We start from the raw sequence: 224,078 nt of genomic DNA, 5'->3' as shown, positions 1-224,078 counted from the left end.
TTTGTCTGTGTTGGGTCTTTATTGCTGTGCGTGGGCTTTCTCCCCTTGCGGCGAGCGGGGGATACTCTTCCTTGTGGTGTGTGGCCTTCTCACTGCCATGGCTTCTCTTGTCGCAGAGCACGGGCTCTAGGCACGCGGGCCTCAGTAGTTGTGGTGCACGGGCTTAGTTGCTCTGCAGCATGTGGGATCTTCCCAGACCAGGTCTTGAACCTGTGTCCCCTGCATTGGCAGGCAGATTCTTAACCAGTGCGCCACCAGAGAAGTCCCTTCATTTCTTTTTATATTGTTATGCTTTGTTTCCCATTTTAGTTTTTACTTGTCTTATAAATATTAGCTGTAAATTCATACTAATTTGAAGAAAATGAATTAATGTAACAAAATATAGGAAGTGAAAACTAGAGGGAAGTTACATTCCTCTACAGCTTACCTAACTGAACAGATGCTGTGAAATCAGTGATGTGAAAAATCTTCTAGAAATCTTCACAGAAATATCTTGAGTTGCTTCATCTTTTGATGTGTAAAAGTGGACTGTAGTGGCAGGCTCACTGCTTTCTTTTTAGTGAACTGACGGGAATTTGCAAAAACAGTGATTGTAGGTATATGACAAATAAATTTATCATTTAAAGCCGTTGCCTTGATCATTTTTTAATACAATAGAAATGAGCTGATATGGAGAAAGAAGGTTTATGACTAAAATAAAAGTTTCATGAAATAATACCTTTACTTTGTAAGGGAAAAACATTGTTACATACAATTTCACTAATGTTTAAATGCAACATAGAGAAATAATCCCAAATAAACACAATGCAAGTAAAAATCGGGAACATTTTATTTAATGTGATTAGTATGCTGTCTGTTCATTCCAGTCTGAGATACACAAGGGCAGTTCTCACATATCCGATTAACCCTGTTTCTTTCCTTTGTTTTTAATTGGATAAACTATTAAAGCACTAGTGAGTAGTACTACACTAATTCTGCTTTTCAGTGGACAGTCTTATTTCATCCAAGAGGATGATAAATTTAATGTCTCATAATCATTCTTTAGTGTTTATGAAAAGTAAGCTGTAATATTTCATATTCTTTAATTACCAAGTGTGTATAACTCAATTTTTGATTGAGTCTTAGAAAGCCAGTGAATCTAACCAGATTTTTTTTCTTGAATGCATCAATTTTTTTTTTCTGGGATATAATGGTTAAAAGTTTGAGACAGGCTGGAAACAGTAAAAAATAGACAAAATATATGAAACAATGTTTTTAAAGACACTGGACATCTGTCAGTGAAGAACAGGCAATAAAGGACATGAATTCTGAGTGAGAGGAAACAAACAAGGTGAATTCTGGGATGACTCCAGCTTACTGCCTTGAGAGAATTTCCAGGCCTCAGCACAGCCATGGGGACCACAGGAAGAGCCTGGTGGGGTCCCTCGTTTGATAAGATAGAGCTGAGAGCCGGTGAAACCAAAGTGGCTAGAGTTTGCAGCACAGAGTACTAGAGAGGAGAGCGCTGCACAGAAAGAGAACTCTGGAAATCTGGAAAGAATCTCCCTTGAGTTTTCAGGTGAGTTCTGATCAGTGCATGCAAGTGAGGAAATTACCTGAGGCCAAGAAAAGTACCACCTGAAAGTATTAGAGGTAATAGACCCCAGCTCAAAGAGGGCTGGAAATAATGGCTGTTCCCACAAGACATACTGGAAAAGCATCATTCACAGAGCAGTGGATAGAGTACATAGAAGGGTCTTGCCTCAATTGTGGGGAATAATTAGCCCTAGGCTGAGCACTGTTGTGTCTTGTATTTAAAGCAAGATCTGAAAACATCAAATTGTTCCCCAGTAAGTGTGCCAGAACAAAGACCTCCAGGAATACAAAAATATCCAGTACCTAGAAAGGTAAATCTTTCATTGTCTGGCATCCAATCAAAAATTACCAAAGATGCAAATAAGTGGGAAAATAGGACCCATACTAAGGAGACAAATCAATTGAAACTGATCCAGATGTTAAAATTTGCAGACATTATATTGTAACTATTCCATATATTCAAAAAGTTAAGTAGAGACATGGAAGATAGACCAAACTTCTAGAGATGAAAACTGCAATGTGCGGAATATAAAACACTGGGTGGGATTAATGGCAGATTTGACATTTCAGAAGAAAAGATTTATGAGTTTGAAGACGTGTCAATAGAAACTATCCAAAATCAAGCACAGAAACAAGACAATGAGTAAGCTGTGCACAACTTTCTAATACGCCTGTAATAGGAGACTAAGAGATGGGGAAAGAAATCTGCAGAATTTATTTAAGGAAATAGCTTAAAAGTTTTTTTTAAATTACAGAAACTGTAAACCCACTGATCTAAGGAGATCAATGAACCCCAAGCACAAGAAGCATGAAAACAACTACACCAAAGCACATCATAATCAAATTGCTTAAAACCAGTGATAAAGATAAAATCTTTAAAAACACCAAAGGAAAAAAGGCATTGTTTCCAAGATGAGAATGACATCAGATTTCTTTTAGAAAATATTCAATTGAGACATCAATAGACAAACTTAAGTAATGTATTAGAAAGAACCCTGTCAATCTAAAATTTTATGCCCAGGAAAATATTTCAAAAACAGGTGAAATATTTTTCAGACCAAAGCTGAAAGAATTCATCACTAGCAGATCTGTAATGCAAGAAATGTTAAAGCAAGTCCAGTCTTTCAGGCAGAAAGAAATACACTAGAGACTGGCAAACTATAGTCTGCAACCTTGTTAGTTTACTGCCTGCAATGTAAGAATAGTGTTTACATTTTTAAAATGTCATTTAAAAATATCTCCAGAGATTATCAAATGCTTCTTGGGGTGCAAAACCGCCTCCAGTTGAGAACTACTGGCTCTATATACCCCAGTTAAAATGCAGAGATTGTTGGATTGGATAAGAGAGCAAGACCCAATTATATGCTGCTTATAAGACACAAATATGTTAAAAACAAAAAAATGCAAAAAGAAATGTGATGGTAACACCAATCAAAAGAAAGCTAGAGTGACTATTGTTATTAGACAAAATAGATTTCAGAACAAAGAATACTGCCAGGTGTAAAGAATGTAAAATGATACAACCACTTTGGAAAATACTTTGTCAGTTTCTTGTAAAGTTAAACATGCATCCATATGATCTAGCCATTCTACTCTTAGATATTTACCCAAGAGAAAAGGAAATATTTATCCATGCAAAGACTTTTACATAAATGTTCATAGTAGCTCTATCATTTTGTAATAGCCAAAATTAGAAATAACCAAAGTGTCCATCAACAAGTGAATAAACTGGTATATGATAGAAAACATGCAATGGAATACTATACAGCAATTAAAAAGGAATGAACTATTGATACATACCACAACATTGATGAGTTTAAAAAATAATTATGCTGAGTGAAAGAAGTCAGACAAATGATTCCATTTATATAAAATTCTAGAAAATGCAAACTATATGGAGACAGAAGATCAGTAATTGCCGCAGAAAGGCAGGGGTGGGGGAGAGCAGGAAGGAGGGCTTACCAGGGTACCATGAAACTTGGGGATGGTGGGGATATTCATTATCCTGATTCAGGTGAAAGCTTCTTGTGTTTATAAAAGATCAAATTGTACATTTTAAATATGTGTGGTTCACTGTATGTCAGTTATACCTCCATAAAGCTTTTACAAAAGTTTGTGCCAGAAAAGTTAAATGTACAATATCTTTATTTCTTTCAGAATATCTTAATTTTTTCCATATGTTGTGAAAACTTGGGGAGCATGTAATAGCTGGGGTGATTACTGCCATGACAGCAATGCCTTTTGGAACTTTCAGATGTGTTTGAATGTTGAAATAAATCCCTGTAGTTGTTAAGATAGTTCATCAAGAATGCTGAAAATATCAGTTAAGTATGTATTGTTATTACTTAGATATTGTCTTTGGAACTATTTGACAAATAGCAATTGCTTTTCAACTAGGAAAAAAATAGTTGACCAAGTAGTACTAAATATTTAATAAAAATAAACTTTCACTGTGTTTTTCAATACCTCAGTGAAATCACCAGAATGTCTTTGGATAACAGAATTTTCTTATATTGTACGTTAGTTGATAATGACTGAAGCTGGTATTGGGTGCATGGTGATGTTCATTATACTGTTGTCTCTATTCTTATTTTAGTTTGAAATTTTTCATCATAAGACATTTTAAAACATATATTACACAGCAATATATTATCTACTCTAAATATATCTAATTCAGTTTTGTGTGAAGTTACGTATAAACAACATAACATATCCTGTGTGAACTGATCTTGCTACATATATCCAAGAAACTCAAAGCTATGCAGCTTATTATCATCAAATTGGATTTTGAAATCTTTGTAGACTTGTGATGAGTATTGCTTCTAAATGTTCTGCAGTAGTAAACAAATGAGCTACTGTGCTGGCACTCTGCATGTTTTTTTTATTGATTAGATACAAAGTTATACACATCATATCCAAACATGCTGTAAGAAAATATGTGAAGCATTTTCTGTCTCTCAATATGCTTTAATGATGATAGTAAGATTTTATCATTAACAATGGTGGAAAGACTAAGAAATTAGACTGGAAACTTGAATGCATTTTTCCCCTTTCTTTATCAATAAATTCAGCAGGTTGTTTCCAAGGAGATTTAATTTTGAAGATTTTAAACTTTTATTTAAAAATACCATTGGCAGTTTAATAAACCCACATATTAAATTATCTTCATTATAATCTCGTGTACTTTCTTTTTTTTCACTGTAGAATGTGGCTTGCATGAAATCAGAATTTGCTGTTTAAAATAAATATTTTTCTCCTTATTGCCACTATTTTACACCCCAGATTCAGCAGTTGAACTTGAACAGTTTTCAATTCATCATTCTTTTTGCTTAAAAAATATGGTTTAAGTGCAGTTTGTATTAGTTTTATGAAAATGTTACAATTCACAAGTTCAAAAATATCACACTAGATGTTTCCTGACCATCTTTCAAATCAAATGAGAAGACAGCAACCAATTCATGTTTTATTTATCACATTCTCTCCATTAATTATTCCTTGTAACAGTTGCCACTGCTGAGCATGGTATTTGTGGCAGTAGGTACAGTCCTTGCTCACACCTTGAGTAAGTTGCTCTGGCATTTTCTATGAAAAAGATTTGCTGATTTCAGTCCACAATTAGCTTGTGACCTGTTGTTTTTCAAAGCACTATATTACGCCATTTGATTTGCATTTAGAGGCAATATGAGACTTTGCTTAGTCTCATTTGAATGTTATGCTGAGTCTTTCCATATCTACATGTCAAATAGGAGGGTCAAATACATACTTAGTATGTAATTCATGAGTTGTATAAGTTGTTTAATATGTGTTGAAACTTTCACTTTAACAAATATTGAACGCCTATACAGTATGCCAAGTGTGATGCTAGGCACTTTTACATTTGCTTTCTCATAGATTGCCATAAAGGTTATAGAGCTTGCCCATGATCATGTGGTTGTTTAGTGAAAGAGCCAAAGAGTAGAACCAAAGTACTATGACATGCATTCAAGTGTCCTTTGCACTATACCATGATTCTAATCATTAAGAGTGGAATGAGATTTTCACAATTAATAGTTGCAATTTTTAACAGTACTATAATGGTTTAAATTTTCACATTAAACCAGAAAGTATTCAACATCTAGTAATTTCTTTTAAAATGAAGCTTATTTAATAAGCTGAAAACACTACCAGTGTATAAAACCCTAATCTAGTTAGCAATTGGGTGAATTTTCTCCATTAATACCACATGGCCTAACTGCATTGTCATCAGAGCAACAACAACAACAAATCTCATATATCTAAAATCTGAAAAGTTAAATCAGCCTAAAAGATTTGCATTACAGGAACAAGATATAGTTATGGTCTTTTTAAAAAAGTGTGTCAATAGGAACTTGATGCAATTCTGTTTGCAATCGGCCACAATGAAAGTGAATCAACTTCCTCTTGCTTCAGCCCAAGGGTGTGGCATGTGGTCTTGAACAACTAACTTGCGACCCAGATTTCTTTGAAGGACTCCTCTAGAGAACATAAGTGCATGTATACTGTAGTCATATACTGTAATCATCAGAGTCTTAGCAACAGCTAAATCCATCTCAGCTGAGAGCCCATGGTTTTTGTTTTTGTTTTTTTGTTTAGTTTTGGTTTTTTCCTTAATGTCAGGATTTCTGTGTAGTTTTGACTGAAGGTCAGGTAGTCTCATTCTAAGTTTGTGTTCCTTTCCTCAGATAAACTTTAGCTCTGCTCAAGTGGTATAAAATTTCAGTTGTTATTACATGTTTTAATACACTGATTGAGGCTCTGGTATGCACAAAGCTCCATTCTAGGCAATGGAGTTGGTGAGGGGCATGGGAAGGGGTGAGACAAATGTAGCTTGGAGTGCATACTTCGGGCATTCCTTGTGGGCACCCAGATTCAGATAACTAGGTACATCTGGCATACTCGTAGGGTGGCCCCAGAAAAGTTTTACGAAATTTGCTGAGGTAACTTACGCAAGGCAGATCATCTTAAGGGAAAAAGAAACGAGCTGGACCAATACTAAAACCATTGTTGGAGTGAAGGAGGGATTTTGAATGTGATGGTATGGCTGTACCTCAAATTTGCCCTGGTTCAAACTCCCAAGAGCATATCTGATGCCCAGGGAGCTAGAGGGCTCTAAGTGAATACAGTTGAAAGCTACTTCACTAAATACGTGATGCTCAAGTAACCTTCCTTTGGGACCTCTTTAACAGTGTGTCACAAAGAAGAAAGCCATTCTTTACTACCTTGGCACCTAAGCTCATGATGATATGAGAATAGAGGGCTCAGGGGAAGAAAGGAAGAGACACAGTGACTCACTTGTCATCTGGGGTAGCCATATCGCTATAAAGGGAGTGAATTTGTTACTGAGCCTGTGAGAAACATCCCTGGGAATTCAGAGCACTTCTTAGTAATGATGGGGAGGTTCTCCTGAAGCTGCAAATTCTGCGCTTGCTGGTGAGGCGGTGAATCATTTAGATTCACATATTAATGGTATTGTGACCTCATCTGTATCTGTGGGCTGCTGGGGCCTGGGGAAATATGGGTTATATAAAGATGAAAAAACGTCCCTACCTTCAAAAAGGGCTCACTTTAGTGGGGAAAAAGACATGGTCATATGGATAAAAGTAAACTGCAATATATTCAATATTGTAAGTGATGTACTACACCAGGTACCTTATTGAATGACACATATGAGTATTTGCATCCTATTCTGTAGAAATTGGGGCACCATTAAATGTTTTTAATTAAGGGAGAGTTATCAGATCTACGTTAGAAACGTTTCTGACTAGCTGGTTTGGCAGAAGGATTGAATGAGAAGAAGCTACAATCAGGGAGACTGGTAGTTCAAGCAAAAGGTAAGTAGGGCCTAAACTAGGTCCATATCAATGTGAGTAGAGAAGGGGTTGGATTAGAGATCTTTAAGAGGACTGTGTATTTTATTAGATATTCAAGTGATAGAGAGAGCTTTTAAAATAACTCTAAAATCTCTAGAGACTGTATCATACATTAAAAGATACAGATTCTGGTGCTAGACTGCCTACATTAGAATCTTGGCTCTGCTATTAACGGGATAGCCTTGGGCAAATTATGTATCTCTTCCATCTCAATCTTTTCATCTATAAAGTAGGGAGGATAATAGTACCTACACTCCATACAGCCATTCTGTGAAAAGATATAATTTAATACCGTAAGTCCTGAGCAGAGGGCCTTGTACTCAAGTTTGTTTGCTATTGTTATCCTAGCTGGGGTGACTAGATGAACAGTGATAAAAGTCAGGATGAGAATACAAAGACTTGGCAGGCTCAGAGGACAGAGAACACGGTGAGTTCACTTTTGGATATACTGAGTCTGGAATTTCTGACACACAGTGTTTGTTGAATAACAATAGAAATGAGTGGGTTTTTGTTTTTTAAAGAACTGTGGTTATGTGCCAGGCACTGTTATAAACTCTTTACCTGTATAATCCCATTTAATTCTCCACAATGCTGTCAGATAATTTATATTATTTCCATTTTACAGTTTATTTAGCAAAAGAGTAAACAGGCTTGTGGCTTAACAATATTAACAAAAACCTCGGGGCTTCCCTGGTAGCACAGTGGTTAAGAATCCCCCTGCCAGTGCAGGTGACATGGGTTCAAGTCCTGGTCTGGGAAGATCCCACATGCTGCAGAACAACTAAGCCTGTGCGCCACAACTGCTGAGCCTGCATGCCACAACTACTGAAGCTCGTGCGCTTAGAGCCCGTGATCTGCAACAAGAGAAGCCACCGCAATGAGAAGCCCTCACACTGCAACAAAGAGTAGCCCCCGCTCACCGCAACTAGAGAAAGCCCGTGCACAGCAACAAAGACCCAACACAGCCAAAAATAAATAAATTTATATAAAACCCCCCAAAAACCTCATTACCAGAAGGCAAAGGAAGTTGTGATTTAGCCTGCTAGTAGTAAGTGAGAAAGTAGATCAGCTGGGATTGGACCCAGACAATCTGATTTCCACGCTGGTATGCTGAACCACTATAATGGCTCAAACCATTTTGAACCTCTGGCTTCTAATATCTCTTAACACTAGAGTCTATTAAGATACAGTGTCCTATTTTACATAGTGTTAAATGTTTAATAATAAAAATACCTGACATTAAGTGAATGGCTACTATATGCCAAGCATTATATGTATAATCTTCAATCTCCACAATAACCTGTCAAGATATTATAATCGATATTTTACTGCAGTGGAGACTAAGGCTCAGAAATGTTCAGGAACTTGCCCATAGTTGCATAATTATGGAGAGATTTGAGCTCCTGTTTATTCCTGAAGTCTGTTTCATTTCTGTACCATTCATGTAGTAATCTATCATGCAAATTTAGCTATATTACATTTAGTGTATCATGTCATTGTGTTTTCCAAATGATACCATGAGTTCCATGAATTCTACAACCACCTTACGAAGTTTGAGAACCAGTTTTAATTATGGATGTGTAGTTAAAAACTGGGATAGTATTTTTCAAACTTTAGTTACATAGGAATTGTGTATAGGGTCTGAGACCTTGCCCCACATGTATTGAATCAAATTTCCAAGGGTGAGTCTCAGAAATCAGATATTTAAAAGGATGGGATGTGTTCTTAATCAGGTTCCCAGAGGACTATATTCTGAATATCACTGTAAGGGATGGGGCTAGTTCACGTACCCTTGGCATCTGAGCTCTCTGGTTGAAGTCTTACTGTACTTGCATTGTCAGCACCATACAGTTTATTAACTCTTAATTATTATTTCAGAGCTTCTCTCATTAATTTAGCTGAGAGCAAGCATTTAGCTAAGAACCTTGAAGCAGTACGTATTCTGTCTCCTGTTCTGCCACATATTATTTCCCACTGTCTGCACCCCTTTTCACTGATGAAGCTCTAGGCAGGCTATATGGTAGGACTTGTGTTTAACAGAAAGTGAAGTGTGATGCTGTACAAGAGGGAAAGAGCATCGCAGTACAGGGAAAATGAGAGATCTGGCTTCAAATTCAACTTGTACCTCTGAGCGTTGATTCCCTCGTCAGTAAAACTGGGTTGGCAGAACCTAATTCACAATGTTGTCAGATAATGTGGTGCCTGGTATACAGTTAGTCTTTCAATGACTGATGGCTATCATCAATGTGTAATTTACCCCTACGTTTGGAGAGGAAGATCATAGAAGTATTAAGTTGTGTGTAAAAAAAAAAGGGATATCATTTTTCAGGAATGTTCAGTTAGAGACAGGCAAGATTAAACGTGTAAGTCTATGATTCTTCATGAATAATAGCATTCCTTTTATTTCAACCCATCCTAAAGCTGACTCAAATTGGACATTTACATTTGGTAAGTATTTCACAACCATCTCTTACTTATTATTTCCCTGCAGACTCGGTCAATATGACTTACTATTTTATTTTATGTGGCCAGACTGTCAGCTTCACTGTATCCTCATGAAAGAACCTAAGCTAGAATGACCTGCTAAGCCACTCTGGGATGCTTGATCCCCAGAAACTGTGAAACAAATGTTTTAAGCCACTAAGTTTTGGGATACTCTGTTATACAGCAATAGATAACTAATACCATGAGACAAAGAGAAAACCTCTATCTTGTTTCAGCCACTGTCGTTTTGTATATTCTGTCACTTAACAGCCAAATCCGAGTCTCTCCTTTCTCCAGTTAAATTTATTTGTAGAATTAACCTAAAAAAAAGTCTTTTGGGCTTCCCTGGTGGCTCAGTGGTTGAGAATCCGCCTGCCGATGAAGGGGACACGGGTTCGTACCCCAGTCCGGGAAGATCCCACATGCCGCGGAGCGGCTGGGCCTGTGAGACATGGCCGCTGAGCCTGTGCTCCGCAACGGGAGAGGACACAACAGTGAGAAGCCCGCGTACTGCAAAAAAAAAAAAAAAAAAAGAAAAAAGAAAAAAAGTCTTTCAAGGTGCTATTTCTGGAGTCCCAGAGACTGAGAATTGGAGGAGACCAAAGAAAGCATCTTGTCCAATCTCTTCATTTTATAGGTGAAAGTAACAGCTAATATTTAGTGTTTTCTGTGCCAGGCTCTTTGCTAAGTTCTATATAACATGTAATTCTCAGGATATCCTGTGAGGTAGAGACTCACTGTCCTATTTTACAGGTGAGGAAACTGGGTCCACACTCCTACCCACTTTGCCTTACTGTCTCTCTGTTGTTAAAGAATACTTTCAAACAGTTCTATCACAAGCATATGCCAATGTTTTATTACAATCTTGCACATAAGGGAAAAAATCTGTAGTCATGCAAAGAATCATCCTGGTAGAGACATTTTAGGAAAAGTGACTGGAACGAATCACAAACTAGTTATAAAGAAAATAGTGATTGGTTAAAAGGTCAATTAACTCTTGATCTGGGTTGTTGGTGACTGATTTCCCATAATAGAGAAGCACTTGCCTGGCAGAGTCCTTTTTACATGTGTCATAGATTAATCAATATGTATTAATTATCACCCCTTATCACTCTCAAAAGTGTCTGTACAGATGAGAAAACTGAAGCCCCAGAGTGGGCCATTGATTTGCCTAAGGTCCCATGGAAAGGTAGTTAGTGGCAGAGATAGAATTAGAACTCAGGCCAATGTTTTATGTATTAAACAAGTTGTTCCCCCCAAACCCAGCTATTAGTCAATTAATGGAAATCAGACACTCTTGTTTCTTTCTGCCTACATAGCTCTTAGCATTTTAAAAATTCCTGGGAGTTGCCTTATGTACCTGGGGATATTTTTTGTACTGTGTTCTGAGCTTATGAGGAAGGAAGGAAACAGAACTGATACTTCCCTAAATACTTTTTTCCCTTCTCTGTAGGCAGAGATTAAGCAATCACTGACCTGATTTCATCATTACAATGAATGTAAGCCTGACAATTTACAGGAAACTAATTGTTCCTTTCCATTCCAGAAACTTGTGATACTTTCCCTCACTACATGTTGCAAACAGCTAAGTCAAGTTGTCTGTGATAGTAGTCAACACCTTTCCCTTGGGCCATATTCACTGCACCGTTCAGCATGTTAGCTCATAATAGAGCCTTTGATTGGAGTTGGTGTTGACTTGGCAATATTTATTAAGAACAGGTAAGCCATACACGGGTATGTCTAGGGAATGGAAGGCTCTTACCTGTCTGGAACTTTTGCAAAGAAACATTATGGACCACTGTGTACATCTTATCTCCACATTTCTACTGGAGTAAAGTATGGTCTTCGCATTACCTAAACTATTTCTTTTCCAAAGATAATCTAAGGAACTGAAGTACTCTATATTTGGACACATATAGTTTGTGGAGTGGCCTACATTCTTCTTTGTCACCTTTCGCTCCTGTTCAGAGGTGAATAGCACATATTAGGCATTTAGTTTGTTGACATAAACTGATGACAGAGAGCTGTTTTTCAGTGTAAGGTTAAGTACAGATTGTAGAATGAGGAAGACATAGATTTATATCCCTGATTTTCCACTCACTAACTCTATGACCTTGGACAAGTCAATAACTCTAAACGTTATTTTCCTTTTCCCGTCAAGTGGGAAAAACAGTAGAAACTTCCACATATGGTAGTTGTGAGGATTACACATGACAATTCATGTAAAGCACTTATAATACATGTTAAGACATCAATACATCTTAATTATTGTTTTCTTCTGTTTACCTCCACCTGTATCTTTTCTCTTTCCTTTAATCCTTCCCCCACTCTGTTTTTCCTCATCTTTTAACTTCTGTCCTATCTGTCCCTTTTTCTTTTATGCCTCTTCCTCTTCTCAGCTCTTCTGTTATCCTATGCCTTTGTATATGTCCAAGCATGTCTTTTTTTCATGTATGAGGCATCAGTGAATCACCTCTAGGGGAGAGAGCTCCACACCTTGAATAAAAGGGCACAGTAAGTAGCACCCGTATTCCAATCTGATGACTTATTCTTATTTATTTAATTGATTTTTGGCTGCGTTGGGTCTCAGTTGTGGCATGCAGGATCTTTGTTGAGGCATGCAGGATCTTTTGTTGTGGTGCGCAGGCTCTTTATTGTGGCGTGCGGGCTTCTCTTTAGTTGTGGAGTGCGGGTTTTCTCTTCTCTAGTTGTGGCACGCGGGCCCAGTTGCCCCGTGGCATGTGGGATCTTAGTTCCCTGACCAGGGATCGAGCCTGCGTCCCCTGCATTGTAAAGCGGATTCTTTACCACTGGACCACCAGGGAAGTCCCTGATGCCTTATTCTTTTAGTCAAGAATGTGCTCCAAAAATGCAAACTTAAAGTTCTGGGAATGGACACAGACTCACTGTGAGCACAAAGGGCCACGGAACAGGAAAATGCCCAATGTGGTAGATCCCCCCCACCCCAACTTTCTAGCAACTATTTGGACATTAAAAAGATCTGGCAGCTAGGGCAGCCTAGCCAAAGTGAAGATGGTCCTGTGTGTATGTCCTATAGGAAGTGCAACAGGGGCTTGGTGGTCTAAAGAAGAGAAGTCAGCTAGAACTCACTGGAATGGCTTCCTACCGACAAGCTGGGAAAGGCCCATGTCAGAAGGAAGGGACCGTGTGGCAGGAGATGAAGGCGCAAGTCTCCAGGCACAGGTACAGGAAGCATTCCAGGACTCTATATGTCTGTGCAGTAGGCTGGGGCTTCCGAGAGACTGGATATAGCTCTGAAATGATGGATCTAACGGTGATTGATATTAATTAAACTGAAATCTTTAAAAAAACCTAATTTTGTTTTTCAAATACAAAATTTGGAAAAAAGTTTTGTTAAAATTTTGAGAAAAAAGTAGCTCCCCTCTCCCCTAAATCAGCCACAGTCCCAACACCAAAAGATAGCCACTGTCAACACTCTGATGTATTTCCTTTTATCCCCTTTCAAATGCATTTATAAAATACAGTTGCCATAAGGTTGTTTCTATTATATTCATTTCTGTATTCTGACATTAAAAGTAAACATGCTCATTTAAAACATTGGAAAGAATAGAAAAATATAAGGGAGGGAGGGACTCATCTATAACTTTTGTCAATCAGAGGAGACATTAAGGCTTTGTGTCATTTATGCCACCCTTTTTATGCATTTTTGTAAGCTTGTTATGGATTATGTGCAATTTTGATTCTGCTTTTTTCAGTTAACCTTATATCATACCTGTTTCCCCAAGGTCATTAAAAACACCATCCTTACCCTCAAAGATGCTTCCAGTCCTACCAGGAAAATTGATGTGGACCCAAGGGTGTCATAAGCAGAGTAACCAGAGGCAGAGCAGATTAGATACAATTTTGGGATAAACATAAAATGGCTCTACCTGCAATTAGCCTGGCTGCTGCTGATTATACATAATCAAACATTTTAGTATTTTTAAAGACTTAAAAGTCTTTTAAAATGCATTATTATTAACAAATTTTTATAACTGTAAGAATGATAGGTGAACACAGTAAAATATTAAAACTGTATCAAAGGGTATGTATTTAAAAGGCATTTAACTGCTTCCCATCCTAGAAGCCCTGCTCACAAATTTCTGCTGTCTTATCCTAGAAACACATACTATACTTTTTTTTTTAAACACAAAAGAGAACATATTTAACAAAGTGTTCTCTACATTGTTTTTCTTAACTTAGAACTTCTTGGTTTCATTCCATATCAGCAAACATAGATCTACCTTATACTTTTTAACAGATGCCTATTTGTCCATTGAATGAATGTACTATAATTTATTTATCTAATATCCAGTTGATAGACAGCTAGTTGTTTCCAATTATTTTTGTCATTGTGCAAAAGATTTTATTATATCTTTTGTGACAAGCTTTTCTTTCCATAGTATTATGGGCTGAATTGTGTTCCTCCCAAATTCATACGTTGAAGCCCTAATCCTCAGTATGTCGGAACGTGACTGTATTTGGAGACAGGGCCTTTAAAGATGTGATTAAGTTAAAATGAAGTGGTTAGGGTGGGCCCTAATGCAATCTTCCTGGTGTCCTTATTTGAGAAGGAGATTAGGACATAGACACCAGACATACACAAGCACAGAGCAAAGGCCATGTGAGGACACTGTGAGAAGGTGGCCATTTGCAAGCCAAGGAGAGAGGACTTAGAAGAAATCAAACCTGCTAACACCTCAGTGTTGGACTTCCAGAACTGCAAGAGGAGAAATTTCTGTTGTTTAAGTCTGTGATATTTTGTTATGACAGCCCCAGCAAACGAATACACACAGGCACTCATCTGTATATAGTGAAAACAAATGGGGAAATAGAATTCACTACTTAAGTTTAAAGAAAGAAAGTAAAAGTTTGGGGCAAAATGCAGGCTTATGTACATTTCATTTTCTGAGGTCCATGTGCATATAAAGTATCTGAAAGGAAAATGAAAAAAAACTCCCAAAAAACCAAAACAAACCGTAGCACCTGGCCTCACATTCCAACTCAGTGGCTATCTTTTCTTTTAATAATGCCATCATCCCTGCTAAGAGCTTTACTCCTAAATCAACCTGCAGCAATTGTTGTTTGGCTAATTTGACTGACAGTAAGCATCAACTCTGGTACTGAGTTAGGACTGGGATTCCAGCTGTTGGGGATAGCAACAACTTTTCATTGCTTGCTTTCACAAGTAACCCGCTGCAGGGTAAAGTGCTGTGTCACATACTCAGCTAAATGGAGTTAAATATAAATGCCTTAGAACTGACTTTCCCTGACCAGTAACCCTCTCCAGGGCCCTCAAAACCAGGGTTGGAAAATACCAGTGAAGAGGCCTCATGTCATCATACATTTAGGTCACCAGGGAATGATTTGGCATTTTCTTCCCCTGTAGCATGCTGTTTTCAGAGAGAATGAGAGAAGGAAAGAACAAATTTCCAATCCACCAGGCACTATACACTTTGGAATTTCACTGCTCTGTTCATATGCCTTCTCTAGTTTCCTTGTTACCCACAGCTAGATGGTCTATTAGAATTCCTTCACTTTCATTTACCAGAAGAAATCATAAAGGCATGATTAAACCGACAACCTTAGCCTTAATAACAGTTCCTGATCTGATGTAGTTGTAGGAATCCATAAAAACGATACTACACTGATCAATGTCTTCTTTTTTGGGGCAAAAGTTTAATGTAAATCAATCATTTATTCTGGATATATCAGGTGATTAATTATTATCTTACTCAGCATATGGAGCAAATGTTAATAACTTCTTCTGAAGGGAAGAATGACCCACAGGACTTATTTTTTTATATTACTTTATTTCTTTCATTTTGTCATCTTAAATTCCCTGAAATGGCCAGTCCAACGTGGCTGTAGTTTAGCTAACTACACAGCTTCAAATTCTAGGTTACAGTGAAACTGTGGGTGGATGGACTTTTTTGTTGCTAAACACATATTTAATGTGCTTGGTTCTAGGGGTACACTGGTGAACAACAGACACAAACAGGTATTGGGAAATAAAACATGGTGTATTAAAAGCTAGTTAAAATGAGGAAATTACAGAATGCCATGAACTTCCTTCATTCCTTCTTTCTTTATTCAACTATTGAGTACTAAGTGTATGTAAGATAGGCAGTGTTCTAAGTGCTGAGGATAAAACTATGTGCATATTCTCATGGAACTCATTGCTCTATATAACTGGTTGACCTGAGGTCTGGGTCTACATTCCAAGATAGCTAGAGTGACAGATCAGAATGAAATAAAGAAATAGATGGAAAATAAGAAAATGTCTTCTGGGGGGTATTAAAAAATATAAAAGCAAAACCATAGTGAATGAGTAGAGTTTTAAAAGAAAGGAGAAGGGGAGAGGATGGGAGAAAATGAGAGAGATATCAAGGACCTTATCTATATTCTATTACTTAGGTGCTATTCCTGTTTCTAGGACAGACTCTGTATAAATCGTCATCTCTGTATCCCACACAACTAACAGGGTGCCTTGGGACGGTGTTATTGGACCTAGATTTATATGTCCGGATTACTCGCTAATTTGTGGGATGCTAGGTAATTACCAGAATGCCTTCAATACTTAGTTTCCTACAGTACTACCTCACAGATTTGTTTTATTTAATAATGATAGCTTACAGACAGTACTTACTATGTGCTAGGTACTATTATAAACAATTCAAATGTATGAACTCTCTTAATTCTCATAACAATCCTATGAGGTAGGTATTTGTCTTAGTCAGCTCAGACTGTTATAAAAAAATACCACAGATTGGGTGGCTTATAAACAGCTGAAATTTGTCCTGGTCCTAGAGGTTGGAAGTCCAAGATCAGGGTGTCAGCTCAGACCGTTATAAAAAAATACCATAGGCCTTCCCACGTGGCGCAGTGGTTGAGAATCTGCCTGCCAATGCAGGGGACACGGGTTCGATCCCTGGTCCGGGAAGATCCCACATGCCGCGGAGTAACTGGGCCCGTGCGCCACAACTGTTGAGCCTGTGCTCTGGAGCCCGTGAGCCACAGCTGCTGAGCCTGCGTGCCGCAGCTGCTGGGGCCCGCGCGCCTAGAGCCCGTGCTCCACAAAGAGAGAAGCCACCGCAATGAGAAGCCCGCGCACCACAACGAAGAGTAGCCCCTGCTCGCCACAACTAGAGAGAGCCCACGCACAGCGGCGAGGACCCAACGCAGCCGAAAATAAATTAAAAAAAAAATACATAGATTGGGTGGCTTATAAACAGCTGAAATTTGTTTGTCCTGGTCCTAGAGGTTGGAAGTCCAAGATCAGGGTGTCAGCATGGTGAGGGCCAGACTGCTGATTTCTCCCTGTGTTCTCACCTGGGGAAGAGCAGAGAAGGGAAGCAAGCTCTCTAGGGGACTCATTATTAGGGTTTTACCTTCATGACGTCATCTAATCCTATTATCTCCCAAAGGTCCACCTCCTAATAACACATGAGGGGTAGGGTTTCAACATTTGAATTTGAGGCAGGCACAAGCACTGAGTTCATGGCTGTATTAACCCCATTTTATATACGAGGAAACTGAGGCACAGAGAAGTCACGGTAGCTTGCTCAAGGTCATACATGTAGTATATGGCAAACGAGGAATCCAACTTCATCTCCAATCTGTGCTTTTAAACACTGCTCATATTGCCTCTCAATAAATGGCACATAGTAAGATTAGAGACAAACAAATGCATTCTTCTAAAAAAGTTCTTTCTTACAACCTTCTACTCCATCATTTATTGAATATTTATCAAGCCCTTATATTGTCCTGGAACTGTGACAGACAATACAGATACAAGGGGTGAAGAGAACATCCGGTTCTTGCTCTCCTGGAGTTTATTGTCATTAAGCAAATAACATAACCCTTCCCAGGTTCTCAGCCTTCCCTGTTTTCTCCCATTTCTCTGTGTCTATTAATCCTCCAGCCAGCCAGTCCAGGGTTGATCTGGATGAGAGAAGCCCGTAATAGGGTCTTCCTAGGTCTCCTGGAGGGCTGGGGCCGGGATGAGGTGACCTGTCGGGAAGAGCCACACTGACCTTTTTCTTGGCAGTGACCTGGTTTGTCTCCTTTCTCTCGGCAGTGACCTGGTTTGTCTCCTTTCTCTCTGAGCCTCGGGTTAAAATGGAGGGATGTGTCTCGAACTTCCTTTCCACACTAACTTTCTCTCATTATTTACCCTCCTGCCCAGCACCCAAGGCCTTTCTGACATCCCTGACCTTGCGTCCCTGTGCTTGAAGTGAATTCCTACCTCCTTGATCCCCAGGAGACATTTTCCCTCCTTGGAGTCTCCAGAATTCCACGCGGCCCGTCCCTTTCGCCCGCCCCGGAGGAGATGCGTGGTCCCCGCCCAGCCTCCAGACCCAGGCTCCAAGCCCGCCGCGAGCCCACGGGCCGCCATTGTCCGGTCCTGTCCCACGTCCCCGTTTTCCTCATGGGGCGCAAGTTTTGGGAGCCCCCAGTCCTGGTTCCCCCAATCGCTGGGACCTCTGACCAGCGGGCAGGGAGGTCGGTGCTCGGGCCGGCGGCCGGGCCATCATCCGCATGGGCAGGGAGGCGAAGGGCGGCTCAGGAGGGCCGGGGCGCGCACAGCGCAGTCGCCCAGGCGGACCGGGCGGTCGGGCCGACCGCGGCCATTGTACTCGGTTGCCTCGGCCTCAAGACCTGGTAGGCATAGCGGCAAAAGGCGCTGACAGCACCCTAAAACGACACCCCCTCGTCTCAGATCATGTGTTTTGTGTTGCAAAACATAACAGACAAACAGGGAAACGACTTGGTTTCTTTTTCTGGCGCAGAAGGAGGACGAGCAACGTGAGTTGAGCGGGGAGGTGAAAGCGCGAGCCTCTGCCGCGCGCCCGGTCACGTGGTGCCGTAGGGACCGCATGGCGGCGACCCGCGCGCCCCCGCGTCCCGGCCGGCCCGGCAGCCCGGGCGCGCGCTCCGACGGGGCGGGCGCATGCGCAGGGGGGGGCGCCGCCTCTGCCCCGCGGCGAGGGTGTCTATGGAGAGGCGGCGGCCGCGCCTGCTGAGGCGGAGGCTGAGGTGGTGGCGATGGCGCCCTTCCCCGAAGAAGTGGACGTCTTCACCGCCCCACACTGGCGGATGAAGCAGCTGGTGGGGCTCTACTGCGACAAGGTAACGGTGTGCGGGGCCTCTGGCTCTGGGCGGCGCGGGCGGAGGGGAGGAGCGGGCCGGATCCCTGGGCGGCCGGGCCTGCGCGGCGCCTTCAGCCCCCGGGGGCCGCGCCGGGCGAATTGTAGCCTGCGCAGCTGTCAGCGCCGTGCTCGCTGCCCCGCACCTTCCGCGGGGAGCCCACGCCCCGCCCTGATGGCGGCCTCGGACGTGCCCTCGGAGCTCGCGGCGCGGCCCCTTCCCGGCCGAGGGCCTGGCCACCCGCCGCCCTCGGGGCGGGCTCCCCGCGGCCGCGCTGGGCCTCCCGCCCCTGCCCCCTGAGGGAGAGGGGCCCCTGCGCCCCTACCGATCTCTGGGGACCCCGGGCCGGCTACCTGCGGTGGCTTCCTCTCCCCCTGGCGCAGGCTGTTTCTGTAGTTGTCCGCCACCTCCCCCATCAATACTGCCCCCCCGCCCTACCCCCGGCCTGTGTTGGGCCTCCCCGATTCTCCTTACGAACACCCATCCATTCTTCTGAACCTCTGGCCCGCTTTCTGGCCCAACGAGCACCTTCTCCCAACTCCTCCCTGCTCATTTTACGCCCCAGCTTTTCTCTGGTTTGATTTGGGAGAAAACTCAGGTTTCGTGGCTTACGAACCAGAGAACCTTCTCTCTTCTTTTGTGGTCTTTTTCCTTGCAACTTTTATTGTCCGGAGCGTTTACTAGATGTCGATTTTGTTACAAGACAGCTATTCTCTGTTGGAATTCTTTACGTGGGCTCGAATAAAAGGGCTTCGGAACAACTTGATTTAACTGCGAGAACCTTTTTGCACTCTTAATTGGTGCACCATAAGCTGAAAAAGCACTTTTGTGGAGATAGTTCAGGGCTGTTTGCTAATGCTTTTTGAGTCCACATTTTTGTCAAAAATTTATGTTGGGTAGAGTCCACATACGGATATTCTGAGAACTTCAGGCAATCCTGCTTCATGTAGAAATGAACCAAACAAAAAGCATTTAAAGACCTATTGCTTAAGCATGGATATCAACTTTGATGAACTTTCAGAAATTACATAGCACTAAGCAGAACCGCTGTTGCGAGAAAAGAGGTGTTCTTATAGCCCATGAGGTGGTTGGAGGATGCCCCGTGTTCAGTGCCAGGCCACACTTAAAAAGCATCCACAACCATCTTTTCCCTCCCTCCATTTTGAAAATTAACAATACCCGATTCAGATACAGGTTTAAATACCACGGCAGTCTAGGACAGTGGTTCTCAACCTTGTTTGCTCAGTAGAATCACCCTAAAGCTGTTAAAAATGCTGATGCTCAAGTCACTAAAATCAGCATCTCTGAGGCTGGGACCCAGGCATCAAGTATAATTTAAAGCTCTCCAGGTGAGTCCAGTGTGAAGCCAAGGGTGAGAACACTTATCCAGGAAAAACATAATGAATGGGTAAGCCGTTAGTTAAGCTGTGTAACTCTGGAATTAAAAAATATATATATTTGTTTAATTTATTTAGTTTTGGCTGCACTGGGTCTTTTTGCTGCACGCGGGCTTTCTCTGGTTGCCACAAGCGGGGGCTACTTTGTTGCAGCGGCCGGGCTGCTCATTGCGCTGGCTTCTTGTCGCGGAGCATGGGCTCTAGGCACGCGGGCTTCAGTAGTTGTAGCACGCGGGCTCAGTAGTTGTGGCTCGTGGACTCTAGAGTGCAGGCTCAGTAGTTGTGGCGCATGGACCCAGCTGCTCCGCGACATGTGGGATCCTCCCTGACCAGGGCTCGAACCTGTGTACCCTGCATTGGTGGGCAGATTCCTAACCACTGTGCCACCAGGGAAGCCCTAGATTTTTGAGTTAGTTTACTGTAGTGTTTTTACCTGCCCTGGCTTTTGAACTTAGTTATTCTGATGGTATCCTTTAATTGCAGGAAAGAAAAAAATGGGGAGGTTTTTTTACTTTCTCAAAACCAAAAAGGGAAAGTTAATGAGGAGTAATAGAATTTGAGGTCTTCTCTCTAGACTGGGGAGAGGTAGTCCAGGACCACCTGAAATTGTTATGGAAATTTTGGTGCATGTGTACATTTTTCTAGGAGGTTTGTGGCTTTCATCAGGTTTCCAAATGATTGTGACCCTCCCAAAATGGTTAAGAATCACAACTTTATCTAGCTACGTGCTAGACTAACCAGCGTATTTAAAAAATTGAAGAAGTCAGTCACTAATGTTGTGTGTCACTACCTGGTGATTGAGAACGTTAGAACAAATTTTGAAAATACAGTGCCCTTTTTAAAAACAATATTTGAGTCAAATAAGATTCTTTTTGGTAGTTAAATGTCCCCTTTTGAAATAACTAGGAAAGCATTTTCAATTTGACATAGCAGAAGTTAAAATTATCACTAATTTTGAGTTAATTAGATGTAGTTAATGAGATTGTTGTATAAATTCATCAGGAAGATTAAAAATTCCAATTTTCTGAACTGTGGATCAGAGACCAAGGTGATTTAGGGGAAAAAAAAAACTGCGTAGGAATTAAACATCCGGATTCCTTCTTGATACTGATAGTTAATTGGAATCTCTCCTAGGATGCCCTTTGGGAGCTAAAGGGGAAAAATGTATTTTATAATGGCTAAATTGTCTTAAAGGAGTATATGTTTTTATTCATTTGGCATCTCAACTTTTTTTAAAAATTATTTTATTTTTATTTTATGTATTTTTGGCTGCGTTGGGTCTTCATTGCTGCACGCGGGCTTTCTCTAGTTGCCGCGAGCAGGGGCTACTCTTCGTTGTGGTGCGCAGGCTTCTCATTGCAGTGGCTTCTCTCGTTGTGGACCATGGGCTCTAGGCATGTGGGCTTCAACAGTTGTGGCATGCGGGCTCAGTAGTTGTGGCTTGCAGGCTCTAGAGCGCAGGCTCAGTAGTTGTGGTGTATGGGCTTAGTTGCTCCACTGCATGTGGGATCTTCCTGGACCAGGGCTTGAACCCGTGTCCCCTGCATTGGCAGGCGGATTCTTAACCACTGCACCACCAGGGAAGCCCTCAACTTTTGCCTTTACCATGTTTTGCCTGTACAGACAACGGGTATCCAGCCCAAACAGCATATAGTAAAACTTTACAAAATGAGAACTAGCTTTTGTACTTAAACGAAAAAGATACAAAATATGTTATTTCATCGTATACTATATGTTGACTCTGAATGCCCAGTAATTATAAAGAAGTCAGTTTTATTTTGAATATTGACTTTTCAAGTACAATGTATTTTAGAAGCATCCATTTATTTATTAGCAACAACAATTATTTACGTGCTTAGACTAGTTTATTTAGAATAATTCTGAAGTTGTGGGCCATTTTTTTTTTAAGAAGATGTTGGGAGTAGGAGTTTATTAATTAATTAATTTATTTTTGCTGTGTTGGGTCTTCGTTTCTGTGCGAGGGCTTTCTCTAGTTGTGGCAAGCGGGGGCCAGTCTTCATCGCAGTGCGTGGGCCTCTCACTATCGCGGCCTATCTTGTTGCGGAGCACAGGCTCCAGACGTGCAGGCTCAGTAGTTGTGGCTCACGGACTTAGTTGCTCCGCGGCATGTGGGATCCTCCCAGACCAGGGCTTGAACCCGTGTCCCCTGCATTAGCAGGCAGGTTCTCAACCACTGCTCCACCAGGGAAGCCCATGAAGTTGTGGGCCATTTTAAATATTGCTGTATTATATCTAATTTAATACTTCACTCATGGGTTTCCTTTTACATTTATAAAAGGTTTTATAGAAAGATTTTTTCACTGTTGTTATCCAGACAGCAGTCCTTTTAGGTACGTAAAGGCAGAGATATTTCTGTTTTATAGCTGGGGATTTGTAGGGCTAGATTAGTTAGACCGAGTTTACATAAGCAGTTAGTGATAGATCCAGATGGAAACCCAAGTCAGGATCATGATTCCTAGTTTAATTTTCTTCGTATAAAACCAGAGTAGTTTCTGAAAAAAATTTCTGGTAACAGTCTATTATGAAATCGTTCGCTAATTCACTGACCTTCCAAATTAGGAGGATTTTAGGCAATATTTACATTGGATCACATCCTTTTTTCCAGTTTATTCCAATTCCTCAGTTTTTCCTCTAATCCTCAAAACTTGACAACATTAATACTGCCAGTGGGCATGGAGTTTCTACTGACACTTGGCCCTGTAGTAGCTTGTATTGGCCATGCGAGATGTAGTTCCTATTCTTTAGGAGATTACAGTCACACATTTGTGCTAGGATGGAAATCCAAATGCCCGTTAGTGGGAGCAAAGGGGGGAGGTATTTGGTCAGCTCTACATTAAAGTGTCAGGAGTGGGCTTACAGTCTCTTTGAACTGATTTCTGAGAACAAGGTAGGTGATGGTTGTAAAGATGTGCATAGTACAGAGCTTTCCAGACTGTACAGTAAACCAGCTATAAAAAATTCAAGTGGTGGAGGCTTTATGGAGTGCCCAGGTTTTTCAGGTAAGGATATTACCTGAAGTGCCATCTACTTTATCATTTTATAAAGATAGGACATTTAATGAGCAAAGCCATAGGCTTTGAAAATAAACTCAGAATAATTCGAATAGATTATTTTTAAAAAATTGAATGAGTATAGCTTTATGAAGAATTCATTTAGTTTTCCTCGATTTTCTGTTCCTTTGCATACCTGTAAAAACTGTTATTGACTGGCATTGGGTTATTGGAGAGAATATGTTTTGAATTGAGAGCTAAGGAGAGGAAGGAAAAGGGAATTTAATGAGTTCTTACTACATGCTTACTTACTTTTAATCCTCACAAGAGCCCTGTGAGACAAGTATTATCCCTTATTTAAAGATGAGGAAACAGACTTAGTGGTTAAGTAACTTACCCAACTCACTCAACTAGTAATTAGGGGAGCCCGAATTTTTAACGTTTAGAATTTGTTTCCTTTCTGAAGCCCATGTTTTTTGCATTACCTTACTGGTTCTGCTATTTACTACTAGCTATATGATTTTACGCAGAACATTTCACCTGTGGATCATAGGTTTTTCTATCTGTAAGTTAGTTTGAGCAGATAGTTATTAAGGTTTCTTCACTGAGTGTAAATCTCCCTCACTTAAATGAAAGCATTGTCTGGCCGAGGAGAGAAAAAGTAAAAACTTATTTGGGGTAATAGTATTTGAGTTTTTGTTATGCAGTTTTTCATATCTGCTTCTGAACTTAATATCTAGTCTTTAAGTGGCACACAGCTTCAAATCAGTTTGAAGCCAGGCTGTAAGTATGATTTTAAGTTGTAGAATGTCTGAGGCAGAAAATCAGTTTTTTTAAAATTGTTTACGATACTCTTTTTTTATAAATTTATTTATTTATTTTTGGCTGTGTTGGGTCTTCATTGCTGCGCGCGGGCTTTCTCTAGTTGCGGCAAGTGGTGGCTTCTCTTGTTGCGGAGCAAGGGCTCTAGAGCGCAGGCTCAGTAGCTGTGGTGCACAGGCTCAGTTGCTCCACCGCATGTGGGATCTTCCCGGACCAGAGCTCGAACCGGTGTCCCCTGCATTGGCAGGCGGGTTCCTAATCACTGCGCCACCAGGGAAGTCCCAGAAAGTCAGTTATAAATTCTTTTAAAATATGGGAGATACCATGTTACTGATTGTTACTATTTGTTGATTATGTGTATCCTGTTCTATGTAGGTTCCTTGTTGAATCTGCTAGGCATCAGACGATACACGCTTATAGGTCACTTGGGAACTTTTATAATCTTACTGTAGAACAGTGTTTTTCCAAGTGTGTTCTGTGACCCATTAGTGGGTCATGGAATCGATTTTGTGGGTCAGAAATAACATTGAAAAAATGAGGGGACTTCCCTGGTGGTCCAGTGGTTAAGACACGGACTTTCACTGCCGTGGACCTGGGTTCGATCCCTGGTCGGGGAACTAAGATCCCACAAGCCGTGTGATGCAGCAAAAAAAAAAGAAATGGAAAAGTAAATGATAGAGTACATCACAGATTAGGGAGGGAAATATTGTTTCCTGAAATTTGTTTGAAGTGTTTGTGGTGTGTGTGTCTGGATTGTGCTATATTTCATACTAAAGGTCATGGTTAAACATGTTTGAAAAAACACTTCTTTGGGGCAGCATTTCTCAACTGCAGCACTGTTGACATTTTGGGCCAGATGGTTCTTTGTTATAGGGGCTGCTATCCCGGGCATTGTAGAATGTTTAGTCCGGCCCTGCCATTTACCCGCTAAGATGGCAGTAGTGCTTCTGCAGTCTCTAAACCTTGTCCATTAATTCCTGGGGGGCAAAATCGAACCCCTGGAGAGAACTAATATTTTAGAGCAAGCATTCTTTCTGACAATTTACTCTGTTGGCTCTGAAGAGATAGCTTTATGATTAGGACTAACATTGCATCTTGTGGAAGGTAAGTAGGTTTTATAGTCATAGAGAGTTGACCTCTGTTTTGTTGTCTACCAGTTGTATGATTTTTGGGTAAGTTATTTTCTCTGAGCTTCAGGGTTTTCACCTATAAAATGGGAATTATAACATCTACTTCCTAGGATTGTTGTTAAGAATTAAATAATATCTAAAAATATTTAGTATAGTACCTAGCACGCTCTAGGCCTCAGTATGTCCCAGATATTATTAGGGTCTAGGTTTATTTTTTTTCTCAATCAAGTCTCTATGATTGAATACCTTTCTAGAGGTAAACAATTTAAAAAAATGATTCATATACACAAATTTTTTAAAAGTTAAACTGTATATGCTCAGGTTATTCTTTTCACTGCTAAATTTACTGACTTTAGGTACCAGGTTAAAAACAGTTGCTCTTTTCAAGTGGAGAAAAACTGACTTGGGTAGGATAAGGACTTCTAATGATAGTTTTGTTTGGGTTAAATATAGGAATAACAGAAAAACCTAAGTAGGCTTATATATGTTATATTCCGTGTTCTTTAAATATATTAACTTATTCAATCATCACAAGAACCCTATTAGGTAGTTAATATTATTAGCCTTATTTTACAGATGAAGAAATTGAGTGAGGTACATAGCAACTTAGTGACTTGATGGCAGAGATGGATTCACACCTAAGCAGTCTGGCTCCAGAGTCAGCACTTTTAACCACTCTGCGGGATTAACTCTATGCATAATGGAGAGTCCTTTTGTCTAATTTGGTTCTCAGTCTGTAGCATGAACCTGGTCTTTACCTTAGCTTGTTATTAAATCCGAAGGATTTTCTAATAGTCCAGTGAGACTGTATGCAAAACTTCCTGGATGTGTTTTACGATGTTATTTTCCATAACTCACGTGAGGACATTATTTAGTTTTTTGCCATCCTTTTTGTTTTTAAAAAATTTTATAGCCATTATTAATGCTTAATTTACCTCTTATTTCTACTGACTTATTTTTAACTTTTTTTTTAATATAATGCCACATGATAGTATTTGCTGAGATTAGCCACTAGTGGATTTTGTTGTGATTTTGTGTGGCATTTCTTAGGATAAAATCTACAACCTTGGTTTAACCAAATCCATCCTGTCTGTTATTTTTGTATGGCTCAGGAGCTCAGAATGGTTTTTACATTTTTAAGTAGTTGGAAAAAGTAAAAAGAATAATATTTTATGACATGTGAAAGTTACATAAAATTTAAATTTTAGTGTCTGTAAATAAAATTTATTGGAATACGGCCACAGTCATTCATATGACTACTTTTGTGCTACAACAACTGAATTAAATAGTTGCTACAGACAGTATACCTCACACACAAAAAACTTAATATATCTGACCCTTTACAGGAAAAGTTGCTAACCCCTGTTGTATTGGGTTGGCCAAAAAATTTGTTTGGGTTTTTCCATAACATCTTATGGAAAAACCGGAACAAACTTTTTGGCCAACCCATAGATAATTTATTTATTGTGGTTACAGTTCGTTGTCTTATTTCACTAGATTGTAAACTCTGTAAAGGCAGAGATGTCTGTTTTTTTCACTGAGGTATCCCAAGTACCAGAAACAGTGCCTGGCTTATAATAACTGCTCATTAAATATTTGAATAGGGTAAAAAAAAAAACATGAATTTATACAAATGAATGATTAATTTTCAAAGTAATGCTAGCTAATATTTATTTAGCACCAGTTCATTTAAATCTCACAGCAACCATATGAAGTACAGGCGGTTTTATTATTCCCATTTAACGCCAGGAAGAAACTAAGACATTGAAGGAGAAAAGTAGCTTACCTAGGGTTACACAGCTAAATAAATGGTAGGACTGGAGCCTAATCCTAGAGAATCTGGGTCTAGGTCTGGTTTTCTGTAAATGACTCATACCCAATCCATCTGCCTTTTACAGTAGATCATTGGTTAAATTATATAGTGGAATAGTCTTGCTTTAGGAGTTTGTTGTCTTTTCTGATGCTTTGTCATGAGCTGACTGTTCCTGCCCAGAACAGGCAATTAAGACACCTTAGACTCTTCTCCATTTTAGGAATACTAGATCAGACTTTACAGAACAAGTCTAGGAAGTATGGTGTTTGTAGCTTCTTTTTCTCCATTTACTGTCTGTTGTTTTTAACCTAATCAGATTTTTCCTCTTAAAATGAATTTTGAAACTGGAATTGACATAATAGAAGACAGATTTAATATGACAGTGGAAGTAATAGAAGGTTTGAATATTACTTTGAACTTCATCTTGAATCGAGTTTCCCGATAATATATATGCTTTGAACATGAGAATTTAACTTGACATTAAATGTAAAAAAATAAAATTATATCAGAATAGTCATTTTCTCTTGTTGAATAGTAGAATTAAAGAAAATGACAGTGTATATATTTCTTTATATTTTCATTGATCTTTATCTTTCCTTCAAGTGCCTTTACTTTCTCATGCCCCGATGTACAAGTTTTTCACATTGTACTATTGCAGTGCTTCCACTCTAGGAAGTATGTGATCCTTGTATAAACTGCTAAGTGTTTTCCAAAAAAAGAAAATTCTTATAAAATTATCTAATAATGTTCTAGTAGCTTAGTCAGTGTTTTCTGAACAGATCAGACTCATCTTGATATTAAAGTTTAAACAAATTATAATAGAAAGTTTTTGAATTTTTTACATTGTAAAAGTAGTATAATAGCATAAAGAACATTTGAAAAAAGAAAAAAGTGCATCACATTATCCTAACACAGCTCTTTTAATGTTTATATGTAACTTTATGGAGTATCTGTATTTAGTATGTGCACAGAGTAATGGAATTTTAGGTTTCGAGGGAGTCTGGTTTAATCTCTTTTATTTAAAGAAACTGTTTTGTTGGTGCGTACATCCTTTCCTTTAGAATTCAAACCAACATCTTCCTGGGCTGGGGTACTTTTTATTATACCATTATAACTTGTTTTTTATGATTTCCTTTCCTACTTTAACAAAGTATAAGGGAGGTATTTTGATATGTACAAAACTAGATAGGAATGCATTTGAGTATTTCCTATTGGTGCATATTTGCATGTATTTATTATGCCTTTCTTTTTAAATTTTTATTCAGCTTTCTAAAACCAACTTTTCCAACAACAATGATTTCCGTGCTCTTCTGCAGTCTCTGTATGCTACTTTTAAGGAGTTCAAAATGCATGAGCAGATTGAAAACGAATACATTATTGGTTTGCTTCAACAACGCAGCCAGACCATTTATAATGTGCATTCTGACAATAAACTCTCTGAGATGCTTAGCCTCTTTGAAAAGGGTCTGAAGAATGTTAAGGTGAGTTGCAAAAATGGATATTTATCACAGCTTGTGCCATCTTCTGATATGTCATTGGCAAAACTTGTTAGCATTTTATAGTAAATGATGTTACTATAGTATAGTAAATGTGTGTTAAAGAAAAAAAAATTATTCTGACACTTGTTAAAGACGATAAGGAAGACTTTATTCAAGGGATTACTGCAATGGGGTTTTGCAGTAGGAGAGAGAGATGGGGTTGAATTCTTATAGCCAGGGAGCAGAGGTGAGGGTCAGGAAAATTACTAAGAGGAAACATCAAGCTGGGAGATTCTTGCTAGACTGACTCTTGCTTCCTTTTGCTGAAGGCATACCAAGGTGACAAGATATTGAGGGTGGTTAGATATTGAGGGTTATCAAATGCCAAGGGTGGTAATGGTGGGGTTGATAGACTGATTCAGGATGATTTTGGTAAAACTGGACTAAGTGGGCCAAGGACAGAGCTCAAGGTCAGGGCCTGGCTGAGAAGACTCAGTGGATCCTGGCTCAGGTTTGATGAGAATCTTTATCAGTTACCTCTTTGTTACTATATGTAAAATTCTATCATGAATGCTGCTCTCCAAATCTTAAAGGTGTTTTTGTAAGTTGAAATTTCAATTACTGTACAAATTTTACTTTCTGATAACATTTGCTGAACTCTTAAAAGAAATCTGTAGTAAATGCAGTTATTGGTGACTAAAGGTAGAATTGTTACTTAGAATGAACAGGGCTGTAGGGGTGGTTACAAAGAATAATTTTTAGTTGTATGATGTAAAATTAAAGATATTTTTGGGTGTAGTTTAGGATAATGGTGTAGAGAAATTTCCCTATTAATTATATTTACGTATTATAGGATATTTGGTCTTCATTTGTCCCCCTTTTGGCTTGGTGAAACATAGACTTAAGTTGTAACTCTGTCAAACCACCATGCACCTTTCATTGATAGATTTGTGTTCTAGAAAGACTGTTCTTAAGTAGGGAAGATGATGGATTGAAGGGAAAAAAAAGACTCAAGCAGGAAGATTTTTATAAAAAAATTATTGTAATAGTTTCCAGAAGAATATACAGTAGCTATTTGGTGGGGAGGTAGGAGATTGGGTAGGGATAGGGTACTGGGAGGGAAGATGGTATAGGAAGATTTATTTTTTATTGAATACTCCTTTGTACTGTTTGAATTTTATATCATGTTCATGTATTACCTATTCAATAAAATGATTAAGATCAGAACTGAAGTAGTAACTAGTGGAGACAGAAGGGAAGGGACAGACTTGAAAGTAATGTAGGACATAAAATTGATAGAAGGTAGTGCTTGTATATACAGGAAGGAGGAAAGGAGAAAGAGAAAGGAAATAAGAGTGAGAATTGAGCTTGACTTTCTAGGGAATATAGAAGAGGCTAAAAAGATCCATTATGGGCAGGTTGAGTTTGAACTGCTCGTGCAGTCCAGGTGGGCATTTATAGGTAGGAGGTGGCATTAGTTGCGCTTCAAGGTTGGAAGGGTAATTTGGTTTGGAAAAGCAAATTTGATAATTATCAGCATGTAAGTAGAAATGGAAGCCACTTGGGCATGCTTAAGGAAAATGTGTAAAATCCTAAGAGAATAGGACATTGGATAGACTATTGGGAAGCAGTTTAATAAATTAGTTAGAAAAGGAGGAGACTAGAGAGGACTCAGCAGGGTTAAGATATTCCCGCATTTTAAAAGTTTCATTATTTTTTGAATTTTCCACATGTACTAAGTTGAGAGGGCTGATACAGAAGTGATGGATAAGTTACAGGGAGATATGACCATAGTTCATATGGGGAAGAACTCTTTAGCTGTTGTGCAGAGTTAGAATGATTTACCTCAAGGTACAGTGAGCTCCTTGCCTTTAGAAATGTAGATGGTCTTCTTCAGGATAATGTAACAGGTATTCTGAATTGTTTAGTAGAGGATACACTAGATGACCTTAAAGGGATTCTGTAATGATATAGTCCAATAGGCGCTTGTGAACTGCTCAGAGGTATATTAATCGGAAAACGGACACATTGAAATTGTATAAATATGCATTAGAAATCAGTAGAAGTTTTGAGCAAATACTTGCTATTTTTAGACTTTTTGTGACATTTTTAAAAAGAAGTATGAGATCACATTACTAAAGGAATTCAAGGTTCTTTTAAGAGATGTTTTGAGGCCATCTTTTATACTTAGAAAAGAAAAGTACAGAGACCATTTTGCTATCTGTTAGTCTAATTTTTTACCCTGACGTTTCAAGTTACATTTCACACTGACTTTCTAGGATCAGATACAGTATAAATTATGAAGCGAAATTTTTATAGAATACACGTTTTTTTGTTTGTTTCTAGAATGAATATGAGCAGTTAAATTATGCAAAACAGTTGAAAGAGAGACTGGAGGCTTTTACAAGAGATTTTCTTCCTCACATGAAAGAGGAAGAGGAGGTAAGCATAATTTTTCCTCTTCGTGATTTTGCTTTATAAAATTGGAGAAATGTTATTTTTCCTTTGAGTCTTCAAAATAATACATAGGAAGATGAACCTCCAGATCTTTTTAGAAAATGAAGAAAAACCCAAGGAAAAAAAGCATTAATTTTGTTTCCTTAGAGAGTTTGTTGCTTTTCATTGACTGAGTGATTGATTTAATTCATTTACTCAAAAAATATTTATTCTCCTATTATGTGGATGGCACTGTATTGATTGTTAACTTTTTATGCTACCCTAATGTCTTTTCTGAACCTTTAGAAGATCCTTTAAACTTTTTAATGTTTTCTGTATTTGCATTCTAAGTTTAAAGAATTTTTAGTGTTCTTTTTTTAGTAGTGGATTTTAGTAATTAAATGGTGGTGTTAAACTTATCAGTCTTATAACTAGTGCACATGTATTAGGATATCCCTGAAGTGGATGAGCAAAACATTTTCTCATTCTCTTCTTTCTCTAAAGTGGGATGAGTATCAGGGTAAGGAATAGAGAAAATATTTATGAGGAACTGGATTCTTGTTCAGCTGTAAATCAGTTATTATAGTGATTCTCACTATAAAAAAGCTTTACCTTATAATCAGATGGCCGTTTTAAAAAAATCTACTTTTAAACCCTTTCCAGACCAATTAAATCAGGTGGGAGATAGAAATGGACATGGATATATTTTAAAGGTTCCCCAAGTCATTGTAATATGCAAATATGCAACCAGCTTTGAAACCACTGAGTTACCAGAGCAGTGTTTCTTAACCTGTGATGCACATCAAAATTATCTATGGAGCAAAGAAAAAAAAAAAAAAGCCCTTGGCTCCACCTCTAAAGATTCTAATTCTGTCAGTTGGAGGTTGGGACTAAGCATCTGTTTCAAGGAAGAAATCTCCTAGATAATATTGAATAGTTGAAGGTATCAGTAGAGCTTTGACTTTTATGGTTGGCAGTACACTGGGTACGGTTCTCATATGATTTAGAGGCCCTGTTTGGGTAGAGGTCAGTTGTTGTAGTAGCAGAAAGCAGTTACCTGACCTAAATGTCTTACCATAGGAGAGTGATTTAGAGTGTATGATAAGCTCTGTACAGGAGGACCTTCTGGTTTGCATGCTTTTAAATTGTTTCGAGAATGAGTGGAGAAGCCATAGAAAGAAGGATCTTGGTGGTGGTATTCTTCTTTGCAATTTTTGGGTAAACTAACTTGGTGGTAACAACTAAATTTTTATGTTTTCCAAATATGTGGTCATAATACGATACTTGAGCCATTAATACTTTAAAAGATGTAGAGTAAAACAAAACTAATTAAGCATATTTCCTTATGAGTATTTTGTTTAATTTAGGTTTTTCAGCCCATGTTAATGGAATATTTTACCTATGAAGAGCTTAAGGATATTAAAAAGAAAGTGATTGCACAACACTGCTCTCAGAAGGATACTGCAGAACTCCTTAGAGGTCTTAGCCTATGGAATCAAGCTGAGGAGCGGCAGAAGTTTTTTAAATATTCTGTGGATGAAAAGTCAGATAAAGGTGAGAGTCATATGTTTAGATAGCTAGCTAGCGATTTATTCGTTCCAAGGCCATTTACTTCTTGTTGATATGACCTTTATATTTTGTTTGAAGAATAATTTAGGCCATTTGTTTTCAAGTATAGTAAATTTAATTGAGGACAGTAGTTTCTATCTTAGAATTTAGTATTGTCTATGATAATTTAACAGCTCATATACTTGGGCCATGTGCAGTATAGTGTTTCTTGAAGGAGTTTATATATATAATAATAATAATTTTGATTAGTAAGAATAACTATCAATATTATTTATATATAAATATATAATGATAATTTAATAATATTTTATTATTAATACTTATTATTATTTTGGCCAATCAAAATTATTGAAAACTACCATATAGAGAGCACTTTTGCAGTGTCATCCAATTTTCTGGGCTCCACTGACCATAGTGGCTGTTTTTATCCTTCTTTGTTTTTTCTTTTTTTTAAAAATCAGTTTTCAAAATCATTTAATGCTTATAGTTTTATCTCTACCCTTTCTCATTCTCTTAGCTTATATCCAGGAATACACAGGGGAGTGAGTATGAGAGGCATAGTTTTTCTATGTATAGTCACTTTGAGAAAACAAATGACAAATGTACATAAAATATCTCTGCTTTTTTTATTGATAGACTACTTCCTCATTTTTATTCTTTCTTTTGTTTGATAGCTTTGCCTTTTAAAACATCATTAAATAAAATTATTGGCATCCTGAGGCTAGTAAAAATTCCTTTGCTTTTGCTAGATGAGAAATAGCAATGGCATTCCTGTTAAAATTGCTTGAAACTGTTTGAAATTGGTCCTTTTTTCTTATTTTTATTTAATAAAGTAGGTGAGATGCATGTTGGAACAAAATTGTTTTTATAGGTTAAGGTATAATTAAACCCATAAAGCTTGTGTGCTTCACTCTGAAATGCAGCTTGTGCTTTAGACATCAAGTCAGGACCTGTTGTATCTGGTTTAATTTTAATTATAACATGGGACTTAAAAGCATCACACTTACTATATTGAATTTTCCCACTCCTTCAAAGTAAATTATAGCTGTATTATGTTTAAAATATTTGCCATTTGTAAAGGGTTAGGTTAAAGTAATTCATCATAGCATTTCTATATTTAAGTTGCTTTGTGAAAACAAATCAAATATATAAGGTACTCAGATTCTTTTTAGTACATTAATGATGAAACTTTTATATTTTATATTCTTTATTGTACACCTCATTTGCAGTTTTCCTTTGGAAAGTTGCTACTGAAATAACCCATTATAGGAAATTGGATATCCAATAACTGTTTTCTATATTAGCTGCTGACAAAAGATTCCTGATAAATGTATACCAGCATTAGAAATATTTACATTATATTGTCTCAACTGGCTCATAAATAGGATAAGGTTGAGGCACCTAAATGTTATAGAGGTCAGATTTCAGAGTTCTTACATGAAACGTGAAAATCAAAGAGGGAACACAAGGAACATGCTGACAGGAGTTGTAATGCATGAATGGAAAACGTTGTGAGATTTGTGTGCATCATTAAAAATGCCCTGGATTTCTCATTATTTGACTGACTCTACACTTGCTGACTTAAAGCTGTATAACCTGTTGGGTTCCTTTTTCAAATGATGCTTCTTATGCTACAAAGTGAGTATTGTATTTTCTGCGACGCCTTTGTAAGAGGAAGTAAATCCTGTGTTCATTATTGTAGCTCCCACTGATGAAGTATGATTTGGACCACGATAGTTTAACCCTACAGGTTCTTAGCAAGTTTAACATCTCCATGTTACCTCTAATCCATGTTATTTCTTTTTCACATCTTGTAAGCAGGAAGGAGTGGACTTTAGGCACTGGATTTTATTTATAGAAATGTGATTGTAATTTCTTACTGCATTTGCTCTTAGAGCCTTTTATGTTAAAGGTTTTCTTTTTTATTTCAGAAGCGGAAGTGTCAGAACAATCCACAGGTATAACTCATCTTCCTCCTGAGGTAATGCTGTCAATTTTCAGTTATCTTAATCCTCAAGAATTATGTCGATGCAGTCAAGTAAGCACTAAATGGTCTCAGCTGGCAAAAACTGGATCACTTTGGAAACATCTTTACCCTGTTCATTGGGCCAGAGGTAGGTAAATGGGATGCTTAGTTTGTTTTAAAAATATTTCAATCTGGTTTTTTTTTTTAAGTATATACTCATAGACATTAATAAGCAAGGCCAGGGAGGGAAACTCTGAAAGGTTGACTAAAAATAGGTTTCATTAGTTAGATTATATGTCTTTGTATACATTTTTTAAAAGCTAACAATTCTGAAGTATTCATGAGTGAATTATGTGATGTGTGCAATTTCCTTTCAAATAATTAGGAAGAAATAGTTGGGGATGGAACGAAAAATAATTGGCAAAATGTTGATAATTGTTTTTTCTTAATAAATTTATTTTATTTATTTTTGGCTGCGTTGGGTCTTCGTTGCTGCTTGCGGGCTTTCTCTAGTTGTGGCAAATGGGCTACTCTTCATTGTGGTGCATGGGCTTCTCATTGCAGTGGCTTCTGTTGTTGTGGAGCATGGGCTCTAGGTGCACGGGCTTCAGTAGTTGTGGCTTGTGGGCTCTAGAGTGCAGGCTCAGTAGTTGTGGTGCACGGGCTTAGTTGCTCCGTGGCATGTGGGATCTTCCCGGACCAGGACTCGAACCCGTGTCCCCTGCATTGGCAGGCAGATTCTTAACCACTGTGCCACCAGGGAAGCCCCGATAATTGTGAAGATAGGTGATGAGTACATAGGTGTTCATTATGCTACTTGTTTAATGCTGCTTATTCCTACTTTTGACTATATTTGTAATTTTCCATAACAAAACGTTAAAAATAAAATTAATAGGTTGTCAGAACAGCTTTAAATAATTAGATGAGTATTTTAAAAATACAAAATAAATTAATTCTATAAAATTTAAAGTTGAGTCACTGTTATGTTTCCCTTTTGATAGTAGCTCAAGATAACTAAATGTATTTTTGTCTTTAGCATATTTTTTTGTGATTAATAATGCCTCATTCTATAAATTACAATTTCATATTAGTTAATTTCATTGTGGTAAGTTAGTTTTACATGTGAACAATTAAAGAAAGTTTTGCTTTCATGAGCATATAATGCAGTCATGGGATAAATACAACTAATATGGCATATATTCTTCTGTCACTGAATTAAAACAGTTTTTCTAGGTGGGTACCTCAAATTTCACATTAATTGTTTTTAGTTTTTTATAATTTGTCACTTGGACATGGAAATATATATTTTTTACATAATTAAAGTGTGAGTCTGATTTAAAAATAGTTTTATTTTTTATATCAATATGTATCACTTTTAAATAAGCTTTTGTTAGAGATATAATATTTTTTGCATGAAGCTATTTGGAGTATTGGGTAGACTTATATGATCCAAATGATTAGAATTATTATTTTTATGTGGAATAATTTTTCTTATTGTAGGATAATATATTAAGTGAAAAGTCAGATAAGGCAAGTATGGATATATCACATACTTTTTTATTAGATGTATTTTTGATTATGAAGAATTACTTATTAGGTAGTAATACATAATTAGGTACTGTTTGATATAAAGATCAAATATGATAATGCTATGCTAGATTTCTGTGAAGTTAACCAGATATTAAATATGCTGCTTTTTTTTTCTGTTTTTAATATGCTTAAACAAAAAGTTCCAATAAAAATGGTTGTAATTTAATTTATTTATGGTATTTGTTTCCTGTGATTCTTGATCACAATTGATTTGACCCCCTGCAGGGGATGTTTTGAAATGCCTGTGGAGGCATTTTTGTCCCATCTTGGAGTATTACACTGGCATCCAGTGGGTAGAGGCCAGGGTTACTGCTAAACACCCTGCAATGCACAGGGAAGCACTCCACAACAAAGAATTACCCAGCCCAGAATATCAATGGTGTTAAGGTTGAGGAGCCCTCACTTAGATGTAACGTTAGGAATTCAATAAATTAATTCTGCATTGTCTTGCACTTCACAGTCATGTAATTTAATCGCAGCGTATTCTCCAGGATCTTTAAATTTATGGTTTAGCTTTACCTTAATCTTTCCCTTTTTCTGTTCCCACCTACTTCTGAATTGCTAATTCACTACTGAGCAGAAAGTCTTGCTTCCTTTTGTTTATTAGCAATTGTGTTAATGAGGGTATTGCTGGAGCCAGTGTGAAGCCACAGTAGGGAAAAAGGTTAGGTTGTTTTCAGTGATTTCTGAAATTTCTTGTTAAGACTGTTGATAATTATTTTTCATAGTTTTTTGGTATGTCTGAAATTGAATTCTGTGCTTATTTAAATGTAATTTTTTAAACCACAATTGTTTCTAACAATAGGTGGCTCATTGTGTATGGCTCACATATTTTTTGTGTGCAGACATTTTTGTTATAAATAGGTTATTTTTTTGTAATGGTAGCCGATCTAATCTTATTTTGTTCCTTTTGTTTTTTTGTTGAGTAGGTGACTGGTATAGTGGTCCTGCAACTGAACTTGATACTGAACCTGATGAGGAATGGGTGAAAAATAGAAAAGATGAAAGTCGTGCTTTTCAGGAGTGGGATGAAGATGCCGATATAGATGAATCTGGTAAGCTGTGTCTGGAATTAAAACTGTTACATGGTGCTTTAATAATTACTGTTACATTAACAAGTACTTAGGTGCTAGGATTTATGTATTTTGTGTTTTCTAAAAAACCTGGTGTTTTTAAGCCTACTGCTTTCTAAACTTTCATGGAATAGTAAGCGTATTTAAAATTCTGTTTAAAGTAATTTTTAAATGTGTATAGGCTTGTTTCCCATATGTTTTTTTTTTTAACAGATTTATTTATTTATTTATTTTTATTTATTTTTGGCTGCGTTGGGTCTTCGTTGCTGCCCGCAGGCTTTCTCTAGTTGCAGCGAGTGGGGGCTGCTCTTCGTTGCGGTGCATGGGCTTCTCATTGTGGTGGCCTCTCTTGTTGTGGAGCACGGGCTCTAGGTGCACGGGCTTCAATAGTTGTGGCGCGTGGGCTCAGTAGTTGTGGCTCATGGGCTCTAGAGCGCAGGCTAAGTAGTTGTGGCACACGGGCTTAGTTGCTCCGCAGCATGTGGGATCTTCCCGGACCAGGGCTCGAACCTGTGTCCCCTGCATTGGCAGGCGGATTCTTAACCACTGTGTTATCAGGGAAGCCCTCCCATATGCTTTTATATTTATTTAAACGCTTTAAAAAAAATCAGAAAATGATGACTGTTTTCCTTATTGAAATAATATACATTCATTATAGTGCTATGCAGTTTACAGTGTGTTTTTAGGGCCACTTTATTTGATCAGCTCAGTAGTATATATTGAGTCGTCTGTGGCCCAGAGGAAGGAGCATAACGCTGTTGAACCTGTTTATTAATTTGTAAACAGTCATGCCACTTGCCTCACATGGTGGTTATAGAATTAAGTAATACATATGAAGATTCTTTGTAAATGGTAAGGGATTATATAAACTGGTGTAGCCATTCATTAAGCACCGTGGGAGAATTCAAGGGTGACAAAGACTTTATCCCTACCCTCAAAGAACTCACAAATGGGAGAATTTAGAATACATGATTCTTAATCAAGGTATGTATTGGAAAATGCTGTAATGAAGGTGCAGAAAGATGCTCTTTGGGAATATGGAGGAGAAAGACACAAATTCTATCTTAGATGTTACTTTAGATAATGATTAATTATTAAAAGATGATGAAAATAGTAAAAAAAAAAAAAAAAAACTAATAAGATATTCTTCTACTTTGTAAAACTGAACCTGTAGGAATTTTTTATTTATAAGTTGCCCACTTATAGTAAGCTGGTCTGGCAAAAGAACTAAACTTGTGGAAAGTAAGGAATATAAATACAAAGATTATTGTTTTAGCAGCAAGTTTATTTTTATGAAATGAAGGTGCAAAACACCTTTTTTAATGTTTTAAATGTTTGGAAGGTGTCATGTAAGGAGGAGGTCTATTCCAGTTACATTTGGTGATTTGCTTATCCTGTGGCAGGCACTTTCTGGGCATGAGGTTAACAGTGAACAAAATGGGAAAAAAAAATCCTTGGCTTTGTTTAGCTTAAAATTTGGAGGGGGAGGCAGACAGTAAAGACAGGCAAAATATATACTGTATTAGATAATGTTAAGTGCTGTGGAGAAAAATAAAGGAAAAGCGTGCCAGGAAGAGAGGAAAGAAGTTACCATTTTCAATAGATTGAGTAGTTAAGGTTCCTTGAGAAATTTGAGCAAAGACCTCAAGGAGTTAAGGTCTTTACTCAGATGTCACCTTAGGGAAGACTTGATTTATCCATTCTAAAAAATCAATTCATAATACCTGTGTTGAGTTTTAAAGGCTTTATCAAACTTAATGTGTTTATCTCAGCACTTAAAGATAGACAAAGAGACTGCTGTTGTTTTCTTTCATATTGAGAGGGAAAGGTTAAGGTTATAATGATGGAGCCTTTCTAAGGTAATATATGTGTTTAGCTGTTTAGTGTATCTAAGAGTAAACTTTGGATCTGTCATCTATGTTAGTGCTTTTTCAGCTTAGCTGTCTTTACTAGTCTTGTAGAGAAGTTATTATTCTTCATAGGATGTTTAGTTTTCTTTTTTTTAGGATTTCACAGTAAACAGTACACATTTAGATAGAGAGAGCCGCAGAAACAAAAGAATCATTTGGAAATAAAATTTTAGTAGAATAAATAGGGTTCACTAAAAGTCACTTTTATCCCTGTATTTCACATATATGTCTAACTAAAGGAGGAATTTAGAATAATATCTGTAAACATGGAAACAATCAAAAATTCAGAATTATTGTTTCTATTTATATTCCTTTTGTCAGCTACACTCAGTTTTCTTTTAAATGAGACTTCCTCAGCTTATCCTGTTAAACTGTTTTATGTTTGGAGACATTTGAGTTAGATCTTCGGGTAAGCAAAAAAGCAATAGGATCCTGAGAAAGGTGATAAAATTATTAGTTCATTCTTTTTCGTGTAGTGTGTTTTTTTCCTTATATCAAATTGGAGTTTGTAGGGTTTTTTTTTTTTTTTTACTTGTTACAGTAGTGCATCCTGTTATACACATCTAAACTCTACAGAAGTTATTAAGCAGAAAACAAAAGCCATGCTCATTTTTAATTTCTTTAAAGTTCTAAGGTACTTTTCGTTGCTTGATTCATTATGACCAGCCTAACTTAATTGTTTCAAATCTCTTCTAGCTCTGTGTCCCTTTTATTGATATTTATGTAAAATAATGAATGATACTTTTTATTATTTTTATTATGGTTCATTTTCCTCTTGATATCCTATATTCTCTTGAAGAACTGACACTATTCTTCAAGTAGTCAAAGTTTTTTCCAAAATTTTTTCGGTGCCTGAAACTGGAGTTATTTTTATCTTTTCTCTGATAATTAGCTTGAGAAGAAAATTACCTTCAGCCTTGAAGCATGTTAAAAAATTCTTCCTTTCATTCCCATTTAAACCTTTTTTCTTTTTCTTTTGTCTCTTTTTAGTTGATGTCAGACCTGTTAATATAAATATTAAGTCCTGGCGAATGAGGACTTGTCCATTTAATTTGCTTTGCATATATAGGGGAGTTTAAAAGGAGAGCAAAATGTATTTCATATTTAATGATTTGGTGATTCCTTGAGTAGCCTAATCATAATTAGTGTATCAAGTTCTTAGACTTTTGAATTCATTTTACAGAAGAGTCTGCAGAGGAATCGATTGCCATCAGCATTGCACAAATGGAAAAACGTTTACTCCATGGCTTAATTCATAATGTTCTACCGTATGTTGGTACTTCTGTAAAAACTTTAGTATTAGCGTACAGCTGTGCAGTTTCCAGCAAAATGGTATGTATAAATTAGCACTAGTTTAGGTATTAAGAAAAAGTAGCAACGATCTACATTTTGTTTGCTTATTCCTGAGTTTAATTTAAAAAAAAAATAACAGTTTACCCATGAGTGTACCTTCCCATGGGTACGCATACACTGCTAATTTTCATCTTTTTTCATTTCAGTTCTTATAGTAATCTTTGTACATAGATATCATTGTCTTCATATTATAGAAAAGGAAACATAGACTGAGAGGTTAAACAGTTTATTTAGTTTCACAGATGTTAAGTGATAAAGCCCAGTTTTATATGATTGTTTATAATGTGTAAGGCATGGTAAGATGGGCAGGTGAAATTAAATCATGGTTTTATGAAAGACTATCTTGTGATATCCTACATTAGAATCTTCTTGGGTATTCCTTAAGAATGTAAATTTCCTGGGTCTAATCTTAGAATTACTGAAACAGATTTTCTGGGATTTCATCACAATATATATTTGTAAGGCAGAATTGAAGTGATTTTTACATGCAGAAAAGTGTGAGAACCACTGGTTATATTACTTACTAAAAATTATATATTACTTACTAAAAGTTATGTCTCTAACCTAACTAAATTCTGCAGATCTTCACAGTGACTTTTTTTTCCCTCTTAGGTTAGGCAGATTTTAGAGCTTTGTCCTAACTTGGAACATTTGGATCTTACCCAAACTGACATTTCAGATTCTGCATTTGACAGGTTAGTTAATTTTGAATATATAAATTTAATGATTTCTTAACTATGAATCAGTAGAATTGTTCTGTAGTTTTTCATTTACATAATTACAGTTTAATCATACTATTACTTTCTACTATCAGATTTTGGTCATGTTATGGTAGTAGCACCCTCCAATTCTCTGCTTTTGTCCTTAGGTCCCAGCTGATTCAAAACTTATATATGTATCATCCTATCACCTTTATAATCTTGTACTGTGTCTAGGCTTTTGAGCCTTGCTGTGTAACCATGTAGCTTGGTACTGTGTTTTAAAGAAGTTTTCATTTTCAGTTGGGCTCCCAGTACCATTTGGCAAAGCTCCCTCTTCATAGTTATTCTAAAATTTTAACACTTTCTTCAAGCAACCCTCAGATTTTATTTCTTTGGATGCTGCTACTTTCCTTCTTATTCTACCTCGCCCTGCTGTTTCCCACCCTAGCATTTATATCAGCACCTCTTTTCCAATTTCAGAGGGAGAAATGTATTCTTCTCTGGCTAAGGCTAATTCTCTACTAATTCCTAGAGCTTGTTCTACTGAATCTTTCTCCTCTAATTATTATTTTCTTTCTTTCATGTCTGTAGAGCCTTTCCTCTATTGGTTATTTTTCAGGATGAAAAACAGTCTCTCCCTTCCATACCCTTCTCCTTTCCTACTCTTCTTTTGGGTTAGCAATACTCTTAGTTCCTCATTACTCTTATTGTCTTTTCATATTCCTAGCATTTAAAGTAGTGCCTAACAACAGATATTCAGTAAATGATTGATTATATTAGATTTAAAATCTTTCTTGTAGTTTCCATTTACTTACGTATAATCAAATCTTTTGAAGAATTTAACAATATCCACTAATAGTTTTGTTACCTCTTAATTATAGTTGGTCTTGGCTTGGTTGCTGCCAGAGTCTTCGGCATCTTGATCTATCTGGATGTGAAAAAATCACAGATGTGGCTCTAGAGAAGATTTCTAGAGCTCTTGGAATTTTGACATCTCATCAGAGTGGCCTTTTGAAAACTCCAACAAGCAAAATTGCTTCGACTACCTGGAAAAATAAAGACATTACCATGCAGTCCACCAAGCAGTATGCTTGTTTGCCCGATATAACTAACAAGGGCATCGGAGAAGAAATAGATAATGAACACCCCTGGACTAAACCTATTTCTTCTGAAAATTTCACTTCTCCTTATGTGTGGATGTTAGATGCTGAAGATTTGGCTGATATTGAAGATGCTGTAGAATGGAGACATAGAAATGTTGAAAGTCTTTGTGTAATGGAAACAGCATCCAATTTTAGTTGTTCCTCCTCCGGTTGTTACAGTAAGGATATTGTTGGACTAAGGACTAGTGTCTGTTGGCAGCAGCATTGTGCTTCTCCAGCCTTCGCGTATTGTGGTCATTCATTTTGTTGTACAGGAACAGCTTTAAGAACTATGTCAGCACTCCCGGAGTCTTCTGCATTGTGTAGAAAAGCATCAAGGACTAGATTGCTTAGGGGAACAGACTTAATTTACTCTGGGAGTGAAAAAACTGATCAAGAGACTGGGCGTGTACTTCTGTTTCTCAGTCTGTCCGGATGTTATCAGATCACAGACCATGGTCTCAGGTAAGTAATCTGTTGCAGAGTATTAGGAAATGAGCATGTTCTCATTCTCAAATGGAGTGGAAAATTTTGAATCTAAGTCATTCCTTTCAGCTGATTTATTTAACCGAAAGAGTTAACCACTTCAAAGAGTTGTCCTACTGCAAAATTTTGGAACGATAAAACTTCAGCATGAAGTTTCAGTCAGTTCAATTGCTTTGTAATGTGGAAGAACATAAATTTAAAAGTTTAATAAATACTTACAACACAATAAATACATGCAACACATTTTCTAAGGTGCTTTAGTGGATGTAAAGATGAATAAGATACAGTTTTTACCCTCGAGGACTTGTAACAGAGAAGAAAATATGTACACTATATTCTGTGTATTATTTGTGTACATCCTTTAAGGGATGTTGAATTAAAGATTCTATGGGGATCAAAGGAGAGAGAGAGAGACTTCTCATCCAGTTGCAGCAAATGATTAGAAAATGTTATGAAGAGGAACTTCCCTGGCAGTCCAGTGGTTAAGACTTTGCCTTCTGATGCAGGGGGTGTGGGTTTGATCTCTGGTCGGGGAGCTAAGATCCCACATGCCTCGTGGCCAAAAAACCTAAACGTAAAACAGAAGCAATATTGTAACAAATTCAATAAAGACTTTAAAAATGGTCCACATCAAAAAAAAAAAAAAGATAAAATGTAATGAAGAGGTGGCCCTTAATTGAACCTTGAAGATGGATGAAGGATTTTGATAGGTGGCAGAGGGAGAAGAGACCATTCCAAGCAGTAGGGATCATTTGAGCCCACGGTAAAGCACTGTTTAACTGTTGTTAGGGTATTTTGCTGTTATGGTTGTTCTCAGAGTTAATAATTGTTTGATTATCTGTGGCATGAGCCTTCAGAAATTGACTTTATGTTTTCTCTTTTACCCTGTAATAGACTTGAATTTTACTAGGGCTCCTTAATAATGGGGTGTCAGGCATGTTAAACAATGAAAATTCATCCAACATAAAGCCTATTACCCCCTCTTGTCTTTTAAGTATGATCTTTAGCAGATTAAATTGAACTCAGTGGGGGATGTTCAAAGGAGTATTCCCGTTTGGCTGTAGAGAAGGATGTGTATTGGGGAATAGTGGGGAATAAGGCTATGACAGAGTTTGAATTCAGGGAAGAATTCATTTGGGGAATGGGGAGCACAGGAACTATCTTACTTGATATTATTTGGACTGGTAGCTTATCAAAAAAGCTGCAATCTGAGTGCAGCTCAGATTTTAAAAAGTGCAGCTCCTTTTAATCAGATTATCTTGAAGGAGTCTTTCTTAATCATTTAAATATTTATTGAGCATCTGTTGTGTGACTTGCCCTCTTCTAACTGCTCGGGATCCAGAATAAATGACTCAAATTTCCTGCTTTCATAGAGTTTATAATCTAATGGTAGAAATAAGACAATAAAGATGTAATATCAGACTGAATGTTCTGAAGAAAAGTGAAATATGTCTATGGGGTAGAGAATACAGAGAATGCTCCTTCACATTTGATGGACAGGAAAGGCCTTGAAAAGAAGCATTTTTTTAAGTAGAGATTGGGATGAAGTTAGAGAGTGAATTTTCTGTGCATTTCCTGGGAGAGAAGCTAAGGAAATCGAAACTACAAATTTGATTTTTAGAAACAGCTTTCTTCTTGCATTTATTCTGTTGGTTTAAAAAGTATTTCAGTTAACTTAATAAGTTCAGCTGGTGTTCAGGTTTGAGAACAAATACAACTTGTGCAAGCATTCACCTCAACTTGGGGGAACAGAGTTGCTAGTTGGGAGTATTCTGTGTATCCTTCTGTAATAGTCATTATGTTTTATTCAGGGATGGGTAGCATGAATTTTGGCAAGTTGGTTATGGGGCTTGTTAAAAGAGCATTCACTGTAAAAATGTAGGTTGAAAATCAAAGTTTTAAACTAGATTGAAGCCGTAGGGAACATATAGTGTAGTGTGTAGTCTTCATGCAGCATTATCTGGTTTTCATAGGAATGACATAAAATAAATTTTGGCTGTCATTGAGTAGAAGTAGCCTGTTTAAATTTTCAGCCTTCTTTGGCCCCCTCACATTGCCATTATTGTTTCGGTACAAACTATTCCTTTTCTCCTTGAATCCAAGGCAACTGCTCTTGAATCTTTTGCAGATAGCATGTATAGTTGGGTGTTACAGTTAAACATTCTGTCATTTAATCTTTCGGTTTCACAATATGCATTTAATGTAATTACTGATATGGTTAAATTTATGCCTACCATCTTACTGTTTGTTTTCCCCCTGTTTCTCTTTTCTTTATTCTTGTTTTGTCTTTTCCTGACTTGCTTTGGATTTATTAAGTATGGGTTGGCCAAAAATTTCCTTTGGTTTTTAAGTAAAAATAAAAGACATTTTTCATTTTCACCAAGAACGTTATGGAACAACATATTCACTGTTTTGTTCCACCACCTTCTGCCATTTTTGAGGCAACTTCATAATTCCATCTTCCCAAAACTTTTTATCTTTTTGAGCAAAGAACTGTTCCAGGTGCCTTTTAGTGTTCCAGGGAATTGAAATTTTTTCCATTGAGAGAATTTTGTAAAGACCAAACAAAATAATGGAAATCTGAAGGTGCAATGTCTGGTGAATACAGCAGATGAATCAGAACTTCCCAGCCAAGCTGTAACAGTTTTTGCTTGGTCATCAAAGAAACATGCGGTCTTGTGTTACCCTGATGGAAGATTGTGCGTTTTCTGTTGACTAATTCCGGACGCTTTTCGTTGAGTGCTGCTTTTGAGTTGGTCTAATTGGGAGCAGTACTTGTTAGAATTAACCTTTTGGTTTCTGGAAGGAGCTCATAGTAGAGGACTCTGTTCCAGTCCCACCATATACACATCACCTTCTTTGGGTGAAGACCGGCCTTTGTTGTGGTTGGTGGCAGTTCATTTTGCTTGCCCACGACCTCTTCCGTTCCACATTATTGTACAGTATCCACTTTTCATCGCCTGTCACAATTTGTTTCAAAATGGAATGTTTTTGTTACGTTTCAGTAGAGAATTGCATGCGGAAATACAGTCAGGAAGGTTTTTTTCACTTAACTTTTGTGGAACCCAAACATCAGAGCGATTAACATAACCAAGCTGGTGCAAATGATTTTCAGTGCTTGATTTGGATATTTTGAGCATGTCGGCTATCTCCTGCATGGTATAACGTTGATTGTTCTCAGTGAATGTCTTCATTTGGTAGCTATCAACCTCAGCTGGTCTACCTGACTGTGGAGCATCATCCAGCAAGAAATTCCAGCATGAAACTTCGCAAACCACTCACACTTTCGATCAGTCATAGCATCATCTCCATACACTGCACAAATCTTTTTTCGTGTTTCAGTTGCATTTTCACCTTTCTTGAAATAAGAAAGCATAATATGTCGAAAATGTTGCTTTTTCTTCCATCTTCAATTTTTAAGTGGCTACACAAAAATTCACTACTTTTGATAAGTTTTTTTTAAATGCACACTGATATGACAGCTGTCACAAGACAATCTAACAAAATTGTTTCAAATGAACTTAAATATAACTAAGCCCTACTAAAGCCATCTTACGGAAAATACGAACGAACTTTTTGGCCAACCCAGTACTTTTAGTATCAGTTTTATCTCTACTCTTGGTTAGTATATCATTTATTTAGTGTTTGCTTTAGGGTTTGTATGTACCTTGTAAATAAAATTGTGGTAAAATATACAAACCACAAAGGTTACCATATTAACGATTTTTTCTTAAATTTTATTTTATTTATTTTTCTAAACAGCACGTTCTTACTAGTTACCCATTTTATACATATTAATGTATATGTGTCAGTACCAATCTCCCAGTTCATCACACCACCACCACCCCCCTCGCCACTTTCCCCCCTTGGTGTCCATGTTTGTTCTGTACATGTGTGTCTATTTCTGCCCTGCAAACTGGTTCATCTGTACCATTTTTCTAGGTTCCACATATTTGCGTTAATATGTGATATTTGTTTTTCTCGTTCTGACTTACTTTACTCTGTATGACAGTCTCTGGATCCATCCACATCTCTACAAATGACTCGGTTTCATTCCTTTTTATGGCTGAGTAATATTCCATTGTATGTATATACCACACCTTCTTTATCCATTGGTCTGTCGATGGGCATTTAGGTTGCTTCCATGTCCTGGCTATTTTAAATAGTGCTGCAGTGAACATTGTGGTACATGACTCTTTCTGAATTACGGTTTTCTCAGGGTATATGCCCAGTAGTGGGATTGCTGGGTCGTTTGGTAATTCTATTTTTAGTTTTTTAAGGAACCTCCATACTGTTCTCCGTAGTGGCTGTATCAATTTACATTCCCACCAACAGGGCAAGAGGGTTCCCTTTTCTCCACACCCTCTCCAGCATTTGTTGTTTGTAGATTTTCCAGTGATTCCCATTCTAACTGGTGTGAGGTGATACCTCATTGTAGTTTTGATTTGCATTTCTCTAATAATTAGTGATGTTGAGCAGCTTTTCGTGTGCTTCTTGGCCATTTGTATGTCTTCTTTGGAGAAATGTCTATTTAGGTCTTCTGCCCATTTTTGGATTGGGTTGTTTGTTTAATATTGAGCTGCATGAGCTGTTTATATATTTTGGAGATTAATCCTTTGTTGATTTGTTTGCCAATATTTTCTCCCATTCTGAGGGTTGCCTTTTCGTCTTGTTTGTAGTTTCCTTTGCTTTGCAAAAGGTTTTAAGTTTCATTAGATCCCATTTGTTTATTTTTGTTTTTATTTCCATTACTCTAGGAGGTGGATCAAAAAAAGATCTTGCTGTGATTTATGTCAAAGTGTGTTCTTCCTAGGTTTTCCTCTAAGAGTTTTATAGTATCTGGTCTTACATTTTGGTCTCTAATTCATTTTGAGTTTATTTTTGTGTATGGTGTTAGGGAGTGTTCTAATTTCATTCTTTTACATGTAGCTGTCCAGTTTTTCCAGCACCACTTATTGAAGAGACTGTCTTTTCTCCATTGTATATCCTTGCCACCTTTGTCATAGATTAGTTGACCATAGGTGCGTGGGTTTATCTCTGGGCTTTCTATCTTGTTCCATTGATCTGTATTTCTGTTTTTGTGCCAGTATCATATTGTCTTGATTACTGTAGCTTTGTAGTATAGTCTGAAGTCAGGGAGTCTGATTCCTCTAGCTCCGTTTTTTTCCCTCAAGACTGCTTTGGCTATTCAGGGTCTTTTGTGTCTCCATACAAATTTAAAAATTTTTTGTTCTAGTTCCATAAAAAACGCCATTGGTAGTTTGATAGGGATTGCATTGAATCTGTAGATTGCTTTGGGTAGTATAGTCATTTTCACAATATTGATTCTTCCAGTCCAAGAACATGGTATATCTCTCCATCTGTTGGTATCATCTTTAATTTCTTTCATCAGTGTCTTATAGTTTTCTGCATATAGGTTTTTTGTCTCCCTAAGTAGGTTTATTCCTAGGTATTTTATTCTTTTTGTTGCAGTGGTAAATGGGAGTGTTTCTTTAATTTCTCTTTCAGATCTTTCATCATTAGTGTATAGGAATGCAAGAGATTTCTGTGCATTAATTTTGTATCCTGCAACTTTACCGGATTCATTGATTAGCTCTAGTAGTTTTCTGGTGGTATCTTTAGGATTCTCTATGTATAGTATCATGTCATCTGCAAACAGTGACAGTTTTACTTCTTCTTTTCCAATTTGTCTTCCTTTTATTTCTTTTTCTTCTCTGATTGCCCTGGCTAGGACTTCCAAAGGTATGTTGAATAATACTGGTGAGAGTGGACATCCTTGTCTTGTTCCTGATCTTAGAGGAAGTGCTTTCAGTTTTTCACCACTGAGAACAATGTTTGCTATGAGTTTGTTGTATATGGCCTTTATTATGTTGAGGTAAGTTCCCTCTGTGCCCACTTTCTGGAGAGTTTTTATCATAAATGGGTGTTGAATTTTGTTAAAAGCTTTTTCTGCATCTATTGAGGTGATCATATGCTTTTTCTTCTTCAGTTTGTTAATACGGTGTATCACATGGATTGACTTGCGTATATTGAAGAATCCTTGCATCCCTGGGATAAGTCCCACTTGATCATGGTGTATGATCCTTTTAATGTGCTGTTGGATTCTGTTTGCTAGTATTTTGTTGAGGATTTTTGCATCTATATTCATCTGTGATATATTTCCGTAATTTTCTTTTTTTGCCGGGTAGAGTAATCTTGGTTGTAGGTTCTTCCCTTTCATCACTTTAAGTATATCATGCCACTCCCTTCTGGCTTGTGGAGTTTCTGCTGAGAAATCAGCTATTAACCTTATGGGAGTTCCCTTGTATGTTATTTGTAGTTTTTCCCTTGCTGCTTTCAGTAATTTTTCTTTGTCTTTAATTTTTTCCAATTTGTTTTCTGTGTGTCTCGTCATGTTTCTCCTTGGGTTTGTCCTGCCTGGGAGTCTCTGTGCTTCCTGGGCTTGGGTGGCTAGTTCCTTTCCCATGTTAGGGAAGTTTTCGAGTATAATCTCTTCATATATTTTCTCGGGTCCTTTCTCTCTCTCTTCTTCTGGGACCCCTATAATGTGAATGTTGTTGCATTTATTAATGTTGTCCCAGTGGTCTCTTAGTCTGTCTTCATTTCTTTTCATTCTTTTTTCTTTCTTCTGTTTCATGGCAGTTAATTCCACCATTCTGTCTTCCAGGTCACATATCCGTTCTTCTGCCTCAGTTATTCTGGTATTGGTTCTTTCTCCTTTATTTTTCATTTCAGTTATTGTATTGTTCATATCTGTTTGTTTGTTCTTTAATTCTTATAGGTCTTTGTTAAACATTTCTTTCATCCTCTGGATCTTTGCCTCTATTCTTTTTCCAAGGTCCTGGATCATCTTCACTATAATTATTCTGAATTCTTTTCAGGAAGGTTGCCTATCTCCACTTCATTTAGTTGTTTTTCTGGGGGTTTATCTTGTTCCTTCATCTGGTACGTAGCTCTCTGCCTTTTCATCTTGTCTGTCTTTCTGAAGTGAATGTGGTTTTTGTTCCACAGGCTGCAGGATTGTAGTTCTTCTTGCTTCTGCTGTCTGCCCTCTGGTGGATGAGGCTATCTAAGAGGGTTTTGCAAGTTTCCTGATGGGAGGGACTGGTGGTGGGTAGAGCTGGCTGTTGCTGTGGTGGGGAGATCTCAGTAAAACTTTAATCTGGTTGTCTGCTGATGGGTGGGGCTGGGTTCCCTCCCTGTTGGTTGTTTGGCCTGAGGCGACCCAACACTGGAGCCTACCCAGGCTCTTTGGTGGGTCTGAAGGCGGACTCTGGGAGGGCTCATGCCAAGGAGTACTTCCCAGAACTTCTGCTGCCAGTGTCCTTGTCCTCATGGTGAGACACAGCCACCCCCCGCCTCTGCAGGAGACCCTCTAACACTAGCAGGTAGGTCTAGTTCAGTCTCCTATGGGGTCACTGCTCCTTCCCCTGGGTCCCGATACGCACACTATTTTGTGTGTGGCCTTCAAGAGTGGGGTCTCTTTCCCCCGGTGCTGTTGAAGTCCTGCAATCAAATCCCAGTAGCCTTCTAAGTCTGGTTCTCTGGGAATTCCTCCTCCTGTTGGTGGACCCCGAGGTTGGGAAGCCTGACGTGGGGCTCAGAACCTTCACTCCAGTGGGTGGACTTCTGTGGTATAAGTGTTCTCCAGTTTGTGAGTCACCCACCCAGCAGTTACAGGATTTGATTTTATTGTGATTGCACCCCTCCTACCATCTCATTGTGGCTTCTTTGTCTTTGGATGTGGGGTATCTTTTTTGCTGAGTTCTAGTGTCTTTCTGTCAGTGATTTTTCAGCAGTTAGTTGTGATTCCGGTGCTCTCGCGAGGGGGAGTGAGAGCACGTCCTTCTACTCTGCCATCTTGAACCAGTCCTTCCATTTTAATGATTTTTAAGTGTACAACTCAGTGGCCCTCTGAGTTCACAATGTTGTATAACATTGCAAATATTTCCAAAACTTTTTCAGCACTCACAACAGAAAGTGTAACTATCAAGCAGTAACTGCTTACTCTTCCAACCCTCCCAGGCTCCCTACTGTTTTACTTTCTGTCTCTATGTATTTGCATCATTTATACAACATAGATACATCATGTAAGTGGAAACATACAATACTTGTCCTCTCTGTCTGGCTTATTTCACTTAGCATAATGTATTCAAGGTTCATTCACGTTGTGAATGTATCAAAACTTCATTCCTTATTATAGCTGAATAATATTCTGTATTTATATACCACATTTTGTTTATCTGTTTGTCATTGATGTCATCATCGATGGGCACTTGGATTGTTCGCCCTGTTAGCTGTTGTGAATAATGCTGCTGTGAATATTGGCATACAAGTATTTGAGTCCTTGTTGTCATTTGTTCTTTAATTTATTTTAGCAGTGTTTTGCAGTTTTCAGTGTACAAGTCTTTTGCCTTAGTTAAGTTAATTCTTAAGTATTTTAATTTTTTGATGCTATTTTAAGTGGAATTTTCTTAATTTCTTTTTCAGATTGTTCATTGCTAGCGTATAGAAATATAACTGATTTTTAAAAAATTAATTTATGTATTTTTGGCTGTGTTGGGTCTTCGTTGCTGCACGTGGGCTTTGTCTAGTTGTGGAGAGCAGAGGCTACTCTTTCTTGCATTGCACGGACTTCTCACTGTAGTGGATTTCTTGTTGCAGAGCACGGGCTTCAGTAGTTGCAGTGCACAGGCTTAGTTGCTCTGCGGCATGTGGGATCTTCCCAGACCAGGGTTTGATCCCGTGTCCCCTGCTTTGGCAGGCGGATTCTTAACCACTGCACAACCAGGGAAGCCCCTAACTGATTTTTGAATGTGGATTTTGTATCCTGCTACTCTTCCACATTTGTTTTTTAGCTCTTAATACAGTTTTTTTTGGTGTGAATTCTTGAGAGTTTTCTATGTATAAGATCATGTCATCTACAAACAGAGATTATTTTACTTCTCCCTTTCCAACTTAGATGCCTTAAAATAATTTTTTTTTTCTGGTTTAATTGCTCTGGCTAGAATTTCCAGTACTGTATTAAGTGGAAGCATCCATAGTGGGCATCCTTATCTTGTTTCTAATCTTAGGGGAAGAGCTTTCAGTCTTTCATCATTGACTGTGTTAGCTGTGTGTTTTCCATATATGGCTTTTCTTATGTTGAGGAAGTTCTCTTCTAGTCCTAGTTTACTGAGTATTTTTATCATAAAAGTGTATTTGATTTTGTCACATGCTCTTTCTGCATCAGTTGAGATGATCATGTATTTTTTTCTCCTTCATTCTATTAGTGTGATATGTTAATTTGATTGAGAACCGCCCTTGCATCCCTGGGATAAAACTCACTTGGTCATGGTGTGTAATCTGTTTAATATGCTCCTGGATTCAGTTTGCTCGTGTTTGCTGTGGATTTTTGCATCTATATTTGTAAGGGACATTTGGCCTGTAGTTTTCTTTTCTTGTGCCTTTGTCTAGCTTTGGTATCAGGGTAATAATACTGGCCTCATAGAATGAGTAGGAAGTCTTCCTCCTCTTCAGTGTTTTTTAAGAGTTTGAGAAGGATTGTTACTTCTCTAAATGTTTAGTGGAATTCTCCAGTGAGGCATCTGATTTTGATTTCTTAGTTGGGAAGCTTTGATTACTAATTCAGTCTCCTTACTTGTTGTAGGTGTATTCTGATTTTCTGTTTGTTTGTTTGTTTTTTTCCTTGAGTCAGTTTTGTTACTTTTTGTGTTTCTAGGGGAGTTGTCTACTTCATCTAGGTTATACAATTTGTTGATATACAGTTGTTCATGGTACTATTTTATAATCCTTTCTATTTCTGTAAAATCGGTAGTAATGTCCTAACTTTCATTTCTAATATTTATTTATTTTTGGCTGTGTTGGGTATTCCTTGCTGCGCATGGGCTTTCTCTAGAGTAGAGAAGAGTAGCGGGGGCTACTCTTTGTTGCAGTGTGCGGGCTTCTCATTGCAGTGGCTTCTCTTGTTGCAGAGCATGGGCTCTAGGCATGTGGGCTTCAGTAGTTGTGGCTTGCGGGCTTTAGGGTGCAGGCTTAGTAGTCGTGGCACACGGGCTTAGTTGCTCCGTGGCATATGGGATCTTCCCGGACCAGGGCTCAAACCCATGTCCCCTGCATTGGCAGGCGGATTCTTAATCACTGTGCCACCAGGGAAGTCCCCTAATGTTCATTTCTTACATTGGTAATTTGAGTCCTCTTTTTTTCTTAGTTATACTAACTAAATGTCAAGTTTTGATGATCTTTTCAAAGAAGCGAAGTTATACTTTCTATGAGTTCAACCTTTTAAAATTTATTAAGCCTTTTTTTGTGGCCAAACGTGATCTGAGTATTCCATGTGCACTTGAGAAGAATGTGTATTCTGCTGTTTTTAACCGGAATGTTCTCTTTATGTTTGGTAGGACTAATCTGTTAATAGTGTAGTTCAAGTTCTCTATTTCCCTCTTGATCTTCTGTCCACTTGTTCTATCCATTATTGAAATTGGGGTATTGTATTTCTGACTATTTTTGTAGGACTTTTCATTTTTCCCTTTAGTTCTATCAATTTTGTATCATATATTTTGGGGCTCTGTTGTTAAGTGTGTATATGTTCTCAGTTTTTTTTAATCTTGGTGGAGTACACCTTTTACCAATATATAATATCCTAATACCCTTTGCCTTTTGTAAACATTTAAAAATTTAAAGTCTTTTTTGTTTCACAGTAGTATAGTCACTCTTGCTCTGTTTTTGTTACCTTGTTTTTTTGGCCTCACTATGTGGCATGCAGAATCTTAGTTCCCTGACCAGGGATTGAACCCGTGCCCCCTGCAGTGGAAGCCTGGAGTCTTAACCACTTGACTGCCAGGGAACTCCCCCCTTTTGTTTACTTTTTGCTTGGAGTATCTTTTCTCATGCTTTTACTTTTAACCTCTTAGTGTTTTTGCATCTAAAGTGAGGTCTCTAATAAAGAGTATATAGATGGATCATGTTTTTAAAATTCTGAAGTTTAAAAATTTTTAATATAGTCTGTTAATCTCTGCCTTTCAGGAGGAGAATTTGATGGATTCATTTTTAAAGTAATTACTGATAAAGGAGACTTTACTTATGCCATTTATCTATTTCTTTTCCTTATGTTTTACATGCTTTTGTTCCTCATTTTCTCAGTGACTTCCTCTTTTTATGTTTTGTTTTGTTGTAATATACCATTTGATTCCCTTTTTCTCCATTTTCTTTGTTTTTTAAAGTTATTTTTTTAGTTGTTACCTTAGGGATACAATTAACATCTTGATCTTAAAACAACCTAGTTTGACAACCAGCTTAGTTTCAATCATGTACAAATACTCCACTCTTGACATCTCTGTCTCATCTCCTTTATATTGTTATTGGTACAGGTTACAGCTTTATACATTGTGTGCCCTTTAACGTAGATTTATAATTACTGTTTTATGCTTTTGTGTATGCATTTTTAACTAATTGCTTTCTACCTTCAAACAGTATTATACCATTTCACATAGAATGTAAGAATCTTAAAACAGTAATCGCCTGTTCCCCTCCCCATTCTTTGTGCTGTTTTTGTTATATATTTTATTTCTATATATGTTTTAAACCCCATAATACATTGTTAATATTTTTTCTTTAAACAATTGTCTTTTTTTTTTTTTTTTGGCCATGAGGCATGTGGGATCTTAACTCCCCGACCAGGGATTGAACCCGTACCCCCTGCATTAGAAGGTGAAGTCTTAACCACTGGACCACCAGGGAAGTCCCAAACAATTGTCTTTTAGAAAAAATTAACAAAGAAGTCTTATTTCACCTTTTTTGCCATTCTTCATGCTTTTGTACAGTTTCATGTTTCCATTTGGTATTGTTTTTCTTTTGCCTGCAGAGTTCTCTGTAGTTTTTTGTACTGTTAAGTCTTTTGTCAGTAAACTCTCAGTTCTTGTCTGAAAAACTCTTTATTTCACCTTCATTTTAGAAGGATTTTCACTGTGTATAGAATTCTAAGTTGGTAGTTTTGTTTTAGCACTTTTAAGATGTTACATTGTCTTTCAGCTTGCGTCATTTATGAGAATTGTATTAAATTTTTATCTTTGTTCTTCCGTATATTATGTATGTTTTTTCTTTAGCTGCTTTAAAATTTTATTTCTGCTTTTAATGCAGTTTGCATATGGTATGCCTTGGTGTGGTTATCTTCATTGTTATCTTGCTTGGGGTTAATTGAGATTCTTGGATATGTTATTCCTAGCTTTCATAAAATTGAAAAACAAAATTCAGCTATTATTTCCTCAAGTACTTTTTCTCTCCTCCCTATTCTCTTACCCCTGCTTCTTGCTGGGACTTCCATGTATGTCAGACTTCTTGATACTGTACTATAGGTCACTTTAGTGTAATAGTTCCCTGGACTGTCATGACAAAGTACCACAAGCTAGGTGGTTAGAATGATAGAAATTTATTCTCTTAGAGTTCTGGAGATTAGAGTTCAATAATCAGGGTGTTGGCCAAACCATGTTCCCTCTGAAACCTTTAAGGGAGCATCCTTTCTTAACTCTTGAAACTTTTCATAGACCCAGGTGTTGCTTGGCTTGTGGCACTATAACCCCAATCTCTGCCTCAGTCTTCACACGGCCATCTCCTTTTTGTGTCTGTATATCTATGCGTCTTCACATGGCATTATCCGTGTGTGTGTGTGTGTGTGTGTCTAAATATCCCTCTTCTTAGGAGGACATCAGTCATATTGGATTAAGGCCCACCCTAATGACCTGATCTTAAATCTTATTTCCAACTGAAGTCACATTTATGATACTGAGGGTTAAGACTTCAACATATCTTTTTTTGATGGGGGTGGGAGGGGACACAATTCAACCCATAACACCAGGGCTTTTTCTTTTCCTTACTGTTTTTGTTCTTTTTTCTCTTGGTGCTTCATTTTGGTTAATCTGGTTGTTCTTCAAGTCCACTAATTTTTGCAATGTCTAATTACTGCTAATCTCGTTCAGTGTATTTTTTATTTCAGATATTGTATTTTTCATCTCTAGAAGTTTCATTTGGTACACTCGTGATCCTCCCTGATATATACATATACACACACATATAAGCACATCAATAATGTATGTAAATATATTAAAACATAAAAAAAACTAATATATAGACATGTTTTTTGTTTCATTATGTTCATATTTTCTTTTAAATCCTTGAACATATTTAAAATATGAAATCTGTTTTAAAGTCATTATCTCCTAATTTCATCATCTTTATCATTTATTGGTCTGTTTCTATTGATTCTTTTTTTCTGATTCTTTGAGTGTTTAGTAGTTTTTGATTGGATACCAGATAATGTGAATTATACATTGTTGAATTCTGGATTTTGTTCTGATCTTTTAAAGATTACTACTTTGAATCACTCCCTGGTCTGTATTATTTCTGTAATTTGTATATATTTCTAAAACTTTTTTTCTTATTGCATGCATTATTAATACTTTGTTTAAATGTTTCTTTCTTTGTTTGAGAGCAAAGAATGTATTTTGCATTTTACTGTGTAGGCCTGTGCCTGACATACTTGGGTATTGGTGATAAAAAGTAGACTAGAGTGATCTTTCTAGTATGCATTTCTTCTTACTTGTTATTACTCCTTGAAGCGTTTCAGTGAGTCTTATTGCCCTTTGGTTAAAGTTCAGATTCTTGGCCCTTGCTTGCCTCTGTAGTTTATATCTTGTTACCTTCTTTAAATCTCTTCCTTTTACTTCCTCACATCTTCACCTCTGCCAAAAAAAAGACAGCAAGTAGGTAAACATAAACATAACACACAAACACACAAAACCATCCTTTCTTTAACCATACTCAGCTATTTTCGTTTCCTCCAGGTATACAGGCATACCTTGTTTCATTGTACTTTGCTTTATTGTGCTTTGCAGATAATTGAGTCTTATACAAATTGAAGGTTTGTGGCAACCTTGTATCGAGCAGGTCTGTCAGTCCCATTTTTCTAACGATATTTGCTTGCTTCACGTTTTTGTGTCACACTTTAATTCTTCAGTATTTCAAACTTCCATTATTATTATATTTGTTATGGTGATCTGTGATCAGTGATCTCTGATGATACTACTGTAATTGTTTTGGAGTGCCACAAACCATATAAGATGGCAAACTTAATCGATAAATACTGTGTGTGTTCTGACTGCTTCAACTGGCTATTCCCCCATCTCTCTCCATCTTCTCCTGCCACCCTATTTCCTGAGACACAACAGTATTGAAATTAGGCCAATTAATAACCCTACAGTGGCCTCTAAGTATTCAAGTAAAATGAGTCACACATCTCTCACTTTAAATCAAAATCTAGAAATGATTACACTTAGTGAGGAAGGCACGTCAAAAGCCAAGCAAGATAGGCTGAAAGCTAGGTCTTTTGCACCAAACAGTTAGCCAGGCTATACAAGCAAAGGAGAAGTTCTTGAAGGAAATTAAAAGTGCTACTCTATTGAACACATGAATGGTAAGAAAGTGAAACAGCCTTTTTGCTGATAAGGAGAAAGTTTTAGTGGTCTGGATAGAAGATCAAACTAGCCACAGTATTCTTTTAAGCCAAAGCCTAATTCACAGCAAGACCCTAACTCTCTTCAGTTCTGTGAAGGCTGAGGTGAGGAAGCTGCAGAAGAAAAGTTGGAAGCGAGCAGAGGTTGGTTCATGAGATTTAAGGAAAGAAGCCATAACATAAAAGTGCAAGGTGAGTACAGAGGAGAAGTCAGTGCCTGGCTTCAAAGGACAGGCTGACTCTTCTATTAGGGGTTAATGCAGCTGGTGGCTTCGTTGAAGCCAGTGCTTATTTACCATTCTGAAAATCCTAGGGCCCTTAAGAATGATGCTAAATCTACTCTGCTTGTGCTCTGTAAATGAAACCACAAAGCCTGGATGACAGCACATCTGTTTACAACATGATTTACTGACTTTTTAAGCCCACTGTTGAGACCTACTGCTTAGGAAGAAAAAGATTCCTTTCAAAATACTGCTCAGAGATAATGTACCTGCTCACCCAAGAGCTCTGATGGAGATGTACCATGAGATTAATGTTTTTTGTTGTTGTTTGTTTTATAAATTTATTTATTTTTTGCTGTGTTGGGTCTTCGTTGCTGTGCACGGGCTTTCTGTAGTTGTGGTGAGCAGGGGCTACTCTTTGTTGCAGTGCGCGGGCTTTTTGTTTCAGTGGCTTCTCTTGTCTCAGAGCATAGGCTCTAGGTGTGCGGGCTTCAGTAGTTGGGGCACGTGGGCTCAGTAGCTGGCTCGTGGGCTCTAGAGCGCAGGCTCAGTAGTTGTGGTGCATGGGCTTACTTGCTTCATGACATGTGGGATCTTCCCGGACCAGGGATCGAACCCGTGTCCCCTGCATTGGCAGGCGATTCTTAACCACTGTGCCACCAGGGAAGTCGCTGAGATTAATGTTGTTTTCATGCCTGCTAACACAACATCCATTTTGCAGCCCATTGATCCAGGAGGCATTTCAACTTTCAAGTCTTACTATTTAAGAAATATATTTTGTAAGGCTATGTAGCTGCCTTAGGTAGTGATTCCTCTGAGCTAGGCAAAGTAAATTGAAAATCTTCTTGAAAGGATTCACTATTCTAGATGCGACGAAGAACATTTGTGATTCTTGGGAACATATCAGAATATCAACATTAACAGGATTTTAGAAGAAATTGATTACAACCCTCATGAATGACTTTGAGGGGTTCAAGACTTCACTGGAGGAAGTAACTGCAGGTTAGAAATAGCAAGAGAACTAGAATTAAAAGTAGAGTATGAAAATGTGACTGAATTATATCCGTAATAAAACTTTAATGGATAAGGAGTTGTTTCTTATGGATGAACAAAGAAAGTGGTTTCTTCCGATGGAATCTACTCCTGGTGAAAATGCTGTGAAGACTGTTGAAGTGGCAACAAAAGATTTAGAATATTACATAAACTTAATTGTTAAAGCAGTGGCAGGGTTTGAAAGTAATTGACTCCAATTTTGAAAGAAGTAGGGCAAAATGCTACAGAGCAATCATTCGTGGAAGGAAGAGTCAGTCAATGCAGCAAAAAAAACTTCATTGTTGTCTTATCTTAAGAAACCGCCACGGCCACCCCAGCCTTCAACCACCACCTCGATCAGTCAGCAGCCGTCAACATGGAGGCAAGACCCTCCACCAGCAAAAAGATTATGACTTGCTGCTGAAGGCTCAGATGATACAATAAGTATTTTTAGCAATTAGCAATAAAATAAAGTATTTTTAATTAAGGTATGCATATAGTTTTTTAGACATACTGCTATTGCATACTTAATAGACTACAGTATAATGTAAACCTAACTTTTTTATATGCACCAGAAAACCAAAAAAATTGTGTGGCTTGCTTTATTGTGATATTCGCTTTATTGTGGTGGTCTGGAACTCAACCTGCAATATCTCTGAGGTATGCCTGTACTGTATTTCTCTGTCTTCATACATTTGCATTTGCTCTCTCTCTAACAAACGTTTATTGGCTAACTTCTGTTCATTTCTATCTCCATTCCAGTTTAAACGTCACTTTTTAAGGGAAACCGTTTGTGACCCCTGTCCCCCTCCCTCCACCAAGAAGGCCCTTAAATACGTTCCCAGGAGAGCATTCATCATATGATATTATAACTGCTTGTTTACTTTTGTCTTGTTTGATATCCCACTAGACTCAGTGAATGCATATACAGTTTACTCAAGTGTATTTGTGATATAAAGTTTTACATTCCATGCAGTCTGTCCTCAGTGTACTGAAAATTTGTAAGTTTTAGAACATGAAGCAGTTTCTGCATTGAGATACCTTCTGAGATCTTTTAGACCACTTTTTAGAAGCTGTTTTATTTTTTATTCTGAGCTATTCAACTTTATAGGAAAAAAAGAATCAATAAACTTTAAACAATAGTCTTCCTTTGAAGATGTCTATTTGTAATTACTGTGGCCCAGTCAAGCCACTGAAGTTCTGAACTGCCACTGTTACTAATTTAAACTGTAGGAATGGATCAGGGAATCTATGATTTAAGAAAAAGTCAGTCTTTTTCAGTCAAAATATAAGGAGAAGTATGCATTTAAATCTCTCACGTGTATTGGGGTCTTGATAAGCTCTTTTTGATAGGCCAGATTTTTCTTGTAAACATGCAATGACAAAACATTAAAATGTATGTACTGATCTTTGTCCATCAGTGCCTGTCACTGAATATATAAATATTTCCATAGTTTATTCTAATCTCAGTAGTTTACATACTTTTACTTACCTTTACTTCCTAATTTCCATGTATCTGCATAATCATGCTATTTGTTTTTTTACTAAATTTATTGTATTATTAGTTTTTGGATAGTGCTGTCAAGATAGACTGTCTCTAGTTTTCCCAGTTTTTGCTGTTCTGTAGAGGGAATTGATGTTCTCAGTTTTGCTCTTGATATTTTTCAGCTCTGCCATTGTCATTTCAGTCAATTTCTCATTTTATTCTTTTTATGTAAATTGTTTTTTTAAAATTCTTCTAGGGTATGCCATGAAAAGCAATGTTTTCATTTTTACTGAAATGAAATTCACATTAAATTCATTCTTTTAAAGGGTACAAATCAGTGGTTTTAGTATACTTATAAGGTTGGCAACCATTACCACTATCAAATTAGAAACATTTTCATTAAACCAAAAAGAAGCCATTTACTCATTAGCAGTCATTCTTCATTCCTCTTTGCCCCCAGCCCCTGGTAGCCACTAATTTACTTTGTCTGTCTATTCTGCTTATTTTGGATATTTCATATAAGTGGAATTACATAGTATGTGGTCTTTTGTGTATGATTTTTTTCACTTAGCACAGTATTTTCAAGGTTCATGCATGCTGTGGCATGTATCAGTTCTTTATGGCTACATGATATTTATACTAAATTTTGTTTATCCACTCATTGATTAGTGGACATTTGGATTGTTTCCACTTTTTGGATATTATGAATAATGCTGCTGTGAACATTTGTTTGCAAGTTTTTCTGTGAACATATGTTTTCACTTCTCTTGGGTATATGCTGATTCTTTAACTCTTTGAGGAACTGCCAAACTGTTTAGTAATTTTCTTGATAATTTTTACTTAGTTTAGTAGGAGAGTGAAGATTACAATTCCAGGATTCATTACTTCCTTCCTGTAAGAATTGAGTTACTGTAATGTTCTTATAAAGAACATTTCATAGACTTGTTTATTGAATGTCTTCAGAAATGTCTCTGTTAAATGTATCCTGCCTAAGGATGAAGTTAGTTGTCATGTTTTATAGAGATACTTTAATTTTTCATTACCAGATTGAAAGATCTGTTAATAGTCCATTGGGCCATAGGAATACATAAGTTTTCATAGATTTTACAATACATTTTAATTGTTAATATATTCTAATTGTTGAATTGCTTCTCTTACAGGGTTTTGACTCTGGGAGGAGGGCTACCTTATTTGGAGCACCTTAATCTCTCTGGTTGTCTTACTGTAACTGGTGCAGGCCTGCAGGATTTGGTTTCAGCATGTCCTTCTCTAAATGATGAATACTTTTACTACTGTGACAACATTAACGGTAATGCCTTTTAACAATGGGATAATTTTGGAGGAGTTGATTTAAAAATTTTTAACAGTTCTGAAAATTCTTAGGGTTTCTATTTTGTTTTCTAGATTTCTGATTACCAAACATTTTTTACTTTCAGGTTTAGTCTGAAAGATAAGTTTTCTTATCTTTCTAAAGATAAATTTTCTTATCTTTCTAAAGATAAGTTTTCTTATCTTTCTAAAGATAAGTTTTCTTTTGGAGAGATATCTCAACTATCCATTCTGCCAGATTTTAGAAATATGTAATAGTTTAATCAATCCAAAGTGACAAGTTTTTATAGAATTACTAAAATTCTTATAAAATTTTGGGAAATTCCTCTAGAGTGAAAGAGCACTCATTAACAATACAGCGTATTGCTGTTCTAGATACACCTAATTCTTAGGGATGTTAGAGTTAGTTTTCTTGTAGGACAAGAAAACTTCATAATGTAGTAGAAAAAGGAGGACTTTGGTAATGTGAACTCCTCAGGGACCCTGAATCTGGTTCCAAATAAATCTCTTGGAAGATTGAGGAGGATGGTGAGTGTGGTATTGGGAAGAGGCTGAGGTGCTTTAAATGTGATTAAAATTCCTATAGTATTATGGAGATTGAACCCTGAACCTACTTTTAACAATCATCAGGTAAACATTTCTTGATTTTTTTTGTTTTGTTATATTTTTTTTATTTTTTTTGTGGTACGCGGGCCTCTCACTGTTGTGGCCTCTCCCCTTGCGGAGCACAGGCTCCGGACGCGCAGGCTCGGCGGCCATGGCTCACGGGCCCAGCCACTCGGCGGCATGTGGGATCTTCCCAGACCGGGACACGAACCGTGTCCGCTGCATCGGCAGCCGGACTCTCAACCACTGCGCCACCAGGGAAGCCCCTTGTTTTATTTTTTAAGCCTATTCCTGCCCTGCAGTGGGACTGTTTAATGTGCTTTTTCAAAGTACATTCAGTGCCCTGTTGGGCATTTGATAATCACTGGTAGAGACTGAAGTCCTGAAGCATAAAAAGCTGCTCCTCAACTATTAGTAAGGAAGTCAACCTCCTGTATTTATAATTGGAAAAAATTTACATGGTTCAGATTCTACTGTGTCTTTTTACATCATGTTTTTTTTTTTTTTTTTTTTTTTGCGGTAAGTGGGCCTCTCACTGTTGTGGCCTCTCCTGTTGCGGAGCACAGGCTCCAGTGCACAGGCTCAGCAGCCATGGCTCATGGGCCCAACTACTCTGTGGCATGTGGGATCTTCCCGGACTGGGGCACGAACCCATGTCCCCTGCATTAGCAGGCGGACTCCCAACCACTGCGCCACCAGGGAAGCCCATGTATTGTTATTTTTGAGAGTCCAGTTCATCTTAAGATCATGGGAAGATAAACGGAGTCTCTCAGGCAGAAAAATTTACAGACGCCAGCAAGACTAGAGGAATAGTATCTTCTTTAATGACATACCAGTAGGCAGAGAAGTTAGCAAATCTGCTGTTTCTCAGAGATTAGATTTTTCTTAAAATGTATATGAAGAGACAGGAGATAGCAGCTCTTTTGTTTCTTGAATCATTGGTGATGCAGGAGATGACCTCCCATGTTCTTGAAATAGCAACACTAACTTCAAGCATTTCTTTGCTCTCTGTTGCCTTTAGTGTATAAGAAGGAATGGGGAAAATTAATGTCATTTTAGTTGCAACCTGCTAAGTGTACAAAAGAAGGTGTGAGTGCTACAGTGCAGCACTTGCTGCTTTTGGGGATGCAATAAAAATATATATATATATTTTTAATACACGGTTATGTCATTGTGGGTTCACTGTTGTACTTACTAAGGCTTATAGGATATATTATGAAAAGTAATCAGTAAGCAATTATTTTTTGTAAGAAAAACACCTTATTGGTAGGTTGCATTTGAATTATCTACACTGATTTCAGCATAGGTTATGCTGGTGGGAATAAATCTCAGAACCTAATTTGTTATACTTATTTTGGGGTATATAGATGTTATTGGATTGGTAGGGGGATTGGGTTTCACTTCATTTTTATGATCTGCCTACTACTTTTGTGTGTGTGTGTCTTTTTGAAAAAAACTTCTTGAAATAATTTAGGTGTTGGGATAAAGTTAAATACTTAAAAACTTTTGCACTTTGTTAGTATGTTAGAATTCCTTTCATCTTGACTGGTTTTGAATATATAAATATTAAAGTGTTCCAAAGGAGCTGCTACATTCTTTTTGTTGAATGTTAAGATTTTTTTTGATAAATGAGTGATAGTTTTCAATAAATGAATTTTAATGAACATATCTGACTTTAAAATGTTTGAAAGGAAATTGACCGTGCTTGTATAATCCAATACCAAGTCTCCTTTTACAGCTTCTTAAAGCATGATTTGGGGGAAATGGAAATCCTTTAAAGTTTACAGGGTGACTTGTCATGTGAACTTATGTTCCAGAGTTCCAGCCAGTTGCTCATAAAGCAATGCCCTGATACAATCTTTTCCTTAAAAGGCCATATGGACACTAGAAAGTGTTAGGATAAAGTTGCATTGTATCCAGTTTTGCAAGATGACACAGGATTCATCCAGTATCTTTTATTATAATTCAACTTGTACAAATACTTAGTGACTATAAATATTTAGCTCCCTTTTCATTATTATTTTTATTATTTCTGAAAGTAGTCAATATTTTTATACATGTTCTTAAACTAATAGGGAGCATATTTAGGTGACACATTATATTTTAATATTTGAGAGTAACACTTAACTAAAAATGTATTTTGTCAAAAGAGAGTTTACATAGTTAACTACCAGGTTACTAACTAAAAGAAGTAAATACTGATAAATAATACTCATTAACTAAAAAGTGCTAAGTAAAACAAAATTTTCTATTTCCTAAGCATTAGCAGAGATTTTGGAGAAGATAAATTAGTAATCAGATATTCAAACAGTGTCTGCTGCCAGCAAGGCACTATACTAAGCATTAACATAAAATGCCATTTTTATTCTTAATGATTCTTTCATGACATTTAAATTTGTTATTTGATTGATAAAAAAGTTAAGATTTAAGTATAAAAAAAGGCTTCTTAGCCATAACATTTAAAAAATTCCTTGTCATTTAAGAAGTGTTAGATGGAATTGCCTAGTTTTAGAGCTCTGAAGAACATTTGAACAATGATAGCAAATAAACTTGTACTGATTTGCATTTCAATGTATGTTTAATTTGTGAATTAAGATAGATTAGATCATAGTAGGTGACACAGTTTCAGATGATTTGCTCTCTTATGTTTCTAATTTAAGTTAAAGAGGAATTAAAGGTAAGTGAAGGTAAGTGCAGATATACAGCATAAGTAATATGCTTAAAATCTAGGAAAAACAAACAATTCAGTAATAAAAATTTGGGAAAATAACAATAGCTACCATTATAGCTCTTCTTAACTAATATTTTAAAAAATGCTCTCTTACAAAATTTATTTTTACCATGCATTTAAAGGTTTTATTTAATGATTATGCAAATGTTATTTTTCTGTTTTATTATCCTTTACCGTAATTTAGCCCGCATCTGTTATAACCATTGGGTTTATTATCTCATATCAAGATTGACATTTACTGGTGATAAGTCAAATGTTTACCTTTGAAATTCCATGTCTGTGGAAGCACAGCTGTCTACTTGAGATATTTGGCAACCCAACATATCTTAGTCATGTTTCTTTCCAATTCTACCTCACTTTTTCTGTTGCCTGTTTATTCTGTTGTCCATTTATTCCCTTTTCTAAATAGTCCTTCTGTGATGCTTAAGGGTCTTAACTGTTAACATTGCTTATGATTTCCATGCTTTGGAAATTGCTTTCTCCCCTGTTTTCTACAGTATGAAACTAACTTACAAACAGCGGTTGTCTTCACTTTTGCTTTGCCCTAGGCCTTCAACAAAATAAAACCCATTCATGGATGATACCACTTTTATGGATTTTTAGGATCAGTCACCTGGAATGTCATTCACCTTATGATGGGATTGTAGTTTTGAGGTAGTTAGTATTACAGTTGTTGGTTAAGCACAATTTATGCCCTTAGATTTCCATTGAAACTAAGATATTCTGGTGTGTATCTGAGAAAGGGAGCACATTTTATAGCAATATGAGCGTGAACTTTGTTTTGTGATGAATAAGGAGATGCTGACAGATATCAGGAGAGGGTTACTTTCTACCTAATATAGGACACATATTTTTATTCCTACATTTTTCTTCCCATATTATCCCTACTTCCATCCCTTAGACTTTGAGAGCAAAAAGTGACTCAGGTCACCGGAGTGGAGACTGAGGATCCTGAGCCTCTTTTTTGGGGGAGGTTGGTGAAAAACTGTGTGGTACAGGCATACCTTGGAGATATTGTGAGTTTGGTTCCAGACCACCATAATAAAGTGAATATTGCAATAAAGTGAGCCACGTGAATATTTTGGTTTCCCAGTGTATATAAAAGTTATGTTTGCACTGTACTGTAGTCTATTAAGTGCAAAAGCATTGTCTAAAAAAAGCAACGTACATACTTTAATTTAAAAATACTTTTTTGCTAAAAAATTTTAACCATCATCTGAGCCTTCAGTGAGTCATAGTAGTAACATCAAAGATCACTGATCACAGATGACCATAACAAATATAATAATAATGAAAAAGCTTGAAATATTGTGAGAATTACCAAAATGTGCCAGAGAGACAGGAAGTGAGCAAATGTTGTTGGAAAAATGGTGCCAATAGACTTGCTCAGTGCAAGGTTGCCACACACCTTTAGTTTGTAAAAAATGCAGTATCTGCAAAGTGCAATAAAGTGAAGCACAATTAAATGAAGTATGCCTGTGTTTGGAAAAATATGAATCTTTTGATTAGATTCCTTGATCCAATTGGCTCCTTTGAGGCTCCCATTTAATTTTCTCTCTTGAAAACCAGTAGCATACTTTACTTTGATTGCTTTCAGCCATCGCTTATGATTTTTCCCTAGGCGTGTGATTGCAGTATAAAATTTCTTCCTTACCTTTCTGTGCTTTTAAAAATAGGAGTATAGACATTTTGAAGTATTGTAGGGAGTTTCAGTTTGGAATATTGTACCAAAGTCTCCATGTCTCTTTCCTCATATTTCTCCCTTTCAAAAAAGTTAGAATTATATACTGAGAAAATGTTAGATATGTTTTTGCAAAAACCACCAGTTTAAGCATTTCATCACAGGGACTGTGTCAGGGCAGGGCAATGATAGTGAGGTAGGAGATTGGCTCTTGGAGAAAGGCTCTAATGTACTAAGAAATTTCATTTTGACTCTTTGATTAAGATGACTAGCATTGTGTCTTAAGAGAAAATAGTCTTAACAAAAATGCTACTTTATGAATTTTAAGTATTTGACACATTTAACTTTTCATTTTCAAAATAGAATAGATTTTAATTTTGATTAAATAAAAAATAAGCTTGTGGTAATTCAGTTTTATATTTGAAATGACTTTAAACTTTTATTATAGAACCTTTTAAATATATAAACATAATAATATAAAGAAGCTTTATGGATCATTGGCTTCAGCAGTTATAAACCTGTGGTCAATCTTTTTTCATATACTATTGCCCATTCCCATACCTGCTCCCCGTATCCCAGGCATTATATTACTTTAAAAGTTAAGCATAAGTATTTGAAAATAAATGAAATCATAAGCTATTGCAGTTCCACTATGCTTGTAAAGTTCATTAGTTTCTTTTCTTACTTAAAGATACATTATTATTTCCATTAGTGAAATATATGAATGCTATACTTCATTGATTGTATATCCTAAGAAATTAGTCCTTTGTATTTTGTATATTGCCATTACAGGAATACAAAAAAAAAGTTAAATTCTGGTAAATAAGTGTGTTCTATGTGTTTATTTGCAAGTAGTTACTTTCTTATGTTGGTATTAGCATAATTGCCTTCTTTTGCAATGGATCGCTACTTCAAAAGACAAAGAAAGCTAATATAATATATTTTTCTAAGTTAAAGTCTTGATATCATTCCAGTGATTTTTCAATTATAATTCATTTGATAAAATAAATATTATTTTCTATAATAAAAATATATTTCATGTACTTTTATGGTCCTTACGTATCAAAAATGCAAGTATTTTGGTTCTAATTGATGAAAGAACTAATTAACTTTGTTCATGGTGCAGACATACTGAAAGGCTTCAATATAGTTAAAATGTCTTTTTCCGTATTTGCTCGCCTTTATGAAAACTGTGATTCATTCAGAGTACTTGACATTTGAATATGCGCCATGATATCTCTTTGATACTTTCTAATTCTCAGCTTTGTTCCCTAATGGATCTTTTAATCTAGTGTCTGGGTAGCATAATGTCATTGGAATAAAATGTCAGTTATTCCACAAATGTATTATTATTTTTCTTTGTAATTGGATCATAACTTTTATTATGTCTTAGGTATGTTTTTAATTATTCATTCATTACATATTTGATTCTGGAAGATAATTTCACCTAACCCTATCACATGACTTATTTTGGGTACAGATATTAAATAACAATATGGCAAATATGTTAAGGCTATATCTACGTAGTTTATTTTTAACAAAAATTTTGAATGTAATATTTATTATAATTGCTCAATACTGGATTCTTTAGCTTATCTATTATAGATAAGGTTGTTTTTGCCTTAATTATATTTCTAGGAAAGATGTTCATGATACAAGAAATCCATTGTGAAGTTATCCTGGCAGTCTTGTTTCTGTGGGTTATCTCATTTCTTCTTGGATTTTTTATTTTGTAAGATTGTTGCCAAAAAATTACTTCTTTTCATTCTTCTTTTTCATTTACCTATATTAGTTAAAGTCAAACTGCTGTTGGCGATTTTTGTGCTGAATAATTTTTTATACACTCATTGTGGGATTTTACTTCTATGTTACAAATGTATTACTAGTTAAAAAAAAATAAGTGTTTTACTTCTTTCATTAGCAAGATTATTTTTGTGTGATAAGAAATTCCTCCTTTCACACTTCTCTGTTTTCATACAGGTCCTCATGCTGACACCGCCAGTGGATGCCAGAATTTGCAGTGTGGTTTTCGAGCCTGCTGCCGCTCTGGCGAATGACCCTTGACTTCTGACCTTTGTCTACTTCATTTAGCTGAGCAGGCTTCCTTTCATGCACTTTACTTATAGCACATTTCTTGTGTTAATCATCCCTTTTTGAGTGTGACTTGTTTTGGCCCCATTTCTTACAGCCTCGGAAATCTTAATTTACCAGTGAATTGTACAGTGTTGTTTCTCTTGCAAATCCTATTTTTGTTTTAGAAAGGGATTAGGTCTTTTTCATAGGGTGAGAACAATTTTATCAGATTTCTTTTAAACTAAATATTTTGAAAAAAATGTCACTAATGCCATGCCATTTAAAGTATTTTTTAGATTATTTTGAGTTTTGAAGTCAATGGGTTATTGGTTCTCTTCATAGATAAACACTGTACCAAGTCTTGCAGATCTTTTCAGACATACATTTTTGAAGTTTTATTTTCAGAGACTGCACAGTTTGGAAACCAGTCTCCTTTCCATAATGTTTCCTTTATTTGAACAATTCTCAGAGGGCCAATTCAAACATATCCACATATAAGATTCTTTAAGATTATAAAATAAATTGGCTTCTTGGTGTTAGCTCAGGGAGCTGGCACAGCACCAGTGTCTTTGTATTCGCTTTCTTCAAAGACCCCTGGTTCCCACCACTGTCCGTAAATTGTCACATTTGGGGGAGGGGTTTTTAAAAGTTCCACAGTCATTTGAAGAAATGTATAAATAAAATCTACTTTGAGGACTTTACCAAGTAATTTCTTTTGTGTTTTGATTTTGTTGTAAATCTCAATCCAGGGTTACTTTACTGTGAAATGGGACTAAATAGGTCTTTTGAACTCCCATGAAATCATGACTCTGACAAATGAATAGTTTTAGACAGATACCTGATTTTATTGAGCTGAATTGTCTTTTTGAAATTTATTGTGCAGTCGTCAGAATTTGAATTTGTAAGCTTATCTTCATTGCTGTTTGAAATAATAATTGGAATGGAGACCTGTTATTCAGAAAGGCACATATTGAGTCAATTTTATGTCATGCTATGTATAATTTATGTCACAAAGAAGAGAATAGTCAGCAGCATCACCTATTTTTATAAATATCTGTAAGGCTGTGGAAGAGGAGGTAATCTTGCAATTATGTTCTTTGTGGTCCCAGGTATTTTTTGTTTGTTTTATTGAGGAAGAGGAAGAGCAGGAAAGATACAAACTATAGATAGACAGATTTCAGTTCAGGCTAAGAGAAAACTATTTTACACAGAGTTGTCTAAAGATGAAGGAAGAAACATTTGACGAGAAAATAAATAAGAAGTCACTCTGCTTTTAAATTTAACTAACATTTGAACTAAATACTGTGAGGGAAAATCACCTCTAAGGAAGGACATCTAATGACTCTGAAATTTCACTTTTCTCTAAGAGTTTCCTCATTTTGATTCCATTGCTATTAACATTTGTGAAATATAAGATGGAACCCCTCAAGTTTCTTGTATGGAGGATAGGGCAGCTCTGGAAGCAGACCATCTTACCCTTTAAGTTTGTGTCTCTTAGCTTAAGTCCTCATGCCTCTTGTGGCACTACTGCGCCTAGCTGCCTCCTTTAAAAGTCTGGCCTAAGCACAAAGGAAGAAACGTTCTGGATTCCCTTAGAGAACTTGAGAGGAAATCTGAGTTTAGTGAACCATTACAGGGTCAGAAGTTTTATTTTGTAGGTTGACTGTTTTGTCGTTACTGTACTTTCATTTCCTTAAATGATTAATAAAGTTCATTTGAAAAGTTGACATCAGGGACTATTTCAAGAAAACAAACTAAAATAAGTCTTCTGGAGTGACTCCCATCCAACTGCACGGTAAAATTAGTTATCTATAACCAGGTCCCAAGTCATCAAGGGAGTACTCAAGTTTATACCCATGTAATCAGAAAACAGTGTAATATTTGGGGAGTAAAATTTTTGATAATACTTAATGGAAAAAATCATGATTAAATGATATTTTGGGACTTGGCTTAAATGTTATTCTTCATAAATTAATTAATTTGAGCAGCTAATTTCCCAGGGGTTCCAGGTAATGGAGGTGCCCCCCCTTTTGCCTTGTCCTGTGCCACTTGATGTTAGAAAACCATTAAATAGGACTTGGCAGTCTTGAACCAAACTGACTTCAACATGTGAGCACATTGCATGTGGAAACTGTTTTTCTACCACCCCCACCACCCCCACCCATTTCATGGGGAGATGGCATAATCTGCATTTAATTTTTAAATATTACTGCTGTTCCATTATTAAGGATAGTTAATGCTTTAAAATTTCTTCTAAATTTATTTTTCATTGAAATATAGTTGATGTACAATATTATGTTAGTTTTAAGTGTACTGCGTAATGACCTGACAGTTGCATACATTATGAAATGATCACTGTGGTAAGTCTGGTAACCATCTCAACTTACATAAAGTTATTACTGTATTATTGACCATATTCCCTATGCTGTATATTACATCCCCATGACTTATATAACAGGACCTCTTAATCTCCTTCACCTATTTCCCCTACCCTCCTCCCTTCTTGCAACCACTGGTTTGTTTTCTGTGTCTGAGACTGTTTTTGTTTTGTTTTTTAGATTCCACATATAAGTAAAATCATGTCATATTTGTCTTTCTCTGTCTGACTTATTTCACTTAGTATCCTCTAGATCCATCCATGTTGTCTCAAGTGGCAAGATTCTTTTTTAATGGCTGAGTAATATATATACGTGTGTGTGTGTGTGTGTGTGTGTGTGTGTGTATATATATATATATGTATGTATCGTCTTTATCCATTTATCTTTCCATGGACTCTCAGGTTGCTTCCACCTTGTGGCTATTATAAATAATGCAAAAAATTATAACATTATTAAATTATGTATAATTATATTATACAATCAATATAATAACAATTATATAATTAATAGATTATAAATATAAACAAGTATGCTAATTTTATAATTATAAAATTAATAGTAATTATATTTATATTAAAATTTTATTTATAATAATATAAATAATGCAGCAGTGAATACTGGAGTGCATATAACTTTTTGAATTAGTGTTTTTGTTTTCTTTGGATAAATACTCAGAAGTGAAATTGCTGACATTTCTATTTTTAATTTTTTGAGAATTCTCCATACTGTTCTCCATAGGGGTGCACCAATTTGCAGTCCCACCAGTAGTGCATGAGGGTTCACTTTTCTCCACATCTTTACCAACACTTGTTATTTGTTGTCTTTTTGTTGGCAGCCATTCTGACAGGTGTGAGGTGGTATCTCATTGTGGTTTTGATTTGCATTTCCCTGGTACTTAATGATGTTGAGCATATTTTTATGTGTCTGTTGGCCATCGGTATGTCTTCTTTGGAAAAATGTCTATTCAGGTCTGCTGCCCATTTTTTAACCTGGTGGTTTGTTTTTTTTGATGTCAAGTTGTATGAGTTCTTTGTATATTTTGGATATTAACCCTTTGTCAGATATATCATTTGCAAGTATCTTCTCCCATTCAGTAGGCTGCCTTTTTGTTTTGTTGAGAGTTCTTTTTGTTTTTTTGCATGCAAAAGCTCTTTAGTTTGATGTAGCCCCATTTGCTTATTTTTGCTTTTATTGCCCTTGCCCTGAGGAGACATATCCAAGCTATTGGTAAGACCAGTGTCAAAGAGCATACTGCCTGTGTTTTCTTCTGGGAGTTTTATGGTTTCGGGTCCTTACATTTAAGTCTTTAATCCATTTTAAGTTTATTTTTGTATTTGTTGTGAGAAAGTAGTCCAGTTTGATTCTTTTTTAATGTAGCTCTCCAGTTTTCCCAATACTGTTTATTGAAGAGGATGTCTTTTTCCCATTTATATTCTTGCGTCCTTTGTCATAGATTAATTGATCATATAAGTGTGGATTTACTTCTGGATTCTATTCTGTTCCATTGATCTCTGTGTGTTTTTTATGCCAGCACCATACTGTTTTGATTACTGTAGCTTTGTAGTATGGTTTGAAGTCAGGAAGCCTGATACATCCAGCTTTGTTGTTCTTTCTCATGATTGTTTTGGCTGTTCAAGGTCTTTTGTGTTTCCATTCAAATTTAGGATTATTTGTTTAATTTTGTGACAAATTCTATTGGTATTTTGACAGAGAGAGATAGCATTGAATGTAGTACGGTCATTTTAACAATATTAATTCCTCCAATTCATGAGTGTGGTATATCTTTTTATTAGTGTTTTCTTTAATTTCTTTCATCAGTGTCTTATAGTTTTCCAAGCTATAACCTTAAATGGATGTTGAATTTTGTCAAAAACATTTTCTGCATCTCTTGAGGTGATCATATGATTTTTATTATTGAGTTTCTTAAGGTTATCACGTTCATTGATTTGCACATATTGAATCATCCTTGCATCCCTAGGATGAATTCCACTTGATCATGGTGTATGATTCTTTTAACATATTGTTGTATTTGGTTTGCTAATACTTTCTTGAGGATTTTTGCATCTATGTTCATAAGTGACATTGGCTTGTCATTTTCTTTTGCATGTGTTGTCTTTGGTTTGGATATCAGGGTGATGCTGTCCTTGTAGAATGAGTTTGGAAACATTTTTCTCCTCTGCAGTGTTTTGGAATAGGTTGAGAAGGATGGATGTTAACTCCTCTTTAAATTTTTGGTGGAATTCACCAGTGAAGCCATCTGGTCCTGGACTTCTGTTTGCTGGGAGTTTTTTTGATTACTGATTCAATTTCATTACTGGTAATTGGTCTGTTCATATTTTCTGTTTCTTCCTAATTTAGTCATGGGAGATTGTACATTTCTAGGAATTTATTCTATTTCTTCTCGGTTGTCAATTTTATTGGCATATAATTGTTCTCAGTATAATCTTCTACAATTCTTTGTGTTCCTGTGGTGTTAGCTATAATTTCTCTTCTTTCATTTTTTATTTTATTTGGACTCTCTTTTTATGTTGATGAGTCTGGCTAAAGGTTTATCAATTTTGTTTATCTTTCAAAGAACCAACTCAGTTTCATTGATCTTTTCTTTTGTTTTTTAGTCTCTCATTATTTTCCTCTGATCTTTATTATTTCTTCCTTTCTGCTAACTTTGGGTTTTGTGTGTTCTTCTTCTAGTTCCTTTGGATATAAGATTAAATTTTTATTTGAGATTTTTCTTGTTTCCTGAGGTGTGGGCTTGTATTGCTATAAACTTGCCTCTTAGAACTGCTTTTGCTGAGTTCCATAGACACTGGATCATTGTATTTCCATTTTCATTTGTCTCCAGGTATTTTTTTAATTTCTTTTTTGATTTCTTCAGTGATCCATTGGATGTTTAGTAGCATATTGTTTAGCCTCCATGTGCTTGTGTGTGGGTTGTTTTGGTTTTTTTTTTTTTTTAGGTAGTTGATTTTTAGTCTTACAGCATTGTAGTTGGAAAAGATTCTTGATATGATTTCAGTCTTCTTAAATTTACTGAAACTTGTTTTGTGGCCTAGCACGTGATCTATCCTGGAGAATGTTCCATGTGCACTTGAAAAGAAGGTGTGTCGTGCTGCATTCGGATAGTATGTTCTCTATATATTTAAAATACATCTAGTGTAATATATTATTTAAGGCCAGTGTTTCCTTATTGCTTTTCTGTCTGGATAATCTGTTCATTGATGTGAGTGGGGTGTTAAAGGTTCCTTCTATTACTGTGTTACTGTCAGTTTCTCCCTTTATGTTTGTTAATATTTGCTTCACCTTGTTAGGTGCTCCTTTGTTGGGTGCATATATATTTATAGCTGTTATGTCTTCTTGTTGGATTGACCCCTTTTATCATTGGGTAATATCCTTCTTTGTTTCTTGTTATAGTCTTTGTTTTAAAGTCTGTTTTGTCTGATATAAGTGTTGCTACCCTGTCTTTTCATTTCCATTCACATGGAGTACCTTTTTATGTCCACTCACTTTCAGTCTGTGTGTGTATTTAGGTCTGAAATAAGTCTCTTACAGGCAGCATATATATGGTTACTTTTTTGTTTATTTTAAAAAATCTGTTCAGCCACTCTAAGTCTTTTGACTGGAGTATTTGGTTTATTTACATTTAAAGTAATTGTTTGATAATTGTAATTATCAAACAATTGTTGATATTGTTGATAGGTAATGTACTTTTTGCCATTTTGTGAATTGTTTTCTGGTTGTTTTGGTAGTTTTGTTCCTTTTTTTCTTTTGTCTTCTTCCCTTGTGACTTCATGACTATCTTTAGTGTTATGTTTGAATTCCTTTCTCTTATTGTGTGTATTGATTATAGGTTTTTGGTTTTAGGTTACCATGAGGTAGGTAGGAAGATACATAGATAGGTATATGTGATTGTTTAATGTTGATCTTTTTTAGTTTGAGTTCATTCTCACAACCCTGCATTTTTCCCTCCCTCTCCACATTTAATGTTTTGATATCATATTTTACATCTTTTTGTTTTGTGTGTTTTTTGACTACTTATTTTGGATATAGATAATTTTACTACTTTTGTTTTTTAATTTTACTACTAGCTTTATAAGTGGTTGATATACTACCTTACGGGTTGTTTGCTTTTATTGATGAGGCTTTTGCTTTTTAAATTTTCATATTTCTAGTTGTGGCCTTTTTTCTTCCCACTTAGGGAAGTCCTTTTTTTTTTTTTTTTTTTTTTTTTTGCTGTATGCGGGCCTCTCACTGTTGTGGCCTCTCCCATTGCGGAGCACAGGCTCCGGACGTGCAGGCTCAGTGGCCATGGCTCACGGGCCCAGCCGCTCCGCGGCATGTGGGATCCTCCCAGACCAGGGCACGAACCCGTGTCCCCTGCATTGGCAGGCGGAATCCCAACCACTGCGCCACCAGGGAAGCCCAGGGAAGTCCTTTTAACATTTCTTTTTTTTTTTTTTTTACCATCTTTATTGGAGTATAATTGCTTTACAATGGTGTGTTAGTTTCTGCTTTATAACAAAGTGAATCACTTATACATATGTTCCCATATCTCGTCCCTCTTGTGTCTCCCTCCCTCCCAACCTCCCTATCCCACCCCTCCAGGTGGTCACAAAGCACCGAGCTGATCTCCCTGTGCTATGCGGCTGCTTCCCACTAGCTATCTACCTTACGTTTGGTAGTATATATATATCCATGCCTCTCTCTCGCTTTGTCACACCTTACCCTTCCCCCTCCCCATATCCTCAAGTCCATTCTCTAGTAGGTCTAGTAGGACACAGTATTTATTCCTGTCTTACCCCTAGGTTCTTCATGACAGTTTTTTTTTTTCTTAAATTCCATATATATGTGTTAGCATATGGTATTTGTCTCTCTCCTTCTGACTTACTTCACTCTGTATGACAGACTCTAGGTCTATCCACCTCATTACAAATAGCTCAATTTTGTTTCTTTTTATGGCTGAGTAATATTCCATTGTATATATGTGCCACATCTTCTTTATCCATTCATTTGATGATGGACACTTAGGTTGTTTCCATCTCCTGGCTATTGTAAATAGAGCTGCAATGAACATTTTGGTACATGACTCTTTTTGAATTACGGTTTTCTCAGGGTATATGCCCAGTAGTGGGATTGCTGGGTCATATGGTAGTTCTATTTTTAGTTTTTTAAGGAACCTCCATACTGTTCTCCACAGTGGCTGTATCAATTTACATTCCCACCAACAGTGCAAGAGGGTTCCCTTTTCTACACACCCTCTCCAGCATTTATTGTTTCTAAATTTTTTGATGATGGCCATTCTGACTGGTGTGAGATGATATCATTGTAGTTTGATTTGCATTTCTCTAATGATTAGTGATGTTGAGCATTCTTTCATATGTTTGTTGGCAGTCTGTATATCTTCTTTGGAGAAATGTCTATTTAGGTCTTCTGCCCATTTTTGGATTGGGTTGTTTGTTTTTTTGTTATTAAGCTGCATGAGCTGCTTATAAATTTTGGAGATTAATCCTTTGTCAGTTGCTTCATTTGCAAATATTTTCTCTCATTCTGAGGGTTGTCTTTTTGTCTTGTTTAGGGTTTCCTTTGCTGTGCAAAAGCTTTGAAGTTTCATTAGGTCCCATTTGTTTATTTTTGTTTTTATTTCCATTTTTCTAGGAGGTGGGTCAAAAAGGATCTTGCTGTGATTTATGTCATAGAGTATCCTGCCTGTGTTTTCCTCTAAGCGTTTGATAGTTTCTGGCCTTACATTTAGGTCTTTAATCCATTTTGAGCTTATTTTTGTGTATGGTGCTAGGGAGTGGTCTAATCTCTTCCTTTTACATGTACCTGTCCAGTTTTCCCAGCACCATTTACTGAAGAGGCTGTCCTTTCTCCACTGTACATTCCTGCCTCCTTTATCAAAGATAAGGTGACCATATGTGCGTGGGTTTATCTCTGGGCTTTCTATCCTGTTCCATTGATCTTTCTGTTTTTGTGCCAGTACCATAATGTCTTGATTACTGTAGCTTTGTAGTATAGTCTGAAGTCAGGGAGCCTGATTCCTCCAGCTCCTTTTTTTGTTCTCAAGATTGCTTTGGCTATTCAGGGTCTTTTGTGTTTCCATACAAGTTGTGAAATTTTTTGTTCTAGTTCTGTGAAAAATGCCAGTGGTAATTTGATAGGGATTGCATTGAATCTGTAGATTGCTTTGGGTAGTAGAGTCATTTTCACAATGTTGATTCTTCCAATCCAAGAACATGGTATATCTCTCCATCTATTTGTATCATCTTTAATTTCTTTCATCAGTGTCTTATAATTTTCTGCATATAGGTCTTTTTTCTCCTTAGGTAGGTTTATTCCTAGATATTTATTCTTTTTGTTGCAGTGGTAAATGGGAGTGTTTTCTTGATTTCACTTTCAGATTTTTCATTATTAGTGTATAGGAATGCCAGAGATTTCTGTGCATTAATTTTGTATCCTGCTACTTTACCAAATTCATTGATTAGCTCTAGTAGTTTTCTGGTAGCATCTTTAGGATTCTCTATGTATAGTATCATGTCATCTGCAGACAGTGACAGCTTTACTTCTTCTTTTCCGATTTGGATTCCTTTTATTTCCTTTTCTTCTCTGATTGCTGTGGCTAAAACTTCCAAAACTATGTTGAATAAGAGTGGTGAGAGTGGGCAACCTTGTCTTGTTCCTGATCTTAGTGGAAATGGTTTCAGTTTTTCACCATTGAGGACGATGTTGGCTGTGGGTTTGTCATATATGGCCTTTATTATTTTGAGGAAAGTTCCCTCTATGCGTACTTTCTGCAGGGTTTTTATCATAAATGGGTGTTGACTTTTGTCGAAAGCTTCCTTTGCATCTATTGAGATGATCATATGGTTTTTCTCCTTCAATTTGTTAATATGGTGTTTCACGTTGATTGATTTGCGTATATTGAAGAATCCTTGCATTCCGGGATTAAACCCCACTTGATCATGGTGTATGATCCGTTTAATGTGCTGTTGGATTCTGTTTGCTAGTATTTTGTTGAGGATTTTGCATCTATATTCATCAGTGATGTTGGCCTGTAGTTTTCTTTCTTTGTGGCATCTTTGTCTGGTTTTGGTATCAGGGTGATAATGGCCTCGTAGAATGAGTTGGGGAGTGTTCCTCCCTCTGCTATATTTGGAAGAGTTTGAGAAGGATAGGTGTTTGCTTGTCTCTAAATGTTTGATAGAACTCGCCTGTGAAGCCATCTGGTCCTGGACTTTTTTTGTTGGAAGATTTTTAATCACAGTTTCAATTTCAGTGCTTGTGATTCGTCTGTTCATATTTTCTATTTCTTCCTGATTCAGTCTTGGCAGGTTGTGCATTTCTAAGAATTTGTCCATTTCTTCCAGGTTGTCCATTTTATTGGCATATAGTTGCTTGTAGTAATCTCTCATGATCTTTTGTATTTCTGCAGTGTCAGTTGTTACTTCTCCTTTTTCATTTCTAATTCTATTGGTTTGAGTCTTCTCCCTTTTTTTCTTGATGAGTCTGGCTAATGGTTTACCAATTTTGTTTATCTTCTCAAAGAACCAGCTTTTAGTTTTATAGATCTTTGCTATCATTTCCTTCATTTCTTTTTCATTTATTTCTGATCTGATTTTTATGATTTCTTTCCTTCTGCTAACTTTGGGGTTTTTTTGTTCTTCTTTCTCTAATTGCTTTAGGTGCAAGGTTAGGTTGTTTATTCGAGATGTTTCCTGTTTCTTAAGGTAGGATTGTATTGCTATAAACTTCCCTCTTAGAACTGCTTTTGCTGCATCCCATAGATTTTGGGTCGTTGTGTCTCCATTGTCATTTGTTTCTAGGTATTTTTTAATTTCCTCTTTGATTTCTTCAGTTATCACTTCGTTATTAAGTAGTGTATTGATTAGCCTCCATGTGTTTGTATTTTTTACAGATCTTTTCCTGTAATTGATATCTAGTCTCATAGTGTTGTGGTCGGAAAAGATACTTGATACAATTTCAATTTTCTTAAATTTACCAAGGCTTGATTTGTGACCCAAGATAAGATCTATCCTGGAGAATTTTCCATGAGCACATGAGAAAAATGTGTATTCTGTTGTTTTTCATGGAATGTCCTATAAATATCAGTTATTAAGTCCATCTTGTTGAATGTATCATTTAAAGCTTGTGTTTCCTTATTTATTTTCATTTTGGATGATCTGTCGATTGGTGAAAGTGGGGTGTTAAAGTCTCCTACTATGAATGTGTTACTGTCGATTTCCCCTTTTATGGCTGTTAGCATTTGCCTTATGTATTGCGGTACTCCTATGTTGGGTGCATAAGTATTTGCAATTTTTATATCTTCTTCTTGGATTGATCCCTTGATCAATATGTAGTGTCCTTCTTTGTCTCTTCTAATAGTCTTTATTTTAAAGTCTATTTTGTCTGATATGAGCATTGCTACTCCAGCTTTCTTTTGGTTTCCATTTGCATGAAATATCTTTTTCATCCCCTTACTTTCAGTCTGTATGTATCTCTAGGTCTTAAGTGGGTCTCTTGTAGACAGCAAATATATGGGTCTTGTTTTTGTATCCATTCAGCCAATCTGTGTCTTTTGGTGGGAGCATTTAGTCCATTTACATTTAAGGTAATTATTGATATGTATATTCCTATTCCCATTTTCTTAATTGTTTGGGGTTCGTTATTGTAGGTCTTTTCCTTCTCTTGTGTTTCTTGCCTAGAGAAATTCCTTTAGCAGTTGTTGTAGAGCTGGTTTGGTGGTGCTGAACTCTCTCAGCTTTTGTTTGTCTGTAACCGTTTTAATTTCTCCATCAAATCTGAATGACATCCTTGCTGGATAGAGTAATCTTAGTTTCAGGTTTTTCTCCTTCATCACTTTAAATATGTCCTGCCAGTCCCTTCTGGCTTGCAGAGTTTCTGCTGAAAGATCAGCTGTTAACCTTACGGGGATTCCGTTGTGTGTTATTTGTTTTTTTTCCCTTGCTGCTTTTAATATGTTTTCTTTGTATTTAATTTTTGACAGTTTGATTAATATGTGTCTTGGGGTATTTCTCCTTGGATTTATCCTGTATGGGACTCTCTGTGCTTCCTGGACTTGATTAACTATTTCTTTTCCCATATTAGGGAAGTTTTCAACTATAATCTCTTCAAATATTTTCTCAGTCCCTTTCTTTTTCTCTTCTTCTTCTGGAACCCCTATAATTCGAATGTTGGTGTGTTTAATGTTGTCCCAGAGGTCTCTGAAACTGTCCTCAGTTCTTTTCATTCTTTTTTCTTTATTCTGCTCTGCAGTAGTTATTTCCACTATTTTATCTTCCAGGTCACTTATCCGTTCTTCTGCCTCAGTTATTCTGCTATTGATCCCATCTAGAGTATTTTTCATTTTATTTATTGTGTTGTTCATCATTGTTTGTTTCATCTTTAGTTCTTCTAGGTCCTTGTTAAATGTTTCTTGCGTTTTGTCTATTCTATTTCCAAGATTTTGGATCATCTTTACTGTCATTATTCTGAATTCTTTTTCAGGTAGACTGCCTATTTCCTCTTCATTTGTTAGGTCTGGTGGGTTTTTATCTTGTTCCTTCATCTGCTGTGTGTTTTTCTGTCTTCTCATTTTGCTTATCTTACTGTGTGTGGGGTCTCCTTTTTGCAGGCTGCAGGTTCTTCCCATTGTTTTTGGTGTCTCTCCCCAGTGGCTAAGGTTGGTTTCAGTGAGTTCTGTAGGCTTCCTGGTGGAGGGGACTAGTGCCTGTGTTCAGGTGGATGAGGCTGGATCTTGTCTTTCTGGTGGGCAGGTCCACGTCTGGTGGTGTGTTTTGGGGTGTCTGTGGACCTATTATAATTTTAGGCAGCCTCTCTGCTAATGGGTGGGGTTGTGTTCCTGTCTTGCTAGTTGTTTGGCATAGGATGTCCAGCACTGTAGCTTGCTGGTCGTTGAGTGAAGCTGGGTGCTGGTGTTGAGATGGAGATCTCTGGGAGATTTTCACTGTTTGATATTATGTGGAGCTGGGCGGTCTCTTGTGGACCAGTGTCCTGAAGTTGGCTCTCTCACCTCAGAGGCACAGCACTGACTCCTGGCTGCAGCACCAAGAGCCTTTCATCCACACGGCTCAGAATAAGAGGGAGAAAAAGTAGAAAGAATTAGTAGAAGTAGAAAGAAAGAAAGAAAGGACGGAGGGAGGGAGGAAGGAAGGAAGGATGGAAGGAAGGAAAAAAAGAAGATAAAGTAAAATAAAATAAGATAAAATATAATAAAGTTATTAAAATAAAAAAGTGATTATTAAGAGGAAAAAAAACGAATGGATAGAACCCTAGGACAAATGGTGGAAGCAAAGCTATACAGACAAAATCTCACACAGAAGCATACACATACACTCAGAAAGAGGAAAAGGGGAAAAAATCATAAATCTTGCTCTCAAAGTCCACTACCTCAATTTGGGATGATTCGTTGTCTAAAGGGGGGAAGGAAGGAAAGAAAGAACGAAGATAAAATAAAGTGATTAAAAAGTAATTATTAAGAAAAATAATTTTAAAGCAACAACAACAACAAAAAAAAACGGACGGATAGAACCCTAGGACAAATGGTGGAAACAAAGCTATACAGACAAAATCCCACACAGAAGCATATACATACACACAAAAAGAGGAAAAGGGGAAAAAATCATAAATCTTGCTCTCAAAGTCCACCTCCTCAATTTGGGATGACTGGTTGTCTATTCATGTATTCCACAGATGCAGGGTACATCAAGTTGGTTGTGGAGCTTTAATCCGCTGCTTCTGAGCCTGCTGGGAGAGATTTCCCTTTCTCTTCTTTGTTCTCACAGCTCCCAGGGGCTCAGCTTTGGATTTGGCCTGCCTCTGCGTGTAGGTCGCCGGAGGGCGTCTGTTTTTCCGCTCAGACAGGACGGGGTTAAAGGAGCCGCTGATTCGGGGGCTCTGGCGCACTCAGGCCAGCGGGGAGGGCGGGGCATGGGGTGCGGGGCGTGTCTGCGGCAGCAGAGGCCGGCGTGAGGCTGCACCAGCCTGAGGCGCAACGTGCGTTCTCCCAGGGAAGTTGTTCCTGGATCCCGGGACCCTGGGAGTGGCGGGCTGCACAGGCTCCCCGGAAGGGGGTGTGTGGATAGTGACCTGTGCTCGCACACAGGCTTCTTGGTGGCGGCAGCAGCAGTCTTACCGTCTCATGCCCGTCTCTGGGGTCCGCGCTGTTAGCCGCGGCTCGCGCCCGTTTCTGGAGCTCCTTTAAGCAGCGCTCTTAATCCCCTCTCCTCACGCACCAGGAAACAAAGAGGTAAGAAAAAGTCTCTTGCCTCTTCGACAGGTCCAGACTTTTCCCCGGACTCCCTCCCGCCTAGCAGCGGTGCACTAACGCCCTGCAGGCTGTGTTTACGCCGCCAACCTCAGTTCTCTCCTGGCGCTCCGACCGAAGCCCGAGCCTCAGCTCGCAGCCCCGCCCGCCCGAGCGGGTGAGCAGATAAGCCTCTCAGGCTGGTGAGTGCCGGTCAGCACCAATCCTCTGTGCGGGAATCTCTCCGCTTTGCCCTCCGCACCCATTGCTGTGCTCTCCTCCACGGCTTTGAAGCTTTCCCCCTAAGCCACCCGCAGTCTCCGCCTGCGAAGGGGCTCCCTAGTGTGTGGAAACTTTTCCTCCTTCATGGCTCCCTCCCACTGGTGCAGGTCCCGTCCCTAACCTTTTGTCTCTGTTTATTCTTTTTTCTGTTGCCCTACCCAGGTACCTGGGGGTTTTCTTGCCTTTAGGGAGGTCTGAGGTCTTCTGCCAGCGTTCAGTAGGTGCTCTGCAGGAGTAGCTCCACGTGTAGATGTATTTCTGGTGTATCTGTGGGGAGGAAGGCGATCTCCGCGTCCTACTCCTCCGGCATCTTCCCGGAAGCCTCCTAACATTTCTTGTAAAGTTGTTTTAGTGGTACTGAAGTCTTCTAGTTTTTGCTTATCTGTAAAGCTCTTTATCTCTCCCTCAAATCTGAAGGATAGTCTTGCCAGATAGAATATTCTTGGTTTAAAGTTTTTTTTTTTCCATCAGTTCTCTCCCTTCTGACCTACAGGGTTTCTGCTGAAAAGTCAGCTCATAGTCTTATGGGAGGTCCCTTGTATGTATCTAGCTGTTTTTCTCTTGCTGCTTTTAATATTCTCTCTATCTTTAATTTTTTGCCGTTTTAATTATAATGTGTCTTGGTGTGGACCTCTTTGAGTTCATATTCTTTGAGACTCGCTGTTTCCTGGAACTGAATGTCTGTTTCTTTTCCCAGGTTAGTGAAGCTTTTAGCTATTATTTCTTCAAATAAGTTCTCTGCCCCTTTCTCTTCTCCTTCTGGAACCCCTATAATGTGAATGTTAGTGCACTTGACGTTGTCTCAGAGGTTCTTAAACTTTCTCATTTTTTAAAATTCTTTTTCTTTTCAGGTTTGGTATTTCCACTACTCTGTCTTCCAGTTCACTGACTGTTCCTCTGTATTTAATCTGATGATTCCTTCTAGTGTATTTTTTATTTTTATTGTATTCTTCACCTCTGTTTATTTTTCTCTACAGTTTCTAACTGTTAAACTTCTCACTGTGTTCATCTATTCTCCTGAGTTTGTTGAGCATCTTATGATCATTATCTTGAATTCTTTATGGGTTAGATTGCTTATTTCCACTTTGGTTTGTTCTTCTGGGGTTTTGTCTTTTTTCTTCATTTGGAACATATTCCTCTGTCTCTTCATTTTGCCTAATTCTCTGTTTATTTCTATGTAACTAGTAGGTCACTTAGCTTTTATGATCTTGGAGAAGTGGCCTTCTGTCAGAGACATTTAATGGGGCCCAGCAGCACCCTCCCCTCTGCTCACTAGTGCTATATGTTCTGGGGGTGTCCTCTTTGTGGGCTGTGTGGGCCCTTCTGTTGTGGTGGGGCTGACTACTTTGGGTGTGTGGTAGGTGGGGCTGGCCCCTGGCTCAGTTGGCTGCTGGGCCTTGCCTTGTGTGGTGGCTGCTGGCTCACTGGTTGTTGTGGCTGAGTCTACGATGGCAAGCTGCATGTTCCAGGGGGTCCTGGCGCTGGTGCTGGCTTCAGGGGCTGGGGGTACCTGGTGGTGGTGGTGGTCCAATACCAGGTGTGCTGTTAAGCCCCCTGCACTAATAGACTAGAGAGAGTACTCCAGAATGGTGCTTACCAGCACCATTAGTGTCCTAATGGTAGAATGAGCTCCCCAAAATGGCGCCCCCAGTGTTTATGTCTGTGTGGGGAGTCCCAGTTCCCTCCTACCTCTCAGGGAATCTCTCCAGGATCAGCAAGTTTGTCTGACCGAGATGTCTTTCAGATTACTGCTTCTTCATTGGGACTTGGAGTGATGGAGATTTTGTGTGTACCCTTTAAGAGTGGAGCCCACTTGTCTCTCACATATGCAAACCCCACTGGCCTTCAAACCCAGACATTCTAGGGGCTCGTCTTACAGGTGCAGGACCCCTGGGCTGGGGAGCCCAATGTGGGGCTTGGACCCCTTGCTCCTTGGGGAGAACCTCTGTAATTGAGATTATCTTTCCGTTTGTGGGTCATCTACCCAGGGGTGTGGGTCTTGACCCTACTGTGTCTCCGACCCCCTTAGCCATCTCATTGTGGTCCTTCGTTATATCTTTAGTTGTGGAAAATCTTTCTGCCAGTTGTTCTCATAGATGGTTGCTCTGTAAATAGTTGTAATTTTCCTGAGCCTGTGACAGGAGGTGAGCTCAGTGTCTTCCTATTCCACCATCTTGGCCACACCTCTGTGGATAGTTAATGGTTAATGAAACAATATATACACTTGGTTTAAATTTATATTGAGCTTTGTGATGGATTTTATGAAATATTGAAACTGTTTTTAGAATAAGAGGCAACAAGTAAAACGCCTTGTGTTACCTGACATACATTAAGTGCCACGTACTGGATAGTGTTTTAAGTACTTTAAATACACTGACTTTTAAAATAAGTACAACAATGTGATGAAGTTGGTAATGTGATCATCCCAGTCTTATATATGGGGAAAGTTAAGTAACAGAGAGGTTAAGTAACTTGCCCATGGATTACCCAGCTAGTAAGTGGCAGAACTAGTATTTCTCCAAAGCTCATGCTCTTAACCACTCAACTATCCTGTCTCTATATTGCTATATTGGTAATGACTATTATGGGTCAGACCTTGAAGTCTCCTTTGAAGGGTTCATAGTATAAATATCAGAGGCATGTAAACACATAATCATAATTTGATAGGGAAAGGCATAAGGGAATAAAGGTAAAATTTCCTTAACTTGGTTCTTCTGTCTTTATGTTTTTTGTTTTGTTTTGCTTTTAAGTGAGACTGTATTCCAGCTACATCAGTGGTTCTCAGCTGGAGGCAGTTTATCCCATAGAAGACATTTGGCAATGACTGGAAACATTCTTGGTTGTCACAACTTGGCAGAGGGGAAGAATGCAACTGGCAGCTAGTGGGTAGGTGCCAAGGATGCTGTTAAACATCCTACAAAGACCTTCGCAACAAGTAATTACTTGGCCCAGAATGTCAATAGAGCCGCTACTGAGAAATCCTGTTTTACATATTTCTATTTTGTGTACATCTTTCCGTGTCAGTACGTACCTTTAATTCCTTTTAGTATTATCTGACTTTGGCTTCATCAGTTTGGGCTGTTGTAACAGAGTACCATAAGCTGGATGGCTTAAACAACAGCTGTGTCGGTGCTCACAGTTCTAGAGCCTGGTAAGTCTAGAATCAAGGTTTCGGCAGATCCACTGTCTAATGAAGACTCTTTTTGGCTTGTAGACAGCCATCTTCTCATTGTATCCATGCATGGCATAGAGGGGAAGTAAGCTCTCTCCTGTCTTTTCTTAAAGGGCACTAAATCCCATCTTGAGGGCTGTATCCTTATGATCTAATTAACTCCCTAATTACCTATCTCTCTTTTTTTTTAATTTTATTTTTGGTTGCACCAGGTCTTAGTTGCCGCAGGCAAACTCCCTAGTTGTGGCTTTTGGGCTCCTTAGTCGCGGCTCACCAGCTCCTTTAGTTGCAGCACGTGTGCTTCTTGGTTGCAGCCAGTGGGCTTCTTAGTTGAGGCCAGTGGGCTCCTTAGTTGCAGCTTGTGGGCTCCTTAGTTGTGGCATGCAAACTCTTAGTAGCGGCATGCATGTGGGATCTAGTTCCCTGACTAGGGATCGAACCCAACGTCCCCTGCATTAAAAGGCATATTCTTAACCACTGTGCCACCAGAGAAGTCCGTCTCTCTTTTTTTAATTGAAATATAGTTGATTTACAATATTATGTTAGTTTCAGGTACATTACAATACAGTACATTATAGGTTATTACAAGATACTGAATATAGTTCCTTGTGCTATACAGTAGGTCTTTGTTCTTCATCAGTTTTATATATAGTAGTGTATATCTGTTAATCCCATACTCCTAATTTATCCCTCCCCCACCTTACCCTTCGGTAACCATAAGTTTGGTTTCTGTGTCTGTGAGCCTGTTTCTGTTTTGTAAATAAATTCATTTGTATTAATTTTAAGATTCCACATATAGGTGATATATAATATTTGTCTTTTACTTAGTATGATAATCTCTAGGTCAATCTGTGTTGTTGCAAATGGCAATATTTCATTCTCCTTTATGGCTGAGTAATTATTCCATTGTATATGTATATACACCACATCTTCTTTATCCATTCCTCTGTTGGTGGGCACTTAGGTTGCTTCCATGTCTTGGCTATTGTAAATAATGCTGCTGTGAACATTGGTGTGCATGTATCTTTTTGAATTAAGAGTTTTCGTCTCTTCTGGGTATATGCCCAGGGGATTGAGTGGGATTGCTGGATCATATTGTAACTCTATTTTTAGTTTTTTAAGGAACCTCCCGACTGTTTTCCATAGTGGCTGTACCAATTTACAGTCCCACCAACAGTGTAGGAGGGTTCCATTTTCTCCACACCCTCTCCAGCATTTATTGGTAGACTTTTTGATGATGGCCATTCTGACCGGTGCGAGGTGATATCTCATTGTAGTTTCGATTTGCATTTCTCTAATAATTAGTGATATTGAGCATCTCGTGTGCCTGTTGGCCATCTGCATGTCTTTGGAGAAATGTCTATTTAGGTCTTCGCATTTTTTGATTGTGTTGTTTTTTTGATATTGAGTTGTATGAGCTGTTTGTATATTTTGGAAATTAAGCCCTTGTTGGTTGCACCATTTGCAGATGTTTTCTTACAGTCCATAGGTAGCCATTTTGTTTTGTTTATGGTTTCCTTTGCTGTGCAGAATCTTATAAGTTTGATTACGCCCCATTTGTTTATTATTTTATTTCTTTTGCCTTGGGCGACTGATCTAAGAAAAAACTGCTGTGATTCCTATCAGAGAATGTTTTGCCTATGTTCTCTTCCAGGAGTTTTGTGGTATTACGACTTACATTTAAGTCTTTAAGCCATTTTGAGTTTATTTTTGTGTATGGTGTGAGGGAGGGTTCTAACTTCATTGATTTACATGTGGCTGTCCAGCTTTCCCAGCATCCACTTGCTGAAGAGACTGTCTTTTCTCCATTGTATATTTTTGTCTCCTTTTTCAAAGATCAATTGACCATAGGTGTATGGGTTTATTTCTGGTCTCTCTATTCTATCTATGTGTCTTGTTTTTGTGCCAATACCATGCTGTTTTTTTTTAATAGCTATTTTTTAATTTTTTTGTGTGTTACGCGGGCCTCTCACTGTTGTGTCCTCCTCCGTGGAGGAGCACAGGCTCTGGACGCGCAGGCTCAGCGGCCATGGCTCACAGGACTAGCCTCTTCGCGGCATGTGGGATCTTCCCGGACCGGGGCACGAACCCATATCCCCTGCATCAGCAGGTGGACTCTCAACCACTGCGCCACCAGGGAAGCCCCTACCATGCTGTTTTGATTACTGTAGCTTTGTAGTATTTTCTGAAGTCTGGGAGGATTACACCTCCTGCTTTGTTCAGTTTCATCAGGATTGCTTTGGCAATTCTGGATCTTCTGTGGTTCCATATAAATTTTAGGATTATTTCTTCTAGTTCTATGAAAAATGTCATGGGTAATTTGATAGGGATCACATTAAATCCATAGATTGCTTTGGGTAGTATGGCCATTTTAACAATATTCTTCCAGTCTAAGAGCATGGGATGTCTTACTGGCAAAGAAGAAGAGCATTTTAGATAGGAGGTGAGCAGGTACAAAAGCATAGAGGAATAAAGCTCATAGGGTAAGCGGGAACTCTTGAGTTGTCACAGTTGAATTTAGGGTCAAAGTGGCAGAGACAAGGCAGACTACTAAATAAAAACTTATTTTGCATATTTTGAAAATAATGATAATTTTATTTCATTATTTGTATTTTCTTCCCTTAGATCAAGAGCACTTAAAAAATATTCTCATATCTTAATTATCATTTTTACATGATATAAAACATACAATGAAAAAATTATCTGTTGCGTATAAGGGAGGCAACATAGATCCAAACAGACAAAACATTTTTGGGATATGGGTGGATATATACAGCTAAAGCAAATTCAACATTAGGCGCATCAGTATTATGTACTCCAGTGCTATACACAGCTTCAATTAAAGGCTTCACTTCAGAGTATGGCATGTGAAGGGGAAATCCAGAGAACTGAAGGAAAGCAAAACAAAATTTTTAGTCATTAGTGAACGTGAAGTTTTCACTGTATTTTTTCCCTACGTAAGTACGTACAGTTCTTAATATTCGTAATAGGAAGTCTTCCTTTTGGATCTTAAAGTCATTTATTTAGTTTTGTTTTCCTGTCCAGCTATATATTAGCAATATAGAAAATGGAGAGAGGCTAAATGTCGATTTTTGTTTTAGTTGCTAACATACTGACCTGGTGTTTAAGACACCTGTTAGTCACCCAGCCACTCTCCACTGTTTCCTTCTTTCTTCCTAATAGCCCCAAGTTTGCATAGAAACCCGTGCAATTCCAGGCACCTAGGTTAAGTTAATACCTTCTGTCCCCTTGGCCTCAGTGTTGATCTACAGAAAAGAATGTATAATCTAGGAAACTTGAAAGGGATAGTGGCACGCAGATGCTCTGTCCTGCTCAGAGCAATATGTGTGCAGATGTGAGTCCTGCTGGGAACTATTCCAGCCATTTGCTACCACAAGAAAAGCCATCCTGTGGGTGATGCCGCCACATGGAGGAGGGCAGAGTGGGAAGACTTGCAGACATGTGGTATAGCCCTGATAGCTACTCACCCCTAACTTTTACCTAAATAAGCCCATAAGTTGTTAATGTTCAAGCTTGTTTGAAGTAAGTTTTCTGTTACTTGAATTGAAAACATCCCAGCTGAAAAATGAGCCTTATAAGGTAAAGGTAATTTTTAGTCAGTGAGTAGAATTAAATGTACAACTTGATTTCATACTGTTTAGCCAGTGAGGCTTACTGTTTTAGTTTGAGACTACTTTCTAGGTTTTAGGATCCAGATAAAGGATGTGAACACACAGCACTACTGACAGGCAGTAGAGAAAGCCTATTAATGAGAATTTTTCTTAGCAGTGAAAAGCAATTAGTATAAAATATCCTTTAAAAAAAAATCTGACCAAGAATGGTTGGTTTCGTCTTTATGCTCAGTTGAGTCTAACATGATTTAGCCAGATATTTTCATTTTATTTAATGCTCTTGCAATTTTATAAAAGATATTATTTTTCATAGGACCCTCCTACAAAAAAAGGTGGTGTTTTGGTTTTATAGAGGCATTTTGCTCTTTAATGGCAGGTTCATTCTTGAGATCTGAACTTCTAATCACAGTTTTTAGTCTGTGCTGCTTCGTCTGTGTACTTTGGGGAGTAATTTAGGCATTTTGATTCCAAAAACCCATAGTACTGAGCAATTTCCAATTTGAAATGAACTACTTACCCTGTAGTCTCCTAGCTGTTTCAGCAGTTCTGCTCTGTGGTCGTCTTCCACATCTTCTCCATGATTTCTTTCTAATAGAGGCAAGAAGTGACGCAGAGTAGAGGTACAGTATCTATTCCACCGAGTCAGATGGCGAGGCCTCCAGTCCATGATTTTTTCTTTTAGTATTTTTTCAATCCTGTTTATAAAAGATAAGTTCCATTTTTTGGTGACTTGACTTTTCCCTTGTAAACAAAAATAAAAAATAGTATTCTGAAACTTATTAGAAGAAACAAGATTTTTGGGGGGAAATTTGTTGTTCTTAGGATCCCAAATAAGGCTGTATTTGAAATTTGCAGTTGAGAGTAAATTGGTATTTTTTAGTAATAATACCTTAAAAAGGGTCACATTTAATCTCGTGCAGCTTGACATGCTGCTCTTCACACAGCTTGAGACAGTAGAAAGGGCACACAGGCTTTGAAACTAGAAAGGTCTGGCTGGGCTCAGAAGCCCCCTTTAACACTTGACAAGTATGTGGACCTCTCTGAGCCTCAGTTTCCACACGTGTGAAACTGGGGAAATAAGTTCTATTTTACAGCATTATAAGTATTATTGGGGCTCAAATAGGCTCTTACTAGCTTTGTACATGTGTTAGGTTTTTAAAATAGCTGAAGTTCACTTAAGCACTAATTGGACAAAATAGGCATATTTAAGCTGAGGGTTATGATATTGTCTGAACAAGACCCATAAATAACATGACGTTGAACTCTAATCTGAGGTAAAGTTTTTGGAGAACTACCTATCATTGCTGGATTTCACTGCTGTATGTCTCACACCATGCTGATGCTAAAGCCTTCTTTTGAGCCTTGGGATTTAGAGATCACATTTGTACTTTGCATCTATAAACATGAATTAAAGTTTAATTGCCCAAATTATTTTACATTGATCCAGGTGGAAAATTGTTTAGTTGGATATTAACACTCCTAGTGACAGACTGCATATGCATTTATGGATATCAAGTGACCTGTCTTGTAGTTCAGCTGCAGCCACTTTGTCGGTGCGCTGGTAAATTAGCTCTTCTGGCTATAAAAGAAAAAACAGTTCAGGAATTTTAGAAATCAGTTACACTTAATTTCAATAGCTATACATCCTTTCCTAAATTTTTTTTAAAAATTATGAACTCTCAGACATTCAGTTAGTTAGACATCGAGGATAATGTAACAGATGCAAATATACCCAAGACCTACTTTAAATAAAGCATCACAAATTATAATGCTTTGTGGTTCTTTCTCTGTTTTATCACCCTTTTCTGTCACAGAAGTAACCATGATCTGAATTTGTTTTTTAGCACTCTTTCATTCAACATATACTGAATACCTACTGTGTGCCAGGCACTTACTTACACAAGTGAAGGGGACAGAGCTGTGAATAAAATCCTTGCTCTCATGGTGTTTACATTATAGTCAGTGGAGATAGGCAAATTAGTGAAATGTGTTTATGATTTAACTACAGATGTATGTATCCCTAAACAATATATTGTACTGCATATTTTCTGAAATTTATGTAATAATTTTATACTGTAAACATGCCAGTTTTTCTCCCTTAACATTATATTTAGAATAGCAGATACATATTTTCAGTGTGCTTACTAATATTCATGAATATTAATTCATTTGTGTAACTACTATAAAATATTCTACTATATACCATAATTTATCTCTTCTGTTGTTCCAGTTTTAGGCTTTTGCAAACAGTGCTCCTATGAAAATTGTTATGTTACCTTGTATACATGGGAGAGTTTCTCTAGGGTGATTTTTCTTAAAACTTCTTTTGGAAAGGTTTGATCCACAGTAAAAAATACATTTTATATTATACACACAGTATCTATATATCTATAGCTATCACATTTAAAGTTTTAGTAAACAGTTCTCATGCTTACTATTTATAATCTATTACTGTCCAGGACCCTCTAAATTAATGTTATGAGCCCCTCCTGGATCATGCCCTGCAGTTTGATTTCAGGTTTCAATAGCAGTGATGAAATTAATTTAGTGAATTGAGACCAGCATTGAAAAAATTAAATGAAATATATTTTGTGGCATTCTTTTGGGTCATGGGACTCTGTATCAAAACTTACTCGTTCACATATTCGTGTACTGGTTCATGATATGATGGTCTTTCTTATTGGGCTTAACTAACTTTGAAAATGAAATATTATTCTAGACTAAATATCTAGGAGTGGAACTAAGGGTCAAAATATATCTGGCTACCCAATATAACGATATCACATTCCTTACTTTCTATATCTACATTTAATTGTTAATAAAAAAATTATACCTGAACACTGGAAAGGCCAGGATATGGAAGCCTTCTTGAAAAGAAAGATTTCCATAGCTTGGGCTTGGTGACATCAAAATTCATCCTTAATGGGGAATCATATTGTTGAATATTAAACCAAATCTAAAAAAGACAAGACAACATTAGCATATATGGTAGCAGATGTATGTGTATTCGTGTGTGTATGTATGTTATATAAAGAGAGACAGCAGAGAGAGACAGAAAGGGAACATGTAGCTTGCACATTTTTTTGTCATTTTGATTTTTAAGACTGATAAGCACTTTATGATCAGTGGCATCATATAGTTGTCACCAGCCATTTTTTTTTTAACATTTTTTATACCTGCAGTTGAGGTGTACCTTACGATTAATTGTAGGTTGATGAAATAAGGTAGTTCCTGGTGATAAGACACTTAGAATCTTTTGGAAGAAGATAGACAAGGCTACTCCCTTCTCGGGCTAGCCTTTCCTAACCTTGCTCTTCCCAGCCTCCTAATTGTGGTAGGTGTCCATCTCTTTCCTTCCACAGCACTCTGTAACCTCTGAGATAGCACCTGTCTTATTGAGGCACTGTAGCATATTAATTCTGGAACCAGACCACTTGCATTTGAATTCTGGCTCCAACGTTTACTAACTGTGTGACTTTGGACAGTTTAATTACCGTATGCCTCAGTTTCCTCCTCTATAAAAGTGGGATGGTCGTACTTAACCTCATAAGGATGATGATAACATTAAATGAGTTGATACATTTATACCTCTTAGAACAATGCCTGGTACATAGTAAGTACTCAATAATTGTTAGCTATTTTATTACTGTTGTTAGTATTTATCATTATTTATAGTTGTTTATCTCACTAGACTATTAGATGTTGCCTTGAGGACATTTGCCATGTGCTTTATTCACCATTGTATCATTAGCATCCAGCACAGCTCCTGGTTGGCACGTGGTAGGCATATTGAGTAACTGTGTGCATGAGTGGTGAATTTGTCCATTCAACATAATCAAGTACCTTATATTTAGTCTCAGTTCTAATCACTGTGGATAAAGTTGTGAATGAAACATAGTTTCTACCAGCATGCAGTAGCTAAGGAAAAGACAGTGCAAACAAACAAATACATGGGATATCAGATGATACAAGATGTGGTAGATTGCATCCCTGGCCCCAGTTCCTCACCCCTTCCTATACCCACAGCCTTTGCCCTGTTACTTGGCAGTTACTCCCACTAAAAGGGCAGAAATGTATTTCCTTGCCTCTTGACTTTGGTCAGTAGAATGGGATAGCAGTGTCATTATGTGACTTCTGTGTCCAAGCTTAAGCAGCTCTGTGTGTTCCTGCTTGCCCTCTTGTGCCTCTGCCAATTGTCATTGCCCTGAGTCCCAGAATAAAAATGCATGAAGCAGGGCTCTCCCAGCCTAGGTCAGCAGAACCATCCCAGCTGACTCAGATCCATGAGAATGATTGTCTGAAGCCATTTCTTTTGGGGATGGGTTTCTGGTATTTTGTTGTGGCAAAAGCTAACCTTACAAGGGCTATGGAGAAAACTATGCAGGAAGAGGTGAAATTTTAGGGTAGGTAGAGACGTTTTCACTGGAAAGAGCATGAAGGAGTGAGGGAGAAATTAATGAAGATACCTGGTCAGGGGAAGGGTCATCTATGCAGAGGAAATAGCAGATGCACAGTGTGTCTGAGGGACAGCAAAGAAGACAAAGTGACTTCAGAGGAGTGAGCAAATTAGAGCAAGAAAGAGATCAGCAGAAGATGATGGGGGCAGGGCAGCTGTCAGATCATAGAAGGCCTTGTGGGCCATTTTAAAGATTGAGGCTTTGACTGTTGAGTGAGCCAGGAAGCCACTGGAGTGTTTTATGCAGATGAGTGACATAATTTCCTTCTATTTTAACAGGAATATTCCTTGCTCTTTTGAGATTAGACAGCAGGGGGTAGGGGCAAGTTGGTTAAAGAAGGCAAGGTCTTTAAGAACTATAATTTGGCTGTAGGGTAGGGAATGTGCAGAAAGTAGTGGGAAATAGCACTGGAAAAAAAGAAGTCAGGTTACATAGGGCTTTCAAATCCAAGGTGAGACATTTATTTTTAAATCTGTATACAGTGAGGTACCCTCAGTACTTTTTGAGCCATTGAATGATGAAAGCTGAAATTCAGTAACAGGTATGTATCAGTGTACCAAATAATGGACTGAATTGGAGACAAATTATTTAGTTGGCTACTTATAGTAATGCAGGATGAAACAATAATGATATGACCTGGAAAGAGAAGAGGCAGAATCTATATGAGTTGGTATCAAAAGGATTGAAGTAGGAGGAAGTGAAGGAGGGGGAAAATCAAGGACAGTTCTGGGGTTTGAATCGGGGTAACTGACATCCACAGAAGTAGGAAGGCCAGGAGGAGGAGCTCTTTTTAGAGATAAAGGAGAAATGATACAAGTTGTGGATGGCCTGAGTTTGTGATTTTGGTAAAGCATCTGGGTGTCTAGCAAACAGTTGAAAATTCAGGACCCAAAGATTCTGGGGCTAGTGACAGAATTATGACTTTTTTTGCCAGGATAAACTAGATAGAGCTATAATAAAAAATGTGTGGTTTTGCAAGAAATCTAAATGTAGAATTTTCAGGAAAATCTACTTTTAAGGTGTGGAAAGAAAAGCCAGTGGAAGAAACCTAGGGAACTATTGCAGAGAAATGAAAATCAACAGTCCTTTATCAGTAAACCGAGGATGAGAAAGTGTTTTTTTCCATGAAGAGGTGATTAGTTGTGTCACGTGCCATAGAAAAGGACAGGAGAGTGAGGAATGGAGTAAACCATTGGATTTATTTATGCATTAGCAAGATAATGGTACTTCTCAGAGGGTATCTCTGTAGAATGGTCAGGGAAGAGGACTAGATTATAGGCGGTTAAAGTCTGAGTGTACTGAGGAAGCGGAAGCAGGGCATATAATTAATATTTAAAGAATTTTGGAAGGAAAGGAAGGAGGGGCAATGGTAGTTTAGGCTGTAGCCGGGTTGGGAGAAGCATGTTTTAGAATTGTTGGACTTCTGAGCCTATTGATGGAGAAGGAGAGAGAAAACATATAGAGGCCAAGTTGGGACAGTTAGTGGAGCCAAGTGTTGGAACAGGAGTAGAAACACAAACATGGGTGGAAGGGGGAAACTTACTTCTTGGCAAAGGAGTGGAGGAGGAAAAAGGCTGACAGTCCAAAGAGGTGGTGTGGTAGAGCAGGGGCAGTTGAGGTTTCAGAGTGCCAGGCCTGCAAAGCGAGCCTGAGGTCCTCTCCTGAGGGTGGCCGAGGCTTAGAGCAGGTTCAGAGCAGCTGCCATGTGGGATGGCAGGCATCATGAGCCACTGCTGCCTGTCTTGTTAGAAGAGGAGGAAAGGGGGTCTTTCTTCCTCACAAAACTTGGGCTTTATGTGAATTAGTCAACCATACAGTAATTGTTTTGAGAACTAATAATTTTGACAAAGAATGGAGTTCTCTGTAGGCTTTTTCAATGCCTGTTGACTCTGCCTGATTACTAATATGACCTTAAGATGGTTCTCTACATGTATTAATAGATGGAGCTTAGCAGATCATTTATGATTATGATACTGCTTTTAATTAAAAATAATAACATGCAAATTGTACACTACACTGCTCTTTTCACACTTGTAGTTAATAATAGTTACCATTTGCTGAATACCTATGAAAGACAGGTACTTTGCTGAGTGCTTGGCATATGTTATCTCTAATTATAGTAGTAACCCATAGACCAGTGGTCTTCAAGGTAGGGTGCACATCACAGACATAATAGAAGAAATAGTAGATCTTCTAATTATTTCTTTTCATTTTAAGAGTTTCTTCTGTGTGTAATATAAATAATATATTGATCCATAAGTAAATACATATATAATTTATAAATAAAAATACATATATTGGGGATATATGCTCAAATGACTTTTCTGACAGATAAAGTTCAGAGAACACTGAGGTAGATAATGATTATAAACACAGTCACAGTAGCCAACACAGGGTTGCTACTGTATGTTAGCTGCTTTGCATTGATTATCTCATTTACTTCTCACAGCTACTCTGTAAAGTAATTACTAACAAATACCTTCATTTTACCAGTGAAGAAACTGATGCTGTATAAGATTAAGAAACTTTCCTAAGCTTACATAACTAGTAAATGATGATGTTGGAATTTAAACTCAGGCAGTGTGATCCCATAACTCATGTTTTTAACCAGTGCCTTATAGAGTACCCTTCATAGTTAAATGGCCCCCCAAACTGGGTGCAAGCAGAATCACCTGATGGTACCTGGGAATCTCTTAGAAAAAGAAAAGGAAGAAAAGAAAGACAGTCTTTTCAGGTGATAAATTTGGCTCATTTAGTTCTCAAAACACTATGAGTTCGGCATTGTAAACTCTTACTTTGGGAGGGAAAACAGGACAAGCCAGAATACAAACTCAGGTCGTCTGAATCTAAATCCTAAATTCTTTCTTTAACCTCATTCTGCTTCTCGAAGATCAGGTGACTAATTTCAACCAGAAGTTTTTATTTAGAACAATTCTGCCACTGTGCTTGACACTGCGTTTCTTTAATTGGTATTATATATGTTTATGTAAATTTTTTTGACACAAAATATTATTAAAATCAGATCAATTTAAAAAAAGCAATAGTCAACCACATTTAAGAGGAAATGGTAATACTTACATTATCGGAACCTATTAAACAGCCCACGCTTTTTAAGGGGCAGAATGTATCAAATTGTCCATAACAATGTCCACTGCAGGGATTCCATATTAAATAGTGACTTTGCTCCCGAGTTAGCACATAGGCAGTTGGACCCTGAAGGAAAATAGCCATTAAACCAGTTTCCGATTAATTATGCTATTAGGGTCAAGAGTAATTTGTATAGACAGTTCATTATTTTAGTTGGACCCCTAATTTCTAAACCCCATGGCTAATGGTGAAAATTATTTTGCAGTTCTAGATTATGCTGAATTAATAAAATCAAAAGTTTATTTTTGCAAAATTCTTGCATCTGCAACTAGTGTGATATAGTGACCAAATAGGAATAGTGGTCATGTTACTCAACCGATATATCTTTTTTTTTTTTTAAGTTAAATGGGTTATGTTGTGGGGTTTTCTTTTTTCAGTTTTACTGAAATATAATTGATGTACAACACTGTATAAGTTTAAGGTGTACAACATAATGATTTGACTTCCATACATCATGAAATGATGACCACAGTAGGTTTAGTGAACACCCATCATCTCATACAGATACATTAAAAGAAATAGGAAAAAAAATTTTTTTTCTTGTGATGAGAATTCTTAGGATTACTCTCTTAACGACTTTCATTTATAACATACAGCAGTGTTAATTATCTTTATTATGTTGTATATTGCATCCCTAGAACTTATATATCTTATAACTGGAGGTTTGTACCTTTTGACTACCTTATCTAATTCCCCTTCCCCCTATCCCCTGCCTCTGATAGCCACAAATCTGATCTCTTTTGTATGAATTTGTTTTTGAAGTATAATTGACCTACAACACTATGTTAGTTTCTGGTACACAACATAGTTATTTGATAATGTCTATACATTTCAAACTGATCATCATGAAAAGTCTAGTTATCATCTGTCACCATACAAGGATATTACATAATTACTGACTATATTCCCCACACTGTATATTTCATACCTGTAACATTTATTTTGTAACTAAAAGTTTGTACTTAATCTTCCTCACCTATTTCTCTCCTCCCCCCTCCCCCCATTACCCCCTCCCCCCATTCCCCCTCCTCCCCCCATTCCCCCCCTCCTTCCCCCCCATTCCCCTCATCTCCCCCTCCATTCCCCCCTCCTCCCCTCTGGTAACCACCTGTGTTTTTTGCTGTATCTATGTTTCTTTTTTTTTCTTTTTTTTAAAAAATTAATTTATTTTTGGCTGCATTGGGTCTTCATTGCAGTGCACAGGTTTTCTCTAGTTGCAGCGAGCTGGGGCTACTCACTGCAGTGGCTTCTCTTGTTGTGGAGCACAGGCTCTAGGCACGCGGGCTTCAGTAGTTGTGGGTCGTGGGCTCTAGAGCACAGGCTCAGTAGTTGTGGCACACGGGCTTAGTTGCTCTGTGGCTTGTGGGATCTTCCTGGACCAGGGCTTGAACGCATGTCCCATGCTTTGGCAGGTGGATTCTTAACCACTGCGCCACTAGGGAAGCCCTCTATGACTGTTTGTTTCATTATGTTTGTTCATTTGTTTTGTTTTTTAGATTCCACATACACTATTTGCCTTTCTCTGACTTACTTCACTTAGCATAATACCCTCTAGGTCTATCCATGTTATTGCAAATGGCAAGATATCTTATGATTGGCTGAAGAATGATTATTGATGGAAATAAGTAGTCACTGCATTTTCTTTTTAGAGTCAGTTAAGATTGCCTTTTAAGTATTTAGAAGGCTGATTATATCTGAATACTACTTCTATTTCTAATACAGTAATTAATATTTGATATACATTTATAATTATGTAAATGAATAGAAGATAATTTGAGAGGATACTTACTAAACTCTTGACAGTGAGTACACCCAAGGAGGGGGTGGGATTGGGAGTTAGAGCCTGAAGAAGGACTTTAACTTTTAATTCAGAATACTTATGTATTATTAGATTCTCTTTTTACAATGAACATTTATTCATTCATTTCTTTCTCATGTATGATTTCATTTGATGCTCACTATAGGCTTCTGGGGAAGGCAGGGCAAAACTTACTCTCCCACTTTCATTATAAGGCTCAGAGTTGTGAAGTGACTTGCTTAAAGTCACACAGCTCATGAGGAGTGGGCATAACCTTGAACCCAGGCAGGCCTTGTGACTTCCTAGCCCATTATTCTGTTCCTTGTACCAGGCTATCTGGGAGATAATGATGGAGCATGAATTAGGATTCAGATATGATACTGCCTGTCTAGTAGCAACCTGTGCTGTCTAATTCCTAAGGATTCCTAGAGCCCTTCTTTTTGAAACACTCTTTGGATAAGCTGTTTCAGTCCATATGACTTTTCTAAGTTTGTACCCAAAATTACCCCCAAAACGTGCCCCAAATTTCGGGATATTTGCAGTGGGCTGGGGAAACAAATTTTAGTCGTCGCTATCTCCAGTCTAATAAAAATAACAATGGTGATACCAAAATATAGCTGTGGACATTCTTTTCTTTGTTCCTGTGGTTATCTGCCTTGTTGCCCTTTGCCTGCCAGGTTAATAGCAGATGCCTGTGGATGAAGCAGACGTGAAAGACTGTCCTTGCCGCACTTCTTCAGATCCCCTTCGGTCCTTGGCATGAATAACACTAGATCACTAAGGGAATCAGAATTCTTAGTAGCATGGGCGGGAGGGGGCTCTTGCTAAAAGGACAGAGCTAGGTGGGGACTGTGGGTGGTAAAGGGCTCTGATTTGCCAAAGACACCCTGAAGCATTGTGCAGGGCCCGAGTACCCTGAAAGCCACTTCATGTTTTATCGCTGGTTCTCTCTTCCTGTTGTGGAATCTCTGGGCTACTTTCCTTGCAACTCAAAGAATTGTTGTGAAATAAGCCCTGTCCATGATTTGGAACATAACACAGCCATCCATGTTAGCCAAGGACACTTTGTTAGAGCCAACCTATGTGATCTTACCTCAGGAATAGCATTGCCCATCACCAGCCAGGCCTTCTTACCCAGGGAGAGGAAGTAATTGCACAGTAATACTGCATGCTCTTCTTCGTCTCCTGCCAGGAGATCAAGAAATTGCTGACCAAAATTAAAAACAAAAAATTACGTTGCATTGACTGACCGCTTCATTCTAGATTGGCTGTATAGGATTTTAAAAAGTCATTGTTAAAATTAGTACCTTCAAGGATAAGATCTATTTTAAAAAGATTTTTCCAAGTGTTGGTACTGTGTTGTTAATTCATTAAAATAAAAAATACCGCAGCACTTTTAGTCGGACATGGTATTTTCTCTGACATTGATGACATGATTTCTAGAATCAATTATGGGGTGAGGTGTGGGAGACAAATTTCAAAGTTCCACGTTTTACTTTGAACTTACATATGGTAGCTCCCTGTGTACGAAACACTTTTTCTTTGTGAAGACGTTATTTTCTAGAGCAGTTTTAGGTTCACAGCAAAGCTGACAGGAAGGCACAGAGATTCCCCGCACTTTCTTGCCCCCCCACAGGTACAGGCTCCTCCACCATCAACATCCCCCGCCAGGCGGCACGTGGGTTACAACTGACAAACCTACCCTGACGCACCATGATCACCCAAAGTCCATAGTTTATATATAGGCTTCACTCCTGGTGTTGTACGTTCTGTGGGTTTTGACAAGTCTGTCATTACAGTATAATGCAGTGTGTTTTCATTGCCCTTGAAGTCCTCTGTGCTCTGCCTGTTCACATCCTGTCCTCCCACCCTGGCCACCACACTGTTTTAAGCGCATTGCATGCATCAATTCATTTGATCCTGGAAGAAGCCTTTGAGGGTGATACTCATCTTCCCATTTTACAGATGAGGAAGTGGAGGCACAGGGAGATGAGGCAATACCTAGGAAGTGGAGAAGCCATTCTGGCTCTAGAGCACATGAACTATATTCTATTCTTCGTATATCTTCTTACAGATATCTTGAGGTTGTGGAAATTTTATCTCTAAAATTGTGAACATTCTGTTGCCAAAATATATTGGGGAGCAAGAAATTTTAAGTGTACTTCAGCTTCTTCCTTTTAGAGCTATCCTTCAAAGGGAGTTGTATACCACAGTTAAATTTTATGCAAACACAGTACAACATGAGATCCAGAAGCAGAATGAATACCAGTGATAATACATGTTGGTTTCATACTACTGAAGACTCATTTGGAAGTTTATGTAGCATATGTTGATTGTAAGTTCCATGAGGTCAGAGGCCATTTTATTTTGCTCATAGCCAGAACTAAGTACAGTGTCTGACATGTGATAGGTGACCAAGAAATACATACTGGATATTGACATGCCTTTAGAAGCCCATAAATTAAGGAATATGCAATTTCCAAAGCCCATGCATTAAGGAATATGCAATTTCCAAATGTAATAGAGAATGTGATTTTGATTATTTTATGAATAAAATTGGGATGTTGTTAAGGTAACATTGAGAGGATAAATTAGCATTAAGACATCTGAAGTGGTTTTGTGTGTGTGGGTGCGAGTGTGTGTGCGCAAATAATTAATTTTTTTGTTTAATTAATAATTTTAATTAATAATTTTGTTTAATTTCTGAACTTTGGGCAAGTTGAACCAGGAAGAAAAAAGTACCTCAGAATTTAGCTCATCCTGCTAAACAGATGGCTGTGTAGATTTTTATAATAACTAATGAGTGTTGCAATTTAAAATTATGCAAGCCATTTACTAATGTTCCATGAAATCAGCTCAAACTAGTAAGTCTATGAGGGAGAACTACTTACATCAGATGTGCTCCACAGGTCACAGATACCAGCAAATGAAACAGTGTCAGGCAAGAAAGGAATCAAAGACACATATCGAGCCACCAGTTCCTGTTTAAACAAAATTAGCTGTAATCATTTTTCTAATAAAATAGAAAGCTGGATCGTCTATCTCATTTCTTGGAAGAAAGTTTCATATATCACAAACATTTATGTGAACAAAATGAAACGAATGCTCACAAGAGCTTACTAAGTGTTGTGTTAATATTTTCTCATTTAATCCTCTCCAAACATCCCGAGGAAGATTATTGTTATTATCCATCTTTTACAGATGAAGAAAATGGCTCTTGGGTCTCTTTGAAATGTTCTCATCTTCTTCCCACACCCGCCCCCAACCCCCCGCCCCACTTATAACAAGACTCTCGAAGATCATCTTGTATTTTCTCTAGCCCAGTCCTGAAAGCAGCCATTTCTCTAAGAAGTCCTGGTTCCTTTTAGAGGGCAGTAGTATTTAGAAACCAAGATGGGTGCATCACTGTGGTTGTAACTCATTATTTCTATAATTGCTCAGGAGGCTGAACATCTTTTTATATGCTTATTGGCCTTTCATGTTTCCACTTCTGTGAATTTGTATTCAAGTATTTTGTACATTTTTAAATTGATTTGTAGTTGTTAAAAAATATATTCTATTTACTATTCCTTTGTTTATTACATATGTTGTAAATGTCCTCTCCTGATTGTGGCTTGTCTTTTCCTTTGTGCTGTTTTTTGCTAACTCAAGTTCTCAGTTTTAATATGGTCAAATTTATTCTTTCTCGTTATAGTTACAGTAAGTCCCCTACATACGAACGAGTTCCATTCCGAGAGCGAGTTCGTAAGTCCAATTTCTTCGTAAGTCCAACAAAGTTAGCCGAGGGACCCAAACTAACACAATTGGCTGTATAGTACTGTACTGTAATAGGTTTATAATAGTTTTCACACATAATACTTAAAAAAAAACAAACACAAAAAATAAAGAAAACATTTTAAATCTTACAGTACAGTACTTTGAAAAGTACAGTAGTGCAGTCCAACAGCTGGCATACAGGGGCTGGCATCGAGTGAACAGGCCAGAAGAGTTACTGACTGGAGGAGGGAGAGGAGGTGGGAGATGGTAGAGCTGAAGGATTGTCAGCAATAGGAGATGGAGGGCAAGCTGCAATTTCACTCACGCCTGATGCTGATGACACAGGTTCTGGTTCCTTGCTGGAACCAGATGCACGTTCACACCTTTGAAAGTTTGCAACTTGAAGATTCGTATGTAGTGGACTTACTGTAGTGCTTTTTTCTGGCTTGTTTAAGGAACTTCCTACCTCAGGTCATAAAGATAAAAATGCCTCTCATATTTAAGTCCTCAATCTATTTGTTGAATGGTGTGCAGCAGGAATCTATTTTTTTTTTCCATGTGTAAAATCACTGATCCCAATACAATTTATGTAATAGTCAATTTTTACTAATTTCCAATGCCAGCTTTGTCATATATCAAGTTTGAGTGGGTTAATATTTGAGTAGACCTATTCTGGATTTTTAAATTCTCTTCCATTTTTCTCTTTGTTATTTGTGTTCAATACCATTTTACCTTAATTACTACAGTCTCATAAGTATCTGGATATGACGTGGCAGATCTTCCCACTGAGTTCTTCTTTCTCTTCAGGATCGTCTTTGCTATTTTTTTGCCCTTTGCACTGCTGCATAAATATTAGAATCAGCTTGCCAAGTTCCACTACAAGCTGTTTTAAAAATCTAGTTTTACAGTCTTTGTCTTTTAACTGGAAAGTTTAATCCCTTCACTTTGATTGTGATTATTGGTAAATATTTAGACTATTTCTACTACCTTATTCTGTGCTTTTTATTTATTTTTCTACAATTTTTTCTATGTTTTTTCCCCTCCGTACTCTCTTTACCCCCTTTTGTTATTTTATCTCCTGCTGGTTTGGAAGTTATACTCACTGTTTAAGATTCTTTTAAGTTGTTAATCTAGAAGTTCCAGTATGAATATTTAACTTAAAACTCTAAAGTTAATAAATATCTTTGCCCTCATCTTGGAAAATATACAAGGGCATTAAAATACTCTCATAGATCCTGTCCTGACATATACATTTTTTTTCAGGATTTTTGTTTTATCTTGATTTTTCAACCACATTGATTTTATTATTACTGTGAAGACAATGCTTGTTGATTTATTCACTAATTTCCCATTTTCTTTACCTATCATTATGTGTTGCATCTAGGATTTTCTGAGAACCTTCCTTCTCTTTATATTTTTTAGAAATTCTTTAAGTGAGAATCTTTTGGTTGTAAATTCTCCCAATGTTTGTGTGAAAGATAGTTTCACTGGTTATAAATTACTAGTTTGATGACTGTTTTCTTTTAGTCTTTTGAAGATGTCATTCCATTTCTGGCTTTCATTTGTGCAGCTAAAAAACCTGTTAGTTTAATTACTGTTCCTTTTTAGATAATCTGCACTTTCTCTCTAGCAACTTTAAAGATCATCTTTGTTTTTTTTGTTCCCTATTATACACCTGGAGTTTAATTTCATTTTATTTATCTTGTGTGGGATTCATCGGGCTTTCTGAACCATTGTTGTCTTTCATCAGATCTTGAAAATTCTCAGCTCTATCTCTTTGAATATTGCTTTTCTTCTTTTAAACACAGTTTGGTCCTCCTCCCTCTATCCTCCATGTCTCTTAACCATTCCTTTATGTCTTCCATTTTTTTCTGTTTCTGTGCTATACTCCAAGTAGTTTCTTTGCCTGTATATTCATGAATTATCTCTGTATTTAACTGTATTTAATTTAACTCTGTATTCAACTATATTCGACGTTAGGTTTAAACTGTTTGTTCAGTTTCTAATTTTAACTATTCTTTATTTCTACAAGTTCCATGTAGTACTTTTAACACGCTGTGTGTCAGTTCTAATAGTCTATTGTCCTTTTGTTATATTTTCAATTCCCTAGATTTCTTAAACTTATTAAACATACCTATTTTATATTCTGAATCTGGTAATTTGTGTCCCGATTCTGCAGAATGTTGTTTCTGCTAACTTAGCTTCTTCATAGTGACTTATTTCTTCATTGATGATCTGTATATGTTCATGTTGCTTGGAACTTTTTCTATGGAATTTTTTTGAGACTGTGTTTAAAGGATGTTCTCCTAGAAGAATTTGGGTTTGCTTTGACAGGGACTTAGGGGCATTACCAACAGGGAATTCTTGAAATTAAATTTCGATTGAAGTTTTTTGGGGTCCTACAGGTAGTGTAAATTTCAGTCCCAAGTGTGAATAAGTACAGCTTAGTGATTAGGAATTCTTAGGAGAGACGTTTTTTTTTTCTCTTCCATCCAGAGTCAAGGCTGAGACAGGCAGGTTGTCTTCTGCAGGGCAGAGTATTTCCTAGTTTACCTACCAGTGAGTTTACACTTAAAGGGTCCCAGCTCCGTGGCTGAGTCTCTAACGCAATGCTCCAGCACCATGCATTACCTTCCATCTCCAGCAACCTTGAGGCCCATTGAAACCCATCTCTTGGCATTAGGAATTACGGGTGACCCCAGAGCAAACACTATTTCAAGCCCTCACCCTTGTGGAGTCTTACTTTCCTGTTGTTTCCTGTCTCTGGGTTTTCCTCCTCATCTTATTTCCATTTCAGTCATGATTTAAAACATGTTTTAAATATTTTATTCATCACTCTTAAGTGTTCTCTACTGGGAGAAGTTTTCTGCATATCTACTCTGCTAGAGAGAATAGAAGTCCCTGTTAAGGTTTTTAATAAAAATTTGATTATTAAAAGTAAATGTAATGTAGAACACAATGTTTATTTGTTTTTTTAAATATATATCTATATCTGCAAATAGGCATATCATTACCCTGTTCCTAAATTACTAAATTAATGACTTATTAGCAGCAATTACTCTCTATACTATCCACTCGCCAAAGACAGTTATGGGTTACTGTGTCCACTTAAGAATAGCCCATTCAGCATACAGTCCTGTTCGTGTGAGATTGCGACGGGTATGGTGCTTTGCAGGCAGAGAATGATGCATGATTATTTAATGGCCTGGTATGGATGTGCTTTACGGGGATGGCCTACATGCTTGTACATACTTAAAGCTTGGAAACAATTTTTGCTTAATTTGAATTTAATGATGCTTACAGCATTAAATATAATATTGAGTAGTTATCTTGGTATAACAGAAGGTGCACGAGTTCTAAGTCAGAGGCCTAGGTTCCAATTCTAGCAGAGTTATAGAGAATACATAATGAAAACATGTTTGTATAAGACATTGTGAAAGTGTAGAGCATCTTCCAAATTTTAGTTTTCCAGCACCCAATGTAATGTCAGGGACACAGTAAGCACTCAATAATTAATTGTTCCCTGAAAGAATGGACTAAGGATTATTATCCTCACTGGTACCTTCAGACTTTTCTAAAGAAAGTAAGCCTCATGGTACTAAAGGAGTTTTAATCATTACTTTAATCATTAATGATCTTGATCTAGTTACTATCCTAGGTACTATGAAATGTGTTAATTAAGAGGGCAATATATTGAAACTTTAAAACCTTTTTAGCATCAACACCGATTGGCTGTGAAATACTTACTGCGGTTGCCTGGGGATTGTTGGGGTGAGTGTTAAGGAGCTCCTGAGGAGGATTTAAAGGCTTGAGATAACGAGTAATGAAGACGGTTTTCCCACTAATGTCAACCACTCTTGTAAGGCACTGACGATTTGGAAACTTTAAGGCACATTCAGCTTGAAACTTCTCAGTCGCTTGAAGCAATTTCTCATCTTCCTGAGAATCAAACTTCAAAAATAAAGACTCCATGTTGTTTGTATATCATTACAGGAGATACAGTAGAACCTGTTCAGATCCCACAGTCAACATGAACTCAATGTGTGCTTCAGGAAGTATGATTTAGTGACCCCCCCTACAAAATTGTCAGGCCCCAGTGTTCCTGAAGCTTTATTTAATTATATTTATAATTTAAAAATTAGATGGATTCATTAAACACTTAAAATATATTCACCAGGGCTTCCTGGTGGCACAGTGGTTGAGAGTCCGCCTGCCGATGCAGGGGACACAGGTTTGTGCCCCGGTCCGGGAAGATCCCACATGCCATGGAGCGGCTGGGCCCGTGAGCCATGGCTGCTGAGCCTGTGCGTCTGGAGCCTGTGCTCCGCGACGGGAGAGGCCACAACAGTGAGAGGCCTGCGTACCGCAAAAAAAAAAAAAAAAATATATATATATATATATATATATTCACCAGCATTGAAAGAAAGTAGTCAACAGGCAAGCAGCCATATGGAAATTATTGGATTAATAAAGCAACAGATAAAAATTAAACTATGATGTACTACTTCTGATTGATGAGACCAAGCAATAGTTTTATGTGTATTTTGATGTTGGTTTTAGAGGGGAGAGGGCTCAGAAATCAAACATTTCAAATGCAAAGGTAAAGCAACTCATGTTAAAAGGACCACAAATTTACAAGTATATATGGATGTATTAAAAAGTTTTAAATCCATAACCAACATACTAAATAATAGTAATGGGTCTCAAGGTAAAAGGAAGCAGAACTCGAACCATCAAATGTATAGTAGTTTTTTTAAGTGGTTCTCTGATCCAAGATGAGCCAATTCCCAGACTTTTTTTGTTTTGTTTTTAACATCTTTTTTTTTTTTTTTTTTTTTTTTTTTTGCTGTACACGGGCCTCTCACTGTTGTGGCCTCTGCCGTTGCAGAGCACGGGCTCCGGATGCGCAGGCTCAGCGGCCATGGCTCACGGGTCCAGCCGCTCCGCCGCATGTGGGATCTTCCCGGACCGGGGCAGGAACCCGTGTCCCCTGCATCGGCAGGCGGACTCTCAACCACTGTGCCACCAGGGAAGCCCCTGTTTTTAACATCTTTATTGGAGTATAATTGCTTAACAATGGTATGTTAGTTTCTGCTTTATAACAAAGTGAATCAGCTATACATATACATATGTTCCCATATCTCCTCCCTCTTTCGTCTCCCTCCCTCCCACCCTCCCTATCCCACCCCTCTAGGTGGTCACAAACCACCGAGCTGATCTCCCTGTGCTATGTGGCTGCTTCCCACTAGCTATCTGTTTTACGTTTGGTAGTGTATATATGTCCAACTCAAAGCAGCTGAAACAAAACAGATTTCAATTGTCTCTGGACATAGGGTGTCATTTTTTCCTTCAAGCCATTGTTGAAACGTAGCATGGAAAAAAGCAGATATTTAAATGTTTTTACAAGGTTTTTGTTGTTTAGTATAAAAATGTATGTATGGTTGCTTACATTTCAAAGGATTTTAAGACAAACTCAAACTTTTATTAGAAAATCAATTTTTAGGTAAGATTTACATTCTAGGTAGTGCTTGAAAGTTTTGTTTGTTTGTTTTCGAGGAGGGAAATACATCTAGATATTCCCTTCATACTCTGCTTTACTTATTTTAGCATTTAAAACTGCTGATATATTTGTTTACTCTGTCTCCCTCATAAAGTAAGATTCTTGAAGTCAGGGATTTTGTTTTGATCTAGTTTTTTACCTTCAGTGTCGAGGATACTACACACATAGTACATAGTACATAGTACATAGTACATAGTAGGCACATGGTAAGTGTTTAACGAATGTTGTTGAATGAATGAATGAGAGCACAGAGAACATCCCATTACTTTTTTATGACTTTTAGTAGGATCTAGTATACTGAATTGTTCTTGGCTTCTCTTATATTGGAGCTGGACTGTGGCTCCTGTTTCTAATTTGATTGCTGTATCCTAAGAAATTGAGGTAGCGGTTGTGGCGGATAGATAGGATGGAGGCATTTCCAAAAGCCTCCTGGGATGTGCCCTGACATCTGAATCCTAACATTATCATCATCGTCGTCATCATAACCACCTACTCAGCACAGTGCCAAGACACGGTAGCTACCGAATAGGTGTTATGATGAAGACATAAATAAATGAAAAAGGTGAGCTTACAAGACTTTGGTATGGATGTATACAGACTCTAGGGTATAAATAATTGTAACTTTAGAAAGACTGAGAATTATGAAACAAGGGTGGTGTGAAGAAAAGCACTCTTTTGAAGTCATCCCTGTTTCCTTTAAACTCATTAATTTACACCTGCATCCAATTATTTAAAAAACGTTTGCTGAAAGTCTAAAGGGTTCTAGGCAGTCTGGATGAATGTATATGAAACAGACCCCTCAAGAAACTTCTAGTCTGGAGGAGAACATTAATAAGCCATCAGGTGCTTGAAACACTTGACCAGAGATCCTATAGGGATAGACACCATATGCTATGGAAGCATTAAAGAGAGGCAGCTATAGGCAGTGTCCAGAAAGAACAGTAAAAATCTTCAATCAGTACTGACTGCTTCCAAATTGAAAAAAATATGTATAAAACTTTTTCTTGGACCTGGATGTTCTGCTGTGTATTTTGACTCTGTAGTTAGTGCTTCTTGGGAGCAGGGCCCATGTTTCAATCATTTTGTGTTCTTCTCTGCACTGAGCATGCATAATGTAAGCATTTAATAGATATCTATTAATGGTCATTAATACTTGTTTAGACCACAAGGATGCCATTTAATGGATTGAAACAGTAATTTAAGGGTAGTATGCCATGTTGGTAATCTAAGAAGTGCCAAGCAAAAGTTAAATACGAAAAGGATTTGGGTCGTTTATTATGAAACAAATAAAGATGGAACTGACAAATTCACAATTTGATTCAACCTGAAATTTGGAAGATTCTTAATTGGCTCAATTCTTTAACTTCTAGGTTAATGTAAATATTTACAGAAAACTGAATGGGTTTATTTTCCCTTTGAATACCTACACTGTGGCAGCTCCACTGACCAGAAATAATTGTCCCAGCCACACTGTTTCTGTAAGAAGCAGCTCATGGATTTTACGGATGTGGAAACAGTGGAGGTAGCTCCCAGTATGCAGGTGACATTCAGACATGTGACTTCCTGATTCAGAGCTAAATAAGAAACTTTCTGACAAAATGAAATGAGCCAAAAGACAAAGGTAGTTATTATTCATGAACTGCAGACATCTGTAGTTCATTGCCAAGGGATCACACATACATTAGGACCCAGCAGCTTCCATAAGGTGGCAGAGGACAGAAGCAGGTAATTAAAGCCTAATAACTATTGGCTGATGAATAGTAAAACAAAATGCTTGGTACCTTTTTAAGCATGTCACTCATCTATCAGAAGCAAGAAAGAAAAAAGAGAAGGAATAAGAGGAAGACTTCATTAACAGACATAATCTATTTTAAAAAACTTTTGTTTTTATCAAGACAGAGTAAAGTAGGGGATGTTAAGAGTTTCAGGAGTTGCTACTGATTTTTTAGACAGTTCCATGAGTAAATATCTTTAAAAAATCATATGGAATGGTTCAGCATGGGATGATAGTGGAGGGGAGGCTCTAATGGGCTAATCCTGGCAGTTGCTGTTAAGTGGAAAAACAATTCCAGGTTGTGGTCCCTACTATTTAGGGCAAGAGCTTCTCTCTCCTTTCTGCCACTTTGTGTTTAGGATGCCAGGATCCTGTCAGTGCACAAGTCTTCCTTATCAAGGAGCAGCAGAGTCTGCCTTCCACAGGGGTTTTTCTTACGCCCTCATTTTGGAGGTCTGAGAAAAATGCCACATACAGCCACAGTGGGGCAGTGAAAAGCCACCAAAGGCAGCACTGACAGCCTGGATATCTCATTTTAAGGAAGGAAGGCCATAGGACCCTTAAAACTTCTGCAGGAGGAGGTCAGTGCCTGGGAAGAAGGCCAAGTACAAAGGCCCCTCTGGTTTTCAGCTTTTCAGCTTTTCAGCCCCAGTCACAGACTGCTCTCTCGTGGTTTGGAAGCTCACCTCCAGGTGGAGTACTAACTGACCGCTTTTGCTTCTGTTAAGAATACATAGAACTAGCAAAACCATCTTTTCTCTGGGAGCATTTTTCTGTGTAAACATGCTTTTTGACTTTCTCTTGAGTTTGTACATGAAGAAAAGCATTCCGAACATGTTTCCCTTCCTAGAAATATTTTGAAATGTATATATTCTAACATGATTTTTGGAGAACATATTTGTCACAGCTTTAGTGACAAAGGCTAGCATATAAGGTTAATTTGAATTTCATAGATTTGTTTTTCCAACAATCCTTCATGTTTTCCTGTAAATGCCTTGCAAATAGGAAATAGTATTTTTCTCTGTGACCCAAACTGTAATAGTGGAAAAGAAACAGAGGAATGTGCTCATTTTTTTCATCTCTGTCTGAGTCTTAATTACAGTGGATAAAGAGTCAGCATAATAATTTGGGCAGTGTAGCTTAGTAGTTAACAATTTGGAATTTTTATTTGCTTTTTTAGGCAGCTATATTCCCAGTGCCTAAAAAATGCCTGTCACACAGAAGATGCTCAGTAAATATTTGTTGAATATATATGACTTAAAGTCAGACAGATGTTTAATTGTTAGCGCTGCCATTTACTTCCCCGGGGTGAACTTGGACAGTTCAGCCCCATTTTCCTCATCTCCTAGTTGAAGACCCACCATACAAGACAACTGTGAGTATTCAGAGAGAGGACACATGTCAATGCCTGACAGAGTGCTCTGGACAGAGTGACAACTCAGCACATGTTGTTGTTGGTGGTGGTTGTCATTACTGTATTAGTTTATAATAATAAGAGGTCATGATCAATCTTTCTCCCAAGTCTGATAAGGGCAGTATGCATCAGTGCTGCACAAGTATGTTACATTAAGAAAGTATCTCCCAATTCTGAAGGTTGGGAAACAGTTGCTAACAAGTAGAAGTTCTAGAAATTCTTTTTCTCTAGAGCTGCGCAAAATTAGAGTACTTGTGCATACACTTACTTGTTTCTGTCCGAAGGCACTGAAATAAACTGTGGTGACCCCTGAAGGTCACCCGGTTTTATGATCCTATGAATTGATTCAATATACAACATGACCAGGGACTTGAGGTCAGATTTAGAAATTCATTTCAGCACGCTTGCCAGTAAGTGTCAAGATAATAAAGCAGTCTGCTTTTCTACTTTCATATTTCAGTTTCTACCCAATGAGAAAATTCTTCTAAAAGTAGAGCCTGTTTATATTTGTTTTGCTTTGCTAAAAGTTTAAATTGCTGATTGACCTGATTATTGACTCAATGAAGTACAGACCCACACAGGTGTTCTCTAACCTTCATTCTGTCCAAACCGAAAGAGTAATAAATGGATACTGAAGTAAGGAAACCTCTGCTTGTGCCATTCAGTACAATTTTATAAAAGCATGGCCTAGCAAGCATTCCTCAGGTTTCGTCCGCGTCAGACATGCAATTCCAGAGAGTACGCAGTTACCTTTTCTCGAACCGACTCCCCAGGAACCAGCTGAGGCTCCAAGGTAATGAACAGGGTGATGTAGGAGCCTTCACTCAGGCTTCGGACAGCGTCAAAACCCCGCTCAATAATCGCACTTCGTTCCTTACTGTAGCCCAGAAGAACTGGGGGAATATTGATTTTAAATGTCCCATCAATCTGTGAAGAAAATACAGTTCTGTAAACATCCTGGTGATTTTCCAACAGAAGTTCAAAGGTAAGTGTCAACTCCTCATCATCTGATGAATTCAGTAAAAACTGCTCAGACTGTATTCAGGGCCCAGCCCATCTCTCCAGGCTTGTCTCCTTAAGCTGTCACAGCAAGGGCTCTCTCTTTCCCTGCCTTCTTTGCTTGGTTCAGCGGAACATGTGCTAGTTATGCAAGTTGATTCCAACACTAGGTTGCCTGTGTTCAAATCCTGAATTAAACTCAAAGTGACTCAGCTTGTGCATTTGTAAAAAGGAGATAATAATAGTATCTACTTTGTAGGGTAATTATGTATGCTGAATGGATTAATAGATGTAAAACACTAAGAAAAATGCCTGTCCTGTGCTAAGTTCTCAGTAAGTGTTAGCTGGCAGCCAGTCCCCTTTTCTGGGATGCCTCAGCTTCCCATCTCCACCTTTTAGAATTTTAATCATTTTTCAAGGCTCAGGTCAGATATTATCTCCTTCGTGATTTGTTTTATCTTCACTAGCCTTACATACAACTTGCTTCTTTCATCTATTGCATTGACACATTCTGCCAGACTTCACTGTTGTGTGCGTATTTATCATGTTCTTTTAGATAATTGTTCTTTGCAAATAGAATCTGTATTGTGCTCTTTTTTGTATCATCCATCTCCAATATACCACAGTGTTTTTTTATACACAGGAGGTGCTCAATAAATGCAGGCTGAGTGAATTACAAGCCTCTTACATAAAATTACCTAAATTATGTAGAGGTTCAAAAAGGCAGAAGTTCTTACTCCTTTGTAGTCAAAGCAACAGTAAGTTTATGGAAGACTGTCTAGTACTACAAAACTACTCAGGGCTAGACTTTGAAATTCACAGATTTTCAGAGAATCCAATTTTTATTTCAGTGAATATGTCCTCTAGAGAGGAATGAAGGAAGCTCTTATTTATTTTCCTCTTTACATTGGTGGAGTTCCCCCAAAGCCTGTATATGTACCCAGGCAGAGGAGAGGGTACAAGGAGAAGAAGAATATAAATACAGTGCCGTATAAAGTACAGCTGAAATAACTGGGCACATCTGGTCTGTAGAACAGATAGATGAGCCAGGAGGGAATGGACACTGTCTCCAGATAGTTGAAGTGTAAGAATTTAAGACAGAGTCTCTCACCCTGGGCACTGTTGATGTTTGGGGCCGGAGAACTCTTTGTTATGGAGAGCTGTCCTGTGCATTGTAGGGTGTTTGCAGCATTCCTGCCTCAATACACTAGATACCAGTTGCACCCCTACTAGTTGCAACAACCAAAAAATGTCTCCAGATATTGTCAGATGTGCCCTGTCGGTTCATTTAAGAGCATGAGCTTTGGAATCAGGCAAAACATTTAAAATGACAAATGTGGTAAAATCATTCTCAAGAGCAACATTGAGAGGTATAAACTCAGAAGTTGAATAGGTCTCTCTACTTTTACCCATCTCCTTCTTCAAGGATAAGCCAATGTAAAATGTTGGAAATTGGTAAAAGTTGAATCCCAGATCTGCTGTAAACTTTGGGATTTGAGTAGTTACTTACCTTTCTAGGCTTCTGTTTTTTTCATCTATAAAATGGGGATAATAATGTCTATTGAGCTATTGTGAGGTTTAATTAAGGTGACATATAAACTAGCTAGAAATGGTATATATCAATAATATGCACCTGATAAATATAGTTATTCCTACTATTATTACCAAATTAGGAGTCTCCTTGTTTTGTATAGCTCCAAACCAGGACCTATGAATGGGGGTCCCAGGGAGGAATTTAGTTATGGCACAGTTTAAAGAAGAAATTTATGACAGAGATATTGGAAAGAGAGCAAGCTACCTTATGAGGCAGTAAGGTCCCTACTTCTAGAGAGTATGGGTATTACTAGGATATAGTAAAGGAGATTCATTTATCAAGAAGGAGTTTGGAGTAATTACTTCTGAGTACCCTTCCAAATGTAACGTCAAATAACATGGGCAGTTTGATTTGCAAAATGATGTGCTCTTTTAAAATTTTTTTCATTTCAAATCTATTCGAAGAGGGAAATGTAAAATTTTTGGCACGCATATAGCTGCAGCATCACCTGTAGACAGTCCCTTTGGTCTAGGGAGGATTGCAATTCCAAATGATTCTTGAAATTCCAACCAATCCAAGCCTCTCATACTTGAGTTTTGTTCTTGGCCTTGCTTGAGACCATGACCCAGGCAGCATTTGCTCTAATGTGGTCATCACACGTGGATTTAAACTGTTTCCTCTTGTAGCTGTGTGAGATTAACACAGTCTTTGGCTCAAAGCCTCCTGTTGCTATGGATTTAATACTGGGATATTAAAGCCATTTCAGAATCTTTAACTGTCTCAGATTAGAGCTACTATGCCATTCAAGAATTGTTAACCTAACGGATCCCCTTAAGCAAAATTGTTAAACTCTGAAGAACGGTATTTTAGTTGAGCAAGTCGCTACCAACCATTTTTCATTTTTGAAATGGTGAGGACTCTGGAAACATTAAAGCACTTGATTAAAATGGGCCATCAACTGGCCTGGTTGTTTTCTTCAAGTTATTTTCAGGCTTCTATCCACTCCACTTTTGTCATTTTTGACAAGTTTCTACTTTGTCCTACCTTCTTCACTTTCATTTAAAGTTAAAAAATTCTCAGATTGGCAAAGTTGTACATTAACTACTAACTGTAAGAAAGATAGATGTTTTAATAAGTCATGCAAATATGACAGAAGATCAATGGCTTTATATAGGGGTTTTTATCTTTCCAATAGTGGCCTTGCACATAGGTTCTCTCAGTGTTAAGGGTATACTTCCACAAAAAAACCTTTAACAGGAAAAATGGATAGAGCAGTTCCCTATTCCTGTGAAATTGTTACTTTTGATGCTTACCCTTGCCTGGAAATATATCGTGCTAAATGGAATTTTCACACATCCCAACCAGTGTCTCTCAATACGGGTGTGGATTCCACTTCCTCTTTCACGGTCATCCTAAAAGAGGGGTGGGAAGTGATAATTGTTTAACAACTCCGGATAGGAAGTAGGAAAGCAGCAGGATTTTAGCTGAGCCTGGTAGGTTTAAGTTAAACAGATCTAAGTCACATTCTGGTTAAGACACTTAATAGTTCTGTGACCCTAGGAAAGTCATTTAACTTCTCTGAACCTCAGTTTCCTCATCAATAAATTGGGAATTTAACAATCTACTTTGTAGGGGTATTTTAAAATTAAGACAATGTATAAAAAGCCCCTAGTACAATTCCTGGATCATAGCAGACAGTCAAGTTGAAAATAAAAAAACTGGTTCTCTTCCTCCCTTCTTTCTTTCCCCGTTTATACATGTCAGGTTTCAAACATTCCAAATTTTGGGATTGATGGGGCTCAGGGCAGGCTGCCCCCAAATGTGCCAAAGTGGCACATGGATTACTTTGAATTCAAGTTACTTGAAAAGCAGCTGGTGCAAAAACACTCTGACCCTCCTTTGTCTGCAGAAAGCGGGAAATAAATCTCCTGTGTGAAAGGTGCCCTCCCTGCACCTGGGGGTAGAGAGCCATTCTTATCACCAGAGACAGGGAATCCAGGGCTGAGGAGGCTGTACAAACAAACCTTGTTATTTCTTTACTAATTTACCCCAAACCAAACATCTATGTCTTGTCAATTCTTCACAAATTTATTGTTTCTTTGTCTAAAAGGTATAAAAGCTGTCTGTTTTGGTCACTTCCTAGATCATATATCTATGAGTCCTTTGTACATATAAAATTAAAAGTTGTTTATTTTTCCCCTGTTAATCTGTCTTGTGTCAATTTAATTATTAGACCAGCCAAAAGAACACACAAGCGTAAGGGGAAATTTTCTCCTCCCTGACAGGACTTAACACAATGGGTAGAGGATAGGAAAATGAATACAGACATCTTTCTCAAAAACGTGAACTTACCTCTAAGACATCATATAGAACTTCATCAAAAATGTTGATGAACACGTCATCTTTCACTGACTGCAAACTGGTGGTGCTGTAATCCCCATTGGGGGCCCTGCAAATGGGCACCCATGATCAGGGAGCATGAAAAGAGCAAAAGAGAAATAATGAGTACTCAAATGTCCAAACTGGAAAAATACCTGAATATGAGCATAGATAGGAGGACTAATGACAGTTGTCTCATTTAAAGGATTTCTCTAGCACGGAGACCTTCTAAGGTAGTACCTATACTCAAATGGCAAGGCAGTAGACAGCAGGCTCCGTGCAGAGAGACAAACCCTTTTGCTGGCTTGTCCTGGTGAGTCTCACATCATCTCCCAACCATGGTGAGCTCTGCAAGGAGCCAGCTGGCTACATACAAGGTCTCCAGCTGATACTGGTGCTGGTATGTGGACTTCCTAAGCAACTGGGCTCTGGAAGGTGCTTCTCTGTCAGACCATCCCCTGGTCATAAACCTGTTGTTATGTGGCTGGTTGGATGGTCCCTGCTTCCCACTCACTTTCCCCACAGATAGGTAAAGCAAGGTAGGGGTGAGGTTCATCTCTTATGACATCACCTGCTCTGAGTCCAGCCAAGCCTGGCCCAAGCAGGCCTCTCCATGGCATGGCTCAAGACCAGGCTACTGCATCTGTTGTGCTGAGCATTTGCCTTTAACTTTTCTCATTCTTTTTGCTTGTACTATGTATAGGAGTGGTATCTGTTTCTCCCTTCTGACTTAACTAGTTCTAACCCTTGCTCAGTCTCTAATTTACTATTTGGCATTAAGCCAGTCACCTTTCATCTTTAGGTTTTAGTTTATTTTCTATAAAAGTAGAGCACTAGACTAGATAATTTCTGGGTTGCTTCAAGATCTGAAGTAAAGAGTCTTTTAAATATGTAAAATCATTTAATCAAAAATTTTAAATGCCTATGTATTTCTGATGAGGGAGAAAGCTTAATTTATGGGAACTAGGGAGCTTCAAAATTACTTACAGCTTCCAGAGTTGGGGAGATGGGGAAGAAAAGAAAAACAGTGTAGAGGCTGTGGGATTGAGGGACTGGGAAGCTCGGGCTGTAAGAAGCCAGAGCCTGGAGAGGAGTGGGGTGTCCCAACAATGAACCCAAGTTTCGGAAGTTGGATATTTTCCCATTTTATTCTTGATTGGAGTCACTTGTAGAATGAGGAAAATATGCCTACCTAAATGGAAGTTCGAGTTCTTCATTCCAGCTGGGGTTTGGACCTTCAGCTGTAGTTGTATGGCAAATTGTTCGCTGAAATGAAACTTCTACAAAAGGACGTACTAAAACCTTAAAATCAAGAGCAAAGAATCTGTAACAGTAGAATTATTTTGATCCTAACAGAGGTAAAATATATTTCTAAATGGTGTGTTTCCAAAGAAAACAAGGCAGAAAACAGACTATGAACTTTCTAGGCAATTCTTAAAAATAGAAGGGGCAAGATTCTAAGTGGAGATCCAGCACTGGGGTATTTCACCTGGCCGAGGGGGTAGTCAGCACTGTGGGTTGCGCTTGGTGTGGTTGGGGAAGCAGCACGCTTTTCGCTGAAAGTCCTTGAAGATCTCGATGGCTGCTGGAATTTGCTAGGAGAGAAAATGTATGAAAGAAATAAATGGCATGGAAAGTCTAATTATATACTTTGCAGACGGTTTCTCCAAAGATGTATGGTGTTGGTGGCTATGGTGACAGACATACTCTCTAAGCTTGTTGATGCTTCAGAAGTCTTTTTGCATGCTCTGGTCCTCCTCAGTCACCTAGTGATTACGAGAGCCTTCCCAACTTTCATCCATAGGCCTGCATGTCTGGCTGGAATAGAGGAAAGGGACCTCTTCTCTCTGCTCTCTCATGGGTGCCTTTTCCCCCGTAATTGAGAACCTCAATCCCTCTCAGGTAGCAGAATCCTGAGCTTCCTAACCAGCCTGCCCTGCCTCCATCCAATTCTGGTCCTTTCCCACTGTATTTCCTTTGAACGTGCACTCTGCAGTAAACACGAGCTATATATCCCAGGTAAGACATCTCTCTCTGGGCCTGCCAAGCATCAATGGGAAAGGCGGTCAGGGATTCCTAGCTTGAGTTAGGATCTATGGGTCTCGCCCTCTTTTCCTTTTGAGCTGCCATTCTTAAAGGGAGAAATGAAGGTCATGTCCAGAGATCCTCTCCCAGATACCTTCCCCCTCATCCCAACAACCCACTTGCATATTTGTTTTTCGTTTTTCTTTTTATAAATTTATTTTATTTATTTATTTTTGGCTGCATTGGGTCTTTGTTGCTGAGTGTGGGCTTTCTCTAGTTGCAGGGCGCGGGGGCTACTCTTTGTTGCGGTGCATGGGCTTCTCATTGCAGAGGCTTCTCTTGTTGCAGAGCACGGGCTTTGGGCGCACGGGCTTCAGTAGTTGTGGCTTGCGCTCTAGAGCGCAGGCTCAGTAGTTGTGGCACACGGGCTTAGTTGCTCTGTGGCATGTGGAATCTTCCGGGACCAGGGCTCGAACCCATGTCCCCTGCATTGGCAGGCGGATTCTTAACCACTGTGCCACCAGGGAAGCCCCTGCCTATTTGTTTTGAATTTTATGGTTTGCCAAGTATTTCACATTCATTTGCTTAGCAAAGTACAAATTATCTTTTTCCACCAGACTGTTTTACCTTTTCACAGAAAGGGTTTCAGACAAACTGAGGCAATGAAAGTAGAACATTTAACACAACAGCGGCCAGAGAAAACCTTTTCCTGTTTGGAACACTGTCAATGACATTATTACACAAACACTTGTTAAGTACCTACTATACTTTAGGCCCTGTGTTAGACACTGGGGCTGCAAAGGCAAATAAGATAAACTTCGGCTCAAACTAGATAAACAAATAATCACAATATAGTGGGATATATGTTAGACTAGAGGGGTGGGCATGGGCCTTAAGAGTGCAGAGAAGGAGTTGAACAATCCTATTTAGTTTAATTGCAAGGGCAGAAGGTTAAGATTTGCGTGTGTTTAGTGCAAGAGTTGATATTTGAACTGACTTGACTGAAATGTATAACATATAGGATCAACTATGCTTCCCTGTAATTATTTGAAGGAAATGGTTTAACTCTTAAAAAACTTCATGGAAACCAAAAATAAGAGAAACACCAACATATCTTTTTAAAAAAAACAGCTTTTCACCCCACAGTTAAACTTTAATGCAATCAAGATGAATGTTGGGCTGTGTGGCTTAAGGAAGCAATGCTATGGCACAGATTCAAGAGCTTAAATGGACATTTACATATAACAAAACACCGAGAATAGCTGGTGATGATCAGATGTTCTGTAATGGGTGGAAGAGTTAGTCAGCAGAAAAATAAAGTAGGGCAAAATAATAGGGGGTGGATAATTTAAAGGGAAGACCCTAGGGACAAAAGATGCCAGAGGCTAGCAGGGTGTGCTTCTGTGATCAGAGAGCTGGATGACCTTGGGCAAGCCACTTACACTCCCTTCATTTCCATTTTCCCTTTTGTAAAATGGAGACAGTAATAGTAGTGAGAAGTAAGTGAAATAATACAAATGAAAGTGCCTAGCATAGTGCCTAGAACACGGTGAATGTACACTAAATTATAGTTTCCCTCATGACATTGACAAGGGCACCAGCAAAGAGAAGTAATTCTTGGTCCTTCCATCTCTGTTCTCTAAGGGGATAAGAAACTTTGCCTCACCTTACCTATGGTGAGGGGCTCCCCATTGCCCCAATGTAATGAAATACAGTAGACATAATTCACTTCTCTGAGCAGATAAAAGAGAAGTCATAGTTTTGTGCTCAAACACATGTTTCAGAATCTAGAATATATACCTTTTGGGTATCTGCCCAGCTCTCACCCACTTCTCTGAGAACTGTCCTCCATCTTCAGGACAGGTCCTTGTGACCTGCCTCTCTGACTGTAGGTGACTAGACATGGATCAACACCTGACCCAAGTTAGGATCTTCAGATTCACTCCTGGGAAGCTGACACCTGGTGGGTGGTATCCTGACAGGATGGACCACTTCCATCACATGGAGAAGAATAAAGCAAACCCACAGAGGGAAGCAAGCAAGAGGAACAATGGGGCCTCTGAAGAAGCCCATTTTAATCTTTACTTCTACCATGTAGTCTGGCTGTACCTCTTGTTCTTGAGTTCTATGAGATATTCCCAATAAATCCCCTCTTTACCCTAAACTGACTGATTTGGTTCTGTTACTTGCAACCAATAGGGCCCTGACTTCATCAAGGACCCTCTTCCTCCCCGCCATCCCTGCCCTCGGGCCCCACAGAGTAACAACTGTGTTAAAAACGAGAGTGAACGTGCTCTAAAGAGGTTGGATCCTGCACATTCCATCCCAGGGCTGTTCAGAGGGCTCTCACCTTGTCGTTGGCTTCCTCACTGGAATGTCGTAAGCCCGGATAATGTTCACCAGCAGCTTTATGTCTCCATCAGACAGGTTTTGGGCTGTCACCTTCTTCCGACCTTTTCTCCTTGGCCTCAGTGGTCGTTTTTGTTCTGCCAGCTTGAAAAGGCTCAGGCCCAAAATGCTAATGATTACAGAGCAAGATTAGGATGCCAGGGAAAAGAAAGATCTGGAAAGTCTTGAGACAACTTCCCAAATGCTGCCCCAAGGTCCCTCACAAGCCCCTGAAAAACTCCTTGTCTTTTTAAGGAGGGTGGAAATTGTCAAGAAGTTCTCCCAAGATTGGGGAGAGCCCACTCTGTAGATTATTAACATTCATTTTAACTGCTACCAATCAGAGGATGAAATTCATGTTCTGGTCCCTCCCTGCACTTCCTGCTTGCTGTCTGCCTTGCTTATCCACCAGCCCCTCAAACGTGGCCTGTGCTCTCCTACTGTCTGCTTTCACTCATGCCAATCCTGCATGCTGAATGCCTCCTTCCACCTCCCTCCTCATCCACCCACTCGGTTGCAGTTTCACCACTTTGCAGGGCCAGTATTTCCCCTTCCCCAGAGGCCCAGCCGCATCAGCCCGAAGCGGGGCTCCCTCTCCTGGGCCCCTGGAGCCCTCATTAGCCTGCTGCATTCACAGGGCAGCTGATGGTTACAGCTTTCTCAGGCCCTTCCAGGGATACCTCACTCTCTGCAGTTAGGCAAAACTAGGTGTGAATCCTGCTCACCTTGGGCAAATTATTTCACCTCTTGAAGTCTCTGTTTCATCATCTGTAAAATGGGGTTGTTGAGAGGACTTTGTGAGGAGATGTATACAGAGCACCCTGGCACTGGTCTAGCATTAGAGGCCCTAACATAGTGACTGTTGGGACGATGACAATGATTATGATGCCAGTGATTATGTTGGAGAAAGGAGGGGGTGGAGACAGGAGGAAGGGAGGGGGAGCAGGGGGATCCTTCTCTCACATCTCTCTTCCTCTCACTGAGATGACCTCCATTAACACTTCCTAGAAGATGAAAGCAACGCAGTGAATCACGGGGGAGAAAGGGCCATGGAGAAAATAACTTAATTCTGCCCCAGAGACTAAACAGAAACACAACCGTGACTGCGTGTCAGGAAGCTGACGTTAATGACTATGCCCGAGAGCCACAGAACAAAGCCAGCGGTGCAGAGCTGGCCTCGGGCTGGCAGCGCTCACGCTGCTCTACTTCCCTGTGGGTATCAGAGCTGGCCAGGCGGCCTGCTGGACTGGAGCCCTCTTTCCAAGAGACACGTGCCAGCCGGGGAGACGATGGCTGCAAGGGGCTTCCGGGGGCTGTTGTTCCCTTGTTCCCAGTTGCTTCCCAGGGTCTTCTGTCCCACAGAGCGCAGAGGAACCACCATTTACCAGCACTTCTCTGGTTCAAGCAGAGTGCTAGATGCCTTACGTATAATATTTCTAATCCTTACAAGTATATTTATCCCATTTTTCATATGAAGAAACTGGAGGCTCCAAGAGGTGATAGAATTTGCTAAATAGGAGGGAGAGGGAGTTGGGGTTCAAAATCAGATCACCCTGACTACACAGCCCAGCTTCTTCTTCTTTTAACATTTACATATATTTATTCATTAACTCATTTAAGACAAGAATAAGCCCATTACATGTTAACATGATATAAAATTATGAAAAATAACTATCCTTTCCAAAACAAAGAGTGCGAGGAGAGTGACACTGTTTTACATTTTTGCAAATCTCTTTTTTGATTTATTATACGTTTTAATTTATTTTTTACTTTAATTGAGATATAATTGACATATAACACTGTATATGTTTAAAGTGTACAATGTCTTGGTTTGATACATTTATATATGGCAATATGTTACCACTGTAGCATTAACCAACACTTCTATCTATCGCTTCACATAATTATTATTTCTTTTTTTGTGGTGAGAATTATTAAGATCTAGTCTCTTAGTAACTCTGAAGTTTGTAATCAGTATTGCTGACTATAATCACCATGCTGTGCATTAGATCTCCAGGACTGATTTATCTACTGGTTACAGGTTTGTACCCTTAAACATCTCCCCAGTTTCCCCCACCCCCAACCCCTACTGACTAACATTCTAGTCTCGGTTTTTATTAGTTTGGCTTTTTTAGATTCCACGTATAAGTGAGAATCATATAGTATTTGTCTTTCTCTGTCTGACTCATCTCATTTAACATAATGCCCTCAAGGTCCATCCACGTTGTTACAAATTACAGCCCATCTTCTTAATCCCTCTGCCAGGACACCTACCTAACCCAAACTTGGGGACCTCAGAGAGAAACCTTTGCGGGGGGTCATGACATGGTACATCCCTTCTTTTCTCAATACTTGCTCCCTCTCAGAGAGGTGCCTCCTATCATGAGACTTTGCTGCCTCCCTAACAGTCAGATTGAGAGCATCTTGGTGGCTGGGACCATTATATACAGAAACATTTTAATTTAAAGCCAAGAACAAACCAGAATTAAAAGAAGGAAGAACATACCCCGAGCCTTCAGAACTTAATGCAGAAAGTAAAGCAGAAAAAAGAAAAAGAAAGAAAAGAAATGGAAAAACAGCATGAAAAATCATCATCTATTCTAAAGTGTAATTTTCATGACTGAAAAACAAACAAACAAACATTCAATGACTGGACTCTGGGCCTGGAATAAAGAGAGAGGGTTTGCATGAATTTATGTGGGCACAGCCTCCCTTCTGTACGAGGATGGAGGCAAAGCCAAAAGAAGGGGCTGCCATGGATTGCACAGTTTTTTGTCTCCTTGCCAACTTGATGGTGGAGAGGAAGTACATGCATAGGAAATGACCTTTTCAGGAGACCAAGAGATTTAATCACAGGGAGGGTCATGAAGTTAATAGACTGTGCAAGCCCACCAGTATAGAAAGTTCTCTTTCATCTTTCATGCATCCACCTCAAGTTGAGACCATCTGAGGATTATTCTAAATGATAGGGAGACAATCAAGCAAGTAAACACAGTCAATTCCCAACTTCTATGTAAATATCCATTGTTCCCTGCTGCCCTTGCCCCTCACCAAACACATGGCAGCTCTGTGTCTCCGAGCTGTGGTGCTGGAACAGACCTCTCCATGCCACCCAGAATCTTAGTGGGCAAGTTCTCAGCCACCCCCACTGCCCTGTGATGGGAGAATAAAGGAGACCCCGGCATAGGGAGGCGAGGAAAGCAGGAGGATGATGTGCTGGAGGGGATGCTGTCAAAACTTCATGTGACTGGAATGAGAAGATAGCCAAGACTGGTGAAGTTCACTTGGAGGTGCTGGGAGGTGAGATGGGGTCCACTGGATGTGATGGAGAGGATCTCGTGTGACTTGTTCTAACAGAAAAACTCCAACTAGTGTAACATTAGGCATTAATCAGGCTTTACCAGTTTCCAGTATTATTAGGGGCCCAAATGCACACCATTTGGTAAAATATTATATTTACATGAAATTTTTAATATAATACAATACAAATAATTTTAAAAGAAATAATAAAAAAGGTCTTTTTTTTTACCTGATATTGGGAACTTCTTCTTCTACTACCAAATCCGAAAGAAGAAAATGGTGTTTTGCAATTAGAAAACGATTTATCACTGATTCTCTAACCTGAGGAAAGAAGTATGTTTTATTTAAAATGTTTTTGTTCTATGAACGCACACTTCACTGCTCTAATGTCACCTCAGTGCAGGTTTCCAGACCACCTTTACTTTTCTCTGCAGCTCTGACCTCTTCGTATTGTAAATCATCCAGCTTTCCTCACTAGCATAAGCTCCCTAAGGCAGAGGGATTCTATTTTGTTCTCTGCTGTATTCTCAGGACCTGGGAAAATTCCTGGCAGATAAGATCATAAAATTTAGCTGAATGAATGAATGAACAACTACAAAAAATAGGACCCGTCTCGAAGCACACACACTTCAGAACTGATTCTGAAGTTCTTCCCCTATTCAAACTGACTTGCTACGTAATTATTCTCTAAATAGAGGACCTCTTAAATGTCATAAATATTCTTTTTTTTTTTTTTTTTCATACATGAGCTACAGGGTAGATCAACCGGATGAGAAAAATGTACTCTAGCCACTAGGGCGTTTCTTATAAGTTAAATTAAAGGAAGGAAGGACAAAAGGATATTTTGACTTTCTAGTGCAGAAGGGCAGTTAGTATGTCATTTATAAAACTTCTTTTTTTATTACAAAGGTAATAAGATGCAAAAATTCAAATATTAAAAAAAAATCATGACTTAGAAAGTTAAGTCCCTTGTAATCATACCCCCTCTTAAGAACCACTGATAATAAACTGAGACACATCCTAGTGTTTTCAGCGTTTCTGCATCGAATACACTCCCCTTGGTTCCTGAGCTAGTTCAAATTGGATTTTTATCACTTATAATCATGAGTCCAAACTAATACAAAGGAGAACCAAGTAACCATGTTCCAGAGTTGAAGATAGCTGTTAATCAAATCTAATCTGTAATTATGAGAAAATAAGCCTACAGGGGTTAAGAATAGAGACCTCCCTCCTCCAACCGTAGGATGTTGGCTATTTTTCCCCTATGAGGACTGTTTAAAATGGTTTTCCTTACCTGCTGGAGGTACTTGGCTACTATGGCCCTGTGGGTATCTATGTGGTCTTTGGTTTCAATTACATTTCTGTCTCGTAACCGTTTCTCATAGTCCTAAAATTAAAAGGAAGCCATACTTTTATGATTTTAAAATACTAGTACTCTCTCATGCCCTTTTTGAGATCAGAGAATTATTTATCACATGTGGTTTAAGTCACAAATTATGGTTCTAAATGTTCCTTCTGGTTCCTTCTGAACTTTTGGTTCAGAATTGATCTTTGATGCAGTATCCAGGATTTGGAGTTACTTGATCGAACTGCTTTATAAGTAGAAGAGAAATCTGTAATTACAAGTTACAGTGTTCATGCAGAAAGAAATAGAGGTAGTAGAGTCGCTGTAGTTCAAGATGCTAAGCTCACCCAAACAAGATGCTAAGCTCACCCAAACAATTAAGCAGGGCCAAAGCCCCTGCTTAAATTTTGCCTTTGATATTTCAAGTAAAGCAATTACAGAAATAGTAAATAGCGTCTGGCTGCAGCTGACTTGCACCTACTTGAAGGAGAGGAATGGCTGCCTTTGGCTTTGTCTTCTTAGGCCACTGCACTTTTCTCTTTTTTCTATCAATAAAATTCCATGGGGTCCCCAGGGAGATGCCATGTTCCCCTTCACTCCTTCCCTGGTCACAGCTGAATGCCCAGGGTGGCCCCTAACCCAGGCTGGGTGGCTCAAAAGTTGTCCCCAAGATTTTTAAACTCGGGACAAGAGGACACACCTCTCCCTCCTGGCTGAGGCTACTAGATGTGAACTTGGATGATACTGGTGACCAAGTGATGAAATAGAGAAATCTGTCTACAGTGGGGGAAAATGAAGTCACCATACCAAGGAAAGCCCAGACAGGATGGTGATGGGGCCTGGCAATAGTTGGGTGTCTTTGAGACGCAGATGAACTCCTGTCATTCACATGTTTTAGATGTTTAACTCTATTTTGTGATTTCGTTATCTAATAAACTCCCCTTCGTTCATAAGCTAGTTCAAATTGGGTTTTTATCACATAATCACAAGTCCAAACTAATATAAAGAACCAAATAACCAAAAATATTCTCCCAGAATAATTTCTGCAAGAAAAATCATACAGTCCTGGTATTAACTTCTAATGGCTCTCCCTTTACCTCATCAAACACAGATTTGTCTGGCTTTCACTGGCTTGCCCCATATACACAAGCCTATTACCTATAACTCCTCAAAGGCTCCCTGCTCCCATTCCCGCCATGTTCCCTCCTCTGCCAAGCCTTTGCGCATCCTGCTGCCTGTCTAGGGTGCCCAGAACTGTCCCCACTTCCTTCCTGGCCCCCCGCGCCAAGGCTGCTCAAATCCTACCCACCTATTTTCCCTGCAGTGCTTACCACCGTGCTTTGTGCTTAGTAAATACTTACTGGATTAAAATGGCATTGAATTCCTGACTAAGGCACAATCCTTTGCCACATTAACACTTAAGAGACTCTTCAACCCTACACCTCTAATTTTTCCTAGTTTAGATGTCATTATATTGAGACAAAGATATTATTTAAACATTGGATTCAACAAAAATAATGGGAAGGTTATGTAAAGTACTACAAAAGAGGAACTAATATTGCTACTGAGAACATAGCAACAACAACAAAATACATACATAATAGTATACCAAATGGCACAGCAGATATTTTATTAATAATAAAATAAGCCAATTTCTCACCTGGAATACCTTTTCCATAATTTCTCGGTCATACATTGGAATTTGTTTATAATTTCGGAATTCTGGCACCCCTTGGCTTCTAAGACCAAGAAGCCTGAATCGTTTGGATCTGTTTAATTCCTCATCTGAAACAAAGTTAAATTCCTGTTGTAGCTGTTCCAGTCGAAAGAAATCAGGGATGTAGGATTCACCACTGGTAGCAACCTATAAAAACCAAGAAATACAAAACTCTAGATAACAGGCAGATTTCATCCAAAGAAACTTGGCACTGAGCTTTTGGGAATGACGTTTTAACAGTTTTAGGCAGAGAGACTTGAAACATCCATCATTTCATTTAAAGAGAAAATACACTAAAATATAATGGTAATGAGGCAGATGCTACTCTGCCTTTTATAGCTACTAATATTCATTTAGTAGCTATAAAAAGTATCATGAATCATTTTTCCAGAGAAATAAAAGTTAAAAGGTTCATTTTTGGTACGCACGCTCCTCTAACAGTTGTCATGAAAATATACAGACTGAAAAATATGAGATTTATATCAGTGTATTACCAAGTGCCTACTGCAAATAAGATTATTCATATACATAATGTATATAAAGTGTATGTATTTTAAATGTATTTTTAAAGTATTTTACACTTTAATATTTTAAATATATTTTAAAATATTTTTAAAATATAACTTTTGGACTTTATTTATGCACAAATGTAGATAAAGGCCCTAGAGTCGGCTGATCAGCTTCACTTGGCTCCACAGCCATGCTCTCCTGTCCCTGCACAACACCTCATGGCCTTGGTCACTGAGAAAAGTGAACCAGAGGTGGACCCAAGCCCCAGCCTCCGATGCCCCTGTACCCTGGTACAGAAAGTGCGGCTTCAGCACCACTGAGAGACTAGCAGGTGTGGGCTGCACTCTGCCCAGGTGTCTGCTTGTTCCTCTGCTGGGTGCTTTGCCAGCTGCAAACTCCTCCTGGGCAGATCTCTGCTTCTCTTCAGGGAGCAGAGATCTGATGGAGCTTTGCGATGGGAAAGGTGATACTGCTGTGAAAATCCTGGTTCATAAAAAAGAGGCCAGTCAGGAGGGCAAACTCTGTGTTTTGTCCTTCTATGGGAAGCAAATAGTTAAAAAGAAAAAAAAAAATGAAGGAGACATATGCACTATATTATTGTCCATTTAAAGCTAGTCATTGAAACATATCAATAATTTGAAAGCTTTATATGAAATAGGCTACACTTCAGGTAATATGGCCTATTCTTTTTTTTCTAAGGTGGATATTTTAATTAATAAAACAAAAATGAAACAATGAAGACATATATTGGGACTTCACTCATTCACCAATTATGCAAGAAATGTTTTGGTTAAATAAGATAATTCATTCTTTCTAATAGTTCTCTAAGTATCAACATGCACTAAGTATCATGTTGGAAGGAGATTTTATGAAGATAAAAGTCAGAATAAACCAAAGCTTGCTTTGGGACTTATCTTAGAATCACTAGGGGAGAAGTGAAAGTTTTCATCCTGGTTATAGTTACCCTACTGATGGACTCGAACTAAGAAACGTGATCACGGAATGTGTTGCTATGGCCACTTTCTGGATCATCTACTTGTTTATTAGGTTTTGTGGGAATTATGAACTTGGGAGTAAAAGCAATTGTATTTGTTACCAAGAGAAATCATTTACTGACTAATGTTCCATTTTATTTACAAATTCGTTGAAGAAAGAATTCTGAATGTTATGACAGATACAAGCAATTTATATCAAAAACACTTCAGTGAAACCTAAAAGGTAATCTAATTAATCATCCAACAAGAAAACAAACAAAACCACCATTTCTGAAAATGCCCCATCAGCCCTTCAAAGTATGATGGAAAGAGCACAGGGCCTGAAATCACATCAACTTGGAGCCGTGTCCTTACCATCTGTGGGATGTGGAGCAAGGAACCCTGAGTGTCTGGGTTCAGTGTCTCTCCACAGAAGGGGCAAATTGAAACCTTTCTTTAGGGGGTTTACAGAGGTTAGAGGTAAGAGTAACAACAACAGCAGCAGCTGATGTTGACTGTACACTGACCGTGTGCCCAGCTTGATGTTGATCGCAGTAGCTCATTTCCTCCTGACAACACTGTGAGGGCATCACAGGGCTTAGGGGCATGCGTGCTTGCCTTCATCATACAGCCAGTAGGTACAGAGCTAAAATTTAAACCTGTCATTCAACCCAGGCTTCATGCTCTTAAACACTATTGCGCAGGAGAACATATGGGGAAGAAAATGTGTGTCAAGACCCAGCCATTTCTGTTATTATCACACCAAGTGGAGAAGTGGTGCATGTCCAGATCTCCTGCCACATTACCGAGATGAGCTGCATCAAAGGGGCATTGCTGGGGTCATTGGGGTCAAGCTTGGACTCTGCTGCCCACTTGGCCAACTTTTTCATGTCTGTCAGTCCTGATGTGCCGATAGATGAGATGGCATCTGCTCTCTTCAAAGCGCTGAAAATGAAAGTTGATTCCATGAGACCGACTTTATCACAGAGCAGTTTGCATTAAGACCACAAAATCCCAGGGACAGCACTGCTTAAGGAGGCTATTCCCTATGAGAGAAAATCTGATCATAAGGAAGGACTTTTGACATTTTTCTTTACTTGATGGTTACTATTAAATATGTTATAAGCATAATAAAGAAGTCTGAATGGTGGGAGAAAGTATTTTCAAAGCACACATCTAATAAGGGGTTAATATCCAAAAAATATAAGGAACTCATACAACTCAGTAGCAAGAAAACAAATAATCTAATTAAAATGGGCAAAGGATCTGAACTGACATTTTTCCAAAGAAGACGTACAAGTGGCCAACAGACACATGAAAAGATGCTCAACATCGCTAATCATCAGGGAAATGCAAATCAAAACTATAATGAAATATCACGTCACACCTGTCAGAATGGCTATAATCAAAAAGACAAGTGAAAACAAGTGTTGTCAAGGATATGAAGAAAAAGGTGGTCCCTTGTGCACTATTGGTGGGAATGGAAATTGGTGCAGCCACTATGAAAAACAGTACGGAGGCTCCTCAAGAAATGAAAAGTAGAACAACCATATAATCCAGCAATCCCACAACTGGGGATATATCCAAAGTAAACAAAATCAGTATCCCGAAGAGATATCTGCACTCCCATGTTTACTGCAGCATTATTTACAATAACTAAGACATGGAAACAACCTAAGTGTCCATCAATGGATGAATGGATAAATAAAATATGATACATATGTATAATATATATATCATATGTAGAATATTATTCAGCCGTAAAAGAAGGAAATCCTGTCATTTGAAACAACTGGATGGACCTTGAGGGCATTATACTGAGATGATCTCACTTCTATGTGGAATCTAAAAAACACAAACTCATAAAAACAGAGAATAGATTGGTGGAGGCAGAGGTGAGGGGGACGGAGAAATGGATGAAGGGACTCCAGAGTACAAACTTCCAGTTATACGATGAATAAGTTCTGGAAATCTAATGTACAGCATGGTAACTATAGTTAATAATACTCTATTGTATACTTGGAAATTGCTAAGATAGCAGATCTTAAAATTTCTCATCATAAGGAAAAAATTATAACTATGTGTGGTGATGGATGTGTTACCTAAACTTATCGTGATAGTCATTTTGCAGTATGTACAAATACCGAATCATTATGTTGTACATCTTAAACTTATACAGTGCTATATGTCAGTTATATCTCAGTAAAACTGGGGGAGAAAAGAAGTATAAATAGAAGGAATGCAACTGTGACCCTGCATTCCTACAACTCTGCCCAGTGCGTTAAAGTGTCCTGAGTCCCTGATCCAGACTAGTGACAGGTGCCTCTGCATCTTGTGCAGGATGCCGAGAAGGCCTCATCTCCCAGATAACTGGGGACCACTTGTACCTAAAATAAAAGAGAAAAAATAAACACTTATGCAACCAACTTAAGCACCAACTTTGGACATGACTGAGTTCCAAGGGGGCCAGTGTGGTCACCTTGGTTGAGTTGGGGCTTTATTTTTTTTGAATTTAATTTTATTTTTTTATACAGCAGGTCCTTATTAGTCATCCATTTTATACACATCAGTGTAAACATGTCAATCCCAATCTCCCAATTCATCACACCACCATCCCCATCCCCTGCAGCTTTCCCGCCTTGGTGTCCATATATTTGTTCTCTACATCTGTGTCTCTACTTCTGCCCTGCCCAGTCATCTGTACCATTTTTCTAGGTTCCACATGTATGTGATAATGTACGATATTTGTTTTTCTCTTTCTGACTTACTTCACTCTGTATGACAGTCTCTAGGTCCATCCACGTCTCTACAAATGACCCAATTTTGTTCCTTTTTATGGCTGAGTAATATTCCATTGTATCTATGTACCACATCTTCTTTATTCATTTGTCTGTTGATGGGCATTTAGGTTGCTTCCATGTCCTGGCTATTGTAAATAGTGCTGCAGTGAACATTGGGGTGCATGTGTCTTTTTGAATTATGGTTTTCTCTGGGGGTATATGCCCAGTAGTGGGATTGCTGGGTCATATAGTAATTCTATTTTTAGTTTTTTAAGGAACCTCCAAACTGTTCTCCATACCAGCTGTATCAATTTACATTCCCACCAACAGTGTAGGAGGGTTCCCTTTTCTCCACACCCTCTCCAGCATTTGTTGCCTGTAGATTTTCCGATGATGCCCATTCGAACTGGTGTGAGGTGATACCTCATTGTAGTTTTGACTTGCATTTCTCTAATAATTAGTGATGTTGAGCAGCTTTTCATGTGCTTCTTGGCCATCTGTATGTCTTCTTTGGAGAAATGTCTATTTAGGTCTTCTGCCCATTTTTGGATTGAGTTGTTTGTTTCTTTAATATTGAGCTGCATGAGCTGTTTATATATTTTGGAGATTAATCCTTTGTCTGTTTTTTTTGCGGTACGTGGGCCTCTCACTGTTGTGGCTTCTCCCGTTGCGGAGCACAGGCTCCGGACACTCAGGCTCAGCAGCCATGGCTCACGGGCCCAGCCGCTCCGTGGCATGTGGGATCTTCTCAGACCAGGGCACAAACCCGTTTCCCCCACATTGGCAAGCAGACTCTCAACCACTGTGCCACCAGGGAAGCCCTGTCTGTTGATTTGTTTGCAAATATTTTCTCCCATTTTGTGCGTTGTCTTTTTGTCTTGTTTATGGTTTCCTTTGCTGTGCAAAAGCTTTTAAGTTTCTTTAGGTCCCATTTGTTTATTTTTGTTTTTATTTCCATTTCTCTAGGAGGTGGATCAAAAAAGATCTTGCTGTAATTTATGTCAAAGAGTGTTCTTCCTATGTTTTCCTCTAAGAGTTTTATAGGGTCCAGTGTTATATTTAGGTCTCTAATCCATTTTGAGTTTATTTTTGTGTATGGTGTTAGGGAGTGTTCTAATTTCATTCTTTTACATGTAGCTGTCCAGTTTTCCCAGCACCACTTATTGAAGAGACTGTCTTTTCTCCATTGTATATCCTTGCCACCTTTGTCATAGATTAGTTGACCATAGGTGCGTGGGTTTATCTCTGGGCTTTCTATCCTGTTCCATTGATCTGTATTTCTGTTTTTGTGCTAGTATCATATTGTCTTGATTACTTTAGCTTTGTAGTATAGTCTGAAGTCAGGGAGTCTGAGTCCTCCCACTCTGTTTTTTTCCCTCAAGACTGCTTTGGCTATTCAGGGTCTTTTGTGTCTCCATACAAATTAAAAATTTTTTTGTTCTAGTTCCGTAAAAAATGCCATTGGTAATTTGATAGGGATTGCATTGAATCTGTAGATTGCTTTGGGTAGTATAGTCATTTTCACAATGTTGATTCTTCCAATCCAAGAACATGGTATATCTCTCCATCTGTTGGTATGATCTTTAATTTCTTTCATCAATGTCTTATAGTTTTCTGCATACAGGTCTTTTGTCTCCCTAGGTAGGTTTATTCCTAGGTATTTTACTCTTTTTGTTGCAGTGGTCAATGGAAGTGTTTCCTTAATTTCTCTTTCAGATCTTTCATCATTAGTGTATAGGAATGCAAGAGATTTCTGTGCATTAATTTTGTATCCTGCAACTTTACCAGATTCATTGATTAGCTCTAGTAGTTTTCTGGTGGCATCTTTAGGATTCTGTATGTATAGTATCATGTCATCTTCAAACAGTGACAGTTTTACTTCTTCTTTTCCAATTTGTTTTCCTTTTATTTCTTTTTCTTCTCTGATTGCCATGGCTAGGACTTCCAAAATTATGTTGAATAATAGTGGTGAGCGTGGACATCCTTGTCTTGTTCCTGATCTTAGAGGAAATGCTTTCAGTTTTTCACCATTAAGAATGATGTTTGGGGCTTCCCTGGTGGCGCAGTAGTTGAGAGTCCGCCTGCCGATGCAGGGGACACGGGTTCGTGCCCCGGTCTGGGAGGATCCCACATGTCGCAGAGTGGCTGGGCCCATGAGCCATGGCCACTGAGCCTGCACGTCTGGAGCCTGTGCTCTGCAATGGGAGAGGCCCGTGTACCACAAAAAAAAAAAAAAAAAAAAAAGATGTTTGCTCTGCGTTTGTTGTATATGGCCTTTATTATGTTGAGGTAGGTTCCCTCTATGAGTTGGGGCTTTATCAACAGGGCTGCATCTCTCATCACTCACAGTGTTTTAACTCCTCTCCTGAGGAGCTGGAGCTTTCACCCCCAGAAAATGTCTCCAGCATAAAACTCAATGAGACAAATGCAAAAGGCTTATATTCAAAGACTTAAACGAGCCTCCACTGGAAATGCTGCCAGGGTCCTGGCTGAGAAAGGCCTTGTTGTTTTTATCGCATGGGTACAAGCATTTGCACTGGATGGAGAGGGCGTAAAGGGAACAAAACCAGCCCCAGTCTGTTTTTCCACACATTGAAAATGACAGTCTTTGGCTTGGGAAGTGTCTTCTTGGTGATCAAGATAAGTCCTTTTATTTTATGGAGGCAGTTGAGACATCAGTGGTAAGATGATCCACTCAAGACACATCTATTGGGGAAGGACAGAAGCAAGACACAGTCCAGGCTGCCTGGACAGGCATCAACCACAAGGAGAGAGGGTCCGTCCATCTGGAGTGAACTAGTGAGGCCCAGAGTCCCTTTCTGCTGTTCTGAGTAGAAACCTAGGGCTGGCAATCAAGGAAGGGGGCTGAGAATAGGGACTTTCATATAATCAGAAGGTTCTACACCAATCATCATTTACAATGAACTTTACTGAGGGCCAAATATTGATATATACAGCTATGTGCTATGCACTTTCCCCATTTGTGAAATTGGGAAAAGAATACTTCACAGTTAATTGGTGAAGATTAAATAAGGTAAAGTGCTTTACTAATAAAAAAAAAACTGAAAATACTGGCACATAACAATAAAAGGAAAGAATGTGATATTGCAAGATTTTTCCCACTGGGTATTGTTCATGCCAATGCTGACATTGCTCATCAGCTTATTCTAGCCATACATTACCTTCTAAATCCAATATTCTGCTGTGACAATGGAGGAATTAAAGGAATCCCATTTTCTCCAATGGCCCATGCCACACTGTTGGACACTTTCCCCGAGGTCATTAGAATCAGTTGATTACTACCATCAGCTTCAAATGAGAAGGGTACTCCTGGGGAAACAGCAGATTAAATAGGACGTTGTTTAGAAAGAGGGAGTGAGCCCAGTACTAGTAAGAAAGCAGAAAGTAGACAAATGGAACAGAGTGGGTGGGAGTGGTGGGGATGGAACACATAATTCAAATCAACATCACTGAACTTCAGGGAATGATGCTCCCCATCGGCCACTTGGCTCTATCTCTTGACAGCAGAGTGTAGGCATTATAATAAACGATGCACTTTGGAGTGGGACCAACTGCATGTATATTCTGGTTCTGCCACTTGACAGCTGTGTGGACAAATTACTTAACTTCTCTGAACCTTGGTTTCATTGTGTATAAAATAGGGAACATAATAGTACCCCCTCTTATGGATTACTGTGAAGACATTCATTTATTCATTCATTCAGTAGATACTTCTTTGAGCTCCTACTTCATGCTGGCACTATTCTGGTCACAAAGATAGCAGTAAAGAAACAAAACTGATAGGAATCCCTGTTCTCATGGAGTTTACATTCAAGTAGGAGAGACAGGATATAAGAAGATAAGTAAGAGACATGGGCAGTATGTTAGAGAGTGATAAATGCAAAAGAGAAACAAATTAGGGAAGGTGTATAGAAAATGTGTGTTTGGAGAGGCAGGGGTTGAACTTTCAGAAGGGGTGGCCAGGGAGGGCCCATGAGAAGTCATAAAGGCCTGAAGAAAGCTAAGTGAGGCATGTAGGTATCTTGCGAAAGAGCCTTCTTGGCAGAAGGAACAAAGGCAAAGGCCCTAAGGTCACAGTGTGCCTGGAGTGAGGAACAGCATGTTAAGTGAGGTAAAACTTGCAAAGACTCAGACATGCCTGGGAAACGCTGACCGCTCCACAGATGCTATTGCTCAGCTGTTGTAGCGACGGTAAAGCCTCACTGATTTGGCCCTCACTGATCGGACATTAGTGATAAAAAAAAGTCTCGGGGCAGGACATTTAATCAAGTAAAGGAAGTAAAGATTTTCAAGCATGAAATATAGCAACTTCATGCTTTGGGGAGTTCCAGTTAATATTTTTAACACAAAAACAATACCACTGTTAACCCTATAACAGCATCTTTGTGTTTTTCAAAGATCTTTCCTTCATACTGAACACTCCATCTTGATTTTCAGAATAACCCTATATGACATTAAGGGTGTTATTATTAGATCCATTTTATGAATGAGGAAGATGATATTCAAAGAGGTTACATGATTACTAGGATCACACAGCTTGTCAGTAGCAGAGCTGGAACTAAAAGCTAAAGCCTCCAGACTTTTAGACTGGTGATCAGTTTAGAGACTCAAAGAATTCTTGAAGATAAAGTTCCAGATATGCTCTCATAATAAAAAATCACCAGGCACATGAGGAAACAGAATCAGAATCAGACCAATAAGCAGATAGGTGTTGGAATGATCAGATACAGAATATTGAAAAATATTTTAATGTGTTTTAAAGAATAAATGAATGAATTAATGAATAAAAGAAATGATCGAGAGTGTCAGAAAAGGACAAAACGTTGTCAGAACTGATTGTAAAAAACTAAATAGAATTTCTAGAGGTGAAGAATATAATCATTGAAACAAGAAACGCAGTGATGAGTTTCAATGACTGGACATAGCCAAAAAGTGAATTCATGATTTGGAAGACCGACTTAAAGAAATTGCACAGAATATAAAAGTGAAAAAAAGAGATGTCAAGTATATTAAAGAGAGGTTAAAAAACATGGTGGACGGAGTGAGACGGTCCATCATATATTTAATCAGAATTGTAGAAGGAGATAAGAGAATATTATTTAATAATCTCCCTATTATTTATTTCAAACTTTTCAACCTTACAAATAACACTGTGAGGTACATTTTTTTTTTATGCACAAAGTTTTGTCTTCATTTCAAATTGTTTTCTTAGGAAAGATTCCTGGAAGTTGAATTAAGGTGTCAAAGGCAATCTGAAGGCCCTTAATTCACATGGTAAAACTACTTTACACTTGCATAGTTATATGAATTTTCTGGCCACCCATAGTATATAAAAATGACTTTGCCAAAAATTGTATATGATTATTGCTTTAATTTTTCTGATAGCAATTTTATAATTGTCTGCTTGTCTGATACGTGAAAAAAAAGATATGTTCAAATTTGACCATGAATCCGTTAGCCATTGAGGCTTTCCATACCACTGCCAACTCCCTCGTGGTCCAGTGTCACATGCTGGTTACTGCTAAACTCCACTTCTTCAGTGGGAGCTCTTCCAGAGACAACAGTCGTTTCAGGAATAGGCAGAAACACTTCTGCTAGCAAGGTGGTACCACTGTGTCCAACTGTTTCATATACCTGAAATTGAGGAAGGGAACAGCCAAATAAAAACAGCAGTAAAGGGTGCTCACTCCCAGATAATGAGTACATTTTCCTGTGCTGGTCACTGTTCTAGTCAAGAGCACCCATCTCAGAGTGGAAAGTTGAGTTGTGTTGCTATGGTCTCCATGGAGACCAGGTTATACCCTATTTATGGTCACGTTGTTGGCACCCTGTCCTCTTGCCTGGCCTAATCTCCTGGGGTAGAGAGGTTAATCAAATTATCAGGCGACTGCAGTTGTTTCTATGTCAAACTAATACACAGTAGTTTGGAGAATGGGCTTCCTCTTTCTCCTGGTTCAGATTATTTCAGAGAGAAACGCCATCAGGTTGAAAGGTGGGACAATATGGACATGCCACTAGATGGTTCATTATCTGCACCAACCTCAAAGTCAATAGGAAACGCACCATACCTAGAAGTACTCTAGGGTATCAGGTTCAAATCTGTTATTTGGTAAATCTCTCAAAGTTCTTTCCTTCAAGACCTCATTTTATTTGTTAGTTGCTGAAATCCTATCCAGCTTCTTCTCAGGCCTTCTCCCAAAATGGAGCTAACTTGACCACCTGTAGCTCTGATACTAATTACTGTGGTGTGTCTTACTGTAATGCCATCACCATGAGATGAAGGACCCATTGCCAGGGCAACCACAGATTATGAATACACAATACAGTCTCAGTAGGACCCTCTGCTTCCCCTGTATTCTTGGGTCATTTCTTTTGTGGTAAAAGATAAAATATTCCACAGCTCTGCTGGCTTCCTTTCTATGTTTTATTCTTTCTTCCCATGAGGCTTCTCTGGCTGGTACACATTTCTCTAAAATGCAGATTTTACTCTTTTATTTCTACAAATTAAGTACTCCTGTTTTTCTTCTTATGCAATAGAGTTCCCTCTGATTAATACTTTCCATTTACAACCTGCATGCACAAAAATGACACTACGGAGCCTCTCTGCCTACCCTCCTCGTATCACGGCATGTGAAATGAATTCTTGTCCAAGGATAAGGATGAGGATGGATTGGTACTGGGCTGCTATCCTGGCTTCATCTCCCTGTATCTACCAGCTCACATTTGCAAGATGGCTGATTGAGCTTTGAGGGGCTACTGGGGCAAAGACAAAGCAGAGACTGCATAGGAACTGAACTCAAAACCCCAGACTCAGTACCACTGTGAGGTATTCTAACAGGCTGGATGTGCCAAGAAACCTGTGATTGTTCAGGGCTTACCTCTGCCTAATTCAGGGGCTCAGCAGGAAGCCCATGAGTGGCACATTTTAGCCACGCTCTCCAAATTCATCTTTATCAGTAGATAGGTGATATTTTTTTCCTTATTAAAAAGATCTTTTAGGGAAAATTTCAAATATATGTAATCTTAGAAGAAGAATATACCATGAACCCATCACCTACCTAGCTTCAATTACCATTAACTTATGGCCAATCTGGTTTTATCTACACTCTCAACCATTTGACTCTCCACCAGTATTTTGAACTCAGACATCATTTTACTGTAAATGTTTCAATATGTATCTCTAAAAGAGAAGGATATAAAAAGGCATAATTACAATACTATTATCACAGCAATTCCTTAATAATGTCAAATATCAGTAAGTTTCAAATGCTCTTTAGAGTCTCAAAAAATTACTTTGAATTAACATCACAATTTATTCCATACGTTGCAATTGATTGGTATGTCCCTCAAGGCTCTATTAATTTATAGGTGATCCCCCTTTTAACACTTTTTCTCTATATTTTTATTGGCTCAGAACTCCAATGGAGAAAGGAGGGCCATTGTTTTTGCTTACCTCAACCTCTCATAAGAGCCTGCCAGTTTTATAATATCACAGACCTTAAAGAACACGTAGCAGGTTGTTGTTTATTGCACAGGAGACCTTGGTTTGACCTGTTCAGTTATGGACTCACCGGCATCAAGTTTCAGTCTGAGAAAATGGTGGGTTTTTCTTTAAAATTTTTTGTACTTCCCCCCAAATTTTAATTCACTGAGACATTCCTTTGTATGAAGCCATCTGTTATCTCGTTTAAACTTAACCACAATCCTATGAAGGACGGTTTGTGGTAAAGATTAAGCGCGATAACAGACCCAGCAATTCTAGATTATGGATGTGTGTGGCTCGACAAAGGGGAGAAACTTCCCCTAGTCCCTCATCTCTTAAGTCACAAAGCTGCGATTTGAATCTACAACTGTTTCACTTCAAAACTCGTACACTTTTTCTTACATCTTCCTCATTGGTCAAGGAAAATCAGAAGGGTGATTAAACAATTAAGAAACCTTTTAAAGCCATAACCATGATTCATAAAGTATAATTACTTTAGATAGATTGGTGAGAAATAATGACTGAAAGATAATTTAAAATCTGAATGAAAGAACCACAAAACACGGAAGTGCTATAAAAACAATGGCTACAATCAAAGGTTAAGGGATCACCTTAGCATGGGCCATCGTGATCAAAAGACCACCGAACTCTTCCTGTCTGAGTTCCTCTCAGACCCTCAAGGGGCTTGCTTGGTCTCTCAGCAAGGCGAGGGTGCACTGCCCACTTCGCGCAGGGGCTTTACCTCCCTGGAAGGTGCTCCTGCTGTACTGGACACTGAGTGAGACCTGCCACATGCCCACCCATACTTACTTAGGTGCCACCACCTTTCCCTATGATTTCCCTGTGGGAATGTTTATTCCCTCTATTGAAATTCGTTGTTTATGCATCATTTGTCTTACTGGATGGTGAGATTCCTGAAAGTAGGGATCTTGTTTGATTTCCCTTTGACTGCTCAGTACCTACCATCTGTGAATTAATATATTTAGATGGGAGCAGGTTAACTCCCGTTTTTTTTTTTTTCTGATTTTTTGGACAAAATTTATTTATTTACTTATTTTTACAGAAGAGACTATTTAGAATGAGAACAAATCACAACGAAGTATAAATTTTAAAAGCTGGCAAATGCTATAAACTCACAAAATCCAGAAAAATAACACTACAATCCATTTTAGAACATTTCGTCACCCTGAAAAAACTCTCATACCCACTAGCAGTTATTTCCCTTTTTACCTCCCCTTCCCGACAGCCCTAGGCAACCACAAATATACTCTGTCTCTATAGATCTGCCTATTCTGGACATTTTAAGTAAATGGACTCATACACCTTGTGATTCTTTGTAACTGACTTCTTTCACTTAGCTTTCATTCTTAATGCTTTAAAGAATCAGCCATGTTGTACCATGTATCAGTACTTTGTTCTTTTTTTATTGCCAAATAATATTCCATTGTATGGCTATGTCACATTTTACTTGATGGGTATTTGGGTTGTTTCCACTTTTTGACTATTATGAATAATGCTTGTATGAACGATCAGCATCATTATCGGTCAAGGAAATGCAAAGCAAAACCACACTGAGATACTATTTCACACCCACAAGGAGGGCTGCAATCAAAAAGGCAAATGAAAACAAGTGTGGCAAGGATGTGGAGAAAATGGAAACTCACACACTGCTGGTGGGAATGTAAAATAATGCAGCCACTTTGGAAAGCAATCTGGCAGTTCCTCAAAAGGTTAAACATAGAACAGTTAATAGAAGTAAATTGTTAGATGATAAATCCATGGAATGGAACTGTTTTCTTCTCTGAACAGCTGGTAGACTTGGGTGTAGTACGGCTCTCAGATTTTTTTACCTGACTTGTTTTACTCCCCACATGACTGTCAGCTCCTCCCACAGCCTGCAGAGGGCAGTGTGGTGGACAGGACAGGGCAGCCTTGTGGTTCAACTGGTCTGGGACTGAATCCTGACATTGCAACTTACTAGCTGTGCTGTGTGACCTTGGGCATGACATTCCCCTCACTTTTGCTCTCATTGTAAAATGAGGATGTTACCCAAAGCTCAGCAGGAAGGCAGTGGTGCAGTTTAGCTGAGATGGATGAAAAGCCTCTTTCCCTCTGTATGAGCTCAATAAATGTTTCTTCCTTCTTTGTTTGGGCATACAGTTGACAACAAGCATGTGCATTTTTATAATACTTTGAAGTTTACAAAGATCTTTCATAAACATGATAACATTTCCCAAATATCTCATTAAATCTTGTTGGCCAACTGATTTTATTCAGCTTTATGACAAAAGAATTTCTTTTATTTAACTTAAATTTTAACTTGTAAGAATGTCTTTTCAAGACACACTTTTTTTTTCAAGGAAGACATTAAGTTTCTGAGGCCTTATAGGAATTTTATGGCATATTCCATATTTATAATTAAATCATCTGTATTTCTAGGAACCCAAAGGCAAGGAGGTGAAAAACAAACTACATTAAGCCTTAAATGCTTTAAAAAAATCAGGAGCTAATAAAACCCTTCAAGTTAAGGCAATAGAAACCATACCAACAGTCAGAAAATACCATTTATGCTGGTAAAATGCTTCACAAGATGACATAAATGCAGTATTTAGTATTTAGTTAAATCTTGCCTGACTTTGTGTCTTTCTTAACCACTCCTATGACTAATGAATTCCCAAACAGCCCAACACCCAGGGCAACTAAATCAGGGTGTGAAACACATCTAAAAATAAAAACAAATCCAAATATTTTTCAGATTCCTTATATCCCCTTCCATAATAGAATTCAGTGTTTGTTTACTCAGCTGCACAGGACAAAATTTCTATATTATCTGACTCCAGTGGCTTTGCAAACACATCCCTGCTAGACTTTAATAGTTTATCAAGTATTATATTGTGGAAGGACTTTAAGAGATGCCTCTGAGCTTCTGTTTTGATTTTTAATTCCTTGTGGATGTGCTGTGCTGGTCACCACGGTTAATGATGCCCAATAAAACATGCAGTTACTACATAAAGGGCATTTCTGGTAGATGTCAGTGGAAGGGTCTGTTTCCCCGTCTCCAGAAACACATTCCTGTCTAGTGTCAGAGAGGAAATGAATTGGAGAATCTTGGTGCTGAGTCTGTAGGACAGAGGCAACTACAGACTCTGGGGAAATGGAGGGTTTGCTGATTGGGTCTACTGTCTCAGAAGGTAATAATCAACTTTTTTTTTTTAAATAAGGAAAAATGGATACCATCCCACAAAGCCAAAAAAATCCAAAAATTTCCTAAACTTTTTACCCTACCTTTTAAAGGTAGCCAGTTGATGTTAGTAAGCTTTGTAAAATAAGAATTTCTTTTATTTAAATTAAACTTTAACATGTAAGATCTGTCTTTTCAAGATACCCTAATTTTTTAAATAGCAGTTCTATTTAATGCTAGGATGAAATGCTATTTTTTTTTTTTTTTTTTTGGTGATACACGGGCCTCTCCCGCTGCGGAGCACAGGCTCCGGACGCGCAGGCTCAGCGGCTATGGCTCACGGGCCCAGCTGCTCCGTGGCACGTGGGATCCTCCCAGACTGGGGCACGAACCTGCGTCCCCTGCATCGGCAGGCGGACTCTCAACCACTGCGCCACCAGGGAAGCACAGAAATGCTATTTTTAAAAATCAGAAAATGGGCACTTTGGGCTTTATAGGTATTTGCAAATCACTTTTTGTATAATTAAGTTTAATGTTCATTTTCTTTCTGAGTCAGGGGTTCTCAGCCTCAGCACTGTTGACATTTGGGGCTGAACAATCCTTTGTTGCAGTATACTGTGCTGTACATTGTAAGATGTTTAGCGGCATCCCTGGCCTCGACTTATTAGAGGTGCCAGTAGCTCCTCACCACTTGTGATCATTAAAATGTCTCCAGAAATTGCCAAAAGGCACCCCCCGGGGGGGGGCAACATAATCTCCATTGAGAAGCACTGCTCTAAGCAAAATGAGTGTTTGTGTGTGTGTGTTTGAAGGTGGAATGTTAATGAAGAAACAAGACAGGAAATATAATTTATGTTCAACTGTTCAAAAATTCCTGTTGTATAAAGCAAGGCAGCATTGAATTCAGAATAGCAATTAGATCAACTGCTACCAAATTGGAACTATTTATGTGATTCTTATTAACTTCTCCTGCATTTGGAATGGTGTTTGCTTTAACTCAACACTCTGGTGCAAATTTACCTGCTAACAGTATTTAGAACTGTATAGATAAGACAAACCTTAGAAATGTAGGGGCGTTAAGTTTAGATAAAAAAGAATCCATCGTGAAGTAGTCTATACTGCATGGTCTTAAGTCATGTTTCTCTTATTTTAAAACCTAAACAAAACAAAGCAAAACAAAACACAGCAGTTTTGTATTTTGCACATGGTGGCGTTGGATTTGGTATGAGTGGCTGCCCTGTAATCTCAGCCACCGGTGATGTTATCATCCAGTCTGTTAATTGTCTCTTGGTTGATGTCCCCATTTCCCTTCAGTGTTGGATCAACCCTTCCTTACTCTTGTGCCCACAGACTCCCTTCCTTCACTGAAAAGGCTGTGGGCATTGGAGGTGAACCCCCTTACGGCCAGCCTTCCACCCCCTCCCTTGTGTCATCACTCTTGACTCGAAGGACCATGCTATTCTGCCTTGATCCCACCCCTCCCAGTATCCTGTGGCATTCCTTCCCTCAACACTCCCACCCTCTTTCCTTCCCTTCTCCCACCCACTCCCCCTACAACTTTCCTTTTTATTTTCCAAGTCATCAAGGTTTTCTGGACTGGCTGCTTTTCCCATAGCTGACAACTGTGCTCCAGTCAACTACACCCTAAAGTAAACCATGGTCCCCTTTCAGACCCCTGATCCAGTTCCCTCCTTCCTTTCCCTGCCAAGCTTCTGGGAAGGAGTCCCTTTTGGTATCTTTATTTTCTCTCCCCCTGTCCCAGTGAGCTACAGGAGGGTTATCAAGGACACTTCTCCAAATAGGATTGGTTTTCCCACTTGGAGAGTGCAATTCTGCAGAAAAGCCAGGGAAATCAGGAGAGGCTCTGGGAAGGGAAACTCGAGTTATTGCCAAGTTGGTTAAACAGAAAAGTTCCCTATCTCAATCCACATGCCAGGAATATGAAAGCTCAACAGGATTGCTTCATAAGGAAAAAATAATAATGCTAAGATATTTCAAAGCCACCCAGCAGTATTACACAACAGCTGTTAGTTTTGGGGAGTCAAGAAGATGAATATGGGGTGATATTATAGATGTGAATGATAAGGAAGTGAAGGTCATTATCACAAAGCTTTTTTTTTTCTAAATCAAACTTCTTTTTTGTGAAAACACCAAGCATTTATCTTGGAATGACCTCAGAAGCCAGACCTTTTCAAGACCTTTCTGGAAGGGCTCTGGTCCCATTCCAGCTCCCATCCTGTGAAGTCGCATCTCACCCTTCCCTTGGGGCCAACTTTGATTCCTTTTCTTTTTACTCCCTCTAGTCAAACCATCATCAAGTCCTGTCAGTCCTTCTTTCAAGGCTGCAGTGTTGCTCTAATTAATTCCTTCCTCCCATTTCTGCTGTGAGGCCCAACCCCATCCCCTCACTCCTGGCTTTCTGGGCCAGCCTGTGGACTTCTCTTCTTCTTTGTAGGGCTGCCCTGGCATTCCTATCTCAAGCCTGGCTAGGAAACACTGAGCCTTGTGGTTCAAAACATGCAAGAAGTCAAACATCACAGTCAACACTGTTCCCTTCAGTAGTCCTGTGTATCGTACTGCACTGAGCGTTGCTTCTTTGTAGTTGTCTCTCTCGCATCTCCTAGCTGGATTTAAAGCTCCCTGAGACAGGGCCGTGTATACCTCCCTTTACACATGGCTTCCAATGCTCCACTACACTCCTGGCTCAGCATCAGACCCTCAGCTGGCTCTCAACAATTAAGCAACATTCAGGGCTTTGTTGTTGAGTCATCAACTGATGCATTATAGTTCTGACAATCTGGGAACATTTTCTGAAACACATTACCCTCTAAAGAAATCTGATAGCACTGGCATAAACAGATGCATTTAAGATGATTTTTCTTATCCTCCTGAAGTTGCCAGTAATCCTTGAACCTTCCCTAATTCAAAACTTGCAGTTATATGGAAAATTTCCAAATGACACAGTACTATTCCTAGACAGTCAAAATACAATATCCTCTAAATTAATTTCATCTATAACCACTACTCAATTATAAAAAATTAGGCCATTGAGCCATTATGATATGTAATTTGATCAGTTATCAAATCTTTATGGATAGTTTAAGAACTTACCCAAGACTCCTTTAATCTGTAATTTTTTAAAGAAGATGACATGATTCAGCTCTTAAGGCCAAGATAATAGCTTACAAGTATATTCTTAATATTGTAGGATAAAGTTTTGTTTTTTTATTTAAAAATTCATTTCATAATATTTTAGAGAATACCCTTTTCACATTACTTTATAAAATTACTTTGATTGTAATATCCATAGCAAGTTAATATTCAAGAGAGTCAATGGGAGATAGTATAGGAGGCTTCCTTTATGTTTTAGAATATATGTGAAATAAAGTCTTGGTACATTAGTGGAAGGTGGAGGATGTCTTTCCTACATGGTAATTCAGAACATTTAGAATGGCCCAGAGTGGGAGAGGGGTTCACAGACTGGCCAGGTGGTCTGAGCTCTCACCAACCAACAGGGACGCAGGCTGGACACCCGGATGCCAGGGCCTTCCCTCCTGTCCTTCGCACTAGCTTCAGTGTGGGAGGGTCTCTTTCAGAGGCCCGCAGTCCTTCCTACCTGCCATGTTCTGTCTGCTGCTCTCCCTGGCCTCCCTCTAGCTCTCTATCTGATCTTCTCACGTGAATCTCGGTCTTCCTCAACATCAGTTTTTCCGCTGCAGGGGAGGAAAGGGAGGAGTCAAGGATGAATCTCAAACAAGGGGGCAAACTCTGCGTAGCTGAAATCTTTGCTATTCTGTGGATGTGGGACAGGTAAGACTCTTAAGGGCCCCCAGCAACCTCCCACGGTGAAGAGCAGGTGACAGCAAAGCATCGAGCTGGCTTTTGGAGTTTGTGTTTATTTACTTTCTCCATCAAGTTTTATTCTTCACTTAGACAGTTTTCCCTGTGCAGTTAAGTCTTGCTTTAAACTGTAGCTTAAGCACACACAAGTGTGCAGGGCCAGGGCAGGAGGGTTCATGTGGGAAGCAGTAAAGATGTGGGGCTTCAGAACCAGCAGGGTGTGACCCTCCACCCAAAGGCATTTGGATTTTAAATGTTCCAAAGCCCTTCGCCATGCAAACAGAAAGACACTGCCTTCAGGCTCTGCACTTCAGAGAATCTCTGGCTAAGAAAGGCCTCTCATGGTACAAAGAATACCAGATTTTCTAATTTCAACAAATCTGAAATGGGATTGTGTCTTTGGATCCATGGTGCCTCGTAGTTAAGTGACTCAAATAATGGTGCCTCTCACAGGGAGAGATGATGGGATGAAATCCAGTCAGCAGGATCTCAGAGCCCCTCAGATACAACTTTGCTAAGGGACAGAGGAAGAGGAGCCCTCCACGTAGGCAGTCAGGCTCAGCAGGGGCTCCAGGGGAGCAGGGGTGCACAGTCGGCGTGGACCTGCCACCACGGGCAGGGTTGTTAGTACCAGGCAAGCCCACCAGCCATCCACTTGGAGGTGCCCTCAGCTTCCCTTCCCAGTGCAGAGCTGGGTGACTCTCTGCTCTCACCTTCAGGCACCATCACCCCATCATGCAGAAATGTAGAGATTATTTTCTCACAGATATTCATAGGGAATTTTCAGGCTTAAGAAAAACTCACATTTTCACCAAACCTCCGCATTCAATCCCCTTTCTCATATCATTCTTTACTTTAACAAAATCTCCTTACTTTCTCCTCTCACCCATATTAAGTTGAGCAGCAAAGTAAGTTCGTTCTGTTTTTCTTAAGTTCCCAAATACATAGACAATTCCTTAAAAATCAGATGGGTTCTTGCATAATTATATGAGTGACTGGACTAAGCCTAGCACTAAACTTTCCAGAAAAACATTTTTCCGTTTTGTAGCTATCAATGCTGTTATCAGCACAGCAAAGGAATTTGGCCTGAGTCATGATGCCAGGTGCTTTGTACATGAGGATCACCCTCAGCCCTCACCACCCCGAGATCAGGGATGAAAGGAGAAGGACAAAATTGCCACAGTCTCTGGAAAGCCCCAAACCCAGGTGGTTGACCTTGCGTGCCCAGTGCTGACCGGTTCAGGGTCACCATCTCATTTCTTGGCATCCCTACTTCATTCTGAGCATTTCTACTGTGCTTCCTTCCCACTGTCAAAATAACCCCCTATCTTAGCTGTTTCAAACTTCCTCTACGAGTTTTAGAAGGTTTTCAACTACCTGAGTCTAGACAGGGGTTGATATTCAAAACGTTGAATGGCACTCACAGCCAAGTGCTAACCAATCACAAGAGCTGTTACTGTACAAGGGAACAGGGTCCTGGAGGCATTAACCTTGTTCAGACATACCCTTTAACTGGTCCATTGTAAGAAGGTCCAGAGGGTCTTGGAAGTGGGGTCTATGTGGCCAGGGTGGCATTTTGGGGGTCCAGGATGGAAACTCTTTGCTATTCAGTAGAGAAGTATTTAAATATTTTAATAATTACATAGCTGTAATTGTATCTGCAGACTTAATGTCAATTACAATCAGTGGGTAGTGGCAGCCTGGAGTACAGTGTTGAGAAGGATTCTGAAGTTATTTCCAGGCTCAGTGGGGGAAAATAGGGCATGATCAATTGTCATTTCTGGCAAGGGTGGTGGATAAGAATGAGAAATTTCTGCACAAGTGGTGGATGAGGATTAGTGATTTCTGCATGGGTGGTAGATGGCAAACAAAGGCACCTGTGCCACAAATTTGCCAGCCTAAGTAACATGCCTATTAGTATCATGAAAGAGAATCTGTCAGCATCATAAGAGAGGTTTCGCCATAAGAACAGCAAGCCTAAGACACTGTAGTAGATTGAATAGTGTCCTCTAAAACTTCATGTCCACCTGGAACCACAGAATGTGACCTTATTTGGAAATAGGGTGTTTCCAGGTGTAATTAGTTAAAGATCCAGATGAGCGTATACTGGATTAGGGTGGGTCCTAAATCCAACGACAGTGTCCTTCTAAGAGACCAAAAAGGACACACAGACAAGAGAAGGCCATGTGTAGATGGACGCAGAGATGGGAGTGATGCTACCGCAAGCCAAGGAACACCTGGAGTCACCAGGAGCTGAAGAGGCAGGAAAGGTTCTTCTCTAGAGATTTTGGAGGGAGCACAGCCCCACTGACACCTTGATTTCAGACTTCAGGGCCTCCAAAACAGTGAGAGAAAAAATGGCTGTTGTCTTAAGTCACCAGGTTTGTGGTGATTCATTATGGCAGCCTTAGGAAACTAAAACAGACACAAATAAATATATTGCTAATGGTGGCATTTAGGCTAGTGGGGAGCTTTATTTATTTTGGGGGATCCTAGCACCTGTACCCCAACCCCCCATTATAACCACCTGTGATTATAGAAGTTGATTTCTCTGGTATATTATGCTAGGATCTTGGTACAGCGTGACGTTGAAGTTCTCCAATGAATGAGCCAGAGACCTCTCTACCGTCCCCCATCCTCCCTCATCCCCCCACCTCGTCTAGAGACACACACTTGAGCACTGTGGCCAGTTACTCTGCCAGCATTTCTAGGAGCCAAGTGGGGTAACAGATCTTTTCTGCCAAGACCTTAAGACGTGCCCAGGAAGAGCTGACCTTCTGTTCCCCTTGAGAATCTATCAGGACACCAGCATAGCCAATGGATGATTTAAAACCATCTCGCACCTGTGATGACCAAAAATTCTTGGGACAGTGACTATAATTAAAATATGTACCTGAAGTGTTAAACTCTCCGGCCAGTTGAATATTTTCAAGTTGAAAATCTGTCCAAAGTGAACACGGAAGTCGGCCCCAAGTGGCCGACTGTCGGTCCTGGACACTTCCTTGTTGTTGAAGGTCACCTTTAAATACAGCGAGCGCCTCTTGACGTCCTCCCTTCGCAAGACCTCCACCCTGCAGAGTGAGACCATTCACTGGTGGGTCAGTATTCATTTACTAAGTATAACTGGAGTGTTTGACAAATGGTCACTGACCAGAATAAGATACACTGGAGCTGGAGCTTCAGTCCCTTTAGCCTTCATTGAACCAAGGCAGTCATAGGTCTTGCAGCGCTTAATATAATAAATAGTATGTGTGATATGAAATAAGAGGCCCTGAAAAGGCCACAGGGGATTTAGAACTGTGCTAAAGCATCACTGTGCTACAGTCTCCTTAATTATTTCAAACAACCATTACATTTGTATCCCAAAGTTTAAAGTAAACAGAATTATATTATTTGTTAAATGGAGTCAGTTCAGACCATAAAGGCTAGTAGTGATTTATGTTTGGGGAGGATGTTTTAACCTATAAATATAATAGCATATTGTAGCAGTTGGGTCAACTCTGCTTTTCCAAGATCCAAGCTTATTCTTAACATTTTCCAATGGTGAGTCACTGCTCACTGGCTGCAGGGGATTAAGAAATGTTCCTTATTGTTAAAGGTCATTTGAATCCCAGTAGAACATAGGACGTATCCAGGCAAGCATATCACTTTTTTTTTTTTTAAACATCTATATTGGAGTATAATTGCTTTACAATGGTGTGTTAGTTTCTGCTTTATAACAAAGTGAATCAGCTATACATATACATATACCCCCATATCTCCTCCCTCTTGCATCTCCCTCTCACCCTCCCTATCCCACCCCTCTAGGGGGTCACAAAGCACCGACCTGATCTCCTTGTGCAATGCAGCTCCTTCCCACTAGCTATCTATTTTACATTTGGTAGTGTATATAAGTCCATGCCACTCTCTCACTTCATCCCAGCTTACCCTTCCCCCTCCCCGTATCCTCAAGTCCATTCTCTACATCTGTGTCTTTATTCCTGTCCTGCCTCTAGTTTCTTCAGTACCATTTTTTTTGTTTTTTTGATTCCATATATATGTGTTAGCATACGGTATTTGTTTTTCTCTTTCTGACTTACTTGACTCTGTATGACAGACTCTAGGTCCATCCACCTCAATAAGTCAATTTCATTTCTTTTTATGGCTGAGTAATATTACATTGTATATATGTGCCACATCTTCTTTATCCATTCATCTATCGATGGACACTTACATTGCTTCCATGTCCTGGTGTAAATATTGCCGCAATGAACATTGCGGCACGTCTCTTTTTGAATTATGGCTTTCTCAGGGGATATGCCCAGTAGTGGGATTGCTGGGTCATATGGTAGTTCTATTTGTAGTTTTTTAAGGAACCTCCATACTGTTATCCATAGTGGCTGTATTGATTTACATTCCCACCAACAGTGAAAGAGGGTTCCCTTTTCTCCACAATCTCTCCAGCATTTATTGTTTGTAGATTTTTTGATGATGGCCATTCTGACTGGTGTGAAGTGATACCTCATTGTAGTTTTGATTTGCATTTCTCCAAAGATTAGTGATGTTGAGCATTCTTTCATGTGTTTGTTGGCAATCTATATATATTCTTTGGAGAAATATCTATCTAGATCTTCTGCCCATTTTTGGATTGGGTTGTTTGTTTTTTTGGTATTGAGCTGCATGAGCTTCTTGTAAATTTTGGAGATTACTCCTTTGTCAGTTGCTTCATTTGCAAATATTTTCTCCCATTCTGAGGGTTGTCTTTTCATCTTGCTTATGGTTTCCTTTGCTGTGCAAAAGTTTTAAGTTTCATTAGGTCCCATTTGTTTATTTTTGTTTTAATTTCCATTTCCCTAGGAGGTGGGTCAAAAAGGATCTTGCTGTGATTTATGTCATAGAGTGTCCTGCCTATGTTTTCCTCTAAGAGTGTTATAGTGTCTGGCCTTACATTTAGGTCTTTAATCCATTTTGAGTTTATTTTTGTGTATGGTGTTAGGGAGTGTTCTAATTTCATTCTTTTACATGTAGCTGTTCAATTTTCCCAGCACCACTTACTGAAGACACTGTCTTTTCTCCATTGTACATTCTTGTCTCTTTTATCAAAAATAAGGTGACCATATGTGCATGGGTTTATCCCTGGGCTTTCTATACTGTTCCATTGATCAATATTTCTGTTTTTGTGCCAGTAACATATTGTCTTGATTAATGTAGCTCTGTAGTATAGTCCGAAGTCCAGGAGCCTGATTCCTGCAGCTCCATTTTTCTTTCTCAAGATTGCTTTGGCTGTTCGGGGTCTTTTGTGTTTCCATACAAATTGTGAAATTTTTTGTTCTAGTTCTGTGAAAAATGCCATTGGTAGTTTCATAGGGATTGCATTGAATTGGTAGACTGCTTTGGGTGCATAGTCATCTTCACAATGTTGATTCTTCCAATCCAAGAAAGAGAGTGGTATATCTCTCCATCTATTTGTATCATCTTTAATTTCTTTCAACAGTGTCTTATAGTTTTCTGCATACTGGTCTTTTGTCTCCTTAGCTAGGTTTATTCCTGGGTAGTTTATTCTTTTTGTTGCAGTGGTAAATGGGAGTGTTTCCTTAATTTCTCTTTCAGATTTTTCACCATTAGTGTATAGGAATGCAAGAGATGTCTGTGCATTAATGTTGTATCCTGCAACTTTACCAAATTCATTGATTAGCTCTAGTAGTTTTCTGGTAGCCTCTTTAGGATTCTCTATGTATGGTATCAAGTCATCTTCTGCAAACAGTGACAGCTTCTTCTTTTCCGATTTGGATTCCTTTTATTTCTATTTCTTGTCTGATTGCTGTGGCTAAAACTTCCAAAACTATGTTGAATAATAGTGGTGAGAGTGGGCAACCTTGTCTTGTTCCTGATCATAGTGGAAATGGTTTCATTTTGTCACCTTTGAGAACGATGTTGCCTGTGGGTTTGTCATATATGGCCTTTATTATGTTGAGGTAAGTTCCCTCTATGCCTACTTTCTGGAGAGTTTTCATCATAAATTGGTGTTGAATTTTGTCAAAAGCTTTTTCTGCATCTATTGAGGTGATCATATGGTTTTACTCCTTCAATTTGTTAATATGGTTTATCACATTGATTGATTTGTGTATATTGAAGAATCCTTGCATCGCTGGGATAAACCCCACTTGATCATGGTGTATGATCCTTTTAATGTGCTGTTGGATTCTGTTTGCTAGTATTTTGTTGAGGATTTTTGCATCTATGTTCATCAGTGATAATGGCCTGTAGTTTTCTTTCTTTGTGGCATCTTTGTCTGGTTTTGGTATCAGGGTGATAATGGCCTCGTAGAATGAGTTTGTGAGTGTTCCTCCCACTGCTATATTTTGGAAGAGTTTGAGAAGGATAGGTGTTTGCTCTTCTCTAAATGTTTGATAAAATTCACCTGCGAACCCATCTTGTCCTGGGCTTTTGTTTGTTGGAAGATTTTTAATCACAGTCTCAATTCTATTGCTTGTGATTGGTCTGTTTATATTTTCTGTTTCTTCCTGGTTCAGTCTCAGAAAGTTGTGCTTTTCTAAGAATTTGTCCATTTCTTCCAGGTTGTCCATTTTATTGGCATATAGTTGCTTGTAGTAATCTCTCATGATCCTATGTATTTCTGCAGTGTCAGTTGTCACTTCTTTTCATTTCTAATTCTATTGATTTGAGTCTTCTCCCTTTTTTCTTGATGAGTCTGGGTAATGGTTTATCAATTTTGTTTATCTTCTCAAAGAACCAGCTTTTAGATTTATTGATCTTTACTATTGTTTCCTTCATTTCTTTTTCATTTATTTCTGATCTGATCTTTATTATTTCTTTTCTTCTGCTAACTTTTCATTTTTTTTATTGTTCTTTCTCTAATTGCTTTAGGTGTAAGGTTAGGTTGTTTATTTGAGATGTTTCTTGTTTCTTGAGGTAGGATTGTATTGCTATAAACTTCCCTCTTAGAACTGCTTTTGCTGCATCCCATAGGTTTGGGGTCATTGTGTTTTCATTGTCACTTGTTTCTATGTATTTTTTGTTTTCCTCTTTGATTTCTTCAGTGATCTCTTGGTTATTTAGTAGTGTATTGTTTTGCCTCCATGTGTTTGTATTTTTTACAGATTTTTTCCTGTAATTGATATCTAGTCTCATAGCATTATGGTCAGAAAATATACTTGATATGATTTCAATTTTCTTAAATTTACCAAGGCTTGATTTGTGACCCAAGATATGATCTATCCTGGAGAATGTTCCATGAGCACTTGATAAGAAAGTGTATTCTGTTGTTTTTGGATGGAATGTCCTAAAAATATCAATTAAGCCCGTCTTATTTAATGTATCATATAAAGCTTGTGTTTCCTTATTTATTTTTATTTTGGATGATCTGTCCATTGGTGAAAGTTGGGTTTTATAGTCCCCTACTATGAATGTGTTACTGTTGGTTTCACCTTTTATGGCTGTTAGCATTTGCCTTATGTATTGAGTTGCTCCTATGTTGGGTTCATAAATATTTACAATTGTTATATCTTCTTCTTGGATTGATCCCTTGATCATTATGTAGTGTCCTTCTTTGTCTCTTGTAATTGTCTTTATTTTAAAGTCTATTTTGTATTATATGAGAATTGCTACTCCAGCTTTCGTCTGATTTCCATTTGCATGGAATATCTTTTTCCATCCCCTCACTTTCAGTCTGTATGTGTCCCTAGGTCTGAAATGGGTGTCTTGTAGACAGCATATATACAGGTCTTGTTTTTGTATTCATTCAGCCAGTCTATGTCTTTTGGTTGGAGCATTTAATCCACTTACATTTAAGGTAGTTATCGAAATGTATGTTCCTGTTACAATTTTCTTAATTGTTTTCGTTTCATTATTGTAGGTCTTTTCCTTCTCTTGTGTTTCCTTCCTAGAGAAGATCCTTTAGCATTTGTTGTAAAGCTGGTTTGGTGGTGCTGAATTCTCTTAGCTTTTGCTTGTCTGTAAGGGTTTTAATTTGTCTGTCGAATCTGAATGAGATAGAGTAGAATAATCTTGGTTGTAGGTTTTTCCCTTTCATCACTTTAAATATGTCCTGCCACTCCCTTCTGCCTTGCAGAGTTTCTGCTGAAAGATCAGCTGTTAACCTTATGGGGATTCCCTTGCATGTTGTTTTTCCCTTGCTGCTTTGAATATTTTTTCTTTGTATTTAATTTTTGATAGTTTAATTAATATGTGTCTTGGTGTGTTCCTCCATGGATTTGTCCTGTCTGAGACTCTCTGTGCTTCCTGGACTTGATTGACTATTTCCTTTCTCATATTAGGGAAGTTTTCAACTATAATCTCTTCAAATATTTTTTCAGTCCCTTTCTTTTTCTCTTCTTCTTCTGGGACCCCTATAATGTGCATGTTTGTGTGTTTAATGTTGTCCCAGAGGTCTCTGAGATTGTCCTGAATTCTTTTCATTCTTTTTTCTTTATTGGGCTCTGTGGTAATTATTTCCAGTATTTTATCTTCCAGGTCACTTATCCTTTCTTCTGCCTCAGTTATTCTTCTGTTGATTCCTTCTAGAGAATTGTTAATTTCATTTATTGTGTTGTTCACCATTGTTTGTTTCATCTTTAGTTCTTTTAGGTCCTTGTTACACGTTTCTTGTATTTTCTCCATTCTATTTCCAAGATTTTGGCTCATCTTTACTATCATTACTCTGAATTCTTTTTCAGGTAGACTGCTTATTTCCTCTTCATTTTTTTGGTGTGGTGGGCTTTTACCTTGCTTCTTCATCTACTGGGTTTTTCTCTGTCTTCTCATTTTGCTTAACTTACTGTGTCTGGGGTCACCTATTTGCAGGGCAGGTCATAGTTCCCATTGTTTTTGGTGTCTGCTCCCAGTGGCTAAGGTTGGTTCAGTGGGTTGTGTAGGCTTCCTGGTGGAGGGGACTGGTGCCTGTGTTCTGGTGGATGAGGCTGGATCTTGTCTTTCTCGTGGGCAGGACTGTATCCGGTGGTGTGTTTTGGGGTGTCTGTGACCTTATTATGCTTTTAGGCAGCCTCTCTGCTAATGGGGGGGGTTGTGTTCCTGTCTTGCTAGTTTTCTGGCATAGGGTGTCAAGCACTGTAGCTTGCTGGTCATTGAGTGGAGCTGGGTCTTAGCAGTGAGATGGTGATCTCTGGGAGAGCTTTTGCCGTTTGATATTACATGGAGCCAGGAGTTCTCTGGTGGACCAATGTCCTGAACTCGGCTCTCCCAACTCAGAGGAACAGGCCTGACACCCGGCCAGAGCACCAAGACCCTGTCTGCCACATGGCTTAGAAGTAAATGGAAAAAAAGAGGAAACAAGGAATGAAATAAATAAAATAAAATAAAATAAAAAGTTATTAAAGTAAAAAATAAAAAAGTAATAAAAAAGAGAAAAAAAGAAAATGAAAGAAAGAAAAAACAGAGCAACCAAACCAAAAAACAAATCCACCAATGATAACAAGTGCTAAAAACTATACTAAAAAAATAAAAAATAAAAAAGGACAGACAGAACCCTAGGACAAATGGTAAAAACAAACCTATACAGACAATATCACACAAAGAAGCGTACACATCTCACAAAAAGAGAAAAAGGAAAAAATATATATATTAAAAAAAAAAGGAAGGGAGCAACCAAATCAATAAACAAATCTACCAGTGATAATAAGCTCTAAATACTAAACTAAAATAAATACAAAACCAGAAACAAATTAGATGCAGAACACAAACCCCAAGTCTACAGCTGCTCCCAAAGTCCACCGTCTCAATTTTGCAATGATTCGTTATCTATTCAGGTATTCCAGAGATGCAGGGTACATCAGGTTGACTGTGGAGATTTAATCTGCTGCTTCTGAGGCTGTTGGGAGAAATTTCCCTTTCTCTTCTTTGTTCACACAGCTCCTGGGGTTCAGCTTTGCATTTGGCCCCAAATTTAAATTTTGGCCTTTGCTTGTAGGTCTCCTGAGGGCGTCTGTTCTTTACCCAGACAGGAGGGGGTTAAAGGAGTGGCTGATTTGGAAGCTTTGGCTCACTCAGGCCGGGGGGAGGGAGAGGTACGGATGCCGGGCGAGCCTGCAGCGGCAGAGGCCGGCGTGACGTTGCAACAGCCTGAGGCGCGCCCTGCGTTCTCCTGGGGAAGTTGTCCCTGGATCATAGGACACTGGCAGTGGCAGGCTGGACAAGCTCCCGGGACGGGAGGTGTGGATAGTGACCTGTGCTCGCACACAGGCTTCTTGGTGGCTGCAGCAGCAGCCTTAGCGTCTCATGCCCGTCTCTGGTGTCCGCGCTGGTAGCCATGGCTTGCACCCATCTCTGGAGCTCGTTTAGGCAGTGCTCTGAATCCCCTCTCCTCGTGCACCCCAAAACAATGGTCTCTTGCCTGTTAGGCAGTTCCAGACTTTTTCCCAGACTCCCTTCCGGCTAGATGTGGCGCACTAGCCCCCTTCAGGCTGTGTTCAGGCAGCCAACCCCAGTCCTGTCCCTGGTATCTGACCTCTGAAGACCAAGCCTCAGCTCCCAGCCCCCATCTGCCCCGGCGGGTGAGCAGACAAGCCTCTCAGGCTGGTGAGTGCTGGTTGGCACCAATCTTCTGTGTGGGAATCTCTCCACTTTGCCCTCCGCACCCCGTTGCTGCACTCTCCTCTGTGGCTCCGAAGCTTCCCCCCCATCACCCCCTGTCTCTACCAGTGAAGGGGCTTCCTAGTGTGTGGAAACCTTTCTTCCTTCACAGCTCCCTCCCAGAGGTGCAGGTCCTGTCCCTGTTCTTTTGTCTCTGTTTTTTCTTTCTTCTTTTCCCCTATCCAGGTATGTGTGGAGTTTCTTGCCTTTTGGGAAGTCTGAGGTCTTCTGCCAGCGTTCAGTAGGTGTTCTGTAGGAGTTGTTCCACATGTAGATGTATTTCGGATGTATTTGTGGGGAGGAAGGTGATCTCCACGTTTTACTCCTCTGCCATCTTGAAGGTCTCTTGAAGCATATCATTCTTATAGCCATGAAGTTAAAAAAATCAAAACCTTCAAGAGCGGTCTTTAATTTTATTGTACATATTTGCAGAGATGCCCACTACAAATTCCAGTTATTGGTTAAGCCAATAGCAACTCAAGTTTGTTAAGGAAATTAAAAGGTTAGAACATAAAAATCTAAAACACACTCAGGGTTTTTTGGGTTGTAGTTGTTTTTTTTTTTTTTTATATTATGATGTATAGACACAACATAACACTTATCATTGTAACTATTTTTAAGTATACCATTCAGTGGCATTAAGTACATTCACAATGTTGTGCAACCAACACCACTATCCTTCTCTAGAATGTTTTCATCATCCCAAATAGAAATTCTGTACTCATTAAATTGAGTGGGTAGTTTTAACTTTCTACCTCTCCATAATTTAGGCCCATCCCAGGCATGAAATTGCTCAGTTGACTTGAATTTTTTTTTTTTCTATAAAAGACATTTAACAACAAATCTTGAGAAATATCCAAGACCCCCAAAGACTTCACTCAGGGTTTTTTAAAGGCTTATTCCCAATACTGCAACCTCATGCCACCAACAGACCTAAAACACCTCCGTCTTCTGCATGGCCCCCTTTGACCTGATGGCCTGATGAAGAGGGTGGCTTATAATCATTGGCTTGGGGCAATCTGGTTTATAGTCCCCAAGCCTAGTGAAAACTCAGAAACTTCAGACTGAGGTATACATTCTTGGTCAAAATGGGACTCACCATAAAGGATTGTAAAATCAAGCCTAAATTTTCCCTTTAAAAAACATGCTCGAGGGGCTTCCCTGGTGGTGCAGTGGTTGAGAGTCCGCCTGCCGATGCAGGGGACATGGGTTCGTGCCCCGGTCCGGGAAGATCCCACATGCCGCGGAGCAGCTGGGCCCGTGAGCCATGGCCGCTGAGCCTGCGCGTCCGGAGCTTGTGCTCCACAACGGGAGAGGCCACAACAGTGAGAGGCCCAAGTACAGCATAAAAAAAAAAAAAAAAAAAAAAAAAAAAAAAAAAAAAACATGCTCGAAATCACATATTTTGAATGTTCATAACAAAGTTATATGGTATGGTATTTGTGGCCTGAAAGTAGCTAATTTAGTGCTGGGGAACAGTTTACTTATGTATAGCATCTGAATGCTATGAAGTTGAGAGAATACATGAAAATGCACAGGGAGCTACGGTGTAAAAGTAAGTTATTAGCATATTAATAGAAGTTTGAAACTGAGAAGATTGTGGGGTCTTATAAAGACATCCTGGTTAACCCCTGCATCCTAATATCTCTGATGCTGACTTCTCACTTTCTGTGGTGGAGTATTGAAGATTCAAGTCTGAGATATTCCCTGTGTTCATGATAGGTCTTCTGGGTACTGGAGTATTAGGCCTGGGATCTGGTGGTAATAATTATTTCAATATATTTCCTTTAGTAGATAACAGTATGGTTTAACATGCATCAGAATCACCTGGAAACCTTGTGAAAACACAGTTTTCTGGGCCCTAACCCAGAATTTCTGATTCAGCAGGTCTCAGTAGAACCTGAGAATTTCCAACAAGTTCTCCAGGGATGCTGATGGTGCTGGTCCTGGGGTTACACTTTGAGACCCATCTCTGTAAAGTATTGGAAAGAAATAAATAGCAAACTTAAAATATTTTTATTAAATTACAAATTTCTAAAAAAAAAGATGAACATATATATGTGTGTTTATGAACTTATTATATGTATAGATTTATAAACGTTATATAACTTTTAGGGATCACATATGAATGACTAGAGATGTAATTCTACCAGATCTGGAGGGCCTCAGATGGCCTCAGATGGCCTTGACTTTATCTCAAACTATAGGGAATATCCACAGTTCCTTTGGGAGGCTCTGTGAGGCCTTCAAAGACAGCAGGTGGCCTAGGAGCAGCTGAAATCAAGGGCCAAGGAGAGATCTGGGTATCTGTGCCAGGGACAGGGGGTGTGCCAGCAGTGGACAAAAAAGATACACTGAGGTTACAGATAAAGACTCCGAACCAGAAGCCATGCAGGCAGGCACTGTGCAGAGTGTCCCCTACAGGCAGCTTCTGGTAATGAGCTCCTGAGTGGCCAATGGCGATGCGTTGGGCGGGTGAACCATATGAAATCGCCAAAATCGGGACAAATACCTGCAATTTCATATCGTCTAACCTAATAAATATCTACAGAGACTTCATGATTCTCCTGATCATTCCATGTCAGTCAGGAGATGTACATTCCACATGGTGCAGTGTGTGTGTCACATGTCAACCTCAGTTATGTTTGGAGCATCTGCTCACCTGGGACACTGGTCGTTGGGTGTCACATTCCCCGCAAGGCTCAACTCTGGGACCAGCGTGGGCTCCCCGGGCCTCTTCCGGCTCTGGGCTGCTCTCTCCCTCACCTGTTGCTCTATCACAGCCCGATCTGTGGGCTCTGGAGGGACAGGTTTCACAGGCTCCTCCCCAGGATCTGGCTCCTTCATCTCATCAGGATGTTCTTCGACTGCTTGTTTGTTTTTCTTCTTTTTGGCCCTCTGTTGGGTAAGAGGCAACCTTATGTCAAACAGGAATTTTGGAATTTCTTTAAAAAGCACAGTCTTCAGAATCAGATAGACGTGGATGCAAACCCAGCTCCACCTCAACCAGCTGTGTGCACTCAGGCAGCTCACTAAGCCATTTGACCTGTCCATGCCTCAGTTTTCTCGTCTACAAAGTGGGAACAATTATAGGAAACTTTTTCCAGGTCTCTTGAAATGAGGTAATGTCTGGAAAGAACTTATCACAGTGCCTGGTCCCTAGAGAGAGCTTAAAAAAGTTAACTATTCATCTGCTCATTAGTATTGGCTTTAAAGACCAAGGATACATCTCTTTTTGGCTGCACACGCAGCATGCGGGAGTTCCCCAACCAGGAATCGAAACTGTGCCCCCTACGGTGGAAGCACAGAGTCTTAACCACTGGACCACCAGGGAAATCCCAAGGATACATCTTGAAATTAAAGTGAGGCTTGTGAATACAACTGACACTGCAGGTCACCTTGATCTATTACTTATTGTCCCTGGATTACTTATTACTTGTTGTCCCAGTTTTGCAAGGTCATATGTATAAAGTTATATAATTTTCTGGGGGAAGCCCAGAAGCACCAATACCCTACATTAGATAGGGTAAGTCATGTAAAATAGTAAAATACGTATCACAGGGCTTGACAGGCACATGAGCGATTACCAGGTTATTGCTGGTTCATTCAAACAGCCCCAGGATGATACAGAGAACTGTTTTTGGAAAAACCTTTCTCTGGTATCAGCAGGCTGGGTGGCTTTTTCAACATGTGCATTAATCAGTTCATTCTCTCATCCTTTTGTCCCCTAGCGAGGGGGCTGGGAGGGAGACAGAGCACAGCAGGCAGGGGACCCCAGTCTGTGTGCCCAGTTTCCCTCCTCCTGTCTCAAGGTGCCTCTACCCAGACCCTTCCTGTCCCCCAGGTCAGCTCTGTTCAAGGCTGTTTACAGACCTGGGCTTTCTTCCAGGCTTTCCACTGCTGCTGTGCACTTCTGTATTCCTCGATCTTCTGTTCGTACTCTTCCATGTGCTCTTCCAACAATTCACTTATCTCGGCCTGAATTTCTGCTTCATATGCTTCTTCATCAGCTTTCTGGTCAACTTTTTCCCTTTAAAATAATTTATAGCACCTTAGTTATTTCTTGAAATTAAGTGATAGAGTAATAATAGCAGCAAATACCTGTATTGGGCTTGTGTGTGGCAGCTCCTCTCCTACAAGCTTTGCACAGGTGAGCTCACAACCGTGTGAGGCAGATACTGTTACCTTCAGCATTTTATACACTAGGAGACTGCAGCACAGAGAGGTTAAGTAACTTTCCCAAGAACACACAGCTGGTGAATGGAAGAGCTGGAATATGAGCCCAATCTATTTACACTAAGCCACAAAGCCACGCTGAGTTAGATGATCCAGATGGCACCCTGACACAGTGCCTGCAAATTCTCAGCTGACAGAGGCAGCAGTTTCATTGTAGTTATTTTGTTAATTCTTCAAGTCTCTGAGGAACCACTTCATTATGCTGCTACCAAATCCCTGAAGCTACTTTTTTGACTTTGGATTGACAATTTGAATTTTTCTTTGATGATTCTGCTGACAGTGCATTAATGTTCAGCCTGACCCAGAGCAGTGCTTCCTGCAGTGTGTTCTGTAGAGTTCTGGTTCTATGAGGTGCCCTCCAAAAAAAGGTGCTGTGGCCAAATCAACACAAGATTGAACAAATGTGAAGTTTCCATGTTGCTTTGTAAAGGGCTTTGCAGAGCCCTTTACATGCGGATGGGCAGTGTGACTCCCCAGGAGGGTGGGGGAGGGCAAGCATGGTATCCAGCACATCCCACCCAGCACTTCAGAGTTGTTTCAACCCATCCCCTGTGCTTATCTCCTAATGCGATCAGTATGGTCTGGCCTGCAAGTTCTACTCTCCTAAAGTTCCAGCTCCTTTTTAGAGAAACTTAGCCTAGAGCTGACCAATGTTTGCATATGTACACGTGTGGCCTGGTGGGTTAGCAGTTAACAGGCCCCCAAGGCGCAGACTCTTACAAAGCTACTACTGAAGAAATCACTTGGGAAACACCTGAAATTTATATACATCAGAGAAATTTGGCCCCCAAGTTATGTTCCATCTCTGATATATATTCATTAGCTTTTCTCCTTGTTAATCAGAGGCATGAATAAACTAGTTGAAATTTAAATATTTTTGCAGGAAGAAATAATGCTGTATCATAAGGTAGCTAGATGAATCAAGAATGGGAAGAAAGGGCACTCCAAAAGAATTTAGGACACAGCTACTTATGGGTGGAAGTGATGTGAAGTATCACAAAAAGGAAGTTTGTAACCTAGAGGTGACCTTAACGGTAAATTTCCTATCAATTTTTGTTTATCCTAAACTTAAGGAAGGAAGGAGAAAACAATCTTGTAACTATTTATGTTCTGCTTCTGGATGGAAGGGATGGCCTGGAAGATGGAATATGGAAGCCAAAACACTGGGATTTCTGGAAGACATCCACGATTTCTGTGGTACAGACTATCTGAATTTGTTTTTATATTATATTATATATTTTATATTAATTGAGCAGATACTACATGGCAGGTGTGCTGTCTGGGACCAGATACCCAGTGGTGACAAGATCCCTGCCCTCATAAAGCACAGTCTTGTGTTTGTCATGGAAACTGCAGAATGTTTTCTCAGTTTTATGATAATTACAACCCCCCAGCATCACAATTTGCAGCTATCTTTGGCTAAAAACTGACTGTTTTCAAAGCACAGTATCAGATAATTGCCCTCATGTGTCACTTTTCCTGTAGATGTATGGGCACATCACTTATGCAGATGAAACAAACAGGAAGGGACCAAAACCAGCAGCAGAGATGCTCTTGAATTAATATGCAGAACATGGTTGTGTTGTGATAACTGTACTCTTAATTATGTACCAAAGTCTAGTCAGTTCAACTGCATAAATATTATCAAAGCATACTTTCTCCACACCACACACAAAGATCAATTCCAAATTGAATTTGGAATTTGAAAGATTAATCTTCATTAATATGAAGATTACAGGAGACAATATAGTAGTATATCTACTTGATTCAGGGGAAGGATTTCTTCAAACAAAAAGCACTGATCAGAAAAGACTAATATTTTCTACCTCTTTAAAATTAAGAATTACTATTCTTCAAAAAGCAGCAAACTACTAAAAAGACAACTACAGAAGATTTCTGCAACACACGTGGACAAAGGTCTCATGTTCAGGATATATACCAAACTTCTACAAATAATGGAACAGATAAAAGGACAAACAATCCAGTTCAAAAATTGGCAAAAGTCTTGAACAGACACTTTGAAAAAGAGGAATTCAAAATGGCCAATTCATGCATAAGAAATATAAATTAAAACACGCCATCCGATTGGCAAAATGTTAATGTTTGACAACATCAGGTGATAGGGCTGATATGGGTGACGTGGACCCATAGGAACACTGGTCAAACTGAAAGTCAGCACAAACACTCTGGAAAAGTGTCTGCAACCAGCGTATAAGTATTTGGAGAAGCACATCCCCTAAGACTCGACAATTCCACTTCCAGGTATATTTCTGGAAAACTTAGGCACACGTACCCTAAAAAGACACATACAAAAACGTCTATAAAAGTGCCGTCTGATTTCATTGTCTGTGTCCCCTTCACTCCCAAACTGGAAGCTCTGGGAGGAAAGAGATGATGTTTATCTCCTTCATCAGTGTAGCCCAAGAGTCTAGCACAACGCATGACAGAGTGGGCACTTAAGAAATGATGAATTGTACTTGAAAACTGAGTAACATTTTTATAACAATTTTGAGAAATAAAATTCATTCTTTTAAAATGTAAAAAAAAGAAAAGAAATGCTGTCTATAACAGCTGAAAAATGGAATCAACTCAAATGTCAATCAACAGTAAAATAGACAAATTTTGTTATATTCATATAATGAAGTGTTATAGAGCAAAGAGAATTAACTACAACTGTGTGCCGAAAAGGAGATGAATCTCCAGTGGTATTGAAGAAAAGAAACAGGTGTGTGTTCACTAAAGCATACACACAATATACTTTCACTTATGGAAAAGTCAGATACAGGCAATATTAGACTAAGTGTTAGAGATTACACATAGATGGCAAAGCTATTAACTAAAAGCAAGGAAACGCTGATCATAAAAGTCCAGAAAATGGTTACTTCTGGGACAGAGGACATGTAATTGGGGTTAGGAACATGGGGGATGCTCAGATACTAGTAATGTTCTAGTTCTTAACTTGGGGAGTTGCACATGGTTATTCATTTGTAATTATTATTTTTAAAATTATTTTAAAAATTGTATCTATGTTTAATACATTTCCCCCTATGCATGATATAACCCAATAAAACAATTTTTGAAAAAAGCCTACTTTCTCAAAACAAGTTTCAAGGGTGTATTTGTAAACCTCTGGAACTCTCGAAGGGATTTCATCTCTTTCCAGACTTTTATGATGGTCTTAAGCAATGTTCGATCTTTTTCTTGTTCAGCATCACGCAGTTTTCTTGTTTGCCTACAAGATATAATACATGGATATATATTTTAAAGTTATTTAGGTGTGTTTGCAAATTAGGAAAAGAAACTAGTAATGCTATAGTGATTGTATAGTTAATTTCACAGCTATGATATTTCTTTAGTACTAGAAAACCAAAAATATGAATGCAAATTTGAAGTCAATAGGATGCTGGTCTGTTTTTATAGGTTATTTGATTTTGTTTTCTCTAGTAGAATCTGACTTCAATTAAACTAAATTACCATTTAAAATTCTCATTAATACTGTGCAATCTTAAACAGCCACTTTTGAAATTATAAAAATAAGGGGCCCAGTAAACGTAGTTCTCATGGACTAAACTATGATAAACAGGAAATTATGTTGCTGTGCCAGTTAACAAGTATATTAAAGTCTGCCTGTGTTAACACTAATCACCAGTCCTACGTTTAGGAGATGAAGTAATGTTACTACATCCCTTGGTGAGTTTTCAGTGCTGACTAGATTAGCCATATTTTTGGCTTGCTTTGAAGAGGCTTCTTTTGAAAATGCTTTCATTGTGATTGATATTATTTAAAGTGTTTGGGAATTATTTAATGCCTTACTTTAAGCCCCCTCTACAAATAATAGCCAAATGTACTCTATTATACCATTAGTTAGTTAATTAATTAGATTTTTTTTTTCTTGGGCAAGTATCAGGTGTCATTCCAGGGGATTCAGAAGTGGTTCCTAGGAGATAGTAGGTGTCTCTGTTCTCAGGGAGTTTATAGCTTGGCTCAGGAGACAGACACATAGATAAATGACTGACAGAGTGCCCTAGGAAACCATAGCCACAGTGTTTCATGAATCGTCACCTCCTGAACTCCAGAAGGAAGGCCTGTGTCTGGAAGTTGGTTGTGCTTGTGATGACTTAGTCTGGAGATGGTGCAGAGAAACACAGAGGTCTAGGTTTCTGATCATTCAGTTGGTGTCATGGAAAAGGAAGCTGGTAGAAGCTGATGGCCAGTTAGCGGTTGGGTAGCCAAGATTTGGGACTCTCGGAAGACCTTAGAAAAGCTAGGAGGCAATGAACTAGAATAAGAAACATTCTTCTTGAGGAGCAGTAAAGCATTCTGGTTAAGGGCACAGATGTGGGAACCAAGATACCCAGATTTAAATCCTGGTTCTAGCCGGCCTTGGGCAAACTATTTTACTTCTCCATGCCTTATCTGAAAGTAGAGATGATAACAGAATTTATTTCACAGGCTTGTTGGGAGGAGTAAACGAGTTAATTAATACTAGAACCATGTCTGACATCTGGTAAGTGGTCCACAAATATTATCTGTCATTACCTAGTGATCTGTTCTTCTCTTATGCCTTTAGCAGCTATCTCTCCTGCCTCCTTTAAAAAACACTGCAATATAAAATTATTTTACTGAGTTATATGACACCTTAAGCCTTTCTGATATATTTTCTACTTCCTTTTTTAGTCCCTGACAAGATAGTTTCTCAGAAATGCTAAAAAGAACGCTTAGCAAGTAAAATTTGACCTCTGAGCTAGAGAAGCAAAGAATCGCGAAAGAATATTTAATTAGATTGTTGCCAGACTATGGAGGAAGAGGAAAAGGCAACTATGATTAGGGAGCTGGGTAACACTTTTCTTTTTCTTTTTAAATCTATTTATTTATTCTTGGCTGTGTTGGGTCTTAGTTTCTGTACGAGGGCTTTCTCTAGTTGTGGCGAGCGGGGGCCACTTTTCATCACGGTGCGCGGGCCTCTCACCATCGTGGCCTCTCTTGTTGCGGAGCACAAGCTCCAGACGCACAGGCTCAGTAGTTGTGGCTCAGGGGCCCAGTTGCTCCGCGGCATGTGGGATCTTCCCAGACCAAGGCTCGAACCCATGTCCCCTGCATAGGCAGGCAGATTCTCAACCACTGGGCCACCAGGGAAGCCCCCTTCTGCCCATTTTTGGATTGGGTAACACTTTTCTGAAGCCTGATGTAGATGGGGTCTGGAGTGTGGAAAGGAGTCCAGCCCAGAGGTGAAACTTTGGGAGCCACATTGGCATCTAGATGATATTTAAAACCACAGGACTGGATTCATCTCAGGAGAAAGTGCAGATTAACAAAAGATTAAAAATAAAAAAATCCTGGGAGGAACTCTGAACATTTAGAAGCTGGGCAAAGAAGGAAGATTAGGCAAAGGATAGTGGGAAGGACAGGTGGCCGAAGAGGGGTGAGGGCATCTGAGAGAGGGTGGTGTGTGGCACCCTGTGGGGACAGTGCCCAATGCCAAGTACCAGGGGGGCTGAGAGGTCCCCTTCTGCTTAGCAACACGGAGGTTCCCCAGGACTGTGGCAAGATCAGCCTCAGGGCAAAGGTGGGCGCAGGAAAGAGGCTAGACTGGACAGTGAAGGGGAGGGGAGGGAGTAGAGACAGCAGTACTTACCAAATTTACATTTAAAATACTTATTAGTAAATACTTGCCAGAAGTTTGGCTGTGAAGGGAAATACAGGGATAAAGTGTAGCTGGATGGGGATCTGAGATCCTAGACTTGTTATTTGTTCAAGATTGAGCATATGTGAGGGTGAAGATCCAGGAGAGGGTTAAATAAAGTGTTCCCCTGTATTGCACGAACACCCATGTTTCCTTTCTTAATACAGCCTGGTTCCAGTGCAGAGGACGAGCAATGTGGTCATGATGCCACTTACGGAAAATAAGATGGAAAATGCGTCACTGGCTGAGGTTAGCTGCCCCAACCTGGGACCTATCAGATACCCAGGGGTGGGCTCCAAGGCAGCTGGCTCATCAGCAGCTCCCAGGGGGCTTCAGGGAACAGGTCCGCTTGATGAGATATCCAGGAACAAACCATCTGCTTAGAATTTGCTTTTCCACCATGTGAAAAGTCAGTAAAGGACTAAAATCCACTCTTTCACTGCATCAGAAATGCTGAATCTCAGTGGTTTCCATCTCCAGGGGTGGCAGGATGTTTGCAATGGGTCTGCGATCCATGGGTCCACCTGGCATGGTCTGTAGGACTCACACACAATTCTGCTACTGTTTCTCAAATACTGATTAATAAATGCAATTCCATATCAAACCTTCATTGTATCCAGAGTAGCTTTTTGTCACTTTTTCTTACTCAGTGTATACTAAAACAAAAATTACTTTCACGAGGAGGAGGCAATGTGCTTTTCTTTTAACATAAATAAGAATTTTCATTTTTAAACATACTCCTCACACTTTTACAACTATAGTATACAAACATCACTAATTTTCACTTTGGTAGGAGAATTTCCAACTCAAGGGCAGATTGTGAAGAGAAAAGTATACATTTAAATTCCTTGAATAGATAACTAATAAGGACCTACTGGATAGCACAGGGAACTCTACTTAATACTCTGTAATGATCTATATGGGAAAACAATCTGAAAAAGAGTGGATATATGTATATGTGTAACTGATTCACTTCGCTGTACAGCAGAAAATAACATGACATTGTAAATCAACTATACTCCAATAAAAATTAAAAATGATAAACCCCTTGATTTATTAATTCCTGTTCTAAGAATTTATTCTGTGGAAATACTTATACAGGTACACAAATATATACATACAGGAGTGTTAGAGTACAACTTAAAGTAATAAAAAATAGGAATAATACAAATACCTATTAATGGGGAATGTAAAATCTATATAATGTCAGCTCTTAAACAATGATATAGACCTAGATGTACTATGATAGGAAAAGGTCTCAGATGCATTTTACATAAAAAAGCAAGCTGCAAGGTGGTAAATGCAATGTGATTCTTTAAAAAAGTAAAATATATACACGTAAACACATCTGTGTATATATATGTATACACACATGTATATATATGTGGAAGAACTAGCAAAAAACTGTTACCCATGATTTTCCCTGAGAAATAGGACTCTAGAATAAATGTTCACATTCTACATTGTATGTTTCCTTATTGTTTGGCAATGATCAGGGTTTTAATTTTTGAATTTTAATTATGAAAAATTTCAAGATATAGAAGAGCACATATAATAAATAATATGACACTTACTAACATTTTTTCACATTTACTCAGAATTTTTGTTTGTTTGTTTTGCAATGTTAGAGTTCCATTTGAAGACCTCTCCATTCCATCCCCTTCTCTCCCTCCCTGGAGGAAGAAACTGGCATGTGTGTCTTTTCCGTCTGTATGTAACACACATGTGCGTACTTGGAACACATGAGTATTGTTTCAGATGCTCTTTAGGGCTTGTGACCTGTATCACACAGCAAGTGTCCTCTTACAACTGATTTTTTTATTCAACACTATTTTATCCACGATATACGCAGATCTAATCTGGTCCTTCTCACTGTGGGAGGGACTTTCATTTAAAGATTGAAGCAGATGGGTTCATTCTGGTGTGGGGTTATCTCTAGCTTCTTACTCTTGTAAGTGATGCTGTGAAATGCTTGCACACATGTCCAGTGCACATGTGCACACAGCTCCTTGGAGTACATGTGTCTGAAGCAGAATTGCCGGGTCCTAGTCTGCTGGCATTTTCAACTCCTTGCTCGTCTCTGGACAGGCTGCTCTCTGAAGTGGTGGCTGTAGCAATATTTGTTTACACTAGCAGAGTGTGCAAGTTACCCTATTCCCCCTGTGCGCCCTCCCGTCTTCTTTCATTTTTTGGACTTCAAATTTGGTGTTAATATGATCGACATATATCGTTATTTCATTTGGCTTAATGTATGCAGTGCATTCAGAAAAACTCTGAAAAAATAAACTCTCAATGTGTACAGGGGAAAAAAAGCAGTAGTTATAGATTTTACTCACCGAATTTCAGATTTATACTCATTGATGGTTTTTTGGGTTGTTTCAAGAGACTTAGGAGTTTTTGCTGGGTTAAGGCCCATCTGAACAGCATTTCTTAGAGCTTGGAGCTAGAAAAGATATGGATACAAGATCTGAGTTAGAAGCTCTACTCCTTACTACAAGTGATGGGCTTGGACCCACCCACTTCTCCAGGGCAAAATGATGTCAGCAACCTGTGAAGGGATGTGCAAGCATCCAGCCATCTCCATGCTTTCACTGAAGTGAATTTTGACAGACAGCTATTGCTTCTATTAAAAAAAAAAAAAAAAAGGAATAATAAAGAACTGTGTGTGTCCATCCTTGTTCTGTGGCCCAGACCCAGCTGCTCATGACAGATGCTACTTTTACTCTACTGTCTCAGAAACAAGTTTTCTTTCAAGGTGGGGTGGGGGTCTCTCTGGGGCCTGGACATATAACGACATTCTTGTGATATAAAGAGAGCATAAAATTATAGACCTATAGGAGGAGATATTGTGGCGTTATCTCTTATTTGGGTAGTAAGGTTTTAAAGTCAGGGCAAAAGTTGTCTATAGTCAAAACTACCCATGGAGATCCCATGGGACAGTGTCACATTAGAAGTAAATCCAAAATGGGTAGACATTTCCTTACGTTGAAACAACTGACTTGTTTAGGTACCATGTTAGGGTAAATTACATATAACAATGAGAATGTCTCTAAGGACACAGAGATTCTCAGGCCATGAATTGTCTCATCATATGAGATCACGTAAGCAAGACACAGCTACCCACTGCCAGTGGGCGAGATCCCTTGCTCTGTTTGCAGGAATCGTTCTTTCAACCAAGTGTGTGCCACTGAATTTGTACAGGTTAAATGTACATGGTCGTATCCTTTCTTTTGCCTCTAGGTAGGTCAACACATCATATCCTAGACAGAGGGAACATGAAGGAAGCACACGAGCATTTGCTGCTAGAAGGTATTTTTGTTGTTTGGGCTCCTCAGGAGAACCAACCCCCTCAACAATTGGCATGGAAGAGATCACGGGTACCTTGTCGGTAAGAAATTGTGCCTTGTGTCTCTGGCGTCTTGCAAGGTACTGGTCATATAACTGGGCCAGTTTGGCTGCCAAAACATGCTCTCGGCTAAAACAGGGATGATGTGTGAAGATTAACCCCAAAATATCAATGTCCAGTTGGAAATTTCCAGGAGGGTCTCCAGATCCAATCAAATGCTGACTTCTGTGGATGTATTTTACTGCCTGCCAAAGAGAGCAGAGTGTAGGGGAAACACAGTTAAAGCACTTCCTAGATACTGATCTGATGTGCAATGGGAAAAGTCAGATGCAAAATATTTCCTACCCTAATCAAGCCAGGAGAACCTTGCTCCATTCCCTGTTCCCTGGGGTTTTAGGGGCCTGCCCTTTTCTGAACACTTGAAAAGTAAAATGAAGGACAAGGAGTGAGAAAAGAAATCATTTCAATCTTGCTTTCCTAGGTCTTTTAGGGTTTATCTCTACTGAGTCATTGCCCTAATCTTTGTCATGCGACTATCCCATTTCCTGGAAATTTGGGGCTTTGCAGCTGGTGACCTTGAAATTCTTTTAATGAGAGAAGCATAGATTCTAATCCAAACTGATCATTATTTGGATCATAGATATACTCTCCACGTGGAGAAGTTTTTAGTTTGTAGACAACAGCCAGAGACTAACATACTGAACCGAGCTTCAGGCGGGCACCTAGTTTTCCTGGGAAGAAGAAAGTCAGTCTGCAAAATAACAGAGGAAGAGATAGTTGGGGCAGCTGAGTGTGTAGAAAACAGGAGTGGAAATTTCCACTGGGACTTTCCTGGATCACTTGGTGTACAGAGTGTCAGATAAATCTCTGTTTTTCTTCCTTAAACTCATCAAGATATTCTATGTTGATCACTGCTGCTTGTAGGTGACTAGTTTTGGAGGTTGCAGAGCTCCAAGGTGGGGAGGACACCTTTTTGATTTTGTGTCTTCATGTTCTCTCCTTGTCATAGACATTGACTACAGTCAGGATGTGGGGTTTGACACACTTCACTCGATCCTCCCCTTTGCAGAGAGGAGTTTTTGGAAGCTATTTATGTTATCTAGAAAAGATTATGTGGCCCAAATGTATTATTTATAAGTTATGAGGTAAATTGGAAGCTGCAAATATTCTCGTCAGAAGTGAAGCATCTATCCGATGTTAATTGCGGGTAACGTGTTCAGGAATCTCTTCATTTAATTCGTCTTCATGGTATTATGTAAAGATGCTGAACTGGGGTCAGAAGCCTTGGATTCTAGCTGTGGCTCCACCTCTAACTTGCTCTGGAACCTTGGGCAAGTCACTACACATCTCCGTGCCTCTATCTCTTTATCGTACAAATGGGAGGCTGAGGAAAAAGATCCAGTTGGCATTTTGTAGGTCACTAGGCATCATATAAAGCACTTCACACATATCACCTAGTTCATTCTGTTAGGGAACTGCTGGCCATTAGACAAGAGCCCATGCTTGGGCCCTGGAAGGGGTCCCCCTTCCTGCAACAATTCCATAGAGATTTTTGGTTGCCTACAACGTAGTGAGGCCTGTCTGCGAGCAGCAATAGATTGAAAGGGGAAAAATGGGGTGTGATCTTTATAACTTGGGGCAGGAAGGATGAAGTCTGAGATGTGCAGAGGGAGGGATGGAAACTGGAAGAGGGGGCTCCAGAGTTAGAATCCTGCATCACAAGATCCTAACATTCTCCCCATCAGACTAAGTATGGAAAACAGGTCACACTGTGTGTATGTATATGTATACATGTCCAGAAATGTATTCTCATGTTATATAGTGTGATCTGCTTTTCAGTTACTATTAGTCATTGAAATAGTGCCAGTATTTGCACTTAGAGTAAAGCATATACACATGAGTCTTCATTTACCAGTAAATTTGTTGTTGGGTTGTCTTGTTGCCTGCTTTGTACCAGTATTCACGAGTAAGGATATATGAGTATATTTCCTTTTAGCCATTCAATCTCATACTTATTTTCCCCTGAATTAGTAGACAATTAATGTATATTTAGAACTTATGATTTCCTATAGGACGCCTGTACAGTGTACCCTATGTTTTCATAAAAGGATAAGTTTTTTCTATAAAATAACATTGTCTGTTTTTTTGATGAGAAGACCTATAGATTTTTTATTTTTAAAAAATGTTCTTGTAAAACTGGGATGTGTTTACAAATATGCTATGCTTGAATAAGAGTGCATTGACTATACCTCAGTACCTTCCAAAATATGCTGAATTGAGCTTCCATTTGGATTTACAGGGAGGAAAGCCCATCCCGACAGGGGTCATATTCCAATATTTTGTACCTTATGAAAGTCCTAATTTTGAGATTAATATCCTTACACTTCACACCGCAACAATGGCGGCCCATCTCTTTTCTTTCATTCAAGCAAAAGTATCCAGTTATAACCTGCATTCGTGTTAGAGGCTTTTAATCTTCATGTGGTGACTCTGTGTCTTACTGTCACACTGACCACCTGGATGAATTTAAAAATTCCCACCTCACAAAGATGTGTACCACTAAACATCAATCCACAGACCTGACGGAAAGTTCCTCTGTAATTGTCTGGCTCCTGCTGGTCCTTGCTTTGCTGTTCCTCTTACCATGGGTTACAGAGTTCTGAAGTCGCTCAGGGTGTGGCCCTCAGGTTCCATCTTGTACTCTTCTTAGTATGAGTAAGTAATGTCGGTAGTATGGTCCTAATGTTACCTAGGTCAGCTGTACTTCGTGTCTCCTCCCCCAAATCTTCATTAGCCCATGTTTAAATGATTGCTGCTGGTCTCTGCCTTCAGCTCAGCTCAACCAAGTGAAAAAGCTTCCAGGACTCCTGGTGGGCATTGGGTTAGACTGCTCAAAAGACCCCCAACTCTCTTCCTATTAGGGAGAAAGACCCCTAGTCTCTTGTCTTTCTTTCTGTTGTATCTGTTTTCTTTTCTGAAAACTATCATGAAAACAGTACAAAAACTTTCTCCTAAAAATAAATAATATTTATAAGGTATATTATTTTAATTTTGAAATTGATTTGATTCTTCAGTCTTCAGTGGAAAACTGAAAACGCAAACTATCAGAGGTGATGTACATGGATTATCTGCTGATGTTCTCAGTGTGTTCAGAGATGCTTGCCGATGGAGACAGAATTTTTAAGGTTGGACAGAAAAAGAATAATCATTGGTGGAATTAAAATAAAAGTTTCTATATTTGTCCTGGGAAAATAATAGCAACAGAACCTGAATCCAGCCCAGAGCCTGCAGTAGATTCTATAGCTGTTGTTCTGGTCTTCTCTGGGAAGCTTTCTCATTCTCCATCTTCTGGGTATATCTCTATGACATGAGGTTGGTGTGGGGGGGCATATGTCCCACTTAAAACTGACTAGTTTGTCCTTGGTGTTGATAATGTGAACCTTGGGGAAAGATATGATCCCTTTCCTCTGGAGTTTCTAAGCTTAGGTTATCAAGGGTCCTAACACATGGAGAATTCTGGCCTGCCTACAACAGGAGAGAAGGAGACCAGTCAACATTCAAGGAGAACCAGGAGAAAGAAAGGCAGAGAGAGACACCTGCTGGCACAGAGTCCCCGGTCCCAGAGTCCTAGTTCCTAAAGCCCCTCCTTCATTTTGTGATTTATCTCCAGATCCTTCCCAATTTTGTAAGCCACCAAGTTCTCTCTTTGCTTAAGCTAGTTTGCAGTGGGTTTCTGTCACTTGCAACCCAAAGAGTGCTGACTACTGCAGTGCTCATTACACAGTAGGGGACCAATGCTTCTGTGAAAAATGGCTGAGAATAGTGGAAGGGGAAAGTAATAGTTCTATCATGTTGTGATGAACAAGGAGGTTGGAATTAGGCTAAATTCCTCAGATTAGTGTGCAGTTTTGAAAAAAGAGGAGGCAGCTACACATATGTCCCTGGGAATGCCATGTTGACTTCTAATCACTGTGCCTTTAACACTTGACGACATTTCTGTCTCCCCCCACTAGGCACAAAGTCTCTCTAAGGCCAAGTTTGAATGTTGCTACCTCTGAGTTTCCAGAGTTTAGCACAACTAAGAATATAGTAGACTCAGTTGAGGACGGAAAGAATTAAAAAGAAAAGAAGAAAGGCAGGAGGATAGGTAGGATGGAAGGCAGGAGGAAGGAAGGAAGGAAGGAAGGGAGGGAGGGAGGGAGGGAGGGAGGGAGGGAGGGAGGAAGGAGGCTGTTGGAACAGCTTTCAGCAACCCTAAACTTACTTTGCTATTATGCTTAAGCAAACTGCATAATACTGTTTATGTTTTACCTGCAATGTCTCATTTGGAATTTTTACTTTTTATTTTTGGGTTAGTTACTTCTTACGAGGTATTAAATTGCAATCTTTCTCATTTGAGGTTTAACTTTGTTCTTTGCACAATATCTAATCTTTTTGCATTTCTCTATCTTTAATGGTCTCTAAAAAAGAATCTCAGTTTAGTAGCAGCAGAATATTTCGCTTTTAAAAACTACTTCTTTTCCCTCTGTAATTAAGGAAAATGTTCAAAGAAGGAGGGCTGAATACCAACTCCCTTCTAAATAAACCTCGTAATTTATCTAATAAGAGGACATACACTCCCTCATTTGAATTGGCAGTCTAATCAAAGAAGAGCCAGGCTTGACTCCCATCCAGGATGGGTTTGGTCAGTCCTGCTGGGTTAGCATCAGACCTGAGAGCTCTGAAGTGTAAATTCATCAATTGCCAATTCCTGATCTAGCACACCGACTTGGTTTTCCATCATTTAGTTGCCAGGATGAAGCCAGGCTCTAAGAGGGCTACTGTTTTACAGGAGAGACAGCCGAGTTAAGGAGAGGAGTAGAAAACAAGGAATTTCTTCTAGATTCATTCAGCTCAACTGAGTCATTTAAATGATATTCAATTCACACTTTTACTAAGGCATTCCTACATGCCAGGCTTCCTGCCAAGTGCGAGGGTTAGAAGAGGAATAAAACAGTATTTGCCCTTTGTTACTCTCAGGGTAGTGGAGGAAGGAGAGCGAAGATAGATTAATGATCTATGAATAAAACAATCACTGCCTGTTTATCTATTTCTCTGCTCCTGCATCATGTCAAAACTCCCAGATATAAGGTATGTTTGGACATTAGACTGAAAATATAGGTCATATGCATTTAACACTGCTTCTTAAAGGCAAGCCTATTACATGGAACAGAGAGGAGAAAAAATGGGTTTTGGCATCAGATAGACCTGAATAAATGTAAGAAAAGGTGAAAGTTAGTAAATCAATAGAACTGTAAAAAATTAACTCTGAAAGAAATGCATTGTTGTTTGAATTACTAGAAAGTTCCATAAACACATTAAAAAAAAAGACTGAGGTATACAAATCAACAGTGAAATTAACAGGCAACCTGTTATGGAGAAACAAAGAGGTAGGAATAATAAAGAGGTAGGAAACAAAGAGGGAGGAGAAACAAAGAGGTTATTCCTACCTCTTTATAACCTCTAATATAACCTTTGCTTCTTTCTTAGGCACGCTGACAGAGTCTCTATGCTTTGCTATGTTTGAAGCCTAACTTTCTATGAAATGACCTTGGAAGACTTCAGCCCCGTTAGAGTTCTCCCTTCTCTAACTTTTGCTCTGTGATGCAGGATGACCAGCCCCTCGTAGTGGAACTATTATTTTCCTCTACTTTCCTGTTTCTGCGCACAAGATAGGAAGGTCTCCCCTCTCAAAAGTATTGGGAGGAAACTCTCTGTGCTCTCCCCACTCTCGCATCCCCACTGGCTCCTTCCCAAAAGAGAAGGAAGACTGCTTGATTAGAGAGTCAACTGGAGCCCAAGATCCATTGGTCCAAATTCTTTGCTGTGCAGAGTAACCGGTGGCCTCTGGCTGTCCCTTCTCAGCTCTCTCCCGAGAGCCTGCTCACTGGCCCCGTGGGTTCTCCATGGCAGTCCACGTGGTGAACTCATTGGGGCCCTTCTCTGGATGGGGGGACAGAACTCTTGGGAGATGGAGCCGGAAGCCCAATTGGTCTTGTGTCCAAGCAGCATTCTGCTCTCCAGCTTTATCCTTAGTTGCAGCTGAAACCTGCATCCCTCTCTGATTCCTGTGCATTTCCCAATTAGCTCAGAACTTCTAAAGGAGACATATAAGATTAATCTTAATTGGCTCCCTCAAGATCCTACTCTCCATAGTAATTACTCTTCTATTTTCTAACTTTAACCCATATTTTTTTGCTTCATTATATCAGTGTTTCTTGCTGAAATGGTTGGATGGATGAAGAGATAAGGTGATGGATTATTACACATGCATAAGACGATATTGTCTGGATCACTAATTATAGCATGTATCTTTGTCATATAAGCAAGTAGATGATAAATCCCGCATGGACTAGGACTTCGGTTTATGCTTGTTTTGTAAACCTACTCCCAGGGTCACATTTCTGCACAAAGTAGTCACTCATTACTATTTGTCTGTAATAGCAATATTTTATAGAAATTCATTAAAAAAAGTGCAAACAGATACATCACCTCAATACTCACAAAAATCGTATGAGGTAGAGATGATGAAGATTTTTCAATTAAGGAAACAGCTCCAGAGTGGTCAAGGGAGCTTCCCGAAGCACAACCCAGTAGGACACCCAACTGCTCAGATTCTCTGACTTGGGCCTGTGTCTTCCCTGTTCAACACGCCTCTCTATAGCTATATAGAATGATCTTATATCCCCTTATTCTCTTTCACACTAGCAGTGTTGAAATAATTACACGAGTTTCTGAAGGAGGTGATCCTTGCTGGACATTTCAGGAAAGCAAGAGCAATATAATTAAATTTGAAAGCAGACAACTGTCTATTCAACACCAGCCAGCCCTCACTGAGCTCTGTTTGAAGCACTTTTATGTATTATCTTAACCATCTGCACAACAATCCCAGGAGGCAGATGCTATCATTACTCCCATTTTATAGATGGAGAAATCGCAGCACAGAGACGGGGAGAGCCAAGTTCGCCCAGTGAGTGACAGGGCCAGGACTCAAATCAGGCAGCGTGGTACCAGAGCTGAGGAACATACCATAAAAAGGATTCGCAAGGATAGAAAATCTCCAGTTATATAATAAAGAGAAAATGAGGGGGAAATAATCCTGCAGTGTATGTGAGATGACAGAGAGAAAAGAAAAAAAATCAGGGTAGCTAACCTGGTTATGTGAATAAAGACGCTGACCTAGCCATTCCTACCTGGGAAACTCATTCCTTGTTTAAGAAGGGATTTGGTGAGGGCAGGAGACTCACTCTTATATAATATGCCTGCTGTTTGCTTTGCATGTGTAAGATAGTGAATTATTAAAAAAAAAGTCAAAATAGAATGTTGCAAATTCATCATTCCAATCTATTCAAAAAGCAAAGCACTTTCAAGCAAATTTATGTATTAAAAATGGGGAGAGAGGTTTACCTTTTTATACAGTGTTTCGAGTTCTGCCTTAATGTCTTGCTCCTGTGTCAGCATGGGTGGTCTTGAAGGAAATGGCTTGATGGGGTTTGGCAGTGCTAGGATTCTTCCATCATCTCCGAACCATCTCCTCCCCTAGGGATCAAGCAGAGGGACAGAAAATGGTTTACAAAATAAACAGCGTTTGCAGGGAAATTCTCTGTCAACATACGTATTTCATGCACCTTCCCCCTGCCCGGTAAATATTTTAAAGTCTCTGTTTCCATTAGAAATTGAGTTTTCACTAATGCCCCCAGAATTAATTTAAGATATAGTTTTCAACCTTCTCTCCTCAAAAAAAGTTTAAGAAAAAAATTAAAAGATTGTTTAAGAAAAATGTATTTTCTATTTGTCAAAAATTAAGAAAGGCCACTAAGGAGAAAAACAATTGAGAACATTCTATCTTTGGACGATTAAAAATTTCTGTGAATTGGGAAAAGGTTGCCAATATCGGATTTAACAGGAGGAGCCTGACTCCAGCTTGCAGAAGATGGGATTTGAGCAGAGGAGAGGGTGTGATGTTTGAGGGCCACTGAACATATTGAGGACAAATTGAAAAAAAAAAAAAAAAAGAAGAATGAACCACTGTGCAGACGCTCTCAGGAGGAAATGAGTACCACGCTGCAGTGATGGCCCATGGGATAAAGAGCATCCATGAATCCCTCCTGGGCTACAATGAGGCAGCAGGGCTGAGAGCTTACGGGCTCCTGCACCAGCAACCTGTTCTCCATGATGTTCTGGTTGGTTCTCGGCACCTCCAGTCTTGCCCCGATGTAAAGGCCTTCGTCTTCCGGGTACCTGGGCTGCACATTCTCAGGAAGCTTTTTATACGTAGGCACTAGACAGTTCATAAATAAATACAAGCCTCATTAGTGCCAACCTGAACGTTTCAAACCGCAATTTGGTGAATGAAAACCACCACCGGAGATTTTACTTATGTTCTTGGAAACTGCAAATGCTCCAAACTGATTTATGGAAGCAGGACCAAGGGAAAGATGAATGTGTTTACCCGCAGTATCATGTTGGATATTCTACACCTAACTCACCCGCGTGGCCTCACACACTGCGAGGACTGTGGTACCCAAATCAGAAGAGCTGCTCCTGGGCTCATCAGCAGAGTGAATTTGGACCAGATGCTTCTTTGAACCCTTTCCTTTCATACAAAAGTGATTGTAATATCTATTTCTTTGGGGTCTTGGGAGAATTAAATGAAGTAAAGTATGAGGAAGTGCTTTGTAAATTAAAAAGTTCACTTGAGTCAACGTGACTTCATTTACTCCCTCACTCTTTGATCTGTTCACAGATCAGATCTTTGCTGACAGCTTCCCTGTGCCCGGTGCTCAGGAGGCTCTGTGGGGTCAGTGGGAGCGACAGGCAGCAACAGCCAACAAAGGACGGAACAAGATGATTTCAGAGAATGGTAAGCACGGTGAAGAAAAGAACACCTGTGATAATAATGCAGGGCGGGAAGGGGATAGACTTGAGATGGAGCGGTGAAAAACAGGCTTTTCCATTTGCACTGCCTCCTGAAGATTGAGAAGGAAAGAGCTGGTGATGGGACGAGCAAGTGTGTCTGCCCAAGGGAACAGCCTGTGCTGAGTGGGAAACAGAAACACCCAGAATGCAGTGGTGCCGAGGGCAGGAGCAGTGCCTGGAGATAATGTCAGCAGAAGGCAGGAGGGAGAGCCGGGAGAGCCCTGCACGTCTCAGAGGAGCTTGGGTTCTGGTCAAGGGGGTGGGGTCACTGAAGACCTCGTGCCAGGGAGTGACTGAGCAGATCCGCAATTCCAAAAAGACATCTGGGCCTGCTTCTTCAGCAGAGTGGGCTAGAGGAGAAGCTGGCCGCTACTGACATGAAGGTCAGGATGCAATTTGGCAATGAACAATGAAAGGTGGAGACTTGTTTTTGTTTTATAATTATCTCACTCTAAAACACCCCAAATTCCTGAATCTGCTAATTTTCCAGCGTGTGGCCATTTGGACACTCTGCATCCCAAACCCATCCACAAAAAACAACTAATACCAGTATTCCTAGGAAAACCTATCTCTGGGTCCTTAGAAAATGCGGAGCAAACTATCGTTTTACCTTTTTTTCTGTCCCCCACCTCATCTATCCACAAGTCTAAACGTCAGTCCACCCCTAGTCCAATGGTCTTCAAAGCTTTTCATCGCAACATTTTTGGGCACTTGCTCATTATATGTATGTTTATTTATTATGTATGCACTATGGCACAAACAAAATTAAATTAGGAAAGGATGAGATTCAAAATAAATGTAAGTGGAAGTCTTGATGTTTTCTTCCTATACCCCTGGGATGAACTCACTCTGCTTTGGAGACCATTCTCTAAACAGTAACAAGAAAACAGCAACAGTAATAGAAGTTCTTATTTTTGATCCCCTGCTAAGTGCTAGTCGCAACATAGGCACTTCACTCATATTATTTCCTCAATGCTCAAAATAAAAATAAATGCCCAGAGTCACCTTGCAGGATAGTTTCATTGTCCCCTGTCTTCAGGTGAGGCACCTGAGAATAGAGGAACATGCTAAAGGTCAGACCTCAGGAAGGAAGAGCTGGGTCTCTGTGCTTGGTCGTGGGGTCGCCTCCATGGAATGGAGGCCCCGATTCCCTGCTCAGAGCAAGTGCAGTGCAGCCAGGACTCCCTAAGCCTCTTGCACTGCCTCTACTAACAGTGAATCCTCTGAGCAAAAACCCAAGTGACGAAGCTCCTCCTTGGCTAAGGCTGCTGCGACGCCTCTCTCCCCGAAGAAGCATCAGGATGCATGTGCACGTGGGTGGCCTCCGGAGCAGGTCACCTAGATTGGAGACCTGCCTTGCTTTACTAGCTTCATGGTCTTGGGCCAGATCCCTAACTCCTCTGAGCTTCTACTTCTTCATCTGTAAAATGGGCATGACAAAAAGTCACTTCTCCAGCCCTGGTGGGTGGGTGAGGCACGTTCGTTGATACACATCAAGGATTTGGAAAAGTACCAGGTGGAATCAACGCACAGAATGCATTCACTATTATTATTACTATTATTATTATTGTAAAGTTAAAATCCTTGGGTACTTTTGCCAGCTACCTACTTGAAAAAGAAACTTGGGATGTCCAGCAAATTATGATACTTTGAACACAGTTGATTCAAAATGACCTCTCAAAAAGAAACAATAATTTGCTTTTGGCTCAGTATTTAATTGGAACTTAAATAGAACAGGACAAATGAAAAGAAATCCAACTTCCAAGTAAGATAAGCTCAGGCCTCCTTCCCAGCCTGAGGGGTGCACTCCTGCAGGACTCACTGGAACTAGGGGGATCCCTCAGGAACTCTCAGGAGGAAAGGAAATTCCAGGGGGAAAAAAGAGCAAAGGGAGACCCAGGAAAGAGAGGGAGAAAGGAGATGTACCTGGGAATCAGTCAGATGGTCCCGGCTTCAGTAGCCTGGCCATTTCCCCATGGAGGAGGAAGCTTGGCCAGCCATGTTCCTGGCACACAGCTCTTCAAACCCCTGGAATCTCTGGAGTGGTAACTGTCTCCTGTATGCTAATGAGATGACAGGTGGCTGGGGCTCCTGTCAGGATGGGTGCTGGTGTCCAGGGAAACCAAGCATGTGAGCAGAGGGCTGGGGCTTTCAGCATCTGCCTCCCTCTATCCCTACCTCCGGGACAGGAGAGGGTCTAGAGAGAGAATCCATCACCAGTGGCCATGATGTAATCAATCATGCCTACATAATTGAAGCCTCCGTAACAATCCTCACTGAAGGGGTTTAGAGAGCTTCCTGGTTGGTGAACGCATGGAGGTGCTGGGAGGTTGTGTGCCTGGAGAGGGCATGGAAGCTTTCCCTCATACCTCGCCCTATGCATCTCTTCATCTGCATCCTCTACCATTTTCTTTAGTGTATAATAGACCAGTAAATATAAGTAAGTGTTTCCTTCAGTTCTACGTGCTGTTGTAGCAAATTATTCAACCTGAAGATGGTGTCATGGAACCATCTCATTGTAGTAGAGTCAAATAGAGCTGTGGGTAACCTGGTGACCCAATACCTAGGGTTGGCATGGGAGGTAGGGGGAAGTCTTGTGGGACTGAGCCCTAAATCTGTGGGTTCTGTGCTAACCCCAGGTAGACGCTGTCAGAATTCAGTTGTAGGACACCTAGCTGGTGTTGGAGAATTGGTTGCTGTGGGAAGAAACCCACACATCTGGTCACAGAAGTGTTCTAGAAGTGCTGAGTGTAAGTAGAGGATGAAACTGAGTTTTTCCATTTCACAGCCTGAATCTCAGAGTCTCACACACTCTCAGCCCCAGAACTGGTCATGGATTTGGTGGAGGGGTTCCCATAGCATCCTGGTATTTCTTCTGCTAGTCTATCGATAAGTGTTGTTGAATGGATATTTTCCCATGTTCTATATTTTTTTGTCTGAACATATTTCTTGATTATGAAATTAGATTAGAAATTGGGATCAGTTGTGGAAATCAGGCATCCTTATACACCAGCCACATTTCATTTGAAGGAAAACGAAGATGCCTAAGTTGAGTAGGACGATAAAGAGAGCAAGTACCTGTCAACGTGCTGGGTATGAACAGGAGTTCTTTTTCCATCTGCAGACGGATGTGGACACTTTCATATTCCGCAGGTCTGACTGCCACAAAATCTTCAGCCGCGTGATCTAAGCCCAGTAGGAGATGCTCAGTATCCCCACCATCGAGCAGCTCTTCCTCGTCCTGCATTTCATTAAAAAAACAGCATTATTTCATTAAAAAAACAGCAAGAGGGCGCCACTGGTGGCGCAGTGGTTGAGAGTCCGCCTGCCGATGCAGGGGACGTGGGTTCGTGCCCCGGTCTGGGAAGATCCCACATGCCGCGTAGCGGCTGGGCCCATGAGCCATGGCCGCTGAGCCTGCGCGTCCGGAGCCTGTGCTCCGCAACGGGAGAGGCCACAACAGTGAGAGGCTCGTGTACCGCAAAAAAAAAGTGGAGCCTGATACTCCTCCTTTCTATCTGGGCCGTACTTAGTGACTTGCTTCTATGAGTAGAATATGAGTTTGGTTATGTAGAGTCTGATACTAGGTCATAAAAGGCATCCTGGCTTCCTCCTTGCTTCCTCTCAGATCACTTGCTTTGGGGAAACCAGCTGTCATGTCATGAGGACACTCAGGCAGCTTTACAGGAAGGTCTGAACTGAGGCCTCCCGCCAACAACCAGCACTTGCTGGGCAGATGGGTGAGCCACCTTGGAAGCAAACCCTCCCAGCTCAGTCAAGCCTTCAGATGAATGCAGCCTTGGCCACCTTGTCTGCAGCCTCATGAGACATCCTGAGCCAGAACTAGCTGAATATAGATTTGTAAAACAATTATTATAGAGCACACTAAAGTATTCCCAAGCTTTCATAGACCTAGGTAAGAAATTCCATTTCTGGGAGTCATTTTTCAAGGGAGGTGACTAAAAGCTAAGCACAGAAATAGGCCAACTGTGCAAATTCTGAAACATTCCGGTGTGTTTTCCTTTTTGTTTTTTAATGTGGTAAAATATAAGTAACATAAAATGTATCATATTAACCCCATTTAAATGTACAGTTCTGTGGCATTAAGTATATTTACATTGTCGTACAACCAACGTCACCATCCATCTCCAGAACTTTTTCATCTTCCCCAACTGAAACTCTGTCCCCATTAAACAATATCTCCCCGTTTCCCCCTCCTCCAGTCCCTGGCAACCACCAGTGTACTGTCTTTCTCCATGAACTTGACAACTCTAGGTACCTCACGAAAGTGGGATCACACGATATTTGTCCTTTTGTAACCGGCTTATTTCACTTAGCATAATGTCTTCAAGGTTCATCCATGTTTAGCATATGTCAGAATTTCCTTCCTTTCTGGCTATTGTAAATAATGCTTCTGTCAACACGAGTGTACAAATATCTGTTTGAGTGTCTGCTTTCAGTTCTTTTGGGTATTGCTGGATTGTATGGTAGTTAGTTCTATGTTTCAATTTCTGAGGAACCTCAGAAATAGGCTTTTTCCACAGCAGCTGTACCACGTTGCATCACCATCAACAATGCACAAGTTTCTCCACATACTTGCCAGCACTTTTCCTTCCTTCCTGCCTCCCTCCTTCCCTCCCTTCCTTCCTTTATCTACCTACCTACCTATCTATCTATCTATCTATCTTATAATAGTCACTTTAATTTGTGTAAAGTGGTATCTTATTGTGCTTTTGATTTGCGTTTCCCTAATGATTAGTGCTGTTAAGCATCTTTTCATGTACTTACTGGCCCTTTGTATATCTTCCTTGGAGACATGGCTGTTCAAGTCCTCTGCCCTTTTTTTTTTTTTTGTGGTACGCGGGTCTCTCACTGCTGTGGCCTCCCCCATTGCGGAGCACAGGCTCCGGACGCGCAGGCTCAGCGGCCATGGCTCACGGGCGCAGACGCTCCGCGGCATGTGGGATCCTCCCGGACCGGGGCACGAACCCGTGTCCCCTGCATCAGCAGGCGGACTCTCAACCACTGTGCCACCAGGGAAGCCCCTGCCCATTTTTAATAGCATGTTTTCTTTGATTTCACACATCCCACCCACAATTACAGAATCTGAGTCTTAACTTGGGTTTGGTATGGGGCACAAAAACCTGCTCACCTGTAAGGTTGTGGGGAGAGAGAGAGAGAGAGGTTTCATTTGCCTTGGAGAGGTAAACATTTTGTATATGAAACGAATACTAATCCTTGTGTGGAGTCTAGCAAGAAAAATCTGTAAACGATGTTGCTACACTTTTTTTTTCCCACAAGAGAAAGATGGACAGATTTAATTAAGGTACTGAGTCCCAAGATTATGGGGTAAAATCAAGGGCTAAGAAAGCAATGTGAATCTGGTATTCTTATTGCTTTCAGTTAGGACATGGATGAGTTGTTCTGTGTGGTGGTGTTGAGTTTGTTCCCAGCCACTTTTTTCCTGGCTGGGATATCATCACAATCATTGTCCCCATCATCGTCCCCATCATCGTCCCCATCACCATCATCACGATCATCATCCCCATCATCCCCATCATCCCCAATAGCATCATCACCATCATCACCAATAGCATCATCACCAATAGCATCATCATCCCTCTCCTCATTACCATCCTAATACTAAATACCATTTTGTTTACTCCTCCTTGCATAGGTGGCTCTTCTTCCTCTCCTTCCTCCTCCTCTTGGTTAGTTCCATGTCTACTTTTTGCTTTTGGTTTTTCCTCTGATTCCTCTGGTTCGGGATCAAAGTTGAAAGTAAAAAAGTTATAAGCTTCCTCAGCAGAAGGGAAGCCAGGCGGAACCTACAGAGAAGCAGCAAGCAATAGAATTTGGGATTATCTAAACTGAGGTGACCTCTGCACGGTTCACTGACAGCTGGCTGGATGCTCAGAGCATCAGGCACGTTCTAGGCCTCCTAAGCATATTACCTTTGTTGAAGGTGGTGAACTTTAACAGATGCAACAGGCCTCCTTAGTTAACTAACTTTAATGAGTTACTTTTTTTATAAATCAGCAATTATTTACCTTCCTACAAGCACATAAATACATTATTTATATCAGTAAATGCTTTAGAAAAGATGATTAAAATGCAAAAAAGTGGATTCAATTGTTTTATAGGCCAATGCTGAGATACTTTTAATTTTGAGCAATACAGTGTTTGTTAAACTTTTTTATTAAAAAAAAGATCATTTTGGGGAGTTTGTTTTAACTCTTCTTGAGTTATTATCCCCTTTTTTTCCCCATAGTAAAAGCTGGTGCAACTTCATGGCTGAACAAGTAGTCTTATCATGAACATTTCCTGCCCTTCCATGCATTTCCCTTCCCCAAAGTAGGCAGTATTCTAATCTCTCCACATGATTCTAGGATTTCAAAAGTAGGAATCATTTCTCATACTTTTTCTCGCATACTCCATGCAATAGGAGTCAGCTTGTGTATATAGTCATTTCTCATTGAATATTTTTGAAAAACAAACAAATCAACAAAATACATGATTTAAAGAATGCATGATTTAAAACAAACATGATTTAAAAACACAGGATTTCTCACCGGGGGTTTAGACTTGATTTTTCGCGCAGAATCATGGAATTTTACTCTTGAAAAACCTTGGGAGTCATCTTCTTGTTGAGTCCTTTGTACCTCTCTACCTGGCTATACGAGTAGAAAAAAATGATAGAGACACCATTTAAATCAAGAAACTAAGGATGTTCTAACACAAGCATTAACCTTCAAAAGTCTTATCTTCTGACCACTGATGCATCTCACCATTTCTAAGGAATGAAATGTTTACAAATTTCAAATATATTTGAATGTTAACGTGGCTGAATATTTTCTTACTCAGCTCTGTCTCTCTCAAGACTAAACAAATATAAAATTTTATAGTCATTAAACCTGAAAATGAAAAGTGTTATTTCATCCTATAGATCAATAGATTATCCAGCTCACAGAGCATCATTTCCAAACAGTCTATGATGAAAAGTATCAATGATTATAAATAAGTCCAAGTGGGCAAGGGCTGCCCCAGCCCTGGCCTTTCAGTTTTGTTTAAATCTCAGAATGGCTGACTGAGTCTCCTCAGGCATTTATCCAGAGACACCTGTGTGATGAAAGCTAGAAACACTTGGAACAGCTAAGATAAGGTGCTATAAAATTTCACCTAAATGCAGCTAGATGTCCAGCAATGGCCAGAATAGAAATGAGGACATCAATTGGGTATAATCTATCATACTAGCAAGAGAACACATACACTTCCAATTTATGTAAAATTCTACGCTTTTCCTCCATCTTCTCATTTTGCAGTATAAGGTTAAGTAGTTATGTACTAGTACTCAATTATATAGAAGTTGAAGGCGTGCTAATGAATAAATGTCGCAGTGCAATGCCAAGAATTGTTATTTGTCTTGGTAAATTCCAGAATTTTAAATGGTGCTTTTGAAGATGAGGAAAGAAGCAGATGGGTATTACTTAGTGTAAGGAGAAACAACTGAAAAAAATTAGCGTAGACTAAAGATCAGGTTCCAGTGCTGGATCAGGAAGACTTTCTAAGGATTTTCCAAGTTTAGTCTTCTCATAAAACAGGGCTAAAGCTTTCTCGTTCACTGCTGAGGATGCCATTCTGCTCCTGCCTGCCTCAGAATCCCCCACCTCCGATAGCCCATGAGGGAGACTGATATGTTTGACAGCATGAAAACAAGCCAAGGGCTCAACCAATAAGAGAGAAGAGAAGCTTGACTCTGTGTGTAGGCAAGCCTTGGGTTTTAGAGAACTGTAAAGATGATGATACTAAAACACAAGACCAGGCAGAAACACTAGCCGTTTAGAAAAAAAAGATAAGTAGGTTAAATTCCATGTGGCAAATATGTGTATGCGGAGAATAGTATTTTATTCTTTTTGTTTCTTCCCATCCCTTTCTATACTTGCTTGGCATAGAGGCTATTAAGTTCCGAAAATACAATTTCATTGGTGTCTTTTATTGTAATATTGACGGTTTTATTATGATATTTATGGGCTTGATCAAAAAGCTTGTAATTTAATTTTTATTAAGATCTAAAAATATTTAAAAGTAAATTATACTAGCATATTAAAAGCTATTAAATATATTTAAAAGGATTGAGTGTGCAGAATTAAATTTTAAAGAACTATTATCTATAATATCTTTATATAAGCTTAGAGTAATAATGACATTTAATTTCAACTTGAATGCCTATCATGATACGTGCATGTGTCCAGCTAGGAATTCTTTCTCACCCTTGAATTTGTTGTATCCTCCAAGAAGGCTCTATGGCCCTCTTCTAGCTTGAACTAGGCAATATCAAGTCTCATTACTTTTACCATACCATAACTACAAAATATACTAGTTCTAGCCCTGATCTCTCTTCTAAACTGCTAATCAATGTTTTTAATTCCTTAAAAGACATCCTAATCTGGATTGTCTTGCAGATACCTCAGATTTTTATACATTCTTGATATCAGCCATGATATTAATCAAGATATATGATTTCCAAATAATTTCTCCCATTCTGTGTGTTGTCTTTTCACTTTCTTGATGGTTTCTTTGAAGCTCAGAAATGTTTAATTTTGATGAAGTCCAGTGTATCTATTTATTCTTTTGCCACTTGTGTTTTGGAGTCAGAGATAAGGAACCATTGCCTACGCCAAGACTCCTCAGATTTTACGTAACCTGACTCCAAGGCTGGAGCCACGTGCCCTTTCTATGAGCTCCTAATAGCACCCACCACAGATCTAAATCATCCTGTACTTCCATTGTCTGATAACCTGTGTATTCAGAGCCCAGTGGGCACCTGGCAGGAAGGAGTCTCCTGTAGATGCTGGCTGGGCCACAGGTAGAGTGTGTCAAGGGATCAGAACTTGGGTCACCTGGGACAGAGAACCAGGCCCAGAAAATAAAGAGGTTATGGTGGTGTCTAGTGGAGACCAAGTAGTCAAAAGTTCTGTGTTATTTCCACTTTGATGTTGACATGTTCTTAGAGATTTGTGTTTGGCTTTGTTCTCTTATCACAAGTCTGCTGAGTATAAAGTAAATAGAAATGCAAACAAGAGTTAAGCACAGGTTTGTGTTGATAATTTGGATTCTCTACCATATTCCCAACTGGTTTCTCCTTTTCACTCTGACCCTACAGCCTCTAACACTAGCTACCACTTACAGAGAGAGGGCTTACCATGTGCCAGGTGCTGTCTGAAACACTGTAGCATGTATGAGATCATTTAATCCTCAAAACAATACCAAGAATTGGGTTCTAGTAGTATCCCTATTTTACAGAGGTGGAAAGTGGGGTCCAGAGAGTAGATAAGTTACATGTCCAAGGTCACCCAGCTAGTGTGTGAGATTGCCAGCACTGAATGCTGGGCAGCTGAGGTCCAGCATCTGGGTTCTTCGTGTGCTTTGCTCTTTGCTCCATAGGATATAAATGGACCACTTTTTAGATATTCCTTCTGGGTTGAGGTGTATACATGAAGAAATGTGCTTGTGAATGGTATGTTCCATTAGCAACATGAGATCAGGTCTAAGGGCAAGGCAGTTGATGTTTGCCTCAAATCCACAGAATGGCTCTTAGGGGAGATAGACTATGACAAACATACAAGTCAAGGTCCTGCTCACAAGGAGAAATAAATACCCTATGGGCCAAGAGACTACATTTTTACCTCTAAAGCTTCCAACTTGATTTGGGTATCATATTCATGGCCTATGGACAAGTGAAAACTACCATGACTGTATGAAATGATTATCCATCAGAAGATACATACAAGGCCGGATATAGGAGACCAGGCCCTCCTATCACTTAGGCCACTTGACCAGAAGCCGAGACTCACACAACTGCTGAAACAATCAAAGTGTTTGTGTCATCATGATGGGATTTCAGGGACTTTTTCTTTATTTTCCAGTATTTTAGAATTATGGCTCTTACAATTATGGCTCTTACGGAAGAAAATAAATTGGAATTAAAGAACAAGAAATGTGTCCTCAGTAGAAGGGAGTAGCAAATTGTCATAAAGCCTTTTTAGGGGACTGACTGAGTGTTCCAACAACCTATGAGGATGGCTGCAACTTTCCTTGTAATCATGCAATCTCTGGCTTGTTTGGGTTGAATATAGGTAAAAATTTGTAGCATCTCATCATAGAAAAAGAAAAGGCATCATCTAAGAAATCAGTGGTTGTGTTTCAGAAATATCCCTAAAGCATAGACTTTGAAAACAACCAAAACCATCATCATCAACAACAAACCATTGGATTAGACTTGCAAACACTTCATTGAGCCATTTGCTCTGTTCTTTCTGTTCCTTCTTTTACCCTCTTACATGCTTGTCCTTCAGCAACATCCCTGCTACGTCTTTCTGTCTTTTACTGGCTTCTACTCTGATTCATGGGCTTTTACTGTCAGTTTTTCTCCAAGTGTAAGACTGTCTTCATTCAGTCTTCTTTCCCTCAGGAAGCAAAGGCACTCTCAAAACTTCAAAACTGACCACAGTAGAAACGCTTCCAAAATCTGTTTCTCCAGCCCCAGGTCCCTTCCTCTATGTGCATCTCCAGAGGAACACGTGCTGTGATGCCTCACCAGCATCTCAGATTCAAACAGAAATCAACCCAGTGCATTCAAACCACCTCCCGATCCTATTGTCAATTGCTTTCCACTGCTTATGAAAAGCCATCAGTGCTCCTTAGTGTAACACTCAGGCCCCCACGATCAGATTCTACTCTCATCTCTTTCTCTGTTTCCCAGCAAGATCCATGGACCCAGCAACCCTGACCCTTGAGACAGACTGGGAATGAGATAGAGCTGGGGTCAAATCCTGACTCCTCCATGTACATGCTCTGTGACCTGGGGATAGCTTTGCAGCCCCTCTGAACCTCATATATCAAATGTGAATGGAAATAATAGTACCCACCTCATAGGTGTGTTGGGATAAAGGCATGTGATAACATGGGGCAGACTTGGCAAAACGCCTGGCACCGAGTAGCACTTTATAAATAGTAGCTATTATTATTAATAATAAGCATTTAACACCTCGTCTGTGCATAGCTCTGTTCTAGAACTTTTGCTGGAAAATTTATATTCTGCTTCACTGTCCTTGGTCACAAAGTAGGGATGGCCCATTTCTCACCTCTGTGCCAAATTCAGTCTCCAATTCTTTCTCACTGGGACGTCGTAAGCGCCTGGGCCGAGGGGTGGGAATTTCCTGCAGCAACGCACTTTCTGCTTTGGACTAAAAAGTCGAACAGAAAATTATTGCTACATCATGTCAGTGATGCTATGAAAATCTTGGTCACCATCTTAGGAGAAAATAAATCAGTAAAAAATACATGTTATACTTCTTTAAGAGATAAGAACAATGGTTTAGAAAAAGGATGTTAAATTCTTCTTAAGTATAATTTTCATCTGTGCCAATGTTAAATACTGCATTAACATTTAGAACATGAAAAACAAATTTAACGGTATTCAAATCCATGCAGTTTTGAGCAAACAAAGCAAGCTAGACAAGACCAGAAGCATTGCAGTCAGCACCGAACAAAATATTCCTGTGGTTTCTCTCACCCTTGCAGCTTGTAATTTCTCCCTCATGCGTTCTCTCATGGAAAATTCTGCAAAGCCTGTTCTGGAAGCTGAAGGAATTGGAGGTAAGCCTAAAACAATACAAGAAAATTACTTTAAAACATTTTTTTTTCCAAAGGGAAGATTAGATTGAAAAATGGCAAGAGAATGTAATTTTATTTTGCAAATTTAGAACTTCACGTAAGCAATCATGAGATAGTGCTGATAACCGTCCATTTGATGTAATAAGGACATGTCTTGGCTTCTTTAAGACGGACAGTGAAAACCTCGGTCCTATCAAGGCTGTTACATCGACTTAACTAAGAATAAAACGAATGACATTTGACTATTCAAGGCACAGACACACTTACCAATTCAATTTCCATTGGGAAGAGTTTCTCGAATTTGTTGATTTGAGAAACAGGCTTGTCGGATGAATGGATGGCTATTGATTTCGGAGTTCAACTTTCAACAGCACTGATAACTTCAGTCAGAGAAACCTTTTCTATGAGAGGTTCTATAGCCCCGGGCTATCTCATACAGACAACACATATTTTGTACATATTATTAAACCTATACATAAATATCATGAAACGTTGTTCAGCTATTTTGTGTCGGGCTCTGTGATAATGTGTTGAATGCATCTTCTCGTCAATCTTATGCCATCCCTGCTAGGAGGGATCACCTGGCACCTTGAAGATGAAGACTCTGAGGCCCTCTGTGATAACTGACTGGCATGGCGATTGCACACCTAGGAAGTGGAATGCTTGGGATTTGGTCTCAAATGCTCTGCACCATTATGAAAGAGGTGGAAATAGAACAAAGCATTTGGGGAACAGAATGTTATGCTTGGAGCAGAGAGGCTCTACTGGGATGAAGTAGAAGATAAGATTGCAGAAGGAGTTTGGGGTCAAGTCATGGGGAGCCTCTGATGTCACATGAAGGAGTCTGGAATATATTCTCCATGCGGTGGGGATGTCTTGAAGGATGTGGAGAGAGGAGGAAGTGAAGCAGCATTTTCTGAGGCTGTCCCTGGGTCTGCAGGTACAGCATGGTTGGGGTAGAGGCACCAGGGACCCCAGCTGGGATACCCTGGTGAGATAATAAAGAGGGAGTCTGTGGGAATAATTGCGAAGATGCCACAAGAAAAATGATACAGTTGTCCCTAGTGACGATGGCGAGTAGGGCACTAGTTCTCCCAGCAGTAGCAGCATCTTCTGGGCACTTGGTGGACGGGCAAACACTCAGGCCAGACACACTCGGTGAATCAGAACCTGGAGGTGGAACCACCATCTGGGTGATTTAAAGACACACTCAAGTTGGAGGACCCCCGGTTTAGAGCAAGAAAGAGAAGGTGAAGGTGTCTGAGGTTTTGACTGAGGTGAGTGGGGGTTTGGGGTTCCTGAGAAAGAGACAAGAGGAGGGAAGCCAGTCTGGGAGATACTGAAGGGGGTCACTTTGCAGCTGGAATGAGTCTGAGGTGCTGGCAGGATATGGAAATGTGTGCTTGTCCTGCACCTGAGCTCCGGGAAGGGGTCCAGGCTCCAAGATGAAGACTTAGGAAACGTTTCTACCGTGGTGATGTTAACGTTTTGAGAAAACCTTTCCCGAAGAAGACAGTGCAGAGACAGGAGGCTTCTGACCCTGTAGCCATTGGCACTGTTAAGGGACGAAGGCTAAAAAATGAAAGAAATAGAGAAGGCAAGATGATTTATTAGCAGGTGGAAGGAACTGTGGCAGAGAGAGGAAGTGATGACGGGCAGAGGCCACTGTGCTCGCCCTTCGGCCTCCGCTTATGCAGAAAAGCGATCCTGGGCTTTGGAGCTATTTCTGCAACTTGGCCACTCAGTGCTGAGGCTGGGCTTCCTTCCTTCTGTGTGATAGATGTAAAATCCTACTTTATCAGGCACCAATCATGCCATTTCCTCAATGCCTGTAGGAAAGCATGAAATAATTGTAGTGAAGATCACAGTCTTGCATGTGTGGATTGAGGTTCAAGTTCTTTACAAGAATCTCCATTAGCTCGATAAAAAGGCCTTTGGCATTGTTTTTCAACTCACGTAAAAAATCAAGTCATTATTTCCTATTTTAAAGATCATCTACCCATGGTAGATCATATCCCCATGTCAAAGTCCCAAGACTTGTCCTGTATCGCGTTTGTCACATTGTGAATTTATATATTTGTGTGGTTATTTGATTAGTACCTCCTTCCTCTCCCAGGTTCTATGGTTTTCAGCCACAAAGGGCGGGCACAGGTAAGTGTCACTAAGTGTGTGTGGACCACCTAGGCTGATAAAGAAGGGCTTCTAGACTGGACCCCCTGGGGCTTGCCCATCCTGTTCTCTGGCTGATCACTCTCTTTGCTTCTGTCTCTAGAGAGCTGCCCTTTCATAGTTAACAAGGCATGCTTTTGAACGTGAAAAAAAATCTTGTTTATTTACTCCCCTTCGCCCTGCATTTTTTTAAAGAGATCTAGTTTTTCAAATTGACTTAAAATAGCTACTGTGTACATGGAGCTCATTAGAATAATTTTATGAATTATTCTTTAAAAGAGAGACAAGATATTTTATTTAAACACTGTCTCTTCTTACTAAAGAAACCAAAGGGGCTTCTTTAGTACGTATTAGTTTTAAAAAACTTGAAAAATTCTGAAGTGGTGAAAAGTAGTTCTTGCCTGAGTTTTTCAAAACTCTGTGTTAGTGAAAGGCATTTGGAGGGCATAAAGATTTCCAAATCTGATCTGTACAACTAGGTGGTGAGATGTTATTTTCCCAGCTAAAATGTGACCTGCTTGAGGGCAAGGACCATGTTGGTGACTTTTGTACCTGGCACCTTGTAGCACTATATCAATAAAGGAAAACACATGAAGGAACCATGAGGGTGTGAGAGATATTATACTTAAAGAGGGATTTCAAACAAAATAAATGCAATCCTCATTTGGATGAAATCAGATGATGACAACTTTTTTCTTTTTAAGGTAATATTACTACCATGATAACCATGGAAACCAAGTGTACTATTTCACTCCCTTTGACCTAATAACTAATAGGGCTTAGGGACTTTCATTTTTATGTTGGTAGTCCATGGCAAACAGAGTGTCTTTAAACAGCTAGAAACACGAAGACAATCCTCATAAGACATTTTCCCGCCTTACTGTCAGTTACTCCACTACATGACTAATGAGCTAGTGGTCCCAGACTGACTCTATTTGTCTTTCCCTGGGGCTAAGAAGTGATTTGCCAAACTTGAAAAAGGGTGTGATTCCACATTTACTAAACAGGCTCTGTGACACAGCTAAGAAAATCTGGCATGCATAAAGTTTCCACAGTTATCCAAGAGTGCAATGAAAATAATTTTTTAAATTATTAAAGATTTGAGTTGAGGACATGCAAGAACTTATGGGTAATGAGAGAATTTCAAGACATTCCATTAAAAATATATACATAATGTCCATTAGTATGAAATATGGATTTCCTTGGCCATGTGATGTTTTTCATCAGAGGCAGCAGGGATTACAAATTCAGCAACACTGCACTGGCTGCTCAGCAAACCCGTGAATCCCAAAGCTTCATTAGCCTCGTGTTGCTTCCAGATCTTCTCCGTGCTGTCACCTTTTCCTGTCACCCATACTCACTGTACCCTATTTCTCTCTCCTTACGGACTGCATCACAAGTTGGACGTGTTCCATTTTTCTTTAAACCACTTCCATTATACGTGACCCCTCAGAAAACAAAGTCTTCACTCCACCATCTGGAAGTGCTCCCCTCTTTCCCTTACTTTTGCAGACATTCCCACACGTCTTTATAGACCATTTGTTCTGTGAATCACACTGCCCAGACCAGAGCTCTCTGTATACATTGGGGTGTACGAGGACTTTCCAAGGACTTGACATAAAATTTGAAATGCAGTTCAGCCAGCCCTCTGTGTCCATGGGTTCTGCATCTGCTGATTTAACCAGGCACGGATAGAAAATGTTTAGAAAAAATTCCAGAAAGTTCCAAAAAGCAAGACTTGAATTTGCTGCGAACCAGCAACTATTTACATAACACTGACATTGTATTAGGTATTATAAATAATCAAGACATCATTTAAAGTATACAGGATGATGTATGTAGGTTATATGCAAATTCTATGCCATTTTATATAAGGGACCTGAGCATTGATGGATTTTGATATCCACAGGGCAGGGTGGGGCGGGGAGTGGTCCTGGAACCAATCCCTGTGGATACTGAGGAATGACTAAGTTGGTTGGATTTGAGTTGGTACTATCTGAATTCACAGATTGTCAAATAGGAGAGTGTGCCTATGATTCTTGGTTAGTTACCTCACTCTTCTACCTTTCTCTTCTAAAGAATATGCTACTGAAAGCTTTTATTTATTTATTTTACTTCTTATGATTAATACATATTGAAGAAATTTTACAGTACCTTTATGTCTTCATCAGTTGTGCATTATTGATATTGATAATAAATAACTCAATCAAAAATTCAACTTGTTAAGATGGTGAGCAGTGAAGACTTTCTTTTAAAGCTATTTTTTAATTATCTATTTTATACATATTTGTTTATATACGTCAATCCCAATCTCCCAATTCATCCCACCACCACCACTTTCCCCCTTTGGTGTCCATACGTTTGTTCTCTACATCTGCGTCTCTATTTCTGCCTTGCAAACCGGTTCAGATGTACCATTTATCTAGATTCCACATATATGCGTTTAATATACAATATTTGTTTTTCTCTCTCTGACTTACTTCACTCTGTGTGACAGTCTCTAGGTCCATCCACGTCTCTACAAATGACCCAGTCACGTTCCTTTTCATGGCTGAGGAATATTCCATTGTATATATGTACCACATCTTCTTTTTCCATTCGTCTGTCGATGGGCAGATGAATTTATGCTGCTTCCATGACCTGGCTATTGTAAATACTTCTTCAATGAACACTGGGATGCATGTGTATTTTTGAATTATGGTTTTCTCTGGGGGTATATGCCCAGTAGTGGGATTGCTGGGTCATATGGTAATTCTATTTTTAGTCTTTTAAGGAACCTCCATGCTGTTCTCCAAAGCGGCTGTATCAATTTACATTCCCACCAACAGTGCAAGAGAGTTCCCTTTTCTCCACACCCTCTCCAGCATTTGTTGTTTGTAGATTTTCTGATGCCCATTCTAATCGGTGTGAGGTGATACCTCATTGCAGTTTTGATTTGCATTTCTCTACTAATTAGTGATGTTGAGCAGCTTTTAATGTGTCTCATGGCCATCTGCATGTCTTCTTTGGAGAAATGTCTTCTGCCCATTTTTTGATTGGGTTGTTTGTTTTTTTAATATTGAGCTGCATGAGCTGTCTATATATTTTGGAGATTAATCCCTTGTCCATTGATTCGTTGGCAAATATTTTCTCCCATTCTGAGGGTTGTCTTTTTGTCTTGTTTATAGTTTCCTTTGCTGTGCAAAAGCTTTTAAGTTTCATTTGGTCCCATTTGTTTATTTTTGTTTTTATTTCCATTACTCTAGGAGGTGGGCCAAAAAAGATCTTGCTGTGATTTATGTCATAGAGTGTTCTGCCTATGTTTTCCTCTAAGAGTTTTATAGGGTCCAGTCTTATATTTCGGTCTTTAATCCATTTTGAGTTTATTTTTGTGTAGGGTGTTAGGGAGTGTTCTAATTTCATTCTTTTACATGTAGCTGTCCAGTTTTCCCAACACCACTTATTGAAGAGACTGTCTTTTCTCCATTGTATATCCTTGCCTCCTTTGTCATATATTAGTTGACCATAGGTGCGTGGGTTTATCTCTGGGCTTTCTATCCTGCTCCATTGATCTATATTTCTGTTTTTGTGCCAGTACCATATTGTCTTGATTACTGTAGCCTTATAGTATAGTCTGAAGTCAGGAAGTCTGATTCCTCCAGCTGTTTTTTGCCCTCAAGATTGCTTTGGCTATTTGGGGTCTTTTGTGTCTCCATACAAATTTTAAGATTTTTTCTAGTTCTGTAAAAAATGCCATTGGTAATTTGATAGGGATTGCATTGAATCTGTAGATTACTTTGGGTAATATAGTCATTTTCACAATATTGATTCTTCCAATCCAAGAACATGGTATATTTCTCCATCTGTTTGTGTCATCTTTGATTGCTTTCAACAGTGTCTTATAGTTTTCTGAGTACAGGTCTTTTACCTCCTTAAGTAGGTTTATTCCAAGATATTTTATTCTTTTTGTTGCAGTGCTGAATGGATTGTTTCCCTGATTTCTCTTTCTGATCTTTCATTGTTAGTGTATAGGAATGCAAGAGATTTCTGTGCATTAATTTTGTATCCTGCAACTTTACCAAATTCATTGTTTAGCTCTAGTAGTTTTCTGGTGGCATCTTTAGGATTCTCTATGTATAGTATCAGGTCATCTGCAAACAGTTGACAGTTTCACTTCTTTTCCAATTTGTATTCCTTTTATTTCTTTCTCTTCTCTGATTGCCGTGGCTAGGACTTCCAGAACTATGTTGAATAATAGTGGCAAGAGTGGACATCCTTGTCTTGTTACAGATCTTAGAGGAAGTGCTTTCAGTTTTTCACCATTGAGAATGATGTTTTGCTGTGGGTTTGTCATATATGGCCTTTAATATGTTGAAGTAGGTTCCCTCTATGCCCACTCTCTGGAGAATTTTTATCATAAATGGGTGTTGAATTTTGTCAAAAGCTTTTTCTGCATCAATTGAGATGATCATATGGTTTTTATTCTTCAGTTTGTTAATATGGTGTATCACATTTATTGATTTGCGTATATTGAAGAATCCTTGGCAACTCTGGGACAAATCCTACATAATCATGCTGTATGATCTTTTTTATGTGTTGTTGGATTCTGTTTGCTAGTATTTTGTTGAGGAGTTTTGCATCTATATTCATCATTGATACTGGTCTGTAATTTTCTTTTTTTGTAGTGTCTCTGTTTGGCTTTGGTATGAGCGTGATGGTGGCCTCATAGAATGAGTGTGGGAGTGTTCCTTCCTCTGCAGTTTTTTGGAAGAGTTTGAGAAGGATGGGTGTTAACTCTTCTCTAAATGTTTGATACAATTCACCTGTGAAGTCATCTGGTCCTGGACTTTTGTTTATTGGAAGATTTTTAATCACAGTTTCAATTTCATTACTTGTGATTGGTCTGTCCATATTTTCTATTTCTTCCTGGTTCAGTCTTGGAAGGTTATGTGTTTCTATGAATTTGTCCATTTCTTCCAGGTTGTCCATTTTATTGGCATAGAGTTGCTTATAGTAGTCTCTTAGGATACTTTGTATTTCTGCGGTGTCCATTGTAACTTCTTTTTCATTTCTAATTTTGATTTGAGTCCTCTCCCTCTTTTTCTTGATGAGTTTGGCTAAAGGTTTATAAATTTTGTTTATTTTCTCAAAGAACCAGCTTTTAGTTTTATTGATCTTTGCTATTGTTTTCTTTGTTTCTATTTCATTTATTGCTGCTCTGATCTTTATGATTTCTTTCCTTCTACTAACTTTGGGTTTTGTTTGTTCTTTCTCTGCTTCTTTTAGGTGTAAGGTTAGATTATTTGAGATTTTTCTTGTTCCTTGAGGTAGGATTATATTACTATAAACTTCCCTCTTAGAACTGCTTTTGCTGCATCCAATAGGTTTTGGATTGTCGTGTTTTCATTGTCATTTTGTCTCTAGGTATTTTTTGATTTCTTCTTTGAGTTCTTCAGTGATCTCTTGGTTATTTAGTAACGTATTGTTTAGCCTCCATGTGTTTGTGCTTTTTATGTTTTTTTCCCTGTAATTTATTTCTAATCTCATAGTGTTGTGGTCAGAAAAGATGCTTGATATGATTTTAATTTTCTTAAATTTACCGAGGCTTGATTTGTAACCCAAGATGTAATCTATCCCGGAGAATGTTCCATGTGCACTTGAGAAGAAATTGTAATCTGCTGTTTTCGGATGGAATGTCCTATAAATATTAATTAAATCTATCTGGTCTACTGTGTCATTTAAAGCTGTGATTCCTTTTTAATTTTCTTTCTGGCTGATCTGTCCATTGGTGTAAGTGAGGTGTTAAAGTCCCTCACTATTACTATGTTACTATTGATTTCCTCTTTTATAGCTGTTAGCATTTGCCATATGTATTGAGGTGCTCCTATGTTGGGTGCATATATATTTATAATTGTTATATCTTCTTCTTGGATTGATCCCTTGATCATTATGTCATGTCCTTTCTTCTCTCTTATAACATTCTTTATTTTAAAGTCTATTTTATCTGACATGAGTATTGCTACTCCAGCTTTCTTCTGATTTCCATTCCATGGAGTATCTTTTTCTATCCCCTCACTTTCAGTCTGTATGTGTTCCTAGGCCTGAAGTGGGTCTCTTGCAGACAGCATATATATGGGTCTTGCTTTTGTATCCCTTCAGCAAGCCTGTGTCTTTTGGTTGGAGCATTTAATCTGTTCACATTCAAGATAGTTATAGATATGTATGTTCCTATTTCCATTTTATTAATTGTTTTGGGTTTGTTTTTGTAGGTCCTTTTCTCTTTTTGTATTTCCCAGTTAGAGAAGTTCCCTTAGCATTTGTTGTAGAGCTGGTTTGGTGGTGCTGAATTCTCTTAGCTTTTGCTTATCTGTAAAGCTTTTGATTTCTCTGTCAAATCTGAATGAGATCCTTGCCAGGTAGAGCATTCTGGGTTGCAGTTTCCTCCCTTTCATCACTTTAAATATATCGTGCCACTCCCTTCTGGTTGTAGAATTTCTGCTGAAAAATCAGCTGTTAACCATAAGGGAGTTCCCTTGTGTGTTATTTGTTGTTTTTCCCTTGTTGCTTTTAATAATTTTTCTTCGTCTTAATTTTTGTCAATTTGATTACTATGTGTCTCGGCATGTTTCTCCTGCCTGGGACTCTCTGTGCTTCTTGGACTTGGGTGGCTATTTCCTTTCCCATGTTAGGGAATTTTTGACTTTAATCTCTTCAAATACTTTCTTGGGTCCTTTCTCTCTCTCTCCTCCTTCTGGGACCCCTTTAATGCAAATGTTGGTGCATTTAATGTTATCCCAGATGTCTCTTAGGCTGTCATCATTTCTTTTCATTCTTTTTTCTTTATTCTGTTCTGCAGCAGTGTATTCCACCATTCTGTCTTCTAGGGCAATTATCCATTATTCTGCCTCAGTTATTCTGCTATTGATTCCTTCTAGTGTATTTTTCATTTCAATTATTGTATTGTTCATATCTGTTTGTTCTTTAATTCTTCTAGGTGTTTGTTCTTTAATTCTTCTAGGTCTGCATTAAACATTTCTTGCATCCTCTTGATCTTTGCCTCCATTCTTTTTCCAAGGTCTTGGATCATCTTCAATATGATTATTCTGAATTCTTTTTCTGGAAGGTTGCCTATCTCCACTTCATTTAGTTGTTTTTCTGGGGTTTTATCTTGTTTCTTCATCTGGTACAGAGTCCTCTGCCTTTTCATTTTGTCTATCTTTCTGTGAAAGTGGTTTTCATTCCACAGGCTGCAGGATTGTAGTTCTTCTTGCTTCTGCTGTCTGCCCTCTGGTGGATGAGGCTATCTAAGAGGCTTATGCAAACTTCCTGATGGGAGGGACTGGTGGTGGGTAGAGCTGGGTGTTGCTCTGGTGGGCAGAACTCAGTAAAACTTTAATCTGCTTGTCTGCTGATGGTTGGGGCTGGATTCCCTCCCTGTTGGTTGTTTGGCCTGAGGTGATTCAACACTTGGAGCCTACCCGGGCTCTTTGGTGGGGCTAATGGTGGACTCTGGGAGGGCTCACACCAAGGAGTACTTCCCAGAACTTCTGCTGACAGTGTCCTTGTCCTCACAGTGAGCCACAGCCACCCTCTGCCTCTGCAGGAGACCCTCCAACAGTAGCAGGTAGGTCTGGTTCAGTTTCCTATGGGGTCACTGCTCCTTCCCCTGGGTCCCAAAGTGCACACTACTTTGTGTGTGCCCTCCAAGAGTGGAGTCTCTGTTTCTCCCGGTGCTGTTGAAGTCCTGAAATCAAATCCCGCTAGCCTTCAAAGTCTGATTCTCTGGGAATTCCTCCTCCTGTTGCTGGACCCCGAGGTTGGGAAGCCTAATGTGGGGCTCAGAACCTTCACTCCAGTGGGTGGACTTCTGTGGTATTGTTGTGCTCCACTTTGTGAGTCATCCACCCAGTGGTTATGGGATATGATTTTATTGTGATTGCGCCCCTCCTACCATCTCATTGCAGCTTCTCCTTTGTCTTTGGATGTGGGGTATATTTTTTGGTAAGTTCTAGTGTCTTCCTGTCGATGACTGTTCAGCAGTTAGTTGTGATTCTGGCACTCTCACAAGAGGGAGTGAGCGCACATCCTTCTACTCCACCATCTTGAACCAATCTCAATAAAAGATTTTTTAACATAGTGATATATTTTTTAAAATTCTGTGGGGGAAATGGAATGAAGGAGTTAGAGAAGAAAAGGGAATGATGTGAAATTCTAACTGTTCAGGGAGAGTTTGTTTATTATTTTGAAACAGATAATGGTGGTTCTCAAATCCCTATGCCATTTAGATTCCTTTGGGTGCTTTAAAAGTGACATAAGAGTTTTATTTTAAAACATTAATATTTACAATATGACATCAATAAAATCTTGTGTAAATATTTAAAAGCATGATAAAAACTCTTGATGGCAAGTTACATATAAGCAACATTCTTGTAGTGATCATGGACAAAAGGGCTGGGAGTACACTGGCCTGAACTGGCTTTTCACTCTTGCCTCTCTCCTCCCATGATGAATAATTTCCCATGGTTGTAAAATTCCAGGGATAGAATGTAAATATGGAGTTGAGGGGTAGGGAGAGCACAGGATCTTGACTTCAGTAGGAAAACTTGGAGAGGAGCAGAGGTAATAATCTTAAAGGCTTGAGAGGAAAAACGTAATGAGTGAGACAATCAGTTGGACTGTCCCCAACTTCTAAGCTACTTCACTTGGATGTAAGAGCTTTCAGCCTTAGCAACCCTCTGTCAACACATGACTTCCTCAGCGGTCAGGCAGGAAAAACTCAGCATTAGAAAAGGGCCTGAAGTTAGTGGTGGTTGTCCCTAGGGTATAAGAATGTGAGTGATTACTTTCTCCTATTTCCTTCTCCAGATTTTCTAATTTCATTAAATGGATGAGTATTGTGGAAATTTTACTACACAAAATGGAGGTCAAAACAGGCTGAGAACTGCAGGCTCTGCCCTGGGTTCCAGCCCTAGCGCTGCTGAGAGCTCACCTGTGCTGAGGGTCTGCAGCGATTTCTTTGGTCAATTTCTTCTTTTCTGGTTCTTTCTTTCATAGTCCCATTAACATTTTTATTTTATATTAACTGAAAACTCAGGGTCTTATTCTGGCATATAAGTTTCCTTCTGACTCAGGGGGGCTTGGACCTCAGGATTTTGGCTCTGCCTGCTGCCCTTTCCTGCTTCTTTGTGCTTCAGCACACCTCCCAGGCTTGAAGATTATTATGGTCTGAATGTTTTCATCCTCCACAACTTCCCATGTTGAAGCCCTAACCCCCAGTGTGATGGTAATTGGAGGTGGGACCTTTGGGAGGTAAATAGGTTTAGATGAGGTCATTGAGAGTGGGGTCCCCATGATGTGATTAGTGTCCCTATAAGAAGAGGAAGAGAGACCAGAGCTGTCTCTCTCTCTCTCTCCATCACATGAGGACACAGTGAGAAGGGCCATCGGCCAGCCAGGAAAAGGCTCTCACTAGGAACTGAATCATCCTGCACTTTGATTTGGACTCCCAGCCTCTAGAACCATGAGAACTCAATGTCTGCTGTTCAAGCCATCAGTCTACAGTATTTCGTTGTAGCAGCTGGAGCCACATGAGACAGGGACCATCAGTCTGGAAAAGACTGGGCCCGGCCAGCCCTGCCGTTTGTCCCTGTGCTCCGGCATCATCATGGTGATGACACGGGGCAAGGGGGCTTCCAACAGAACTGAGACAATGAACAGTGGTAAAGAACATCATAGATATACTTTGACATGACAGTTTTGCCTCAGGTTGAGCCTTCCACATTGCCTTGGGCAGAATGGAAAAAACATCAACAGCATTCAGGAGGGCCAGGTACTGCCTGGGAGATGCCAGGGTAACTGTGAGTGGTCTCAGAACAAGCTTCCCAAACTTTTAAGAGAGGAAATAATAGGTAAAGCTTCTGAGCTTGGAATATTTTTGCGGGAGTTAATCTCTAACAGGATACTAGCACATGTTCTACCCAACCCACTCTTGGAAGTGCTAGGTTAGGGAATCTAGTTCAAGCATTCCACTAAGAAATCTTTATTGAGCACGTATTATGTGTACAAGGCAGTAGGGATATAAGAGTGAACAAAACAAATATCCCCACCTTCCTGGAGTGAAGTAGTATGTGGAGTATGTCAGATGGTGGTAGGTGTATGGAGACAAACAAAGCTGGCTTGGGGATAAGGAGGGCCAGGAGGCAGGGGTGTATTGTAGTTTGGAGTGGCCAAGCAAGACCTTCAAGGTGACATTGGATCAGGGGAAGGAAATGAGGGGTCAAGCCAGGTGGGTAGCGGGGGGGATGAGCATTTTAGCTATAAGTCATATCTGGTGCAAAGACTCTGAGACATGGCCATCCTAATGCAAGACCAGAGCGGAAAGGGGAAACATGAGGGGTAGGAGATGGAATATAGGATAGCAGGTCATAGAGATAAGGGGGAGACAAACTGTGTAGGTCATTCTGCAGAATTTGACTTTAACTCTGAGTCAGTTGAGAACCATTGGAAGATTTGAACAGCGGAGTAACTTGACCTTACTTTTATAAGGCCACTCTGGCTGCTGGGGTGAGAATGGGGGGTGAGAATAGGAGCAGGGACATCAGTTAGGAGGCTATGGCAACACTTTTTAAAATAATTGCAACACTTCAGATAGGAGTTGAAGGCAGCCTGGATCAGGATGGTAGTGGGGGAGGAAGTGAGAAATGGTCATACTTTCAATCTATTCTGATGCAGAGCAAACAGGACTTATTGATAGACTGGAAGTGGGTAGACAGAAAGAAAGGAGTTAAGGATGACCACAAGTTTTTGACCCAAGCAACAGAAAAAATGAAATGTCTATTTAGTGAAATGGGGATGACAAGGATTTCCCCACCCTCATGACATCCTTTAACAAGCTTTGCAAACTTCCAAGAAGAGTAATGGTATGTAAAGTTTCTGAAATTGGAAGATTTTTGTAGGAGAAACAGGTTAGGGTTGGAAGAAGGAGATCAGAAGCCTAGTTTCAGTCGAGTAGAATTTGGGTTGTCTCAAAATAGATCATGGACCTAACTAAATGTAAAAGCTAAAAACAGAAAACTTCCAGAAGAAAAATATAGGAGAAAATGTTCATGACCTTGGGTTGGGCAAAGAATTTTTAGATACAATCCATAATAGAAGAAAAGTGATAAATTTGACTCCAACAAGATTAAACACTTTTGTACTTCTTAAAAGACACCATTAAGAAAATAAAAAGATTAGACATTTACTTGGAGAAGATATTTGCAAATTATATACCTGATAAAGTACTTGTATCCAGAATATATAAAGAACTCTTACAATTCCACAGTAAGACAAAAAATCCAATTAATAATGTATAAAAATTTAAACAGACATTTTACTAAGATGATATATAAAAGGCTAATAAGCATATGAAAAAATACTCCATATCATTAATCACTAGGGAAATACAAGTTAAAAGCACAACGAAATACCACTGTATACACATTATAAAGGCTAAAATTGAAGACAGATAATATCAGTTGTTGGCAAGGAAGTGAGAAACTGGAACTCTCACAAACTGTTGGTGGGCAAGTAAAATGATACAGCCAGTTTGTAAAACAGATCAGCACTTTCTTATAAAGTTAAATATACATTTATCATATGACCCAGTTCATAGAAGCATTATTTATAATAGCCCGAAACTGGAAATAATCCAAATATTCATCAACAGGTGAATGAATAAATAAAATGTAGTATACCCATATGATGGAATATAATTCAGCAGTAAAAAGGAAGGAAATGTGGATAGATGCTACAATGCTTATAAATCTCAAAAACATGCTAAGTGAAAGAAGTCAGACACAAACCCCACATATTATATGGTTCTATTCACATGAAATGTCTAGAAAAGGCCTATTTATAGGAATATAAAACAAATCAGTGTTTGTCTAGGGCTGGGGGTGGGAGTGGCTGCAAACAGGCATAAAGGAACTTTTTGGGGTGATGAAAATGTTCTAAAACTGGATGGTGGTGATGGCTGCACAGGTCTACAAATTTACTAATAATCATTGAATCGTATACTTACAATGGGTGAATTTTATGATATGCAAATTATGCTTCAATAAATCTGTTACAAATGCGAGCTGTCTTATGCGATATGCAAAAGTGGGTGTTAAGTTGATAGTTGCACACTTAGTCTGAAAGAAGCCCAGACTGGAGATAAAAGTTGGGAACTGCTCAGTTATACATACGATAGCTACATGATAGAATTTAAAGTCTTGAGATGACTGAAAGAATGAGTGTTGACAAAGAAAAGGGGGCTGAGCACTGAGCTTGGAGGCTCCAAGATTTAGAGGCTGGGGTGTAAGAACTAGCAAGGAGATGGAGAGGTCCAGCCAGCGAGGGAGAAGGAAAACCAGGAGAGTGGTGTCCGGGGAGCCATGTACAGAAGAGGAGAGAGCGTGAGCTGCAGGGAACGCAACTGAAAGTCAAGGACGGTAAAGATGAAGGACTGACTATAGAATTTAGCAAATGTGCGGTTCGTGGGGACCTCAACAAGGAGAATTTTGACAGGGAGGGGGATGTGAATTAGAGGAGTAGGTTCAAGATTGGAGCAGGATGGGAACAGACGACTCTGGAGGAATTTTGCTATAAAGGAGTTTTTGGGAAAATGTGTTTCCTTATAACTAATAATAATGATGGGTCTGTTTTATATTCTTTGTATTCTTTTATGAGATGGTCAGTCAGGTGGGGCACAAGAGGAGACAGAGGAGAGGCTCAGGAAACAAAGTTGATCATAAACTCTCAGGTTCTGCAGCCCGGGGGCAGGACATGCCACGCAGGGCACATGGAAAGACACCAGGGTGGTCAGGAGCAGAAGACAGGAGGGGCTGAGAGCTCAGCTCATGGCCTTTCTTGGGATTTCTGAGGGAAAGACAAGGCAGGGCAGGGTAAGCAGTTTAGGGTTGGCGGGTTTGAGTGGTTCTGGGGGGCTCTAAGCTATAGGGGTGGTCCCTAGTTGCCTGGTACCTGGCCCTGGGATGATCCAGGCAGAGGAATCTTGCTTCCTGGGGTTGTACTGACGCCGAAAGCTCAGGTTCTCTGCACTGATGCCAGAACGAATCTGAGAGACAGAGTTCTGGGTGAAGTAGAAGAAGATAGCTTTATTGCTTTGCCAGGCAAAGTGGGCCACAGCGGGCTCCTGCCTCAGAAAAGTATGTGTCCCAACCCCGGAGGATCTGATGAGAAGTTTTATAGCAATAGCTCAGGGGGGATGTTGCTGACAAGATTAGGATGTGTGAAGGGCTTGCACTCCCTTAATCTCGTCTCAGGTGCTCAGTCTCCTAATCTGGAGCTTTTTTGGTCCCTTTAGTCTTGCCTCAGGTGGTTTCTTGGCTGCTCTTCCCTTGATTAGCAACAGTTCGAATCGAGCTTTGGAACTCAGGGAAGGTCATGGAGGCTGGAGTCTTGCCTACAAGAAACGGGGGACAAAAAAGGCCTCCATGCCCAGGCAACCCACAGGACCTTCGCTCAGTTTCAGTACTGGCCAGACAGAGAAGGTGGGGCTCTGGATTAGTTATTTTGCATTAAAGTCATTCTCCAGTCCTGACTCTTTGCTATCTCTAACAATTGGCTACTGTCTCCCCAACCAGAAAGGTTTTTTTGTTTTTGTTTTGTTTGTTTGGGTGCTTATTTTTAAGATGTCAAAAATCATAATATCCAGAAAAAAATTGTATTGAATACAGCATACAATTTATTTTTACTTAGATAAATATTTTACTTAGTACTGTAATTTAGTCCCCCCAGTACCGCGTGAGGTAGTAAACTCCAGTGTTGGTGAACTTTTGATATTTCCTATATTCCCCAGTGTGCACCCTCTGACTAGAATGTTCTTCACTGCTGGGCTCCAAGGTAACTCCCAAGACCAGCTCCTTTGGGCCATTCTCCTCTTGTCTTATACTGAACTTTATAACATTTGTTTCCTGGGTCAGTCTCTCCAGGTCTTGGTGACTTTTAAAAAGTATGCCTAAAATAAGTGATCTATTTCCTTTCATTTGCATCAAATTTCACTGGATTCTGAATTTTATTTTCAACCAATACTGAGAAATTGGCTCTGAAATGATGCTTTAACCAGAGAAACTAACAGGAATGGATAGAAAACAGATGTCAGTAATGAAGAAACTTATGTTCATAAGAAACTGCTTAACATTCAATAGTTCCTCCCTTAAGAGACGGTGCAAGTTGGAATCGTGGGGGAAATGTGTGTACTTTTTTCCTAGATGTTTATTTGATTGGGAGCTATGTTCCTATTCGGTGAAATGCTTTCTGTATTTGGAAAGTCATGACTATGTATATGTTTGAATAGCATATTAGAAGCCAAAGCTTTCAGCGCATGCATTTACACTGCTGTTCATCAGGGAGATGGCCCCTCTGGGCGTGTGCCTGGTGCCGTGCGGAGGCCATGTCTTCAAGGGTGCTGGTATCTGAGCATCTGACTACAGTCTGGACTTGACAACACTTGGAGCCCCGCAGGAATGCTATAGGATAGAGAGGGTCATGGGTTCAAGGGCAGAGGCTGGGGTGGTAGCGCTGAGCAACAAGCCAAACCCATGAGAAGTTTGGGGAATGAACCACCAAGAGGGAGTCAAAGAATTGGATCCAGGTGAGCAGTCTTGGTTGGAAGGATGTGGTGGGTGTGGTATGGGGGTAGTAAGTGAGCATACAGAAACCAGAGCATGGCCGTGAGTAAAATACAGAGAGCACTGCACCTTCCCTGGGCAACTGTAAACCATTCTCTTTAAAGACCAATCAGAGTTAAGATTTGCTGGTATAGAATGATGCTGTAGTGCAGCAATTAAGAACACAGGTTCACTTAGTATGATAATCTGAGGGAACTATATTCAATATCCTGGTTTACCAAACCATAGTGGAAAAGAATATGAAAAAGAATATATATATATATATATATATATATATATGACAAACACTTTGCTGTATAGCAGAAATTAACACAACATTGCAAATCAACTGTACTTCAATGAAATAAATTTAAAAAAAAGAAAAAAAAAAAGAACACAGGTTCCTGAGGTCTGTAGACTGGAGTCTGAGTTCTGGCTCTACCACCTCTAGCTGTTGGTTCTCTCTGAACTTTAGTTTCCTAAATTATAAAACAATGCCTGATGACAGGACTGTTCTGAGTAATGTAAAGACCTCAGCATGGTGCCAGCCATATCATAACACTCAAAAGAGGTAATTATTTTTGTTAGTTATTTAGCATCAAGTTCTTCTTGCAGCTGGAGAAGGCGACTAGGTATGTGCCAGACCCTATGTGCGGTGCTTTCTGTGTATCATCTGATTTCACTGTCATAACAGCTGCACGAAGCCAAGGCTTTTATGATCCTCGTTTTTATCAATATAAACGAGGCTCCTGTGGCTGAGAGAGACTGGGCTGCTGCTCGAGGTCCCAGGACTAAAAGTAGTAACGAGTAGTAGTGAGTCTGATTTCAGTTTCTATGGGTTTCAAGGAATGTTTGCTGACTTGAAATGTTGTTTATTTCTCTTAATCTTGGGCAATGTACTGGGATATGAGTAAGAAAGAGAATGAGGAATCTTGATGGAAATCTTATCAGAAAGCTTGCTGTGTGCCTCAGAACATGGTATTAAGCTCTCAGGGTTCAAGGCTGTCAGATTTATCATCTGGTTTTCTCCCTTCCTTCCTTCCTTCCTCTCTTCCTTCCTTCCTTCCTTCCTCCCTCCCTTCCTTCCTTCCTTCTTTCCTTCCTTCCTTCCTCCCTCCCTCCCTCCCTCCCTCCCTTTCTTCCTTTTCTCTCTCTCTCTCTCTTTCTGAGGGAGAGGAGGATGCCTCAGGTAAACCAATAAGTGCTTAGAGAAGAAAAATATAATGAAATCATATGAGCTTAAAAAGTTCCACAGCTTTCTTAGCATAAACTTTCTTGCTTGGGATAGGGAAACCACCGAATCTGAGGTTTTGCCTAGAAAAATGTAGATAAGTAGCATTTATAAAATGGTCATGAGAGACAGCCTCTTGAACCATTTAGTAGTCTTAGCCCAAGTTGGGGGGGGGGTGGGAGGTGCCAGGATGGTTCCACATATGAAAATCAACCAGTGTAATACACCTCATTACCAGAACAAAGGACAAACACCACATGATCATCTCGCTTGATACAGAAAAAACATTTGACAAAATTCAACATTCTTTTATGATAAAAAACATTAGACAAACTAGGAATAGAAGGAAATTACTTCAACATGGTAAAGGCCATATACAAAAAGCCCACAACTTACATTATACTCAGTGGTGAAAAACTGAAATCATCTCCTCTAAGATCAGGAACAAGGCAGGGATGCCCGCCCGCCACCCCCACCCCCCCACCCCCGCCCCCAACTTTACTTCTGTTCAACATAATACTGGAAATCCAAACCAGAGCAATTAAGCAAGTGCTATAGACAGAATGTTTGTGTCCTCCCTGAATTCATATGTTGAAGTTTTTGTCCCAGTGTGATGCTATTTGGAGATGGGGCCTTTGGGAGGTGATTAGGTCATAAGGGTGGAACTTTCATGAATGGGACTAGTTCCCTTATGAAAAAGACCCCAGAGAGCTTCTACTCTGCCCCTTCTACTGTGTGAGAACGCAACAAGAAGACAGCCATTTATGAAACAAAAGCAGGCCCTCCTTACCAGACACCAGATCTGCTGGTGCCTTTGTCTTCAACTTTTCAGGCTCCAGAACTATGAGAAACAAAATTTCTGCTGCTTATAAGCCAACCAGTCTATAGTGTTTTATATTAACAGAGCAAACAGACTAAGACAGTAAGAAAAAGTTACAAAAGGCATCCAGATTGGGAAGGAAGAAGTAAAATTATCTCTGTTTGCAGAAGACATTGTCTTATATAGAGAAAACCTTTAAAGAGTCCCCTCCCACACACAAAAAATGTTGAAACTAATAAGCAAATTCAGCAAAGTTGCAGCACAGAAAATCAATATGTAAAATCAGTCGTGTTTCTATCCACTGACAGTGAAACATCTAAAAAGGAAGCTAAGAAAACAATTGCATTTACAATAGCATGAAAAGAGTAAAACACTTAAGAATTAACTTAACCAAAGAGGCAAAAGACTTGTATGCTGTAAACTAAAAAAAACTGTTGACAACATTTAAAGAAGACACAAACAAACGGAAAGTCACCCCATGTTCATAGATTGGAAAACTTAATATTGTTAAAATGTCAATACTACCCAAGGCAATCAACAGATTTAATGCAATCCCTATCACAATCTCAATGGCATTTTTCTTATGAAAAGAAAAGTTCATCCTAAAACTCACATAGAATATTAAGGTTCCCTGAAATAGCCAAACCAGTTTTGAAAAACAACAAAATTGGAGGCTCAGGCGTCCTGATTTCAAAACATATTATAAAGCTACATCCATTAAAACAGTGTGGTACTGGCATAAAGACAGACATATAGACCAATGGGATAGAATAGAGAACCCAGAAGCAAAACCATGTGTATGTGGTCAAATAATCTTCAACAAGGATGCCAAGACCACTCAATGGGGAAAATACAGTGTCTTCAACAAATGATGTTGAGAAACTGGCTATCCACGTGCAAAAGAATGAAGTTGACCCTTACCTTACACAATAAACTCAGAAAGGATTAAAGACCTAAATGTGAGACATAAAGTTATAAAACCCCTAGAAGAAAACACAGAGGAAATCTTCATGACATTGAGTTTGTTAATGACTTCTTGGATGTGACACCAAAAGCACAGGCAACAAAGGCAAACACAGACAAATGGGACCACCTCAAACTTAACAACTTCTTTGCACCAAAGGACACAATCAATAGAATACAAAGACCAACTGTGGAATGGGAGAAAATATTTGCAGTTCCCTTCTGATCTAATTTCCTTCTTCTTCCTCTTGCTCACTGTCTGTCAACCACTCTGGCATCCTTGTTCCTTAAATACACCAAGCACACTCTTGCTTTAAGGCCACTTTCCTCAGGGGTCTCACATTTCCTTCAGGCCTCTGCACAAACATCTTCTCACTGAAGAGGGCTTCCCCTGATGACCTTTCATAAAACAGCAACCCTTCCTCTCATCTCCACTGTAGTCTTGTCCAGCCAATTCTTTATGTTTCTCTGTAGCACTTCTCACCACTGGCCATACTGTATATTTATCATATCTTTTTTGATTTGCTTTCTCTTTTTCCCTCTAACCCCCCAGCTGGAATATAAACTCTGTTGGGGTATTAAGGCCTTTTATTCTTGTCCCTACTTTGCAGATAAAGAAACTGAAGTTTAAGGAGGTGGGGAAACTTGCCCAAGCAAGTAAGAAAGTAACAGGTATAGACTGGTACACACACTTGTCTGACGCCAAAGACCGAGGCCTTAACGGATACAACTGTATTGCTTTTCTGTCACAACCTTAATAAAGAGATGGGTGGAGAGCTTTCTGAGTGGGCACCAAAGCCTGGGAATGCCCAGGTGGCCACAAGGCATTCAGAGGCCAGTAGCAGTCAACCAGGGTGGAGGCATATTGGAGAAGAGTGGGAGTAGAATTGGAAAGGGCCAGATCACATAGGGTCTCAGAACTCAGAACAAATAAGAGTGTGGATTTTATGTGATGCTCATTACAGATTTCTGAGTATAGTTTTAAAGAAAGATGAATGTGGTGGTTTAAATATATGCCCATAAATTTCTTTGACACACCTCTCTTTAAAGGTGGAGCCAAATTCCCCCCCCCCCGAAGATGGGCTGGACTTAGTTTCCTGCTAAGTGGGTGGGTGATTTCCCAGGTGAGGTCCTATAAGACCCGGCTGCTCCTGGACGCACTATTTTCTGCACACATTCGGGTGTTTTAGAGCCCTCTGTTTGGAGTCCTCTCCCACCAACACTCTACCACGGAGACACCTGCACATCCTCTATTGCTTCGGCTCTGTGCCTTGCCTTTCCTGTCTCAGGTCGAGACTCCTCGTGTTGCTCATTCCTTGCACTCTCGCTCTAACATGTGTTGACATGCTGAATGAGACCTATTCTGCTCTCTTGACCACATGGCTGACTTTCTGCTGGTCTTGACCTCTCGTTTCTAACTTCTAATCCATCAGGTGCCCTCACCTCACTCCCAGGGATTTGCTCTACATCTTGGCCCACCAGTGCTGCCAAATCAGCAACAGCCTCCAGCTCTGCCCTGAGCTGCCCAGAGACCGGCTGGTCATGACCTTGCTCAGGCAGGCACATCTTAGCCTTGTACTGTTCTTTCCTTCTTCAAATCATAAATTGTATTTTTTATTTTTTCCTTTTGGACTAATGCATAGATTGCCTATTATCTCACTCTAACACACCTTAGTTAATGTATATTTATCTATTTAAAATACTAGTGCATACTATTTAAATATTTAAAACTGTGCACACTCTTTAAAATATTTCCACATCCTTTTCTTGATTTGATCCTTACGATCACCCCCATGGTGACAGTAAAGAGTATTTCTCCCATTTTAGGAAGAAGGAAAGAATTCACTTTTCATTATGCTACAGAGCCTTTATTACTGGCCATGCTCTCTGACATTTTTCTTTTTCTCTTGATTTTAAAACAACTACTTAAATATTCAATAGTTGTGCTATGGACAGAATTGTGTCCCCACAAAATTCATACGTTGAAGCCCTAACCCTCAATGTGACTATATTTGGAGATAGGGCCTCTAAGGAGGTAATGAAGGTTAAATGAGGTTATATGGTAGGGCCCTAATATAATAGGATTAGCATCCTTATAGGAAGAGACACCAAAGTGAGCACACAGGGAGATGCCAGCCACCTACAAGCCAGGAAGAGAGGACTCACTGGAAAGTGACCACATGGGCACCCTGATCTTAGACTTCCAGCCTCCAGAATTGTGAGAAAATAAATGTCTGTTGTTAGAGCCACCCAGTCTATGGTATATTTTGGTACGGCAGGCTGAGCACACTAAGACAAACTGTAATCTTCAATAATGAATAATTTTACCCATTTAGAAAATGAAGCAACTATATGGGATAAAGTTTGGTTCTACTTTACTAACTGGTAACAGTTCTACTGTGTTATTGCTTTTGGGTGGGAACCACATTTTTCTTAGGGTTGGACTTCAGATGAACTTGCTTCCAAAGCCCTCTAATTTCCAATAGTTACTCTATTCCCCAGCTCAGCTGCAGAAAAATAGAGTAATAATAATTATGTAACAATTGAAAAGTGTAACACGCCTTCTTCTCTGGTCTAATCCACTGTTCAAGAAAAGCAACAAGTGAGGGGTAATAATTTTCCCTACAATGAGCAGAGAATGAATGATGGTCACTGTGATGGGGAAAAGTAATGCTGTAAAATACAGGCCACAGTTCCTGGAGGGGGAAGGGAGTGTGTGTGTGTGTGTGTGTGTGTGTGTGTGTGTGTGTGTGTGTGTGTGTTGGGGGGTGGGGTGAGGGATGGATAAGAGAAGGGGTCCTCGAGGGGCAGGATCTCTGAGAGCCTCAGAAACATCCTCAGGTGTTCCAACATCTGATTCTAGTACTATTTCATTGACAAATATGCCTTCCCATTTCACCCACCCTTGAATGTCTACCTGTTTGATTATTTGCACCATTTCTATTTCAATGAATGCTTCAAAATTCTGTGGTTATGTAAATATGTCCTGGGGTTGTGTCCTGTCTCCCAGACAGAGGTGAACTTAGAAATTGCCTAGAATTGGGGTAAAATGCTGTGGAGGGCGGTGGACGCATACAAAAAATAATACCCAAGCAAAATCCCCACGATGCTCTGTGCTGATCCCAGGAGGCAATTAATACTGGTTGACAGAACTTACTCCGTGGGCCTCGTCGGCTCGTCATGCCCAGGAGGTGAGTGTCAGAACCTTCCTGCACGGGCTCCTGCTGGTCGTCTGGATGGGATTTTTCAGACACCATTTCCTTGGGGCCAGCAGCCGACAGCTGTGGGCAGATGGTCAGAGGTTGTGAATCTCAGGGCTTCGGTTGACTCAGATGCTATCTCAGGATGAGGTGGGTCACTTAGCAAGGGGACAGGCCTTAATCCTCTTCAGATCTAGATAACTGTGGTCTGTGTCACCTGAGTCACTGTGGTCATGATCACCTATCCCCACAGGAAGCAGTGCCGATCCTGATTTTCTCTAAGAGGTTTCTTGGGGAGATGACCCAGGTGGCACAGTGACTTCCCTGGTGGTGCAGTGGTTAGGAATCCGCCTGCCAATGCAGGGGACGCAGGTTCATGCCCTGGTCTGGGAAGATCCCACATGCCACAGAGCAACTAAGCCTGTGTGCCACAACTACTGAGCCTGCGCACCTAGAACCCATGCTCCACAAGAGAGGCCACCGCAATGAGAAGCCCACGCACTGCAGTGAGGAGTGGCCCCCGCTCGCCACAACGAGAAAAAGCCCGTGAGCAGCAGCGAAGACCCAACGCAGCCAAAAAATAAAGAAATGAATTTAAAAAGAAATTTTTAAAAAATGAACATCTTCACTTTTTCTAGGTTTAATGTGTAGAGCTCTGTAGAAATTTGGAGGAAAAGGGAAACAGGAAAATCACAGCCAAACTATTTGATCCCAGCTCCAACTCATTTGGAAATAGCTGTCAAAGTGTCCCTGGTTAATCCAGGGCAAAGAACAGCCTCTGGTTCCTTCCCCAAACTCTCAGAGGAGGACAGACTGGTGAGCAGAAGTGGCAGTGGAGGCCCCAGTTGAGTGATGGCCTTTGGGCCAGACAAAGGTTTGCCTCCAAACTCACATTTACCGTGGGACTCGAGCGAGTTATCGAACTTCCTAACTTCCTTCGTCATCCGTAAAAGAAGGGAAATAAAAATAGCCCATTCACTGAGATGCTGCTATGTACAGGCACTTTGTAAAGCACAGACATTCTGACTTAAATAAATGGCCTGGAGTGGACCTGAGGCATTTGACTTAAAAAAAAAAAATCCCCAAGTTATTCTGAAGTGCCGCTGGGGTTAAGAAACACTCTCCAGATTTCTCACAAAGCACCAAAGACTGCACGTTCGTTGTCTGATCAGGGCTCTTTGTGCAGTTCAAGGAATGAGATGATGTCTCAAGAAAGCGCCACACCTAGGACACAGAAAGTGCCTTCTCCTTTCCATCCCTGCTCCTTTCTCCCGTTTAGTCCAAGCTCCACACCCCTAGCCCCAGTCACCATTGCTTACTGTGCCTGTGGCCTTGGAGCTAAGGAATTGAGCTCTTTCCATTTGTACTGGCTCATCTGACGCCTCGTTGGGCCCCGTGGCCCCGGCTGCAGAGCCCCCCGCTGACCCTGCAGGAAGGGGTTAAAGTTCCTGAGTGGCCAGAGGGCCCAGCCACAAGGCCAGGTAGCACCTCCAGCCTCTCCGGGCCCTCCCCTGGGCCACTCCATCCCAGCTACAGAGAAGGAGTTTCCTTGGCCCAGCTTGTCCCAACGGGATTGTGCTGGGCGACGGGAGAGCTGAAAAGGGGTTTCTCCCCTGACTTCGGCTCTCCTGGTGCCCTCCCCGCCACCCCGTCCCCGCTCTCCAGGCGGCCCCATCACGTGGCTGCCGGCTCAAAATGGCTCTCCTTCCCCCTCCCTCCCCTGCTCGCATCTGGATTATTCCAAGCCGATTGCCCCTCCGCAAAATCTTCCCGGCCTCCTTCCCAAGGGCGTCTATTTACCTGGAGAAGGTGGACCTTGTATAGGGATGCTCACGGCCAAGGAGGGCAACTTCTGCTGCGGGCAGAGCCGGGCGAGGGACCGCCAGCAGGCCCGGGAGATGGGGGCTGGCCTTGATTTAGACTGAGGCAGAATTTGGGCTTGGAGCTGGGAAAGTGGAAGTTCCCTGAGATTTGTAATCCTGCACTGCCATCTACCGCTGGTCTTAGTCTATGGCCTTTGATGACAGCACTAAAGGGGCTCACTTCAGCATTTCTAAACTTCTCTCTCAGGGGATGGGAAAAACCTTGGAGGAAACATGCTCCAAATACTGCCCATGGCTTCATGGTGAGGGTCATCCGTGAGACCCCACATAGGGTCCTTCAGCTGGACCATCCACCAGCATCCCTGCCTCTCCCAGAGAAGGCCAAGTGCTTGTACCCACAGGAGGCTGTATGGCCTCTCGGGGTGCAGTGAGCTGTTAACTGACAGCCCAGTAGACAGACAAGTTCTTCTGTCACTCCCTACCTGCTTCTTTCCTTTTTGTCTTGCAACCTTCACGGTCTTCTTCTGTCTTCCCTCATCTGCATCCTCACGGTCTTCAATGAACTCCTTTGTTAAGATGCAAATGGAAGAGTTATCTCTTAGTGTGTGTGTGTAAATTGGGAAAAAATGATAAGTGAGGAAGAGGGGTGGGATTTTTAGGTGTTAAAATGACTGTCTTGTCCTGGAGCCTCCACCCACTAAAGTTGAGTGTGAGCGAAGGGACAGTGGACAGACATCACCATCTACTCTTCTCAAAAGTTGTATCCAAATGGAAAGATGGTCAATGATATAGTGTTGGAGCTTCCATCGACCCAGGTGCTCATTCATGCCTAGGGAATTTATGGACAGCTGACTGTGTTCCAGGCCTTGGGTGCACAGAGGTACCGGAGGTGACTTCCCTCAAAAGTCATAATCTAATGAAGGCCACGAACAAGTGAATCTGCCAGGACTGATGTACTGACCCGGATGGAGGCCTCTGGCCCAGGACGATATCAGAATCACACTAGGGGCTTCCAGGGTTGGGCTTCTCTGCTCCCCACAGCCTTACTGTCAGGTAGAGAATAATGAGGATACATGTTAAATCACCGTGGAAGTTTGTATTTAATGCAAATTTTTTCAGGTCTTTTTGAAAAGGGAGAAATCCTTTTTGTGTTTTGTTTTGTTTTAAAATTTTCTTGGAGTATAGTTGATTTACAATGTTTTGTTAGTTTCAGGTGTACAGAAAGTGAATCCGTTATATATATATATATATCTATCCACTCTTTTTTTAGATTCTTTTCCCATATCGGTCATTACAGAGTATTCAGTAGAGCTCCCTGTGCTATACAGTAAGTTCTTATTAGTTATCTATTTTATATATAGTAGTGTGTGTATGTCTATCCCAATCTCCCAATTTATTCCTCTCCCCCTCCCTTATCCCCGGGTAACCATAAGTTTGTTTTCTACGTCTGTAACTCTACTTCTGTTTTGTAAATAAGTTCATTTGTATCCTTTTTTTTAGATTCCACATATAAGCAGTATCATATGATTTGGCTTTCTGTGTCTGACTTAATTCACTCAGTATGACTATCTTTAGGTCCATCCATGTTGCTGCAAATGGCATTATTTTGTTCTTTTTTATGGCTGAGTAATATTTCATTGTATATATGTACCACATCTTCTTTATTCATTCCTCTGTTGATGGGCATTTAGTTTGCTTCCATGTCCTGGCTATTGTAAACAGTCCTGCAATGAACATTGGGGTGCGTGTATCTTTTCAAATTAAGATTTTTTCTGGGTATATGCCTAGGAGTGGGATTGCTGGGTCATATGGTATTACTATTTTTAGTTTTTTAAGGAACCTCCATACTGTTTTCCATAGTGGCTGTACCAATTTACATTCCTACCAACAGTGTGGGAGTGTTCCTGAAAAGGGAGAAATCCTTTAACAGTGCCAACTTCGTTTCTTTTTCCATATTATGCTTTCTAAAGTTTTAGTCATAAAATGTTAGAGCTGAAGCCTCTTAAGTTTGAAGCTTTAAAGTTTTCTAGTTTGAGTTTTGCAAACCAGGGCACAAGTACCTTGGGGTATAAAAGAAGTTGCAAGATAAACCCAGAACCTCTTCTGGTGTACCGGATTTATTAGACTTTTTTTTTTCTAAAATTGGGAAATTTTTGTTTTTATACTGAAACAAACTTGGAACACAAAGCATGGGTTTTAATCATATAAGATTTCAAAGAAATGGCATGCAGGTTTCTGGGCTAGGCTTCAACCACTCAGCAGTGCCCTTGGCCATCTGTTTAGAGAAGACCTGAGCTTCAGCTGCAGAGGAGGGAACTGAGGTCCCAACCAGGGAGTGGGCATGGCTTGGGCTTTTTCTTTGTCTAAGGGACCTGATCGCTCTGACTCATCCTCTGGGTGCAAGCCCCACCCTCACTCAGACCTCCTTCTTCAGAGCGGTGTGCAACTGTGGCTCTTAATTCAAGTCTAAATTCTTATTGGCTTAGAATGGACTTGTGAGAAATATACATCAAGCTTTTTTTTTTTTTTTTGGCTTTCCAATAATGTTTTGATCCTCTGTCAATGGAAAACTCTCCAGTAGGACCTCAAATTAGACTGAATGTGAACTCCAGGAGAGCTCAGGGTTTTCTTCACTGCTCTATTCCCAGGGACCAGAGGCACAATGAATATTTGTTGTATGAATGAATGAGCACAGGTAGATGTAGGTAAGTTGTCAATACTTGATATCTTGCTTAAAGTTAATCTGTGTGGTTTCATCTGGGTTCCTTCAGGCTTTTTGAAGTTCCTGTTGGAAATAGCATATTGTCCCCATTTCTGCCTCTATGGTCTCAAGTTACTGAGCCTTAGAGCCAAGAGAGAAAGGAGGATTGAGAGGAATACTTCCTCTTCTGTTCGGAGGTCTCTGGTCTCCAAACTGGAGAAGGCTTTGCTCCTCTGGTCCAGACAGCGTTTAATGATGTTTTGCACAAAATGAGTTAGAAATTGCAGGACTCCATGAGGGTTTTATAAGTGGTTATATCTACAGTTGTTATCCTCATTTTGAATTTCTTTAGAAATCAATGTGCTTTACTGAAAAAGAATGAATCTATGTATATGTATAAGTGAATCACTTTGCTGTATACCTGAAACTAACACAACATTGTAAATCAACTATAATCCCCCCCCCAAAAAAATAGACATCAATGTGGTTCAGTAGAACTGGACCCTTTAGGTGGTAAATGGTGACAAAGCAGCTTCAGAGCCCTCAATCCTGGAGCACCTGCAGGGCTGCATGCACCCCTATTCTCCTCTGTGTGCCCAAGGTAGCACCTTCTGCATGCAGTAGGCGTGCAATAAATGCTCATTTCTGGCCTAACTTCCTCACTCACCAGCACGTGTGACATGAGCATGCACACACAAAGATACATCCCCTGGAGACATCTAAGCCATCACTCACCTCTGTAATTATTTTCACTTTTTCTTCCTTGGGCTTCATTTTAGCTGTGATGGCTCCTCCCTGACAGGCAAAGACCAAAGAAGAAGTCAGGTCCTTTGAACTCAGTGAAACGTCTTTCTTCTTACTACTGATAACGCTGAAGCTGACCTTGATGGTTAGTGAAGTGTTTGAACTGAGTAGACCTTGCATCCACAAGGAATGCATTCTTAGGCCCCAGGATTGGTGGACGTGAGCCCCAGAGGAGAAGGAAGGAGGCTGGACCCTCTGTCCCCACGAGCCTGTCAAAGATCTTGGCTTTCCTGTGTAGGAGGTGGAAGCCAGGAGAGGGTTCTGCCCGTGGTGTCAGATGACCCTGGTAGGAATCCAACTCCTGAAGGACTATTTCACAGCCTATCCTCTCCACTCAAACCTTCACCTTCCCATCCCCCTTCACTCTCTACCCTTGGCCTTTGTTCTCATTTCAAGAGCAAAGAGATAAAGCCAGAGATGGACCCTCCCCCATCCCCGTCCCCCTGTCTCACCCCACTGAGTCATGTCACCCCCTCTGCTTCCACTTGCTCCTGTGGTCTGTCCCTGCTTCCATCTGGGCCAGGGTTTCTGCCTGGGCACTGCTCCCGCCCCCTCCAGGGCCTCGACCTGGACAGTTTCCCCCTTTCACCTGCATAGTCATTTCTTCCTGCTCTTTTGGTTCATTCCTATCCATGTACAAAGGCCCCTTCCTTAAAAAACTCTCTCTGGGCTTCACATCTCTTTCTGTCGCTCAGTTGTTCAACCCTCTGAAAGAAAAATCCTCAAACCCTCTCTTTCCAAATCAGTTTTCTGAGCCTAGCGCTCCCTGGAACCGCTCTTGCCAGCATCTCCAAGGACCCCCGCATCACCACATCTTATGATCCATCCTCAGCCCTCACCTTAGTTGCCCTGTCAGAGGCGTTTAGTAATGAAAGTGACCAGTTGCTTTCTTTTTCTTGAAATATCTTCTTCACTTGGCTTCTCAGACATGCTCTTTCCTGGTTCTCCCCCTACCCACTGCTTCTCCTCCTCAGATTCCTCGGCTGGTTTCTTCTCATCTTCTGAGCACCACGTGTGACAGTGCCTGGGGCTCAGCCTTGCCCCATTCCCTTGGTGAGATCGTCCTGTCTCTTGGCTTTAAATACCGTCAATCTACTGATGCTCCCCAAATTTACATCCAGGGCCCAAACGTCTCCCCAGAACTCCAGACTCAAATATCCGAGCATTTGATGGACACCTTCCCTTGGATTAACATGCCCCAAATGAAGCTCCTTGTCATCACCCCTGAATCTGCTTGTCCTGCAACCTTCCTTGTTGCAATACACAGAACTCTATGTTTTTCCCAGGCCAGAAACCTGGGAGTCATTCTTGAATCCTCTCTGGCTCTCACATGACACACCACATCCAATCCATCAGAAACCCTGCCGTCTTCGCCTTCACATTACATTGACAATCCCACCACCTTTAAGCAGCTCACTGTTACCACCCTGGTCCAGTACCGTTGTCTCTCAGGGTTTTTTGTAACAATCTCCTGACGTCTTTGCTTCCCACCGCACAACCCATTCTCTGTATTGAAGCCAGAGTGAATTGTTTAACATATAAGTGAGATCATATCCTTCCTCCGCTCAAAATTCTCCAGTGACTTCCTTCTCTTAACAGAGTTAAATCCAAAATCCTTCAATGGCCTACAAGCCCCTCCATGATCTGCCCTTGAATCTTCTTGCCTCAGGACCTTTGCAGTTGCTCTGCCTAGAACTCTCTTTCCCAAGACATCTACCCTGTTCTCTCTCTTTTCATTTCCTTCAGGACTGCTCAGATTTCATTTTATCAGAGAGATCTTCCCTGAACACTCACAGTACAATGCTAATCTCCCACCCTCACCCTCCTGGAACTCCATAACCACCTTACAGCGATTTCTTTTTTCATAGTACTTATCACCAGTTGACATACATATTTATTTGTTATTGTCTGCCCATCCTCATAAAATATAAGCTACAAGAGGGCAGGAACATTTGCTCATTGTTTAGCCCCAGAGCCTAGGACTATGGCTCCCAGTAGACACAATACATTTTGTTGAATGAATGACTAAATTACTCTTTATTGGCTGTGTCTTCCTTGGCCACATTCTGAAGGCCTTCAAAGCTTCATCGTCCTCCTTGGGCTGCTGTGAAGATTAGATGAGAGACATGAGGAGCAACAGCAAGGCTGACAAATCATAAGCCCTTCTAATAGCTATGGAATCTGAATCTTAACTGGGACTTCGTCATGTAAGCAGCTCATCTGAAGCCTTCAAGGTTTCATTTACCCTAACGGAGAATTAGCACCTTAAAGGGAAATAAAGCATCTGAAATTCTATTGTCTCCAGTCCAGAACTCCTCCCAAGCTGTCAGATATGGAGGAAAGGAAATGGTGAAAGCAGCTAGGATATTAAAAGGGTGAGGAGGTAATCTAGAGAGAATCAGGGGACAGACAATAAAAATAAAATTCTACAGGGCAAGGGAGCTCCCTGAAACAGTGGGAATTATGAAGTGGAAAAAAAAGAACTGTGAAATATCTTAGTAACTAAAAAAAAAAAAGATTCTCAACAAGTTAAAAAATGTTACATGGGAAGAAACAGAAGCAGAAAATGAAAAATATAATGGGGTTGATTTTTTTCTCCTCATTTTTTCCTGATCATTACCTTTGAATGAGTTTCTAAGGAAATCAAATGACATCAAAATTTATCTTTTTATGAGCACTGTTGCTAAGAAAACCAATCAATACTCTGCAACTTTAATATGCAGCTTGTCATCATCATGTACATTGAGTGTTTGTTAATATATCCCTATTGGCAACATCAAAATAAGAGCCGTGATTCACTGCAGACTTATTTTGTTCTCTCTCTAGATATACGTTATCACTCGGGCTCACAAAAACACTTCCAGCTTAGTAGCATATGCCTCAATTTGCACATGTGGAAATGGAGGTTTCCTCTGAGGTTAGCCTCTGACAGGTTCTGTGCTTTGCCATTATGGTTATTAAATGTCACAATCAGAACTTGGCCCCGAGAATCTGTGATTCCAGGGTCCTCCTCCATGTCCCCCTACCTCTCTGTCTCAAAGTTTATTCTGGTTTTGCAATGTCAGTAACTCTTCTATGTTAGTCCACTATTCTCGAAATATTTACAATCGAAAAGCACAGAGCATTGCCCCTCTGGGAAAGGGCTCTGGCTACTTTAGGTCAACGATGTATTTAGTTTAACTCAATGCAGAAAACCAAAGATATTTTTCAAGGAAAGTACTGATGCCTTCATCCAAACAAATGGACTGTCTCTGAGGGTCATCAGAGGATCAGAGTCCTGTCCAGAGGGTCTTGTGGTAAATTCTAAAGAAGCAGAGAAAAAGGAACGAATGTATATGAAAAGGGCGGCATTATATGCAATGCTTTTCAACCTTGGCTACTCAGAAGATAATGTGCGTCCTACCCCAGAACAGTGAATACATGGGTTTATAGAAAGAGTGAGACCTTTGTAAAAAATTATGTGAACCTGGATTCAAATTCCAGCTCTGTTTATCAGCTGTGTGATGTTGGAGCAATGCCTTCACCCCTCTGAGATACATTTCTGTACCTGTAAACTTGTGATCATAATTCCTACCTCAATGAGTGATTATTTTATCAGGGTTAAATGATAGAATATGTGTAGTAAAATGCATAGCATGGACCAGGCTCTCAATACTGGGAAGTAAGTGTTATTATTAAGAAAAGGTGACGGTAGAGGTGGAATGTAGAAGAAAAGAATGAGGAGGGAAACAGCAGTTAGGGGACAGGAATGAGAGTGGTAAGAAAGACCTTAGGTGACGTCAAATTCCCCATTACTGTCTTTGGTTCTCAACTTCGAATTTGTGGCACCAATAACCAATATGCCCTCTCTCCCATGCTGCAGCTGCGCCCAGGGCAGTTTTTTTTCTGTTTCCTTTTATGGTGTTTCTGAAACCATCCCCTGTCCTCACACCTATGAGCATTTTCTCCCAGTGCACGGCATTTAGCCTTTTCTGTCTGATCCTGTTAGATCCTGGAACACTGGGCAGGTGCCATGCACACCCTGTTTGATTTCATTTCCTAATTCTCCAAGTTATTCCAGCCACAGCTTCCTGTAGTAAAAGGTGAGTGACAAATAGCTTTATAGAATCATTTCATCAGCTCCATATAATGTATATTGTCTTCAAAGAGTATAAATACCACATCTGAGCTGTGTGATGTGACATATACCCAGTGCATTTATCTGATGAACTGAGTGCTCCCAGATCCTCCCTGGGAGTCATCCTGCTGGGCTTTAAGCACTCAAACCCTTTCATAAATCTCTTATGGTGCTTAGCTCATTGTACTGTTATAATCTGTTTATAGGTCTGTCTTCCCAGTAAACTCTGAGCTTCCGACCTGCTCTAGTTCATTTTTGCACACTTGAAACTTCAGCACCTTACTGAAGCCTGGTGCATTGTTGATGATCAATACATGTTTGAATGAATGACTCCTTAAAAGAGCTCTAGGAGATCCATTTGAAAGAGATTTCATTCTGGTCCTGAATTTACTTGCAGGAAAGCTTATATGAAAATCCAATAACATACATGTATTTCCCATTAGACTTTATCAGCCTTTCAGAGCCCCTCTTTGCAACAAAGAGAAACAATCAGTTTAAACACAGCCGGTAGATTTCCTTGTGGTCTTTTGGCGAGAGCAGCCAGCCTTTGTCTGTAACAGATCTTCCTCTGTCTAATGCCAAGGAAAGTGAAGCTTGCAATAACTAGTATTTCGCCCCTCGAACCAATTTGAACTAAAAGGCCCAGAAATGCAACCGGCAGCCAGTGTTTCCGGGAGACCAGAATGCAACAGGATGGCGTGGACGTCCTAGGAAGGAAGCAGAGACAGCTTCGGGAGAAATTCCACTCAGGGGCTGTCATGAGCCAGACTTAATTTCCTGCAAACCAGACACCAGACAGTGGCTCAAATCAAAGCAGCCCAAGTCATACTGTACGTTTCCATTCCAGAAAGTAAAACGTAAATAATAATGATGAGGACCCCTACCTTTACAATTCATTAGGCTCAGGGTGTCCAGGGGAGAGGCTGAACTCCAAGCCTGGTAGCTGAAAGCAGGACTGCACTGCTGCAGCCCAGCTCCCGGGAAGAAGTAATTTACCTTAAGGAACTTTACAAGGCACTTTGCAGATTCTCCTTCCTGGGATGAAGGGAACGTGGAATGTGTCTCACTGTTGAATCTTCTAGAAAATCCAGAGGGAAAGGCTGAACGTTGGGGCGGCCCCTGGGCTGCTCCCTGGGAAGCTGCAGCCACGTCTCAGCAAAAACACCCGCTTAGCAACCCGTTCCTAAGGAAGGTCACTAGGTGGCTTTTTTTTTCTTTTAAAGTGACAGGTTACTCTAGCAGAGGAACACACATGCACGGGGTGAGCAGAGGTGCACAGCTTACAGGAGAAGCACAAAGGGAATCAGCATGGGGGAGCTGGGCAGAAATGAGGTCAAGCTTTCAGAGCTGTCCCTTCCCTTACCG

The 224,078-nt window shown here is 39.5% G+C and overlaps 2 protein-coding genes across 10 annotated transcripts; one reads left to right on the top strand and one right to left on the bottom strand.

Annotated features, from left to right (window-relative positions):
* Window positions 1-18,910: 18,910 nt before the first annotated feature.
* On the top strand, window positions 18,911-69,369 carry FBXL5 (F-box and leucine rich repeat protein 5). Its single transcript, XM_030864256.2, has 11 exons — window positions 18,911-19,100; window positions 28,557-28,772; window positions 31,116-31,211; window positions 32,573-32,759; window positions 34,706-34,888; window positions 37,260-37,385; window positions 40,497-40,645; window positions 41,279-41,361; window positions 42,249-42,974; window positions 61,401-61,549; window positions 68,568-69,369. Exons 1-11 carry the CDS (start codon window positions 19,017-19,019, stop codon window positions 68,642-68,644), a joined length of 2,076 nt encoding a protein of 691 aa, XP_030720116.1. The 5' UTR covers window positions 18,911-19,016; the 3' UTR covers window positions 68,645-69,369.
* Window positions 69,370-88,344: 18,975 nt separating this feature from the next.
* CC2D2A (coiled-coil and C2 domain containing 2A) lies at window positions 88,345-223,863 on the bottom strand. 9 transcript variants are annotated; one of them, XM_060299172.1, is made up of 39 exons: window positions 223,598-223,863; window positions 218,528-218,587; window positions 215,574-215,657; window positions 213,226-213,349; window positions 190,152-190,240; window positions 189,721-189,822; window positions 185,149-185,250; window positions 184,228-184,404; window positions 181,655-181,817; window positions 177,802-177,938; window positions 177,065-177,196; window positions 169,654-169,863; window positions 168,609-168,715; window positions 163,681-163,821; window positions 160,227-160,383; window positions 159,016-159,251; window positions 148,660-148,837; window positions 136,740-136,896; window positions 134,424-134,571; window positions 129,268-129,406; window positions 126,921-127,124; window positions 125,210-125,302; window positions 124,145-124,236; window positions 123,122-123,136; window positions 120,578-120,745; window positions 117,692-117,797; window positions 117,395-117,504; window positions 116,176-116,272; window positions 115,137-115,235; window positions 112,041-112,217; window positions 109,884-109,904; window positions 106,290-106,493; window positions 101,678-101,767; window positions 99,880-99,993; window positions 96,920-97,054; window positions 92,218-92,340; window positions 90,905-90,963; window positions 89,902-90,079; window positions 88,345-88,640 (listed from the first exon to the last, which is right to left on the bottom strand). In XM_060299172.1, the coding sequence occupies exons 2-39, from the start codon at window positions 218,564-218,566 to the stop codon at window positions 88,452-88,454; spliced, it is 4,896 nt and encodes a 1,631-aa protein (XP_060155155.1). In that variant the 5' UTR covers window positions 218,567-218,587; window positions 223,598-223,863; the 3' UTR covers window positions 88,345-88,451. The 9 variants fall into 9 exon arrangements, with proteins under 9 accessions (XP_060155155.1, XP_060155154.1, XP_060155157.1 ...); XM_060299171.1 differs by having other exon boundaries at window positions 223,710-223,863; XM_060299174.1 differs by lacking the exon at window positions 109,884-109,904 and having other exon boundaries at window positions 223,710-223,863.
* Window positions 223,864-224,078: the final 215 nt, after the last annotated feature.

The sequence above is a fragment of the Globicephala melas genome, chromosome 5, assembly GCF_963455315.2.
Source record: "Globicephala melas chromosome 5, mGloMel1.2, whole genome shotgun sequence".
Lineage (NCBI taxonomy): Eukaryota > Metazoa > Chordata > Mammalia > Artiodactyla > Delphinidae > Globicephala > Globicephala melas.
This window is presented reverse-complemented; position numbering and strand designations above follow the sequence as displayed.

Excerpts from the sequence above, each read along its gene's own strand:
- FBXL5 (XM_030864256.2), top strand. The coding sequence starts at position 19,017 with ATGGCGCCCTTCCCCGAAGAAGTGGACGTCTTCACCGCCCCACACTGG. Across the intron at positions 31,212-32,572 it reads ACATGAAAGAGGAAGAGGAG|GTTTTTCAGCCCATGTTAAT; the intron begins GTAAGCATAATT and ends TGTTTAATTTAG. Across the intron at positions 42,975-61,400 it reads ATCACAGACCATGGTCTCAG|GGTTTTGACTCTGGGAGGAG; the intron begins GTAAGTAATCTG and ends CTTCTCTTACAG.
- CC2D2A (XM_060299172.1), bottom strand. The coding sequence starts at position 218,566 with ATGAAGCCCAAGGAAGAAAAAGTGAAAATAATTACAGAG. Across the intron at positions 116,273-117,394 it reads GAACTCGAACTTCCATTTAG|GGCCCCCAATGGGGATTACA; the intron begins GTAGGCATATTT and ends GCCCATTTGCAG. Across the intron at positions 97,055-99,879 it reads TGGGCAATGCTATTCCTGAG|GGTCCAACTGCCTATGTGCT; the intron begins GTAAGATCACAT and ends ATTTTCCTTCAG.